At 39.5% G+C, this 288,358-nt stretch overlaps 8 protein-coding genes across 14 annotated transcripts in view; 5 read left to right on the forward strand and 3 right to left on the reverse strand.

Annotated features, from left to right (window-relative positions):
* The window catches only part of LOC134750628 (cilia- and flagella-associated protein 58-like), a 20,232-nt gene extending 18,218 nt beyond the window's left edge, over window positions 1-2,014 (forward strand). The window contains exon 20 of the mRNA XM_063685847.1: window positions 1,805-2,014. Coding sequence (XP_063541917.1) covers window positions 1,805-1,983 — 179 coding nt within the window. The 3' untranslated portion in view covers window positions 1,984-2,014. The remainder of the gene's footprint in view (window positions 1-1,804) is intronic.
* Window positions 2,015-3,176: 1,162 nt separating this feature from the next.
* LOC134750515 (C-terminal-binding protein) lies at window positions 3,177-117,199 on the reverse strand. 3 transcript variants are annotated; one of them, XM_063685701.1, is made up of 14 exons: window positions 116,927-117,199; window positions 76,931-76,960; window positions 37,504-37,685; window positions 28,055-28,113; window positions 19,287-19,413; window positions 15,346-15,460; window positions 13,567-13,711; window positions 8,652-8,783; window positions 7,904-8,103; window positions 7,233-7,332; window positions 6,528-6,730; window positions 5,926-6,106; window positions 5,605-5,735; window positions 3,177-4,151 (listed from the first exon to the last, which is right to left on the reverse strand). In XM_063685701.1, the coding sequence occupies exons 5-14, from the start codon at window positions 19,367-19,369 to the stop codon at window positions 4,089-4,091; spliced, it is 1,353 nt and encodes a 450-aa protein (XP_063541771.1). In that variant the 5' UTR covers window positions 19,370-19,413; window positions 28,055-28,113; window positions 37,504-37,685; window positions 76,931-76,960; window positions 116,927-117,199; the 3' UTR covers window positions 3,177-4,088. The 3 variants fall into 3 exon arrangements, with proteins under 3 accessions (XP_063541771.1, XP_063541772.1, XP_063541773.1); XM_063685702.1 differs by lacking the exon at window positions 116,927-117,199 and adding an exon at window positions 84,415-84,549; XM_063685703.1 differs by lacking the exon at window positions 28,055-28,113.
* A 379-nt stretch (window positions 117,200-117,578) lies between these two features.
* Window positions 117,579-128,947, forward strand: LOC134750525 (E3 ubiquitin-protein transferase MAEA). Of its 3 annotated transcripts, none has more exons than XM_063685720.1 (10): window positions 117,579-117,742; window positions 117,813-117,932; window positions 118,375-118,527; window positions 120,223-120,366; window positions 121,487-121,616; window positions 121,869-122,005; window positions 123,151-123,289; window positions 125,360-125,509; window positions 126,242-126,432; window positions 127,449-128,947. In XM_063685720.1, exons 2-10 carry the CDS (start codon window positions 117,891-117,893, stop codon window positions 127,545-127,547), a joined length of 1,185 nt encoding a protein of 394 aa, XP_063541790.1. In that variant the 5' UTR covers window positions 117,579-117,742; window positions 117,813-117,890; the 3' UTR covers window positions 127,548-128,947. The 3 variants fall into 3 exon arrangements, with proteins under 3 accessions (XP_063541790.1, XP_063541791.1, XP_063541789.1); XM_063685721.1 differs by having other exon boundaries at window positions 117,579-117,738; XM_063685719.1 differs by having other exon boundaries at window positions 117,579-117,932; window positions 127,449-128,946.
* A 5,596-nt stretch (window positions 128,948-134,543) lies between these two features.
* On the reverse strand, window positions 134,544-164,101 carry LOC134750527 (zinc transporter ZIP13 homolog). Its single transcript, XM_063685723.1, has 8 exons — window positions 163,570-164,101; window positions 152,140-152,253; window positions 139,060-139,338; window positions 138,378-138,526; window positions 137,930-138,050; window positions 137,361-137,446; window positions 137,144-137,213; window positions 134,544-136,803 (listed from the first exon to the last, which is right to left on the reverse strand). The coding sequence occupies exons 1-8, from the start codon at window positions 163,745-163,747 to the stop codon at window positions 136,628-136,630; spliced, it is 1,173 nt and encodes a 390-aa protein (XP_063541793.1). The 5' UTR covers window positions 163,748-164,101; the 3' UTR covers window positions 134,544-136,627.
* Window positions 164,102-171,471: 7,370 nt separating this feature from the next.
* On the forward strand, window positions 171,472-178,357 carry LOC134750571 (F-box/LRR-repeat protein 2). Its single transcript, XM_063685780.1, has 11 exons — window positions 171,472-171,780; window positions 172,093-172,261; window positions 172,436-172,591; window positions 173,354-173,503; window positions 174,337-174,497; window positions 175,067-175,172; window positions 175,579-175,780; window positions 176,138-176,305; window positions 177,134-177,188; window positions 177,407-177,555; window positions 178,198-178,357. The coding sequence occupies exons 1-11, from the start codon at window positions 171,682-171,684 to the stop codon at window positions 178,331-178,333; spliced, it is 1,551 nt and encodes a 516-aa protein (XP_063541850.1). The 5' UTR covers window positions 171,472-171,681; the 3' UTR covers window positions 178,334-178,357.
* Window positions 178,358-179,831: 1,474 nt separating this feature from the next.
* Window positions 179,832-197,994, reverse strand: LOC134750491 (protein TRC8 homolog). The gene is made up of 2 exons (XM_063685671.1): window positions 197,531-197,994; window positions 179,832-184,124 (listed from the first exon to the last, which is right to left on the reverse strand). The coding sequence occupies exons 1-2, from the start codon at window positions 197,772-197,774 to the stop codon at window positions 182,362-182,364; spliced, it is 2,007 nt and encodes a 668-aa protein (XP_063541741.1). The 5' UTR covers window positions 197,775-197,994; the 3' UTR covers window positions 179,832-182,361.
* A 25,191-nt stretch (window positions 197,995-223,185) lies between these two features.
* LOC134750713 (protein glass-like) lies at window positions 223,186-243,309 on the forward strand. 3 transcript variants are annotated; one of them, XM_063685945.1, is made up of 9 exons: window positions 223,186-223,426; window positions 224,816-225,006; window positions 227,027-227,144; window positions 236,266-236,400; window positions 237,165-237,557; window positions 238,875-239,092; window positions 240,263-240,346; window positions 240,827-240,931; window positions 243,173-243,309. In XM_063685945.1, exons 1-9 carry the CDS (start codon window positions 223,319-223,321, stop codon window positions 243,243-243,245), a joined length of 1,425 nt encoding a protein of 474 aa, XP_063542015.1. In that variant the 5' UTR covers window positions 223,186-223,318; the 3' UTR covers window positions 243,246-243,309. The 3 variants fall into 3 exon arrangements, with proteins under 3 accessions (XP_063542015.1, XP_063542016.1, XP_063542017.1); XM_063685946.1 differs by having other exon boundaries at window positions 227,030-227,144; XM_063685947.1 differs by lacking the exon at window positions 223,186-223,426 and adding an exon at window positions 223,971-223,986.
* Window positions 243,310-246,311: 3,002 nt separating this feature from the next.
* Window positions 246,312-283,286, forward strand: LOC134750665 (protein O-GlcNAcase). The gene is made up of 23 exons (XM_063685890.1): window positions 246,312-246,619; window positions 246,729-246,780; window positions 247,175-247,403; window positions 248,358-248,462; window positions 248,830-248,992; window positions 250,653-250,781; window positions 252,136-252,279; window positions 252,534-252,648; window positions 255,385-255,470; window positions 255,838-256,019; window positions 257,341-257,734; window positions 258,292-258,413; window positions 259,049-259,137; window positions 260,234-260,411; window positions 266,122-266,296; window positions 272,076-272,129; window positions 272,601-272,791; window positions 273,228-273,316; window positions 273,709-273,803; window positions 274,692-274,840; window positions 275,233-275,398; window positions 281,399-281,549; window positions 282,462-283,286. Exons 1-22 carry the CDS (start codon window positions 246,553-246,555, stop codon window positions 281,521-281,523), a joined length of 3,099 nt encoding a protein of 1,032 aa, XP_063541960.1. The 5' UTR covers window positions 246,312-246,552; the 3' UTR covers window positions 281,524-281,549; window positions 282,462-283,286.
* Window positions 283,287-288,358: the final 5,072 nt, after the last annotated feature.

The raw sequence follows: 288,358 nt of genomic DNA on the forward strand, positions 1-288,358 counted from the left end.
ATACCTACAGAAATCACAAACACAGACACAACCGGATGAGCACAAAGATACCTAAATGTAAAGTTTTTCTTTGGTTTGTTTTGATTTGATTAAAACTGTCAATAAAATAATAAAATTACAAACAATGGTACAATAAAATTAGGTACGTCAGACATAGGTAAAATAGTAGATTATACACCGAGGGGATAAAGCACTGTTTTATGTCACGGGCGCGATATTGAAACCTGAGCAGACGAGGGACTGCGAATTTAACTCCCGAGCGTAGCGAGGGTGCTACGAGTTAATTCCTGAGCGAAGCGAGGGAATTAAAACGGACTCCTGAGTGCAGCGAGGGATTCAAGCTCGCCCAAGACGAAAACAGCTTTCCCAAAGGAGAATACTCTACTTTTCTCACTTTTTGCGAGACAATAAAAAGCAAGGCTACTTATTAGAAACAACGTTTTATTAAAAGTAAAAGTACCTTATTTAAAAAAAAAACTGCCGGGAGACAGCCGCGACGGCCATCTACTTCAGCGAATATTGCACCCAAACTATGCATTGCATATTCACGTGTGGGATATTAAATGAAAGCCAATTAAATATACTATATTTAATTTCTACACTATGTACCAAAATATATATACAACACTTTAAGAGGAATTTACAAAGAAAACAAAATGATGTAAAAAATATTCGATTATTTGTGTTTTACATCCAAACCAAAAGTCGGACGTTAAAGAAATGTACTACAACATTAAATATGACGTCTCAAGCCATACACTGATACTAAATAAAATAAGAAAACCGGCCAAGAGCATGTCGGGCCATGCTCAGTGTAGGGTTCCGTAAGTTACCCTTCCGTCACAATAGGCTAAACTGAAGCTAGTAGTATAGAATGATGCTTGATGCCTTTCATCCGAGTTAAACAATCTTCTTTTCATAATCCAATACGAGGAAACCAAAAAGACAAGGCAAATTTGCATAATCAGTACCGTCAACCGGGGTGAATAGGGATGCAACGAAATTTATCACAATTTACCATTAGTACCATTACATTGAGGTTCAAATAAAAAAATATGTTTTTCACCTCAGCAGCTCGAACATGCCTACTTTCGTCACTCCCTGGAGTGAGGAAAGAGCGACTTTCCTCACTCTAGGGAGTGAAACAAAGTAGCTTTTTAATTTAGTGAAGGCCATGAACTGCCACATAATACTTTTATTACATTTTTTTTTCTTTTTTTGTATTATTTGTGTAATTCGAATTACATTTTAACCTTTAACATGTTCTCACTACTGAGGTGAAAAATTATGTGTGCAACACGAGAGCAAAGTTATTTTACATCTCGTGTTTTTGAGTCCCTCTCTACGCTCAAGATTCTAACTTAGAATCACTCGCTTTCGCTTTCTCGGGACTCATAATAAACACTCGCAAGAAAAACCAACTTTCCTCTCTTGTTGCACAAATAACTATTTTTTTATGGTGGGCCTTAGAAGAATAATAGGTACCTACGAATAGCAAAGATGTATTGTTTGTATAAGATGTGTAGAGTTTATTAATCTGTGGTAGAGTCGAGTTTTATAGGAATCGGTCATATTTTCATAGGAATTGGCCCGTCCATGAGGCCACTTACAAACTCTGCCACTGCAAAGTATGTGCAGAGCTTGGTCGGTCCAAACTCTAACATAATTTTTCTGGTGTATTCTCTTTTTGTCCCCGCCGGGCACAGATGGGAATAGGTGCATTCATAATTTGTGCTCGCCTCGTGTATGGCGGCGATCACGGGGTCGGGGATTGCGAATAGGTAAACCATTTTCTTTTCTCCAGAGCTAAACATGCGCGAGCAGCAAGTGTCAGACCAACGCCTGGAGATCCAGCGCATCACAGACGAACTGTCATCCTTCAAACAGAAATACTACGAGATGAAGCGAGCGCTCGACGCAGATGAAGCCAGGCGGTTGCGGGTCCCCACCCCGCCTACCCGCGACTCTGCTGTGCTTAGCTAACTGATTGGGGAAGTTTAACCTTTATTTAGATGTCTTAGTCTTAAGGTCAATATGAGATACATGAATCGCCTTTCTTTGGAACTTTGGACGGAGTATCATGACATTTAGATTAAATTTCGAGTAATTTTTAGTAGTTAGGGGCCTATACTTGGTGAACATGTACCTTATAGGGTATGTTGACTACTAGTCAAATCAGTTTCTTTTTTCGAACTGTTAAAACGATTTGTTACTATGGAATTTATATGAAACACTAGCATGTGACGTTACGATCAAATTACCTACTCTTTATAGTTAATTTACACGGGTTTTAAAATAGAAATAGTGTCTAAAAATAACTGCTGTCTACGTTTCTCTATTGATCTTCAGGTGCTTTATTGCATGGTGTAAATAATTTATTTTAAATACAGTCAAATACCCTATTAGATGGTTGCTTCGCTTTGATATTGACCCGTAACGATACTTTTTTTTTTTTTGTATTTAAGCCTGTGCCAATTTTTGAACGATTTTAAGTTAAATCTAAGAAAGAATAATCATTGAAGTTACCCACTTTGTTCCTGGCAATGGGAGATAAATTAGTCACCGCATAATTCTCAGAATATGACTTGGCTCAATCTTCAGAATGTGACTTGACCGTCATTGAATCCATCCTTAAATAGTCCTGACAAATGTGGTGCATATAACCAATATATTTTTTATTGGAACTAAATGAATGAAAATAATTCAATTGTGAAAGCGTTAAGTTGTCGCATTATGTACTTATCGCATAATGTCCCAATAACTTGGCCATGGAAAGTATTAAATATAATTTATGAAAATGTACTTTGAAATGTGTGGTACAGGTTGTTTAAATGTAATGGTTAGTACATAATGCATTTGTTAATTAAGGCATATCGATTTCATCACATTTTTCAGTAAATAAATGCAATTTAACGAAAAAAACAATCCACCCGCCATTTTGCTTTGACGGGTAGATAGACCCAGGGACATTTGATAAAACTGAATTTTTTTATGTATTCGTTTTGCATGACGGGCAAGTGTGATATGTAACGGGTAAGCTGATTTACAGCCATTTATATTGTTATTTTATTGTAGTAATAATAATATAATCAAGAATGTAGTTGAAATTCTGTAACATCGCCACATTGAAATTTAAACGAATCGGGATCAATTTTGAAAAGAAATAAAACTACATATTTATTAATCCGAAAACAATAGTTTTATTTAAGAACTTTTCACTTTCTCATAAAATATACACATTGTTTTGTCATTAAACTAAAATGTAAGTAAATACTAATTTTAAATACCAATGTTCGGTCACACGGCGGCCCGAGGCGGGCGCCGCGAACGGTCTATGTTTAACGTGCTCTCATGTACAAACTGTTCACTTAAACGCTATTTAGAAAAAAATATCAAATGAAAGCATGATTTTGTACATTTCAAAATAAAAAAATGAAGACCTCCTGTTTACAAAGTGTGATGATAGAATTCTACAGTCCATCTGTCGATACTTAAAAATAACAGTTCGAATGCATGCGAGTCGGACCGGGTCGTGTCGGGTGAAATGCGGTGAAATGCTGCGGCTAGCCGCGTGCGACTGCCGCCTGCGACTGCCGTGCGACTGCCGTGCGACTGCCGCGACCGAGACGGACGATCGCACCGACACACGCCACTAACAAACCGCCCGCAGGCACACATACGTTTCTCATACAGATTCCCCTTAAAATTAGAAATATAAATCTCTTAATTCACATCGAATAGACTAACTCGTGTACTCGGATAGTACGATCACACACAACAAATCATAGTGTACTTTCGTCCGTCGGTATTTATTGCGTAAACGATTTTATCACTTTATTAAGCTACATTTGTTTAGCCGAATTATACTAAAGGAAGTTCCAAATATATAAAAAGTAAATCTTAAATCACGCAACATTCACTTCACTTTAGCGGGTAGTAGGTTAGTCCGGCGCGGCAGACGGCGGCGGCGCGGATAAAACTATTGTTTGTATGTTCGTGCGCGGCCAGTAGTACGGTAGTACGGTACTACGGTACTACAGTACTACAGTACTACGGTACTACAGTACAGTAGCAGTACTAGCTGCACACTAGTGCACGTCCGAGCTCTCCTTGTTCAGCGAGTGGTTCGCCGGGTCCGACGCGTTCATTGGCTGCGGACAAAATATATTCGTTAATTTTGTGTTAATGAAGAACTAATCGAATTTAAACTATCTTAAGACATATTAACTTAACTAAGTTCGCGGTTTCAACAACATGTTGCGCGAGTGACTAAAAATACGTGAGTGAAACCGCTAAGCTAGTTAAATGAAGAACTATTCTGCCGTCGGATATTAAGTCGGATAGTATCCGAGGGGGGGAAGGGGGGGGGGGGATTACTGAACAGGCTGACGGGCTGCTGACTGGGCTGCGGCGGCGGCGCGGGCTGCGGGGGTAAGGCGGGCGCGTCGTGCACGGCCATGGTGGAGTGTGGGGACGGTACTGACCAGGCTAATGGGCTGCTGGCTGGCCTGCGGCGGTGGCACGGGCTGCGGGGGGAGGGCGGGCGCTTCGTGCACGGCCGTGGTGGAGTGTAGGGGAGGTGGGGACAGTACTGACCAGGCTAATGGGCTGCTGGCTGGGCTGCGGCGGTGGCGCGGGCTGTGGGGGGAGGGCGGGCGCGTCGTGCACGGCCGTGGTGGAGTGTAGGGGGGATGGGGACAGTACTGACCAGGCTAATGGGCTGCTGGCTGGGCTGCGGCGGTGGCACGGGCTGCGGGGGGAGGGCGGGCGCGTCGTGCACGGCCGTGGTGGAGTGTAGGGGAGGTGGGGACAGTACTGACCAGGCTAATGGGCTGCTGGCTGGGCTGCGGCGGTGGCGCGGACTGTGGGGGGAGGGCGGGCGCGTCGTGCACGGCCGTGGTGGAGTGTAGGGGGGATGGGGACAGTACTGACCAGGCTAATGGGCTGCTGGCTGGGCTGCGGCGGTGGCGCGGGCTGTGGGGGGAGGGCGGGCGCGTCGTGCACGGCCGTGGTGGAGTGTAGGGGGGATGGGGACAGTACTGACCAGGCTAATGGGCTGCTGGCTGGGCTGCGGCGGTGGCGCGGACTGTGGGGGGAGGGCGGGCGCGTCGTGCACGGCCGTGGTGGAGTGTAGGGGGGATGGGGACAGTACTGACCAGGCTAATGGGCTGCTGGCTGGGCTGCGGCGGTGGCACGGGCTGCGGGGGGAGGGCGGGCGCGTCGTGCAAGGCCGTGGTGGAGTGTAGGGGAGGTGGGGACAGTACTGACCAGGCTAATGGGCTGCTGGCTGGGCTGCGGCGGTGGCGCGGACTGTGGGGGGAGGGCGGGCGCGTCGTGCACGGCCGTGGTGGAGTGTAGGGGGGATGGGGACAGTACTGACCAGGCTAATGGGCTGCTGGCTGGGCTGCGGCGGTGGCGCGGGCTGTGGGGGGAGGGCGGGCGCGTCGTGCACGGCCGTGGTGGAGTGTAGGGGGGATGGGGACAGTACTGACCAGGCTAATGGGCTGCTGGCTGGGCTGCGGCGGTGGCGCGGGCTGTGGGGGGAGGGCGGGCGCGTCGTGCACGGCCGTGGTGGAGTGTAGGGGGGATGGGGACAGTACTGACCAGGCTAATGGGCTGCTGGCTGGGCTGCGGCGGTGGCGCGGGCTGCGGGGGGAGGGCGGGCGCGTCGTGCACGGCCGTGGTGGAGTGCGCCGCCTGCGCAGCGCCCGAGCCGTAGTACCCGCCGTTCATACCTGGAAATAGACAAATCATGTTCAAAATTATTCACAGCCATTACCGAGGCAAAATCATTGGTAATCGTTTTTGAGGTTTTCGGGCACACAATCTGTGGCACTAGTTTTCGAGGTTTCCAGGGATACAACCGTGTGCAGTCGCGATAGTTTCCAGGGTTTTAAGTAGTGTTGTCGTGTATGTAGTATGTACCTTCGCTGTAGGTGCTGGGCGGCGGCTGCGACTGCGGCTGCGGCAGCGGCGGCGCCGGCGGGGGCAGCGAGGGGGGCGCGCCGGGCAGGAAGTAGTCCTTGTTGACGCAGTTGCGCAGGCAGTCCGGGATGCGGCCCACGATCGCTCGCCGGATCTCCGACGCCGCCATCTCGCGGAGCTCCTGCGATTCACGACAATACCAAATGTCACTCGTCGTCAAAGGTCATGTGGCCGAACCGAAAGACGTCGCAAAAGATGTGGGGTAGCTCATTCCCGATAATCGGTCCCTCCTGATTTGGATAAGGGCGACCGGGTGAGTTGTCCAAAATAATAGTTTCACGGCTTCAACGTGGACGGTATCAATTCATGATCATGCCCTTTGGTCTACCCCCTGCTCCTCTATATAAGCAACAACCTCTAAACTCGCTTACATTTATTTCAACTAGGAATACTGAATACGGTTTTTTACAGTAATGTTAATTATGATAGTGAAATTGCTATTCATCAACGTGTAGCAGCGGCGCCACTCCGCGGCGTCCACTGAGTTAGCATAGTACCGGGTGCGGGTAAGGTAAGTGTGGGTGCGGGGTGGGGGTAAGTACCTGCGCGCTGGCGTCGGAGTAGAAGGCGGCGTGGGGCGTGCACAGCACGTTGGGCGCGTCCTTGAGCGGGCCCTGGAACACGTTGAAGGGCTCGTTCTCGTGCACGTCGAGCGCGGCGGCGCGGATGCGGCCCTGCTTCAGCGCGGCCGCCAGCCCCTCGTCGTCCACCAGCCCGCCGCGTGCCGTGTTCACCAGGAACGCCCCTGCAACACACACATTACCTACAGTTAGGACAGACCCTAATAATACCACCGTAAAAAGCATCTCATTGTCACGCCGAGGTAGCGTAGAAGACGACGCGTCGCCAGGCCTTATTATTGCGTTGCGCTTCATTAATGTGCCATACCATGAAATATATATGTAAAATTCCCAGTTAACGCTGCGACGAACCGACGCGACGCAACGCAACGTAAGCACCAACGGAGCCCCTTCCCAGAAACCGCATTATGAAGCGTTTACAAAGAGCACGAAGTCGCCACACATAGGTGCAATTTTACTTGTATAATCAAGCAGCTATAATAACCCAGGTACATCCCTAAAGCTTAATTTTTAGGGTTCCGTACCCAAAGGGTGAAAACGGGACCCTATTACTAAGACTCCGCTGTCCGTCTATCCTTCTGTCTGTCTGTCTGTCACCAGGCTGTATCTCATGATTCGTGATAGCTAGACAGCTCTTTGAGCTCTAAGTAAATACGAAGGACATACCTGGACGCATCTGTTTGATAGTGAACTCGTTGATAAGGTGATGGTTGTGTTCGTTTAAGCTGCAGTGAAGTGACACACAGTCACTCTGGAATAGGAGGTCCTGAAACCAAAAATGATTACATCAATTACATCTTTATTTATCATCAATACTTAGCTTTTTAGGAGTGATTTAATTACCTTATTTCACTAGATTCGTATAAACAACTATAACTACAGTCGCCATCAGATATATCGGAGCGGCCAAAGCGCTCACAAATATCTGAACACGCCTCTATTGTCAGGGCGTTAGAGTGCGTGTTCAGATATTGTGAACACCTCGGCCGCTCCGATATATCTGATGGCGACTGTACTTACTGACAAACCTTTTTACTCAACGGTAAGACAAAAATTAAAATAGACGTAATCAAGTGAACTTTCTAGTGTGTTTGTTAGTCTTTTATGTTATGAGCTACAGTTTAACCATAATCACAACATTTTAATGTTGTGATGGTCATTTATGACCATCTACGAGCGTCGTTTTAGACTCGGGCCTATCTCTTTACGAAAGTAATGAAGACATCGCTTAAAGACTAGCTATCAATATTCTTAAGGCTCCGATATTCCATATTTAGGGTGATCGCTTGCATTAGTCACGATCCTGTCAGTTGGCTTAGACGAACTCTAATACCAACCTGCAGCGTGTAGACCCTGGTGAGGCCGAGCGACTTCTCGATGCCGTCGGGCAGGTAGGGGTCGTAGAAGATCACGTTGAAGCCGAAGGCCTTGGCCCGCAGCGCCACGGCGGAACCGATACGGCCGAGGCCCACGATGCCCAGCGTGTCGCCGCGGATGCGCGCGCAGCCCGCTGCCGCTTCGCGGACTTGCTCCGGACCTGCGAAACGACAACACATAATTCCGTGCAACCTTTGCCTGAGGGCCACGAAACACACATACATATCCATCATTTCTGCGCAAGGTTACAATCGTAGCTTGATATCAAATTCTTCTGGGGACAATCTAAAGAGACCACCCGCGGGCATTTTATTAAACTGCAAATATGCTGATAGTTGCCTATGTTGCGAAATCGACCCAGCCTGTGTGAGGTCTAAGTGAAATTTTAAGGCAGAAGTAAGAATTTTAAGTCTTATTCTTATAAGGAGAATACTCCCTTACTTGCTGTCGACGGCATGACACTGTTGACGATGGCAAGACATAACGGCATGTTCCCATCCTCTCCTTCTCACAACATATCCTACAAATCCATGCTGTCTTAATAACTCAAAAGCCTTCAAGGCGAGTTCTTGCACCACTTCACACACCTTATAAAAAAACCTCGAAGACCAGCGAGTCTTTACGCAATAGAGCCTTTACTAGAAATTAGCGATAACTCACACAACACATAGAGGCGATTAATTTCCTTTTGTAATGTTAGACTGTTACCTGTGAATTTCTTTCCATCCCGCACCATGATGGCGAGCCAGAAGGTCCGCCGGTACAAATTAAGTATGAGACACATCGTCGTGTCGGCCACCTCCTCCACACCGTAGCCGGGCACATTACATACTGCTATTCCTGAAAACAACCATTTACACGTTCAAATCACCAATCACCAATACACATTATTCATTGATTTCTCTTTAATCTTAGAGATTACCTATTAGAAGACAATCTTTAAGATAATAAATTAAGAGGCCGGTGTCGATTTTAGTCGCAAAAATGTAAAATTGATAGATTTTGTCGGTGAAATTGTACACCTTTTGTTACCTTATTGAAATAACAAGTACTGGTTTCTATTAGCGCATCTTCTTATCTTACCTTTTATCAGATCAATTTGTTGAAAACAGACTCACTAAATTAGTAATCTTTGCTTTTCTGATGGACGTTTAGGTAAACGCGCGTAAAGCACTGATTTTGTCGCTCTTATTTGTAAATTTCGTAAAGTTTGGACTGCTAAACATGGTAATTTTGTATTACACATATCCTGTACTTGACGTTTATCAGACTACATTTTTATTATTATGACTTTGAAGTAGTGTAAATGAAAGTTAGACGAAATCAATTTTCTCCAGAAATTATTTCAAAACAAGTGACAATTTCTCTGAAAATCGACTTAATTTCAACGTAATTTTGATACTTAAACAATCTACAACATTTGTTGAAACTATTCTTATACATCAATTTGTATAATTTACCACCGTAAATTTTTGATGAATTTTTAAAAACTGCCCCTTCTTTTCATATATTACCGGTGACGCACGCTTGCGACCTCATTATTAAAAGGCAAGATGAGAAGACGTGCTAATAGAAACCAATACTTGTTATTTAGATATTACGTAACAAAACGTGTATAATTTCAACGACTAAATCTATCAATTTAAAATTTTTGCTCTAAAATCGACTACGGCCTCTTAAGCCAAGATTGGATGGCACTGAAGACAGTATTCAATATCGGGTATGTAATGTATTTACAAAAACTGTTATGCTTGCCCGACTACGGCCTCTTAAGCCAAGATTGGATGGCACTGAAGACAGTATTCAATATCGGGTATGTAATGTATTTACAAAAACTGTTATGCTTGCCAATCTACCGGTTCTGATAAATTGAAGTAAGTTAGTAACTTCAATCATTAACATCCATCTAGTGGTTTGGAATATTCGTGTACATAAATTCCGCTGCTGGGAACCATCGGGAACGCGGACTTCTAGCCGAAGAATGTTGTATTCCGGCGGTTCCGTGGGAATCGGCCGAATCCTACGGAACCGCCAGAACAGGCGACGCTACATAAAACTGTGTCGCCGAAATTATTTTTATTCCGTTTTTAAGATTTTTATTATTGTATGTAATGTAGGTATGTTAGTTTGTTAGATACCTTACAAACTAACATAGCCTTTAATAAATAATAAAAAAGCCTCTTTATTTCCTTTTCAATTACAAAGTTTAGGTATAGGTACATAAATAATTTCGTAATTAATTTTTAACATCTGTTTTCTTTCTTTTTTACTTATTTTGTTTTGTTAGTGGCATGTTTAAACTTAATTTTTACATTTGTGTATTTTAAACTAAAAATAAAACTTGATAGGAACCCCACTTTATTGGGTAAAGGCCTCCTCCAATTTGTTCCATTGGTCTGTAAATACTGTTCTTTTTCTTTCTCTTTTCTTCTAAATTGGAGGGTTGTGGTCGCTGTCCCCACGGTGACCAGCCGGCTTGGGGAACATTAATGTTTTTTTTTTTTTTTGTTATTCGTTCTGGAGTACGTTTTGGAGGGGCGCTGCTCCTTGCTATCGGGCGGAGTTTGTAGTATGTTACTTATCTAAAGTCGAATTGGCATTTGTACTTTTTGGTTCACGAATTACAAATGACTCGATATTTCTTTTATTTCTTTTTGGTATTTTGTTCATATTGCTTGTGCTCGGTGCTTGTTTTGTCGTCTTGTTGTTGTCTCCTCGATGGTTCTTCTCCGATTCTTCAGGTGAAATAGACAAAAACCTCTTATTAGTATTTCTTTCGGTGGGTGTGTGAGCTCCTGAGCTGCGGGGTTTTAATTCAATTATCTTGTCGTAGTGTAGAGCTACTCTTTTCCCAGACTCTCTCTCTTTTTTCAAGGTGTCCTGTAATTCCTTTCTTTTTTGTAATATAGCAGGGGAGAAATCTTCTTTTAAGTAGATTCCAGTGTTTTCAAGTGATTTTTTGTTCTTCAATATCTCTATTCTTCGGCTCATAGTTGTTATTGTGACTGCCACAGGTCTAATTTTCCCTGTGTTTTTCCCCATTCTGATCACATTTTCAATTTCCCATTTTTTGCATGATATATTCATATTTTTATTTAATATTTCTAAAATGATAGAAAGTAGATTTTCGTAGCCTTTTTCTTTTTCTTCAACTCCAAAAAATATGACATTTTTTCTTCTTAGTTGTTTGTCTAAAATGTCTATAGTTTTTTGTTGTTGATCGATTTTTAATTCCAAGTTCTTTGTTTTTTCCTCTATATGCTTAAATTTACTATCTATATTGTTATTTATAGATTCCGTAATATTATTCTCCATCTCTTTCATATCTTGCTTCTGTTTAGATAAGTCCAGCTGGATATCTCTTAGAGTTTGCAGGATCTGATCCATTGTTTAGGCTTATATTTATGCCCTCTATCGATAATCACCCGAATCTTCTGGTAATGTGCGCGTACGCGGAAAGCTTGGGTTGAACGTTGATGCTGGTTCACGTTGTTTTGTTACTTGCCAACAGATGGCACTGTGGTTAAAAAGTTCTTTGTATGTTGTGACAACGTGTTTGTGTACCGTTATTCGTGTTTTTGAGGTTAAAATGATTTGAAGTAATTATTTGAGAACTTTTCTTTTGCACTTGTTTCTGAAAAATTGTCACTAGATTCACGAGTTGCAAGTCCTATTTTTAGTCTTTTTCTTCCGTTTTAAGGGTTCAACTGACACTTTTCCTGATGCCGGTTTTCTGTTTATATCTTTGTAGTTAGCACACTCACGAGTTGTATAACGTTTTCACAGTAACATTGTTCATTGCTTTACACAATTATCACTGCTTTATATAGTTTTTTACGCTTTTTACTTTTAAAACACAAGAATATTACGGAGCCGATATGAACATCACGAGCACAGATACATAATGTTACCGTACCCCTATATAACATAATAACATAGCCTTAGTTGCCTGAAAATAATTTAATTTAACCTTTTGGACGCCAATGACGGATATGTCGGCACCTCAGGTCCAATGCCAAAGACGGATTAATCGGTCAAACATCAAACATTTATTCAGCAAATAGGCCACAGGGGCACTTTTACATGTCAATTTTTACAAACAATAAAATTAACCCAAAATTACAAAAAAACAATTACATAAATATAAATGTCAAATTACACAAAAAAAAAACTAATAAAAAATATAAAAACAACAGAAGTACTAAAATTGTTTAGGGATGTAAAAGTCTCTAGGTGTCAGAGATAAAATGTATATAATAATGAAAAAGATCATCAAATTATCCACTCTTCAAGACTTGAATTGTTATATAATTAATAAAAAGACAAGATATTAAATCAGACAAACAGACAAGAACCGAATGAAGTGCCTCACGTTAATGCCATTAAAAAGTAAAGTTACATAGGTAAAATGAAGCCCGTGTAAACTTAAACAGACCGGTCTCCACAAACAGCACCCGTTCACGAGTATGACGCGTATCTCAGCCATCGTCTCCCTTAACCTTAACCTTCATTCAGGAAAGTGGCGATCCGATCAACGACGCCACCGTAAGCAAAGACTTTTAAACGAGCATGACATGTTCAAGTTGCCGGGCTGTATTAATATATATAAAGTAAATTAATTCAGTGAGATACAACATTTGTGCTCGTATATCACAACATAATTCGTAAGAAGTATGCCTACCTATAAATAACTAAATTACAAATTTAAATTGACATAGAGATGTAAAGGTCCACGACGTCGAATAGGTTAATAAATCCCTACTGGTATTAAAAATGCTAAAGTAAAAATGTAAATTTTGCTCATAAGTAGGTTACTTTATTTTACGGGCTCATTGAGAAGAGTGAAGTCCTCGTCGAATTATCGACCGAACAACATTTACAGCCGAGATAAGAAATAGACACAGTCATATGCCTCTAAACGCGTCAGTCAAAATAAGTTAGAAGCATCGGAGCAGACATGTCGAAAGGTCATCCCTCATCAATATTCAGGCGGAAACATTGTCGGCGGCGTACTTGTACCACATTAATTATTTAAGTACCAGTCTAGTCAGAGAGACGACGCACTAGAAAGTGGATGAGGTTATTACACTTATTACATTATTAATCATAAGTAGTTTTACTGTTTTATATTAATTTGGAGTTCCCAAACAGTAAACTGTAATTTCCTACCTATGTAGGTAAAGCGAGCCATAAACCTTGTGATTAGTTTTTTACTACAAAATAGTTTTTTATTCCAAAAGGGGTTATTAACGCAAAAATGGTTGAGCTTAACAGAACAGATTTTTCTCACCTCCATATTCAGTATTCACATTCACAGGGGTTTTCAGATAAGCATCAACATCATTATCAGCCTATATCCGTCCACTGCTGGACAAAGCTTTCCAGGGCACGTTGGTTTAGACCTGAAAAATCGAGTTCAGATCTTCTCGAGCTCGATTTTTAGATCACCCCTGCCCTGCCCTACCTAGTTATACTTACTTACTGCTGTGGCGCGTCGACCCGAAGTTGATCTTGGCTTCCGACATCAAAAACCGTCATGCTTCTCTATCCAAGCCAATTTCGCTAAGGTCTTTTAGCACTTCGCCTAGTTATAGCAGTGTATACAAGTAAACAAGTACGTTACCTAGTTCCCCCGCCGCTTTGACATCAATGTTGTCGACGCCGGAGCCGATGCGCACGATGATGCGCAGCGCCTTGAACTTCTCCAGGTCCTCCTTGGTGAGGATGATGGTGTGCCACATGAGCGCACCCACCGCCTCGTTCAGCACCTACAATACAAAGGGAATTATAATGTGCAAACCGGGATATCAAGTAAGGTCGCGGACTGTTTTCTTTCGCCTTATCCGCCATAATTGCAATTAAACTAACAGATAAATAAGGTTTACTTAACTCTTCTTGGAATACAATTTAGTCTAATTTTTAATATTCGTGACCACTTCGTTTACGTTTTTGATTGCTAACACAGGCAGCACGGACAATGACACTTTATTTTTGCGTTGTCGTGTCCTAGTTACGTGGATTGGATTCACCCTATTGATTATCTATAGGTGGGATGAGCAAACGATAGAACCTATTATATATATATTTATGATGATATGCTAGTTGGTTGTTATGACAGGATGTCAGTCGCACGACCGTCGATGATTGATGTCATTCGTTTTGCAGATTTCATTTACGCAAGCTTTGATGAAACGATTGTATAGCGCGGACGAATGGAAAACTTCTAGTCGCTAGGCTAGATACTACGATGAAAGCCTTTTAAATTTGTCCATTCGTCGCTTCCGAGTGTCCAAATAGCTTATTTCGTGCTGTTATGTTATATGTTATCTATTGGGTGGCTCAACTACGACAATCCTAAACAGATCAAAAGCATATTAACGTCTTACCAACAACCAACTCAGTTAGTAAATCTACACATGGTTTATTAGTGAAGTCGATTGAGTTGTAAATCATGCATGATTGAAAAGCACTTCATAACTTACTGGATCATCATCTCAACCGTCCCAGCGTAGCAAATACAATGACAATAGGCTGAGGCAAACGCAAGCGCGGCCGCAACGCAACGCAATGAGGGCTACCGTTTTTGTGCTCACCAGTTGGCGCCACTGTAGATGTAGGTTCAGAAAAACAAATTTCAAAATTCTTCTATGTTAATTTTTAGGGTTCCGTACCCAAAGGGTAAAAACGGGACCCTTTACTAAGACTCCGCTGTCCGTCTGTCCGTCCGTCTGTCCGTCTGTCTGTCTGTCACCAGGCTGTATCTCATGAACCGTGATAGCTAGACAGTTGAAATTTTCACAGATGATGTATTTCTGTTGCCGCTATAACAACAAATGCTAAAAACAGAATAGGTAATATAAATATTTAAATGGGGTTCCCATACAACAAGCGTGATTTTTTTTGCTGTTTTTTTCCGTAATGGTACGGAACCCTTCGTGCGCGAGTCCGACTCGCACTTGGCCGGTTTTTATAAAATCAATACGTTCTAATAATATACACAAAGGTATTTTAACGTCTAAATGTGCGATTTTTTTCAACCTGTTTAATTTTGCATACTTATGTATACTTACTTACTTATGTATACTTTAGTTGGCACTTTTTTTAAACATTTATTGAGCTATAGCTATTGTTTACCATGATTAATCAAAGATGGACAAATATTTACCACAATTATGAATAAGGAGTGAAAATTCCCGATAAAAAAGCTTGAAACCCTCAAAACTTCTATGCATTTGACATTTTGAAAGACCTCCATCTACATTGGCGCCCCTAGCGGCGAAATTAAACGCGGTAGCCCTCATATGCCTCGGGCAAGGCACATCTCAGACCGAGTTGCTTCGTTCACTCGTGCCATACTCGGATCTATGTACTTTTCGCAGTTTAAAATGTTGCCGAAACGTACCTTCTCGTGTATCTCGGAGGTGGACTGCGCGTCGCAAAACGCGACCGTCGCCACGTCCTTCAGTATCGGCATCTCGACGGTGCAGTCCCGTCCGTCCAACAACGCCACCAGCGGCCTGCAAATACAACATAAAACGTTTAAACAGAAGTGCTAATAAGCAATGTAGTATATAGGATAAGAGGGAATATTTCTTCAAACGCTTTTGCGGTAGAACTAACCTTATGCTAACTCATGGAAGCACGCCTATATTTTTTGTAATTCTGTACACGTTTTTAATTTTTTTGTAATCATTTCGCACTAACTTCACAATTTACATCGTATACACAATGTTAACTGACAATTCGTAAACCTTGTTGCAAGATAATAATACACATATGACCCGCCAATGGGCAGTGAAGAGAGCAGTTAGTACACAGAAGTATGTATGATTGAAAAGATAAGCGATTTAAATTATCATATACTAGCGACTAGCGACCCGCCCCGGTTTCGCACGGGTTACACAAAACCTGAACAAATTATGCACCTAAACCTTCCTTAAGAATCACTGGTGCAAAACCGCATGAAAATCCGTTCAGCGTTTTTGAGTTTATCGCGAACATACAAACATAAAGACAGACAGACAGACAGACACGGCGTGGGACTTTGTTTTAGAAGGTGTAGTGATAATCAAACATTTTTGATTGATTTCTAAGCCAAACACACTGAGAACAACCCGAAGGCCTTTATATAATCCAGCAAAATAAATTCTTCGTATCCAATTCTTCGAATCCTGACGTTGGCCTATAATATAAGCAATTTCAATGAACGCAGAATAACATAGTATTTTTTTTTAAAGAAACTTAATAATTTATATTGTTATCAATTAAGGTCAGCTCGAAATCAAGAGTTAAGGCAACGGTATACACATGATGGAACGTTAAATTTACTGTGGAGATGCCCTTTACAATTAAAAATAGAGTTGCATCACGACTGACGTCTCCGCGTAGCCGTAAATCATCCCAGACGCAATCCGAATGATAACAAACTGTGTCATCAGTCCCACGCCGTCCCACATAAGGATACATTATTACAAAAATACGACCGGAAAATCTCATGAAAATGATATAAACGTACATGTCCCGAATTTAAATCATTAGTAAATTGAATGAAAGCCAAAGGCTTGACGAGCTAACGAATGTTAATGCTTTGGATAGCAGAGAGCAGGCGACGGACGCAAGTTGAATGAATAGCATAATTTAACGACTTGTATGTGACGTCAAATATACCTTCGCCTTATTACCAGGGAAAAAGGTACAAAATTGTGAACGTAAGTTCGCCGTCGTCTATACAGCGGTGCCAGTGATTCATCGTATAATTATAACAGTAGCAGTAGTGTAATATGTATGCAATACTACAAACTGTTACGTCGGCTATGTAAGGCGAAACAAATTTAATTATGAGCTACCGTAGACCGTAGTGACTTCATACCAAGAAATATATATATGTATCGTAATTAATACAAGACAGGCCGTGTAAGGGGGATACCTGCTCAAATAACTCAAGCAGCATCATGACCTCTGATAATGTATTTTGATCATTATTCAAGAGCTTATTCATTATTAGTCGACTTGATTAATTAGCATAGCTAATAACCTTATCACTTTTATTGCACAATACGTATATTATAAGTATCTACAGATATACCTTATCTTATTGTAAGTACAAAGTTTCAGAGCTATCTAGCGAGTCGTTTTAAAATGAGAGCGTAACTACGTTTGTATGGAGAACCGAGCTTGCCGGGGACTCAAACTCATGCCGCGTGAGGAAAGTTTAGCACACGTGTGGATAACTGCAACTACAGCAAGCATTCATGAAATTATTATACAATACCCGAGGCAGAGGTCTCCGCTAACTTCGAAACGTATAACTATGCAGGTGTGGGTTCCATTGCTTGGCCGAGCACGGGCGAGTCGGTTCATAAATGAGGTAGAGTAACATGACTGAGATCCAGAGGGTATATTTAAGAGCATAGGGGACGATCGATTTTCCATACAAACGTAGTCCTCATTTTCCTCCCTGGATATTGACATTATGGAAAATATTTTCACACAAATTGTTGTATTTTTATCATAGCTATACAGCTAGTCTCATTTTATCATATATTTTTATCAACGGTCGGAACCGTTTGATTTTTTTCGATTTCTACTTGATTATAAGAGCTCGTTCCCACTATGTCGGATGTCGGAACGATTTTTAATCGGGTGTCGTAGCGGCAGAACATTTTATATGAAGCTATTCACACACGAACGACAACGATTTTGTGTCGGATCCGACATAAAATATCGTGTGTTTTGTCAGCCCTCCGTCCGGAAAAGAATCGTGTCGGCGGCGCTGTTCACATGATGTCGGATGTCGGACCGACCCCGCCCGCGCCTCACCCCCTGTGCCTCCCGCGCGTCAAATGAGAACCTCAAATTGCACCAGCTGCGGTCATGGCCGACAGCAGACTAGTGTGAACAGAGGCACCGACACCCGATTAAAAATCGTCCCGGCAGCCGACTAGTGTGGACAGAGGCGCCGACACCCGATTAAAAGTCGTCCCGACATCCGACATAGTGGGAACGAGCTCTAAGAGTTACTACTACACTACCCACTAGGCCAGACCGGTCGTCAAAACACATGAATCATGGTCGTGAAAATACATGAATTAAGCTTGATGTCGGTGACCACGTCGCGGGGTCAAGGCCTGTTTGATACGTGTTATCGGACCAGGTGACTTGATTACGCTCAATACAGAGTACGTGATCAGACAGACTGCAAGCAAGATATGCATCAAATGAACCGAATGTGTCACTAAAAAAGCTATCAAGTGTAATTTCATTTTACCATCAGTTTGGTTTGTAATAAATGTTAGATTTACAGCTCAAAAGGCAATCGGAACCTATCCTACCTAAGGTATCTAGTTAAATAAAGGATTGAAATTGCCTTATTTTTTATTTCAATCCGATCTTTAAGTTAGGGTCGTACCCAGATGTACCGGCAACGGACTATTGACACAACAGTTTTAGAGAACGGAGTCAAATTGAGTGGCAGATTAAATCGGCAAGCAAATACCAACTTGTCTGACGAGTCGAGACGAACTTGCCTAATCACGGCCTCCCCAAAACACCCCCGAATAATTAAAGCAAGCCAGTACGATTAAACTAATAATTTAAACTTTCGTCATAGCGGAGAATTATTATTATTGCCGAGAGAAAGTTTCGGGAAACGAGAAAGTAATTCCGAGCGGGGGACGCAGAGTTTTCCAGAGTTCGAGGAAACTTTCGCCGGGGCAGACGAAAACAGATTTGGTTGCAAACAAAGAGGGAGGAGGGCGGGGCAACCCCTTCGGGCAAGTTTTGATGGAAACCAAATAGGATTAGCGCGGAAAAGAATAAGTTGAGTGAACCCAATAAGATGGACGGAGCTTTGTGGGAGTTGGCGCGCTTGTTGGACTTCCGGAGCTGGCGCGGCGCGGCGTACAGAAACACGACCCATTGTGTAAACCTAGTAGGGTACCCACCCCTCTCGAGTTTACACTTTGAAAGGTAATAGGACTTTCCAACATACACTACACAACGTGTGTAAGTACACTACACGTGTGTAAGTTATAGTAAAACTTTTCAGACAATACTTTTTTGTTCCTAATAGCCAAGGCCATGGAGATCATGGGACATTCAAATAATATAGGTTCTTAAAGTTATTTTTGATTTGGATCAGGCCTAAAATGTGGTAAAGGATATCGGGTAAGGTAAGGGTGAAATTTTAATACTATCTATGGTTTCATAGTAACGCTTACCGCCGTGGCGCTTGAGCATATTATAATTTTTCCTATTTCGAGACTCGGGATAAGATTTCGAGGGCTCAGCGGCTTACGGTAAGGATAACTATGAAAACAGAACACATTACAATATTGGACTGACCTCGACTGCAGGGGTCCGTTGGCAATGGGCCCCCGCATGCTATCCATACGCGGTCTCTTTGGCAGCATCTTGCGTTTGTCCATTTAAAGCGGCAGAGCCGCTTCGACCACACTCCGCAGCGCGTCACCTGTAACGCAATCACACAACCATGTTAGTTTTCCTTATAAATAAATAAATATAAATAAATTTCTTACACAGATTGACACCACGGTAAGCCCAAGGAGGCTTGTGTTATGGGTACTCAGAGAACGATATATATAACATATAAATACTTAAATACATACAAAATACCCATGACTCAGGAACAAATATCTGTGCTCAACACACAAATAAATGCCCTTACCGGGATTCGAACCCAGCCCATCGGCTTCACAGGCAGGGTCACTGTCACTACCCACTAGGCCAGATCGGTCGTCAAAATCGCCCGTTGATTAGTAACAGTAAAATGCTCGTACATCTCGTGTCAATTCTTAATCGACACTGGATAATTTAATAGCATCTCCATATGTCGATTCAATTCAATGCAACAAATTTGATTTAAAGAGTTTTGCAATAAAAGTATAAGGGTCCCTTTAGTTGCCGTTTTGACCACAGAACCCTAGAACCCTCGTTCTAGAAGTTTCAGAATTGAATAATTGTGTTCATTCTTGTGTAAATGTGCTCTTTGTTTTTCTTACTTCAGATCTAAAGGGCTATTCGACCTAGATCTTCATAAAATCTTATTCAGTTAAGGCTCTGCTACGTGCCAAGAATCTTGGCCAAAGATGATGCAATGGTTTCATTATTTGCAACCCCACTTCAATGCCAGTGACAAAGTTATGGTGTCCGCTTCTATACATTAAACGTAGGGTTATCTTATCTTATGGTTTTCAGGGGCCCTTGCGGATACTTCGAAGTTCGACCCATAGGGATCTTTTGTGTAGTGATCCGTCAACTACTCAAGTGCTTTTTCCACCATTAGACCTGTACCAATAACTTCTGAGGTTATAAGAATATTAATGTTGCTTATTTTTTATATATAGTTTCCAGACCATATACTAAACCTAAAAATAATATTTTGTGTCATCCTAGGCATTTGCTTAGGTAGAAATTTAGGTATTTCTTTTTTCAATCAGCATTCTGTAAAAAAAATATTCGAGACGAAATTCTTTGTTTCCCTGTAAAGGCAAAGTGGCTTCCGACGTACACACGCATTTTGTGTCATTTTCATCCACGGCTATAATGGCATTTAATAAATACCTAATATTGATCCTAAAACGCCTAAAAAAATATTAGAGTCGGTAAGTGAAGTGTTGTACTTTACAGAACATTGTTATATGTTATTCAAACAAATCTGTGTCAAATTCATCCACCGCTTTTATTTAAAAAAAAAATTTTTCTAATTAACACCCTGTATCTGCCACAAAAAAAAATTCATATTATTAAGTTTACGTCTACAATATTATAATACCACATTGAGACATCATTCATAATTTGGGTCATTTTGATCCACGGTTTTTTTACTATCTGGCAAAATAAAACTCAATTGAGCAAGAAGGGCGTGCGCGGGGAAGGGTACCTACGCGGGTGGGGTGCTTATTATACTTGCCGCAATATCAGCTGGCGACTGAGATCTTAATACTATCTCCTTTACCCTTGTTAAGACCAACCAAGAGATGGCATTATGAGCTGTCTCGCCACTTAGTTTTGCGATACAGTGTATTTATTTCATTCGGAGGCATAATTACATTGTCTTATCAATCTTACCGTAGTAGGTATATAAATATAATTAAAAATAAACTGTAGGCTGCACTCCTCATACTGACCAACATTTGTGACGTTCCTAATCAAAAGGTACCACTTTCTCTGACAGGTTATTTGTATAAAGATATAATCAAATTTCGTCTTTATGGTAAACGACAAAGTGGTACCTACCTTTTGATTGAGAATGTCACAACAGCGACTTAAAAATTACTTTTGTTTCGATTTTTAGTAGACTTTTTAAGTTTATTTTAAGACGCAATTTATTGTGATTTTTGTTATGTTTAAGCGTGGCAAGCAACATTAATTACATTGATGATGATGTTCATTAAATACAATATTTTTTCATACTATACTGAACTGTCACCCTATACATGAGAATGAACAGCGCCCTCTTGACAATGATCATATATTAGGTCAGGCTTTAATATGTGTCATAATTTAGTAAAGTCCCCTTTGTGGATTCTAAGTTTCCGAGTTACAGCAGTTTAGTGAAAGCGTTTTTTTTTTAAATATAAATTAAGGGTTGAATAAATAGGAAAGAAAATTTGATTATTTTTGCGCTACGACGCACGGTTTAGGAGATACAGCCCTATAAAGTTTTTTTTATTGTTTTTTTCTTTTTTTCTTTTTTACATTGTGTTTTTTGTATATTACTTTGGGGTTTCATAAAGGGGAACGAAAATTTAATTATTTTTGCGCTACGACGCACGGTTTAGGAGATACAGCCCTATATAGATTTTTTTCTTTTTCTTTTTACGTTTCTAAATCTTAATTAAGGGCTTCTTAAGGGGAACGAAAATTTGATTATTTTTCGCTACCATGCACGGTTTAGGAGATACATCCCTAAAGTTTTTTTTGTTGTTTTTTTTTTCTTTTTTTTTGTCATTGCGTTTTTTGTTATTACTTTGGGGTTTCATAAAAGGGAACGAAAATTTTATTATTTTTGCGCTACGACGCACGGTTTAGGAGATACAGCCCTAAAATGGTTTTTTTTTCTTTTTTGCGTTTTTAAATCTTAATTAGGGGCTTCTTAAAGGGGAACGGATATTGATTATTTTTGCGCTACGATGCACGGTTTAGGAAATACAGCCCTATAAAGTTTTTTTGTTATTATTTTTTTCTTTCTTTTTCTTGTTTTTGTATATTATTTTGGGGCTTCATAAAGGGGAACGAAAATTTTATTATTTTTGCGCTACGACGCATGGTTTAGGAGATACAGCCCTATAAAGATTTTTTTTTTAAATTTTGCGTTTTTTTAAATATAAATTATGGGTTGCATAAAGGGGAACGAACATTTTATTGTTTTTGCGGTACCACGCACGGTTTAGGAGATACAGCTCTATAAAGTTTTTTTTCCTGGTTTTTTTTTTTTTTTTTTAAGTATTAATTACGGGTTTCTTAAAGGGGTTTTTTAAATTATTTTTGCGCTACGACGCATGGTTTAAGAGATACAGCCCTATAATGTTTTTTTTTTTTAAATTTTGCGTTTTTTTTAAATATAAATTATGGGTTGCATAAAGGGGAACGAACATTTTATTATTTTTGCGCTACGACGCATGGTTTAGGAGATACAGCTCTATAAAGATTTTTTTATTGTTTTTTTTCTTTTTCTTTTTTACATTGTATTTTTTGTATATTACTTTGGGGTTTCATAAAGGGGAACGAAAATTTTATTATTTTTGCGCTACGACACATGGTTTAGGAGATACAGCCCTATAAAGATTTTTTTTTTAAATTTTGCGTTTTTTTAAATATAAATTATGGGTTGCATAAAGGGGAACGAAAATTTTATTGTTTTTGCGGTACCACGCACGGTTTAGGAGATACAGCTCTATAAAGTTTTTTTTCCTGTTTTTTTTTTGTTTTTTTTTAAGTATTAATTACGGGTTTCTTAAAGGGTTTTTTTTTTAAATTATTTTTGCGCTACGACGCATGGTTTAAGAGATACAGCCCTATAATGATTTTTTTTTTAAATTTTGCGTTTTTTTTTAAATATAAATTATGGGTTGCATAAAGGGGAACGAAAATTTTATTATTTTTGCGCCACCACGCACGGTTTAGGAGATATTATATCTATATATATAGCTATAATAGCTCTATAAAGTTTTTTTCCTGGTTTTTTTTTAAGTTTTAATTAAGGGTTCCTTAAAGGGGAACGAAAATTTGATTATTTTTGTGCTACGATGCACGGTTTAGGAGATGCAGCCCTATAAAGATTTTTTTGTTGTTTTTTTTTTTTCATTGTGTTTTTTGTATATTATTTTGGGGTTCCGTAAAGGGGAACGAAAATTTTGTTCTTTTTGCGCTACCACGCACGGTTTAGGAGATATAGCTCTATAAAGATTTTTTCCTGTTTTTTTTTGGTTTTTTTTTTTTAATATTAAGGGATCCTTAAAGGGGAACGAAAAATTGATTATTTTTGCGCTACGATGCACGATTTAGGAGATGCAGCCCTATAAAGTTTTTTTTATTGTTTTTTTTTTCGTTGTGTTTTTTGTATATTAGTTTGGGGTTCCACAAAGGGGAACGAAATTTTGATTATTTTTGCGCTACGACGGTTTAGGAGATACAGCCCTATAAAGTTTTTTTTGTTTTTTTTTTCATTGTGTTTTTTGTATATTTATATTTATTTTATTTTATTAAAGACAACAAAATGGTCCAAAGAGTGTTAGTTGATCCTAGCCTACGTTAGTACTTAATAATAAACACAGATTTTGTCCTTTGACACAATTTCCACATCAAAGGACAATCAAGCTTATTAGCTATCATGTTTAAGATGCTATTACTGCTCCCACGTACCCTACTTAAGAGCGAGGACGTTTTCTTACGCCAGATAGCGTCGAAGCTATCAGTCCGCGCCTCAGCAAACATAGTCGACGCGCTGCAGTATCGTGGAAGCCGTAGCAGCACCCTAAATGCGTTATACTGTACACGCAGAGCATTGTAAGCCCGCTGCGTGTAATTGACCCACAGACTTGACGAGTACAGTGATGTGCAGTATGCCTTAAATAAGGTTATTTTGACAGAAATTATTACTTTGGGGTTCCGTAAAGGGGAACGAAAATTTTATTATTTTTGCGCTACGACGCACGGTTTAGGAGATACAGCCCTAAAATGATTTTTTTTCCACTTTTTCTTTTTTGCGTTTTTCAATCTTAATTAGGGGTTTCTTAAAGGGATTTTTTTAATTATTTTTGCGCTACGATGCACGGTGTAGGAGATACAGCCCTATAAAGTTTTTTTGTTATTTTTTTTCTTTTTTTTTCATTGTGTTTTTAGTATATTACTTTGGGGCTTCATAAAGGGGAACGAAGTTTTTATTATTTTTGCGCCACCACGCACGGTTTAGGAGATATTATATCTATATATATAGCTATAATAGCTCTATAAAGTTTTTTTCCTGGTTTTTTTAAAAGTTTTAATTAAGGGTTTCTTAAGGGGAACGAAAATTTGATTATTTTTGTGCTACGATGCACGGTTTAGGAGATGCAGCCCTATAAAGATTTTTTCCTCTTTTTTTTCTTTTTTGCGTTTTTAAATCTTAATTAGGGGCTTCTTAAAGGGGAGCGAAAATTTGATTATTTTTGCGCTACGATGCACGATATAGGAGATACAGCTAATACAGCCCTATAAAGATTTTGTTTCTTTTTTTTTCATTGTATTTTTCATGTATTACTTTTGGGTTACATAAAGGGGAACGAAAATTTTATTATTTTTGCGCTACGACGCATGGTTTAGGAGATACAGTCCTATATATTTTTTTACAATGCATGTGCTCGAAAAGTGCGTTTCCTACGGAGCCATATCGTGCGGAAAGTACTGCTTTTCCGCACTAGTGCTTTTTGTTTTCAATTTTTTTTACAGTACTAATGGTGCTACTTTCTCGCACTAGTGCGGAAAAGAGCACTTACCGTGCATATGTCGAAAGTTTAAAGGGCCATATGTACTGTAAAACGTACGATACACGTGCGAATAGGTAATTCGCAACTCGTGTCGATTTAAAACACTCCTTTTAATAATTAAACTTATTTGCCATGACATGTTTTTTTATTTACTCGCACAATGCATAGTAAAACATTGTATGATACACGTGCGTAAAGATGATTTCCGCACTTGTTGAATAAATAGCAATTTTTTTTATCGAAGAATGAAAGAAAGTCACGGTATTAATAACCAAATTTTACTTTAGTGGTACCTTTTCCCTATCACTGTCACAAATGTATGTGGCGTTCACGTAAACGCGATATTTTTAAGATTTCCCTGCGCAATGTTGCCAGCTCGCTCGCAAATCAAACATGTACTTACAGTTCTTTTGCATAATGGTGACATTGTACAATATCTATGAGTTTTAAATAGGTAAAAGATAATTCGACGCATTCTTTGCTTGCTTGTTGCTTGTTGTTGTGTTGTTTGCGTAACTTCTTTGAATAAGTTGCGTTAATTTGGCGCACAGGCGAAGTAAACATGCGTTGCGTACGGCAAGGTCACGCCGCGGCCCCACCCTGCACGGCCTCCGTTGCCCATTCAGACCGCCCGCTAGCTTCGTTTGAACGCAAATAATATTTTTGTAATATTTGTTTATGCAGTGGATGCAAGTGACACAAATTCATACATCTTATTTATCCCGCATTTCAAATTAATAAGATGTAAACTCTAATATCTTTAATATTCTTTTGTAACGGTGACAGCCTGTTACAACAAAATCATCAAATATCTTATGAAGCTATGCCTTAATAAGACACAAAATCATTTAATGGACCTATTTAAACGATTAAATTCGACCTAAGTAATTTTTTTTAACTCTAATTTTTTTTTGTGTCATTTAGAATATTATGACATAGTATCAGATTGCAGTGGACGTAATTGACACAAACTATGTTTTCACACTAAAAACACTATCCTGAATGCAACACAGTTACATGTTTTCTCTCGAATATTTTTTTCTCCAAGATAATTCAAAATAAAAAATAATTACCACAAAATAACAAATTACTAGAAAAGCAAATTATATATATGACACAAAACAAAATGTAAGATTTACATCTTAACAAAGTATTCATAAGCGAAAACAGAATTGACTTTAATATTTTTATAACCTAGGGGTCAAAATATAGCCAGCGGTACAGGTCTACATCTCCATGTGCTGGATGACGGAGCTCATGGGTAACGTTTTGAATTCCTTTGGTTCCAGATAGCCTGCTCCAAAGTCCGTCATTCTTTGTCTGGCGAGCGCGTGACATGAAAAACGGACTTGAGCTTCGAGCCTCTGGAGCAGGGGAGATTTTCCATCCATATTCGCAGTGCAACTCTATAGTTGTAAACTCAGTTGCATTTATGCAGATTTATAATTTGTTTCATTGTACAATTTAATAGTATAAGCCTGGATAAATTCTTAAACTCCGGCGTCATCCATTATGAATTTAAAAAAAAATTAATGATAACATATTTAATTGACCGAAGCGTTAGCGAAGATCTCCGTTTTAACTTTAACTCTGGCATGTTGCTTTCGTATGTCCGGAGTTCCGGATGTTCTCCTCTACAATTTTTAACCAGTTCTCGTGAAATTTTGTGACCAAATTCTATGATTAAATAGATTATTTTGTCGGTTCAGTTTTTGGATTTTTTTAATGCGGAAATTGGCGCTTAAGACTATTGTGAGTTCACTGTGAAAACGAACTAAGTATTTTTCTCTTGTACATTTTCTGAGCTTAAGGGGATATCTACAAGCACACAGAGCCAATAATTTATTATTAATCTAACTTGAGAGTCGTTCATAGCGTGAATATACAAACATTTTACTTGTACTAAACAAAGTCCCGAACCGTAAACTTATAATGACCATATACAAAGTTTTCGTATTTTTGTTTAGATTCACTTTTACACATATAGTTAGCAAATATGTATGATATATTAATACGTTTATGCGCAATATTATTTATCATTATGCAACCATTTGCGCACCTCGCTACATCCGTACTGAGATGAATTACATTAACGAGACTATGACGAAGTGTCGTTAAACAGAAGTTACAGTTATTCAATGAGGAGTAAACAATAAATGTTATGATATCGTTAATGAGTTACGAGGGGTTCAGCTCGCGTTCTGATGTCACGTTTGTCAGTTTGTATTGTTATGATTTCAAGGAAAGAAAATAAATGGTATATCAATAATATACAGTTGTGACACTGATATTGACGGATTTTATATGTTGCAGGACTTGCAGGCAAGTCACACAGCGCCGGTTACGAGTAATGGGATCTACCTACACCCATAGCAATCTACTGCTCAATCTACAGGAAGTTAAGGGAAATAGCGACGTTAATATCAAATTCAACACTATTTGGAGTCGTTAGAAGGTTTCGGATAGCTTTCGGCGTGTTTGCGTCAGATACGATGGCAATTGCAGGTCATTCTGTTTCTTCATTACTTCGTTTCGTTTACATCTGCGTGCATAGCCAAGATGCCAATCGTTTGCGCTACGACAACGAATCGCTATCTGTCTCTCTATAGCACTAATATGTAAGAGTGATAGAAGGACAGAAAGCGTTTCGTTCTCGTAGCGCAAACCATTGGCATCTTGACTAGGCAGAGGCACCCAGATTGCTAGTTTGTCGACAATGTGGTAGAAATCCTTCTTGTCATTCTACAATTTCAGTGTAAAAGTATGAAAGTCATGTTATAAGTACTGAAATGTAAGGAAGCTAAGACGCGTATACGTAGACGCTATGCTTCAGACACTGACAAACAAAAATTGTTGGTATCAGACGCACATATGTATTTCACAGACAAACTAATGTATATGTTAGCGATAAAAGGTATTGTGCTAGTCTGGCAATTAAATACACACATGAAACTTCTTTTAAATTGATGACAGCTACGTTAACTTGTCGTTATAGTTATAGGCATTTACGATGTGATCACATATCACATCACAAGTAATGAACATGAAATATAGCAGCGTGACCTTTAGTCAAGTAGGGAACTTATTAATGTAATGTAGGAACCATTAAGGATGGCTACTCACTATAAAGTCATTAGGGGCGTTGGCAAGCCGCTCTGTCGATCTTACGGCGCATAGTTTACCTAGGGCAAAAAAAAGGCTTGTTGAGTATTATTATTATGATACAATACAAATGAGTACTAAACAAAATAGCTGAAGTTCTTAAGCAATCAAATAAGGTTAAAAGTTAAACATATTGGAAGATATATTATGTACTTGAACTTGGGTGTTCAAAAATAACCTTTACAATCTCCATACACTGAAATGCCACTTGGATACATCAGTATTATAGTAAATTCTAGTACGGGTTTCGTAAGTAGTGTAATTATACTAATTATTGTGAAAACTATTGACGGAAAGTACCGGCTTACGTCAAACTACACAACAAAAACATTAAATTTTATGCATAATTAGATAAAATCGATTGGTTTCTGACGTTCCTGTATAATAATTTTGATAATAAATTAATACATTTTCCGATTTTTTATTCAAATTTGCGCAGTAGTTTTAAAAATTTACATTCGTTTTTAGTTGATGATTTTTAGTATGTGATTTAGGCGGTCGGGGCTTGCAATTTATTTATTAATCGTATGGCATTACTGTTAGTGGATTCTAATCACAGAGATTGATGTTTGCACTCTTCAGATACTCGATGGCCCTTTCACTGAGGTTTGCAAATTATTTTATATTTAAAATTACAGGTATATCACAAATAGTGTCAATTTCGGATGGTGGTAAGATTTTTCATATATCTTTTACCAATAATTGTATATTTACAAAATTATAATTTACCCTATGTAATTTCTACCACGGATTTAGCAGTGAAAATCGAAATCGATGTTTTAATTTTATTTATTATTTTTCCCAGAATCAGTAAACAATTACGTAATACATATATATTAATTTCGGGCAAAAAGAAAAAAACATGCATTTAAGGGTTAAGTAGTTAGATACTTTGTCAAAAAGCTTGGACGTTATAAATGTTCTAATGATGTCAGGGTCAGGGCTAAATTAAATCTCAAAAGCATACGGCTCGAGTAGTTGACGTCAAATACGTATACTAGTATATAAGAATTATTCCATTGCGAACAGATAAAAATGTATATGTGTGTTGTATGCATAATTCGGCGTACATGTTAGTTCATCTAAAGCCTAGACCACACCGGCTGCTTGTGCGTGGACGTGCACGTGCGCTAACATGTTTCAGCCGCGCACACACACGTCACGCAAGCGGTGCCGTGGGTCTCTATTGTTTCCCATCAAGTTTTAAGTCATAATGTATTGCTTGTCCGTATTTTCGTTCGTGATAATTTGGTTTTTCTCAGAAACGCGTAACTTTTCAGGATTGCAATAAAACAAACCTAACCTAACCTATCTATAGGATAACCTAACGAAATCCTGAAAAGTTAACGGTTTCAGAATTATAACTAATGATAATCTGACAATCATTACATTATGACTTTCAATGATTATGTCAAACAAAGGGATCCGGTGTGCCGTCTCTCATAAGGATCTATATGTGCACGTGCACGTCAACGCACACGCACCCGGTGTGCACGGGCCTTAAATGCCGAGTTTCCGACTGTGGAACTCTTAAAATAGCGAATACAAGTACACAAGTAGGTCAATAAAGGTCGGGTTAAAAGAGGGCCGCATGCTCAAGGGCGCGACCTCTGCCGAGACGCAGCTTGCATCTAAGGGCAAGCAGGCGTCTAATCGTGGGTTCTTGGAATAGTAAATTGGTCAGTTTTAAATTTTGTTTTAATGCTGCATTTCATTCACCAGCTGAGGCTCACCGGGCTCAATTATACCAACAGCGTTTTTTTTTTTTTTCAAACCTAGCTAGTCAAGCTCTCACTACGAAAGGTGAAAATTATTTCGCTCATTACATATTATGTAACATAGGTAAAGTATTACAAATTACTAATATAATATGGATTCTCCTGATTACTTGATTTGATACCTATTAATGCCTCGCGGAAAATATTGGGTCGCTGTCGTATATATTTTATGAACATCGCCATTATTTAGCTATTTTAGAATAAGTCAAAATATGACTACTCTAAATTCGATAAGTCGAGAAATGGTTCCGTGAGCAACCTCAAGGGCCAAGGCAGTTTACACTTATATTTTTTACAACTTCCGTAACTAAGGGAAAATTATGATAAGCGACTTATACGAGGGTGTTTACATTTGCTAATTTACCATAAGTTATTCGCGTAAGTTACTTACGTGAGTAAAACTTAAAAGTGTAAATCCGGCCTAAGGGTTTAACTTACTATTTGTCCCGGTTCGCTGAGGGTATTGGCAAGGTGATTTCGGTTTTTAAAGAAGCCCTTTTAAGTAGTAAATGGCAGTTTTGATTATTTTTTATACTAAAATGAGCAGTTCCTCGTGAATTAATGTCTCGGAGTATTCTAATGTAGCCTACTAAAAGACGAAAAAAACCGAAAAACCCACATTTTCTCTGAATGTCTACTAGGTCTAGAATGCTAGCACAGTGAATAGAAACTCTTAATTGTAAGAAACCCAGCTCTCAACGATACTACGTATGAGTATGACTTCAAACTTCGACCTTTGACTTTGGCACTGACCTTTTATTTAATACGTATTAGCAAACCCGCCCAATGTACGCAAAGCCTGGATCACAATCAAAGCAATATCGATCATAGACCGCCTAGTTCCAAGACCTGCATTGTGTAGTGCTAGTGTTGTTACGTCGTATCGTTTGCCATTGACCTTGCATCGCGTTCAAGGTGGAATAAATCAAAGTAAATTCCGATGGAAGTCTTTTATATTTAGATCGGTACAATTTTTATTGAACGCACGTGTGATTTCGTTGAAGTTTCTATCGTGGGTCCGTGGGAAAATAATTATTTATTTAAGATGCAAATTTTGGGCGATCACCTTGGATTTTCTTGTTGATTAATATAAAAAAAATGTGACATTTGATTTAGATTTTAGAATTAGATGATTAAAATTGTTGGGCGATTGAATGAGACACTTCCTTTATCAATTCGATGGTAAGAAATAAGCAGAGTAGTAGATTATAATTATAAGTTTATAAATAAGTAAATAGTAAATAAGTAATTTATTAACAAGTTTTCCTTTTGTTTCCGTCGGTTGACGTTAGTATCTACATAGGTGTTATAACTTATAATTATTATTCAAATACGGCATCAGTGTGTGTCGACAAGCCAAGAGGACTGCCACTAGCAACAGGATACGAATTCAGTCCTGACCTGAAGGAAAAAGTAGGTGGTCTGTAAATAATTTCTCCAAAAAAATACGCAACCTAAACTATGTAATCCACATACTTTAAACAATTCTAATTACTTATTAATTTATTAGATACTGATTAAATATGAGTAAGAATTATTCCGCTTAGCAACTGTGCTAAGCGGAATAATTCTTACTCATATTTATTAAATACATTAAACAGTGCCCGCGACGGATAAAAAAAAGGATAATCAACAATAATTTCACATTCAAAGCCCTTAGAATAATTTTACATAAAACAAGAATCCCAAAAGTAATTGGAAACATCTTTAATAATTAATTAAGTCTCAGTAGTGAGCGCGTCGTCCTAGAGACAATTGCTACGCGGAGACTTAAAAGTCGTATAAGCATGAGATATAATAACGACTATACGACGTATCGGCTTCACGAGATATGAACTAGACCGAACTGTTGCTAAGCCGTTATAGTTTAGTTCCAAACACTGAATTAAGATCAATTTGATACATTTTTTTGTTGGTTGGTTGGATATGTTAAGCTGTGTGATTAGTTGTGATATAGGTGAAGTAAGTGTATTTTTAGTTTACTTAATTGACCCAGGTGATCTGAGCTGGGTGAACAAAGTCAACTACAGGATATATTTTTGGTTAAGTATCTGTCTAATAAGCATACGTTTTAAGTGTATAGTGGCTGACCTTCGTCTAACGAAACTTAGTAAATGTAAATATGTAAGTACATTATTATTCACAACGACGGGACTTAATCGCGTAAAATAAGTTTTAAATTTACCTCCGACGTTTCGAGGACGGCGTTGTCCCCGTGGTCTCAGATGTAAGTACATATAGATGAATATAAAATACATTAATTATTTTTTGGAGTTTTTTGTCGTTTCGATTCTCGGGCGAGACAAGCGAATTATAATCTTTATATGCAGCATTGTTTCTTTTTAAAAATAAAAGAATGTTTCCTTTAAGTAAAATGGAAAAAATTACTTTCCTTCCAGGGTTCATATTTTTTTTCCACACTGTATAATGCTTATTCAGTCACATTCAGTGTAATGTAAAGCAGGTGGCAACGCTACGACGTGAATTATATGCATGTTTATTACAACAAGAAACCTTTCCCAGTAGACAGCATAATAGATTGTAGACTAGAAATAAAATAAAATAAAATGTTTATACAATTAAAACAGCAGCTTAACTAATTCATATAACATTTTAAACTTTCGCGGTTTGAACACATATTAAATCACATTTACAAACGGGTCTATCGCGAATTTATTTTGTTACCTTTATATACCGACGTTTCGACACAGGTTTCACTGGTCGCGGTCGCGGCTAACTGACGTCCCAGCAAAATGTCAAAACAGAGATTTGTGTGACTACCCCACGAAAAGTTAAAGTTTGAGGTAGACATCACATTTTCAAACCACCCACTACACATAAATCAAACAAAATCAAATCTGTGTCGAAACGTCGGTATATAAAGGTAACAAAATAAATTCGCGATAGACCCGTTTGTAAATGTGATTTAACTAATTCATGTTAGAACATCATTAGGTACTATATTTATAAGATATAATCCGTATTCAGTTCAGTCTAATGAGTAAAGCAGGTGGGCACGCTACGGCCCGAGCACAGCTATTATCATAACACATGTTGCTTATCACGGCATTGACTTGTAAATCAGTCGGCAGCCGAGCGTCGACGGGTCGGGACGCGTCGTCGGCAGTGGGACAGTATACGAAACTATTAGGACATTTTGAGGGGTATTAGATGTGTTAAAATTATACTGATATGATTCAGTAGCAGATATGGAGCGGATGACCGAGGAACAAACTGTACACGAAGTTAGATGAGTGCGCAAGTCACACAACGTTAATTATATAATAAAGTTCTATGTCTGTAAGTGCATAGTATTATTGACATCCTAAATTGAGTCGGTATGATCGATTGGCATAGTTATTTATTGAGAGTCATTGTAATATATGTAGAATAATTTTCTTTTGTTTATTATAGTTGCTCCAACAAAAAGCGAGAACGATTTGGTCACTATTTGATTCTGTGTTTATTTTCATTACGGTAACACCTTTTTTTACTATAAATATATATATTAGTATTATATCTTAGCTGTGGCACAATGGTTTTCAGTTTCGTTTTTAATATAACTTCTGTGGAACCATGAAACTCATGTAAAACAACCAGCAGTAGACAATAAAAGCTTAACACTCATACTCGTACATACAATAATAAAATTAAAAACAACAATCGTTAAAACAAACTTTACTTGTAAAACAAACCTTAGAAGTATACCATACTCGAAACCAAAGATGTCGAAACACAGTTTAGGTAGCTAGTTAGAAATTACGACATCTAGTGTTATAATGACAGCGTGGCGAGCATAAACACGCTCTGACGACTGTCATTTGGCAAGCCATGTAACCGAGACAAGTGCTACCATTACCAGAGGTGTCGTGAGAAAATCATTCTAGACTTCATTAGATAAAATACTTGAAACCTTACCATGACAATTGTTACATTATCTATGGGTATTGTGAAACAATCGCGCTTTTTTGACTAGTTTATACATCTAATATTAAGTAGGTATTTAATTGTTTTCTATAATAAACAATAAAACATAATTGAAAACCCACAATCCAAATAAGAAAAAAATCTAATTACGAACTGCAAGCGTCGATTTGTTGGTTTCATTTATTATAAAGGCGGCTATGGCTTATATTAGTTAAATAAATATCGACGCATCCTATAGACATTCCTTACCTTTACCTTAGATTTTTAGAGTTTTTTGGAAGTCTAGTGAATACCTTAGATGTCAAACGCCAACAACGTAAAGAGAGACCGAAGCCCTCGTACGCGTATACGTATAACGGGTCTGGCCAACTCTATTGTAGCACCTGCAATAGTCTTTAAGACCAAGTTCGGCCTGGCCAGCCACATTCGAGCCCATAATAGGCGTAATCCATAATTGCTGAGGTCGCCGTCATCGAAACCGATGAGGAGGACTATATATAATAGATTTTATCTACACACATTTCATAAACCCTCTATGATGCCTTCAAAATCCGTAAATAATGGCCAACTTTAAGATACATCTCTGAAAAACAAAGAAATTTAATTTGATCTATTCTAATATCAGTCGAGATGACGTTTTATTCGAAATAAAATGTCAATTGCATACAAATTTGACAAATCTCGCTTGTTAGTTGGTATCGAACGATATGGCAATCGACCCCCACTAGTTTGTCTCTGAATAAAAAAAAACTACGGATGCGTGACATGCGTAAAAAATAGTTTTCTTTGCCGCCATTTGACGTGCAGTTTATATTTTAATTAGTTTGTAAGTAAAAAATAATTTGTTTTGTTGTTTTTAAAGTAACTCTACTGAAGTTTCGTGTAAAATGTGCGATAAAGATAATTCAGAGACGCCACCTCATATCCGCGGATTCCGCCAGAGAGCAACTATGCCCCAATTTCGGGTAATATGAGGTTAGTGAATATATCATAGAAAGTTTATAATATGTGTGTAGATAAAGCAGTGTATGTAACTGTACATAATTAGGCATTAAAACACTCGTGTGATTCTATTATGAAACTCACTACGTTCGTTTCATAAACCCACACTCGAGTTTTAATGCCTTTCATTATGTAGCAGTCACATAAACTACTATAATACTAACTGGACTTAGTAAAATTCTACACTAAACTAAATATGGAGAAGACCGGCAGCATATAGATTTTTATGTTGGTATGTAGAGTCCGTCGAAGCTAACTCTGCAGCGTGTTTGACAGGATAGCAGTGATAGCACAGAGTGTGGAAGTGTTATTTAAACGTTGTAATTTCATAGAAATTTATGATAAGACTTCCACACGCTATGCTATCAAATACGGGCAGAGTTAGCTACGACCGAGTCTAAGAACTTTCGTATTGGTACTTCCCTCAGACTGCTCAGACAATCAGAAACGAACGACATCGTTCCTTCTGCTCTATATAAACTTCTGTAAATGGAGTATGTGTACAAACACACTAGAGTTAGAAGCGATGAAATAGCTTGTAGATGTTGCCTACCTGATAGACTAGGACGACTAGGTCTTCACCACATTGACCTTACAATCTCATTTACTTAAATTTCTGAAGTTTATTCGTATTGCCCAAAACACCGCCAGCATTACAAACTGTTGACACGATCACGAATCTAAATTGCATCCAAATTGCAAAAACGCCGTTCTATTTACACATCCAATTTCGTCCATAGCGTTAAAACAATCTGTATGATTGAATTGGAATCAGAATCGATTTGAATGGACGGACGCGCCGATCTATTTCTACTACCTATACGATTGATGTATGTATGTAAAATGTTGTCTCGATTGTGAGTTTGCGGTCATTCCGCGTACCATGTAAAACGGGACTTAATCGCGTATTTTTTTTATACCACGTCGGTGGCAATCAAGCATACGGCCCGCTTGATGGTAAGCAGTTACCGTAGCCTATGGTCGCCTGCAACACCGGAGATATTAAGTTTTAAGATTTACCTCCGACGTTTCAAGGACGGCGTTGTCCCCGTGGTCATGGTGGTGGTGGTCGGATGATTTCTACAGTACCTACTCATTCCGGAAACACTATCTTAGTGCAACATTGAAACTATCCATACGTTGAATGAATGAAACGCAAATATTTTTTCTGCAGAGCGAAACACCCTTTTAAGAATTTGTCACAGGCATCTGATCTGTGCCGGAAAGATAACTTCAACCGGCAGCTTGAGCCGTTAAGCAGATTAAAAAAAATATATAAAAAAAAAAAATTGAAAAAATTGAGTTAAGAAAAAATCTGGACTGTGCTCCAACTAGTATGACAAATAATGACAATGCACTTGGTTTGCTTGTTATGCGATTTGTAACTGATAATAACAGTGTTGGGTGCACGTTGTTGTATTGTACCCACAGACAGAGCGTTGTAATCGTTGTTTGTATGTAGGTCAAATGCAACGAGATAACGTGAAAGACGAGTAAAACGTAGTAAACATTTCGGCTTACTGCGTGTAATCTAGAGTACATACTTTATTATATTCTTGACCGGGTAAAGACGAGTTTTCTCATATATATGTATAACGGCCATTTTCACGTCAAATGCGTTTCTTTGACTAATACAAATTTATAACTTAACGTTAAATTAAGGGAAGTAATTTTTCAATAATTAAATTTCAATAATATAATAATAATAATAATTTTTCCGTTCACTGATTGAGTAGGAAAGCTCATTTCGAATTTATGTCAATTCTAAATGAAACTCCATTTCCAGCTGGGGTTGTGATTTGACGATGTTTGAAGGTTATCAACGTGAAACTTGTGTGTGGGTAAAAGTGTCTCGAATTTTTATATCACAAACACCACCAACCAATAAAAATATAGTGACCATGTTTCCGACATGTTTGTTTAAGTAAAACTTCAACGCGTACATTTTAAATTTTAATTGAATGAAGACGAATCCTCACTACTTATATCGAGGTGCGAACTGTCGTTGATGACAGGGACACAGCTTGGTACTCGTATCCTTTTCCGTTTTATTTATGAGAAGAGTTCGGGAGCCTTCTAGCCTCTCCTGGATGCGTAGCCAACATGCAAATCGTTTACGCTCCGTAGCGAATGCTAGATGCGTAGAACTGTCGCACTAATTTGGAAGAGTGATAGACATAAAAGCGTTTTATTTCGTTATCGTAGCGCAAGCGATTGTCACCTTGGGTAGGCACCCTGTACATTATCATTTAGGGTTTAAAAGTTTTACAAACGTGAATCTCACAACTTTAAATGAGACGTACGAGGGGCGACTGAAAATTTCTAAGCCAAGATAGAAAAAAACGATTGAGAACTTTTCAGTCGCCCCTCGTACCTATATGTGGCTTTCCATCAGAGAAGGATATTAACCTTTTTAAATGGCCCTTTTCTTATAGCCCCATTTTGACCAATATTGTATACATTGCTAACTACAGACTACAATGAATTCAGTCGATAGACAAATTCATGATGCGTATAAATGAGGCTTAACATTAGAACCGTTTAGCAGTAGGTGCAAATAGCAACCGCACAGACAAGGGTAGCGCAGTGCGCATAGCCGCTATAATGGTTTTGTTATGTTATAACATGAAGACTCGAGCGCTCTCGCGTGGCTACACCTGCCAATGCGCTTGCCGTGGATGTAGCCAAGCCAAGACAACTCACCAGCGCTGCTCTTGTAGCGTAGTCAGTCCGTGATCACCGCTCCATCGGCGCACCGGCATTGACCCGCCGCCAGCGTCGGCGCCACGTCCCGAACGCCGACACCGATGCACTCACACAACACTACACTCACTGCACTAGCATGCGGCGCACACGTCCGCAACACATACACTGAGCACAGACACCTGGAACAAACAAAAAATCCTGTTAGAATGCGTACTGCATCTTTGGTATATGAGAAAAACAACCCATTTCACATAACAAAGTTTATCACATAGGCAAGGAGATGGCGCATGTTGCCTTCAAAGCACATTAAACCTATCCTAAGGTCATAAGGTCGCCGTTAAACCAAATCCGGTTACGTCCTTGTGTTGTAAAAGGCCCACGCGGTTGCAATCGCAATATTATTAACGCGGCAGCGTGCGAGCGCCAGTAATTTTTTACGGCCCATAAACAACGGAACGAACGCGGCGACATTGTCGTCAAAAAACAACATTCGGCTGTTTAGCTCACGCGCTAGTTACAAAAATCAACTTTGTAAACCAATAATAAGGTTGTATACCCGATGTCGCTGAAGAATACGATACGATGCTGAGGAAGTTAGAAGTGTATTTGAGCGAGACTGTACGCGTGACAGGTACCTACGTCAAGTATTGCGTTACTGTACTACGCTCGAGGAAGTTGCGAAGTTGAAATCTCGGTTTACGCTCGCCTGCGCGCTCTAATGCGACATTGTTGTGGAGTTGCTGTTGGATTTTATTTAGAATATATGTCTAATGTCTATGTACCGGCACAGCATAGACCATAAACATAACGAATTTACTCTCTTACATTGTTATGCTAGATGAAAGCTTTGAAGATCATGGTCATAGCGCCGCAGAACTTATGCAAGAGTTCGTAACCAAAAATTAAAATGGAATAGTAGGCAAAAGCTGTATTCTCCTTATAAACATATGGATATGAACTATTAGTCAATTAAAAACTGAACTCATTAAATAAAGTCACATTCAAAAATATTTCACCCAACAATATACCTACTAGCACTAGCGACCCGCCCCGGCTTCGCACGGGTTACACACTTACACAAAACCGTTACAAATTATACAACTAAACCTTCCTCAAGAATCACTCTATTGATTGTTGAAAACCGCGTGAAAATGCGATCAGTAGATTTTGAGTTTATCGCGAACTTACAAACAAACAAACAGACAAACGCGGCGGGGGACTTTGTTTTATAAATTGTAGTGATAATGGTACTTCAGACAGAACATGGCCGTGACCTTCAAACTTGCACGTTTCTTACATTACAAGTTGCCCACGCAAAAGTTGTAATGTATTCTGCCTCATACTTCTTCTTGAAATTTCCCTTCTTGAAAATTCCCTTGTGAATCGAACGTCTGTTTAGATGGGTATTATAAAGACCACTTTATTTTGAATGACATATAAAATACCCAAGTGAATAGGCAAAATTCTTTAAAGACAAAGTGATCTGAACAGTCACAAAAGTTGAAATGAGAAACCAAACTGCGGAGTAAGTTATTCGGGGCGCTTTTGATCGAAGTTTAATAAACGCACTTGGCGAGTTTGCGAGGAAATGGAATAGGAACTGTTTGGAATATTTTCAAGTATATATACTCTGGGTTTTGAACTCGAAACGATTATACGGCCAATACTTATCGTTTATGATGCCGATACGATTGGCACTCTGCCTGTTTATTTAATTCTTTGTGTCAATTATTAATCCGCCTACATAAATTGTGCTGATTCATATATGGGTTGCCTCAAATTGCCGAAAACAGTATTATTTTTAAATCAAATTCAGTCGTACAATAGGATCAAATTGACATACGCATAGCGTGCCATATTCTTTTACATATGTGTCTGTCTGTAGTTATATTAATGTCGCGAGCGTGAGCGTTCCCACTAATCCGCAATGGCCGGTCGTATACTACTCGTATTGATCCGTCCGATGCGTACGTTGCGGGCTGGTGGTATACAACAAGTAACACTGAACTAACACTATTTCTATCTTATAAATCGCGGTATGATCTCTCACCAAATAAAAAAGATTTCATGTCCAAAAGACAAAGAAAAATTGTCCACGACTTATTATTTGTTCAAACTTAATTCATCTTTTTTATAAGCTGAAAAAAAAATTATAGATAGAAATATCAATGTACATTAAAATATAGACTTAACTTACTTGGAACTAGTTGATTGACAACATTAAGCTAGGCTTTTGTTGCCGTTCATAAATAAAAGATAAAATGCCGATCTACTGAAAACGTTTTAATTGACAAACAATATAGGAGAAAGTCGCAAGCCTCCGTTCATATCAATGGTGTCATGAAAAACGTCTACGATTAAACTACTTGTTGGAATAATGCGTGCTAAAGGCCGAGAGGCTAGAGGGGGAGCAACATACCTTTAGCGACGAAGGGTTATAAACAATGCAGCCCAGACCACAAATGGGGCGCAAACTTTTAATTGAAAGCGCCATTGATCGCGTCCGGGAAACAGAAACACACCCTTTACTATTCACCTACTCTAAAAACGAAACATTCGCACTAGTGCCGTTTACATGTAAGCCTTTATAGTTTGTGTAACCGATGAATGGGGTTATAAGGGTTATAACTTTTCGGGGAAACCCAGATGTATACCAATATAACATGTTATGGGTTGGTTAACGGGAAATGCCCATAAAATGTCTTCTTGGTTTATATAACATGAATAGGGTTAATAGTTCCTTGCCAGTCCGTACACGAGGCGGGCTATTATTGAAACTATAGCCGCCGATTACGTATTCTAACCCTGAAGCAGTCTTGGTACAAAGGGAAACTTTTAATTGAACGGAGTGCTGATCGCAATCCGCATCCGAATCCCTGGCCGACTGCCTGGGTGACATTACAAGATTAATATTTTTAGTACTTCACTTACATGTTACACTTTTGTATCACTTATGTTCACTTATCACTTATGTGTCTTACATTGTTAACAAGTGATTCTTAAAAAAAAAAAACTAAGTAGAATTTTAATTCGAATATTGCACTTTCTATTTAAACCATCATTAGGTAGATTCGTCAACATTAAGTAGTGGACTAGTCTACAAATCAATAAACATCTTTGACAATAATTGATACAGAAAAGTCCACAAGTTCCACAACGATGCTAATGACAGGATTGTTAGTAATGCCATTAGTAGGTATTTCCCAGTCTGGAAAACCCTGAATGTGTATTCACATCTGCTATAACTTCGAGATCTGTAACAACTGGGCATAATAGACGAGCTCACTTATACAAGTTTGCCGCGTTCGGCGAGCGTTTAGTTTAGAACAAGTCATTTTGTTAATACGGACGGTACGGGAGTGGCGTAAAATACTTAGAAACGCACGTTTATAGGCTCCTTTGCTTCGAAGAGCTAGCAGGCTAGCGACAAACCGCCACGGCAACAGCAATTAAAACGCACGTACCGTAATGTGATTAAGCAGATAGCTTCCCTTACCGAAGGCAAAAGGCATTAAGAGTGCGTGTATCAAACGAGATTACCACTTTTCCCACTTAGCGGTAATTCTGCGGTCCTGTCCCCGATGGGCTTCGGAATAAAACAAGATTTACACATAAATGAAAGCCGGTTTCGCAAACGAGATCCGGCGATGGGAACGATAATTGTGCATTGTTGCCGTTTATAGCTACAAGGTTTAAAAAAAAAACTGTCATTAAAATGTCCAAAGACATCCTTCTTATACCTCGTACAACGTAAAATAATAATAATCCAAGAACTATATACTAAGGGCCCTGGTGAGGCTGTTTGCGACAAACGACTGGAATCAAAACGAATGGAATCAAAACCAGTGAAGCCGATTTGTCTCAAAATGATCCACTGTAACAACTCGCAAAGAAGCCTCAGTTAACAAACAGCAACGCAATGAACCTGTCGTTACAATCGGGTCAACAATAATAGTAACATAATTATACTAGGCTCACATTCAAGGACATACTATGCTGTAGTTTGTACGCTGCTATTATATTAAATAGGTACACGAAAAATGTTTGCCTCACCATAAATGCAAGCCGCCCTAAGGCTGTTTGCGACATAAAAGACAACGGCACGAAATTAAGGAGCCAATCGTCCAAATCAATAACACCGCCCCTCCGAACGGTGTCAACAAGCGAAACGATTGACTGTAACAGCCCTCGAGTATAATCAAACCGTCGCGTAATAGCGGTGTATTGACAGAAAAGCAACACACTAAACAATTAGACCTCGTTGCAAGAAAATTTAGGAATAACCAGTAAAATAGGTGAACTCGGTCGGCACCATTACTAACCTTATTGGGTTAAAAGACTTAAAAGTCAATAGCAGTGCAGTAGCGAGTATGTTGTATGTTCTTCTAATTCTTCTAAATACACGCAAAATGGACGGCACGCAATGACCTAAAAATAAAAGTCGCCCTGAAGCTGTTTGAGACATGAAATTAGCCGGAGCCAATCGTCAAAATCAATAAGACCGACCCCTCAGAACGGTGTCAACAATCCCCGCGATTGACTGTAACAGCCGTGAGTATAATCAAACCATCGCGGAAGTCTCGAGCGCCTCCTCCAAACGTACTCAATTCCTTAATCCCCCGATCGACATTCAACTCTCCCCTGCTCTTGTGTTCAGTAGGTACCCTCTAGTGTTGGGAACGACTCGAGTTCGTAAGTTTCGATTTTGTAGAATAGGCGCGGGGCTTGGTGAACTTGTAACCTGCGAATTTGAGTTCTTTCATTCACTTGAAAACCATTCGGGTCTTATTTTTAAATGTGTTACTATTATAGTATCTAGAAACGCAACTGGACGCGATAACTGGTCACTTTTTTGACTAGCTAATTAAGGGGAAACGAGGGAAGATAGGCCTATTTTGTGACAACTTGTCCGATTGCTTTCCCTATATAAAACTTGAGTTTTCAAATAAACTAGATATTCCCTACACAAGTGTTTTACAAATTACATTCGCTAACGGGATCAAATAATGCGTAATCTACGCAGATAATGATTTCAATGTCACGCTTGTATATAGCAAACAATCTTGTTACACTAAACTTTTAAAATACTAAACTTCTAAATTATTTCGAACAGAAAAACATATTCTAATGTCATAACTCGCTACGAGACTTGCATTATTAATGATATCATTGATCAGTTTTACAATAAATACAATCCCAAAGTATTAAGTAGTATTTAAGTTCCAAGTTGTAATATAAACGACTCCCGGAACCCGACCCTTTTCCAACACTATCCCCCGCCCCAAATCGCCAACTCGACAGATAGATGCGTGCAATTCCAAGAGCTATCAGTTTAATTAACGTTCGAAACGTTTTCTTATGGACTGCCGCTGCCCGTCCGTTCGGTGGCTAGAAAGCAATAACTTGTTATTACCGTAGGGTCTTCGAACTATCGATTACATGCCGGCTGTGCACTGTGCGGCCAAACCATCGTTATTACGGAATACGGATAGAGTTGTTATTGTCTGTCGCAAAAGGCACGGCGTTAGTTACGGTTAGGTCTCGATGGAAAAAGAAAAGAGTGGGTATTAAAGGAGAAATTAATTGGAGCTATAGTTTCAAGGCTTTGAAAGCGGTTTCCGATCCATTACTACGATTCCGGAGCGCCAAAGCCCTTTCACCAATGATATAGGGGCGCTCTGTAACCGCAAAGCATTAAAGACTTGATCGTATCGTTTGAGACTTCGGTCATTTCGAGCGCACTGCGTCTAATCGTTCTGGCTGTAGCACTAATAATGGCTGTTGACAGTCCTTGCGTAGGCATATCTGACGCAAATCTAACGACAAAACGGTTGTAGCTAGTACAAAGTAGGTACAAACATAATAATATAGAAGGTGCATTATGTCACCCAGTGCGCTTTATTTAATTGATATTCTCATTTGTAAGATAACAAACATAAAATGATGACAGGTTCCTTGTACTAGAGAACCAGAGAAGACGACATTCCTGGCTATGTTTGGTTCCGGTTAACTCGACAATTTTGGTAAAACATGACCGGTCCCACCGGCGACACTCATGGAGTTTAATTGTACATAGGTAATTAGGTATGTCTATATTCGAACGTTGTTCCACCGACGCAGCGCAAACCTTGTAATTTACGAGCGGCCGATAATCTTGACTGACAAGCGATCCCACCGCGACAATATTGATTGCTCTCGTAATCCTTGTGCACGTAGTGTCGTTTGCAGCATAGAAAGTTGGCCTAGAATGTTGGATATCGGATAATTAATCATAGTAACGGGCGATATTAATTGATAAACTAGCAATGGCTGACCTTTGGAACTGTTCGGCCGATAACTTTGGTAAATTATGAATATTTATTAATCAAGTTGGTCCGAAGTTGTACAGCTGACGCTAATTGCAGAGACCGTATTTAAAAAGTAATTTGTAACTCTTCGAAAATTACTAAGTTACGTTAGTGCTTCTGGGCTTTTTTCCGCAAATCGACAACCATTTTGGGTGAAACGAGGTAGCGCTACTCTAGCCACCCCAGCTCCTCCATGAAGCCTAGCAATGTTTTCAGGTTGCTAACTACCTCTTTTAGTGTGCACGGAGTTGTGATTTCTTACTTGCTCTCCTCTATTTGCACGTCTCTTGAATTTATTTAACCTTGGGAATATAACCTTTTGAAAATAATTCCCTCAAAGTTGACCCACGCCGGTAGGTTTGCATGTGACAATTTTCCTTATCTAGTTATGAGGCAATTTTCTAGCTATTAGCTAACTTAAGTAAATGTGAAGTTAGTAGAACAAAGTTGTTGTATCAGACAAAAGTAGGATCCACGTGTAACACCCACATGAGTCTCAAGATCCACATCCACAACACTTGAAGCGACTTGCGTAGTAATTCTTGTTGAGAGAAGTAATAAACACAGGAACTTGTTATGTAAGTGTAGTTTACTGAAGCAAATGTGAAGTGTTTGGTAAAGTTGTATTTCAGAAGTAGGGTCCTAGCGTAATTCCTAATATTTTTTGTGACATTTGGAAGAGCCGCAAAATAAATCCATATCCATACTTAATATTATAAATGCGAAAGTCTGTCTGTCGGTCTGTCTGTCTGTCTGTGTGTGTTACCTCTTCACGCTTAAACCGATGAACCGATTAAGTTGAAATTTGGCATAGAGATAGTTTGAGTCCCGGGAAAGGACATAGGATAGTTTTTATACTTTTTATGTCGGAAATCACCCCTAAAGAGAATGAAAAGGAGGGTGAAATTGAGAGATTTAATGAATTGCCTGATAATTGATGTCAAGCAATTAAGCTTATGCTCAAATTGAATGATTGCTATTACACTTTATCCAGGCGCTAAATTTACTCTAGCTGCTGTTACTGATTCCACGCAGACGAAGTCGCGGGCAAAAGCTAGTCATAAATAAACTAGAGGGCCGGGTGGAGTATAGTTACTTATCATACAATATAAACATAAAAGACAGACCCATCTTCAGCCATTTAAAAATTGTCGTCCGACGTTCAAATCTCGACGCAAAGACTGCTTGGCTCCTCGAAGCAGTCAGGTTTAATTTTTATTTACTCATAACAACAATGCAGTTCACTAAAATTGAGCTTAGGTACAAACAGCAACACTCCTAACTGTACATCTTATTACAAAACGCATCAGGTCAACCGATGTACTGTTAACAGTGTGGGCGATGGTACATATTGGATTTTCTTAAAATTAAACTTATGTAGCATGATCGCTAGACTGATATTGTTTATGCATGCTAGCGTGTTTATCTTCACTGTTTTTTCGTAAGGTACCTATTAACTAAGTGTTTAAACTGTTTAAAGAGCTTCTACCTACTTTATATAAAGCCTGAGCTTATGAGCCCTCCGAGATTGTTATTCAAGGAAGGCACTAATAAACACCGCAACTTGTTATTTATTGCATCGGACAAGTCTTGTTTACGCGGTTGTTTGTGTACGGAACTTTAGCCGCAGCGGGGAGCCCAGTTTCTTCTGCCTACAGTTATGTAACCAGTGACGTCGGGAATTGTGTATGTAATTGCGGAATTAGTGGAAACTAACTAAAACAAACATAAGCACACTTTCACGCAAGTGAAGTTAATTCTCATGTAAATTGAATTTGATAAAGAAATGTCAATATAGTTCTACCAAACCTAAATATGGTAATATAACTTAAGCGAGAAAATAAACTATATTGTCAGAAAAAAAAGGAAAATTGTAAAAGAAAAGTGTTATATAATAATTATCACTGCAAGCAAATACGACTAGTTTCATGTGGCAGTTTATTGCACAAACAGGGGTGCAAAGACAAATGTAAAACGTATTTAATCTGCGAAGTATTAAGACAGTTAAGAGTCCCCGGCAAGCTCGGCCGAATTGCACCTTCCCATACAAAAGTAGTTCCGCTCTCATTTTAAAACTACGTGTTGGATTGTAATGAAATTTTGCACATACAATGACATAAGGTATATCTAGGTCCAAAATTAGTTTATAATAGCTCCAGTTTATAAAACAAACATAATAAAGCAAAAACATGTTTTGTATGAAAAACTAAAATTCGCTGTATTTTTTTAACTATGGTATCTGAATCTACATAAACTAATTACAGACATAGATAATACCTTATCCTATTGTACCTATAAGTACAAAGTTTCAGAGCAAGCTAGTCGTTTTAAAATGAGAGCGGAACTAAGTTTGTATGAGAACCGCGCTTGCCGGGGACCCTTAAGACACATGTGCTTTGACTATGCCGTGCAATATCGCGACTTCGCGAGTGAACTGCACGGCGCAGTCCGTATTTACACAGCTAGAACTTGTGCTTCAGAGTAGTATGTGCATGTGTAACACTTGAAATCGTAATAAGTTAATAACGCTAATACTATAAGAGCTAGCAGAAAACAGACTGGCACTGTGTACTGGATTGTGTACTTTCTCCGTGGGTTGTGGCATCAGCCTTCATAGTCATCAAGAACGTCTTCATAGTAAAAGCCAATTTTGAAAGAGATCTCACTTTAGCTCATCACAACATTCTGAAGTTTTAAGTTGTTAAACCGTATGGTTAACTTGCAGAGTGGTGGCCGGCTTTAGAACAGCGCCAACCCTCAGGATAAGGGTGTCGTACGAGGCGACTAAGTCCACAATGATTAACTTAAACAGTTCATGCCAACTTTCGTCTACCTTATTCCTATGGTCAATTTATTAGATTGGTTAGATTATATTAGGTACAGTACAGTTAAGGTCAAAGTTAAAGATCTTTTCGGCCATATTTTCTGACTTGTCATCTTGCTACTCGTTATGACATTGCAGCCGGAGCCGTTGCAAGGCATTACACGCTTGACTTTTGCTAAAAATGACAAAACAGTAACATTACGCGTCATCCTTTCGCCTGCCATATCCAGCAGCCCTACATCCCCAGAAGCAAACTGCACAGACTGGTAGCAAACTCGGCAACTTTCCCCGGCGGACAGAACTTCTGACGTGTCATAATCTTGCTACATGCGATGCCGATGCGAAGCTTGTACGCGTAATTGACTTAGTTGTGAATAATGTGGTGGCGTCGATGTAATATATACGAGGGCGTATTCAATTCATTTTCTTTTTAGAGATTCACTTGTACGCCCCAGGCGCTTGGTTAAGTTATCATCATGTATGCTATTATTTATACTTTACTTGTTCTATATCGTCTTGTGTTTTTCTTCGCTCTTGGTTTTTCTGTTCCTTTTTCAATTGGATAAAAAAGCATAAGACATGACTCAATCAAATAAGGATAGATTACAAAAAAATTGACACTTTCTGAACCGATTGCTTCAATCCTAATTTAAACAGGTGTTTTACTTTAAATACCCGTCGTTTTAGGTATTGTTCAAAGATACACCTGATGTTAATTTTAACATTATCGAATAGGTCAGATCACATTACAATATGTAGATCAAACACAATACTAAGAAATACAGAATTTCTATTCAACCAAACGGCTTTCCAAACTTATATGTATTCAAGCGTTGTATAAGACACAATGTGAACAAAGACAATTCGCGGCGTGCCGTCGCCATCTGTCGAACAATCGCACGTTGTTGAATACATTACAGGCCGTTACGCCATCATGCGATCCATTTGGCTAAGTGCTGGAGTGCCCGTTCGATTCCCGCAGTGGCTCGAGATGATTACAGGACGTTTATCTTGAATGGTGGGGTGTTTACACAGGATACGCTGAATAGCCACCTCAAACGGACCACTTCATACGTCCGCAATATAAACATAAAAAGTAGAAGAAAAAAGACGATTACAATGGTGGAGCGTCGGCTTCCAGACACGTTTTTTGTATGCTTCTAAAAATAGTTACATGAGATGTTTTTTAACGGTATCTAATTTGCTAGAACAACTGTGTAAAGACAACGTTGAAAAAACACCGCTTCAAACTCCGCCGGCAAACATCCGCGTGCAAAATTAACCATAATCCTTACAGAATAGACAACAATCCTCATTTAAAGACATTAAGAGAGAGGGCCTCGGAAAGTTATAATGAAATTCACGAGCAATAAAACTTCCCTTTTGACTAACCCCCAGATATACATTCGCGTCAAGTTGCGAAGCGGCCAGACGACTCCCGAACTTAGACAAAGAGACTAACTTCCATTAAATCTTTTGCAACTAAGTTTCCCGTCCCCGCCTGACTCTTGTACTTACCACCTATAATATAGGTCTAGCGCGCACCCCGAGGCACGGTTGCAACTTCGGCAAATTTCATACTTTCCGTTATTAGTGATAGGTTTTCGGAGGCATTTATCACGATAATTACTTGGAAATAGCGGGTCTAGAATAATTTAATATGCACTGCGAGCGATGAGAAATGTTATGGGAGCTATAAATGCAGACGCTTTATGGTTCGCTTTGCATATTTTTATAGCATGTTTATCTTTCCTTCATATGAGTAAGCCTGCGAGTTTCGTGAATAATTTATAGGCAACTAGTAACAGAGTAAAACTTAGCACTCCGAAGTATATTATGCGGTTATATACGAGTCCTCTTGATAACAACTTTCAGGGTCAGCAGCGGAGAAATTTTTCGAGAAGGGAAAGACAAATTTAACAAGAAACGTGATTCACATTATTAATATCGATCAGTTTTGCTTTGGTTATGTTTGATATCATGCACGGCGCGCCTTTATCAAGCCGTCACGTATGCCAAATTACTGTCGATTGCCATATTATCATTTATCAAATACCTAACTGAAATAGGTAATAAGTTGCTAATGAAATACGATTATGCAATGCAAGTGCCTGCTGTGTATTTATCTCTTAATAATGAAATATGTAATGAATGATTATTTTAGCTTTGAAATGTTTACATTGACTAGCATTAACTTAACATTTACTACGCTGATCTGCAATATCCTTGCAAATCAATTTACCTCCATTCCAGCTATCGTAATGACGTAAATATTCCATGCAGTATTGTATAAGTAATACATTAAGAATTTCATTCAATAAAAAATACCAGCAACCTACTTTGACAGAGCCAAATGGCGAAAACATATTCAGAGGGCCGACCCCAAGTAAATGGGAAGAGGCACGGAGAAAGAAGAGAAAACAAGAGTGATTATTTATCAGTAAGCGACACAAGCATCAATAGCAATGACAATAAAAATCAAGGAAACATATACACGTACCTGATCTATCAAGAAATTATTTCCGGATGTACTAAAAGCTTCTCCAAGAATGTTAATTAAAATGGCACGAATGGGTTTAAACGACATTCCCCAACATAATCCATCAAGCTGAAAAATATTAAGCAAACTCGGAACGCATGCAAAGTAATTAGAAAATGTTAACCAACTAGCAGTGTGCATGTGCATGCTATGCAAACCGCAGGCGACGGTCATAAGTAGAGTAAGTAGATAAGTTGGTTAAAACCGGAGATGGGTGTAACATGTTTTTGACGGATTAGTTCAAAGTTCCGAGTTCCTGGAAGTAAAGTAACTAGCGGCGAACTAGCAAGTTGCCGTGCGCGCAACTACGTGTATTAAAATTGCATTATAACAATGCCGTAGAATTAAATTGCTTCGACGTGAGAGCCGTGTCGTGTGAATTATTCTATGACGCAACGGCGGCGTCAAACAGGTGTGGACATATTAATTGGCTCTCAATTCCTAATGTACCTATTAATAACCTTCTTATCAAGCTAAGGACGAAAAGAGGGTTACCATATTTTATAACGTGTATTATAAGTTACTTGCACACATTCTTTGTCAACTCAGTCATCGCCATGAAAGAGACAGGTTTAAATATTAATCACAGTAAAGCAATCTTAAATGTCAATAACCAAATATGCGGCTACGTAAGAGAGAATCTACGCAGTAATTGCTCGGTTTGCTTGCACAAGTGCAAGTCGGAGTAGACGGTGCACGATTATCATATCATAACATTCGGCAGACAAGAGTGCCGAGCGAGCTGTTTACAAACTAGAATGCTCTACATCTACATAATCTATCAGCTCAGATTAGCCGTTGTAAAAACGAGTTCGTGTTAGTAAACTTTAGAACATTTTCTTTGTTTATGTAAACGTCTGAAGTCATGCCTGGGAAGAAGTCTAAGTGTGAGCCAGTCTATGTATATTTTTTTAACTGAATGAAAAACGGTGGCTCATTCTTCGTCAGTCTAACAAACCAAGTAATTGGGAATTACGAGGTTAGTAACCTCATGTTGGTAAAGGAAAATTCACAGTAGCTTTATATTATGAGCTTGATATTTGGATACATGTTAATACATATACGAAGTGTACAGTAAATAAATAATTTATCGATCGATACAAAGTGATGGTCTGAGAGATACTTAAATTTCAATGATAGACTGCCAAAACTCGGATGGCAAACTGCAATCTACGAATTTTGTGATCAACTGATCACATAAGGAGTCAAGAAAAACAAACTACTTATGTTAAATACTACTAGGGAACAAATCAAACCACTCTATGAAATATCAGGACGTTAGCCGCGTACCTAAGCTGAAGACGCGGGTTTGATTCCCACCTCGGCCACCGGTGGACTTGGTCACTTTTTCTTTAGTGTATGATATCTATTTCAGTTTATATGTTAAATACAGTTGAAAATGCCCTTCATTTAATTAATTTTGTAAAAGCCTAACAAAAGTATAATATAAAGAAATCAAATCATAGATTCGAGACGCATATCAATTCGAACGAATAATAAAACAAACTTGTCCAGTTCTATAAATGAGCACACATGAAAGAGCGTCATTTAAATAACGCGTGTTGACTAAGGTTCAGACTGACGCAAAACGACCACAAAGGTACCGAACCCGTTTGAGATCTAGAACATTAAAGTCTGTTTGTGTAAGTTACCTTTATAGGTACTTTCTGCCACTCGTTTTACTAACAGTCCTTGAAAGAACTTTTTAGATATCTAGAACGAGTTCTAGATGCAATCGTCTAATCTAAATTGGTTTTGAACTTGGAAAAGTGTTCTTTATCTGAGCATTGTGTTGCGTAAGCTTGTCGTAAAGTAGCGCCGTTTGCCGTTTTAAGATTGTGTTGGGTGTGTTAATCAGTGATCCTAAATTTACAACATAAGTTTTTAAGTTTTTTAACACGTTCGGAAGGGAAACGACTTTAGATTACTTTCCTCAAGCTGTATACTAAGGTGCTCTACACTTCGTAGGTAAGCCTTTGGGAATCAAGTTCTATAAAGCAACGATGTCTCTCCCCATTTACGGCAGTTTTAACGTGGTTTTATCAAAGAGAAAAGGGAGCGAGCGGGCAAAGCGAAACTGACGAATCCTAGAGCTAATCTCTTTGCGCAAACACTAATGACAGTGTATTCAGTACGTGCAAAGAGTAATTGTCGAGCCATAAGTGGGCCAGGGCGGGCGAGCGGCGAGCGGCAACGGCGAGCGACCGAGCGTTCGATCGCGGGGACGCGCAGGGGTCGTTCACCTCGCCGGCCGCGCGGGCGGCACATACAGCGACTCATTACTTTCCGAACAGAAACATTTCGAAGATGGCCGTGTCTGGCTGATCAATACGGCTCTAATTGGAGGTTGGAACTTATAAATGCCGATAAATAACGGATTGTTGAGGATGTTTGGATTGTTTTAAGAATTAGGAAGTTTGGAACAATGATAAAGCCGATAAATTGGATAGATTAGATAAAATGCAAATGATTAATGACAAAATTGGAAAGGGCAGATGTGTGTATGTAATGAATAACGAAAAGTATGATAAATAATAATAAGGGAAAGCGGTGAGTCACGGAAAGAGCAGATGGAGTGCGGACTTATTTTTTCAACAATATGAATGAAACTTTGAGGCCGAAACCTGTTCAACTTTGGTTTTTAATGAGATATGTATCAAAAACCTACTAAATTCGAGAAGTTTTTCCTGTTGCTTTATGATATTGATTTGGCTACATGTGATTTGAGGTTGGACATAAAGTTTACATTAACATTAGACTATCAAGTTCACATGTAACGCACAAATAACAAGGAAAGATTAGCCATTGCAAGATAAAAGTCACCTTTTAAGGTTATAAATAAAACTACGCTACAGAGCCACTTTGACCCAGATTGTAATCTGGTATGGAATGCAGCTGAAACTCAACGAACACGACAAAATATAAAGCAAGTAAAGTGAGTGCGCGGCGAATTTGCGTTTCAGTCGATGTAATCTTGGCAAAGGAACGGGAATAGGTGGATGCGTGTTTAAACTTTTTACGTGGCCGCTGAAAAGCGGGTCTTAGAGACAGGTGGTGAGAGGGGAAATTTCTCGATCGATCCCGTTTCTGAGCACGTGTTCACGTTCTATTTAGCCATTCATAGGGCTGTGTTGATAAGCAATTCGACAGAGCAAGTTATAATTGTGAGAGTGATTCAGTACAAACGGAATAACAACTGCTGTGATGAGCCGGTACGTAATTAGTTTATCTAATTAGAGCATTTATTCGGATAACTGGCTTGTAAAATTACAATTGATAATTTTATCAATTAACGTTGCACGAGATTTTTCCTGCGTGGAATTTAATAACTCAATTTTCCTTACAATTCTCTCCTCGCGGCATTGTTGCTAAACGTTTCAAGGTTACACGCGAACGGTAATTAAATTGATTAAGGATACACAATTCCCTTGCCGACTATTTTTTGTCATGTTGTACATTCTGTTTTTCGTAAAGGTTTTTTTATACCACATCGGTGGCAAGCAAGCATTATGCGACGGAAGTTTTGTAGGATTAATCACATTAAAACAATACAAAGAAAACTAAGAGCGTCTGGCATTCCTACACATACCACCTCGTACAGTTTTGGAATGAAAGACTTGTATAGGGTACCTATTTATTCATTTGCGTATCTTCTACTAAGATTGTCCTTCTCATTTTCTATTTGCCTAGATATTGTTACTAAATTCAACATGCGTAGCATCCCTACTAAATTGATGAAGGATACACATTGAACGTGACACAATTAACTAAGTTGTGTATTTGCACCGGGGGCATTCTCCCCCGCTTTAAGCTCGCTATCGAGCGGGCGTACAACTTTTTATTTTGAACGCAGCCGCAAACGGAACGATTCAAATAAAAGCAAGCCGCCATACGCTGGCAGTTCGTGCTTCACAAAGGAAATGTGGAAACAATATGCTGAATAGAAGAGACATTATTTGAATTTGATCGAAATATTGAATAGACTGCTGGTGCTGTGGTCGTCCGTTGCCGTTTAGTGCTGAGACTGCTGAGTCGTAAAACGATATGACAGTAGGAATGAGCTCACCGAGGAAGGGTAGATGTAATAAATATCTTGGTTGTGTGAACATAACCATTTCAGATAGATTACAACAGGTAACAACAAACTAGGACACAAAACACATTAAATGCCGTCGATTCTAATGGTTGACCTAGAATATCGAAAATAAACTATTAATAAATATGTATGTGAATTTTGATACCACAAATAGATAAAAGGTGATTTAATGGTTAAAGGCGGTTATTATCACCTGTACACATTTTTCGTTACAACAATAGGCGGCTATACATACAGAGCATAATAGACTTTGAACAGCTGTCATTTTACCGGCTTTTTGTCATGATTGCCAGTATGACGCGCCACAAAGACATCTAATGGCGCTGATGTGAATACCCTTTGTTTCTGTGAGTATAAAATTGTATAACATGATCGCAATCAAAGGTTTGAATCATTATTCATTAGGGTATTTCCTGAGTAAACTTCGTAGTAGTGCTACGGCGAACAATAGGAGGCCAAATTTCAGTTTGGTTTTCCAAATTGAAAATATAAACTTGCCGACATCATAAGATAGAAGATATTCAAAATGTTGAGTCCTTAAAGAATTCGTCAATTCACAAGTAGACTGGTATCAGTTACGATTATTCTGTTGGACTTCATTTCGTTATCTCAAGTAAGAACTGTTCAATGATAGGATTGTTAATTATACATATCGTAACTGGGAGCGATTACCGAAGAGAAGAAATTATTATTGTGTCAACATTAAACACTGGTTGCCTAGAAGAGATCGCTTTTTAGCGATAAGACCGCATGTTGTTACCTGGTTCTATTCTTCTTTAAAATTTCTTTGTAGTTTTACGTGTATGTAAAATGTATCATTATTGGTGCAATAAAGAATACTTAAACAAACGAAATACGTAATTTGACGATTGGCATACATTAAAAGCTCGGTGTAAGCAGATTCGTGTGAATTGTTTTTGCGTCGCGTCGGGCATCGCGGGCTGCCGACTTGCCGAGTCAGCGCCAAGCCAGCCGTAAACAGTTATAGCCCCTCCGGTTGCCGATGCCGGCCGGTTTACTCTAGGGCTCGCGGTCGAATCCGTGTTTCGTTTACACGTTTCGAATACCCGTTTCCGAATAATACGTAAACGGTTTTCTGGCCCGTTCCACACGTTTAATTAAGAAACGTGTAGTTAAGACCCGTGTACACGGATAAACGGGTATTCGAAGATACGTATCTTATTTATCCGTGGCGCCGGACACGTCCTTGACGATAGTAGCGAAGGAACGAACGCCAGTTACAAATGAATAGACAAAAGATTCATGACGAGTTTCTGTCATATTTAACCTTGTTCCGTGGGTCATAGAGTCGAAATTCAATAAACGGTTTAGAAACTCCTTTCTTGAGCATGTAGTTTTTGCTTGCAATAGGTATTAAGAGTATTCACGCTTCTTATCAAAGTATAGTATTTTATATAGCACTTTAAATAGCTACTTTTTTTTACGTTGCGGGTTAGCAATATAATATAAAAACCTGCTAGTACCTATTTAAAAAAAATATTAGAACCATCGAGTTCAGTATGTAGGCAGGAAGTCAAACTAATGTTCGAAATTGGCATTAAGTATTTATAAAAAAATACAATTTTAACTTGCTTCTTTATTTTAAGTTTAATTTAAGAACATGATATGAAATTGTATTTCTTGTCACATAATGTAGGTAAACCTTATAAAACAAAGTCCCCCGCCGGATCCGTATGTCTGTCTGTATGTTCGCGATAACCAGACCTCACCTATGAATGAAGTTTTTCTTTGGGAATGTTTATGTGTATATTTTGTTAAGGTTTTGTTTAAATTGGTAGAAATATGACGATGTTTGCTAATGAAGTTAGAAAAAATCACGCTGGCTTAATCGAAAACGCTGCCCAATCTATTTGATGTCAATGTATGGTGGACTTGTCTCTTTTTCATTGGTCTACAAAAAAGTGCGCCATGGCTGTCTGTCTATATTTTAAGAATAATTAACCCATTATTAACTTCTAAAAAAAAACCGGACAAGTGCGAGTCGGACTCGCCCACCGAAGGTTCCGTACAAATACATCTGTAAAAATTTCAACTGTCTAGCTATTACGGTTCATGAGATACAGCCTAGTGGGTGGTGACAGATAAATGGACATTGAACTCTTAATATTATTAGGCTTCCGAAGTGAATACTTGTTACAGAATGTATTTTATTATGCTTGACTCTCCATGCGAAGCCGGGGCGGGTCGGTATAGTTATTAATAAACACTTTAAATCAACTTGATAAAATTGTACCTTCTCAATAAATTCTAATTGTTTTTACTTTAGGTACCTCTTACCACAGTAAAACGCTTTTTAGTGTGGTGCAGCTACAAAACAATTGAAAACATTTTCTTGTGCAGATGTTTTGACCTTATTACAACGACATAAAGCTTGTAATTGGCAGTGACACTTGTGATAATAGTTTGGGAACCTACATGTTTTCGACGATGACAAACAAAAGGATATTGGAAAACAATGGATGGATGGACCACCGGTCGGCAACGTGCGCATTTAAGTTTATTACCTAAACGCTAGTGCGAAAGTGACCAAAGTGAATTATGAATGATTACCAATTTAAAGATCTATCTTAATGTAATTAGCAATATTATCGCAAGTTATCCAAGGTAGTATGGGTTTTTATGGTTCTTGGGTAAAATTACTCGATAATCCCGCTTTTGTGTACCTACTAATAACTTTTTTGCGCCGTTGGCAGGTTTGTTGTTTTCGCAAAGCAGTAATAGATCCGAGATAAAAATAACCACGAAATAATTAAACTGTTATTTTTAATTAATATTGTATTCTGCCTGCACACCTATTATTAACGAAAATACTATACCATTATGTAATTATAAAAAAAAACTATGATCGATATCAAATTTTTGTAATTAGCTTAGAAGCAATCGGTTTTATTAAATGATATAAATAGTTTAAAATAAAAATTATGTATACCTACTATTAAAGTACCTATGTTTTATCAATACGGTTAAAAACAATAAAAAAAGTAATTGTGCGGTTTTATGAAACCACGATGCAAGTGAAACTTTTTTCGGATTGTAGGCATTTAACTAAAAAAAATCGGAAATTAATTCGATTTACGGTATTAAAATCGCGGTTTTAATCTTAACTTAATAAATTGGGGCGATAGAATAAAAGCTTCACTTTAAAAATCGTACGACAAACGAATTCATCTGAAGTCAACATAATAATAGTGGACCTTGTTACCATTGTACATTGGCTCAAACTGGTTCGGAGTATTCAGACCCGTTCGGAACGGTCTTAAGTACCCGTGTAAACGGAGATACGTGTCTGAGATACGTTTCTTGGGAACGTTCCTTCGAAACGTTTTCGAATCCCGGCGGTTCCGTGTAAACCGGGTTCTTAGTACCGCCGGGCTTAAGAACACGGGTATTCGTATCGGCGTGTAACACGGATACCGGGAGCCCTAGTTTACTCCCCATCCGAATCAGCATTCCTTTTCAGCGGACTAAGCGGAAGCGATGTCTTTCAATATTATTATTGCTCCGAGCGAACGCTAGCAGTTCTAACGGCCACTGAAACTATGCAGAAAATAGACGTTATAACATAAAATGCAGATCAACTTTCGTTTGAGTTGAGTATGAAATAGCAAAATTTTTCGCCAACTTCCGACAAAGTTAGGAAGCAACGCCCGGGGGAAACTTTATTGCGAGTCCAAATAACATTTAACTTTAGTCCAACTCCAAATTAAATTAAATAATTAGAAGTACGGTTTTGTCTGGACTTTTGTTTAAAGTTTAAATAAATTAACTAGACACGGGAATGTACATAATTGTTAGTTCCACTGTTTATACTTGAATCGTCAGCCCTCATTGGGTAATAGAAGGTTAAGAGCGCTTTTCCTCTGCGATTATTTTATTCAGTCGCATTACGTATTCCCCTATCGATGCAAACACGCCGTGTTTACTAAGTGCACATAGCTGGGTCCGCAGTGACTTTCTAGATATTGTGTGGAATTGCATAGTTGGGCGAAGATCGCGTACGGGCCGGGTCGCGCCGGGTCAACGCACAGGTCACGCAAACACCAGAGCTCTGTTGCTGCCCGTGTGTTATCATTGGCTGCACGAGTTTCATTCTTAAACTCTCCAGTTAAACGTGATCTCGAGACCGCTAACATTTCAAAGAGTGCACTTATACTGGTTTTCGAGAGCGATCAGTTTGTCAAGCGATGAGATGGAACCCCTGCATGCAGCAATAATGCCTTGTGTGAACGCGAAGGAAGCGCGATGAAACTTTCGCAGTTAAATTATACAATACACGTAATACTTGCTCGGTTAACTCTAAATTACAGTTGTCCTCTTGCTGAAGGGGAAAAAACTTACTTAGTAACACAAAACTGAATTAATCTTCAACTTTGCGTATGCAGATACTTATTTAACCAAGCTGGCTTTGTGTTAGCGACTTTAATTAACGAATACCGAACTATCGAATTAAAAGCTTTAATTAGTCGAGACGAGACGATACGGATCCCGTGTGCAAAATGTGTGTTACGTGAGTTTCTCTTTTGTTTTAAGAGATAAGTATCTACATGGAAGAAGCGTTGACCCCCTGCATTCTTCCCACCCATGAACAGTGCAACTTTAGCTAGACGTTGATAATCTCAAGCGTAAAAGCCGCTGTGCTTAGCTGGCTGAGCAAGTATAATGACTTTTTATTTGTGTACAAACAAGAATTTATTATCGGAGTAAAAACAACTCGTTAAAATAACTAAATCGATGCCTCAAAAAATCGTGCCTTTCTTTTGACAAATGAAGGTAACTGTAGATGCTAGCGACCCGAAGCGATGAATTATAACTGCAAATGACCAATCACGTACCGTCCACGTGCCGAGCCATGGGCACAATACACCGAGTCACGCTTGTTGCTAGGCCGCGCGAGAAAGCAAATGAAAGCGGATCGCTTTCTCGCCGTTGCGACATGCATGTATTACTATTGCCTAGCGACTCGGCACTTGAGCAGACCAGTGTAATGACCGTCCATAATAACATTAATAAATATCGCGTGATCAGAGCGCTTTTATACTGGTCCGAATGTCTAACAACTCAGTAAACAATTGTAATGAAACAAGCCCGTTACTATCGGAACAACGATTTGTATTGTGATTGGTGATTAGTTTGATGTGCCAGTGTTACGTTGGCGTTTTCGAGGAAAGTTTCGAAAGGTGTCATGCGCTGATAAGCGCCATCGTATCATTGATAGGTAATCTGAATTTTAAGTATTATTCTGAAACGGCTAATGCTATTATGATTACATATATGCTATTATGATTGGTCTGAATTAACCAATGATGTAGAGTTAGACCGAGCTAACTCAGCAGCGATTTTGATAGCACAGCCTGTGCTAGTGTTATGTCATAATTTCATAGAAGTTTAACGTTTGCACTTGCTGCCGAGTTAGCTTGGTCTCACTCTATCGCCTTCGTTTTATTTCTAGTTCCTGATTTTTGTGTAACATATAGGTGGTTGATGGTTGTTCCAAAGATTGTTTTTCTGAGACAATATACCTATAGCTTGACAAATTTATCCAGCCGGGTTCAACGACAACGGTTAAGTTTATCGGAGAATTTATCTCAGTTTGAATAGAATAGACGGAAATTTCGAAGCGTTCGCCGGCGGTACCCGGGTCACTTTCCACATAAACGCGGCGAGGTAAACGGCCTGAACGTCCCGCATGCTGAATTATTTCACATACACCCGTGTCGCCAGATCTGTGCGCGCCGGTGCTGGGGCTACTGAACACTCGGTATATTTACAGACTGTGAGGATAACATACGGAAATTCTGAAACTTTGACAACTGGAGTTTAAAATTGGAGATCAAACAACTAAAAAAAGAACTTAGGGATGTTAAGTCCAACTAAACGACACGTTAAACATGAAACGTAAAACGCATGTATAGTTTGTGATTATGTAGTTAAATTATACTGAATTCATGAGACAATTCAAAATCTATCAAAGCTTAGTTAAAAACACTAGGGAGATTTTTTGGAGGGATAATCTTAGAAATTCTATAAATTTTCAGAAGTAATAACTGGCAACGATGCATGCGTTTACATAAAGGGAAAGTGCCTGCTCCTATTCTAACGAGCGACATTAAAATCGTATCAACGGCATCTAAGCGTTCGCAGTTTACGTCTCGATGGCTGTTTAGTGAATAAACCTTAATGTGTTTGTGAAACGATACAATATACACTTTAAAAGCGATCATTTTCGTATTAAAGTTGAGTATAAAAGATACCGTTTCTAGTTGGTTTAAGTAAAATACCATTAATCAGTGCTGTAATTAGTAATGTTATCAGAGGTTATCAAGGTGTCAACTTACGACCGGGTCTTCGTACGGCTTGTTCTTAACCTTTGCTTTTCTCTACTTAAATCCGATTTTTCTCGGAGGACATTAACAAGATATCATAATTGAGGAGTCTTTTCAAAAGGGCTTATTTCGCTATGAACACCATACAAAAATAGAAAGCCCTTTTGAAAAGACACTCCTCATTTGATGAGAGAATCGGTTAGCTATATACCTTGTCTATGTAATCATCCTGGGTTCCAATGAACATCTATTTATTCCTGAATGTATTAAAACTGAGTAACTATTACCTGATTGCAGGCATTGACTGTCCAATTCAAAAATACTGGGTCGGGAAAGTCAAATCTACTTGATAATTGATTGTAATTTAATTTATGATGCTATATTTAATTATTTACCCGACTAATATAATTTTAATTGCACTATACAGTAAGCCTGTACTGTAACGTATGTGACTAACAAACAACTGGCCAAGTGCGAGTCGGACTCGCGCATGAAGGGTTCCGTACCCTTCCGCAAAAAACGGCAAAAAATCATGTTTGTTGTATGGAAGCCTCACTTAAATATTTATTTTATTCTGTTTTTAGTATTTTTTGTTATAGCGGCAACAGAAATACATCGTCTGTGAAAATTTCAACTGTCTAGCTATCACGGATCATGTAATCCGATACAGCCTGGTGACAGACGGACAGACAGCGGAGTCTTAGTAATAGGGTCCCGTTTTTACCCTTTGGGTGCGGAAGCCTAAAAATAAGGACAGACCTGAAATAAAGATTTGCAAGGGGCAGAGGTGTAGGGTTAGAGCCGGCGTAGCTTTATTTGACGTTCATAGGCGCATTGTAATATGCCTACTTGAATAATAAACTTTTTCTATCTTTATCTTTATCAATTTCAAGGTTCAATTGCATATCGTTGCCTTGTAAGTGTAAGATTGTCCTCAAATGCCTATATCAAATTGACCAATAATTCCAGTAATTGAAGCCATCACCGTTATAGCTCGTCGTATTATCATACGCTATGTTTGTATAACCAATAGCTAACGTTGCTCTATCATTTGACATTGCTAAGCCCTCAATGTGCTTGTTAATGTATGAGTTACGATGCTAAGTCATCGTCTACAATGTTGCAGTACTCGCTAACGATATGAACGATGACATCGAAGTGTACATAACATTATCTAGCTAAATAGATAGAAATGTTTTAACAAACTTGTCCACTACCCACCCGACAGCTCAATGTCTTGCACATTTGTGGCTTTCCATTTCTTTCTATCAGAATTTCTGTTGGAATCTGAAATAAAAAGCCCCTTATTTCACTTGAAGCATAAGGACCACGGAAAGCCACATTTAAAGAGGCCGGTGTCGATTTTAGTCGCAAAAATGTAAAATTGATAGATTTAGTCCGTGAAATTTTACACCTTTTGTTACCTAATTGAAATAACAAGTACTGGTTTTTATTAGCACGTCTTCTTATCTTACCTTTTATCAGATCAGTTTTTTGAAAACAGACTCACTAAGGGCCTGGCCACATGTACGCGGTGCGACGTCGCCGACGCAACGCGGCGCGTTTTGCGGTGCCGCCGCCGCAACGCAGAAATCTGCGGCGCCGCTCGCCGCAACGCAAAATCTGGCGGTGCGTCGTGCGACGCCGCGCGCGGTACCGCAAAACGGTTCGCGGCGCCGCCCGCCGCAACGCAAAATCTTGCGGTGCGTCGTGCGTCGCCGCGCGCGGTGTCGCAAAGCGTTGCGCGTCGCCGCGCGCGGTGCCGCCCGCCGCAACGCAAAAATTAGGCGGTGCGACTTGCGGTGCCGCGTCCGTCGTCGCGGCACCGCATGCGGCGCCGCGCTGCATAAGTAGTAAAGAATTCGACTACCAGTGTTTGGCTGTTATTAATGAAAATGAAATGAAAATGAAATGAAAATATTTTATTTTATTAATAAAAAGTTACATTACAAGGTAGTAGGTTGGGACTTCCTTTTAAGTATATTATACCTGTATCAGGAAGCCCCGCTCCTCCGTAGCAACAGGTAGTTTTTAGTTTAACAAAAGCAGAAAGAAAACTTAAGCTAATACAATTTTATCTACATTAAATGTGTGTGTATGTGTGTGTGTAGGTGTATGAGATCGTGTGAGTGCAGGTGGTGAGGTGATGTTCTAATCGGCACTTCTTATATATAGGTACTGTAAAGCATAGAACTATGTATCGTACTTTTCTATTAAGAAGGCGCAGAAATAAGAAGCAATTGAAAAGAAAATTTTGGGTAAACCCATGTCTTCATGTCATTAATTAAGATGGATATCATTTCAAAAGAAAATACGAGGCATTGAAGATGACTGAAAATAAATTTTATAACTATTTTCGAATGTCTGTGCCATGTTTTGAAGAACTTTTAAGCAAAATATCGCCTCTAATAAAGAAGAAACACATATTTAGAAGACCCGTTGGGCGTCTGGAGATGTTGGGAATAACAATAAGGTAAGAAATCATAACTATTTCTGTATGTAAATTATTTTTATTCTTTAGACCATAATTATTAGGTAATTATAAATAGGTAAATATAAAAAAAACATGTAGGTATATGTCTTTTTGCAAAATCAACATGATATAAGATTGCCTTTGTTAGGTATATAAAATATGTTTATACTTGTGGCTAACTAAATCGACAACTTTTATTTTTAAATCATCATTTTTTATATACCTGCTAACATGACTATAATTAACTTTTTTTTTTAATACAGTTTTTTGTATAATTGTTTTACGAAAATCAAAAACTTCCATGAAATTACAGTGGAACCTCGATAAGGCGAATTCCTCGTTAACGCGAAATAAAATGCCAATGCCTTTCCCTTTCCTTCATAGTCGAAAACCTCCATAACTCGAAATATTTAACCTCACAAGACGAAGTCACCAACTATTCCCTTCACGACTATAACTCGAAAAAGATATAAAGATTGCACTTTCTCCGTTTCTACAATTACGCCTCTTTAACACTAATAATTTTTCGTGCGTTTTACCTCTGTAACTCGAATCCTCTTTAAAACGAACAAAAACCCACAAGAACCTCTCTAAGTCGGTGTCCTCTACAAGAGGAATCCTCTTCGTTAGCACGTATTTTTTGGCATTTCCCATGAGATCCGTGTTATCGAGGTTCCACTATATAATTATAACTGTAATCGTTAGGTACAGAAAATCACAACTATGTAGTTTATAATTCTAAAAATAATACCACCACCATTTTACAAAAGCTTAAGTATAATTAAATAATTATACAAATTTGTAATCACAATTAAGTCAACGTTCCATAAATAATAATATACTATAGATAGGTATATTTTTTTTTTTAAATCAACAATATGGTTATAATGATTACTCACTAATTCACCAACTGTCATACAGGCTTAATATATCTTAGAAAAAATCAACAACAATCACAAACAGCTGTACTTACAAGTCAACATTCCAAAAATAATTTACACGCCTTTAGAGATAATGACAATCAGGTCGTGTTCTAAAATTCTAAAATTAATACCGCCACCATTTTACAAAATATTTTTTTTTTCTTTTTTTTAATACTTAATACGAAAGTGGAGGACCCGCGCGAAATCGCCGTTTCATACAAACGTGTAGTCCTGATTTTCCTCTCTGGTTATTAACATTGTTGAAAATATTTTGACACAATTTATTGTATAGCTATGCCCCTATGGTTAATATATATACATCAAATTATGAAAAAATATTTTCCATAATGTTAATATCTAGAGAGGAAAATGGAGAGTACGTTTGTATGGATTAGCGGCCGACCCCTTTGCTCTTGAGTATATTTTAATAATTTTGCAAATCTGTAATTACCATTTGAATATATGTATATTATATAAATCAACTATCGCTTATATAAATATGGCTATAATGAACACTTGCTAATTCACCAACTTTCATACAGACTTAATATAGGTATCTTAGAAAAAAATCAACAGTTTTCAATGTTTTCATATAGGTACAGTCGAGTTCACAAACATTTTTACAAGTAAACATTCGAAAAATAATAATATTATATAGGTATATATCTTATAAAAATCAACAATCGTTTATATAAATATGGCTATAATAATTACTTACTAATTCACCAACTTTCATATTAGAAAAAAAATACAGTTTTCATATAGGTACAGTCGAGTCCACAAACATCTTTACAAGTCAACATCCAAAAATAATTTACACGCCTCTAAGACAATGACAATCAGATTGTGGGGGTGGTAATTTTGTGTAGTATAATACGTAGATTATATTATTTTACTACTACAAAAAAATCACAATTTTTATATAAACAACTAAGTTTTAATAAAATCAAATTTTAGTCAAAGTACGTACCTACTTTATTAGTTTTATATATGTGCTTCCTTTTTTTAATTATGAAAAGTCAAATTCAGATTCATTTGTCTTGTTTGATTGATTGTCGCTTTCGTTGGTCACTGGTTCGACAGGTGTTTGTAAATAATAAGGACCTGATGATGATGGGACTGTTGGTGGATAATTATTAAATGTTTGTTGGGTTCTTTGGTAACCAGAATCGTATGCTGACGAGTGGGGTCTTGGGTAACCATCTTGGTAAGATGAGTGGACTTGGTAAGATCTTTGGTAACTATCTTGAGTTGAACTATGGTAACTATTTGGTGATGGTTGGTGGAGATCAGTAAGGGCCTGTAAGACGCGACTTTGATATATTAAAGTTTGATGATCGTCTAATTTGTTTAGCGACGGTAAAATAGATTTGAAAAACGACAGATGCCTATTTTCTGTCTCTTTTAAGGCCTGAAGTATGTCGGACTCAAATTGGTCGGTCGTTTTCCTTTTCCGAGAACAAGGTTGGTACCGAGATCTGCTTGTAGTTTCATTTGTCTGGCCATCTTCGTCACTTTCTTGGTCCTCGACTATGCTCGAGTCAGTTAAATTTGCAGCATTTTTTTAAAAAACATTAGTTGCTTGTAGAAATGGTATTCTTTTACTCTCGTCGCACTAGCGCCCGATTTATTTAAGCTTTCAAGCCTTTTTGAGTATCTTGTAAAATTATCTTTGAAAACCTATACCACACACACACACACACATACAACGCACAGGCACACGCACATATATAATACTAATAAAGTAGGTACGTACTTTGACTAAAATTTGATTTTATTAAAACTTAGTTGTTTATATAAAAATGGTGATTTTTTTTGTAGTAGTAAAATAATATAATCTACGTATTATACTACACAAAATTACCACCCCCACAACCTGATTGTCATTGTCTTAGAGGCGTGTAAATTATTTTTGGATGTTGACTTGTAAAGATGTTTGTGGACTCGACTGTACCTATATGAAAACTGTAATTTTTTTCTAATATGAAAGTTGGTGAATTAGTAAGTAATTATTATAGCCATATTTATATAAACGATTGTTGATTTTTATAAGATATATACCTATATAATATTATTATTTTTCGAATGTTTACTTGTAAAAATGTTTGTGAACTCGACTGTACCTATATGAAAACATTGAAAACTGTTGATTTTTTTCTAAGATACCTATATTAAGTCTGTATGAAAGTTGGTGAATTAGCAAGTGTTCATTATAGCCATATTTATATAAGCGATAGTTGATTTATATAATATACATATATTCAAATGGTAATTACAGATTTGCAAAATTATTAAAATATACTCAAGAGCAAAGGGGTCGGCCGCTAATCCATACAAACGTACTCTCCATTTTCCTCTCTAGATATTAACATTATGGAAAATATTTTTTCATAATTTGATGTATATATAAAACTATGAAAACGGATTATTTCGCGTATATTGAATTTATAATACATCCCGACGTTTCGAACTCCTTACAGCGTTCGTGGTCAACGGGTGACTGAGGAAAAATTACAAAATGCAAAAATACCCACATACTAAAATAATGAACAATCATAGACTACAAACTTTAAGGCTGGTTGTACATGCAAAATCGGTTCATAAGGCTAGTTATACACTATAATTATTTTTCAAGTAAAGATATATATATATACGCGATAAAAAACTATGCCGGCTCCAACCCTACACCACGGACCCGAGAAGATTTAATTCCCTCCTAAATTGTAGGAGGGTATCCCAATATGGGACCGGCAACAAACTCGGCGGGACACATCTTTTCAAAACATCAGAATGTCCAGCATCATCCAACACTACGGTCTCACAGTCTATGTCTCGCTTGCTCCTTTATCAGGTGGACTACAGGATCCCAAGCTGGTGGTAGAGAAAAGCCATCTTCCCTATTAAAGTTTGGATATTTCTTAATCTCAATGGCCTCGCGCAGCATTCTGGGTATGTAACGCTTCTCCTTGGCAAGAACCAGAGGCTTATCAAACTTGATTGAGTGATTGGCTTTATCCATGACATGCTCACAGACAGCAGACCTAGGTCGACGGTGCTTGACATCAGCTATGTGTTCCTTCACCCGAGTGGAAATGCTCCGTTTCGTCTGCCCGACATATGATAGGCCACACTCACAGTCCAGCCTGTACACTCCTGCAGTCTGTAGAGGGGTATTGCATTTTACAGGCCTCAGGAATTGTGACATCTTCTTCATTGGCTTGAAATATGTTTTTATAGAAGCACGCTTCAAGATGTGGCTGATCCTGTCCGTGACCCCCCTGACAAAAGGCAGAATGGCAGGCCTGCGCTCAACTGTGGGGATCTTAATGTGGGACCTCTGGTTGACCCGCGGTATCCTGAGCTCGTTTGCCTGGAGCGCGCGCCTGGCATGCTGGAGCTCCGCGGCCAGATGCTGGTCATCACATATCCTCTGGGCTCTCTGAAACAAAGATTTGCCTACTGTAACAAGTTGACTGGGATGGTGATGCGATTTGCCATTTAAGTACCTATCAGTATGAGTAGGTTTCCTATACACAGTGCGACCTAGGGTGTTATCAGGATTTCTTTTTACCAATACATCTAAGAAGGGGAGAGATCAGTCTTTTTCCAACTCCATAGTAAATTTTATTTTGCTATGGATGGAATTTAGGTGATCCAAGAAAGTTGAAACACTACTTTTGGAAGTATAGTAAAAGTGTCATCTACGTATCTTTTAAATATCTTCGGTCGCACAGGAGCCAATGAGAGTGCCCTCTCCTCGAAGTCCTCCATAAAGATGTCAGCGACTACTGGAGACACCGGAGACCCCATGGCCACGCCGTCGACTTGAAGGTAGAATTCACCATTCCATAGCAAGTAGCCAGATGTAAGGCAATGTTCCAACAGCTTAGCATATTCCTCTGACATGTTCTGCTCACATAACCTCTTCTTGACAATTTCAATGCAGTCTTGTACCGGTAGGCTTGTAAATAGCGACTGGACGTCAAAACTGACCATGATCTCATCATCAGTCAATGTTAGGTCTTTAATCTCACCGATGAAATGGTAAGAATCCTTTGTATGCGTGCTAGTGTTACCACGTAATGCTGAGAGGGCTCCCGCGAGGTACTGAGCCAATTTATATGTGGGAGCATCTATCTGGCTCACTATGGGACGAAGTGGGGCACTAGGTTTGTGTATTTTTGGCAACCCATACAACTTTGGAGGCACGGGGCAGTCAGGAACTAAACTTGCAACATTCAGATCAAGGCTGTCCGAGTAATCACTAATTAGTTCTTTAGTGGTTTTCAATACTTTCATAGTCGGGTCCGTCTTTACATGTTTGTAGGTTGTAGTATCCGCTAATAATTCCCTAATTTTCTGGTTATAATCTGAAGTATTAAGTACAACCGTCGCATTTCCTTTTTTTTTTTATCGCGTATATATATATATCTTTACTTGAAAAATAATTATAGTGTATAACTAGCCTTATGAACCGATTTTGCATGTACAACCAGCCTTAAAGTTTGTAGTCTATGATTGTTCATTATTTTAGTATGTGGGTATTTTTGCATTTTGTAATTTTTCCTCAGTCACCCGTTGACCACGAACGCTGTAAAGAGTTCGAAACGTCGGGATGTATTATAAATTCAATATACGCGAAATAATCCGTTTTCATAGTTTTATTTCATGAGTAACTATCGCGGTAACCGAAGACAATATTGATGTATATATATTAACCATAGGGGCATAGCTATACAACAAATTGTCAAAATATTTTCAACAATGTTAATAACCAGAGAGGAAAATCAGGACTACACGTTTGTATGAAACGGCGATTTCGCGCGGGTCCTCCACTTTCGTATTAAGTATTAAAAAAAAGAAAAAAAAAATATTTTGTAAAATGGTGGCGGTATTAATTTTAGAATTTTAGAACACGACCTGATTGTCATTATCTCTAAAGGCGTGTAAATTATTTTTGGAATGTTGACTTGTAAGTACAGCTGTTTGTGATTGTTGTTGATTTTTTCTAAGATATATTAAGCCTGTATGACAGTTGGTGAATTAGTGAGTAATCATTATAACCATATTGTTGATTTAAAAAAAAAATATACCTATCTATAGTATATTATTATTTATGGAACGTTGACTTAATTGTGATTACAAATTTGTATAATTATTTAATTATACTTAAGCTTTTGTAAAATGGTGGTGGTATTATTTTTAGAATTATAAACTACATAGTTGTGATTTTCTGTACCTAACGATTACAGTTATAATTATATAGTGGAACCTCGATAACACGGATCTCATGGGAAATGCCAAAAAATACGTGCTAACGAAGAGGATTCCTCTTGTAGAGGACACCGACTTAGAGAGGTTCTTGTGGGTTTTTGTTCGTTTTAAAGAGGATTCGAGTTACAGAGGTAAAACGCACGAAAAATTATTAGTGTTAAAGAGGCGTAATTGTAGAAACGGAGAAAGTGCAATCTTTATATCTTTTTCGAGTTATAGTCGTGAAGGGAATAGTTGGTGACTTCGTCTTGTGAGGTTAAATATTTCGAGTTATGGAGGTTTTCGACTATGAAGGAAAGGGAAAGGCATTGGCATTTTATTTCGCGTTAACGAGGAATTCGCCTTATCGAGGTTCCACTGTAATTTCATGGAAGTTTTTGATTTTCGTAAAACAATTATACAAAAAACTGTATTAAAAAAAAAAGTTAATTATAGTCATGTTAGCAGGTATATAAAAAATGATGATTTAAAAATAAAAGTTGTCGATTTAGTTAGCCACAAGTATAAACATATTTTATATACCTAACAAAGGCAATCTTATATCATGTTGATTTTGCAAAAAGACATATACCTACATGTTTTTTTTATATTTACCTATTTATAATTACCTAATAATTATGGTCTAAAGAATAAAAATAATTTACATACAAAAATAGTTATGATTTCTTACCTTATTGTTATTCCCAACATCTCCAGACGCCCAACGGGTCTTCTAAATATGTGTTTCTTCTTTATTAGAGGCGATATTTTGCTTAAAAGTTCTTCAAAACATGGCACAGACATTCGAAAATAGTTATAAAAGTTATTTTCAGTCATCTTCAATGCCTCGTATTTTCTTTTGAAATGATATCCATCTTCATTCATGACATGAAGACATGGGTTTACCCAAAATTTTCTTTTCAATTGCTTCTTATTTCTGCGCCTTCTTAATAACAGCCAAACACTAGTAGTCGAATTCTTTACTACTTATGCAGCGCGGCGCCGCATGCGGTGCCGCGACGACGGACGCGGCACCGCAAATCGCACCGCCAAATTTTTGCGTTGCGGCGGGCGGCACCGCGCGCGGTGACGCGCAACGCTTTGCGACACCGCGCGCGGCGACGCACGACGCACCGCAAGATTTTGCGTTGCGGCGGGCGGCGCCGCGCACCGTTTTGCGGTACCGCGCGCGGCGTCGCACGACGCACCGCCAGATTTTGCGTTGCGGCGAGCGGCGCCGCAGATTTCTGCGTTGCGGCGGCGGCACCGCAAAACGCGCCGCGTTGCGTCGGCGACGTCGCACCGCGTACATGTGGCCAGGCCCTAAATTAGTAATGTTTGCTTTCTGATGGACGTTTAGGTAAACGCGCGTAAAGCACTGATTTTGTCGCTCTTATTTGTAAATTTCGTAAAGTTTGGACTGCTAAACGTGGTAATTTTGTATTACACAAATCCTGTACTTGACGTTTATCGGACTACATTTTTATTATTATGACTTTGAAGTAGTGTAAATGAAAGTTAGACGAAATCAATTTTCTCCAGAAATTACTTCAAAACAAGTGACAATTTCTTTGAAAATCGACTTAATTTCAACGTAATTTTGATACTTAAACAATCTACAACATTTGCTGAAATTATTCTTATACATCAATTTGTATAATTTACCACCATGATTTTTTGATGAATTTTTAAAAACTGCCCCTTCTCTTCATGCATTACCGGTGACGCACGCTCATGACCTCATTATTAAAAGGCAAGATGAGAAGACGTGCTAATAGAAATCAATACTTGTTATTTAGATATTCCGTAACAAAACGTGTATAATTTCAACGACTAAATCTATCAATTTCACATTTTTGCTCCAAAATCGACTACGGCCTCTTAAGTTTTTCAGAGCCGGTTGACGTATCGACCAACATGAGAGACCTATGAAACTTCAGATACAATAAAATTTCAGCGAACGTAATTATGGTTATGCGCAACCGGCCCTGTACCTCTCATAAAAGTAGAATTTTCAAAAAAAAACATTGGTCTCCCTTTCCTTCCATTGGTCCTTTGATCCTAGGACCGATTGATAAAAGATTGTTACGTGAATTTTATTTTAATCTGTAATGCTACCCGTTATCAGTGTCAGCAATTTTGAGCAAGTAATAAATAACACTTGAACATTGTTTGTTACGGCCACACAGCCGAATGTCGGAGTTGCATAAATATTCATCGGGCATTCTGTGGAAGCGATGACACAGACGGGAAAACAACAACGAACGGATAAAACTTCCTCTGTGTTACTTTGCAGACCGGCAAAAAAAAACAAAAGTCGGTTTACAACAATTCAGCTTGTGATGTTAGGGTTAAACCACATTTAAATAACTGGGCTTTGGGCGAAATGAGCAATGTTAATATTTGTAATATATATTCATATAATATAACAAATAAAAGTGTACTCGTCAAGATAATTAATTATTAGTATAAGTACTCATGTAAGTGAATTGTAATATTCTTATGAGTAATAAAATTCTTTAAACCTAAACCTAAATAGGTTTTCTAAAACAGCAAAAATTTTAAATACCTAACGCAATAAAATATCTATTTGAAGCCAATTTTAGTTTATATTTTGATATCTATACATGATGTCATTAATTATGTTCTCATTTGCGCGTGCATTTTGCTCGTACTTGTTCGTACAGTGTGTATTGAACTGTATATTTAAATCGAATCGAATGAAAACTAAATAACATCATGTTGACATCTAAATCCAAGTTCGAATTGGCCTCCTAGTTCGTGTTCATTCATGATTTATTTACAACTATTTTAAGTTGCCGAGTATGAATATAGAGTTTTGAATGCTTCAATACAGACCAGTTTCACTTTACGTATGGAAAAGGCATCAGTCTTGTGTAAAAAGAGGCCATTTGTGTCGTATCTTATGAATACGAGATAGGGTTTGATTTGAGTGTGAATAGATGAGCCGTCTCATCGATCATTCTAAAGACGGACACTTTACTTGTATAGAATAATAATTTAGCGGCAAAGCTGCATAAAGATACAAAGAGAGTTCAAGATCGGTACTACGTTAGTATCGCAAGTCATAAAATGTGTCGATTTTAAGCAAGGAGTCCCACTTTGTCGCTTGCCATAAGGACGCTTTGACAGATTATTCGTATAAAGATACAAGCAGATCTCGTCCTTATGGTGAGCAACAAAGTGGGACCTTTGACTAGACTTTGACACAAATACCTATAATAATCACAAATGTCACAATTTATGAAATCCCACATCAATGTTAGACAAAATCTGGAACCATATCGGAAACTCCTTAATACCATGATGCCATTCGCCACCAACGTACCAGCATTCATAACACTTGACACACATATAACATATGCCGAACCCAGCCATTCTAGTGGCACATTTCTACATTTCCTACAATTAGGTAGTCTCGCAAACAATGTCACCGGTCACCGGCATGCGACCGAGTTCCTTCCCTGTTACATTAGTTATAACCATAGAGTAACTTATACTAGAGCGTTACTGTCATAATAAATTTTGTAACCCCAGTAAATTCACTGCCATCTGTCGACACACTTTAAAACTAAAAATAAATATTTATAAAAATATAATAAAATGTATTTAAATATGGATAAATGATTTTTTTATTTGCATTAATTATTTTTTTATGATTTTGACCCATGTTCTTTCACTGGTATGCGTTAAAATTATAAATAACAAACGAAACAGTCAACGCCCTCTATACGAGTGTAGGCCAAAACTAGTGGCGCCATCTGATCGAGAATCAAATTTTCGTGATTTTCGAGGCACGTTTTTTCCTTAGACTGTATCCATCTATTACGGAGTTATATCTATCTTTGGTTATAACTTATAACAAAAGGCTAATAACGAGCCGGCTTAGCGATGGTAAATGGTAGGCACTTACCATCTAGTAGCGGGGCTCATTTGCATCGCCGACACGGTCGTTCACATCGCTAGACTGAGCCAAAACCAGACAATGGCTATCGTCGGCCTTTCGATTTGCGATGTTAAGCGTGAATGATAAATGGTTGAAACTGTTAAGTGTCGGATACTCTTTAAAATAATCTTTAAATATAGGTAGGTCTATTTATGTATAAATGTACCTACACGTTACTTTACCGATAGTAACGCACGAAGAGCACGCCGAACTGCCAGTGGGTATCGTAATTACAGTAATTTTACCGTAGAGCTGATAACCGTTTGAACAGACGCGCTGATAAATCGACGCGAAGGTAAATTAGGCCCACGTTCAATCGGTAGTGAACTGACTTTACTAATTGCGTGCATAAGTTAGTAAAAGAAGTCTTACTCCCAAAGGGGAATTTCGTTCCTTTTTGTATTCGCTACAAACCTAAGTTACATATCCAAAATAAATATAGGAATAAGAGACATCCCTAGCTGTAGCTTTACAAATGGCCGTAGGAATGAATGCTTTACTCCCAATAGTCTTATAAATTTAATCCCCAGTAAATTTATATTGATGAAGATGCTATAGTTTCTCTCAAAGCGAACACTTAGGGCATGTTACACCAAACAGTTCGTGAAAAATGGCTTGTATGAAAAGTAAGACAATTGTCTATTTATAGGATGAAACTGATGAAAGCTACCGCCGCGCAATTCATTGATTAGGTATGCATGCTGTAAAGTTGACTTTTATTTACGTTTACCTATCATTTTTTCCTGAATCCTGATATTTATGATTATTTATTTAGAGCGTCCATCAGCATTTCGAAAAAGGCGGTCATACTATTCCACTACAAAACAACGTATAAAGTTGCCATCTATCGAGTTAGCAGTTACGGCATCTGGCCGCGTAAATCACGCCGAGCGACAAAACTTCACTGCCCGAGATAGTTTTTAATTGATTCCCCAGATAACTTAATACGGGCTCCCAGCTAGCTGCAGGCTTACCAATTTAATCAAATATTTGCATTTAATAAATGCCAGGCGTTTTGTATCACTGTGGCTCATTTATTTTTGTATAATAATACAATGTCCGTGATAAATAATAAAGCTTTTTAATAAAGCTTAAAATGTCCATGATTGTTTTCGGCTTATGTGAAATTATTCATTTTTATCGACATTCGTTACTTTTTGATAAAATTATACTGGAAAAGTTCATTCATTAAATATGACTTTTTTTTTGGACACAATAAGAGAAAGTCCATGCCTGCTGTATTCTGATGAAGAGCAACACGGTAGTAATTCCGTGGCATCATAATATCCATAGGCAAGCCGTTGCAAATTCAGCTTAATTTCTCTTCACAAGAGATAACCTCAATAATAATTGGAAATATACAAGCCGATGTTAATAGAGTTCCACGGCCGCGGCACTGCAAGGCGGTATAGAGACAGAGGCGCGCCTAACGCGCCTTTCCGTTAGGTTGCACATTTTACGAGGCGAACGCCGGTAATTTACAGGCCGCCGCGCCGGCACTGCGCCGCTATTACCCGCACAATTCCTGCCGAGCAGAATCCTCATACCTACTGTCCACTTCAATGTGACCTCGAGGTATATATCCAGAAGCATCTATTCTGGTTGTTTCGTTCCTTAGACTCGCGGGTGTGAAGGGAAGGGAATGACGGTCGGGATCTCACGGCGGCCGGTCCCCTACGTGATCTCCGGCGACGCGAGCCGACTGGTAATAAGCGGGGAACGGCGAAGCGCGAGGCGTTGCTACGATGCTGTTTCGCTAATTTATCAAGTGTGTGGTACGATGTTTGGAGAGGTGCTCGCTTTTAACAACTACTGACAGACAATATGCACTAATAAAATAGCATGTTTCTTATTTTGATTTACATTTACTACGCTAACACTAGTCCTTTCTCAAAGTTTATCATGACATGAAAACTTTGTTGCCATTGCATATTAAGAAAAACTACAATTTTCTAATCATAAAAGTAGATGTGGGCTATGGATGGAAATGGATTGAGTAAAACATCTCAAAAGTAATTCACGAAACTAGCTTCTTACTCGTACATTATTTATCATCAAACAGGTGTTTCGTGCATTGCCGTTGATGGCTATAAAGTCCTATCGCAGAAGCAATAACAAAATAAAGAAATGTGAAGTAAAGAAACTACAAAAGCACCCAAGAATCATTTCAAAAATTTCTCCACGTTGAATAGCAACAAAGTTCCAAGTAGTGGAACCCTGAAACACACCCGGTCCGCGCTGAACGCCGTAGCAACGAGCGAGCTATCGGTATGCGATAATGTTTAGCAAGGGCGGAATCCATCTCTTTATTTTGCCCTATCGAGATATCCGTCGAGTGCCTACTTTCCTACGTCAGCATAGGACTTGACTTTATAGGCGTAATAAAAATTGGATATGTCTGTATTGCTATGATAAGGACGTTAGGTTGACATAAAGATTTTGAATCGATCAGTCTGCTTCATGAAGCTCTAGCTGTCGCGAGGGACTTGACATATCTATAGAGTATTAAGATAGATGCATCCAGAAACGTCGGAATAGCTGGAGTGCGGGTCGCAAGACGGGAGTATATAGTGCCAATTGATCAAAGGGAAGTCTCGTGTGATGAAAATCCAAAGAAGTATATTTGTTTCTGCAGCAATGTGAGCCTTGTGAGCCTTTTGCCTTTTTTGGAGCGTGCATGTGCCGATAAGCGGATACACTTGTAATAGTTAGGTATTGTTTAAAATTACTAGAATTTGTGAGTAATCTGACATCAAAGCATCGACTTAGTCATCATTAGAATGTACATATAATATTATAATTAGTATTTATTACCAATCTGCCTGAGCAAATATGATAATTCTAAGAACAAATTAAATTATTTTCTATGAAAATATTTATTTCAGTTTATAATATGATAATTATACGGCGTACGCAGTGTTTGGAATTTAGATAGACGTGAGATAACGTCGATGATATTAGCCATTGTCATTTCATAAGACATACATGCGCAAGTGAATGTGAAACATTTCCAAGGCATGAAAAGATTCCAGGCCGCTATCATGTAATACATATCGCTATTCACACGCACACGCGAATAAACCGGGCATCCATTCAGCCGTCACAAAACGAAACTGAATGCCATCCTCATCTCAAGATGCGGCGGGCACGGTGTCATTTCGAACGCATACTAAGCGAAACGCTTTTATTCCACCAGTATAACTGTACTGTAATTTCTTATAGCTCTTACGGATGGTAGGTAAAATGGTTCTTTTAAAAGTTTGAGTACTATGCGTTTGGAATACACGGGCAGATCAGAGGCGGCGGGGCGAGGGGGCGGAGCGCCCGGCAACTGCGCCATAACTTGCCGCGCACGTACAACCAGACAATCGCAATTATTATTAACAGATATACGTTTAATGATCGTGTGCCGAGCGAGCGTTGGAAATTCAACTGCGTTAGCCGAGCGATTGTGGTGTTTACGTCATGGCGGCGTTCGTGTGGAAATCGCTAGTGGGTCTGTGTACTCTGGTGTCCTACAAGGTGGGAATCAGAGGGATAGGGAGGGGGGGTTTCTTGCGGAGTGAGTTAGCTCCAAGACTGATGATTTGTAGCGCGGTTAGCGTTCATCTAGCGGACTCGGGCCGAGATAACTCATCCAGGGAACAAAGACAGGTCGCTAATGTAACCCGCTCTCGTATAAATCACGTAACGCGCTGGGAAACTTTATATTTTTGGACAACAAAGGAAAGATCTAATAACGCAAAAACTATTGTATTCTCTCAATTGTGTTTGCGGTACAAATCGAACGTGGGTTTATATAAACTGGAATGTGATAAAAAAGGGAAAATAACTTCACGTCAGAAGGCTAATAACGGCCTACCTGCGAGCATGATAAAGATGGGTTTCTTGCTAAACAGGCATAGTACATAAACCAGTTTGCGCGTTTGCGGTTTAAGATCGATGTAGGTGCACGCTTCGAGAGCTGCTCGTATATATACATTAAATATCTATATGTACTCTCATTGCCTAGCGAACCGAAAGCTTGGACGAATCCTGCGTTTTATTAACAGGTGGACTGAAAACTGAACCAACTGGAAAAATTACAATAACAACGTGGGGTGATTTTCAAACATCGTAAAATAGAAAAGAATGCAGTTTAAATAAAACGCAGTATTACCGAGTAAAGTATGCGAGATTGTATAGAACATTCTAATATACTATTATCGTCAGGTGTACATTGATAAACGCCAAATGAAAAGAAAAAAAATATCGGGATTACAGATAGTACGAAAAGTCGCGTGACTATTCCCATTTATATGTATTATTTAAGTTTCGATTGGCGTTTCATATCAACGATTGTCATCTTGGCTAGACCCCCAGGTTAGTGTAGCCGCTCTGCTGATTTAGAGATTGTTATAACACCCATGCAATTCAATATCCCGAGATAAAAGAGCAAATGGAATTTAATCTCGAAACCGGACTTCAAACTAGTTTGAATTTTGTTTGAACTGCAAGATTTAATGTCATTTGCAAATGCCACATCAATTAGGACGTGAAGTAACGTCAACCTATCTATAATAAGTAATAACTTTAATAACTACCTACTGGAAAACCAGGATTATGTAATAAATTTATGTATACACATTTGCAGTCTCATATCTCATATGTTAACTTACTGTTTAAGTCCAATCTGCTAAATCCGCGATCTGTAACAAATGAGACACATTGTTAATTGATCGTTCGCGGAAAATCATCTCCACATTGAATGATATTGATAAAAGTAATAAGCGTAGTACGTAGTAGAAAACAGAGTTCAAATTATACAATAAATAACGAGAAAACACCTTAAAACAACGGTATTTATCAAATTGTCAGGGTATTATGTTTTTCACATACCTATGCCCATAGGTACAGTCGAAGGCAAAAATATTGATCCAAACAAATGGCTCAAAAATATGTGAACACGTCTTTATTGTCTAAGGTGTAAGAGCGTACATATATTTTTGAAACTTTGGGAATGTATATATAGTTAAGCCCTTGACTGTACCTGTTCGGTAAGTTCTCAAATTTAAATTTATCAAACACGACACGCAACAAAGAATTCTAAAGGTAATTGGCCCGTATTGTACACGCAACAATCAATTCCAGTTGATCAAAGATACATTACACAAAACAAAAATCTCTACAACTGATAATTCTTAGCCAACCCCAGAAAAATATTTGTTAGCTAGCAACGGTCTTAAAAAGCGACCCAAGTTCTAGAAACAATAGTAGCACGTAATAAGAATGTATTTGTAAGAGAGCGAAGTGCAAACGAAAACATGGACATTAAATGCCTTTACTGTATGTAGATAGGTACCTAAACAGAACAGTCAACAAAATAGTTAGAAAACAAGAAATCTTTGGCTAATATAAAACAAAACTTGAAAAGTTCGAGAACTGTGGCACATAATGGGTATAGTGTAGGAGTGCGAAGTAGCCGAAGTGCGGCCGAAATGGACAATGCGCGTAAAAAATCAATAAACGCCGGGCACGGCCTTCGCTGAGGTCGACTGACGCCTTTCGAATCACCGCCCGAAAGATTTGCAGTTTAATGCCACTCCGGGGATACTTTGCGAGTTTTGGGGTTGCTAAACATATATATAAGTAGCAAATTTAATAAGAGCCCTTCTAGTACGATCAGCATCAATAGTAGCGGATGAAACAACGCGTTAAAAGTATCTCTGCCACCCTGGAATACTTATTCAAATAACTATAAATCTCTACAGTTTGCGTCCAAAAGCCGTATGACAGTTAACTATTCTACATATAGAAACATCTCTTTTTGTTAAGTTGTTAGAGAGTACATACTTTTGACGCATAGTCTGATCCGCTACTTTTGATGCTGACTGTAGTATAGGTACAGTCAGCATCAAATATACTTATATAGGTTTCAACTTTCAATGGTCAAATTAGCAAGAACATCAAGAAATTGTTCTGATGGTCGGATACCTATATATTTATTCCGGCGATCTATGAAATTTTAGTTATGTTGTTGTGTATATTTCAAATTTCTGTTTTTATAACGCAAACCCCCGCTGCTATAGCAGGTCTGTTGATAAACCTGCTCATTATAAATAATAAAGGAAAAACTCGATCTCATTGCGATAGTTCGAGTCTTGAAACTATTTCGAAATCTATAATTAAATAACTTCAGATTAACGCAAGCAACGTGTCCGGTTCTCGTCATGATAAGAACGCGTTGCCTATATAATTAATTATAAAAGTACAAGTTGGACAGTGTTCAAACAGAGAGCGTTCCATTCAGTGCCAAGTGCAATATATTTAGATGGGCTGTGACGGGGCATCTTTTCGGCCGCACTAATTTCGTCCCGTCCTTTGTGTGGGGTATAAAAACGCTCCAAAATGCGCTTGGGAGGCGATTCCGACCTATTTTTATACCTAGTGCCCATATATATTAATAAAAATTATTTTGTCACTGAGAGCGATAGAAATGGAGATAGACGATCTTCCAATTTCGATTTCCGCGGAAGCTCTCCTGATATTTGTAAGTCATAGAGGTGAAGTAGGTACACAATGTGACATTGATTGGATCAACATAATGATTGGGGAGACCTAAGAGGGGATTTTTGTAGTTACTCGAGGTGATATCTTGCTACCCCGTGGAGTCTACCTTAACCACTTTTAGCCGTCTATGTCGAGTCCGTGTAGGGAGTTCAACAAATCGTTAAGCAGATTGTGGATTTGGTCGTTCTAGTCTAAATTAATGCTATAGTTGTGCCATTACTAAATATGTCAATTATTTGTACGCATTTCCTTAATCTGACGGTTACAATGTGAAAATCGGGCGTCAAACTTCTGATCGTCAGATGAAGGAAATGCGTACAAATAATTGTCAGATTAAGTTATAAAAAAATTATAGCATTAACTTGGACCAAAACGACCAAATCCATAATCTACTTAACGATTTTTTTTACCCTCCACCACCAACCCCCCGAAATTTAAAAAAATCTGTAGACGCTTTCCTGCTCGCTGGAATAGAAAACTTTATATAACCTTTTTGTCTTCCTATCACCTAATCTTTCGATTTCAATATGTCTCTACGACGCTAGAGTAACTACACATTTAGCATCGCCGCGCGCCGGCTCCCCAGCTGAATAAGAATACTCCTTCATATTTTGTTGCTATGCTATAACTTCTCCTGGGTAATTGTAATGTGACTATATTTTATGGAATAGGTCAAAAATCTAGATGGCCAGTCTAAACGGTTTCAACTTTAAAGAACCCAAAAAAGTCGGTAATAGGCTGTTGTTTATGGTTTTTTGTATTTTTTTTAAACGACTGCAGCGTCATCTACGTCAAGCTTTGCGAGTTTATCCTCATTGCGCACTAGTACCAACTCCTTCAAGAAATATCTCGTCTACATGAGGATAAGTTAGCTACAAGCCGCTTGGTTCAACATGTCGGTGAAAGTTGCAGGGATCATGAAGCCATTAGAAGCCTTAGTACTTTCCCACGAACGCCCCGCGGGCCATCACAGGTTAACAAGAACATGTTAACTTCGCGAGCTGATGGGTCGAAATTGCTGAAACTTGAGTTTATCTACATTTGGTGTGTTTAATTGCAAATCTGCAGCAGTCACAGATCAATAAGAAGATATTCCCTAACTACACAAGCGTTCTTATTCTAGGCGCTGGGATATGAGCATATGAGTTTAGTCAAGTGTAACTCAGTAATTAAAAATCAGATCCCTTGCAAGCAAATCTGAATACAGACGATTTATCAATTCTAGCTGCCAATGATTATCCATAGTCGTGTTATTTGGATGTATCTACGTTTAACATGTGTGCGCATTATTAATTTCAACAAAACATCGTTTGTTTTAGTGTAAAGGGGTGTGAGAATAAGAAGCAACTGAATGGTGCTTATAATCGGACCTAGCTAATTTTGTATAGCATTTGTGTGAATATCATCATAAATGTCGGTCGGTGCAAAGATAGCTTAGCGGACTCTTATCGCATTTTATAAAAGCACCTTTCTTGAGAGTGTTTGCCATTTTTTCATATGCGAAATCTATACAAGGTAATCTACAGCCGCAGTTAAACCGGTCTAGCGGGCGCCTGCCGTATAAGTATACGCGAGTCTAGAAACTTTTCGCTATAGAGCGAGAACTGTGTCGCCGCCAAAGAAAGTTGTAGTGGCGTAGGTCGAGCAGAGAGGAGTGTTATTCATATCTCTTCAAAGTGAACGAAAAGAAGCGAAAACCCGTATAGAATAAGGGCGCTATCTGATTAGGAGAGATCTCGAGGTCTCATTACACTGGTACTCTTGAAGATTTGCCTTACTTGCGCTCGATATACGAAACAAATAAGGATCCAGTTAAAAAACTTCAATAACCAACTTCAAAAGCTTCATATGATGGCTCTTTGTGTAAATAAAATGGCACTGTTATTGGATTAGACGTAATTTAATAGATTTCCAAGTAATATAAATCGCGGTTTGCGAGTCGCATGCCGTTCTTTCCCAAAAATGAAAATTCCTAAGTCCCAGTAAAAATGAAAACGCATGTCTCTTTCAAGTTAGTTAACCACCTACCAATGATACCAGATTTAAGTCCGGAAAATGTTGTCCCTCAGTGAGTTTTCTGTGTACAATATTATTACATTAATATTATACATAATTTCTGCCGTTTTGACTTTTGAGTTAACGGCAGCTGGTGTTTCATCATGAAAAGTTTACCGGTCCCTAAAGTCTAATCTATTTTGACACTTATCTTCGATTTACGCAGTCAGTGCTGATCCTGAGACACAAGATAGAAATACATGACTAACACAGCGATATCGTTTCAATCGCTTGTAAAATGGGATTAATAATAATAACGGATATTCACCAAAAAAATCCTGGTCCTGGCACCACAATAATAAGCATAACCATTAGCTAGACCAGAGGGAAACGAAATGAAAATATATATTGGGACGAGTGGACGACAGATGCTTCGAAGTCAAAGTCAGATGACTATTTCATACATTATTTCAGTTTTGATTGGCGTTTTCTATCAACCATTGTCATCTTGGCTGGGCCCCTGGGGTCAGCAAGCCCGAGCCGCACGAGGCTCTGAGGATCTGCAATTGCGGCTCTTTAAAGACACCTATTAATACTTAGAGGACCAGTCCAAAATCCACTTTTATGGCTCCTTTCTATTGAAAAGTTTTCCAAACCCTGAACTAGACGATGCTAAGCCATTTGTGGAGTAGAAGAAGTAAGAGAAGTCACACCAAGCATCTCTTCTATCTCTATACTAGTTTGGAAGCACATCCTCGCAATATCCAATTGGAATACAGGACCAGATCCCAGGCTGTGACGTGATGGATGCGGCAAATCGAGACGCGTCGTACGTCGTACCCATAAATTCGAGGCACCGGCGGATAAAAACGGCGGGTGGCCCGCAATTTATGAAACGACTGCCGCAGTGTAAAGTTGTTAAATTGATGTTCTTTATGGCGCGGATAGGGAGCGTGCCTAAACTGTAGGGGGCAGCACAGGAGACGTCAAATTTATAGCGAGCGGCGTAAATGTGAAGTTTATGCTTCCAATGTAGCGCACAAGATGGCAGAACCTACTATGCACAAGAAAACGTACGAGAACGGTAGATGGCAGCACTTGCTTTGGCGTGAAGTGTTAATGTACATGTTTATGTTTCCGATTCAAGCCACAAGAATGTAGACCCTCCAACGCGCACGGTCCCTATAGTCGTAGTTCTGAATTTAAGAGTGCATATATCCAAGGTCTTATTTTATGAAGATGTAATACTACTGTCTGTCAAATCTCAATTCATATAATGCTGCGGGTTGGTTTCTGTAAAATAGTATAATAGAGCACCAATGGTTCTTTTCGCGACAAACATTTGATATGAATATTGAATGGCTCATCAAACGCTTTCTTACTTACTTCAAAAAAACATTGGACACTTATCGAAAGATATAAATTTTTTTAATTAAATAATATGTACTTATAAAATATTTATTGGAAATTTATTTGCAAAATCAAAGCTGTCAATTTATGATATTAGACAATACAATTATACGGAATATAAAAATCCTTTCATTTCCTTTTTTAACGTAGCTACAACCTACATTTTGGAACTAAACAACCTACATTTTTTATGGAACTAGGGCATACAAATAGACCAACACCACTTGAATTTTAATATTTGTGTGAAAACAAATCTATTCCATAAAAATATTAATATTCGCAAAATTAGCTTAAACTAGTTATGTCTCACGATAGATTAAATTGGACTATTTCATAAATGCTGAATTTCGAAATCATCGATTATAATTAAGGTAATTTTATTGTACCTATCAATTGAGTGCAAAAACGCAGTGAATGTCGCTGATTCCATGTGAAATAAATATTGAAAGTATATCAAAACGTGACTCTCGTTAAGGTTCGTGCTTCGTGTGCACTATCTGCTACAATATAAATGATATACATCGTTAAATAAACACATTATCGCGTACGTGACAATTTGAACAAATAACGAGTCAAAACGCTTTAGTAAGCAATATTTGCCGGTTACCTTTGATAATAATATATTTGTCGTTTTCAAGCAAAAGGTACCACATTGTCGCTTGCCATTAGGACGCTCTGACAGGTTTTTCGTACAAAGATAGAAGCAATTTTCGTCCTTATGGTAAGCGACAATGTGGTACCTTTTGATTAAAAACGTCACATATGATGATCTAACTTTAGTCCTCGATTTCTTACGCCAAGCGGTGAACACAGATAAGATAACTATTATATACTATAAATTTTAATAAAAATTAACCCCCTTTACATTTCTCTTAACTTTGATAATGGTAGCTGAAGTACAGCAAAAGACTTAACACATGGCATAATTATTAAAGTAGGGACAAACTGAGTCCACGCAACGCAAGTCGCAACGTATGCAATGCATTATGAAATCTGGACCCTGAAATTTGTATGTTTAGAAACATACCTGTCATGTGATGTGTTGCGTATATGACAAGTATGTTTCTAAGCATTGAACAGCAAGAAAAGGGATTTTAACAAATTGGTATAGGTAGATCGATAAGAATACTGAAGAATTCCAAGTAATATTGTACAGAACACAGACAGAATTGATGTGGAATGGAAACCTCTCATACTAAGTAAAGATAAGAAGAAATACCGCACAAATCAAAGTTGATCCGGCCTATACTTTAATAAAGGTTTTGTTTTGTATTACAGCGCCGATCTTATTAACTCGAACAACAAACAATTCCGAAAGGCACTCGGGAAATTTTCTTAGCTTTTGCACAAATGGAAACTTCCATCAATCAAGAGTTTTATGAAACTTTGAATGACTACGTCTACCTATACTTGTGAAGTTGTTTCCCCCAGTTTAATTTTTAAAGTAATAAGAGTTCCAGGGTGTTCGGATTTTGTTTAATTGTGAGTGGTTTCGTTTTTGATAAGAGTTAACTGAGGGAAATTGTTTTACTTTGATGATATACGTACCTTTTGAACAGAATTCGCCGTCACATAAAATAACGGAAAGCCACGGTTCTGTACACATGTAATAAAGTATTTATCAAATAAAATGATGGAACTTGGACTTTTTCTAATAATATAGGTGTAGATTTAGGAACATCTTCAATTTTGAATCGACCAAAATGCTCGCAAACTATAAATTTGATTTAGTTTTTTTCTATTATACAATTCGCGGAAAACTCTTGTTTCAATGTTATTAAATTAAGGCGATTGGCACTAGTCACACCTGATGGAAAGTGAAGACAGGGCCTAAGATGGAGCTCACCGCTTCAATAATAGCCTTATTCACTTTAATAGCTAATAAAGCAGCCTAAATTACACTACACATCAAATATATAAGGAGATTTATTTGTACCCGTTGTAAAGTATCGACAGTTACCGGTTATACTATTTATGTTATGAACAAAGCTTGACTGTAAATCTAACCTGTTTAAAAATCAATTCTCCATTCTACCGATGTAAATTACTAAGATATGCATCTATCAAAGCATGTTTTTACACAAATCCGTCCACGTGATCAACAACCATAGGCGGCCGACGCAGCGTCGCGTGACTAATGCCGGTGGACGGTAATACAAGCGTACGTGTACACGATTACTGCTCGTACCTGACGGAATCCTTAGGTCCGCTCTAACCGCAAACAATCCAGAACAACACTGCACGTCACTAGTGTCACTACACAAAAGGGAACACATACACACGACAATAGAGCGACAAAGGCGAGGGTCGCGCACGACAGTATCTGGTCGCGCGGGGCGTTTATCTGGCTGTGACAGCGCGCCGCCGTCTCGAATAACAATAATGAGGCGACTAATTATTATTATTACTCGGGCACTCGCTCGCTCGCATGGTCGCATGCAAGTATAGGTAGGTGGCGTAATCGCTGAATTCCATATAATCGCAGCGTACGCACACATGCGCGCCGAGCGCCACGTGTGGTGACGTCGGCGAGGCAGGTAAAGGGGTGCCATTCTGATCGCCATACGTGCTTCTACTCTTTGGCAAACCAGTATAAGCGCACTCTTAGATATAAGGATCTCAACGTCAATTTGCATGAACGTACGATTCGCCAGCGGTTAGTAACAGAACGGCAAGTACGAGCGCGTTGGTACGTTTCGTTTCGTATCGATCTCTTGATAAATTCGATACGCTGAGCCGGTGAATGCACGCTGACAGCGGTCGCCTTTCACGGGGAAACGCAGTATTGACGGTCGTTGCAATTCGCTGGTATAACTATACGAACGCTCTTTGAGTTTATCGGTCGCCAGCGCCACGCCACGCGAATATTCTCGAAGGCGAGATAACACGTGTATTTATTAACGGCTGTTGTGCAATTTAATGTACTGATAACGCGTGTTTTCTCAGTACTATATATAGTAGTACCTGCAGCTACGACCGTGATACGAGTTCACAGGGCCAGCAATATTTAGACAATATTTTGCATGAAACGCGTAGAAATACCTATACGAGGGGCCCATTTTCGAACGTTTTCGTCGTTTTGTATCTTGCGTATAAAATAGGCTTATTTATCGACAAATTTACCTTTCCTTGAACGCAACGAATTCTGTTTAAAAAATCAGAAATTTTTGCCACATGACAATCTGGTAACCCGTAACGCAACTGAGCGCGATGTTCGGCCATTTAGGTCTTGCTAGGCATTCCGCCGACGCCCTCCCGCACCACGTATGCGAATCCGCGGGGTTCACTCAATAACCGATAAGGTAGATTCATAGATAAGGCCTACAGTGAAATATGGATAGACCCAACCAACGCGTTCAACGGGCATCTTAAACGCATGTCAATGTCGCATATTTTTTGCGCGTTTTATCAAATAAAGGTGAGTGTACGACCTTGTTAAGAGTTCACAGGGCTCCGAGCGCGGCGGCGCTTCGTATTTCGCCGGTGTATGGTAAATAATCCAATTTGGAGCGGTGTGCTGTTTCTAATCGCCCTAATTGAGGGACGAGTCTCCAATTACTGACGCAACTCGTTTTATTTTATACGGATAAAAACCGGTCCAACGCGAGTCTTATACATTCACCGAAGGTTCCGTTTCGTATCTTAGTACATGTTTTTCCGCTTTTGTATTAGTTTTTTGCATGTATATACAAGGAATTTGATTTATGTACTACGAGTATTCCGTACCTTGCCACAGTGACAAGGTACGAAAAGGTACACAAATGAAATTGCTTGACCGTACACGTACACACAAAACCGCCGAAGACATTAGGTTTCTTGTCTGAGTAGGTACCTACCTACTGATAAAAACCAATATTAATACAAACATGGATTTAGTAAACTATAGGTGCCTTCGGTTCCGAAACTAAGGGTAATTAATGTAACGTTGTAGTTCGCTTCGCTTGCTCCCTCCATCGCTTTTAAGCGAAAAGACCGCCTGTTGTTTAACCTTTTCTTTTTTGTATTTTTTGTATTATTGTTTTCTGTCAAAAAAAATATTTTTATTGATGCAAAAAATTACACAGCATTACAGCGAACTAACACACTGTGAAATTTACAACAGACAGTATTATACAGACTAAGTATATACATTATACGGTCTTAAGTAGAGGACAAACAGTAGGTACAAATGCAAAATGTAATGTAATGACACTAATGAGGTGTGCAATAAAGAGTTTGTATAGAATTGTATTGTACCTATCCCCGTGACACCCCGTAAAACAGTAGTTTCCCTTGAGGTAAAAAAGTCGGTAACCAAATCTTTAATTTCTATTCGCTTGTATTGCTCGCTTGAAAACATCTTAAATTGGGGATCAAATGAGTCTTCGTAAAAGGTCACAGGACAGGAATAACTGTATTTAAAATGTTAGGAACCCACTGTTACACCAAATCAAGACTAATAAATACTTAAAAGTGGAAAAATTACTGCCTTGGGTGAGACCTGAACTCACGGCCTCTGGATCGATACTCCAGCGCTCTGCCAACTGAGCCACCAAGACCTCATCCATAGTCAGCAAATCTTCCCACTATATGGGTCTAGGGGACCCTAGCGACATCTACCGTAAGAGTGTTACACTTCTTAAACGGCCACCGGAGTTCCAAGTTCAAGACTAATAGTTGGACGGTAGCGGAGGCTTCTGGTTCCGTTGCCTTCTAATACGGAATCCTAAAAAACATTAGGCGGTAAAAAGAGTCGTGAGTTATCAAGGCTGGGCTGAGTCACCACATGAGTTTGCAAGTGGCAAATGCACAACAACCGGTTCGGTATTATTATCTGAGAACGGAACGACTTGGAAAAAATTGGTCCGTCTGAAAAGTTTGTGAACGGCAGTTCTCAGACTCTCACACGCGATATGAATAGAATGGTACAATTGGTACATATTTACTGTTTTAATGTTTATAAGCGGTGATCAGAAGAGGGGATTGCCAACCACGTTGATTAGATAGTAAAATGACGTAAATGTGGCTAAAAACAGCAATTTTGTTCCGATCTTCCGATCGAGGTATGTATGATTTACTCAAGAATGCAAAGTACCGTATTAGGTATTTATAGTCTATTATCACAAACATAAAACACGTTATTTTCGCATATTGTTTAAGTAAAAGTAAATATTCCAGTTGCCAAAGTCAACGAACTAATTATCCGTTTGCTATCTAAACAAACAATGCAAATGAAACAACAGCGTGGGCGCGTAATAGGCGAATACAATATAAGCGCCAAGAGACAAATTGTATTTTTTGTAATTTGCGCTCCGGCCAAAGCCCGGAAATCGCAGTGGTCGTCCAAAAACGACGAAGGCGAGCAAAAACGAGAACGTCAACAACCAGCCAGTCGCCGGCCTATTCCAATAGGGTCGTCGGCGAAACAAAATAACGACATTCAAACCACATAGCTATCCGTGGTGGCGAGGCGTACTCTGTTGTTGTTAGTTCATAGAACTCTAATACTACCGTACTGCGCACCTGAAAAACCGAAATGTAGGTATAGTTCCCCCGGCCGAATATTCGGCGGCCGGTTACCGAATATTCGGCCGACGTCAGGCCGAACATCCGGTATCCGGTGAAACAACTATCCGTTGCATGTCTAAAATGTACACGAGTAGTTCTTTGCTAGCCGCCGCTTATCATTATCACGACCTAAATACAAAAAAAACTGTCCGCGCTATCTGGAATTTGGACTATCACTGACACTGGAGAGCACATGTTATCGAACATGTCGATAAAAGTCTGAACTTAACGAGGGCTATAAAGTCGCAGCATTGTCGCAAAAAGTAATGACGGACGCCGGCACGAGCCGTTTATTCCGATGTCTTACCAAATACGAGTCGAAATTAGGTAATCCAGTGTAACTGAGATCTCAGCTCGGAGAGCTAAATCGTCAATAACCACCAGAAGGTGGTCAAAACAACAAAACTCCAGCATTGTTTTGCTACTAGTGTGACTCATTTTAAGAGGCTCTGAACTTGTCTTTGGCTATTGTCTTGTCACCAGACGAAATTTGGGCGTATAGTTCGGATTTAAATATTAAGCGCCATTTTGAATTTTGCGGTTGAATAATGGTCCGATTGCTCTTTAAATAAAATATTTTGTTCATAACCATGAGACAGTGGTTGAATCTTCAAAAGCTAACATCGACAAATACGAATTACAACGATAAAAATGATATTAACTGGGCCTGAATGCTTTCATTGTACTTTGAATTCGAGAATAGTCACAGGATAGCTGCAAAAAGTAATGACGGACGGACGCCGACACGAGATCTTGTTTTCCAATCACACAACGAATGCTGTCAGGCCATCCAGTATAACGATGGACTCGATATCTGTGACAACTACGAGCATTCATGTTTTCACTTATATTAGCCTTAGTGACAAGCTAGAATAACACTGCACACAATCGCGCTATTTCGAGACACGTTTTCCTCAATAGTATACAACACAATAATAATAATAATAATAGACGCGGCCGCGAAGATAACATTTGTAAAGCAAGCAAGCACTATGCAAGTATTTGCCACGCATATGACGCATAACTCTGTGGCTATAAGGAAGGTGAACGACTGAAAGAGAATGAAATATTCATGAAAAACAACTTCTTTCATGAGCGGAAAAAGACAAAATATTACTAATTAATACCTAAATAAAATTATTAGGGGACATCTTACACAGATCAACCTAGCCCCAAACTAAGCAAAGCTTGTACTATGGGTGCTAGGCGACGAAATACATACTTGTATAGCTCAGGAACAAATATTTGTGTTCATCACACAAATAAATGCCCTTACCGGGATTCGAACCCAGGACCATCGGCTTCATAGGCAGGGTCAGTACCCATTAGGCTAGACCGGTCGTCATATATTTATTAACTATTTAAGAGTCCCCCGGCAAGTTCGGCAGAATTTCACCTTCCCATACAAACGGAGTTTCGTTCTCATTTTAAAACTACGTGTTGGATTGTAATGAAACTTTCCACATACAATGACATGAGGTATATCTAGGTCTGTAAGGGGGCGTTCAAATATTACGTAACACAATTTTCGAATATTTTTGACCCGCCCTTCCGCCGTGTAACGCGCTGTAAAGTTTAGAGAGAGACCTCTATCATATCCTTTAGCAATTTTAATAACAAAACTTCCGTGAGACACAGACATATTAAACATATTAATAACGGGTCACTCACGCCCCGTCGGGCGTCGCCGTGGGGGGTCAGGGGTCCGGTAGCGTTTTCGACTTAAAATACTTGAGTGACCCGTTATTAATATGTTAAACATATCCTTTAGATTGAACTGAACCTACATAAACTAATTACAGACCTAGATATACCTTATCCTATTGTAAGTACAAAGTTTTAGAGAATTTAGAGCAATCTAGCTAGTCGTTTTAAAATGAGAGCGTAACTACGTTTGTATGGAGAACCGAGCTCCGGGAACTCTTAAATATTGTTATATGAAATAATATGAATGACCAAGCGTACTTCTACAATTACACGTAGCCACGTGCACAGATCTCATTAACTGGTTCGAATATATAGCGAAGAGCGATGTTAAGAGTAGTGTCGTGTGTGCAGTGTGTTGCAAGAAATATTCCCGAACTGTGATGTCAATCCAATCGCTACTGAGTTACAGTGGACCAGTAAATAAGATCTTAGATTAGGCATAGTTGTGCCGGATTCTAGGACTCATCTATACTGGTTCTGGTAATAGTAAACATCTAGGCGTTTGTAATAACCCTGGCTGGGCGGCTCCAAAGTTGGCGTCAACTTTCAGCAATTCGACGGAGTGAGCACTAAAATATAGTTCAAAGTAAGTTGAGGCGGGCGGAACTCCGAATCACGGCAGATGCACAGTATGCACACGTTTACCTTATTCTACTTATTTTACTTTTGAATATGTTTCTACATGAGATTAACTTGAAGAAAAAGTTTTTCATTTCACCTGATTTTGTATTGAGGATAGGCTATCGGCTTTCTTGCCTCTTGGTGTGTTCTTTTATAGTAAAAAAATTATACCATGCAGTTTTAAAACCGCGAAGCGCTGAGTTCTTCCGCGTACCTACTACATGTTACCTACTACTATACCCAAGTTTGATTTATTAGTCTTATACCTATATCACATCTTTCTAAGTTTCTACATCGTCGTCGAAGCATCGTAACGAATATAATATTGCACCGCCCACATAACTTTATGTTCTCATAAATCACTCTAATCATGAAACTCAGTACAATGTACGCTTGGACACGTGTATTGTGTATTTATATCGGGAACTCATAACTCGTGTCTAATTGATTTGTTATACGTACAAATATACAAAACATACACGCAACAATGAAATATAGGTACTTTAACTATATTAGGAGTATGTCGCGCAGTTCATGCCAGTTATAGTCTATTAGTTAATTGAATTGATATTATATTCTAATAATTGTCTGTTTCTGTTAAGTAAAAGAGGATAAGAGGGACAACCGCTCTTGCATATTCGAACAATAGAGGCAAATACACAAACGAAATGGTTTGCGATAGGCCCTCTGCCTGGGTAAATGACGAAAGGACTATTAGTTTTACATTTATTATTTTTGCCGCGTCTTGCCCTACAGTAATATATAATATTCTAGTAAAACACTATGTGTAAACGGGCGCCATTGTCAAAGAACATGGAAAGGAAACGCCGCTGGGGGCATTAAAGGTTTCATTAGCGTAAAAGGCGAAAATGACTCACTCACTTCGGCTTCGCGAGGCTTAGTTTGATTGAAGTACTGACGCCATTTAACTCCAATAATATTAATTGAAATGTCTACGAAGACAAAACAGTAAAGTGTTTATAAATTAGAAAGTCGTGCGTAAAGTTCTGGTTGGACAATCAAAGAAACGGGACCATTATAGCTTCATGCATTCACTATGTAAAAATGGCTTCATAAAAGCCGTTGAGTTCGGCAGACGGTTCGGGTCAATACGCTATGAGTTAGCTTATTAGTCATGCAAATCTTGATCTAATGTGTTGTTCATGTGTATTAGGCATGACGGGCGGCGCAGTGCTTTAGTTATGAAACAACTTGGACAGGACATAGTCTGTAGCATAACTAGTTGAGTGTAACTTGTTAGGGCTCACGTGCCATGCCGTACTCCAGTGTTCGTAATTAATAATCCAATTTAGCTATTACGAGTGAGTAAAATGGAGGAAGATTAACTTATTTTAGTAAAACTATTGTTTTAGATATCAGGGAATGAAGTCGACAGGATTATATTAAAAAGGTTGAGCGTAAAATCTCAGCTAACCATAATAAATGAAAAGTTAAAAATCATTCTGGTCTGGACTTGCCCGATAATTATTCTGTGACCAAATCGACAGACTTAAATTCGTCATCGACGTCTCGGCTCACGAGATAATTCGATGGGTAGTTGATATATAGATACGTGGGTAGGTACGTGAGTGAAAACAAAAGATCTCAGAAGTCGGCTCACATCTCGTCCCGCAGGCATCCCGGGGCGAGTGCGACAAGTGCAGGGTTGTCGAATGTTGTCGATTTCTTAATATACCAACATAGATTGCTGATAGTATCGGACAGGACATAAGCATAAGCCCGGTTCACATTTGTCCGACGTGTGTTGTTTGTGTTGTGTTGTGTCGTGAGTCGTGACGCATATCGGTTTTATACATTAAATATGGTTGCGTTCACATTTGTCTGATACACGCTGCGTGAACCGGGCTTAACACAATATGTATCACTGGATCTGATGGTTAAATTTCATCGGCGGACAAAATAGGATTTTACATGGTTAAGGCATGCAGCAGGCAGGCAAGGTTGCATGGTTTTTTTAACAAACAAACAAACAAATTATTTATTCATCAATCATAGGTGTACACAATACGATATTGCATATGATGGTAAAAAAGAAAAATTGTTCCACTATGTCGTACCCAAGGGCATACGAAATTCAGTTTGTTTGGTTTAGCCTATAAGTAATAATACTGTGTTTTTTTAAAATCTTATTTATTTTATAAGATACTGTAAGTTGTTGTGATAAAAAAGCCGTAAACGTAAATTTGTTAATGCCGTAAGCGGAAAGTTGTTCCGTCATGTTTCACTACAGTTATTTTTCAGATAAAAAAATATACAACTAATTACTTCAATTCATACAATATTTATTATCAACTCGAGACGTCTTGCTTACTATTTTATATTTAAAATCAAAACAAATAAAAATAAAATTGCATTACAAAAGGAATTCAAACGAGTTAATTTCTATCGGCGTTATGGCGGACAAGCAAATAATATTTTTTTTACAAATATCCTCTTCAATTAAACCTCTAAAATTTCGATTATCGAAACGGGAGACCCGAATCCGAGATCAGACAACCCTAGGAGGGGGTGGGGAATGGGAGAGGGGAGCAAGGTCGGCGGCCTTGGCGACGTAACCTAACTGCGACCTAGCTGTGTCGCCGAGCCACGATTGTTTTAACGATCAATATTGAATGATACCGAGAAACCGTTATCTTTGAAAAACGTGACGTTGTGCAAGAGGTTCGGCCATTATGGAATTTGATCGCCGTCTATTAAAACGACGTAGCTTACTTAGTTTAAAACATGATGAAAGTGTGGGACATGTAATAATCCCGACGCCTTTTAATCAGACAAAAATAAAAATACCTACTAAAGTTATAAATCCTGTACCCCTAGTGTATATTTCATCCGATAGCGTGACGTGACGTACCTACGCGTTTGCGTTAAGTGTCATTATGTATGGGGTTTTGACTTACCAAAACGTCCTACTTGGCGCGCTGTTCAAAATCCCATACAAAAATAGACAAAACGCGAACGCACGTCACGCTATCGAATGAAATATACACTAGACGTTCAAAAAGGCCCTTCTATGAATTCTATCTGTCTGTCTTCACGCTTAAGTCGCTGTTCCGATTTAGATGAAACTTGTTATAGAGATTGTTATAAGAGTAGAGAAGGTTATAAGATTTTCGTCACGGAGATCGTCTTTCTACGCAAGAGCTAGTAATAATTTAATCGAAGTCTATTTCAGTAATCCTTAGAGACGGGAATATTACCCGATCCGCACCCTGAGAACCGGGCTCTTAAGAATTATGAAGGTACTTATTTATTTATCATAACTCATAGGTGACATAGACCGCGCGAGTTTAAGATTTTGTAATAAATCGAAGCAGCATGGTGCTTCATAATCGCCAATAATGTGTGAAGTACGTCGCGAATATGTCCCTGATGTGTTCTTAAAGAGCTTTAAATTAAACACATGCGGTCGAGCGGCGTACACACCATGATACAAAATTTCACGCCGCTCCACCGCGTACTGCCGCGCGGGGCGGTGCCACACGCCACACCGCTACGTGTGTTCTTCCTCTAAATACCTATTGCCACCTTATCGCATATTTATTATGGTTGTTAACTTTTACTTGCACTTTATTTACATTACCTACAATTGATTTACCAAGGGTAGAAGCTCCAAGATACACGAGTGCTTTACCTGAAAGAAATGAAATTAAATCATTAAGTTAATTAAAAACAATGTAGGTACGTAATTATTAAATATTTTATAAGGTTGCTGTTGTTACTAACATAAATGATAAGCGATAACTAACAAATTTATTGACCATATGTTGTATTAAATATAGAAATTTTAATTTTAATTAAATTCGCAAATAAGGTAAGTAGGAGCAAATCGCCACCTTCACTATTTGACTGAAGAAATTGGGACACGGTGAAAGTGTCACTAAGTCTACTACCCATTTCCTTGCCTTTCTACTGCGTTCGATTAAATTTAACAGACCTAGATTTAAGTTAAAATAACTAAGACTACATGCATTTAGGCCCCATTCGCACGAGAGCTTTAAGAGCGAGAAAGCGATATCTCTTTATCGCTTTTACTTATCGGTGCGTCACACACGCAACGCTTTTTAAGCTCTCGTGCGAATGGGGCCTTATGGATGTAATTAATAATAAGTACATAGTGCTACATATAATATCGCCGCATCGCATTTTATAACAAGCCATCTAAGCAAAACGATCACGTTCATAGCCTATTTGAATCATAAATGCACTTGTCATGCAAATATCGCGCGCATGACTCACTGCATTATATGCACTTCTTGTGTGCGCGTCATAGTGAAAATGTCGTAAAACCATATCGGAAGTAGGTGAATGAGATAAGTTTACACGCGTAAGGTTTATAATTCGGAACGGAACGCAAGCGATAGAAACGTCAATACGGTCAGTATGATGCTGACCTGATAATCGAAAAACCGAAAAATGGAACCTTCAAACCCCTCTCCCCTCCGGCTCAAGGGCTACGGCCGGGGACTTGATATGTTCACCTCCTAACTAGTCCAAACAAAGTTACGAAGTCAAAAATTGTGTTCCAAGCATTTCCCTCTATAACTTTTTTTGAGCATTCGTTGCCTGACCTATCTTTATAAGTCCACTTTTGTAAACCTCAGTACCGTACCGGCACCGCACTTAGCAAATAATTATGATTAGAAAAAAAGAGAGACATGAAGGAGCTCGGCCTAACTCCCGTCCCGACGACGCTTATCAGCGGAGCAAGTGGCGACTCAGGATTAAGAAAGCCGACCCCGCGTAACGGGAAGTGGCGAGGCGGAAGAAGAAGAGAAAAAATCATCTAATATACATATAAAAACGTTTAGGGCCTGTTTCACAATGTCCAAGTAAAGTATTGGATAGCTAATTAACAAATAAATTAACTGCCAGATAAAATTTCCTACAAAAAAAGCACTTTATCCAGCAGATAAAGCTTATTTGGAGATTATGAAATGCCAACGATGACTTTATTCGTCAGATAAGTGGCAAGTAGCTTATTCAGGACTTTACTTGGACATTGTGAAACAGGCCCTTAGTAGCTATTGGTCACAAATTATTGTTGTGAAGTTACCAATTAAAATATACTTAACTATTGATCTGCATGAAAGCATCCGCGTTAGTAAGTTGATCTTAGTTAGAATTCAATACTTATTGCAAAGTTGAATATATTGTATAAAATAATTCTGTCCAATTTACACCAGAGCTTAATGCAAATTTAGTCCAGTGCCACGTCAGCTGTTTTTTGTAATCGCGAGACCGGTAGATCGTTGACAGGCACCTGGCGTTCGTCGAAAAACTCGTTTGCGAAAGCGCCAGTATCTGTTAAGGGTGGACATACTATACTGGTTTTGATCAGACTTGGCCGATTATTACCCGACTATAGCAAGCCAAGAAGGGTTAAGATTTTAGCAGTCTTTGTATACTTTTTTTATGTATGTCCACCGTAGTCACACTATTGATAAGGTGAAAAGGGATAGCGCAGTTGTTTAACTATTAGAACATTATTACCAGTTTCCAAAGAACTAAAGTATTAGAAAAATTTAAATTTGTATGTGATATGTAAGAAATAGCAGTTATTTATTACGAACTTCTTTTCTTGTGATACTAGCCATCGATCTTTACCTAAAATATATGGCTACGTTCAATCAATATCTACACGTATACCATACCTAGCGTAAACACCCCAATAATCAACATGTTAAGACCCAATATTCGACACCTTGCTGTCAACTTTATTGCTATGACATTATGATTGAAAGTGTCGATTATTGGAGACGTGTCAGGCACTGGAGCCTCTATTACGTTACATACTCATTCACAATTCTATGTAAATGCTCAAATACGCGTTTTTACTTGAAATCTAGGTCACGTTTTGCATAAAATACCGAGAAAGTGCCGTATATTTGCTCCCGCTGTTTTCAAGATAACATGGCATCCACATTCGTTTCATCGGAATACAAAGCTCAGTTGCAGTTGACATCTGCTGCTAGTTATATTTAGCTATTCGAGGAATAACTTTTCCCGCATTCGTTTCTGTAACTACGTAAGTAGCCATTAGCTAGGTATGTTACGGGTAACTTAAATAAGGACCGGTCTGTATGCATAATGCCCGCATTAAGTGGGCAATGTAATTAAAACTGCATGATTAATTACTTTGACCGGTCAGTATGAATATGAATAATGACCTTGGGAAATCTAATCAAGCAGATGAGCTGTAGTGTAGGTTTAGTTTAGGTAAGAACTGCAACCCCGCACAGAAAGGAACTACTTACAGAAAATTGGGTTTAAGTTAGGTTGGAACTGCAACCCCCACAGAAATGATTTTTTTATAAAAAATAAGGTTTAGGTTAGGTTAAACCTGCAACCCTCCACAGAAAAATTAGGTTTAGGTTAGGTTAGAATTCAACACATTGCCCGGCTAGAAGTAGGGAAGTATTCATACTGCCCGGTCCAAGTGATACATTTAAGCAGGGACCGGCCCGCTATACCTTATCGGGGTTTTATAAGGGTATTGCATAAGGCTTAACTCACCATACCCTTTGCCAGACGAAACCCTTTGTTTTGCTTTTAAAAACCCTTATATAAAGCTACCACATTTGAGTAATCGGTAGCCCAAATACCCTTACAAAACCCTTATCATCCGCTCACAAACACCTTGCATATTGCTTATAAGGGTTAGCCTTATAAAGGGCTTCACTTTTAGCATATAAGCGTGCTAATTTAAGTCGTCTACCTTGTTCATAAAGCACACATTACTTCGAATCCGAGCGATCGTCGGCGGCGACGGCGGCGTTCTTTGACTAGGCACGTATTTTCTTTCCTTTTCATACACTACCGTAGATATATACTAATCCCGTCTCTTTCACGCAAAGGGAAACCTTTATAAAAAGCGCTTAAAGATAAGGGTAACCCTTAATAAGTGCTAGCCTTATTTTTGGTTAGCTTTTCGGTAAGGGTTAGTCAAAGGTAGGGGTATGAATGGGCTTGCAGTTCAAAAGGGAAAGTCTTTCAATGTGTTAGCCGTGTTTAAGTGTCGCCCATTGAAAGGGTTTTATCGCGGAAAGGGTTGTCCGGTCCCTGCATTTAAGCTATCTCAAACCTTGATTTGTTAAATGGACCAAGGGCCGTCGGGCGTTATTAATATGGACCGGCCAAAGTAATAAATGTACCACTTTGCCCGACGCTCTTGGGCATTATTCATAATGACCACTTGACCAGTCATTATTTATACTGCCCCGTTAATCAAGTTGCCTGTAACAGCCTTGCCTTTGGGGCTATATCTCTTGCCTGAATGCGCGGTACATAAAACTAATTTGCATGACGGCTTTAGCCTAGTTGGAAGTGACTGCCTACGAAGCTATTGGTCCCGGTTTCGCATCCTAGTCCGTGCTTTTCTTCTTCTTTAGTTTTATCTGTTTTCTATTCAAGTACAAGTACCCATAAAAGGATATATTAGTCGCCTCGTGCCCACAGTAAAACACCAATGAGTTGATCTGCGTGCTTAGATTTGTCGGTATATAAATAAGCTTATTGAGAACGTGTCATTCTGAGTTAAACACTTGAAAGCGTTTCCCAAAGCAATATAATTTGAGTTACGAAAACGTCTCATTCCGGTCCACCCCCACCCACTCCATTAGGCTGGTGGGAGACGCCCCACCGCTGACCGACCTATTAAAATTGTAATTACCAACCAGCTTTGTGTATTATTGTTCAAATTAATGTTTATCGATTTTCCGAGGCGCGGGAACATTAATTACGCTTTCAGTGTGAAATGCTGAAATGTGATTTCGTGTTTTTCCTAATAAATTGGAACCGGAATGACGTTTCAAATTATTTTCTGCTCTCCGATCGGAAAGCGTCAACTGTCGACCCGCTGCGCTAAACGAAGTTGCCGCTTTCCGGCTCTGTCGAACAGAAAAATAGTAACTGTACACGCTCTGGCCAGAAATAATAAAGCCTCAGATCACATGTAATTGTGGACAAAGGCGAAGACATCTATTACTTTACTGCCCTAAGTATGTAATATACTATTTTACGTAAAAAACAAATCGGTCGTGAACTAGGTTTGTTTTTCTAATGTTCCATTATCTAAATAGTTAGCAAGTACTTACTTACAAAGTCTGGCATGAATTTCGACTCGGCCAATAGCCTCAACTCTTAATACCACCTACAGAACGTTCTACACCTAACTCCTATTCAATACACAGCGCACACAAAGCATCCTTGAACAATAGCTAATATGATTTCGGCACAAAGGAGGGTGCCGCAGGACTAGGGACGTCTTGCCCCTCGGGTCCTTTCGGATGTTTCCCCGTCGACAATAACCGAGATCCGAGATATGACCTTGTTTAGTCCCCTCGGAAGTCTCACTTATCAAGGTCTCGAGTTCGTCTTGTGCTTCATTTCATTTGTAAAGAAATCGCAATTCTGTTTTCAAGTGATATGAGTGACTTGTCAAGTGGGGTGACATGTTTATAGTAGGTAACATGCACTGTTAAGTGTTAAAGTAGCAATATTAGTATGCTCACCTAAATAATATATTTCTTTGTTTAGTTATCACGTTATCAGTATATAACAACTCGGAAAATTGTTTGAATTTTACAATACACAGGTTTTTAACCAAAGCAAGAATCGATTAGGCTAGGTTTTATTCTTAGGCAATTTCGTTTCCTCACGCAGAAAACAAGACAAGCTTATCATGTTTGTAATAAATCTTGTTTCGTACATAACTACCTAGTACAGTTGAGTTAAATTTCAATAAGCTTAATTTATGTACAATTATATGTTTTTTGTCGCTCGGAAATGGCACTAAACTGTTTCAAATTAAAATAGCCCCGTATTTTTATGCAGTAATCACAGCGGGGGCGTATGCCGCAATGTAAAATGTAAGGTTGTCTAAAAATACACGTTACGCCGCAAATCTACGAGCGGATTTTTTGCCACATTCGTTCTGATTTGTGTGCTGCCGTGACGTAATTTCGCGTATTTAAATACTGAACATGACGCTTTTAATTGCTATTTACATTACATTTCAGATTAATTAATATGTTAAATTTCATTGGTGTTTCACGATACGCACTCAGATTTTTGCAGTTATATTGATTTGCGTCCCTCACGCTCGCCTCAGCGATACAATGTAGAGGTGCATTGAAAACAAAATCAAATCAAAATTACACAGTTAAAATCTGTATACGCCACACGCCACACATGCACACAATTCAGCGTGTTACCGCAGGCTATCGCTGTCAAATAAACCTAGTTTATGCTGCTTAATAACCCAATTAAAACGCATATTCCGCATTATTGCAGCGATTGTTATTATTTATCATTATGGTTTAGATTAGGCATAAAGCACGCCATGCATTTGTTTTGACGGCACGGTCGTTGTGAGTTATGTGGCCAGATAAATCACGCGTAGGCGAGCATGTGCACTGCTGTATACATAACACACTTGGCTAAGTGCTCAATTGGGCGCCTGCATTCTTCATTATTCGTTTGTAATTAGCGGTTAAGACCTGTTGAGACATAGTCTTTATGTTATTTACAAGTCCTAAGGGCAGGTTTAATGTACAAACTCCAATTGAAACCGGTATTCTGATATCGTTGTCTTTATACTACTATTAAACTACCAGTTCTATTAAAACATTTTGTTTATATCAGCGCCCGGTATTTATCGACAAAATTTATTCTCAGCATAAATCCTTCCATAACAACCTTTATCGTTTCCCACAGTTTATCGCATAACAAGCCCTAACACGTAATTAAACACTTGTTTGCACTGCACGTATCATCGTCGACATTAACCATTCGTAGACCCTATTGCAACGGCATAAGACCTTCCGATCGTCAGTTAAAAGTGCAAAATCGGCTTAGTTTTTTCCAGTTTCCCCGGTCCGGTTTTTTACGGTTTCCGCCTATTCGGCCGGTTAATGAAAGCCGGAGAGATGGAATGGCTAATTGGATTCCGTTTTGTATCGGAAACCGTTGCCTCTCCCGTGTACGCTATTCACAAGCAATCGTCTCTGACCAACCAGTAGACATTTATAACCTCGAAATGTCCAAGCATGCGTAACAAGACTTCCCAGTTTAATGGTTTTCTTTAAGCGATGGCTTGGGTAACAATGGGAATAAAAACTCCGTGTATCCGACAGCACGTTATTCACCTTTCAACGTACGTAATAACGTTAGATATATTTTTATCGAAAGCTTTGTTTGTTCGATTTCATTATTCAGGCTACCGTGTGTATTTCGATGTGATTCTTGTTTTTCTTTCCATTTCGCGTTATCGTTCGTTAAACAAAGCATGTTTACATAATTAATGAGTCGGAAAGGGCCTTTGGAAAGTTTTCCGGAAGTTTACAATAGTAAACAATATTTAGTGATGTTTTCAAACTAAATGTATTGAACCTTTATGGCAGTAGCGCCTTATTGACTACAATAATAAGTACTCTTGCTTGAAAACGGCACGTTTATACTATTACCGATAAACCGATATTCAGTAACTCTTTCTATTCGGCAAAAACGCAAACCACCGCGATATCGATGTAATTTATTGTACAGCTCCGTACCATCGTAAACGCCATAACATCAGCAAAAAAGAACATTACAAGGAAAACAAGCTACCAAAGTCGCGCGTCGAATTTGATCTGGAGCTCTGCTGAGTCACATAAGTAGGAGGGGGAAAGGGGGGAAGCCCATCCACCTATTGTAGGTATTGTGGTGGCTGGCAGTTGTTTTTGCACGTCAGAGGCAGAGCTGACGCGGTCGCTAGGCTTTTAAACCTTGAATGGGCTAAAGATGCTTTATGCGCGCTTTGTGGAATCTGCAAGTGATGGCTTTTGTTGTCTTTGAAAATAGGTACAGGCGAAGACACGCGTTCATTAAGGCTTTAAATGATCTTTGAAATAAAGACAGTTACGATTGGTCATTTAACAACGGTGTAGCGTGTGATGTACGATGTACGTAGCTATACACAAGGCTATGCAGAAAATTTTCTTAACGCTTTGATATCATTACTAAATCGGTTCCGGTTAATCAAACGAAGCCTTTCCAAGCCAAAACTATCAAATAAAGGCTTTAACAAAAAGCAACATACAAGGATAATTCAGCGGGGAAGTTCGCAACTATAATAGGCAATTACTTAGAAAAGAAGTTACTCACGGCTCATCGGGGAACTGTTTCTGTTGGAATTTTATTTTTATCGTGTTTAACAAAACTTCCGCTGTGGGTTAAGGATTACGAATGTACATTTTTAAAAGCATAATTCTCGATTTGCCGAGGTTTTCAAGAGAACACGGTGGAGACTACTAAAGATTATCAAAAATGTAGTTTAGACCTTAGCGAGCCGGCATTTCGACAATTCGCTTCCCGTCAGGTGTGCCGTATACTTTTTGCACCCGAATTTGTATAAAAATAAGTTGGGTGCAATTTTTTTATCTTGCTCATGTGATAAATTAAAGTTATGCAAACATATAATTTAATTCCGGAAAATTTTTTCTAGAAGTGTTATGAAAAAAACTGATACAGATACACATTTTTTATCAATGCCGTATTGTTGTTGAAATATGACTAAGATGGTTTAAAGACAAACAAATACGATTATGCTCGAATCGACCGGCATTTTGGGTCAGCAGGTTATCGGGAGGAAAAATAAATAACGGATACGATGTTATAAAAATATTCGTATTCATAAAAATTATTCATTAAGAACCGCTATGATGGCATATTATCTTGGGCTCGTAAACTCGTATCATTTGTGCAGAGCAGTGGTTCCCAAAGCTGACTGGGCTCCGACCCACCTATCAAAAATTGCCAAATTCGGGAACCATCTCTTGGCGGTCTTAAATAGGAAGCTTGAAATTAATTAGTACCGGCTGTTAACTACATGTAGTTTTATGTTTCAGGGCCCACTTAATTTTCGCTCGCGACCCACTAATGGGTCGCGTCGCGACTCATAGTTTGGGAAATGCTGCTGTAGAGATATTCTGTAATTAAACTGCCGCATACTTAAGTACAGATAGCAACTGTTTATTATAATTACACCACAAAATAAATTAGTGCTAATTTTGGATAAATGTTTCCATGCAACTGTCCACACAGATAATGCCTCTCAGATATCCATTTGTCACTTTACCCTTAGGTACCTGGCGCTCAATCAATAGCAGAAGTGGCTAAGTGGACCAGCGGCGGTAGCACGGTCGCATTTTTATCGCTGTCACCATGCCTGTCACGTTCTAACAAGTATGTAAGTGCGAAAGTGACGGGCATTGATTGTGACAGGCGATAAAAATGGAACAATGCTGTGCCCGCTGGTGTTCAAAATTATGTGGGCACAACTTCATTATTGGGACAGTAAAACTAAGATAAAATTCCTCCCGCTGGCTGACCTTAACATACTTGAGTAACTAAAACTTGTGCTTGCAGTTTGTTTCTCTCATTTTTGTTTTCATCTAACCTCATGTATCTGTCGAATATTCATATTCATCAGTCGATTGTACGGCGATGTGACACCAAATCGTTTGTCAACGTCACCGCAGTACGTAAAAATGACCTTGCGTACAAAGTTTAACAGCCCTTATCTGCTGCGTAGCAGTCATCAGCTGCCAACGTCAAATTAATGTCTATAGTGCGTGGTGCAACTATACCTAAATGCGCCCGTCTGGTTTACCAACCTTTCTAACCTTCATCATGAACAATCGACCCCAGCCTGACACTTCTAGAAATTTCTCCGATTTGACCGATCAGTCGGAATTTCTCCTACGCGTTTGCTGACTTAGATATTAAAGTACGTACACTCGCCAACAATTTTCCACTGACGCAAACTAAACTAGTTCGATCCAGTTCCACGGAATTGTTTTCCGAAGTGGTCTGGCTGCTTTTATAGAAATGTCATTTCTGATCGTAAATTTCCATTATGGCACCGACGGTGAACGGCGATTTTCAGAAATTATTTTCACGTTCCGATTTTCGATTGAATAAAAGCATTTGAAGATGCTGTACGGTTTTTATTTTCTCACTACATGACTAAGTCTTATTTAAATAATAGATAAGAGACTGGGACACTACCAAATGTTAATGTAAATTTTTTCACTAAGACTACCTCACATCATATGCTCCAAATTTAAAACAAAAGCTTATGGATGTTAGGACTGGAGGCTATACAGACATTTATATAAGTTCGTTCAAAATGAATTCCTAAAAGTGCCAAGTAACGATGTATTTAAACGTGTCATTAGCACACAAACGTGTGAAGACAGACACCAGCTAAATTAAATATTGTGTAACCGCAAATGCTTATTCAGCATGATTCTCTTCCTAAAACTTAAACTAGAAATCCAATAAAGCGTTGTTGCGGTATCTGCAGAAAACCAGCGCAGTCAGCGTTCCTTTTATGAGCTGGTTCGTGCTTGCGAGACGGGAACAGGGGGATAACTAAAATAGCTTGGCGAGTCGAAGGCTTCTTGCAAACCAGTTATCTGACTACACATTCTCGTTATGGTACTCAAGATAATGGTTACACTGGTTGAAGGTAGACACAGACTCGCTAGCGTTCACAGTGGCAATGAGAATGCATGGACAGTAAAAAACAGCTGACGTGACAACGTCGGCTTAATCGAATCTAATGGCGATAGATGCGTAAATTGGCGATTCGTGTTTCACGTAGATTGGCTTTTGCGTCATTAGTCTATCTAGATACAGATTAGCTCACAGCAGTAAACATAATACTATACGATACGATAGCATCTCTCTTGCTGTAATGAAAGAACAGAGGTTGGACTTTTGGACTTTGATTCTGCTAATGGCCAGCTAATGTAACGAAAAAATTGCTGATTTCTTTGATATCTCGTCTACAATTAATAACCAAATCTCTTTTTACACGCTTATAACTATTTCTATCGAATAGTTTTTATCGCCACGGCTCTGTTACGCAGGCCTTTTAGCTTAGACCTTTGTTATTGTTATTAAGTAATACTAACTCATTTTAGTTGTAGTATCTTAGTTTTTAGTATTTAGTATTAATAATTTTAGTTTTAATTTTTTAGTTAAGAACTTACTAACAATGAGTTGTCTGAAAATAAACGCATTTTATTTTATTTTTATTTTATTTTTTATAAAACTAACCCGTACGCCTAGAACTATTTTTTGGTCTGAACTCCTTGAGGACTCTTTTCTGCTATTTTAACGACTAGAAGCGAGTCGTTTCCAGTGGGTAGGAAACGACTGGATAAATATAGGTCAAAAATCCTCTCGTCGCCTCCTAACGACTTTTCCTGACACTTCCAATTCGGATCAACGTGAAAAATTTCCTTTGACCGAATAATTGACACTACAAGATGCGCAAAAAAAAATGTATGCATACTAACGATGTTTCCATGCTAATCGAGAGTTTGCGTGTGACACTTTTTGCAGGGGAATATTGAGAAGGATTAATCGTGGATTTGTGCTAATGCTTTTCGACTTCGATAGCTGATAATTAATTACATGTCGCAAAACCAGCCTTACTCAGATTTTAATCACTCAATCAATTATATGGAAGGTTGCTAGGGATCGACTGCTGGTTTTAAAATAAAATAAACATGTAATAGGCCCTTCGAAGTTCCTTTTACTGTATTTAGCTCTTAATTACATATTATGCCAATTGGATCTCTAGTTTATATATTGCTCTGATACAAAAGGAATTTTAGTGTGAAAAGCGTTTTTTCAAGATGCTCCGATACGTCCGATACGTATGTGACACTGAGCAATCCTACTGCGCTAATGTTATTACTTTTCCTGAAAATAAGACGTCAGTAATGTTGTTGCTAAATCAACTACTGCCAGAAAAAGTCCCTACTCCTTACTGTATTTCACTGTAGAAATAATGTTGATAATAAATATCTAGCAGATTATAAGATTAAACGTAAAAATGTTAAATGACATGCTGATACAGCATTCCACGCAGCGAACACATAAAAAAGAATAATAAAACCAAGCCACGTCAAGTTTGCTTCATAATTTAAAGGAGAGATGACAAAGTACGCCAATAAACGCATTGGATCGATGTGTTGATAACTTTTGTTCGCAACACTTTGTTTCTTGAGTACTCGCCAGATTCCATTATATCTTGAACTTCAGATTCGTAGCTATTACAGCCAGTATTAATGCTGGTTTGCCTATATCCATTTACTTGGTAAGCATTTAAATGACGAATTACAGTGTGATCCCATTGCCTAGAGTTGAAAGCTCAATCAAACCAGTACAAGCGCGCTCTCTAATAACTCTAATTGTTAAGCATCTGGAAGTTACATTATTCTGGTTCTCTTGAGTCCTTGCCTCGCCAGCGTTTAATAGGCAGTAAGAACACAAACGGCTATATGCATGTGTGAGTGGCGTTGATTGTAGGCGGGTATTTAAAAGGAACGCAATCGATAGCCGATCAAGCGGCCGAGCCGGTTGTACCACTGTTCACATGTATGCGTGCGTGTGGACAGCACACACACGCGAGAAACGGATGTGGCGGGAGTGCGACTATTTATTGAGAGATTCGCAATGTAATAACCACTTAAGTTGAAGCTACTAGGATTTTAATCTAGAGAAATCATAAAATACACGACCACACAAAGCCAGAGCTATAATGGCATAGCGTGGAGTTATTTGAAAATCCTAGGCTGTTTATAACTAAAAGCTTGAAGTTTAAATTTTAATTATTGCAATTTTATTAGTGTCTAATAAATAACTGTACTTGGAAACAAACTATTTAATTTATGTATTCGCCATTAGAAATACCCACCTTTTCATGAATCGAGTAGTTTTGTATGTGAGAATTGACACCTTTTGTGATTGCAAAAACCGGCTAAGTGCGAGTCGGACTCGCGCACCGAGGGTTCCGTATAATTTTTAGTATTTGTTGTTATAGCGGCAACAGAAATACATAATCTGTGAAAATTTCAACTATCTAGCTATCAGGGTTCATGAAATACAGCCTGGTGACAGACAGACGGACAGCGGAGTCTTAGTAATAGGGTCCCGTTTTTACCCTTTGGGTACGGAACCCTAAAAAGACAAAATACATGATTCAAATGGTGAAGAGTCACGCGTTAGTTCAATCAATCAAACAAACCTCCAATGTAGAAAGCACTGCTGATCTAGCCCAAATTGGTGCACCACACCACTACTCAACACAAGCCTGGCTGTGTGATGAAGCTTGGCAACTAGAGCAAACTGAGCGGTTCCAATAGTTTGTAGGTTGTAATAACATTGGTCAGAAGTTGCTTTCTTGACCCGTTAGGAAAAAAGTATATATATATTTATTCCCTCATGTCGCGAAGCGCCACCTTCCCAGGTTTTTAACATATGACACGCGCGAAATTTCCTTATCTTCCTCTATCGCTCGAAGAGAGAAACAGATAACGTTATGTCGATTTTGACGGTAGGCCTTCTTTAAGCCCATCACAGACGGAGCGATACACACACACCACAACCCACACACGAACTTGTAATATATATTTTGGTATCTTACGATATCTTATCGCGAGGCAGATTCTGCAGATGCCTCTCTCACAATGTAGGTGTTAGACAGAGAGCTATATTTTGGTATCGTTGGCGTGTTTGGTGCTTAGCGATACTCTCAGATATCTGTATCTGCCGATATATTATCGCTCCGATTGAGCTTTACCCATAGTTACGAACGTTCGTTATTTAAATTAAGCAGGCCAACAAAACGGTCGGCAAATTATTATGCAGCACATTGCGTGGCCACGATTGCCGGTTGCAATAAAACACGCATAAATTCGTTACACGTTATTAGATTAGGTAAATACGTCAGGTATGATTAAACAAATCGGAGATTTACGTCAGAAATATAACAATACGTATTGTAATAATAACGGAAGTCAACATTATTGCGAGAAGAAACAAACGCATTTTAAGACAAAGTTGTTAATATGTGTAATTTTTACGGCGAAGGTCGATAAGGAGTTATTGGTAGTTACTAAAACTACATAATATAAGCTATCTATAGGTGAAAGAATTATCTGTTTAGTTTTACGAGTGAAAAAGCAACAACAGAAATCGAACCGAGAGCGTGTGTGTGTAGACAATTTTGAACACCTCACTCGCTTAGTTACTGCTTCCGACTGTACTTTGCATATCAGTTCGGCGCATAGTTACAGCCTCATGTTTTCATATTCTATATTAGGATAAGATTATTAGGCTAAGCGTATGCTGAGTTGCAGGCGACGCAGTTCACGCAGACTTTATGGAATGTCCTTGAGCTGCAGCGTGCGTAGCTAAAGGACGTTCTATACTTTACAAAATCTGCTCTGTTCTGCGCTGCGTGAACTGCGTCGCCTGCGTATGGACGAGCGTATGGTACTGTCTTATCATGTTATAATTCACATAATATTGTTTCTTACTGTACATATTATTATACTTTTCACACCACATGCTCGACAAAGCCGGATTATATATCATATAAACCTCACCGAAAGCAAGACATTATATCCCTTGGCTTTAGCCGGGTTATAACCCGGCTAAACATTATAATGTTGTATGGAATTTCATTATAACCCGCCGGTCAATAACGTAATTTTCACTTTTCATAATCCTTGTTGCTATGACGATAAAGTCTAATTTCGTTAAGCAAAATGTGTTGCACCCGCCTGCGGCCAGGTAATTAGCAGTCGTGGCCATCTCGATTTTCGAAAACCGAAGCCGCGGCCTACTAGATTCGCACGATCTTCATTTGTTAAATCAAGTAGGCCACGCCGGCAGAAACAGTACTAAGCCTGTTTTTTATTGTCTCGCATAAGGTGAGAAAAGTAGAGTTATATACCTCGGGAATAAAACTGTTTTTGTCTTGGGCGCTTGAATCCCTCACTGCACTCAGGACTCGGTCTTAATTCACCTTTGGGATCATCGCAGGCGGCGGATTCTGCGGACTGCGGCTTGAATGGGCGGGAGATATGTACTCGGTTTACAGCGAAAGATGTAAAAAACGCTATAAATTCGACAACACGAGGGAAGTCTCCCGCTCACGATGGCCTCAGTGTGGAGCATCTGCATCATGCTGGCCATCATCTAAATAGAGTGCTTGCGATGTTGTATACTTTTTGTGTACAACACTCATACTTGCCTGCAGACATGACGAAAACTGTAGTGGTGAAATTGTGAAAAATAAAACTGGTGACGTCAGTGATAAATGTAACTATAGGCCTATTTCCCTCGCTACAATAGTCGCAAAAGTGCTTGACTGTCTGCTGAACCGACAATTAGACAAGTGCTTAACTTTACACGATAATCAGTTTGGTTTTAAACCAGGTCTATCGACTGAAAGGGCTATTTTGGCGCTAAAGCAGACAGTTAGGTACTATGCGGACAGGCGGACGGCCGTTTATGCTTGTTTTCTAGACCTATCTAAAGCATTTGACCTGGTTAATTATAACATCTTGTGGCAAAAGCTAGATAGTTTGGAAATGCCGGCCGAGGTTAGTAGTATTTTTAAATATTGGTACCATAACCAGGTCAATGTGGTCAGATGGGCGGATACATATAAACAGCCGTATGGACTTGAGTGCGGAGTGAGGCAGGGCGGGTTGACCTCGCCTAAGCTGTTCAACCTCTATGTGAACGCGCTTATAGAGGAGCTCAGTAACACCCGTGTAGGTTGTCATATAGATGGAGTGAGCGTTAATAATTTAAGCTACGCTGACGACATGGTGTTGCTGAGCGCCTCAGCGTGTGGACTTGCCAAGCTCATATCCATTTGCGAGCGATACGCAGCGAGCCATGGGCTAATTTATAATTCTAAGAAAAGCGAGTGTCTTTAGGGTTAAGGGTAAAAGCCCACCGCTGTTTCCATCTGTTAAACTATATGGCCAATCACTAAAAGTTGTCGATAAATTTAAATATCTAGATCATGTACTGACATCCGACCTAAAAGACGACGACGACATTGAGCGCGAGCGCAGAGCGTTGTCCGTCAGAGCGAATATGATAGCCCGCAGATTTGCTCACTGCTCGAGGGAGGTAAAGCTCAGTCTCTTTAGAGCCTATTGTACTTGCTTCTACACCAGCAGTTTGTGGGCAGACTATACGCGTAAACGGTACAACGCTCTGCGCGTTCAATATAACAGAGTAACTTATACTAGAGCGGTATTGTCATAATAAATTTTGTAACCCCAGTAAATTCACTGCCATCTGTCGACACACTTTAAAACTAAAAATGAAGATTTATAAAAATACGATAAAATGTATTTAAATATGGATAAATGATTTTTTTTATTTGCATTAATTATTTTTATGATTTTGGCCCATGTTCTTTCACTGATATGCGTTAAAATTGTTAAATAACAAACGAAACCGTCAACGCCATCTATACGACAGTAGGCCAAAGCTAGTAGCGCCCTCTGAACGAGAATCAAATTTTCTTGATTTTCGAGGCACGTTTTTTCCTTAGACTGTATCCATCTATTAAGGAGTTATATCTATCTTTGAATATAATAACGCGTATAGGCTACTGATGGGGCTGCCTAGGTTCTGTAGCGCGTCAGGGATGTTCGCGGAGGCGCGGGTGGACTGCTTCTACACCACTATGCGCAAGAGAGCAACCTCCCTGGTGCGCAGAGTCCGGGCTAGCTCCAACAGCATCCTGACCATGATTGCAGACAGGCTTAACGGTGTTTATTTGAACAACTGCTGCCTCATTCATGTGCGCAGGAACTTATAAATGTCGCGCCCGTGACATAAAACAGTGCTTTATCCCCTTGGTGTACAATCTACTATAATAACCTACGCAGTTAAAGATCACATACATTATTTAGGTAGTCTGTAAGGCGTTGAACACCCTATGACCCTACACGACGCAACGCGGTCCAAGCTACACCGCTTTCTATATATCTGCAAGTGCCTATACTTCCCGACTTCGTAGCATAGACCACTGCCTGTAGATTTTGCATAATACATTTTACACGCAGACAGGCTCTCGCCAAGGGCGCATTCGAACGTATTTTAGTTGTATTCTACTCCGCCATTATTTTTTTACCACAATAACTCATGTTTATCACTGGAACTCTTGTTTCCTTTTTTATTCACTCTCAACCTGAGGAGTTAAGCACTCATACATAATAAGCATAAGAAAAAGTTATGGGTGGTAAGCACAATTCGTCTCACATCGCGCGCATGACTTCTTTCAAAAGGATATGTGTTTCTGCGTTTTGAAGTATCCTAGCGCTCCTACCGAAGGGAACGTAAAACAAGGCCTACTCCAAGCCTAGACTACCTGTCTGTTACAAAAAGATGAATAGAATCCGTCTAAGCTAACTCTGGACCATATCTACTTCGCGCGCGAGATACTGTCGCAAAAAATTATTGACATAACTCGGAAATGCCCGCTCTTTAATAAGGACTAACGAATTTAAATGGCTTTCTGGAATTGACAGTCGTTGATGTATTAACGCCATGAGCACATTCACTGCCAGCGACCCGACAGGCGCTTATCGCTACAAAGGCGATAAAACACGCAATCGTCTACGCTCGTAGCGCTTAGCGTGTAAATATACAAAGTAGGAATGTGCCTTCGTGAATAAATAATTGCTTCATCTAACGGGCAAGTCTGCGGCATTATACGTATAGGAAGACAGGTCGAGGCGAGACGAACCAAAGATAGATATAACTCCGTAATAGATGAATAGTCTAAGGAAAAAACGTGTCTCGAAAATCAAGAAAATTTGATTCTCGCTCAGAGGGCGCTACTAGTTTTGGCCTACAGTCGTATAGATGGCGTTGACGGTTTCGTTTGTTATTTAACAATTTTAACGCATATCAGTGAAAGAACATGGGTCTAAATCATGAAAATAATTAATGCAAATAAAAAAAATCATTTATCTATATTTAAATACATTCTATCGTATTTTTATAAATCTTCATTTTTAGTTTTAAAGTGTGTCGACAGATGGCAGTGAATTTACTGGGGTTACAAAATTTACTATGACAGTAACGCTCTAGTATCAGTTGCTCTATGGACGAACGAAGCGCAACTCGGCGTCTTTGTTTACGACACACGCTATCTTGCACATATAGCCGTACAGTTACTATACAGTATACACACGTCACGTAACATGACTATAGTTATATTGTTTCCTCCTAGTTGGCAAAATGTGTTGCCGTGTCGCTAGGGTAATCGGACGTTCGGATTTTTCCTGATGCAAATGAAATTGTCAAGATTGGTGATCTTGCTAGCTTCTGCCCGCAACGTCGGCTATATATTTTTTTATACTACGTCGGTGGCAAACAAGCATACGGTCTGCCTGTTGGTAAGCGGTCCCCGTAGCCTATGGACGCCTGCAACTCCAGAGGTGTTACATGCGCGTTGCCGACCATAGCATCCCGCACCCTCGTTGAGCTCTGGCAACCTTACTCACCGGCAGGAACACAACACTATAAATACGGTCTAGTGTTATTTGGCTGCGGTTTTCTGTAAGGTGGAGGAAATAAATGTACATATTTATTATTATTATTTACGACCGGTCTGGCCTAGTGGGTAGTGACCCTGCCTGTGAAGCCGATGGTCCTGGGTTCGAATCCCGGTAAGGGCATTTATTTGTGTGATGAGCACAGATATTTGCTCCTGAGTCATGGGTGTTTTCTATGTATTTAAGTATTTATATATTATATATATCGTTGTCTGAGTGCCCATAACACAAGCCTCCTTGGGCTTACCGTGGGACTTAGTCAATCTGTGTAAGAATGTCCTATAATATTTATTAAAAAAAAAAAAAAAAGAAATTGATTTTACTCCCCCAGCCCCCATCCCAACCCTGTTAAGTTTTAAAACTCCCGTAGTAACTGTTATCCCGATTTCACCCACAGTTTGTCCTTATGCAAGTTTTTGTGTCATTTGCTTTCACATTTGTAATATTAATAAGGATATGTATAAGTGGACTAGGTACAATGGAAAGCTTATTAAACGCTGTGACTTTCAAAGTTGGTAGAAAACATTCTAACAATTGTTGACCACATTTATTATTTGAATTATTTATTTGTTGTTCTAGACTTCAGCTATTTTGTCGTCAAAAGTACTGATTATTAATAAACGATGATTTAACACACTTGATATTTAATAAAATAGTCCACGGCAACCCTAGGTAGGTATATTAGGTACCGATATTATTAGATTTATTAGGGTAGGTATTACGTACATTAGAATTCTAAGAAAGTCGGCCAGAATTCCGTGACGAAAATGTTAAGAATGGAGGCCATATGGAAAATTGACGTTCTGGGATAACTCGTGGAAACTCGGATGATGGACATTTCATGAATATTCAGTAAGCAATTTGTGGATTGTTTCGGAGTTTCATCATAATTAAAATTTGTTAGAGTAAGTAATTTTATTTCGCTTATTGTTATAGAGAACTTATTTAGCATGTATGATATGTTTATTTTTAATAGGCGTCCAAAATGAGCAGCTTGTCGACAGTAACAAATTCAGAACCTATTCGGTAACTATTTCTAAAGACCATCTGGTTGATCTTATGAATAATTTATTGTCCTGTGTAGTGTTATCATGGGCATCTTCGATTTTATCTACTCAGTTTTAAATCGTGTAAGGCAGCCATTCTCAGTGTGCTCCGCGAGAAAAAGCGAAATCAATCAATAACCGGAGAACTGTCTATGTCTGTCTGGTCCAGAGCTAATTTGTCAAACGATTTTTTAGGGTTCCATACCCAAAGGGTAAACACGGGACCCTATTACTAAGACTCCGCTGTCCATCTGTCTGTCACCAGGCTGTATCTCATGAACCGTGATAGCTAGACAGTTGAAATTTTCACAGATGATGTATTTGTTGCCGCTACAACAAATACTAAAAAGTACGGAACCCTCGGTCGGCGAGTCCGACTCGCACTTGTTTTTATTTGGGGCTCCATCAAATATTTTACTTTCCAAAAGGGTTCCATTGGAAAAAAAAGTTTGAGAACCACTGGTGTTATATCAACTACATCTTATAAAACACACTCCTCCGACGCGTCTGTCTGTTCGCGATATACTCAAAAACTACTGAACGGATTTTCATGCGGTTTTCACCTATCAATAGTGAATAGTGATTCTTGAGGAAGGTTTAAGTGTATAATTTGTTAAGGTTTACCCGTGCGAAGCCAGTTAGGGTTGATACTAATTGAAATAGTTTTACCAGGGGGGTGTCACTGCGCAGTTTAGGTATATTTGGCCGGCGCACCGCCCGGGCAGGTGTATGGCAGTGGGCTGCCGCTCGCGCAAAATTGAAAATACGCAATGGTTTCGAAACCTAAATCGCGATCTAATCTGTATAAAAGATAATGTTCTGTTTACGGATGTCTGAATAAACGGAAGAACAAGGAAGCAGAAAAAATTTTTTTTTTAAATTCCGGACTATATTTTCAAAGGAATAAGTACTTCTGTGGCATACCTACTTCCGTGAGAATCAGACATACTATCTCCGGCTAAAAATTTTATGTTTACGTTTGTAATTCCTACATATTTATCTTAAAAATAATAAATCAGTAGGTATAGGTACAAAAACTTGTCAAGTGACAACCCCGTGCCGACACTCGCAGCTCGGTCATAAAACTGCGGCGCGCAAAGAAGATTCACGGTTCGTGCGCGGTTATAAGTTTCAATTTTGCTTGCAGGCGGCGAGTGTAGGTATAATTTTGTACCTAAATCTGGCTTTTGTGAAGGAGTGAATTTTCTGTACGGTAGTACTATTAGTTATTCTGTGGTTTTACATTAGGATGTTACCTATTTCTGAAAAAACAATGCCAAAGTAAAAAAGTCGTTTTCTAGTTTTTGTAGCTATTAATGATTGCTTGTATTACATAAATACTTGTGTAGCCCCCTTAATGCTCAACTGGGTGTGTGAACGAAAAATGCGGTGTAAAACAGCTACACACACACAAGACGTGTTTCTTCTAAGTAGAAATAGTTTCTTGCTTTTGCTACTATATTTTTTATTTTATTTTAAGCGCTGGTGGCCTAGCGGTAAGAGCGTGCGACTTTCAATCCGGAGGTCGCGGGTTCAAACCCCGGCTCGTACCAATGAGTTTTTCGGAACTTATGTACGAAATATCATTTGATATTTACCAGTCGCTTTTCGGTGAAGGAAAACATCGTGAGGAAACCGGACTGATCCTAACAAGGCCTAGTTCCCCCTCCGGGTTGAAAGGTCAGATGGCAGTTGCTTTCGTAAAAACTAGTGCCTACGTCAATTCTTAGGATTAGTTGTCAAGCGGACCCCAGGCTCCCAGGAGCCGTGGTAAAATGCCGGGATAACGCGAGGAAGAAGGAAGGCTACTATATTTTATTTACTGGTATTAAGCAGTGTTGGCCGAACGTTAATTGCAATTAACAACCAGTACAAATTGAACTGTAAGCCGTAACGGATGCTTACAATTTACGGTTTAATTTATACTGGTTAATGGTTAATTGCATTAACGTTTCGGCCAACACTGAGTATTTTATGAAAATAACTTGGTCAGGGGATTTTTAAAATGAGAAGTTAGGAAAGATTTACAACAAAGAACAATAATATTATGTAAACTGTAGTATGTAGGGAAGTATAGTGAAACAAAACAAAACACTGTCAGAAAAAAACAAACATGTTGATTATTCTTAGGCCAGGATTACACTTGTAAGTTTTACTTACGTAAGTAGGGACACAGCTATACTATAGAATGAGATATGAATATCGTTATCTCATTCTAGCAAATAGCTTTGTCCCTACTTACGTAAGTAAAAATTACAAGTGTAATCCTGGCCTTACACAATAATACTTAATTACTAGAGTGAAACCAAGAGAAGTTTGCAATGATTTTGATAGTACACGCAGAGCAAGCGTTATTTATACGTCATAATTTCATAGAAGTCTGACATTCAAAAGAAAACTTGCACTGTGTGTGCTGTCAAAATCGTTGCAGACTTGTTTCTGTCTAAAGCGAGGTTTATAACTTTATACTAGCAAGAACTTGCATGCAATTCTCAATACATTGCGGTATTTGATAAACATTTTGTATGCAGTTAACCTTAGTAGTCAGCAATCTAACGTAGATTGCATGCAAGTTCTTGCTAGTCTAAACCTCGCTTAACTCTAATTACAAACATAACAACAAGCTGACATAAAGGCTTGTTATATATTTCAAATGACATGACACAGGAATCTCAGTAATTTAAAGTATGTATAAAAAACCATTGTAGATAGTTTATTGTTTGTCCTATGACTACACCAACAATCAATCTATCCAAGGAAATAATTATGAGAAACTATACTAAGAAGAGTAAGAAGGTGAATAGGCAAACACTACAAAATGATAGATTTTTTACACTTAGATACAATTAAAACAACATATTTATTTGAAACACATAGGTGTTAGCTGCATTCTTCCAGATTGAAAAGTTTGGGATGAGATAAATTACTTTTTGGCATCATAATTCTATACAGAATTCAATTGTAATTTCATAACTTTGTTACAAGGAAAATACTAAAGAATTTCCAAGTGGCAATAATGCTTTTGAGAAACCATAATAATTCTTTAGCATCAAGAAATTTAATTTACATTTTATCATAACTTTACCTTTTCAGACGATTAGAGCCTTTGAATACCACTTTCATAAGAAACTCTGCAGAACAAATTAAAGAAACTTCGAAAGAATTTCAACAACAGTAAAACCTTAAACAAATACCAAAGCTAAATAGGTAATAATGAAAGGCAAAGTTTCAAATGAAATCCATTGAAAGTTTCTACCCAATTCAAAGTTAGTTGAGCAAGAAGTCTGCACTAATTTAACTTATGTGGGGGACAGAACAATGGAAGACTACTTTATCTGATATTTTAGAAATATTATGTATCCTGTTTGGAAAACAATTTGAAAAGAAACTTAGTTGTGTGTGGGTATTTCCCTCTATCTGTTATCTATGAAACATTCCCTGTGAATTACTAATACATTTCAAATAATTTTTAATAACAGAAACTGTGTGCGGAATAAATAACATTCTTTACTAATACAACAGGATAAATGAGGCAGACATGTTAAGACCTTTCTAACCTGTAATGCCACCTTTCTCATTAAACTGAATTAAAGAGCTTCATTGATAAAACTTGAAAAAGGAATCAATAGAAAAGAACTGACCTCTTTGGTATTAAAAGTTAAACTTGGTCAACAGAATGTCTAATATGTACTTAGATACAGTTCAGAAACAGATGTTTCCTTGAGTTTTTGCAAGAATTTCAACAAGCCAGTTAGTCTGAGTCTGGTAGAGAAAATTGGTTTTACAGCAGCTTTGAAGTTATGGAATAAATTATCTCGACATTTTATTTTAAACTTTCATAATGACTTACCTTTAGACTAAACCTTGGGAGTAGGAATCCAAATGCATAATTTTAACCACACTAACTTAAACAAGGTTTTACGGTAACTCACTATATGATCAACATTAACTTATGTACATTCACTACACGAAGTTTAATGACGGACTAGGTCAGCGTAACAATTATGAGCCGATCGCGACCGCGTGCTCGACGCCAAGCGACGTCTCGATAAACTCAATTCACGAGCGACACGTTTGATACGCGCCCGAGGCTGTGACGCGGCGGCGTCGCAGTCGCAGGCGGGCACAATGTCGGCCGCCAGCCGGGGCCGAACACCATCAATCTCGGAGTCCGCGCCGCGCCAAACCTCGCACCGCGTCGATGACGCTACCACATTTACTTCACGATTTACGCTAAAACTATTGCATCTAACAACACAAAAACTTCACATAACTAATCATATTGACAAAAACTACAGTTTTAATACAAATTTAACAGCAAACTTACCGTAAATACGCCGAATCCAACAACAAAGAGTCACCAGCCACGCGCTCCAATTATAGGGCACACACAAATCACGATAGCACTTACAATATATGCAACTATATTACACAGTATAGTTTGTTATGTCGGTGGTGTGTATGCAAAATAATATTTAACAAAGTTTTACAGTTTTTCGTAGCAATAACCACTTAACAGAGAAAATAAACCCTCAACCACCGCCAGCGACGTACAAAATGGCGGATTTGCGTAACGAAAGTGACGCGCGTCGGCGCTATGAAACGACGATGCTCGAATCCAATTCACGCATACAACGTTTTTAGTGATGCCAGTTTATCGATTCTCTTTAAGCACGAAAAACTTTAATTTCAATTTTAAAAATATGGTTAATTTTCTTAAAAAATATATTATGATATGTTTTTGATCTTTTAAGTTATTTTTCGTAAATAGTTAAATGTTTTTAAAATATTTCTTGTACTTCTCACTCAATGTTCATGAAGACTGAGATATAAAGGACAATTTTAATAAATGTCTGCTTGAAACCAAATCATAAAATATTGTTTTTTGCTTAAAGTATTTTTTGGTAAAAACCTTAGTATACATATCGACATTCATTTGGCTGTTAACATTTATTTTAATCTGGGTCAATCAAATAAAAAAAAAAGAACACCCATAGCCCATAGAATAAAGCTTTTCATTTGCATAAAATTCACTTTTTTGCCCTAATTACGGCGCAGATTCGAAGAATATAATAATTTTGTGTATTAACATTAACATTACACTATTTTACGTAGCTCATATATCTACCAAGCTTTTCCGTAAGTGAGTTGCCATATTTACTGGGCTGGTAATAAGCATCTTTGAATCAGCTGAGTTTTGTTTTCCTTTACAGCAGTTTCGCAAAGGAAGCCCTGAAAAGCCTCAGCAGACGTCTTTATTATTGTTAGAGTTTAAAAACGAAAGTTAGAACATGATGAACGAATTAAAATCTTTGGAGCATGCTACATTAAAGGTAAGCAAAGTAGTGCTTTGTGCTCTTAAAATTCTACAATCTGCTTGCACACGTATTTATAAAATAATATTAACACTTTCTTGTCCATCACATGGATATAAACACTGAATTATCCTGGAGTCCTTGTATTCGAAAGGATTCATTTTTGCTGGCTTCACGCTTAAAAAATATTAATGTTGATTTGATGAGTATTTTATACCTCGTATACGTATACATAAAACAAATAAGTGTTTTTTTCATAATTCCCATTATAATACTATTGTATGTTGTAAATTATAAAATACTAGTGGAGTTGCTAAATGGATATTTGAGACAATAGGGACCTCTGCTCCCTACTTCTTGGTGAAATTGGAGCCTCTTTCAGATCAGGCGCACATGGCATTTTGCTCACTTTGCCACCCTATAGTTACACCACTGTAAAATGCAAATGTAAATATTCTAGGTGCCATATGAAGTGTTCAACAAGCGCTACCGCAATGCCCAACGGGTGCTGGATGTTGAAGCAAGACAGGTTGGTGCTGCAGCCGGGGAGCTGGAGACTGCTGCCAAAGCTCCGAGCACTGCTGGAGAGATTGATGTACTCCTAGGAGGCATGGTTTGTAAACCATTATATTTTTACTCACATAATACAGTGGTAATCTTTAAATCTGCCATGTGTAGAATAGAAAAGCCTTAATTTTTCAGATCCAAAAAACTAAATGTTATTGATATCTTTTAATTCTTTCTCATCATGTGTATTCTTTGTCTGCTTGCATTTTGGCAGAGGCCATATGGCGTTATTCATAAACGCGTTACTGGCCTGAATTAGCTATTAATCGTTTGTCTTTATCTGTCATTTTGACTTATGTATTTGTAAGAACCCGACGCCGCGACGAATGGTGCAAAGCAAATTAGAGAAGCAAAGTTTGGGAATTCCTCACGGTTACCTGGTTGCTGATTACCGAATTTAGTCTTAGTAATCCGGCTTAAAAATAAAGATTTTCTCTAAATCACATTTGACACTACATACATGCTAACCACACTGACACTTCTATGTCACAACTATGTGCAAGCATTATATGTCTCTATAGTTTAAACCGTGTCACTAGTTATTTATTAATAATTAATTAGGTAAGTACTAACTTTCGAATATTTCATTATTTTCCACTGTCTGTTTTTTGTTGATGTGATCTGGTCCTGGCAGAAAATCAGTGCTTTTCCTAATGGGTGAAGTGTAATACAGAGCCAGAACCTTTTTGTTTTGCTGCGACGCACACAGGATTTTTATTTGTATAAAATGGTATTTTTTCCTTTTTCTCTATTATGTAAAAATCTGTGTGACTCTTTATTTGTTGTTGTAATTTCTATTTTTTTCTGGATTGTTCTGTGTACCTATGTCATTTTTGTTATTTGAATATTTTGTGTGTATTGTGGCAAGCAAATAAACAGTTTATCTATCTATCTATTAAACATAAATTAACCAAATTGAGCCTGTAAAGTTTTATGAATAAGGGGGTATATCATTTATAAAATAAATCAGCAGATGTCTGCCTGCATGCTGAAATTAAGATAGGAAAACTACATTTATAGTTGGTCAAACCAAATTGTCAGTAAATAAGAACAAAAAAAAACTATACTCATCCTTTTCTTTTGGGTGCCAGTACTAGTGTAAGACAAAGATAGTATGATTATCTCTGTCTATGTTTGAAATGAGACAGTCCTTTGACAAACTATAGGTATATGCATTGTTTTTACATGCAGGTCAACTGCTTAAAAAATTGAACAGGGGTGGTCATTCAGATTTCGTCCACTTATAGGAGATGCCAACTTTGAAATGCGAAAAAAAATCGCACTACTGGTCAACTAATTAATCAGATTTCAGTAGCTTAAAAAAATAGAAATAGGTACTAAAATAAAAGTTAAGCAACTAAAGCAGAGCGGAGCAATTAAAATTGTGCTGTAAGGTAGGTTTATATTCAAATTATACGCAATTATTTGTGGCAACTCCGTCAAGTGGACAGAAACTGGCACTGAACGGTATCTGGCACACTATAACCCTAGTACTGGCTAGTATCTAAAAACTGTAATTGTTTCATTTGACATTCATGTTTATTTTACTAGGCTAATTAACTAAAGATAAAAGAAAGTAATAATTATGAAGTTATTAACCTGACTTGAGGGTCGAGACAACATAATTAATTTTTATAGAAGCTATATTTAACATTATACTTACCAGGCATTTTTATATTTCCACCAAATATCGTCCATTTTGCCTTAAAAGTTCTAATTAATACACATTTTGTTGTTTTAGGTGGAGAAACTCACAGCAATGAAGCGTAAGGCATCTGAAGCCATCAGCGAGGAGTTGCAGGTGGCGCTGGTGTGCAAAAAGAGGCTGGAGCATATCAAGGAGCAGGCTGTCTCGCTCAACGAGCCCAGCACGCCCCAAGTGCGAGTGAGTAACATTACATTTTTCTGTTCAATTTTCCATATCTGTTTTTAATTATTCTGAAGAATTCGTAACCAGAGAAATAACTATCATATTTTATTAAATTTACCTATAAGATGGTAATTTTTGTATTTGAGGTGACAGGAAATAAACCTGTTCTTTACACCCTACATTTTGCTGTATCAAGTAGAAACTAAGGGCCAGTTACTCTAAACACTTGGTGGACTGATCAATCAAATCAAAATCAAATCAAAAACTTAGCGAATGTTTAAATGTTTGGTGCGACCGGTCTTAAGTAACGATACCACAGGGCGGACACGCTATACATCAAAAATCACTTTCGTTTCTATGTGTGAACGGCACGTCTGTACACGCGTCATGCGTCATAGTGTGAGTAAGTTGTTTAAAAATAGTACCGGCAAACGTCCGTCAATCTAGTGTCGCGGGGCGAGGTAACTCGAGTCGGGGCGGGGCGGTGCGTGGCCGTTCTGTATGATAATACTATTACTTATTCATACTGTTTACAAAAGCAATATGGGGACAAATGCGACTGGAAATATTGCTACGCGGAAAAAACGTTTGAAGACCTGATCCTGATCTAGCTACTCGTGCGAAATCGGCTTTACGTTTACTTCTGTCCAGCCGTCAAACTGCTGTCTTTAAAATAAAAAAATCTTTTCTCAAACATGCACGGAAATGTTCGCATTTTGTTCGTAAATCAAAAACGTAAAGTGCTAATTTTTATCCCAGCGACAACGCACGGCCCCCGCGCGCCCGGCGGGGACGGAGCGGACAAAAATGAAATTCGTATGATTCATTTTACTCCAAGGAGTAAAATAACCGATACAAATTCCATTTCTGTTCGCTGCGCGGCGCCGGGCGCGCGGAGCCGCTGCGGGGGCCCGGGGGCGCGGTGCGCGCAACTACGCGGACGAACGTGTACGTAATACGTAACGTATGCCACATTTTCCAAATATATATTTCAGTATTTCCTTATGATATGTATGTTTGAGAAAACCACTATATTTACCGCGGTGGATACATGGCAAGCCTCGGCCTGGCGTCTAGGTACCTTGTCAGAAAAACACCTTTCTTTCCATCCCTCGGCAACAATGTACTATTCCAGACGACAGTGAACCAATGGCGCCGCACCCGCTTGGAGCGCATGCTGGTGGACTACTGCCTCCGCAGCGGCTACTACGGCGCCGCGGCCAAGCTGGCCGACGCGCGCGACCTGCGCGACCTCACCAACGTCGGTAAGTATACACACACTATATACTCAATAGAATTCAATTTTAAAAGTGCGCTAGAGGCTCTGTGGCCCTTGGCTTTCCTGTAGGCAGCACTAGAGCGCGGTGACAAAATCTCCCGCGCGAGATACTGTCGCGGTGCTCTTATGCTAAGGCTACTGTCAGCGAAAAGCAGCGGGAGAGCTGAAGACCTGGTACTCGGGGCAAAAGTTTGGTGACTACTAAATTAAAATCGTTAAATAAATAATTACGTTACAGATATCTACTGTGCGGCGGCTGAAGTGGAGGCCGAGCTAAGGAACCGCCGTACCGCGCGAGTTCTGCAATGGTGCGCTGACAACAAGTCTAAACTGCGCAAACTCGGCTCCACCATCGAGTTCAAGATACGACTGCAGGTGAATATCATCTAGATGCCGCCATTTTTAGTGTGTAACGACGCCATCTCGATCACACTGAAACAAAATGGCGGCATTGAAAATTTAAAACGGCGTTCATAGACTTCTACATCTATCGTAGCGAAAGTAGCGATCTAAGAAACCGCTGTTTATCCCGAGTTCTACAAAGGTAAATCGAGACGTTTTTTATTAAGTGAAATATCGTATTATTTGGCATTTTAATTAAAAAATAACAAATAAATATTTAACATGCAAACTCTTTGGTGAGGACTTATGGATTAAAGTCAATAAGGTTATCTAAGCTGCTCAAAGAAATATGTCATGAAGTGATAACGTCACGGTTTGGCTCGCTTCTGATTGATATTTCAGTCAAAATGGCCGTTTGGAGAATTTTGCACTTTTATTTTCTAAATCGGGCCATTTTTAGGGTTCCGTAGCCAAATGGCAAAAAACGGAACCCTTATGGATTCGTCATGTCTGTCTGTCCGTCCGTATATCACACCCACTTTTTTCCGAAACTATAAGAAGTAAGGTAAGTAGATGTATTCTGTGAACCGCATTAAGATTTTCACTCAAAAAAAGAAAAAAAAAAACAATAAATTTTGGGGGTTCCCCATACTTAGAACTGAAACTCAAAAATTTTTTTTTCATCAAACCCATATGTGTGGGGTATCTATGGATAGGTCTTCAAAAATGATATTGAGGTTTCAAATATAATTTTTTTCTAAACTGAATAGGTTGCGCAAGAGACACTTCCAAAATGGTAAAATGTGTGTGGGTCCCCCCCCCCCCTCCCCCCCTCTAACTTCTAAAATAAGAGAATGATAAAACTAAAAAAATATAAACTTCCACCGAAAATTGGTTTGAACGAGATTTAGTAAGTAGTTTTTTTTAATATGTCATAAATCGTAAACCGCAATTTACCTTTCACTCACGTTTCACATAAAAATACATTGTTTAAATTGTGTAATGTACGGAATCCTCGGTGCGCGAGTCCGACTCGCACTTGGCCGGTTTTTTACTTTTAGAAGCATATTAACATATATGTTTTTTCGAAACTATTATTTTTATGATTTTTTCGTTGCTGTCATCATGCCTATCGCCATAAAGATTTCATATGTTAATTCATTATTATGTTTTTTTAGGAATTCATAGAGCTCGTACGCGCCGACCGCCGCTTAGAAGCCGTGAAGTACGCCAAGAAACACCTCTCCCAATACGAAGAGGGACAACTTCAGGACATACAACATTGTATGGGCATGCTGGCTTTCCCCAAGGACACAGGTGTGTTACTATTACTTAGTTCATAATTGATCGTCTTGAAGTGAAGTACGCCAAGAAGTCTCCCAGTATGAAGAGGGATAACTCCAGGACATACAACATTGTATGGGCGAGCTGGCTTTCCCCAAGGACACAGGTTAGTGTTATTTTATATCCATAATTTATTGATAAAGGTAATTGTTTACACGTCAAGATTAGGTACATAATATTTGATTACATTTAACTAAATGTAAATTATCCGTACAATTTCATGGATAGTTATCGCGGTTAGAGTTGTGCCGTTCCCGGTAACATTCCCCATTTTGTATGGGGAAATTTCTCGCTCGGTAACATTCCCCATACAAAATGGGGAATGTTACCGGGAACGGCACAACTCTAATCGCGGTTAACCTAATGGTGGTTCCACACTGGCTGTTATAATATGGTGTGTTATACAACATTGTGCGACAGGGACAACATATTAAAATACTATCATGCTGTCCTTGTCACACGATGTTATTAATATAATGTTATATAACAGCCAATGTGGGATCAGAAAGTGAAAGAAAAGTACAGTCAGCGATAAAAGCTTGTAACAAAAATGAAATTAATCACATACGATAATGATTCCTGTTCCCCATAGGCGTATAAACGTTTCGTCTGGTTTATATAGGTATAGGTAGTGTTTATCAGGGGTCGCCATACTAAGGGCGGCTTGCGGTTGCGTGCCTGTCAACCTGGTGTATGATAAGCGCCAAATTTCATACAATGCAGCTCTCGAAACTGAGGCAAAGGTTCTCGCATCACATGCATTTACTTTTATACATTTACTTTTCGACAATTGGTCCGGCCTAGTGGGTAGGGACCCCGCCTGTGAAGCCGATAGTCCTGGGTTCGAATCTCGGGAAGGGCATTTATTTGTATGATGAACACAAGTATTTGTTCCTGGGGTTCCCCTCATCTGGCAGAATATTATTTGTCAGAAATACATTTAGCATAACACGTATCGCAGAAAACTTTTAGTCGAATGATACTTTCGCATAAACATATACTTGCCATAATAGTAATTTCGCATAATATTCATTTGGCAGAATTTTTTAATTGGGTTCGGTTAGGGTTTTCTGCCAAATAATATGCAAAAAGAAATTCTGCAAAGTAATATAATGCGAAAAGCAGTATGCGAAAGGAAATTCTGCTAAACTAAGTAACATTATGCAATATAAAAATATGTCAAAAAACTTTCTGCAACACAATAGGGAATCGTTCCTGAGTCATGGGTGTTTTCTATGTATATAAGTATGTATATCGTCGCCTAGCATGTCGTGAAAGCCAATATGAGCGTAAACCGGCTCACACGAGAGGACGCCCAGGATCGCGCAAAGTGGAGAAAGGCTAGTAGGAAAGCGGACCCCGGCAAAAGCCGGGATAACGCCAGGTAGAAGAGAAGATCGTCGCCTAGCACCCATAGTACAAGCTTTGTTTAGTTTGGTGCCAGGTTGATCCGTGTAAGAAGTCCCATAATATTTATTTATTTATTATTTTATTTATTTTTACTTTGATTTTGTTTTGTCCCGTTTAAATTATGAGTCAAAATGATGTTAGTTTAAGGCCTTTCCATCGGTTTGCCGCTGTCTTTGTCACATTTCGCAAGAAAGAACGGGAAAGAACATACGCGCCAAGTGTCAATTTTGATCGATTTTGTCGGTTTTTATTTATTTTAAAAACGTTACCGTACAATATCGAATTTCTAAAGCTATGAAATTACTATTTATGTTAAGATTGTTTTTTCTTCTTTTTTTGTTTATAGTATTTTCGCCTTCTGGCTCAGGGAACCGCCTTAAATCTGTGTTATAATATTAGCTGAAAATTGTTGAGCATTAGGCCGCTTCTTCACTCGGCGGCGCGGTATCGGTGCAGTACGTAGTGTTTCTTCCCGATCGGCGCGGAGTCGCGGGCGCGCCGATCAGGAAGAAACACTGCGCACTGCACCGATACCGCGCCGCCGAGTGGGGAAGCGGCCTTAGAGTTAGAGTCGGTGGCGACATGTAGTGTCTTGTAGCAGTACTGTACTGCAGTGATATTGATAACGTGCAGAGGTGGAGCCGTACCGGTCGCTGCTGTGCTCGACGCGCTGGACGGCGCTGGAGCGGCAGTTCCGCGGCGAGCACGCGCGCCTGCTGCACCCCGCGCGTCTGCCCGCCCTGCCCGTCGCGCTGCAGCTCGGCCTGCACGCGCTCAACACGCCATATCCTTTACTATACTATACTATACTATACTATACAGACGCCTTCATACAACATACAACATACAACGCAACGCCAGGGGCATTACACGATAATGTCCCTTACGAAATGCTTTTGCCTTGTATGGCAGCTAATTCAATCAAATCCGTAAAGCTCGAGAATATACCGCCAATTAGTTAGCAAAGTCATGAAATATTACTAGACCCAATATCATTTTCTCGACCTTTTTAGAAGTATTAGAAGAACGGCGTTTCGTAAGGGACATTCACGTGGAATGCACCGCCGACCGATTGACAGTATTTCTAATTATCAAAATGTGTTCGTTCGAAAATCATTTCGAGAAAAAGATGACAGAAAGTCAAAAAAACCGATTTTTAGTTTATTTCTGCATTTAGAAAAAATGTGAACCGGACGTCGACGTCACTTTCCCTACACAATCTACTCGTAAGGTCATTCTTGGGCCGTGTTGCATAATAAACTACAACTAATATTACAAGCGGAACTTCTTTTCTAATAAGTGGAATTAAAAAAACATCATCTGTCAAAATTTCAACCGTCTAACTATCGCGGTTCATATATAATACATAATACAGCCTGGTGACAGACGGACAGACAGACAGACGGCGGAGTCTCAGTAATAGCTTAGGTCCCGTTTTTACCCTTTGAGTACGGAACCCTAAAAGAGAAAATATACATAAGGAAGGAACCCATTCGTTATCCTTAACTCCCCGCACTCAGTGCTACAACGAGGCGACGCAGGTGGCGGCGTGCCCGGCGTGCGCGCCGCCGCTGAACGCGCTGGCGCGCCAGCTGCCGCACGCGCACGTGTCGCACTCGCGCCTGCTGTGCCGGCTCAGTCGCCAGCCGCTCAACGAGCACAACCAGCCCATGGCGCTGCCCAACGGACAGGTCTACGGCGAGAGGGTAAATACACTATATACACTACAGTCACAGAACAAAGGACTATCTCAATGAACACTTTCGTCCCTGGATCGGGACAAATGGACAAACAAAATGGCCGCCAAGATCCCCAGATCTAACCCCGTTAGTTTTTTTTTTATGGGGTTATGTAAAAAATTTAGTTTACAAGAACACGTATGAAAGTGTCAACGAGCTACAAACAGAACTTAGACGTATTATTCTGAATATCCACCACAGCAAGATCAAAAAAGCGACAGGGAGTGAAATAATCAAAAGAGTGCAACTTTGTATTCAACAGGAGGGGAGACATTTTGAGAATTTGATAAATTGATTAATTTTGTATTAAAAATGTTAAAATTCATGGTCTTCCTTTTATTTCTGACACTATGTTATTTAGCAAAAAATAATCCTTCTGATGAACCCTTTCGATCGGTATGATAAAGCTACAGGATGATTTTTTTCTCGTGTAGCGGGTTCGATTCCCGGTTCAAACGTATAATTATTCAAAAATCTATGAACGCAGTTAAAATTGTTTTTAAAATTAAAATAATGTCTTCTTTCAGTAAAATGTTCTATCTACAACATTTAAGGTACTTTCCCTCCATGTGGCATGGGCGTCCCCTGTATACACGAATACCGATATCAACTACCACAGGCCCCGAACGGCTAATGCTTTAAGTAAAGCCGCACCTGCAAAAAAAGAGTCAATCATTGGCGTATAATTCTAATTGGCACCAGAGCGCGGGCTAGTCCAACGCTCAAAGGACCAGTGTAAATGCACTCCCCGATAACGCGCCTTTGCTACTCAACTCGATGACACATTTTAGACTGGTTCTATAGCGTTCGACTCGCCGGCACTCTGTAACCGTAGAGTTCTTGGAGAATCTTAAACGTGAATCTTAAATTATTTTTCTGTTTGTTTATTTTGAACCTTATTGCGATCACCATAGAGTGGTATTTCAATAACCGGTCAACACGGCCCAGCCATTTTTTTTGACGAAAAACGTATTTGTTCGCAGGCTCTCCGCGAGATGATGGATGAGCACGGCACCATCGTGTGCCCGAAGACCAACGAGGTGTTCTGCATGAAACGCGTCGAGAAAGTCTACGTCATGTGAATACTCCTTAAAGTCCTTACTTACTTAACGCTAAGGCTACTTGCAGGTTGCGCTTGCAAACTTATTGAAAATTACAGCAATATTATGTCAAATATTCTGCACCCTCCTTTGACCACCGATGACTGACGCGCTCGGCTACAGCCCAGTATAATGGCTCCTCTACACTATCGGCGATGATAGACTAGACGATGACTGGCGGGCACGATAGTGTAGAGGGCATACTCGGCAATCCCCGCCAGTCATCGTCTAAAGCTTGAACTCGCCAAAATTTGGGCACATAAAATTACAAATAAATAGAAAACAAAGGTCTACTGGAGCGAAATATATGTTGAATATCATTCAAAATATTATATTTTATCATGATAATATATTAGAATATCATTTCAACCTCAGGATTTGACAAGTGGCACTTTGCACGACATGATTACCGTATGTTAAGTCTAAGCCAGAGTTATTTGCGTATTAGTGGATAATATAACTTTAACAGGTGTCTTTTTCAAATGTTCCTTGATATGGACTCAGTCCATTGCCATCCGCCTGAATTTAGAACCATCCGCCAAAAGTACCCTTTTGGCGTTGTCAGCGTGTCTATCGTGTTAATACCCCTTCGCCACAGTTATAGTGTAGTGACAACACGATGAATGCTACCAAAATAGTAACTGTGAGCTGTGACTTCTTTAAAATAGGTTTAAGTCATTTTCACAAATGTTTCTTGCATATATTTCTATGGTCAATGTCCATTATGCGAATCAATAACGGCGACGCTGGATACAATCACAAGTAGCTTGCTGAATCAATAAATAATGGGGATACTTAGCATTACTTTTATCTTGCAGTCTTCTGTAATGTATTAGCAACTCATACAAGTCGAAGTTTTTATTCTGTGTTATTGTTTGAAGTTTGCATTTCTATAGAATCCATCGTCTAACACTTACGTTCAAATACGTTAAAAATTATCAAACGTTTTTATACCCTATATACATTTTTCATACAAATTTCATTTAGCACCACCATTTTGGGAGCAGATAAGGTCTTGCTAGCTCTTAATCTAACTTGACTTCACTTTTTGTGCATACATTTGAGATAAGTATTTGTACCTTTTTTCAAACATAATAAAAAATAGGTTTCGGTCTCTATGTAAGAATGCTGTATGTTCCTAGTTTCATTTTTTTTCTCACATGAATCTTGTGTTTTTCTGCTTTCTGGTTGTCTTTCCATTCATTAACGTCTCCGCAACATTTAAAAATACAAAAACTAATCGATTCTTGATACGAGTATATTAATATTTTCACAAATTTCTTTAGCTTAATCGAAATTTCAAAGGTTTGCACCTTCAGTGATTTCGCTTCGTCATTGGCTAAAGCTCGTTATCATAAAATAGTACATTTCGATGCTAGTGCGGAAAGTATGTCTCGCCTTCGGCTCGTGGCAAGATATCTCGGTACTCGTGAAGTAATGACATTTCCGGACGTGTATCGAACGACGTTTTTTAATACAGTTGCGAAAAAAAATAATAAAAACAACAAGTAAGAAATAAAAACTTTGGAAACTTAAAACGCCTCTTAGTAGGTAGTAAAAGAAAGAAAACACGCCTCTTCTTTGACAGGCGTTTCCTCAGAATAATGACTAAAGCATAGAAGTCAGGCAAAAATGCTTCGAAAATATGTATACCCGTACTTTACTTCCCTACGAATTAGATAATGTGCCGAAAAGAGATGCATATATGCTTGTTAATTCTCATTTACGTACGGTGTCATAAGTTTGATAATTTGCTAGGGATGTAACTGTGTCGACTTTTTATATCGATAAATTATGCATAAGTTTATGTGCCGTGCAAAAGAATAATCACGAAATTGGCAAATTGATAATAGTCTGGCTAATGAAAGTTGAACCTGAAAAAACGCGGCAATTTCAAGAAATCTGTAGCAGGCGGCTCGTTGAAATGAAATGAAATGCGTGGAATACAAGGATTGCATAACTTTTATACTTTTTATAATTTCCATATTCTAAAAATCATTAAAAAGTATAAAAAATATGCAATCCTTGGAATCAAAGAGCCGCCTGATATGAGGATTAATGCATGTACCTAATATAGCTTTTATCTCATTTGCAGTCTACCACTCAGAACCATAGTTAGACGGTTCTCTCGTTTTTTTATCATTAGAAAGAAGGCGAGCGATCTTAACGTGTCGTTTTATCGAAAAACACTTTGAAAATAAGTCACAACAAATATAATATACGACCATTTACATACTTTTGCTTTCATAAGTAAAATATTGCTATATTTATAAAAAAACTTGTCAATAAAAAGACACTTGGAAATGGTTTACCGTTTTTTCTAATGCTAAAAGACTATGTATAATTTCTAGTCATGTACAGTCAGCTGCAGAGAAAAGGCACCCCCCCTGCATACAAAGTTCTGTAAATTAGTATGGACGTGGGGTACCTTTTCTCTGCAGATGACTGTACCAAATAGGAAATGAAAAAAAAACGTTCGTGTAATATATTTTTTTTATTTAATAATAGGGAATATTACGCGAAACTCGTCGTAGGTGGCGCCACTATCACAATCTGAGGGTGTATCGCGAAACAAGAAAATCGAACTTTCGTTATCTAACATCTCTGTCACTCTTGCGTATTCGAGCGATAAAGAGGCAGATAGATAACGAAATTTCGGATTCGAGTTTTCCGGTAGGTCCCCTGAAAACTTGTCAAAAACCTGTTAAATGTACAGTATGAATAAGTTACTCTACGGTGCACTAAAAAAGCTAGTGCTGCACTCTGGTGGCAGAACATTGCAGTAATATCCCCTATTCCTCGTCCTTTGGAAATCTGAAATAAAAAGTTGAGTTTTGTGACCAACAATATTAATAAAAGGAACATTAATCAATGATCATTAATGTCTTTTTTATTAGGGTTCCGTACCCAAAGGGTAAAAACGGGACCCCATTACTAAGACTTCGCTATCCGTCTGTCTGTCACCAGGCTGTATCTCATGAACCGTGATAGCTAGACAGTTGAAATTTTCACAGATGATGTATTTCTGTTGCCGCTATAACAACAAATACTAAAAAGTACGGTCCCCTTGGCGTCCGACCCGCACTTGACCGGTTTTTAGTATTAAACTATAGTCTGGCAAACACAATCTGTCAGTAATTAAGAACAAAGAAAACTATAGGTACAGTCGAAGGCAAAAATATCGATCCAGACAAATGGCTTAAAAATATGTGAACACGATTTTATTGTCTGAGCGTACACATATTTTTGAGACTTTGGGAATGTATATATATTTATGCCCTTGACTGTACTCATCAATTCAAATGAGACAGTCCTGGGCCAAACTATAAGATAGCTGTAAATGTCGATAGGTTATTGATCTGAGGTCGATACATCACTATGCCAAAAATATAACCTTTCATACTTAGCAGAAAAGTTCGAAAATATATGCAAAAATCTATATAGACTTGAATGCAAGTAATAATTACATAAACAACATATCGATTTCTATGTTTAGGGTCAGGTCCTATAAATAAATTTCTTCAAAATTGAACAAAACTCACCGATTAAAGGTTATCGGTTCGTGCGTATTTTCTTTTCTTCCTGTATGCGATTTACAGCCCTCGATCACACAAGACATTATCACAAAGGGAACTTCAAACCATTACAAATAAAAACTCAGCACGTTTTCCAACAATCTTTCAGGAATAGCAAAAATATAATTAAAATAAACCAAGATGACCGCTGAAACATCCCGAAATATTTCAACTAAAATAATACGACTATGTCAAGTTGTTACAGTTGACACCTACCTGTGAAATAACGAACATATATTTAATTTGGCTGGATTATATTATAGAACCACATAGGACCATTTGACATTTCCCTCAGTTTATCTTATGACAATACTGAAAAAAACAAAAGAACTTGCGGATTGTTGTCTCACTCACTCATAGACAAAAAGCAATAACGTGTTGTGAATACGATATCTTTTACCAAGCTTTTATTTTTGCCCGGCTTCTTTGCTTTAGTCATTATTCTGAGGGCGTTTCGGCAGGTATTCCGTTCCATTCAGACAACTTATTAAGAACGGTTTTTCAATATTCAATATTAAAAAATAAACGTGTTATAATGGTGATGAGGTAAGTAATTAAATTATAAAACATGTATATTTTTCGTATTCTTACATTAACAGTAGGTTTTAATGTTGATTACGACGTTTAAAGGAAACTAATATTAACACTCATCAATAAGTAGTCATGAATTGGAACAAGTATAAATTTAAAAAAATTGGAAAAGTAAAAAGCACTAGTTCGCGAAAACCAACATTCCGCACGCTAAACAGCTACGTAAAGTAGCACTAGCATCGAAATGTACTATTATAGAATTGACAACTATTGTGGTATCATATGTTCCTCATGCTATAGCGATTTTAATTTAAGCAAACCAATAAAATGAGATCACCAGTGATAAAAATTATAAGCAAAAATGTGTGCCTACATTTTGGCGTGTTCAAGCTTTATCATCGCCTGTGACCCGTGTCCCGTGAGTTGTCGGTTTTTAGGGCACGCATCAAAGGGAATCGCCCGGTGGTTGCGTTGTACAGACGATCATTTATTTTTATTTTATTTATTTAAATATATTTACAAGGCATCACAGCATATGCCAATACACCAAATAATTAAACTAGTTACGGTATACAAATTACAAATACAAAATATATATAAAGTAAAATACAGATAGCCATATTAAGTCAAATGCAAGTGCTGGAAAGCCTATCATCCTTCATCTCACAAAACCTCAGACACTCCTGGCACACATTCGCCCATCATGTGGATGCTTGCACGATGATAGACGATGATACTATCAACGATCATCGCCGATAGTGTAGAGGAAGCATCAACCTTCGTGTTGAATGCATTTCGACCAGGTTGACGAACACGCGCCGCGCACGATGAGTTTGGCGTTCAAAGGATTGAAATGAAACGATTTGTCACAAGTAGCGCGATCCGTTTCAAATAATTAAGACTTAATATATAATTTGCTTCTATTTATTGCTTGAACTAATTTTTAAATACGGGGTAGATTCAGAGGGCCTACCGCGAACCACGTTCGACGTGTTGCCTCTCTGTTGCATTTGTAAATTCGTAAGTGTGCGAGTAGAGAGGCAACACGTCGAACGTGGTTCGCGGTAGGCCCTCAATACCTAATTGTTCAACCTGTACGATCATATTTGGACTGTTTGGAGTAGAATTTGTCCCTAAGGGTGACACATTAACAGATAATGTTTTTTTTTAATTAACGAGTGTTAATCCAAATACATCTTGTTACTTGCACATAAAGTTCAATTTTAATTGCGAAACAACTTGCGGGTGTTGCCATAACTTATCCTATAAACTTTTAATTAAGAATTCAGTCCGAATCTCTTGGATTAGCCATAACAACGGACGTTTTTGTTTAATATTGTATTATATTATATTTGGGAAAGTTGTAAAAATAAGGAATCGATAAGCAATATACAAATCGCGATCAGAATATCTAAATATGATATTATATTTTACAACACGTTTCCAGTATACATTTATATGGCCAATTGTGAATGTGAGGTTTATTTACTGGTATTGTGGCCAAAATGTATATTTTTTTAAAGTTTAAGATGTATAGTCAGTTTTGAGTTGTGGTCTCATTGTATGAACTTGTCTTAAATAAGAAATAAACGGTGATCATGAAATGTAATGTTATTTTTATTGCATCACTACAGGTAATAATAATAACGGAAACCGGCGAGAACTAAATGAACAAAACTAACGAACGGCGTCTTGCTTGTGAGTTACTCCTAAGCTTTCTATCTCATTAGGGTATTATTAGGATACTTGCGCTAGTAAAGCGCTTATTTATTACATTTTTCCTTTTTCAAGTCGCTTTCTGAAGACGGCCGTTATACTTAACAAAAGAGTGAATTTTCCGAAGGCCATGCTAAGCTTCCCTTTTCACGCAATATCAGAAATGTAAAAAAATACTTTTATTATCACGTGAAACGGAAAATTGCTGCTAGGATGCTACCTAAGGTCTGTTTTTAGGGTTCCGTACCCAAAGGGTAAAAACGGGACCCTATTACTAAGACTTCGCTGTCTGTCTGTCACCAAGCTGTATCTCATGAACCGTGATAGCTAGTCATTTGAAATTTTCACAGATGTATTTCTGTTGCCGCTATAACAACAAATACTAAAAAGTACGGAACCCTCGGTGCGTGAGTCCGACTATTCTGTTTTTTTATTCCGTAGACTAAAATTACATTTCATGTGGTACTAAGAAATGTCATGTCTTACACATGAGCCGTCATTTTAGTCTACGGAATAAAAAAACCGGCTATACGATAGAAGCATCCGTTGACCAGTTTTCTTACAAAATCTGTCTGGAGGCTGCGTACTTCTAAGTATGCAGCCTCCAGATATAAGCGCTTTACATGCATCGTGTTCCTTCCTACACTGGCAGTCTGGCAACTGTCAGAGCGCGTCGCGCTCATTCTTAACGAACTTAAGCATGTGCCAACACGCAGGAAATGTGCCAACAAATAGCATGTGCATGCTGCTTGCGCAAGTAAGCTACATACGCCGTGTGCAAGATCCATTAGAACCTCATACCCTCCTAATGCCCAAGGTAAATAACTTATTCAGTTCGATGGAAAACCATATGTTTTGTTTCATTAAATCATTTTACGGTTTAGACTCACTTGTTTTAGTCACTCGCGCGACATGTTTGATTTAATGTTAGTATGTCTCACAACAGTTTAAATTCGATGTTTTGTTTCGTTCGATTTTTAAACAAAACAAAATCAACCCTTCCCTCCACTATAGGTCCAAATTCAGTGGCAAATTTTGGATTTTTCGTTTGTATGGCTGGGCCTTAGGAGGATATAGGCTTAGGTTTTGCATCTCTATCCTTATTATAAAATTCATAACAGTAGTTTCATTGATATTTTAGAATTAAAACAACATATCCACTTCAAAGTACCTTTATTCTTTTCCAACAGTAATTAAAAACAATTTTACACAACCGTTAACTGGGCCAACAATTCAACAATTTTGGAAATTTTAGGCCCTTGTTTAACGGACTACAATACTAAATGGCGATTTTATCACATATTATTACGTACTACAATGAAATGCAAGGTATTAATAATTAATGCAACATAACTTGGGTTAGTATTAGGCAAAGTAAATCATACACTAATATATTCTAACTAAATAATTGTTTATGGATAGTGTTTGAACTCATATTAATTTTTATTAACTACATACATAATAAACTACATGTCAATGAATTAATAGTAAAAAAAATTGCTAGGTTTTAACATATGTAGTTATGCAAAATTTAATTCAACTTTTATATTTTACATATTTTTTATTTGAACATAATTGAACGTAATTTACAAAGCAGTTTTGTAATATAAACTTATATTTACAAAAAGTATCACATGGCAAGTGGAGTAATATTTGTACTATAGCTAGTTCCTATATATTTCATGATTGTCGTATTTACAAAAATATACTGTACATTAATGTATAAATATAAACTTACAAGTAAATGTGAGGGCATCAAAAATAAGTTATAATAACCGGAAAAACACGCTTGTTGTTGCTTGTTATTTTTACGAACTTTATTGGGTTTTAAATGGTGACTTGTTTAGCTAACATCTATAACTTCGTTATTACTTTATAGTGGAGATAAATCAATCTCTTCTTTAAATATTTACTTAAACTTATTTTCGACTATAAAACATATACATTTGACATGATACAGAACAAACTCGAACACACAGATGTGACGATGAGTGTGAGAAAAAATGTGTTCATGAAAAGTCAAAATATACGAGTAATTAATATGTCGATTGTTAATTCTATTACTCTTTGGCTAGGTATGTTTATTTACTAGTGTGATTTGAACGTTTCTTGGCAATGCAGGCGGGGTAGGTACATTTTTAAGATATATTTCTCTACATTCATTTGTAGATCCTCATCAGTTAAAAAACATTGTAATCTCCTGACGTACAATAAAAATTATAGTATATGATGTTGATGATATGATAGTGATCAAATTGACATGCCATTTTTAAAATATGACAATATTAGTAATATTACTAATATTTTACAATTAATAATTGTTTTTGATGCACCGAATACATGGCACCATTTTTTCGTACGTGAATATTAAAACTATGATATAGTAACAATAATATTTACATATTCATTATTGTGACGTCGAGATCTGAAATATAGGTACCATAAGTAAAATAACGTGTACATATTTATGCCTCGACTGTCACGGAGTATTTACGCGTGTAAAGCTAATGCTATAAATTTAGAATGAATGAAAATTGTTTTCAATAATGTAAACCAAACTATTCATCGCTTGACCAAACTATTCGAATACTGCTTGCTATGTAAAGCCTGGCCAGTAATATATGATCAATGTCAAGAGGGCGCTGTTCATTCTCATGTATAGGGTGACATTTCAGTATAGTATGAAAAAATTAGTTTCAGTGAAATTTCGCAACATGGCGCGTGATCATATATTCCTGGTCAGGCTTTATATTCGAGATATCCATTTTAAAGAAATAGTAGTGGCTGTTTTAGAAATCTGTGTCGCATGTTAACTTTTTTCATTCTCAATCTCTTAAACAGAGTCAACCTTTTGAGGCAATTTTTTTTAAACCAAAGTAATGAAAATCTTTTGACAAAAAAGTTAGAGCAGCTTCTGAATGTTACTAGTATTTTATGGAATTTGACGTTCAACGTTACCGGTGATTGACGTTGAGGCTCCGTTTTTGTAGTCACTGCACTTTATATACTTACAATATTTAAAAAATGTTCATATGTTAAGGTTGTCCATAATATAACATTGGGATATCTTAAAAAAACTGCTGGGACAACCTACTTTCAGATACCTACAGGGCCGGATTTCCCCCTAGGCTAGGCCGGGACCTAGGGGCCCGGGCAACCTAGCAACGGTTTTGAGGTGGAGAAGGGAGTTCCATAATAAGTGCCTAGGGGCCCTAGGTATCTAAATCCGGGCCTGGATACCTATCCAAAGTAATACGTCATGATAGCCATGACCACGATGCCGGCAACGAGTGCAGCGAGGTGCTTGAGCGACTCCCACTTGTCTTCTTCCCGCAGCAGGTCCGGCAGCACGGTCACCAGCGCGATGTGCAGGAACCCGCCTGCTGTGAACGGGACTATCCAGGATGTTTTTGCCTCTGTAAAGATCATGTTATATTCGTGAACTTCAACTCAATGAGGAAAATGAGGTACGAAGTTATGTGCTAAAAAAAAACATGGGTCAAAACAGCAGTGCTGATATACTGACATCTAACGCTGTCATATTGCTTAGGACAGGACGTAATTCAAACAAATTTGGCGATCCGATCCGAAAATTAAGAACGTGACCTTATCAATCTGTTATGTCTTAAGTTATGTCTGCTTATCAATTTGCAATAACTCTATGTTTACTAAGCCGAGCTCAAAAACGACGGACATACGGGAACATGGTAAAATTATATGGCACCCTTGTTAACTACGGAACCCTAAAAGGCTTACCGATGGCATTCCTGGCTCCGCTGAATATTACGGCTGTCATGGCTCCGATCAGGCCCGCTGATGCCGTCGCCTGCACAAACACAAGAATTGGTGTTTAAAATCCGAACCAAAAAGAACCTAAAGATTTCATACTATTTCGAACTTTAATGTGAAAGTTGTGAAACCAAATTTCCTGATGAGTTTTAATTTTATTTTATTATACATATAGTCATCTTACGAATTGAGCCTTAGCCGCCTCCCAGCGCGAGAACCCGCTCTTCAGTAGGATGGCGAAGTCGCCCACCTCATGCGGGATCTCGTGTACTGCGGGCATACAAGCCAGGTTAATACACCACTATGGGAATAATTATGGTTGGTGAGCGCATTTATATACCAAAACCCTACGTGGGAAGTTAACGAGGCCTATCAACCTATCGAAGGCATTTGACTGTGTTGATAGTGCGACTTATGAAAGTGAAAGTTGCTATGACATCAAAAATGATATCCTTAATTTCGCTACGTCGTATCTTTCGTACAGAATACAAAGAATACCCATCAATAATACTTTATCGGCTGGATAAAATGTTTTACTTAGGAGTGCCCCAAGGTTCAGTTCTGGGCCTCTTACTGTTTTTCGTCAAAGCAATTTAAACTATGGCAAGTTATGAATTCATTCATGGTGACAAGACACAAAGGTAGTTTTAGCTTTAGCCATGCATGGTATTGCGAAGTAAGGAACATATTTTTCCAAGAAAAATTATGTTATTTACAGACTATCTATTGTCTTTTCGCTCTTGAAGTACTAACCTAGGATAGCGAAAGTAGTGAGCAGGCCGACGCGGAAGCCTACAAGGAAAGACCCGCCGACCGCCAGCCCGTGCGTGAAGTTGTCGATGGAGTTGGCCATCAAGTTCAGGTAGCCTGCCACCTGCAAATGAGAAGGCGGATTCTTCGTAAGCTCTTTAAGAAAGTAACATATTTTTTACTCTGGCAAACTAATTTAATCAGTAGAAACCGTTTACCTTAGCCTATGCACGTCTGCAACGCCAAAGTAATGTTGACAATTGTCTTCTGTCAAGGTGTTGTAATAGGGGCCGGTATCCGGATACATTTATCTATCATTTTCTTTGTTTCCAAAATTCTGGTTACGTTAAAAACGGCACTTCAGAGTACTAGTTTTGTACTCACGTCTTTTCTCTGTAGCGAGTCGTTGGCTACTGTACCACTACTGTAATGTTAGACTTGTTAGACTTACGTCTTTCCTCTCAGGTTTCTCCTTGGCAGCTGCTAGTGCTTTCTCCCTTGCTTCTCGTAGAAGGCACCGCCCCATCCATCGGTTGCCTTTCCCGCACCGCTGTGGCGAGCCGTTAGCTATTGAGCCGCTACTGCAGCACCCGCCTTCTCCTGTGGATAAGTTTAACCTGTAACTATGCGTCTCAATTATGTTTGTCTAGCATCAGACATCAGGGCGTCGCTTATAATATTAGAAGTATATTCCTGTAAGACTTTGTTTCAAGAGGCCCAAACGGTGACAGGGAAAAAGTACGCACTCGGTCGCACTGTTCAGGGTTTAGACTGTTCCCGGAGGCCGGACCTGCCCGCCGCGAAAAAGGTGCTCCCATTCAATTGAAGTTACGCTCTCATTTAAATATGAAAAGCGTAAAATGCATATTACGTGGCATGGACATTCAAGTACCACATATCTATATAAGTAACACATATTATAATTTATTCTCCAGGTTAAGTTATATTTTAAGATTTGTCCCGCCCTAGCAGGGTCCATGCTTTACTCCATAATGTAAACACCTGTACACCCCTCTGACGTCCGCCGTCTGCGTTTCTCCGCCGTCAGAAGCTTGTCTATTTCCTCTATCTCTATCTGTTTTATGGAGCCGTTCTGTCTAGGTTCATCTTTATAATACGTGTATGATACTAACCTTTAGTATTATTATTGAACACACAGGAATCATACAGCTGTTTAGCTGTAACGATCCCGTTCCCCGCACAAATCCCCTCCCCCTCGGACTGGCCCCGTTTCCTCTTCTCCGCCGTCAGCAGCTTATCTATCTCCTCTATCTCTATCTGTTTGATGGAGCCGTTCTGTTTAGGTTCTTCCTCGTCTCCCTCGGAGGCGGCGAAGAGCTTCTCCACCACGATGAAGACCAGCATGCCGAAGAGACACCAGAGGCCGCATTTCATTGATACGTGTTCGCCTTCTGAAATAAATAAAACATTCGAATTATTGCACGTTTTTAGTAGTGCGTGCCAGTTCCAACCCCATCCTGGAGTCGTAGCACGGTACGCTTATCACCATGCCTGTCACGTTCTAACAAGTATGTGAGTGCGAAAGTGACGGACTTAGTGATAGGGGAAACCATGCTGCGCGGGCTGGTCACTGTAGCGGGCCGATACGACTCACCTATCACAGGCGGAGCGATAATATATCGGCAGATACAGTAAGATACGGCATCTGCCGATATCTTTTACGTACAATTTGACAGAGTCCACACACGAAGCTGTAATATATATTTTGGTATCTTACGATATCTTATCGCAAGGCACCTGCAGATGCCTTAAGATGCCTTGCGAATCTTGCGATGTATCGCTCGGTATATCTCGTCTCTCTCACAATGTAGGTGCTAGACAGAGAGCGATATATATTTTGGTATCGTTGGCGTGTGTGGTACTTAGCGATACTCCAAGATATCTGTCGGTATCTGCCGATATATTATCGCTCCGTCTGTGACGAGCTAGCTTAAGGTGGTTCGATTTTCATACAAAATTCAATCTGCTTTAATTAAGGCACTACACACTATTACTACACAAATATTTGCTCATTTATCTACTTTCGAATATTCGTTTGCGCTAAATTAATAGAAAAACTTTGTTTCATACAGAAATCATACATAAATCAACGTAATTTTTTCATCAATTTTACGTATGTGTGTGTCACAAATGTCGTGTACAAATACGTTGCGTGCGGCGTTGCCACTCTATGACGTTGGCGACGTTGCCTGGCCGACCTGGCAGGATTTGCAGTGCCGTCATGTTTAGTGCATTTTTATTTGACAGTGTTGACACTGACACATAGGGTCATGTTTATTGTGACATCAATTTGTTTGTATAAATTGAAAATGATAGCAACGTCTAAACCAAGTTACAAAAATCATCGGTGTTCTGGTCCGCGAAAATCCAGAAAAATTCAGTCTCAATTGAAGCGGAATTCATGATGGTGAAGTTTCGTAAGGTAGGTATAGTTTTATTCCTTCATTGTACATTGTAATTTTCTCGTGCCGATCTTTTTAGAAAATAATTCTCACTTCTTCCGTAATGGTAGATATAAGCAGTGAACAATACCTATATAATGTAATTATTACTGTTTTGGTTGCCGAATAGTCAATGAGTCACTAACTCTAGGTTTTTTTAGGTATTGTGCAAAATGAAGAGGCATTCTTGGAAATAAAATGTTTTCCTTCATTAGCCAGAAAAAATCAGGACATCCTCACTGCAATAAAGTAAAATAAAACATTTCCTGGGGATGAAAATTATGGAATTTTGTCTATGAATGAAAAACACAATTATTACTAGGTAAGTAAATGATAACTTTATTAGAATCCATATTGTTGCATCATCTTTCTTCCTATAACATTAGAGATTTTGTGATATCATGATATTATTTTTCTTTCAGGTACAGGGACAACTACGGATAACAAATATGAAAAAATGTTATTTCATTTGTTGTGTGAATCTATCTACACCAACAAGACATCCACTGCTGGACATAGGCCTCCCCAGGGATCTCCACAACGACTGGTCTTGCAAGACCGGCCAAAATATCGAGAAATAAATAATATAAATAAACATGATAAATATCCCGTTTTCTATAATAGTTATAATTAGAAGGCCATGCAATGTTGTTACTCACTGTACCTACTTGAATCCAATAAAAAAAACATAAAAAAAGTTTTAATTTTATTTTACAATTACTACTTTATTATTAGTACATTACGATACAAGTGCGAAAAGTAGGAAATTGGCAACGAGTGGCGATAAATTGAAACACGACCGAAGGAAGTGTTTTAATCGACACGAGTTGCGAATTACCTTTTCACACGTGTATTGTACAACGTTTTACTGTACATAATTATGGCCCTTTACATTTTCGACATATGCACGTATTGTACTAATTACCGCACTAGGGCGGTAACGTATATGTAGCACCATATGTACTAAAAAGTATTTTACAGTATATATGGTGCAACTTTCTCGCCCTAGTGCGTAAAGAGCACTTTTCATGCATATGTCGAAAGTTTAAAGGGCCATATGTACTGTAAAACGTTGTACGATACACGTGCGAATAGGTAATTCGCAACTCGTGTCGATTTAAAACACTCTCTGCGGTCGTGTTTTAATCTGTCGCCACTCGTTTCGAATTTTCTCTTTTCCGCACTTGTATCGTAAATAACTATTTCAAACTGCAAGGGTACGATGATAGATCTCAATTCAATATAATTTTGCAACATTTGGCATTATTAGGTTATAAATTGTATGGAGATGAAATCTATCATCGTACCCTTCCAGTTTGAAAAATACTATAGAGACTGGGCAGTAAGGGATTGCTTTACTTGTAGAACTATATTTAGCGCTTTAAAAAAAAACTGATACCTGACACTTACAAACCTGGACTTCCTTGCGCTAGTGCTACTAAGAATCGTCAGTATTCTCCATCCTTTCTGAGTTGGAAGAACCCAAAAAGGTGAGATTTGTGAAAGTCAGGTTTTCAATATATGTGGCGTTTTCAACCAAACGGGTACCTACTTATTGTTGTCATATTTCCATAAAGCTTCAAAATGAAATCAACCTAATCGACAACCGACAATGTGGTACCTTTTAGTTCAAAACGTCACATATTTTTATAAAACGTTATAAACGAATTTATTAATAATACTGAATATCTGGGAGAAAAAGAAAACATAAGTAAAAACTCAAAAATGCTCGTTTTCCCAGAGATAAGACCTAGCTAGATCGAACCCCTTACAGCAAATTTCATCGAAATCGTTAGAGCCGTTTCCGATATCACTGAAATATATTTCGGTTATATCGGAATCGGACAAGAATTCGAAGAATAAAAGGTATAAGAAACATAAGATAACACAAAAAGGACAAAAAAAAAGTACCCCTGACGTACCAGTCTCGAACCCGAATCCTCTTGCACGTATTTCCACGAACATACCACAACGCCATTGCAGCATACTTACACTGCATGAAATCGTCTACTACAAGCATCACGGAAACACTGTTTGAATGTGTGAGTAATAGTAGGAAATAGCATGACAGAAACACTCTGTCGACTTTAACCTTTTGAACGCCAAGCATTGACGTAACTCGACGTGACACCGCAATGAAGCAAAATAAAACCTTAGAGAACAATAGTGATTACAAAACAGGATATCGATATTTTCACTGATTTCGTTTTTGACATACTTAGATTAGAAGAACCACTACACAGGTGTTTTACAATATAATATTAGATAATTCTGGCTTTTAGCTCTACTAAAAACCTTTAAATAACGTATTTAAATATCAAAATGTACTTGTAACTTCCACTCAAATCTCTCAATAATGCCACATCACTACTTGGTGGTGACGTCAGGCATCGGACGTGAAGTGCCGTCATGGGCGCACGGAACACTGATAAGCGCGCGTTACTCAGAGATGTGCAAACCCGTTGTCGATTATTATTACCTACTAATTAGCAAACTGCAGTATCATTACAATAAAATAAATGCATAAGGGGTTACATTATCACAAAAGGTCAGTACCGTCTTTCAAACCAAGTTGTTTAAATTAAGCACGAAAACAAGTACCGTAACAGCACAAATAGCAGAGTTATTTTAGCAAAAACAACTATTACAAAATGTATGGGATTAAGCCATATCTATTATTGATGGCGCTAGCGTGTTTGTCGGAACTGCGCGAAACGATTTCTATTAGGAGATTGTTACTTTCATATAATAATATTATTCCTCCATGACTCGGTCACATCACTAGGCGACGTCAAGTGCCGTTTTTGGCGTGGCTAGCTATGCTATTTACTGGGTAAGTCGTATTATAACATAATGTTGTTTTTTTTAACCTTCTATTCATAGTTGAATTGTAATAAAGTTATACAATAAAGTAGAAGGGCAAAATAAATTAATGCAAATACAAACAAAGAAATATAGTTATTTATTAAAGAGTCTTTGATAAATTAAGTTTGGACGGCAAATGACGTCGGCGGCGTGAGTGGCACAAAATGTCGACGACGTGATTTACCGTCTTTGGCGGTCAAAAGGTTAAAAGTGTTTTTTGCACTAATGAAGTATTCAATGTTTATTATAATAGTTCAATATTTATGTAAAGAGTGCGCTAAACATACCTTTAAGTATACAGATACCAACACTATTCCACAAAAAAATAAAACCTGAAAATTTGCGAAAGTGACGCCATCTAGCGGGGTTTAAGCTTTGGGTAACCTAGTCGAACCACCTACAGTTGACTGTTCCATGACTGCTACTAGGTTATTATTTTTGTTATTGCTATAGGTGCTGTTTCGTTTTCTGTTTTTGTTTCACTAAGGTCCACTTGCACCATCCCAGTAACCCGGGGTTAAGCGGTTAAACCGTTAAACCCAGTGTCAAATTGTACTGGTAACCATGGTAACTCCAGGTCTAACCGGTTAACCCCGGGACGGGATAGTGGAATGGTGCATAATTAATAAAGGTTAGATTAATAAACATATACGTCTAATACTTTTCATACTCTCTATACTATCATTTGTAAGTCACAATCATACTTTGATCCGATAACTCATACACGAAGATACTAATACTAATGAGTAGAAACGTTAACGACGTGAATTCAAACAAGTGGCACGTGAACAAACTTTACTGTAAGGCCGTGGTCTGGACGACAGCGGGCAGCGGGGCGATGAGCGATTGTTTATAGACTTAGGGATAAGGTTGGGAAAAAGGAGATGAACTGACTTTGCGGTCATTATAATATATATCTACTTAATCATTATTTATATCCATCATTAAAATACAGTTATACGCCCTTACGCCCCCTAATAAACATCTATGTCAGTCGTGTAACAAATATACAAAGACAAATATTTGTAAACAAACCTTACTTAATTTGATAACTGACAAGTACTCAACGAAGATTAAAATTAAAAGTCATATCATAATTATGTGTCCGCGGCAGGCAAAACGTCCCACTTTGACGCTTGCCATAAAGACGCTTTGACAGGTTATTCGTATAAAGATGCAAGCAAATCTCGTCCTTACGGTAAGCAACAAAGTGGGACCTTTGACTAAACTTCGACACATATTTTAATATTATTTTAGTCAGAGACGTACAATTGTACCATTTTCAACCAAAAGGGTACTTATTGTCGCTTGTCAGTAAGGCGCTATTTCCATATAGCTTCAATTAGAAATCAACCTTATCAACAAGCGACAATGTGGTACCTTTTGGTTGAAAACGTCACAATTAACAAAGCCCACAAACCTACAAATGAAAATGCTCTGATTATCAATTATTTATTTACATGTATCTCACGCTATTTTTAACACCATAAAACACAAAACATGGTGATACCGATGCCGTTACCTTTATGTCTAATGACACAAACACGATAAGGCCTGCTATTTATAAACATAACCTAATAAACGGGCAAACATGATAGCGAAGTTGAAGTCCATTGCCGTGAGGTGACACACATACATTTTCCTTATACACACGTAAGCAATCCGTGCGACAGCTGAGGTTTTGTGTTATTATAAATACCTGGTAAAACCGATCTTATAACAAGTAATATACAGTCGAGTTTTAATTGAATATGGATTCAGTCGTACTTCGTATACCAATCGAGGTTTTGTGTTATGAATTATTCAGCATAAATATCGATCCTATTAGAGAGGTATAAAGCAGAATTTTAATTGTAGAATCAAATGAGCCGTAGACATTAGCGGAGGTTTTGTGTCGCGAGCGTGTGAATGAAGTGAACTGCGTGCCTAAGTTGATAATGATATTAGTCATTTTCAATTTCACCAGAACCGAGTTAAATTGATGAAGTGTGGAAAATATGAAATGAGATGAAAATCTTTATTTTCAGACAACTATTTGCCCATAGATACCTTAAAACTAGCATACATATCCTAAAGCTAAAAAAACACAATTATGGCTACGACGCAGTTCGCAACCCCGCAGTGTCATACAATATGTTTACTTGTATGATTCAGTGCCTGTTTGAAAACATTGATAGTATTTTTACAACATCTAAATAAATATAAAATAAAAATAAAATAACGACTTTACGACAGAACTTTGTAATTCTAAATTATCATCACCATCAGACATGTGCTCTTTCAAATGATTCATCTTTTTTCTCCTCTGCCTATAACGAAAATCGAAATTTCGTTATCTGCCTTTCTATTGCCACAGAATAAGTAATAAATAGTATTATCATACTATTGCTTTTGCATATTCGAGCGATAGTGAGGCAGATATAGTTATTTGTTATACAAGGGTGCAAAGTTGTATTTTACCAGCGAGTGTTTCAACACACGAGAAGTAAAATACATTTGCACCCGTGTGTAACACAAAACTTTTCACCTCACTATAGCGAGGAAAGTGCAACATCCACAGGCGTTAGATCATCTTCATCACTGGAATCACTAATTTTTTTACGATATTATAATAAACTCTGGAAATTCTGTATTTTTACGTGAGAAGTTTTAAAGTAAAAATTATGTTGACATTTCTGACGTATGAAATGTCAATGATGCGTTTTGAAATTGCGTCTACTCAACTTGTGCGTTCAGAATTTGCGCGTTATTTAACATCATTATTAGAAAACAAACGTTTCTTATGGAATTTTAAGGTTTATGACTTAAAATCAGTAAATAAAGTTAAATTTGGTATTTTTTATTAAATTCTCAAACCACTTATTTAATGATAATTAATATCGAACGAACCATTATTATGAGCGTTTTACGTTTTGTTATCTGTCAAGCTACTTAAACACGCTCCATCTAAGGTCAAATTACTTTCCCCACTAGTGTATAAAATGCGTTTTTCCCCGCTGGTTTTAAAGGATAAAAGACGGCTTTCCGAGCTAGTGAGGGGAAAAAGATATTTCCCTCAAGTTACTTTTGAGGAAATAGTGTACATAGTATAATTTGTGTATGATTAGTACGTTATGTTGATCTGTGTGTTACGTTTCTTTAACCCAATTGACAGCCTACTGTTAAATTATGTTGTGTTAATTTGCTGGTGAAATCGCTTAGTTATGCTTGGCCGACCTTATAGGAAAGTCAAACGCTACATGAGTGATATTTTCACATGGCAAATCAATTACTACTGTGTGTGTAGTTAAAAATGGTAAAATCAATTTTCACCTCAGTAGCTCGAACAAGCCTACTTTCGTCACTCACAGGGAGTGAAGAAAGTGCGACTTTCCTCACTCCAGGGAGTGAAACAAAGTAGCTTTTTAATTTAGTTAAGGCCATGAACTGCCAATTCATACTTTTATAAAAAAAAACTCTGTGTAATTCGAATTACATTTTAACCTTTAATTTGTTCTCACTACTGAGGTGAAAAATTATGTGTGCAACACGAGAGCAAAGTTATTTTACATCTCGGGACTCAAAATAAACACTCGCAAGAAAAACCAACTTTCCTCTCTTGTTGCACAAATAACTATTTCCTACTCCTCTACTATTATCTGTCATTTATATATTCATGAACACCAATATAAGAACATACATAATAGGTTTGAAGAAAAGCCTATATTATTGTCTATTCCTCATAACAGCACATGAGCTTTAAAAACGCTAAAACGTTACGGCGATTAATGGCTACCAACCTACCAAAATCAGAATTAATATAGTTTCAAACTAAGTGCATTGCTGCCAACCTACAGAATATTTATTAGGTTGTATAGTAGAAACAATTGCTTCATAAGTCAGAAACACGCATGTGGCACCCGTAATATAGCAACATCCATAGACTACGAAGACCGCTTAGCGTTGCTTGTTAGTCTCCATAGGTTACTGTGGCCAAAATCGAGAAAAAACTGTCCAAAAATTTAATTTAGCAAAGAGCAAGTACCATGGCCTCATGAGTAACTAGAGGGTGTTGCTGACCAGCCGGGCCGGAACGGGCCGGGCGCGTGTGAAGGTATATAACGGTTGCATCCGTTGTATAAGAAGGGTCAAAAAGGCGAGTGACGTAGATGTAGTGTAGGGACGCCCGGCCGGAAGCAGGCGGGCTGTCGATCACATGTCGTGTTCATTCGCCCAGCCCAGCGAGTGACGTAGGTTACAATATGAGCTAAAGCCGCAGGTGTAGCCGAACATTGTAAAGGAATACGCCACGAGCATTTTTTTACCTCCTTATACAACGTTGAATACAATACTTTTCCTACGAGTCAACAAAAATAATACTTTTAACTTGTAGAATCATATAGGTAAACAACCAAAAGTCTACAGCTAAGATACGTGATTATATATTATAGGTACATATTTATTAAAAGAGATAGCCAACCGCGTAGTAGCGTATTACATATATTTTCTTTGAATGTTAGTTTTTTCTATAAGTTTTCATTTTATCTAAGATTCGTTAACAATAAAAGTATATGGTATGATGCTTTCCGTATACTTATTAGTTTGTTAAGAGCCAACAGGAGTGGTCATTTCTCCATACAAACGTACTCGACTGTTTCCTCCGTGGTTTTTGAAGCTAGAGGAATGATTTTTTCAACACAGATTAATATTGTCAATATCTGTGTCGGTGTGTTTTGCTTTTTTTGATATTTTTGTTTTTTAAGGCGCTAGAGCCCTTCAAACATGGCCAAAAATGGCCTCACTGACTATGCCGCAATAAGAGGCGTGGTATTCAAAACTGGTATCAATTAGCCAAAAAATCAAAACAGTCCGACACAGACAATTTCATAATCATTTAGATTTCCAAATTTGGTTACGATTGCTTAAGTTTTGGAGGAGGAAACAGTCGAGTACGAAACCTCGATTTTTGAGATTTTTACGCAGGATTTTTCGCCTAAGCTGCAGTTGTCCTTATCGCACTAATTTTAGGGGCGGGGTCAAGTTTCTAAATACGTACACGGACAGAAAAGTGATGGGCAATAGTCGACATTGAAAGTCGATAATCTAGTGATGTGATAAGTTATCGATAAACCATAACAAAGTCGCGATTTGCCTCTTAGTAGGCGAAGTAAGTAAAGTGAGTATGCACTTTGGCCTCAGGGGATATCGTTTAACACTATTTATTATTCCTTGGTTCATACAAAGCTGAGCTGACGCACTAGCTACGAGATTAAGTCCTGGCTACCCCCCAAAAAGGGAGGGGAAAAGTCGGCTTCTGCGGTCCAGTTTGCCTCTATTTCTACCTATCTCTTGATATGAGATCAAATTTGGTATAAATTTTGTGTAAATTAGGGACGAATAATTTATTTTAGAAATAATAGTTTCACATTTTCATACACAAATCTGAATATACGAACGAAAAATTAAAACTATATATAATTTTTGGTCACAGATTTGCTCTTTAGAAGCAAATTGTGGTGATTTGCACTAAAAATTAATTACACAATTTAGTTTATTCATTCTTTATTTAGAAAAGTATCAGTTCTAAGTACGTATTATTATATTGCTTTATATTTTACAACAAAGTATTAATTTTATTAAAACTTTTGTGACGTGATCTCATGAAAGGGGCTCCACGAGGCGAAATACTTTTTACGCCAATTATTTTCTTTTTTTTTTAAATTTACAACAGACGAAAGTTCGAAAAAAATGTGGTTACTTAATAATTGCCTAACTTGTTGAAAAAATTACTTTACATAATATCAATTTATAACCGTAGTATATTCCATGATATGTTTTAAATACACCATATTATTTCCTAATTTTTAAAAGAATATTTAATACCTTTAAAATAATATCTGTCTGTCTGTCTGCCAATCTGCCTGTCCGTCTGTCACCAGGCTGTATCTCGTGAACCGTGATAGCTAAAAAGTTGCAATATTTACGGATGATGTATTTCTGTTGCCGCTATAACAACAAATACTAAAAACAGAATAAAATATTTTTTTAAGTGGGGCTCCCAAACAACAAACGGGATTTTTTGCCGTTTTTTGCGTAATGGTACGGAACCGACTCGCACTTGGCCGTTTTTTGTTAATAGCTTTGAACTTTTTTTATGTGGGAATAAACGCTTCGAATACATTTTTCTAGACATCATTCTGAATCCAATGAGGTATCATACGTATTTTTAGGAGTTAGTATATCTATTAGTGGCAGCCGTACAAGCCCAATTTCAAAGAAAAACCGCAAATCGATGTACAGGTTAGCCGTTTGGCACACGCATACTAAGAGGTCAAAACAAAATTTTTGACCCGCAGTTTCTAAAAAAAATCCCTTAGGAGGGGTATGCTGAAACATTTTTTTTGTATGAAAAAAAAAAAAAACATATTTTTTTTCCAAAAACCTATCGTGTGTGGTATCATACGAAAGGGCTTTTTGAGGCGATTCTAAAATTATACCACATCATTACATTTTAGCCATTTTTTTGTAAATTAAAACAAATAGAATTTTCAAAACACACCAAGTTTGGGGTCAAGTTAAAGGGTTAAGTAGAACTGTGTCACTTTGTATTGAAAAAAAAAACTAAATAAATTTTTTATTGCTTTTTTGGGGTTACATATGAGGATATCACGTATCATTTGTACAAAAAAAATCAGCCATATCGTATCTGGAGGAGCCCAAACTTGGTATGTTTTGAAAATTATTTTTCTTTCAATTTAAGAAAAAACCGGCCAAGTGCGAATCGGAATCGGGCGCCGAGGGTTCCGTACATTACACAATTTAAACAATGTATTTTTATGTGAAACGTGAGTGAAAGGTAAATTGCGGTTTACGATTTATAACGTATTAAAAAAAAACTACTAACTAGATCTCGTTCAAACCAGTTCTCGGTAAAAGTTGGCAAGGTAATGTACATCATATATTTTTTCAGTTTTATCATTCTCTTATTTTAGAAGTTAGAGGGGGGGTTACACATTTTACCACTTTGGAAGTGTCTCTCGGTCTCGCGCAAACTATTCAGTTTAGAAAAAAAATATATGAGAAACCTCAATATCATTTTTGAAGACCTATCCATAGACCAACCACACACGTATGGGTTTGATGAAAAAAAAAAATTTTTGGGTTTCAGTTCTAAGTATGGGGAACCCCTAAAATTTTTTTTTTCCTATTTTTGAGTGAAAATCTTAATGCGGTTCACAGAATACATCTACTTACCAAGTTTCAACAGTTCTTATAGTTTCGGAAAGAAGTGGCTGTGACATACGGACGGACGGTTCCGTTTTTTGCCATTTGGCTACGGAACCCTAAAAATGGCTAAAATGCAATGATGTGGTATATTTTCAGAATCGCTTCAAAAAGCCCTTTCGTATGATAGATGAGAAGTATACGATAGGTTTAAAAAAAAAGTTTTTTTTTATACAAAAAAAGGTTTCAGCACTCCCCTCCTAAGGGAATTTTTTTTAGGAACTGCGGGTCAAAAATTTTGTTTTGACTAGTATATACGTGTACCAAACGGCTAACCTGTACATCGATTTGCGGTTTTTTTATGCGAACAGCTTACACTATTTTTTTCACCACCTTGAACCTTTTGTAGACTAGACTATTGTCCCAAAATATTGGGCGACGACCGGTCGTCTGGCCTAGGAGGTAGTGACCCTGCCTGTGAAGCCGATGGTCCTGGGTTCGATGATATGATATGATGAGCACAGATATTTGTTCCTGAGTCATGGGTGTTTTCTATTTGTATTTAAGTATTTATATATTATGTATATCGTTGTCTGAGTACCCATAACACAAGCCTCCTTGGGCTTACCGTGGGACTTAGTCAATCTGTGTAAGAATGTCCTATAATATTGATTTAATATTTATTATTATTTATTTATTTATTGGGTTTCATATTTATTCCGATCAGAATTAGGAGCTCTTCAATTTATACCTATTTTTATCAAAATCTGACACATAAATAAAAAAACGGACCATCAATAAAACTGTATAATTACATCAAAGTAAGAAATATCACATGTCACATGTTTCTTTATTATGATAATTTTATCTAACCTGAGGCTTTCTTTTTTTCTATTCAACGGAGCCGGAGAGCGGCAAATTTGTTTTTCAAGACGCTTGCTCGAAAAGATCTTATTTCATGCAGGTGTACTGAAGGGAAAAGGCCTATATTGTTCCCGCGGGAGTTATAGCTTTCTTTTTTAATTAGGTATGTCACTAATTCATACGAACCAAGTAAGTTATAAGTAAAATACTTTGTTTAAAATCAAGGTATAAGGGAGTTTTACTTTTAAAATACTCACGACTATAATTTAATATTTTTGTTTATCATATTTAAAAATATTTAATTGGATTAATTTAACAGCCGTTATCTTGTATGTTTTTATACAACAATGTTTTCTTGTATGTCCATGTTATGTTATGTTTTTTTACTATTCTGTAACTCGAAATGTTAATTAGATTGCAGGTTGTAGAAGGATATTGAATTTAGTTACTAAAAACGCGAGCGGCGTGAGGCCGGCGAGGAGCGCAAATAACGTGCGCGTCGGTGTGCGTGCACCACACACACTGGGATAGTCCCTCGGTACGCGGTACCGCCCCCGTCAGCGCGACGACGATATTCTCTTTCAAATCTCAAAATTGAGTTTGGTCTCGGCTCCTGTTGGCTCTTAAGAAGTCTAAAAATACGAATTGAGTCTGGTTGTGTATTTAATGCAATGACTTATTACTCAATTAAAACTGAGGTTGTATGCATCTTTAATGAGGGAACTCAATACAATACAAAAATAATAATGTATACCTACTGAAAAGTCAATGGTCCTGAACTGTGTTATTAATCGTTAAATACTTAACGGTATAATTTACCTTTCGTAGAAGCAAAGTCGTGTTGCCACGCCTCCGGCAGCAAATGTAGAAACACATCTCCAAGTAGTCCACCCACGGCAAAGCTTAGAAGAATCCGCAGTGTAGCCGCGCCAGCTGAAACCAACAAGTACAAAATAAGTTTACAATGAACTCATTTTCATAGGATACTGGGTAGCCTAACATAATGAGATAATGACTGTAATTCTCATGGAATGGCTGTTGTTCAGAGCCAAACTAACCTACGTTTCCATAAGCGTGACACATTTTCGATGGCACACACTTGGCCGATTTTTATATACCTAACATAGCTTATTTCATTAAAATTGCACCATATTATCGATTGTTGCTATATATACCCTTGAACTTGGCAATCCAACCACGCAGATTTAAATTGTAAACCACATGCGCGTGCGTTTGTCATTCCTCGTTAACCTTGTTATACGATTCGTAAAAACGCTTCCTCATCCGTGCTTCCTAGGAAGAGGCGCGAAGAGATTTTGGCTCTTCAATTGTAGCTACATTATAAACATTTGTATCTGACAAGCTTCCGCCTTGCCTTCGTCCGCGTAAGGGTGTTACCACACCTATCGATCAATGGTAGAATGGAACAGTTGACGGTTCGGCGGGAGCGGCCACCGGCGAGGGTGCTACGGCGGGAGCTGACCCATGGTATAATAATATCAAGGTACTCTCTTCAGAGACTCGCGAACCACGTGACTGCCACAAGCCTACGTCATCATGCTGTTCACAGGTTCACGATGACGTAGGCTTGTGTCAGTCACGTGGTTCGCGAGTCTCGGAAGAGAGTACCAGGCGGGGTATATTATTATAACATGAGCTGACCCACTGACCCATGGTCGGCATATCAACGCTGGCGACCACGGAGGACGTGGCGGGGCGCGCGGTAACACCCTCAAAGTCGTTTAAAACTTTCAACTTCACTTTTATTTACCCCTTTACCGATTGAATTTTTTATTATTTATTTTTTATTAGATTCTGTTGCTTCTAATTCCAAGACTCTAACTTGGTCGATCGATTGTTTCTGCTTAGTCAGCAATTATCTAAAATGGCATGCCATTGTTGCAAGGTCTGTAGAATCATTTAGGCTGTGCGTTACCTATCAATATCTAAGTAACCAAACCTGTTTTTTTTTGGATTTAGATTATTGCACAGCAAGGGAAAACAGTAGTTGTGACTTGAATTAAAGTCGGCTGCTTTAAAATGGAACCTTATTTTTCTTGTATAGGCTAAACTAAACATAAGGAAATAAAAAGGTTGATAAAAACATCAAAGAATACTTTCAAGACCATTAGGAAGCTAAATAACTGCGGATATTCAGGATGCTTCCGCCGACAGTAATCTGCATTTTAAAAGTAGGTATTTATACCTATTTTAATTTTAATTCAAGATAAGATGCTGAGATCATTTATTAAGTTAATTACTTACAGAGATATTAATGGTAATTTTAGTTTATTTTTGTTTTTACCTAAGCAGGGAACACAGTAAATATTAGTGTTGATGTTTATTTCTATTTTCCCATTTTGCAAACACCGTAAAATTATGTGAGTTGACAGGTCATGTGAAGTTTTCGTAAAACTACATAAGCTAGAGTACCCTGTGTCTCCACAAATTAAGGAGTTATGAAAAATTTATAAAGTAGTAAAGTAGGTATAATAATCATCATCTTCCCAGCGTCATCCATCCTGGTTTTACGCAGTGCTTATTTATTGTTGGATCTATATCCCCACGCACGCCTATCAAATAACGGATATGTATAATAGTATAAGTACATATACCCGTATGTTTTCAAACGGAGAAATAAATAATAATAATTAATTCCATTTATAAAGTGAGGACAATAGCGCATAAGGATGAGTCAGTATCAATATCTTTGCCTACATTTATGTCATCACGAAGGTTATGCCTTATAATGGTAGCGATATCTGGACTGGACTGTTACCTATAAAATCCTACAACACACCTACATAACTATAGGTACAGGGTGGTTTTTTTTTTGGGTCAGTGAGGGCAGCTACCAGATCCCCTGCTGCTACGCGAAAATGGTCTGCATGCATTTTTGACAAACCATTTTTTTTGTGTCAATCGATCCCATACCTATCGAGGATCAAAAGCTTGTATAGGACTAAAAAAAAATCCGGCTAGAAAAACCATAAATCGAGGAAAACTTTTCCCATACAATTTGTGTGAAAAGAATACTTTAATTTTTCACATGCTATTTTTGAATGCCAATCGATTCCATTCCTATCTTAGTATCAATAGTTTAATAGAGATAAGGGTCAATTTAAGGTAATGTACTAAAAAGTCACAAATTAAAGAAAACTTTCCATATATTTACTATGGAGAAAACGTGAAATTTTATTCACTTTTTTCTATATAATCACGTATCAGATAATGCAGAATCACGCATTGGCAGTATCAAAGTCCACCATAAGTCCATTATGGTCTAAAACTAGTGACGTCAGCCGTATGACTTCTCACCATTAACATTGGATATTATTTCCATCTAGTAGTTAGATACGGAATAGAAAAGCTCATTTCAATAGTCCTAATTATAAATAAATAAATACGCAAGTTTTAATTCGGTCACTCTCAGTAATCAGTGTAATCACGCGTTAACAACGAACTGTTCGAAACGTCGGAATGTATTTTTCCCCTCACTAGCTCGGAAAGTTGTCTTTTATCCTTTAAAACAAGCGGGGAAAAACGCATTTTATCCACTAGTGGGGAAAGTAATTTGACCTTGGATGGAGCGTGTTTAAGTAGTTTGACAGATAACAAGACGTAAAACGCTCATAATAATGGTTCGTTCGATATTAATTATCATTTAACAAATGGTTTGAGAATCTAATAAAAATACCAAATTTAGCCTTATTTAATGATTTTATGTCATAAACCTTAAAGTTCCATAAGAAACGTTTGTTTTTTAATAATGATGTTAAGTATAATTCTGAACGCACAAGTTGAATCGATGCAATTTCAAAACGCATCATTGACATTTCATACGTCAGAAATGTCAACATTGTCAACACAGTAAAAATACAGAATATCCAGAGTTTTTTGTTATAATATCGTAAAAAATTAGTGATTCCGGTGATGAAGATGATCTAACGCCTGTGGATGTTGCACTTTCCTCGCTATAGTGAGGTGAAAAGTTTTGTGTTACACACGGGTGAAAATGTATTTTACTTCTCGTGTGTTGAAACACTCGCGGGTAAAATACAACTTTGCACCCTTGTATTAAGTATTAACTATTAAATTCATTATACGCAATATAATCCGATTTAAATAAATGCCCGATTGTTTGTCATCGGTTAGATTTAAGCTAGTTATTAATTTAGTTTACGTAGTAACACTGTATATATCTTGTATGTAAATAAATGGATCCTCTATCTCTATCCGATTACATAATATTATAAAATTAAATATTGTCACTGTCAGTATAATCTTCAATTATTAAATAGCTAATCCCGTAATACTACGTCGAGATTGCTGATAACTATCGTCACTATCGATGTGCTGTATCTAGTATCTACTGATCATAATAATCTTCGGATGCTTGTCACGTGTATACTTCAAAAAAATAAAGCTTTATTTAAACCATCGGTTGCGAACCTGGGGGTAAATACAAATACCCTCAGTGGGGGTAATACAACATACAGCTCTCTAAGGCTCTATTTACTTATATATGTAATAGATTGATTAGTTTACTTAAATTGATTGTTTGAAATCATTGACGTAGCACTTGGTATAAAAACTTAGCGTGGTCCGACTCTAAACAAATAATACCGCTTGACTCGGTCATTCTAATGAATGGTCTAATGACCATCCTGATAATGCATTGGATAGGTTAAAAGGCGATGTTTTTTTCTTGTACGGTCATTTACAGAGAAAAAGTATATTTTCTCTGCAGTGAAGATACAGTTTCATCACAAGAACAATGAACGTAGATGTAGATATAAATAAGGTCAATAATCAACAATCGGGCATCTGTCACACACGCCTATTGCAATGTCGTAAAGTTCACATTTCGTATCAGTGGCGTGGATGGATGGCTCACGTATATCGATAAGTAGACAGACAGACGGCAGATAACAATGTTTTTAACGGAATATGGTTCATTGCTTTTGGGAATACAGGTCGTTTTTACTCAACTTGTTTTTGAAGTGTCAGATCATGCTTTTCTAGTAAGCTTGACTTGACAGATTTAGTACCTACTTTTTGGCATTTAATGGTAGCATTTAACATAGCAACAGTAACAGTAGCCAATTACTTTTCTGCCCACAGATAAGTTATCAACTCTCTTCAAAGATAGATGCTTCCCGTTTTTTGTAAATCGTTAGGAGGGTTCCTAACGATTCTTCCTGATACCCAAGAAGAAAACAAGCCAAAGGAAGAATCTATACATATTATTAGATACAAAACAAAAACCGGCCAAGTGCGAGTAGGACTCGCGCACGAAGGGTTCCGTACCATTACGAAAAAAAAACAGCCAAAAATCACGTTTGTTGTTTGGGAGCCCCATTTAAATATTTATATTATTCTGTTTTTAGTATTTATTGTTATACCGGCAACAGAAATACATCATCTGTCAAAATTTCAACTGTCTAGCTATCACGGTTCATGAGATACAGCCTGGTGACAGACAGACAGACGGACAGCGGAGTCTTAGTAATAGGGTCCCGTTTTTACCCTTTGGGTACGGAACCCTAAAAAGTATATGATTAGCAGGAACAAAGATAATCAAAACAAGGAAGCTAAAAAAAATCCGAGTGAAATTTAAGCTTCGACAAAGCTAATTTTGCCCTGTATTCTTAGATTGATAACACCTTGATAATAAAGTCTGAGATATGTACGTCAAAATTGTGTTGTCTTAATCTTGTTTGCTTTAATGTGGTTGACAACTGTCAAAGGTTTGCAGAGATGGCGCCATCATAGCTTGCCCCTTTTTCTATGAGATTTGGCTTAAAGGGCTGGCATCCAGGGCATTAAAAAAACAAAAAATTTACACAATTCCAGGGATTGACAGGGCACTCTATGCTGGCGCCATCTGGTAATTATTTCGACCGGCCAACCCCATTGACGCTTTCGTATTATGTCTGGTAGCATAGTCAAGAGAGCGTGATTGTAAGAAGATAATGAGGCACATTTGACTCGATAAAGTGACAGAAACAAGTGGCTACCGCACTTAGCAGTTTTAGCATACAACACACAGGTAAAGTCAGACCAACCTGACTCTGCATAGCATTTACAATAAAGTGTGTCAATGACATCATTAATGTCAAATTTCTATTAAAACGACGTTTATAAGGAGACTATCACTGTTTAATTCAAAGTGCAAAGTTAGCTTAGACGGGCTCTAGCAATATTACAACCATGTCACGCTGTATTATTTTCTCGGCTCAAATAGGCTTGATTGTTGCAATGTCAACATAGTACCTGTATGGGTACGTTTCCTAGCAAATTGTATGTTAATGTTAGTAAACAAACACCATCATCATCCTGTCCAGGCCGGTTTCGGCCTCGGCGACTGGGTTTTTCTGGCTAGTGAGAGCGACGATCGTGAGCTCTCAGGTGGCTGACGTAGCCTATTTTCGCAGTAAATGTACGACCACACTCACCGCAAGTCAGCACCCCTCCGACAAAATTATAGTTTATGACCGCAGGTGGTCGGGCCTTTAACTGGTCACGCTTCGCGTCGAGTTCGAATCCCCTCTGTTCTTCAAAGGCTTGCACTTTTGAACCCACTGTATGCCTCCACTTCGGCCGATCTTGTGCCGAAGTCTCCCAGTGCGATGGTTCAATGTCACATCTCCGCATGTGTCGCTTCAGCACATCTTTGTAGCGCAGAAGTTGGCCGCCCTGTTTCCGCTTCCCACTTTGCAACTCTGAGTAGAAGATGCGCTTAGCAACTCTGGCATTAGACATACGGGAGACATGACCACACCATCGCAGCTGTCGCCGCATTAGATAGGCTTCAATGCCGCTGACATGACATGACAAACAAACACACTGTAGTGGTAAAATAATCAAACCGGAACCTTGCAATGGGCCGCTCTCATTGACATATATCTGATATATCTAAGGATGGGCCTTACAGCCACTAAAGAATGGTGCTAGTTCAGCGGTGTGCCTCACGAATTCGAGCCAATCGTGCAGTCTAACGCAACAAGTAGCGACCAATTGCGCGCGTGATGCGAACTCATTAACCAATCGCGTTGTGGCGAGACTCCACGATTGGCTCGAATTCGTTTACGTGACACCACTATACCGGCTCCATTCTTATTGCTCGTAAAGCCCGTCCTTGTCCTTAGATATATGTCAATGGCCGCTCTCCATAATATCAGGTCTGTTTACTATTTAATTCAGATAGCATGGCATTTAATGACCTTAGGTGCCATCTTTCTGTAATCTCCTCACGTACGGCACGTACAGATAAGTGATAACTGACACTTTACGGGTTTCCCTTATCTTCTTACAAAGTAAATAAATGCAACACAACATTGTATTGTGATTGATGTCTATTGCTACTGTCACTTGAGATTACGATTACAAGTCAATATTTCCCAATCAAATACATAGGTATCTTTTTTTGGTGATAGTTATCAAACGAGCAGATGAGCCGCCCATGAACATAAGCAACATCGGAGGAGCCACTTATGCGTTGCCGACCCTTGAGAACCCTGAATACCAGCTTCTTCAAGAAGCCAGAAGCCTATGTGGTACCGCAAAGGAAATACCTCAGGGGGTAACTCATTCCACATTTTGCACGTTCTAGCAAGAAAATTTAATCAACAGTTATGGTGGTGGTGGCCCCAAACCCCAAGCAACCCAGGGTCGATGGAACTACATCTCGATCATGAAGTCTGTAGGTCTCCCGTGAAAATCGAAATTTCATTATCTGCCTCTATCACTTGCATATCTGAGCAATAGAGGCAGATAGAGTCAGACCAAGCTAAGTGCAAGTATTATTTTAAACAAAATTTTGATTTTTGCGGTAGATCCTCCCCGGTCTGTCTGTTTTGTTTTGGGATGGTCTTTCCGTAAAGCTAGTTTACGATTAGTTAATGCCATCACTGTTATGCTCAAGTTTTATTATATGAAGTGTTCAGCATTTAATTTGGGATGCATTGTCAATTGCGATTTTAAATGCAATGCCCGGAGCGCCGGTCGGTCGATGTCCGGTCAGGTAAAGATTTATAATTTCCAAAGGCAAAGAAAACGCAGCAAGTTCTGTGGTCTTTGCTATGGTGTGGATAGTGGACAAAATGCCCAAAGAAAAGATCACTAACTATCTTTTCTGCGCCATCGCCATTAGAAAAGATTTACGTAGCAATCACAGAGGACATATTCAGTCCGAATCAATTGGGACCATTGTCTGAAAGGACAGTTAACAATTATTGCTCAGAGTTACTCATATTTTCCTCAATTAGTTTAGTTATTAACAAAGCAAAGTTTAAAACGAGCACTACGATGACCGTAGTAAGATTTGTTTAAAGCCAATATCTGTAGGCCTCTAGCACAGGAGTGGCGCGACAGTATCTCGCCCGCGAGATAGACTACCGGTCTTTTTCTAACTGTATTAATTAAAGAGGAACGGGTAGTCTATATCGCGGGCGAGATACCGTCGCGCCAATCATGTGCTAGCCCGGCTGGCTAATAAAATAAATCTTGTTGGACCAGAACGTCTCACAACTGCCGAAATACCTATACTGGGGTATCTAAGTAAGTGCAGAAATGTATGGAGAAATTGGAGAAGTATGCACTTTTTTCTCAGGCAACGCCGCTTGGCACGATTGTTCCTTAGGTCAGAAAAAGCTGATTTGGCCCGTAGCCACGAGATCGTACCGTGCACCCCAGGTCCAATCTGTGCTAATTTTCTGTCTGCTCTTAGCAGCTAGGGCAAGTTATATATCATTTTCGTATAGTTTAGGGACATGGAATTCATTTTTGAACTAATAAGTACGTTTTACCTTTTCATACAAAAAAATGGTTTTCGGACAAAAAAATGAGAATAACGTAATTTTTTGTGACAATTTTGGCCTTTACAAACACAGTGTGGCGATTTTCACTTCATATAAACATTTTTACAATTTAGCCCATTTATGCTTTCTTCTGAAAAGCATCACATTAAAATAGGCATTCATACATTTTTTGTCAAAAAAAAATTGTAGCGCGTGGCGGTGACAATTTCCATAGAAATGGAATTAATTTAGCACAGATTGGGGACCTGCATGGGGAGTTGGACCTTGACAAGTTTTCACAGAGTATTTGTTACGTTTGGCCAGACCGCCATCCAAAAAGAGGAGACTTCTTCTATTCTAGAAACTAGTATAACGAAACTGGGTCCTGTAACACAGGGTTTCCTAGCTCAGGACACAGGGCCGTGATTTATTGTATACTCAAATTTGCACAATAAACTTTTTTCATTTTCATTTTTTTCATTTTTCATTTGTTACGAATACCAACATTGATGCATCAATGCGGTTTGTTTTCAGTTTGTGCTAGTGGCGCCCCCTACGCAGAGTTTTGCGTAATACCTATTCCATATTCACGTGAAAAAAAATTAATATCTTCGACCTACGTCAAAAATTCCTTGCCACAAGCGACAATGACAATCTACCTCGATTGACCTATTTCAGTCTTATCAACCCTCCGCAGATGTGCCCAATAAATGCGTTCAACTGTAAAATTGCTGTCGCTGACATTCTCTACGTATTACAAAACCCACGCAATGGATCGATTCATGAAAATGACGATCGTAAAGGCGCTAATGGTGAAGTACGACGCAAAAAGATGGGTGGCATTATGTTTGACGCCAATGTCTGTCTGTCTGTGCCATCGTAGCTCTCCAATGGATGAGCCGATTTCGATGAGTTTTTTTTTACGTGAAAGCGAATTTTCTTGCAGTGGTTCTTAGCCATGTTTCCTAGAAATCGATCCAGCATTTTGAAGAGTATTAGCTTTTTTCAAAATTGCAAACAATGCCAATACAATGAGGGCTACCGTTTTTGTGCTCACCAGTTGGCGCCACTGTAGATGTAGGTCCAGAAAAACAGACCTCAAAATTATTATATGCTTATTTTTATAAAATCAATACATTCTAATATACACATAGGTATTTTAGCGTCTAAGTGTGCCATTTTTTCAACCTGTTTAATTTTGCATATAGAATATATTTTATTTGGCACTTTTTTTAAACCACTAACATTTATTGAGCAATATCTATTGTTTACCATGATTAATCAAAGATGGACGAAGATTTACCACAATTATGGATAAGGAGTGAAAATTCCTGATAAAAAAGCTTTAAACCCCCAAAACTTCTATGCATTTGACATTTTGAAAGACCTCCATCTACACTAGCGCCCCTAGCGGCGAAATTAAATGTGGTAGCCCTCATTTATGTTATTGCTTAAAAAGTAAAGTTGATATGTGAATATATACAAAGGAATAAGGTCCAAAAGTGCAAATTATATCTTTGTTGTTGTATTGTTGACTGTACTAATGTTGAAGTTTCAATGATCTGAGGTATTGCTTTTTTATATGTAGATATAATAGGTAGTATTGATTACTTCGTTTTTTTCTCCTATCATCTTTCAAAACCGGTTATCAGTTTTAGTGCAAATTCCTAATTAGAACTAATTTGATTTAATTTAATGTAATTTTAATTTAATTAAATTTTAGTTTTCCTTTCCTTTTAATAATATTCTAACATAGTTCTATATAACCATATTATGGAACCTATGTTTTCTGAAATAAATGATTTTTAGATATTTTATACAGAATGGAGCATATACCTTCCAGTGCATTTGCCAAAGTGAAAGTATTATTTAGAATCAAATTGACAGACAATTCAAAAACTGTTCTAGTTTCATAAAAAGTGAAACCAATCACTAGTTTTACCTAGTCAACGTTTTTTATCTATTGCCCAATTTGTTGGTTGTCACAATCTGCTACGCAATCTTAGCATTGTTGCTAAAGAGAGATAAAATTTATTTTGGGTCTATTGAGAGATAAGTCTTGAGGACTGGAAGATGACTGATTGAGATGAGTGTTTGATGCATGATTACGGCACGAAGATAATGGTCAGAAATTGGTTAGCTTGCGACATTTAAGTAGACGACATGTCCGATCATGCGAAGTGCAGAGAAAGGACAAGAAAAGCAGACCCAACAATCAGATGGGAATGATAATGCTAAGGAGAGAGAGAGAGAGGTTGGTTTTTAGTATATGGCCAGGTGACCCTTAGGTCTACCTTGTTATGTAATTTTTATGATAAAGATTTGGTGTTTTTATGATGATAGCGACTGCCATCTTCCAGTCTAGAATGCTTGTTGGGATACCTATATAGTACATACATATTCATTCTAATGGTCATATGTTCAGTTTTTTATTTTGTTTTATTTATGTTTAGTCATTATTGCATTTTTTTCAATTCAAGTATTGATCCAAAATCTAAATAAGAACATCTTATTTTAAATGGATTGTTTAATAGAAATAGGTCTATATTTAACCTTAGCCCTCTGGTATAGGGTATATATCTCTGATATAGGGTTCAAATTAGATTGGACTTTCTTGAAAACTTAGTTTTTTTTTATATGAATTAATAAAATGAACTATTTACATACGAGATGGAACAAGCTTACTCTACATGACATTTGCAATGACATAGTGTGGAAATGTCATCATTAATGCCAAATTTCTATGAAAAAATGTTTGTAATGACACAACCTCACTTTGATCTGTTCAAATTGGTGCTTTGTTAGTTTAGACTAATTCTACCAACATTAATTTTTGAAACCATATGGATTGCTGCACCCTGGGCCTGAGGCCCATTGCATGAAAGCATGTAACTTGTAATAAAAATGTTTATCTTGATAACAAAACAACTTCATTTCTGCACATTTGTAATTTAAAAACCATTGTGTCTTAATGATATTAAAAATCAAAACTGGGGTAGTATAAGCTTTAACTTTTATTAACAATAAAATTGTTTATTTGTTTTGTCTCAAACTGGCTGGACAGAGTGATAAAATACATTGTTGTTGTTCCAGTTTCCAATAATAATCACAATAACTTTTAATCACTGACACATTGAGGTTTTACCTTACAATTTATTAACCTATCTAGAACACAGTAGGAACGTAGGAAGTAGATAAGCATAAGTTTTTGGTTTAAATATTTCGTTACTAAAGGTTAAGGTTATATTTTTAAATCATCCATAACATAAAAGGGACCAATATATACATGACATTATTAAATTTAACAACAAACTGCAGCATCCAATAAGACAAAGACATCATAATTCTGGCTTAAAACATGCTTAAGATGACAAGCGAAAAAAAACTATAAATAGGTACCTAGTATCACATGGCCATGGCGTAACGATCGTAAACAAAGCTTACTCACATCCATCCTTGAAAGATGCTGTCTCGTCGATTGGGATGATGAAAAGAGGTAAAATCCCACTCAGACCCACTAGAATTGACGCCAGGGAAGCGAACAACCAGGGATGCTCATCCAGTTCATCCACAAAACTAACTAAATACTCGGGAAACAATCCTGAAATAACTCCCGCCGATTCCATTGCGATTTTTTTTTAAACACTCGCGGACTGTCACTTTATTTTTAAAATAAATAATCAGTCATAGCTATCGATCTTCACCCGGCCAGCAGCTTCCCGCGCGACGAACTAAACAAAGTCAGCTTGAACTGAGATGCTCGCATGCTCGCGCATTTTCCAGATAAAAAAATATACCGTCCAACCAGACGAACTAATCTACACTGAGATTGAGTGCGCCTGTATGTGTCGATTCTTATCTACTACACTTGAATATAGGTTAGCTCTCTGTAAAGTTATTTCATCATCGTGCACTCTGGATATGTGCGTAATTAAATAGCAATTAGCAATATAGCAATCCGTCCGTTCGTAATCGCAAAACAAAACAATTATGAGTGAATGAAGTTTCTATAGTTATTGAATGAATAATTTATCTGTCATTGCTGTCAAATCACACGGACGGACGGGGATATAAAAATTTCGTGATCTATCAAAAAGATTGAATGAATGATTGGATAAGTTTTCCTGAATGTTGCCAGGACGTAAAGTAAGAAATCGGCGATAAAGTAAGATGATGAAATGAAACTGATATATAGTTGGTCAAACCAAATTGTCAGTAAATAAGAACAAAAAAAAAAGATATTCATCCTTTTCTTTTGTGTGCTAGTACTAGTGTAAGACAAAGATAGTATGATTCTCTCTGTTTCAAATGAGACAGTCCTTTGACAAACTATAAAAGTAAACTTTAAAATCATAGAATAAATTATCTCTTGAGCAAACTTAACAATCTTACTTAACTATATGAGATTAAAAAACATTTCCAATATTTCAAGAATTTCGTTACTTTTTAGGGTTCCGTACTTCAAAAGGAAAAAAACGGAACCTTATAGGATCTACTCGTACGTCTGTCTGTCTGTTCGTCTGTCACAGCCTATTTTCTTCGGAACTACTGGACCAATTAAGTTGAAATTTGGTATAAATACCTATGTAAATTTGCGACACAAAGACGGACATGTAACGTAAACAAATGAATTTTAAACATGGCGACCACTTTTAGAAGGTAAATAAGAAAATTAAAATATAAAGTTATTCAAACTATATCGTGCTATATCATATGAAAGAGCTCATTGTGAGAATCTCAAATATATTTTTGTATAGTTTTAGGCTAAACAGTTTAGAAGTAAATAATGTATGTAATGTCAATTCCCCCTTTATCTCCGAAACTACTGCGTGGGTCTAAAATTTTGAAAAAAATACACAAAATGGTCCTTTACCTGTAGATGACAGGAAAATCTATTAGAAATGTGCAGTCAAGTGTGAGTCGGACTTAATTACTTCTTTGGTCCGACCCCTAAGTGTTTTTTAAAGAAATGTCTTAAAAAACTCGTCGGACTCACGTTTCACCTAAAAAAATACATTGTTAAAAATTGTGTAATGTACGGAACCCTTGGAATGCGAGTCAGGCTCGCACTTGGCTGGTTTTTCTATTCATATTTTCTGTAATATTTAGAATGCTATTTTTAATATGATGGGCATGGATGGCTTGGTACCAGGGCCGGATTTAAAGGTGTGGAGGCCTCGGGGCAAAGAAGGAGTGGAGGCCCCCTGGCCCCATTATTTTTCAGAAGTCTATTGTGGGGGCCCCTCTTTAGTGGAGGCCTTGTGGAGGCCCCGGGACTGTAGCCCTGGTCGCGCTCCTCGAAATCCGGCCCTGCTTGGAACGTTAATTATGGCGCCATAATTATATGTATATATAAGTAAGTAGGTATATGTAATATATTTGTATTGTACTTATATTGTAAGAATTGTAAACAGAATGTGTATTGAGTAGCGCTTTTAGCTAAATATATATTTATTTTGACCTCTGTTAGTTTTATTATCCTCCGCTTCTAGTAACTACATAGTTGCTAGCTGACCCTGATATTATGCAGACAAAAATATCAATGGTTTTTTAAGCCATCTAATGTTTTAATATTAGGAATAGTTAACATTCACTTCTTCAGTTTCACTAAGCACACCTCGGCAAGTATTGTTGATAAAAATAGTTTAGTTCAAAACGATCCGATGGAAAACCAAAACATTCGTTTTAATTTAAATTAAAAACGCATCATCATCTCGAATAGATAAGTAATATAACTAGGTGTCGTTTCGGCGTAGCGTTACTAGGACACGAATGCAATACGAATCTTCTTGGCAACCACCACCACGCTCAGCGCCCAGTTGAAGCAAAATGCCGAACTTATTTTGGCTTGCCAATTTAAATATCTGACAGCATGTAGTTACCTACATGTGCTTTACCGTGCTAACATCTCGCATCACATTTGTATTCGTTACACATTAAACGGACAGACAGACGGTATGTCGGAAGTCTGGTTGTGCGTTGGGTGAATGTTTGTAATAACAAAATTTCGCGCCAATGTGACAGCGAGTGAAATTAAAGGCGACGGGTGTTCGTAGATGCGTTAAATTGGTTCAATCTTGAGCCAATTGTTAACAAGTGCGTGTGCTAATTGCAAAAAATATATAAATCAAGATGGATTCGTGGGGAATTTTGAACGTAGACACTGCTGCGGCTGCTATTTCCAGGGATGAGACAGGTTCAAGCTTTCGGAGGAAACAAGTTATGGTAAATGATTTTTTACCTTTCTTTCTTTCTTTTAATTTATCCTTCTTTAGCAAAAATTTTATTATGTATAGTTAAATAGTTTAAAAAAGTACCAAACCTTAAAATTTATTACCTTTACGCGCACGCACATTGCACAATGTTTTACAGCGCATTATTAAATAATATTGTACATATATAATTTATGTCCCGCCCGCACGCCTCGCATAGTGGCCTTATTATTGCCAGTTAATGCAGAAGGGACCCACTTACTTTCCCGCAAAGTGTTACTTTGTGCTTAAATAATTCTTTACAAAGAAACATTTCCACAGTATATGGATTTAACACTTCAAAAGGATAATAATATATAATTTAAATTTAATAGATAATTTAAATTAAACGTGATCTAATATCGTATGACTCTTGTTCTGAAACCAGATGTTCGAAACAGAAAAGAAACATGACACAAAAGTCTAAACTAACTGTCATGAATGTAAACTCATGTCATGAAGAATTAACGTAACCGCTCATAAAACTCCGCAACTAATGTTTTTTATTTCGCGGTTATTTCTGTACTTTAATTTCAATTTATCTGGAAGTTATGACCGAGTTATGTGAAACAGATGTGTCCCCATCAATAATATTAAAATTAGTCCTAAACTTTATAGCATTTTAGTCATCGCAGATAAACTAGTCGTAGGAGTTCAGTACCTATATGCGCACGCGTCGACTGTTGTAAAAAACTTTAGAAATTAGAAAAAAAAACTGGCCAAGCGTATGTAAATTATAAATCATAAATGTTTATTGCAAACCATGGTACATATGTTGTTACAGGTGATAAAGTTTCACATGGACCCTGACAGGGTATAGCACATATATTCTTAAAAATAGTTTTTAAAGCTAGTTCTTAAAACTAATACAATGGCGTGGAGAACAATTTTGCCTTTATACATGTCGGGATCGGGTCATGCTTATTATTCACTTTAAGTACTGTAAGTATTGTACGGAACATTACTTACCACACTGAGTAATGTTCCGTACGTTACACACTGAGTGTTGTGAGTTTGAGATTTGAGACACATTTTTTTTGTTTTGAAGCGAATTTTCGGAAATATTTACTTTATTCAAAAAACATAGGTTTCTAGTGAAAAAAAAAAAACATCCCCACTATGTGTCCGGGAGATACATTATTATGTATTAATTATAGTATATGTTTTTATTGGGGTGAAATTATTTTAATCCCTTGAACTATCTTATGATTACTATTACAGCACGTGTTCCTAATGGTTTTAAGATGCATTAGCGTTGTCTGCTCCGATGAGTCACTGTACCAGGAATTACCTCAAGAGTTGCCAAATTTATCCCCACCGCAGTCATTGCAGAGTATGCAGAAGCGAAAACCACTCATTATTTACATGGGTATTATTATCGTATGACAAATTAGTTTTTATATTAAAGAAAACTTTCATTAATGTTAAATAATAAAAGTAATTTTTGCCACTAATAGCTACGTCAAATTAAGAGGCCGTAGTCGATTTTAGAGCAAAAATGTAAAATTGATAGATTTAGTCGTTGAAATTATACACGTTTTGTTACGTAATATCTAAATAACAAGTATTGATTTCTATTAGCACGTCTTCTCATCTTGCCTTTTAATAATGAGGTCGCGAGCGTGCGTCACCGGTAATGCATGAAGAGAAGGGGCAGTTTTTAAAAATTCATCAAAAAATCATGGTGGTAAATTATACAAATTGATGTATAAGAATAGTTTCAGCAAATGTTGTAGATTGTTTTAAGTATCAAAATTAAGTTGAAATTAAGTCGATTTTTAGAGAAATTGTCACTTGTTTTAAAGTAATTTCTGGAGAAAATTGATTTCGTCTAACTTTCATTTACACAACTTCAAAGTCATAATAATAAAAATGTAGTCTGATAAACGTCAAGTACAGGATATGTGTAATACAAAATTACCATGTTTAGCAGTCCAAACATTACGAAATTTACAAATAAGAGCGACAAAATCAGTGCTTTACGCGCGTTTACCTAAACGTCCATCAGAAAAGCAAACATTACTAATTTAGTGAGTATGTTTTCAAAAAATTGATCTGATAAAAGGTAAGATAAGAAGACGTGCTAATAGAAACCAGTACTTGTTATTTGAATTAGGTAACAAAAGGTGTAAAATTTCACGGAGTAAATCTATCAATTTTACATTTTTGCGACTAAAATCGACACCGGCCTCTTAAGCCGAAAATGGGCGATCTGCGGAAATAATTCGTGTAGTTTTAAATGTTGGTATAGTTATACCTTGTGGTGTACAGATGAACATACTAAAAGTCCTCGGGGGTGGGGGTTGTGCTGAGGGTGTAGGAGGGGGTTAAAGGTACCTTTTTTCAGATTTTTGCTCATATCTCGAATATCTGTACGAATAGCATTATAATTACTTCGGACAAAAGATTTTACATAAATTTTTCTACAAATTAGGTCATATTCATTTTTTCTCTACGGTCAATATTTTACGAGCTACAGGATGTTTAAATTAACAAAGAGATAAAAAATAGACGATTTAAGAAAACGTCGTTTTTTTTCGTAGTTATGATGAACAACTCAATTTTTAGTTTACAGCAAGATTAATGACCTGCTGATCAAATATAAAAAAAACGGGCCAAGATCATCTCGAACCATGCTCAGTGTAGAGTTCCGTAGTTACTCATCCGTCAAAAATGTCAAAATATACTTTTTGCAAAAACTCAAAAACAGCTGAACCAATCAGGTTTGCTATAGTTTTCCATTAAAGTCTTTACTAAGCTCTACTTTCACGATTTTTTGGACGCATGGTTCAAAAGTTAGAGGAGGACTCAGAAACATTATTTTTTCTTTTAGAGCGAATATTTCCGGAAATATTACGTTTATCAAAAAAATGTTCTTACAGACTCATATTGATTTTAAAAAACCTATCCAATGACACCTCACACTATACTCTATAGGGTTGAAGCGAAAAAAAATTCATCCCCATTTCTTGACCATGGTCTAACTTTTGAACCATGGGTTCAAAATGTGAAAAAAATCGTGAAAATAAAGATTATTAAAGACTTTCCAAAAAAACTATAGCAAACCTGATCGGTTAAGCCATTTTTGAGTTTTTGCAAAAAGTAGCGCTGCGAAGGTACTCCCTAATGCTTGTATATCTTGTAATGTACATGATACTTACAAATTAATAGCCCCAGTTTAGCCTATTCTGACAGAATGTTAAATACGGAACCCTACACTGAGCATGGCTAGACATGCTCCTGGCCAATTTTTAATTTTTGTAAAGGGTCGGCAACGCGCATCTAATATCTCTGGTGTTGCAGTAGTGCATAGGCTACGATGACTGCTTACCATCAGGCGGGCCGTATGCTTGTTTGCCACCGACGTGGTATTAAAAAGACCTATTATAATATTTGAACTAAATTTCTACATATATGTAGGTACCTACTCTCTTCATACAGTTAACCTAATTTGCTTTCATGTGACATGATTTTAACCGTCTCCCTGTCCCTAAATCCTAAAATAATGTATTTAATTGGCACTGAACATCAGTGTCGGTCATTGGCACCTACTTTTGTAGGAAAGTCACAACTGCTGCCTTAAAAATAGGGTTACATATGCCAACCATAGGAATGTTGATATGAATCACGAATATATAACAAGTTATGTTTTTTTTTATAAGTTTTAAGTTATAGCAGGGAATATTAGAATGCTGAAAACCATGTTTTGCAAGTGTAAATAAGCGTAACAAATTAATTAAAATATTTAAAATAATGCCCAGTATCACGTGACTGCAAAGTTGCAAACGCCAATCGGAGCGCGTTACGTTACGGTGTGAGAAAGTCCCACAGACAAGTTGTCAAACCTGACCGTAATCCATAATTCCATACGTCACCACCAAAGAGTTTCGATTTTCAAAACTGTATTTTTACACGTACAAATAACATTATTACACGATAAAAGTAGGTATTTATTTATTAAAAAAAAACAACATTTATATCATCTTAAATTGTAACCGTAAGTTTTTTGTATAAAATCAGTTATTGTGATAAATTTTTGTAATGTATTTATCATTATTTTATAATCGCTGAACGTAATATACAGGGTGATCAATCCAAATGGGTCAGTATGGAAAAGTCAGAAACTATGAGAGATAGCGAAATCTGTTCTTAGGAACCATGGCGTCGATTTTAGATTTAATAATAATGACATTCAAACTTTTTTTATCTCTCATAGTTTCTGACTTCTCCCTACTGACCCATTTGGATTGATCAGCCTGTATAGTGCCGAAGTAACAAAATCATTCAAGTTCAAGGCAAAATTCGTAATTGTAAGTGTAATTAAATTAAATTATCATTTATTTTAGGCATAATACTCGTACAACCCATATATAAAATGAAAATAGTTCTAAAAAATTGTCAACATTCCTATTGGTAGGTGCCATCGACATTAGTCATCCTCTATCTATAGGTATAGGCTATAGGCATGGAGGATATAACCAAATGGAGACGCCTTGTCTGTAATTTTCTGTACAAAACATTCTGCTGAAATTTGCGGGGAAGGGGCACCTCAAATGTATACATAACGTAAAAGTAGCCATGTCAGATAAACATCAGTCCATACGATGTGTATGACTATTGCTATAGGTATAATAATGACTAATGAGTTAAGGCCTAACTTAATTTCATTAGGTTAGCTGTAAAACGAAACATTTTCGTATCTTATTAGAATTTGTATTAGAAACCTAATTAATAAACATTATAGGACGCAACTTTCTCCTTTATGAACGTCAAACGAAATAAAAACATTAAAAATTAGGAGCATTAAAATACAAGCACAACAAATGAACATTCATGAACTCCGCCTGATGTACAGATGTATTTTTAACCACATACCTGCCGCCTGGCCATCGTAATTTAGTTACCCATAACATATAGAAACTAGATGACACGAAAGTGCCAGGGTTTGGATTTGCCGCCTATTTTGTAAACAAAAATTATATTATGTAATTTTGAAATTTCTGCAAACCCGAATTGCATGTAAATATTTTTCAATTTTAATGACATAATTATTTCCAATAATATACGTGAGGTTAACTGAACTTCGATAAAAAGTAGAAAAATGGAAACATACCACCAATATTTCCTGTGGCATACTTTAGACTCGACTACTCCCAGATGATTCCAAAATTAAACTCAGCGTTTCGTATTCTCCGCTCTCCACCAACTTTCAACGCACATGAAGTGAACCCGTGATAAGTGTCATTTTTCAGTAAACTTTCTTTTTAATGGATTATTAGTGTTTTGTGGTGAATATTTAACACTGTATCATGGATCTAGGAACAGATATATGGGGTCAACTGGCCCTGGAAGCCAGTCAGGTCTATTTGACGGAAGATGGTAAAGTCCGAAGCCCATTCGCAAACACGGTAATGTTATGGAATGTAGAGCACTATGTTAAATAAATATAGGAACATTTAATGTTAAAAAATTTAATAATTTGCTGCTGTTTAGGTTCTTTCATGTAGCGAATCATTTTATTGTCTTAATGTGTTAAAAATAAAGGATTTAATTTATATTTAATAAGCAGCAGTATATAATTTTATGATTAAGCCATATAACATATTTATTTGCCAGTGATATATCTAAAATACTCAATACCTTATATTAGTCAATTTTATACTATGCATATTATAAATCTAGTGGTGATTTTATCAGTTAAAGATATTTTTCTTTTTCAGACAATCGAAAAATTACCCGACAAAGTTTTATTAAATATATTTTCGTATTTATCACACCGGGAAATATGCCGCATGGCTATGGTCTGCAAAAGGTGGCGCCTAGTTGCATACGACACTAAGTTATGGACGCACGTCAGTCTACGACCTGAAATATCTGGATTACACGTCGGTTAGTGTACCATTAATTACCTAAATTCATCAATCATGCACACCTGTTTACTAATTGCCTCTATTTTAGCGCGAATTTTATAAATATGGCAACACAGGTAGTGCATTCAATCATTCATTCAATATTTAGCGCTTTCTTTAAACAACTTATTTTTAAATTGGTTTTTTTTTTCAGGGTCTTTGGAATCGCTTTTGGCATTGATATCAATAAGATTTGGACCGTCTCTTCGTTACATAGAGCTGCCAATCGAGCTGATCACACACACTGTTCTCCACGAGTTGGCTGCGAAATGTCCTAATTTGACCCACATGCTACTTGATTTCAGTACTGGTGAGTTACCTATGCTTTCTTATATTGTGGAGATCCCTGATGGAGGCCTATGTCAAGCAGTGGACGTCTTTCGGACGTGATGGTGATGTTGAATTGTTATTCTTTCTAATTGCAAAAACAATCCCCACTTTTCGTGTAGGGGAGCTACCCTAAAAATATTGTTTTCTAGTTTTTATTGTACCTATGACTGTCGGCGTAACTGATTGATCGGTATATCCATGCTAAATTTCAGCTTTCTAGCATTAACGATCACGGAGCAAAGCCGGAGACGGACCGACGGACATGGTGAAACTATAACGCAGGCGAACAACACGCGAAGGCGAAGCGAAGCGATGCGGTGCGGGGTGAATCAATGCTTTGATACCTATAGAAGTGTAAACGTCCGTTACGGTTCAATTTGTGGTTCAGTTAATGTTAATTGCAATTAACGTTTGGCCAACACTGTTAACTTGTACCCAATACTTATTATTTAACTCTTTTTTAGGGTTCCGTACCTAAAGGGTAAAAACGGGACCCTATTATTAAGACTCCGCTGTCCGTCCGTCTTTCTGTCTGTCCGTCTGTCACCAGGCTGTATCTCATGAACCGTGAACGTGATAGTTGAAAATTTCACAGATGACGTATTTCTGTTGCCGCTATAACAAAAAGTGTACCTATTTAAACTTGGGGGTAGACATCACAATTTCAAACCATCCACTACACATAAATGTTAATTTTATATTATTGTCAATAGACCCGATTGTAAATGTTGTTTATTTCCAGCCATGCAGTTGCACGACTTCTCGGAGATGCAGGCGTTCCCCACGAAGCTGCGCTATCTGTGCATCTGCCTTTCCGAGGTCATCTTCATGGAGGGCTTCATGCGAAAGATATACAACTTCATCAACGGCCTTGAGATTCTACATCTTATTGGTCAGTAACTTTTTTAAAGATAGCATCGAAGTTCACTCTAAATAGAAAGATGACCAGATTGTCGCTAATTTTTCTCATGCGATGAATACTCGTTCGAATCGTCAAGAGTCAAAACCCAGAGCGGGGATCATTATCTACCCTCCTCCCGCAAACGCCTGCCTGCGCAACTACCTAAAGGTCCCAGTAGTACTGGGCCAGTACGCAGTGGCTAACGATGGGCCATGCCAAGCCAAGCTTTGCAATGCGCAACTGTAGGCCATCATCACGTAGGTGTCCACACAATGGTGCATAGCACATTGCTGCTTGAAACATTTGCGATAGACGTGAAAGTAATTACGGCCGCAGCTATTTATTAAACGGTTTTATTTGTATACTGCTTACAACTAGGTAGTAGGTACTATAAGTATGCGCAACAAAGTTATTAAAAAGAAATGGCGCAAAAGACGGTGGTGGATGCTGACAATCCACAATAAAAGTAAAAAAGCGCGGTAACAAACTGAACAAAGGGCTACTGTGTGAACACCACAGGCCACGCCACGCCACGATTCAAAACGAACAACTTTCCGATTGCACATCACGATAGACAACTGATGGCCATTGTATACCATTGCCCCCTGTACACAATGCCGATGGCTTGTCATGGACCATCCTTGACCACTGTGTACTGGGGCCTTTAAAAACCTATCAATTAGTTTATTGTCAGCTGCAGAGAAAAAAGGCACCCCCCCCTGCATACAAAGTTCTGTAAATTAGTATGGACGTGGGGTACCTTTTCTCTGCAGCTGACTGTTACATTTACAATGCAACGTTTGTGCAATGTGAACTCTATACAGGAACCTATGAGAAGATAGAAGAGGAAGAGGAGGAAATCTACGAAGTCATTAACGTGCACAAGTTGAAGTCCGCCACGCCCAACCTGCGCGTGATCAACCTCTACGGCATCAACTTCGTGGATGACTCGCACATTGACGCTTTCAGCTCCAATTGCATACAGGTATAAATTTTCAACCTTGTGAATTAAAGATGGTAGCTATTAGTGTAATTTTTTTTGTTACTTGCTATTATTTGTTCTTAGCGGTAGCCTTAAACATTAAAAGATAATCTCTCAAGTGCTAAACGTTCAGCTTAAAAAGTTTTATTTATAACAGGGATACTCTCTTTCCTTACTTACCGTGGCATTTTCCGTCTTAAAGACCTTGAAGTTTGCTCGACTAAAAAAAGGCCAATATATTGACCACAATTGAGGTCCCGTCGACCGTCAATAAATAATGTTTTTTCAATCCTTAATTATACCTGGTTATTCATCAACTTTTACTACGGGTATGAGTTGAAATGTATTAAACCGCCATTTTTGCGCTTATTAACCGCCTTAAAAAAAGGAGGTTCTCAGTTTGACCCGTATGTTTGTATGTATGTTTGTTCGCGATTATCTCTCGTTTTTGAGTTTTGGGTTGGGCCCATAGCAGTTTTACAGTATGAAAATAGTATGATAATGATCTTGCGTTTGCCTAAGGGTTGAAATTCTGTAACCATATTCATATTTCTTGTCATTATGTGTTATAGTTGGAGTGCCTGGCAGTGAACTTCTGTAATAAGGTCACGGGTTCCACCATGAAGACACTGTTCCAACGCTCCCGACGTCTCACCTGTCTGCTCATGAATGGCTGCAGTGAGTAACCCCTACACCGCCTTAAAATTTAAACATACCACGAAGTTTGCTAATAGTATCTTTATCAGTGGAGGCGTATATACCTACATTTTTTTGGTAGATAGCGCGTCCCTCGTATTTTCTCTATGTTCGAGAGGAGAGTTTAACCTTTTGGACGCCAAAAACGGATATATCGGCAGCGTAGGTCCAACGCCAAAGACCGATTAATCCGTCACAGACCACAGAGCAACATAGACCCCTACGTGCATTCGCATAAAGTTTAATTACAGTTTTGACACTTCGGTGGCGTGGCGCCCGAGTGACAGTTTTTGTGTTTGACACGGCGTCGAAAAGGTTAAAGAGATTCCTAGACTTTCGCCTGAATGCAAATAAATGTTACAAGCCCAATAAAACCTTTCTTCACCAGGTCTTCAATCAGAGCACGTAATGGCGGTCGAGTGGGAGAAGTCCTCTATCCAAGAACTGGACGTGACAGCCACAGACTTGTCCACCGAATGCCTCATCGACATGTTGACCCGCGTCCAGAATCTCCGCTTTTTGAGCGCCGGCCAGATCAATGGGTTCAATGATTCCGTGCTCAAGGCCTGGCTGGAAGCTGGGACTGCCAAGTCAGTATCCTTAACTTATCCCGTCGTATGCCGCCATCAAGATTTATTGAGTCAGTCACCGTACCTAATAAAACTTAAACGGTAGGGGCCATGCGAAAGTCCTTTAGACCAAAAGCTCATATTCCAGACGCCACCATGCTTATTAATGGTAACAACAACATTTTACACTCAAAATTATGTTCAGTTCCTTTAACCTTGAGACATGCTATCCGTAGCTAGGCGTAGCTGAAAACTGCAGTGGTGAGTGCAATGCATTAGTATTTTTTCCTCCATCAAAAGTTACTCAGTCTCACTTAAGGTACCACAAGGCTTGTCCATATTGCCACAGCTATCATAAGTATGAAACAATCTTTTCAGAAACCTTGTCGCCCTGGATGTGGACTCGTCCGACAGCTTGAGCGACGAGGCCCTCCACCGTTTCTTGTCGCGCTACGGCTCGCAGTTGTGGGGCCTGGTGTTGAGCGGCATGCCGCACATCACGGATCAGCTGTGGCAGAGCGTGTTGCAGCTCTTGACTAACGCTAAGTGAGTATATCTAGCCGCTGCTGGAGGCCCTCGACGTGGACTCGTCCGGCAACTTGAGCGACGAGGCTCTCCACCGTTTCTTGTCGCGCTACGGCTCGCAGTTGTGGGGCCTGGTGTTGAGCGGCATGCCGCACATCACGGATCAGCTGTGGCAGAGCGTGTTGCAGCTCTTGACTAACGCTAAGTGAGTATATCTAGCCGCTGCTGGAGGCCCTCGACGTGGACTCGTCCGGCAACTTGAGCGACGAGGCTCTCCACCGTTTCTTGTCGCGATACAGCTCGCAGTTGTGGGGCCTGAGGGCCCACCGCGAACCAGGTTCTATGTGTTGCCTTCCTATCACACTTACGTACGAATTTACAAGTGCGACAGAGAGGCAACACGTCGAACGTGGTTCGCGGTAGGACCTCTGGTGTTGAGCGGCATGCCGCACATCACGGATCAGCTGTGGCAGAGCGTGTTGCAGCTCTTGACTAACGCTAAGTGACTATATTGAGCCATTTATTACCAACAAAAAGTAGCTTAAATTAAAGTATAAAGATGAGTTACTTTGAATAGCGCTCCTACCCTCAGAACAGTAAAGTATTGAGTAGAATTCATTAGAGCTGTTGCTTGATTTGTACTGAACTATCAAAATGCTCATATAAAATCCGCGCCAACTCTTGAATCGATCTATGTATATATAATATTATTACAAACCATGAAAAAAGAAAGTATGTATATCATATTTGTGTTATGTGCATTAGATTACTTTAGGTGCCGGTTCTTCTCTGTCAAGAAGCTAAAAAAATCGAAGTTCACTATCAAAATTCGAATATTTTATGTTACAGAATATTAATAATGGGGACACAGGAGAGACTTGGAGTCAATATTCACGTTGATCAGGTAATTTCCTTTATTATTTTTTCTCCTTAGATATCACTGGGGTGGTGCGTTAAGTTAGCACATCTAATTGCAACCTGCTGGCAGTTGAATTTTTACGAAACAACCTTTTTAATGTGAAGACAGTGCATCCATCACTCACTGCACAGTGCTTAAGGAGTATATAGAAAGGATAATATAGATTCCGGAGTTGTTCTACCTCAAATCTGTTTCTTTTTCAGCTAATGGACGGCATAGCGAACAACTGCCCTAACTTAGAGCGTTTAGAGCTCCGTTGGGACCCTGAGAACCTTCGCTTTAGCGACAAGAGCCAGAAGGCCATCGACATTCTGCGTGTCAAGTGTCTTAAACTTAAATGTCTCGTGCTCAGGTAAGGAAGGACCACTGTTGAGCATTGTCCCGCTCCCTACATAAAGTAGTTCAAGGCGGCAGTTCATTGGGAATTAATTCCAATGAATTGAAGTCCAATGTTTTTTTTTTACAATATTTCGCAATCATAAATGAGGTTATGGACCGATATCATGAAAATAATTGTGACTTTCTCTCTAGAACCCAAAACGTAGATTCATACCACAATGTAGTAAATCTTATGCAGGTTGTTTATTAAGTCACCTGCAATAATTTACGGGCTGAATTAAGATCATACCTGTGATCATACTGAGCAACTTTTACTATGGGACCAACCCGGAAATCGCGAAAAAAAATTTACTCTCCCATAGAAAATGTCAAGGTCAGAAAGCCAAAATGTATGACTATAAAACAGCCATTTTTTTTCGCGATTTCGGGGTTGGTCCCATAGTAAAAGTTGCTCAGTATGACCATATTTACCCCGAAAGTTATTGCAGGTGACTAAATAAACACTGTACTCCTACACATCTGCTTAATGAGGTCGGACCATGACCAGTTCATGCTATTTTTGACTTTGGCTATGGCCAATTTGACGATATACTTTTGTAAATTTTACTCGACTTGCTATGGAAACACCACTTTATTTATTGCTTTTGTGTTTCAGTGACGGCCGCTACTACGAGATCGTGAAAGCCAACTTCGAGCGCGCAGACCGCACCACTGTCGTCCGCACCTCTACTAACTGCCGCGTGTCAAATTATTATCTGCTGTCCAACTATAAGGAGCTCATATTCAACTAGAGTAACTAGACGTTCGCTGATCGCAGCGCCGGTCACGACACAGTGTCGTGAACGTTAACTTTTGACCGCACCTCCAGTCCACCAATTACCTGCTGTCCAACTACAAGGAGCTCATATTCAAATAGACCGTTAGCCCCGATCACGACACATTGTCTTGAACGAAAAATTTTGACCGCACCGCCACTACCTGCCGCGTGTCCAATTTACCTGCTCAAATACAAGGAGCTCATATTCAGCTGAACATTCAGCGCCGATTACGACAGTGTCGTGAACGATAACTTTTGACCGCACCTCCACCAATTGCCGCGTCTCCAATTATTACCTGGTGTTGAACTACAAGGAGCTCATGGTATTTAACTAAACCGTGAACGCCGCCTTTGAACGCGCAGACCGCACCAGCGTCGATGGCACCTCCGCAAGCTATCGCGTATAGTCCGACAAGAAATTGTATATATTAAATGAGGGCGCCACTTTCTACGTAACCGTCACATTTATGACGTAAAATGCTTAATCATGGCAACAATTTAGTATGGAATTTTTTTAGTTCCATTTTATTTAATTTCTACTATTTTATGTCTCATTACGTTACAAAAGTCTCATATTTAACTAAACCTTTAGCGCTGATCCCGACAACCTGTCGTGATATCACAACTTTTACCCGTTGGTTCCTATACATATCCTAATGGAAGGAATGGAATATCGTCCCAAGGAACATAACAATTAAACCACGCTACAATAACTGCCATGTATCGGATCATAGGAGACAGTTGAACTAACTACCTACCTTTGCTATATTGGCATACTTAGGGTTGAAAATATCTCTTCATACTTTACAAATAAATAAAGAATCACCAGTTTCTGGAGTTTCAAAGAGCCACAAATATTGATTTGGTCTGTCTAAAAATAAAAGTCAATAAAATAAAAAAAGCTGTTCTTAGTTTTCCTGTAAATACAGACATATCAGAGCGGCCAAGGTGGTCACAATATCTCAACACACACTCTAAAGCCTTGACAATAGAGGCGTGTTCAGATATTTGTGAGCACCTTGGCCGCTCCGATATATCTGATGGCGACTGTACATGTTTTAAAAGAACCTGCTTTTAAAACTTAGGGTTAAAATTGCATAGAAGTATGAGATTGTAAAGTGCCAAGCGTTTGTTTTATGGGTAAAAATTATTTTCGTTGTCTTGTTTCTGACCACTCTGTCACGCTTCTATTTTTGTCTTGAAAAAAAAAAAGCTGTATATTATAATTCTCTTGAGTAAAAATTAAATACTAAATTTCACCCCATACAAAAAGCTCCACCCCGTCACATTTTTTAGGGTTTAAAAATAAGACAACGAAAATAATTTTGGCCCTTATAAGTATTAAATTATTTTCATTAAAAAGGGATGTTAGAAAGAGGAAAGATTTTATAGTAGACATGTAAGGTGCTGCCATAAGATTTTATATTTTGTATGTTTGTTCCCTTTTGATGTCTTTACAATAAACTGTTAGATCCGTACTTAATAGTTTTTATTATAAGTAATATATCATCACGTCCAAGCAAAATTATCTTAACAACTTAAACGAAAAATTGTAATCCGATTTATACTCGCTGGCAGAGACAAATAAATGTAGATTGGTAATCTGCTTGGCATAACGTTCCTCGGCTTTGGGATAGATGGAGTTACTTTCGAAAATAGATATAAATTGAATGAATTGGATAAGCGCGAAATTGGTGAAAATATGTTTTTTTGTGGGGCGACATCTTCATACTATTTGGCAGTTGTCAACTGTCAAATAAGCAATGAGTCCCACAACTACTAGGGCGGCACCAGTTATTGCACGGAGCGAATAGGACGTGCAAAGTGTGATAAATAATCGTACCCCGAGAGTTACCGCATAATGTACACAGTCACAGCGCCATCTACATTACTCATCTAATATAATCAATGATTCCTTATTTTTGAGCAAAGAGTTGTGTACCTACAGGTCGATTTACGAAAGCTGGCACGAATGGAATGAACAAATCTTTCATTGTATGAGTGACACCTGTATCGGTATACAGAGCCACCATTTTATTAGTTAATGTAAAACACACATAGATATTTTCATTCCATTGGTAACAGCTCTTGTGAATCAACCTGTAACTCGTGCTTTTAATCTGATAGTGGATATGTCGGCGGCCGATCGTAAAATCATTGTCTCGTTCCCTGAGTCGACGGAGCCTTTTGACGGAGTTTAATGTAACTACCGTCAAAACATTACACAAAAACTTTACGATCGGCCGCCGACAGTTATACATAGCGCTGTACGGTGAACGGCTCCGTGCATTATGTCCTAAGTCTACTTTGCAAAAAACAGTCTCACAATCCAGTTAGCTACGCGCAGCGCTCCCTGTTTACTTTAGCTGGCAGAAAACTCTTCTACAATCAATTTAACGTAATTTGGGGAAAAGGATCCGACCCGCAAAAAATAATAAAATTTTAACTGAATAAAATTTAATCTTTTTGTCAAAAAGGAAAGTCATTTATTTCAGTAGCAGATTTTTGAGGATGGATCCTTTTTCCAAAACTACGTCCATTGAAGCCATACATTTTTTACGGCGTATTGACTTGCACGTTACACCTTAGACAACACACAAAGTGCAGCAAAATATTAAAACTGTATGAGTTTGGACAGCTACACTAGATGACGCTTCCTGGCGCCGAATTGTCGAGAATAACCTTGAAAATCTAGCTACCACCGAATGCATGAGGTTGTAGCGCCGTCTAGGTCAGCTGTCAAGACTACAGCAAAAAAAAGTTGCAACCATATTGTGCGTCTTTTTTAATTGGTTTTAATGCTTATGTTGTTCTTGATTCTCTGAGTGAGCTCACTTGATGGCGTTTTGGACAAGAGGCTAATGCACTACTTATGTGACGTTTTGTTATAAATAGACGTTATTGAGATCACAGAAAAAATGACCTCTGAGATCTCAATAACGCCATCTACAAAAATGAAAAATAAAGGAACTTCGTATGCAGATTACGAGTTTCTATTTTTATTTGTCTCTGCCGCTAGCAATCTATGAGACCAAAGGCAGATTACTACTAAAATAAATGTTTTATTTACATTTTACCGTGAGAAATTACTATTTTTATATATAATTTAAAATAGTTTCAAATATTAAAAGCTATTTCTAAATACCTTATCTATTTACAAATAGCTTTGTATGTCTAGTTTTTTGTCTCTCCAGGGACGAGTAAAAATACACTAGTAATTTCTAAAGAATGCTGTACAGTCAGCAGCAGAAGTTGCTAAGCGGGCGAGGTGTTCAAAATGATCTTGACGCGACTTTATTGTTAAGATAATAAGAGCGTGTTAAGGTAATTGTGAACACCTCGCCCGCTTAGCAACTTTGGCTGCTGTCTGACCTACTCCTTTGACATAACGTTTTTTTTTTGTAAATTCCGTTTTTTAGCGAGGTCATAGGCCCATTTAATCTATTGAAACATTTAGTAATATCGTTGAAGTTTCAACAGATGGCGTTATGATATGTGACATTTCAGGAAAAAGGTACCACCTTGTTGGCTGTCGATAACGATTTCTAATGATTTGCTAGTAGCGCCTTGACAAAGTGGTGCCTCTTATATGACAGCGACAAGTATATGCGGAGGTCAAAATCTTCATAAAATAAATGGGACATCCGGGACACGTGTGACCTTGCGACGCCAAGTACAACAAATATATATACAACAGCTTTGTATACAATACAGATTAGAAGTGTTTATTTTTTACTCGACTTTGGTCTTTCTAATTGTTAGGTCGATACACTAGCACAATTTAACATTAGACACTCGAGCACACAGAGACTATAGTGACCCTCGCCTCGCTCGGCCACAAAACTCCACAACACCCACACAGACAAAAATCAACTTCATACCAAGCAATCACAGGTTCATCCGTTTGATTGTAAAAAAAAAACAATAACTTACTATACAAAATCATTAAAAAATACCACAAATTATTTTTCTAATTTATAGGTCGTATATTTGGCCGTCGAGTCACCTCACGTCTTCCCCTAAGATCAGTTCAGGTTCTTCTTCTAGCAGCAAGTTCTGGTTATTGCTGTTCTCCTCATTGCCCTGGTCGGAGTCTTTGTTTATGTCATTGTCTATCTTATAGAGTATGTCGTGACAGAGTGGACAGCGGTCTTGGACGTAGAGCCACTTTCTCAAACACACTCCGTGGAAATAATGGTTGCAGCGAGTGATCTTTGCTGAGTGCATTTCCTGGTAGCAGATCGCGCAGACATCGTCCAGAGTGTCCAACTGGTCTGCGGATGCCTCTCTGAGGGAGTTAATTTTGTTAACAGCGGTTCTACGCTTCATGAAGACGGACCAGCCCGCGCGAGCTTCGCACCAAATGTTAAAGTATGCGTGTATACACATCATCACCGCTCTTATGGCTCCACCGGACTCAAACAGCAAAATCCACGCTCCATTGAAAAACAAGAAAATCCCGAAGCAGAACTCTATAGTGTTGCCAAAAGCTCTGATATAGTAGACATAGTCATCAAGTTGTTCCCAGAAAGTGCTTCTATACGCGTCGATTAAGAATAATGAGTATATCATCAGACTGACCACAACCTTGACGATCACCTCTATGCTGAAAGCGCTCACGGCTAGCAGCCAGGTTGAGACGGAGTGCTGCGACCACAGATACACCAGCAAAGATATTGGGAATATTATAAGAAAAGCACAGACTCCTAAAGCTCTGACGTGTCTGTGCGTGCTTGGGTTATGCGACGCGCTTAAAGACATCAGCATTGGGTTCACAATGTTGTGCAGAAAGTGCAGCAAAGCAGTGAATAAGAGACAGAAATTTCTGCATAATCTGATAAATCTTTTCTCAGGGTTTAAGGAAGTCAGTCCTGTCTGCAGAGCCAGTATGTAGAACAGTATAGCGGATACTGTGCCAATACTTTTGTCCTCTTCCTCGTCTGTTAGTAATATCCACTGGAAGAAGTTTCCAATGTAGTGACAAAAGAATGAGATCACTGAAGTCATGCCAAGGACGGCGGTTATTGTCTCACAGCCGGTTACGAGTAGAGATTTGGCCATCGATGCCAGCGATTGGACGGCTAGGAGAGTTGAAACTCGGAGACCTTCATCGGCCTCCTCGTCATAGTTGTCCATAAGGAGTAGTATCGCGTGCTCGGCGACGCGAAGCACCCAAAACACGCGGAGCACGCAAGGAACATTTAAGCGCATCCATTCAGTCTCAACAAGGGCGGAAAGTCCATAGTTGCTTACAAACAGCCTGCCATGCTGGATGCCTGCATAAATTACGTGTATCACATTATCCGCTGAAGACCAGAGCACGTATTTGACTAGGCAAAGTGGCACCAGAGTAGAAAACACCGGCGAATGATGAAGTAAATTGGGCGGGACCGGGAGCATAGCTAAAAAGGACGGTGCCATGAAACTGACTGGTAGGAGCTTCTGAACAGTCGGATGGCGAGGACCTAAGTGTACATTCTTGAAGAGTAAGGCTAATGTGAACTGTATAGCAAAGTTCTGGATAACTAGTATGCCTGGGCCATCGAGATCAAGTAGATTCTTGGTGTTTAGGTTGAGAATGTCTTCGAGGATGCTGGTGGAGTGGTGTGGGGATGTCACGGCGAGCGTGAGCGCCTGAACTTGTTTGATGGCGGATACGTTGGTCCAGTAGGAGACGAAGACCAGCCCCACGGACATGAGGTACAGGTACACGATGATCAGATGCTTCGTGTACAGCACGAATATGCATAACGCTGACATGCATCCTGGAAATAAGAGAAATGGGGAGTTAAAACATACACAAAACAATGACATAAAAAAGTTAAACAGGGAATCATTTCATATCCACACCGAATACTTATAATAGTTATGATCTTTATTTCTTTTAAATTTCGCAAAATAGTAGAATTGCACCTGGTTTTGATGATATGTCATAAATTCATCTACTTACTAATATTACGAATACCTATACTCAGCAGTTTTGACACTATAATGTGGTATATATAATAGTCTGGTTCTGGTCCAGTTTTTAAGATATCAATAGGTACATCAAGTCTGAATACTTGGTATTGTATGTATACCTACCGCTACGTTTTAAATTTAGAATATTGATCAGGAAATAACGAGTTGACATCGTGTGGCCTAGTTAATGCCTATTATAGCATTGCACGTTAAAAATGCAAGCTTATATTCAAATAGGTTCAAAGGGTCAGCTGGTTAGCTCATCCAACAATCGCGTGATTTTAAACATTAAAATAAATTATACTTTTTCTAAAGGAAGAGGTTCTGAATTCCTCGGAACCTTTTATGTTTTTTACAAATATATGGTCACCGATTAATCGGAGACTGTTAGACCTGATTTCAAAAATCATTTTTATAGCGGAAGCCGCTCGACCCCAATTTCAAAGGAATACCGCAAATCGATGTACAGGTTAGCCGTTTGGCACACGCATACTAGAGGTCGAAACAAAATTTTTGACCCGCAGTTCCTAAAAAAATTTCGCTGGGGGGGAGTGGTAAAACATTTTTTATTTATGAAAAAAAATTTTTTTTTTTACCAAAACCTATCGAGTGTGGTATCATACGAAAGGGCTTTTTGAGGCGATTCTAAAAATATATCACATCATTACATTTCGGGCATTTTTTTAAAAATTAAAACAAAAAGAATTTTCGAAACATACCAAGTTTGGGCTCCTCCAGACACGATAAAAATCTAAATGAAATTATTTTCAAAATTGCTGTCTTGGGTTAAGATATCAAGATATTACGATATTACGTATTATTTATGGTATATTGTACAAAAAAAATCAGTAAGGTACATATATCGTATCTGAAGGATACAATCTTGATATTTTGTGTCAAAAACAATACAAACTATACTAACCGATGAAAAGGCGCAGTTAAAGGGTTAAAGAGGTATTTCCCGTTCGATATATGGATATTACGTATCATTTTATGATTAATATGTACCGTATCTGCAGTATAGTTCCATAAGTCTCGTGAAAAAAAAATTGTTAATGATATTATTTTCAAAATTGCTTTCTTGGAGTTAGACATGAGGATATCACGTATCATTTGTGGTATATTGTACAAAAAAAAATCAGCCATATCGTGTCTGGAGGAGCCCAAACTTGGTATGTTTCGAAAATTCTTTTTGTTTTAATTAAAAAAAATGCCCGAAATGTAATGATGTGATATATTTTTAGAATCGCTTTAAAAAGAAGCCCTTTCGTATGATACCACATACGATAGGTTTTTGAAAAAAAAAATTTTTTTTTCATACAAAAAAAATAATGTTTTACCAACGGGTTAAACTATTAAAGGGTCTCTAGTTGGTCCCACAGTCATCAAGTCAAAATCAGATGACGGGATTCTGGAGAAATCAAGTGAACTACTCAACATTTATAGGCATCCTTATAGCGATTTTTATTTTTTTAAGCAAAAAGTGTAAAGTATCATTTTATGAAGTTGGGTTGGCCTTTTGGTTGAGAATGGCACAAATAATGAGTTCTCTCAATATTAAGCATATAATCTTTTCTGCTTGCTTAAAAAGCGTGAATTCACTTGCGGTCAATGATCACAGCCGTGAAACTGGCCGCGATATATGTATATTAAGTCGTAGTCGTATCGTAAGCAACAAGTTTTTGCACTAAAAACACGCTATTTTGTTTGTTTTGCACGTGGATGGGTCACCTATCTGATCTATCAAACGCCTATTTTATAAACTAGAACCAATGCAAAACGAACCTTTATTTGTACGTCCTAAAGTTCAAAATAGATAAAGAGGTAGAGGGAGTTAGAGTAATCAACAAGTTTGGGAACAAATCAAATTATTGTATTAAATATTTTGATTTGTGTTTTTAAGTAGTCACACTACTATCAAAGATAGATATAACTCCGTAATAGATGGATACAGTCTAAGAAAAAAACGTGCCTCGAAAATCAAGAAAATTTGATTCTCGTTCAGAGGGCGCTACTAGCTTTGGCTTACTGTCGTATAGATGTCGTTGACGGTTTCGTTTGTTATTTAACAATTTTAACGCATATCAGTGAAAGAACATGGGTCAAAATCATAAAAATAATTAATGCAAATAAATAAATCATTTATCCATATTTAAATTCATTTTATCGTATTTTTATAATTATTTATTTTTAGGTTTAAAGTGTGTCGACAGATGGCAGTAAATTTACTGGGGTTACAAAATTTACTATGACAGTACCGCTCTAGTATAAGTTACTCTATGCTACTATATATAAATTAAAAATTGTAATAGATGTCATATATTAAAGAAAAAGTGACGAAGCCCTCCAGTGGTGAAGGCCGGATTCGAACCGGCGTCTTTAGCTATCGCGGCTAACGCCATGAACCCCTAGGCCACCCCGCCACGGCGGTGCCCGTCCGAATTTCTCGACTATATGCCATCTTAGTAAGACTAGGCGTCTTTGACCAGCTCTAAGGGCAAGCAGTGGGAGTGGGAGGGTTTCGTCACTTTTTCTTTAATATATGACATCTATTACAATTTTTAATTTGAGTTAGAGTAATATCAAATTGATAGTCTGTTAGTCAAAGTAAGTAAGACAAAACAAATGATTTAACTTTAAAACAAGTTTTTGGCAAAAAATTCATTTTTGGTACTAGCTTTTATCGCTGACTGTACTTTTCTTTCCACAGGCAACCAATACTCATCGAGACAATTCTAACAACCCAAAACACCATTAGGTTGTGATGTTTTATCACATAGGTAGTTAAGTTCCTAGGCCTGTAGCATTTTCAGATCAGATCAGCTCGATGTTACCATAATATTGCATTATCATTATCACCCGACTTACATTATGTTTGCAAATTTTCATTCTAAGAAAGAGGGGATAAAATGTGTGGTTCCTAAGCAAATAGGGAAATCATACGCAAATAAAATTTAAGCTTGTGTCAGAGGCCAAGACTTATTTTGGGTCATCGCGCAAACTAAGTGAGTACATATTTAATTCGCGATTAACTCCCGTTCTGTCAATATTGACATATGATAAACTTTGAGAGTACTGTACGTAGTTTGTTCGACTAATAAGTAATAATTAACATACAATTGTGAATAGCCACACGTGTATAAGATATTGATTGTTTCCAGAGTGCATTTAAAAATGTAGGTAATGGGGTCGTCCATTATTTACGTGTTGTATGGGAATCGAAATTAATATGTTTTCTGTAAATTTTTCCTGAAATTTCCCAAAACTTTTCCAACTTTTTGGAATATTTCCGTAACTTTCACATTGTACAGTTACAGTACAGTTTCATGTAGGAATATCGCTATATTGTAATGTACGGAATATATACCGTTTCGGCACAACTGGCACAAGTCATAATCGGCTGACCATTGATAAAAAAACGATAAAATTTGCGCTTCGTCAGAATGATTATAGGCAGGCACCTATACTTTATTTTGTCTTTGGTTAGGCGATAAATTATTATAGAATTACTTCAATAATGGAAGATTAGCGATTTATTAATTAGAGCCTCCTCCTACGCCACGGAGGCGACTACTAGTACCTAAATAAACTGTTAAACTGATTAAATTATTATTATGTGAATGTAATAGTAGAAATAAAGGCTATTTTTATTTTTATTTTATTTAGACATTCAGTACAGTCGCCATCAGATATCACGGAGCGGCCAAGGTATTAATCACAAATATCTGAACAAAGTGCCTATAGGGAATATTACGCGAAACTCTGCGTAGGTGGCGCCACTACCACAATCTGAGGGTCTATCGCGAAACAAGAAAATCGAAATTTCGTTATCTAACATCTCTGTCTTGCATATTCGAGCGATAAAGAGACAGATAGTGAAATTTCGGATTCGCGTTTCGCAGGTCCTCTGTAAACAAACCGCCTTGATGCATCAATGTCATATTTTATTATCTCTGAAAACTTGTCTAAAACCTGTTAAAGGTACAGTATGTATAAGTTAATCTATGGTTTACTAAAAAGGCTAGTGCTGCACTCTGGGGGCAGAACATTGCAGTAATACCCCCTATTAGGCTGCGTTTCCACCAGAGATGTGCGAGGATGCGTAGCGAGGGATGTGTTTGTAAAGAACACGTATCAGTATTTTACTTCCCGTTTAATTATAACTTTGATAAGAAGATATGGCTGCTGGACTAATCAATACATATACTTCCGTGTTTTTAAATGAAATACAGATCGCAACATCTGATTATACGGGTTAATAGTAAGAAGACGACCAAAGGAAATAACATTATATAAGTACTAGCTTTTGCCCGCGTGGAGTTAGTAATTTGGGTAGCTTATTTTTTATCCGATCTGCTTTTTATCGCTTTCCCATACAAACTTCCACCCCCTTAAAGGATGATTTCTGGGATACAAACTACCCTATGTGACCTATGTCCTTCCCCGAGACTCAAACTATCTCTATACCAAATTTCAACTAAATCGGTTCAGCGGTTTAAGCGTGAAGAGGTAACAGACAGACAGACACACTTTCGCATTTATAATATTAGTATGGATAACGTGTTAATTGACGTAGTTGTGTATCTCCCATGAATTAATGATTCAAGTTATTATTATTTATGCTCAGTCTCAGACGCAAGAGAAAGTTTTTACTATGCATCAGCACCGTCAGTTTGGCAAATATTAAAACAAATAGCATATTAGTAAGAATACACAAGACTGTAGGTACTTCCATTTTTTAGGGTTCCGTACCCAAAGGGTAAAAACGGGACCCTATTACTAAGACTCCGCTGTCCGTCTGTCCGTCCGTCTGTCTGTCTGTCACCAGGCTGTATCTCATTAACCGTGATAGCTAGACAGTTGAAATTTTCACAGATGATGTATTTCTGTTGCCGCTATAACAACAAATACTAAAAACAGAATAAAATAGAGATTTAAGTGGGGCTCCCATACAACAAACGTGATTTTTGACCGAAGTTAAGCAACGTCGGGCGGGGTCAGTACTTGGATGGGTGACCGTTTTTATAGTTAATGGTACGGAACCCTTCGTGTGTGAGTCCGACTCGCACTTGGCCGGTTTTTATATTACATATTATGAATTATGAAAGTACAGGGTGGGCCAGTGATAAATGCATTTAAAAAAATTTTAGTTAATAATAAATTTTTATGTTTTTAAATAAAAATATAATTAGAATTTGGGATAAAGAAATAAATTTTACGTTTTAAAAATTGAATCATCAAGATGTCGTCCGTAGCGGTTGCGGCACTCTTCCAGTCTTGCTTGTATATTTTGAAAGACTTTCGTTAGAAGTTACGGAGATATTGATTGGATTTCTTGACGAATATTCTCCTTTAATTCTGCTGTGGTTGTCGGATTATTGGAGTACACTTTACTCTTCAAGTAACCCCACAAAAAGAAGTCTGCCGAAGTTAAGTCAGGGCTCATGGGAGGCCAAGCAATGTCACCTCGCCTCGATATTAATTTTTGAGGAAACATTTCACGCAAAACTTCCAGGGTCACGTTACTTGTATGGCAGGTGGCCCCGTCTTGCTGAAACCATGTGTTGTTGTTGTAACCATACGATTCGTGGAGTTTCGGAGCCAGGAAATCTCTTAACACGAAAGTCTTGTTAAGTCTTTGAAAATTTACAAGCAAGACTGGAAGAGTGCCGCAACCGCTACGGACGACATCTTGATACGTAAAATTTATTTCTTTATCCCAAATTCTAATTATAATTTTTATTTAAAAACATAAAAATTGATTTTTTTTTTTTTTTTAATGCATTTATCACTGGCCCACCCTGTATTAGGTAATAGTTATTTTTCAGCTGTTGTTTAAACAAAAGTTGTTGTTAAACCTCTCGTAGCCATATGAACTGCCTATATTTTTAGGGTTCTGTACCCAAAGGGTAAAAACGGGACCCTATTACTAAGACTCCACTGTCCGTCTATCCGTCTGTCTGTCACCAGGCTGTATCTACCTACCGATCCGTGATAGCTGGACAGTTGAAAATTTCACAGATGATGTGTTTCTGTTGCCGCTATTACAACAAATACTAAAAAGTACGGAACCCTCGGTGGGCGAGTCCGACTTGCACTTGTTCGGTTTTTTTAACATGTTCTTTAATGATAAAACTCCCGTGAGACTCAAACATATTAAATTATTTTAAACCGGGCCGGGTAAATTGGACCGAAACATGTCGAGCTATTCGACTTAATAATACGCGAGTGACCCGGTTTAAAATAATTTAATATGTTCTTTAATGGGTTTAAAAACATCATTTTTAAATTTATTCCAAACAAGAATTAAATTGTCTTGTACAATCAGCAGCGGAAGTTGCGAAGCGGGCGACGTGTTCAAAATTACCTTGACATGCTCTTATTCTCTTTACAATAAAGTCGCGTCCAAATCATTTTGAACACCTCGCCTGCTTAGCAACTTCTGCTGCTGGCTGTATATCTATCTATGACGTCAACAGTGCCTATTATAAGTTCAGTGCCAGTGGAATGAATGACAGTATAATACCTACAAATGGTTGCTATCTCAATGATAATGCATGTTAATTTACTTCTTTGAGGAGCCGCCATAAAAAAAAAAACAAATCTAGCAAAGACAAAGAAAATAAGAATAGATTATTATCTATTATTATTTAATAGTAAGAAGACGACCAAAGGAAATAACATCACTATTCCATAATATTTATCTATTTTCACTTAAGTCCATTGGGACAACTTCGGACGCGGCGTAATTTTGATATAGCCAGAGAATATATAGGATAGAAGGATACTGTCAATTGTCATAGTAAATTTGCTGCCATCTATCGACATAATTGTAATTTGTAAGTAACCCTAGTAATATTAAAAATGCGAAAGAAACTCTTGTCTGGCTATTACGCTTCAACCGCTCAAGCAATTTAGATGAAATTTGGTATGTAGATAATATGAAGCCCAGGGAAGGACATAGGATAGTTTTTATTAATCATCATTAAATTAAGAAAAGAACCTCAAACAGATATTTTTAGATCATGAAATTAGTTGTCAGCGAAAACCAGTGGTCAGCGTTTTATTCCAGTTTTTGGCTATAATTAGGGAATTACTATGGTCATGCATATGGACTCCTGTTATTACACTTAGTGGAAATATTAAGACATTGTGTGGTTTGTGTCAATATTGAGACATTGTGTGATTTGTGTCAATATTGAGACATTGTGTGATTTGTGTCAATATTGAGACATTGTGTGATTTGTGTCAATATTGAGACATTGTGTGATTTGTGATTTGTGTCACACAAATCACACAATGTGACAAAAATATTGTTTTATTAACAGGATATGATATAATATTACCTACCTGTGGCATGGTACAGTCAAGGGCATAAATATATATACATTCCCAAAATTTCAAAAATATGTGTACACTTACATCTTAGACAATAAAGTCGTGTTCACATATTTTTGAGCCTTTTTTTTAAATAAATAATAATAAATAAATATTATAGGACATTCTTACACAAATTGACTAAGTCCCACGGTAAGCCCAAGGAGGCTTGTATTATGGGTACTCAGACAACGATATATATAATATATAAATACTTAAATACATAGAAAACACCCATGACTCAGGAGCAAATATCTGTGCTCATCACACAAATAAATGCCCTTACCGGGATTCGAACCCAGGACCATCGGCTTCACAGGCAGGGTCACTACCCACTAGGCCAGACTGGTCGTCGATTTGTCTGGATTGATATTTTTGCTTTCGACTATACAGTCAGAATCAAATATGTAGATACCATCTCAAATGACCAACTATATAACTAAGGTATGTTTGCCATACATTTGGCTACTTTTGCTGTCACTATCTGTTTGGTGCTGATTGTACATAAAATAAAGTCACTTTATAGCCAAAATGGACCATTGGTATCATTATCAAGTATTACAGGTTAAGTTCTCTTAACTTTTTCTGATAATTTATTAATATGAATAAGTTAAAGATTACATTAAAAAACTTTCTGTTTATCTCACATATTCAAATTAAACTTTTTACCTCTTTATTATAGATCACATGAGTAATCATGAATTGGCATGATGACAGCAACAAAGAATCATGGATATAATGGTTTCAAAGAAACATTAATATGATTCTAAAAAACCGGCCAAGTGCGAGTCGGACTCGCGCACGAAGGGTTCCGTACCATTACGGAAAAAACAGCAAAAAAAATCACGTTTGTTGTATGGGAGCCCCATTTAAATATTTATATTATTCTGTTTTTAGTATTTGTTGTTATAGCGGCAACAGAAATACATCATCTGTGAAAATTTCAACTGTCTAGCTATCACAGTTCATGAGATACAGCCTGGTGACAGACAGACGGACAGACGGACGGACAGACGGACGGACAGACGGACAGACGGACGGACAGACGGACAGAGGAGTCTTAGTAATAGGGTCCCGTTTTTACCCTTTGGGTAGGGAACTCTAAAAATGGCCTTATGTCAGTAAAAACATTAGGATTATTAATATTTTCAATAAAATAAAAGTGCAAAATTCTCCAATCTGCCATTTTGACTGAGGCACTAATCAGAAGCAAGTCAAACCATGTGATTAGTGCAAAAAAAGGAAGAGTGGAGAAGATTGGAGGCCTTTGCCCGAAGGCACACAGAATCGCTTATCGTAGATTAAGGAAAACTATAGATAATTTTAAAACTAACATGGGACTTATTGGCGTACAAACTTACGTTTATTTATGGCCTGACGATTCGAATGTGACGTCGTCGTCATCGTGTTAGTTTTAAAATTATGAGTGAAAATCGTGTTAGTTTAAATCAGTATTAAACTATAGATATAGTATAACATTGTATTTCTGATATAAGGCTATAAATAAATAAATAAACAAATAAATAGTCAAATCTCTGTTATGTTAATATCATCAATATGCATATCATCTAAATAAATAATCTAAATCATTTGTTAAGTATAAGTTATTTCTGATGACTGCTTTTTTTGCTGATTGACCTATTATTGGGCTACTTGTTAGTCAATTTTGTCAGCTAAGCACAAAATATCTATTATGACCTAGTCTTTTAGTCATACTTGTTATGAACAAAATGCTGCACTTCATGATAAAAGCAAGCCGCTTTGCACAGTGATAGTAGGGACCAAACTGAGCGATTTGACCCGCAGCAGCGGCAAGTTCACCCCTTAGGAACAGAGATGGCGCCACTTCTTTAAAAAATATTTCAAAAAATTCTACAAGCTAAACCAATGAACCGATTTAAATGTTTAATATCTCAAATGAAAGCTCATTATATACATTACTTTTAAAAAAATACTCAAAAATATATACTGATTAATTTTCACAAAAAACGGCATCTTAAATTTTTATTTTTTACTCGATTGATAGTTTTTACTTGATTTCTCAAAAAAAATGTATGGAACATGAATAGTTTAACGCATGTGTATATTACTGAATAAATAACAAGTATTATAAAAAAAAACCCGACACTGATACCTCTCATACTTCACGAAATATGAAAGTTTGAATGTGAGTGTAAATTTCTTCAAAATATATTTCAAAAAATTCTACAAGCTAAACTATTTGACCGATTTCAATGTTTAATATCTCAAATAAAAGCTCATTATATACATGACTTATAAAAAAATACACAAGAAATATATACTGAATACTTTTGACAAAAAACGGCATCTTAAGTTTTTTTTTCTTATCCGATTGATAGTTTTTACCTGATTTCTTAAAAAAAATATGGAACATGAATAGTTATATACACACATATAGTACTGAGTATATAAAAAAGTATTACAAAAAAAACCCGACACCGATACCTTTCATTCTTCACGAAATATTTAAGTTCAATTATGCACACTCTTACAAATAAATTTATTTAAAAGAAATCTTCAACCGCAGTAAGTGCACTGATTTTCATATGAAATGTGTCATATGAAAAGAAATCACCCAATTTATTTTAATAAATAAAAAATAAATAAATAAAACCTGAATAAAGTTTTTTCCTGGTGCTGAATTACAATAAAATATATACATTCGTAAACAAAAAACTTTGAATGTCCTCTTCGGGTTCACCGATAGATGTAGAACTGAAAAAGAAAAGTCGTTTTGAGGTACTCGTACCATTCCAATACTACAAAATCACCGATCATACATGAACTGGTTGCTGTAGATTACTGTTGAATTATTTTTGTGCCTGTAGATTACTGTTAAATTATTTTTGTGCCTAGCTGATTACCATTAAACCTATAATTTTGTGCCAAACCTATAATCAGTGGCCAGCATGCAAAATAACCCTGGATTGAAAATGACATTAACTTACTTTTGATTTGTACAGCCACCTTTGCATGATTTACACTGGGCTGTACATGGTAAGCTGACGCGACGACACCCACAACGCATAGTTTCGCAGCCAGATTTGCAGCCCCAATGGTCCAAGAGGCTTAATTGCGACCAAATCGCTGTAACTGCCGACCATTCTGGTGTCCAACTCTCTTTTTCCTTAGTTCATCCCTAAGATGTACATGGTATGGAATATGGAAATTTCTGGTTTCAGAGGAGCGTTTCCCCATATTGACGTACTCCTATTTTCCCGTCTTTTTATAGTGGCCAGAGAAAGGCAGCTTGATCTGAATGAATTCTTCCAGTACGAAAACCAAATTGGTCCACCTTCGTTGTCAGTCAATGGAGGGCTTCGTTCAGGGAACAATTCTGATTTGGCCGAGAAATTGGAACCTGCCAACCCTGCCACCTACATCAGCTGCTTTCTATAAACATGCACTTCGAGCAGCTTACCAAGCGGGCCATATATGGGGAAACGCTCTGAAATCAGAAGTTTCCATACCATGTCCATCTTCTTGGGGATGGACTAAGGAAAAAGAGAGTTGGGATCCAGAATGGTCGGCAGTTACAGCGATTTGGTCGCAATTAAGCCTCTTGGACCATTGTGGCTGCAAATCTGGCTGCGAAACTATGCGTTGTGGGTGTCGTCGCGTCAGCTTACCATGCACAGCCCAGTGTAAATCATGCAAAGGTGGCTGTACAAATCAAAAGTAAGTTAATGTAATTTTCAATCCAGGGTTATTTTGCATGCTGACCACTGATTATAGGTCTGGCACAAAATAATAGGTTTAATGGTAATCAGCTAGGCACAAAAATAATTCAACAGTAATCTACAGCAATCAGTTCATGTATGATCGGTGATTATGTAGTATTGAAATGGTACGAGTACTTCAAAACGACTTTTCTTTTTCAGTTCTACATCTATCGGTGAACCCGAGGAGGATATTTAAGTTTTTAGGTTACATAATTATGTAGTCACTTTAAATAAAAATAATTTCTATTTTGTTATATTTTTTTGTAATTCAGCACCAGGAAAAAACTTTATTCAGTTTTTACTTATTTCTTTTTTATTTATTAAAATAAATTCGGTGATTTCTTTTCATATGACACATTTCATATGAAAATCAGTGCACTTACTGCGGTTGAAGATTTCTTTTAAATAAATTTATTTGTAAGAGCGTGCATAATTGAACTTAAATATTTCGTGAAGAATGAAAGGTATCGGTGTCGGGTTTTTTTGTAATAATAATAATAATAATAATAAAAGACGTTTATTCAAGAAGTTGTAACATAGGTACATAATAAAAGTACACAATAATGTACATAATAATACTTTTTATATACTCAGTACTATATATATACATTTATGAAACTATTCATGTTCCATATTTTTTTTTAAGAAATCAAGTAAAAACTATCAATCGAGTAAGAAAAAAAAACTTAAAATGCCTTTTTTGCCAAAAGTATTCAGTATATGTTTTTTGAGTAATTTTTTCTAAATAATGTATATAATGAGCTTTTATTTAGGATATTAAACATTGAAATCGGTCAAATAGTTTAGCTTGTAGAATTTTTTGAAATATATTTTGAAGAAATTTACACTCACATTCAAAATTTCATATTTCGTGAAGTATGAGATGTATCGGTGTCGGGTTTTTTGTATAATACTTGTTATTTATTCAGTAATATATACACGCAGTAAAATATTCATGTTCCATACATTTTTTTTGAGATATCAAGTAAAAACTATCAATCGAGTAAAAAATAAAAATTTAAGATGCCGTTTTTTGTCAAAATTATTCAGTATATATTTTTTGAGTATTTTTTTTAAAGTAATGTATATAATGAGCTTTCATTTGAGATATTAAATATTTAAATCGGTCCATTGGTTTAGATTGTAGAATTTTTTGAAATATTTTTTAAAGAAGTGGCGCCATCTCTGTTCCTAAGGGGTGAAACTTGCGCTGCTGCGGGTCAAATCACTTAGTTTGGTCCCTTCTAGCACTGTGCAAAGCGGCTTGCTTTTATCATGAAGTGCAGCATCCGGGCAAAAAATGGCCATAACAAGTATGACTATTTTAACATGTGACGTTTTCAACCAAAAGGTACCACATTGTCGCTTGACGATAAGGTTGATTTCTAATTGAAGGTATATGGAAATAGCGCCTTACTGACAAGCAACAATAAGTACCCTTTTGGTTGAAAATGGCACATATGAAGATACTCATATGGAATGTTAATATACTGGTTTTCATCATGACTTCCATAAATTTATTTTTGTTGTTTCTTATCCATGTTTGTCTGACTTTGCTACTTAAAACATACCTAAATTAAACATCTAAGGTCTGTTTTTTTATTCCGTAGACTAAAATGATGTTTCATGTATATGAGATGACATAGTACCACATTTATACATGTGGCTAAAAAATAAGTGCATTCCCGTTGCCAGGGAGGTTTTAGGATTATACTGAGCAATTTACTATGGGACTAACATTGATATTGCGAGAAAAAATTAGGCTGTTTCATACATTTTGGCTAGTCCATTTTCTATGGGAGGGTACATTTTTTTTCGCGATTTCGTAGTCGGTCCCATAGTAAAAGTTGCTCAGTATAATCCCAAAACCTCCCCGGCCACTGGAATGCACTTATTTTTAGGGTCTGTACAGGGTGGCTAAAAATGATTACAAAAACCAACAAATCGGCCAATTTGTGACGGTCCAAGAGCAGAATAAACATTTCGACATTGAAACTTAAGTGTTGAGAAACACAGAAAAATGAAAGGACCTTCAGCCCGTCTTGCGACACCCGCGCCTAAACTGTGTTAAATTAAACAAAATAGCTTACCTAGACAGCATACGAGGAACTTCATGAGTGTGAACACGAAAGCATTGTAAAAGTTCGCGTCGTAGTAGGTTTCTGAGTCGGGCAAATCGACGTGGTCGATGGACACATTGCTGAGCAGCGTCACCTCGTCCCCGCCCGACACCGGCAGGCCCAGGCTGATCTTTAGGAACTCATCCACCACAAACAGCGGCGGCACTCGCAGCAGAACCTCCACCAGAGCCAGCGCCTTCGACCTCAGAGACATTATTCATTTATGAAGCCGTCCCACGCGCCAACACAAACAACTTATTCCCACAGCCGAAACGAACGAACACCGGCGAACACCAGTCCCTGATATCGATGTGCTCCCAGAGTTTTTTATTTAATATTTGATTCACGTAATTTTAATAAGAAAATATGACTGAAATTTTTGAGACAATTAAAAAGTTGACATTCACCAATTTTAAAATTGCCATGTTTAAAAAAGTATTATACTGTGTTGATATGTGTGAATTTAATTGACAGATAAGTACTCGGTGGCAAGGCGAAAGAAAAAAAGTTATTTGCAAAACAAATATTTATGATGATATATTTCAATGTTTATAATATATTTAAGGCATTAGTCAATTTACTTTATAGTGGCACTTTACTGATGCTGAAGACAGTTCACCTAGCGCCATCTTACACTTTCATAAGAAACTTAGCAGTACGAAAGAAGCTGTCTAATTTCTGAATTAAATTAAGAGCCCTCTTTCGGCCAATGGCAAAACTAAATAAAAAACACTTCAGGAAGGCGCGTAAAGCCAGGGGTATACTCCTCGCTTCGGGCAAACTCGGCTCCGTTCGGCCAAAGATCTACAGTCTAAGGAAAAACGTGCCTCGAAAATCACGAAAATTTGATTCTTGATCAGATGGCGCCACTAGGTTTGGCCTACTCTCGTATCGAGGGCGTTGACGGTATCGTTTGTTATTTATAATTTAACGCATATCAGTGAAAGAACATGGGTCAAAATCATATAAAAATAATTAATGCAAATAAAAACATCATTTATCCATATTTAAATACATTTTAACGTATTTTTATAAATCTTCATTTTTAGTTTTATAGTATGTCGATAGATGGCAGTGAATTTACAGTGGTTACAAAATTTACTATGACGGTACCGCTCTATCTTATTATATCCTCTTTGGTTCGGCTCAGCATTGTTCCGAGCAATTATTAGGGTTGGCACAACTTGACGTCTTGTTGACGTCCCTTTGCGTGCACGACCACAGATAAGATAATGATTTGAATTTTGACAACTCCAAATAGCCGAAAGGGATAGTGCCATATATTAGAAAGGGATAGCATTATTCGACCCTAAACCGCTGTCAAACTTAGGAAATTTCCTTTCTGTACGGTAGTACTATTATTTATTCTGTGGTAAAGCCAAGAAATTAGAAAGGAGTAAAATTTATGGCGCCTGGGCTATCAAAATCGCTGCCAACTTAGCTGGGCCTAACTTTACGTCCTGATTCATTTTCATTTCTATTGCGCTAAACTACAACATGGGGTTTTTCAATGTCCATGGGCGACGGTGATTGCTTCCCATCAGGCGGTTTGTCTGCTCGTTTGCCGACTATCACAGAAAAAAAAACATCAAAAAGTTTTGCTTCGTCAAGCGTCGAACTTCGAAAGTTCAAAATAAAGAATGTTTAGGGTTGGCAACTTGACTTTTTCTTATAGGGTTGACAGCAACGAATATAATACTCTGTACGCCCACGGCAATGCATAGCACCATTGCCGTCTTCGTAAGCTGTCAATGAGGGCTAACGCGTATTAATTCGCCGCTAGGGGCGCTAGCGCTAGTGTAGATGGTGGTTTTCGCAAAATTCGAAATGTCACTTGTCACTTCAATGACTGACAGCTGTTCTTTAGTCTTTTGGACCACCATCAACAGAGGCGCCAACTGGTGAGCAAAAAAACGATAGCCCTCATTAATCACACGGGCAGTGCGGGCCCGAGTCCTTGATCAGGGTAGAGCGAAATCGGGTTTTGGCGCCTTTCGTTGAAGCTTTTTACCCAAAAGTTGCCATTTTAGCGTCCCCCTTGCCATGCCATCCGAATCATCCGATCCGGCGCCTAGAGCGGCCGCTCCACTCGCTCTACCCTAGATCCGGCCCTTCACGGGCACGATTATTAAATTTGACTTTACACATGTACAATCACGATTCAAAGTACCTATTTAAACGTAGGTAATCTATATATATAAACGTGAAAGTCCTGACTAACTGACTGACTGACTCACTTAAATCAACGCCCAGCCCAAACCGTTGGACCTAGAGAGCTGAATTTTGCACAATAAATAGCTTTTATGACGTTAGTATCCACTAAGAAGGGGGTTTTTCAAAATTCATCCCCTAAGGTGGTGAAAAAGGGGTTGAAAGTTTGTATGGAGATAATAAATTTTTTTGAGTGCGGGACTTGAAACTTCGTATAAAGGCATATTATTAAAATACAAGAAAAGTGATTTCAGCGGTTTTTAAAATTCATCCCCTAAATGGGTTAAAAAAGGGTTGAAAGTTTGAATCCATTACAAATACTTTGAAACTTCCTAGAAGGGCATAATAGCCGATTACAAAAAAAGTAATATTGACGTTTTTGGAAATTCAACCCCTAAGGGGGTTAAAAAAGGGGATGAAAGTTTGTCTTGGGGTTAATATTTTATAATATAAATGTTTATTAATTATAATAAAAAAAAACAAGAAAACTCATTTCTGCGTTTTTAAAAAATCATCCCCCAAGGTGGTGAAAAAGGGGTTGAAATTTTGTATGGAGATCAAATATTTTTGTGTGTGGGACGCTGTCTGTCTAAGCTACCTGTGCACCGACTGAGGGATTGTCAAACGTCATATTTTCATAGAAATTTGACATTAATGAGGACATATCCACACTTTGTCATCGCAAATGCGAAGCAGAAGTTAGCTTGGTCCGGCTCTAGTATAATTTATTGTTAACAGTCCTTTCTCTGGTATTAACTTTTCTCTGGTATGTATAAATAATAAGTGATTCGTCGTGCTCTTACGCGGTGCTAATTAGATAACAATAACCACGGGTGCAATACACTTAAGTTAACCAAGTCTGTTCATAAAAGATGGTTTACTGATGTTTCGGCGAAAGACGAATACGAGAAAAGTAATTTCAGCGTTTTTAAAAATTCATTCCTTAAAAGCAGGGGTCGGCAACCGGCGGCCCGCGAACCGCTCGCTTGCGGCCCGCGAGCCTCCGGGTTACATCAGTCCTATGTCACTAAAGTGGTTGAGTGAAAAAGAAAAGTCTTTCATTTCAATTAAAAAAATTTGGCACCTGCGAAAACTGGACGGGTGGCGTGAGCATTGGTGGAATGAAACTCGCCAATTTGCGGTACGCGGACGACACCACACTTCTTGCATCGAACGAGGCGGAAATGGTAGCCCTATTAAGCAGAATGGAAGCTATCAGTGAGGAAATGTTTATCTATAAACAGATCGAAGACGAAGATAATGATAGTGGACAGAGCTCAAAAACTCGAACTGACTGGCGTGCTCAATCTTGAGCTGGTCGATAAATTTATATACTTGGGTTCCAACATTTCCAACACTGGCTCCTCAGAACTAGAGATCCGAAGACGTATTGGCATGGCGAAAACAGTAATGACACAGCTACAGAAAATTTGGCGAGATCGGAATATCACACGCAAAACCAAGGTGCAGCTAGTGCGCGCGCTCGTATTCTCAATTTTTCTGTATGCCTCTGAGATCTGGACAATTAAATCGGCTGATAGAAAGCGCATGGATGCCTTTGAAATGTGGTGCTGGCGGAAAATGCTCGGCATATCTTGGACTGAAGGAGCTCGAAGTAACCACCAGGCTTTCAACCACATGTCTCCGGAGAGTTCTTGATTTCTTCGGTCACATAGCCAGGAAGACTGGAGACAACCTGGAAAAACTCATGGTCACTGGTTCGGTGGAAGGAAAGAGAAGGGGTCGCAGTCCAACGCGGTGGTCCGACCAGGTTAGCAAATCGCTATCCATCAAGGTCCATGATGCCTTAGAAGTCGCAAGAGATCGAAATGCCTGGAAATCTGCTATCCGGAATAATGTGCTACACGTAGGAGGTCACGACCCTCAGCACTGAGGAGAACGAAGCAAGGAGGAGGAGGAGGAAATTTTGGAGTTGGGACCCATTATCACAAGATCTACATTTAATGTACGGATCACTCAATATGCACAGACGTGTGCCAATATGAGTGTCTGCCTATCGCAATGTAAGAGCGCGCGCAGCGCGCTGAATGTCGGGTTTCGACCTTTAAGTGTGAGGGGCGCCGCAGGCGCCCTGCATGTAAAGAGCGCGCGAAGGGCGCTGAATAACTGTAAAGGGCGCCGCAGGCACCCTGCATGTAAGAGGGGGCTTTCGCGCGCTGAATAACTGTGAGGGACGCCGCAGGCGCCCTGCATGTAAGAGCGCGAAGGGCGCTGAATAACTGTAAGGGGCGCCGCAGGCACCCTGCATGTAAGAGCGCGCTTTCGCGAGCCGAATAACTGTGTGGGACGCCGCAGGCGCCCTGCATGTAAGAGCGCGCCAAGCGCGCTCTGAATTTCGGCACTTGACACTTGACAAACGACAATGTAGTACCTTTTGTCTAATAAATTCACGAAATATTAACAGTGTGCGACCCGCTGCAATTTTGCTAACCGCTATGTGGGCCTTGCCGACCCCTGCTTAAAAGGGTTAAAAAGGGGTTGAAAGTTTGTATAGGTTCCAAATTATATTTTAAGCTAAGAGTTGGAAACTTCGTAAAAAGGTATTTCATTAAAAGAGAAGAAAGCTAATTTCAGCGTTTTTGAAAATTCATCCCTTAAGGTGGTGAAAAAGGGGTAGAAAGTTTGTATGGAGGTCAAAAATTTTTTTAAGTGCGCGACTTGAATCTTTGCATAAAGGAATGTTATTACAATACAAGAAAAGTGATTCCAGCGTTTTTAAAAATTCATCCCCTAAAGTGGTTAAAAAGGGGTTGACAGTTTGTCGTGGTCCTAATTTTATTTTAAGCTAGGTAGAAAAAGGTGGCAAATTTAAAAAATGTAGGCGCGAAGGGTTATATAATATCGTCCCAAAGAAAATTTGAATTTCGCGCCTTTTTCTACTGACAAAATTTTCTTTACCAACTATAGTTGGTCAAACCAATTTGTCAGTCAGTATCAACCAGGAAAATTATACTCATCCCTTTCTTTTGGGCGCTAGTACTAGTGTAAAACAAAGATTGTATAGCGCTCAAAAGAAAGGGATGAGTATAATTTCCCTGGTTGTTACTGCCTGAAAAATTGGTTTGACCAACTATATTTACCATATTCTATTAATTATTTTTGTAAAAGTAAGTTGGCAGCCCTATTACGTTAGAATCGATGCGTTCTTGACCGGCTTCCTGTACGGCTTCGACGGCAAATTAAAAACCGAGCTTTGAGCTTTCAAAGCTCGCATTGTAGCTTTTAGTTCGGTAAACGTACCTATAGGTAGTAAATACGTAGGAAAAGGTGCACGTTTTGTTTTTTTATTTAATTAATTCTTGAGAAATACTATTTAAATGGATGATATAAAGGAAAGAATAAATAAATACATATTATAGGATAATATTACACAAATTTACTACTTAAGCCTAAAAGTAAGTTCAATAAGGCTTGTGTTGTGGGTACTTAGACAACGATGTGGAAAAAATTATGGGCCCTGGAGGGAAAGTGCCTTAAAACCTTAAGTTACCTCAAGAATAGAATAGAATATCTTTATACTTAAAGGAAACATTCTTTTATTTTTAAAAGGAAACAAAACTGCATTAACCTTAGCTGACTCAAACTTCATAGTTAATGCTTACAGCAGCGTTATTGGTCAGTCAGTAAGCACCAGAAAAATTATACTCATTCCTTTCTTTTGTGTGCTAATACTAGAGCGTGAGACAAAGACAATATGATTCTCTGTGTCTATGTTCGAAATGAAACAGTCCTGGGCCAAACTATAATAACTACGAGTATTGATGTCATATATTTTTAAAAACTATTCCATAAAATCGTTCACACGTGTTTCACACCCAACCTCTATAATATTCCAACTTTAATCCAAGATTCATCACATTTTCAAATTACAGTCATTTCACAGATTACGCTAAAAGACCGCGAAAAATGCGATGATAAATGCGATGAAAAAAAGTGGCGGCAAGCAGCAATCTGTCAAAACACGCGGCCGGCACGCGCCGTTTGCATTGAATACAAATGAAACAGATAGTTGTCTATGGACTATGGACCGCAGGAAGATATTAAATTACAGAATCTTTTATTTGCGTTTCCGATTGAGCCGTATCAGTTTACGGCGATTGATAAGTTAAATAAATGTTTTATATTATTGTTGGGGAATCTTTGATGTTGGTTTTTCAAATGGACTGTCCTAATTAGATTTTTTGATTGTCGACAATGAGTTGCTGTTTGTGGGAACGTAGTTAAAAGTTATTTGAAATATGTATAATATAAGGTGTAGGTATCTCATGGACACTCTCATGGACTCATGGTCAAATTTAGAGGAACGCAAAAGAAAAAGGTTTAATTACTGTAAAGTAATTTTAAATTTAGTAATCAAACATTTTTTTTCGTTCCTCTAAATTTGTCCATGAGTGTAGGTACATGTACTCAATGTACTTATATTTTAGTTTTAGAAATAAGAAAGCAGGCAACCAATCTGTTGCAATACAAGTGGTGTTACCTATACACACAGCAGCAAAAGTGCAGCAATCCAACTTATTTTGACAAGAATGAGAGGAGTTACAGGTAATAATATGTATACCTAAGTAACGTACCTATGAAAGTAGGCACATCGTGCGTGGTCCGTCACGCAACGCCGTTTTTAGGGTTCCGTACCCAAAGGGTAAAAACGGGACCCTATTACTAAGACTCCGCTGTCCGTCTGTCTGTCACCAGGAATTTCAACAGAAATTGTGATAGAAACGTCCTTATTGCACATGAAGCATAAGAGCCCTTCTCTGTTGGAAAGCCGCATATAGTTTTATTTGCTTGGTACAGTGTTAGGTCTCGATAAAGGCATCGACTGAGTCGCTTCAGACGCCAGTTTAGATTTGTTTTTAGGGTTCCGTACCCAAAGGGTAAAAACGGGACCCTATTACTAAGACTTCGCTGTCCGTCTGTCCGTCTGTCTGTCCGTCTGTCACCAGGCTGTATCTCATGAACCCTGATAGCTAGACAGTTCAAATTTTCACAGATGATGTATTTCTGTTGCCGCTATAACAACAAATACTAAAAACAGAATAATATAAATATTTAAATACAACAAACGTGACTTTTTTACTGTTTTTTTCCGTAATGGTACGGAACCCTTCGTGCGCAAGTCCGACTCGCACTTGGCCGGTTTTTTTAAATCAATCTGTCACTTGTTTTCTTAATAATTGCCCAAACACTGTTTAATCCAATCCATTATCCCAACTCCGCGTTAAAAAGAGGGTTCAATTGTACAGTACCTGCACTTCAAACATTTGTATAAAGCACTTGCGTTTAGCCTCGGGGCAAATACAGGTGGTGAGATACAATAACATGCGGTTGGCTGCGTTGTTTGCTATAGGATTTACATACAGTGCGTAACGAGGGTAGTTCATAGTGAAATTGTTTTTCTAATTGATAGAATTGTTTTTTAAATCTTTTATCAGTTAGATTGGTTAGTTTTGCTGATTTTTATCATATTTACAGAATGTTCTCACGGGTATCCCTCAATCGTGGAGTGGCGTTAGGATATGAATAAAATACTTAATATTACGTTTCTGATTTATCCGATTCACATTTTCAAAGTTAATATTTAAATATTTTTTATGTTTACTTAACTTAATTAGCGTACGTCACTCTACCTATTTTATTTAGGTATGCATGCATTCAATCCCTTGTTGTTGCTAATGATGGCGTAAACATGGCGAGACGAGGCTGAAGACGTGCGTCTTAGTAATTTCTCCTGAATTACCTTTGTTCTCGCGATTTCGCGTCCTTTCTAGACTTTTCTGAGAGCTCAAGGTAAAAGATCCCTTGTTGGAATTATCGTTTATCAAATATTTTATTTCACGATTTACCTAAAAAAAATCCTAATTAAATTCAAATGAGGGTGTTTAATCGGGCGACGTCACGTGTCCGGTTGCGACACCCGACACTTCCGTTTCCGGACGAGCGCCGGACGGATCGATCGTGTCGGCTCGGATTAGTCGCCAGGTTGATGGGTTCCGATGTTTCAATTAGGTATCTATATTCACAATAACCTAGTGCAAGTATTTGACTTTTGGTGAAAGTTCGCGCGATACTCCTACCCCGTACGGTATAGCTAGGTATAGGGCCCTCCACACTCATGCGCGATTCACGGCGCAAAGCCGCGAACGCGAGTGTGGCGTCTATTCGCTAATCAGCGAAATCCACTCCACACTCGCGTTCGCGGCTTCGCGCCGCGTAGTCTGGAGCGAGCTTATGGGGTAGGAGTATCGCGCCTAGCCAAGATGCCATTCGTTTGCAAAAAAACGAAATGAAACGCTATTGTCTCTCTATCACTGTTACTGTTACATATTAGTGCGATATAGAGACCGATAGCGTTTCGTTGTCGTCGCGCCAACGATTGGTATCTTGGCTAGATACCCTGGTCGAAAGAGTCTTACAGCGTTTTCACATTGTCCGATCCGATATCGGATGTAGAATGATGTAGTATACTGCACCTGCAGGAGTGGGGGTAGTTGGCTGTTAACCGTGGCGCCGAGCGGTCGTGCCAAGAGTGGTGTAGTGGTGTTATTGTGTATTTTACAAATCCTACATACCCGTCGCGCCCGCGGGCGCCGTCTTTAGCGGTCACGCACACTCAACAAGCATTTATGCCATTTATGCCAAATAACACATATGTATCACAAACAAATATTCTTTTATTGCTTGTAAAAATTGACATGTAAAAGTGCCCTTGAGGCCTATTTGCTGAATAAATGTTTGATGTTTGATATCGGTCAGGCGACGGGGTGCTCCGACATGGGTGAATTTATCGGAAGCGCCTTTCCGATATCGGATGTCAGAAGGCGCCTATGACGAAAACAGCTGCAGGTGCAGGATAGTGCCATTTGGCATAAGGTCCGTCTTTGTGCGTATGTTTTTAGGGTTCCGTACCCAAAGGGTAAAAACGGGACCCTTTTACTAAGAATTCACTGTCCGTCTGTCTGTCCGTCTGTCTGTCTGTCACCAGGCTGTATCTCATGATCCGTGATAGCTAGACAGTTGAAATTTTCACAAATGATGTATTTCTGTTGCCGCTATAACAACAAATACTAAAAATATAATAAAATAAATAGGGCTCCCATACAACGTACGTGATTTTTTTGCCGTTTTTTGCGTAATGGTACGGAACCCTTCGTGCGCGAGTCCGACTCGCACTTGGCCGGTTTTTTAGTAATAATTAATGATTTATTAATAATTAATGATTTATTAAATGCATAAATAAATACAGAGAAACACATAATTATATCTTACATTTTACTTCCTTCCGACATCCGATATCGGATCAGACAATGTGAAAACGCTATTATACGACTAATGATGAATCTAGGAAATATTTTTCACGCGCTTTTACAAAAATAAATAAAATATCTAAGGACATAGAGTAAGTACCTAAGGTACGTACTTAAAGTCTAGTTAATTCGATTTTACTCAATTCATGTTTGGCTATAAATCCATCAGTTACCCACGTAGCTGCGTTTGCAATATATATGTAACGCAGCGTACTATGTAGGCGAACAACACGCGAACGCGAAGCGAAGCCACAGAATAAGTAAGCGATGCGGCGCGGGGTGAATCCATACTTTAAATGCGAAAGTGTGTCTGTCTGACTTCTTCACACTTAAACCGCTAAACCAATTTAGTTGAAATTTGGTATAGAGATAGTTTGAGTTCCGGGGTAGGACACAGGGTAGTTTTTATCCCAGAAGTTATCCTTTAAGGGGGTGAAAAGGGGGGTGGAAGTTTGTATGGGAAATCGATAAAAAGTAGATTGGATAAAATAAGCTACCAAATTACTAACTCTACGCAGACGAAGTCGCGGCCAAAAGCTAGTCAATGTATAAAATAGTTAATTACTAAAGATTATAAAAAGGGGCTGGCGTTATCCACATCCCCTACTTTCCCCGCGCCGTGATTGGTCGAACGAAAGCAATCAATGCAATCCCCTGGCATCCAGGAAAGCTTTTGTCCCACTTCAGTGTTATTCCGACTGCATGAAAGTTTCGAGAAGAATTGAAGATGCTTGAATCCAACCAGTATAGAGTCAGACCACATTATATAAGTATCCACAAATTTTGCAGTGACGAAGCGTGGAAAAAATAACATAAACGTGTAGTAAAACTCCACAATATGATAGAATATATAGTTTATTTGATCACTTTTACACGGTAGGTACTACAAATATTCACTATAATAACTTTAGTTGAACACCGTTCGCTTGTCCGAAGCATCCGAACCATCCGGTGGTTAAAACCAGAATGCCCGCCATGCTCTCCCTTCCCGCCAACACCAACCTGTCAAAACTGACAGCTAATTTCTAACCGATATTAATATTACCCTCGAATTATTAATAATTGACTCAAATCACCTTACACTCGTCCATCCTGACCGCGTGTATGTCCCCATACACGAAGCCATGGGGGGTTGTATTAATAGAAACTACACCTTGACCTTACACTCGGCAACAGTAAGTGAGCGCATCGTGGGCTTACAAAATATTTAAATTAAAGTCATGATTACGAACGTCAATATTACAACAATACTATTATTACAAATGCTTAACATTAGTTTATCAAATCCAACCAACATAATCAACAAAACAATCAAATAGGAATCAATCAGCCTCCTATACTGTCAACTGTATTCTATATTTCTCTCTTTCTCTCTTTTGTTTTTCGCTTATCAACTTTTCAATTTTCCCTTTTTCTCTCTTTTAGCGAAATCAATTTCACAACCTCGTGAACCCATCTATTCTCACGAGGCACAATCATTTTAAGAAAGATCATTTTACTAAAAATCCCATCCGTTCTAGTAAAATGTATTTCATTCCAAACAACCAAAACAGATCTCGTGAACCCATCGATTCCCACGAGAACGTATATTATCAAATCTTATTTTGCTAGCCAATCCATATTAGCAAAAATAGATATCACAACAACTAGTTCAACATAACATTATCCACAATCAATCATTAACCGATTTTATTAAACATTTATCCGTAGAAACTTTTACAACCGTAAACTTGGAACCAACCACAACCATAATATACTTATAATAACAGCAAAATCGACATATTCAAAAGCCGTGTTTGATAACTGCGATAAGTACAATGTGTTTATGCATCATTATCACCATCTGACATGGAGCAACTTATACTCATCATGAGAACCGCTATCCTGAACTTCAAGGGCAGCTATATGCACCCAAGGCATTATGCGGTCTGACGCAACAACTGTAGATCGCTTGTGTCTACTACCAGTTAACCCCGGAATAGCAGCCACTTTATAGCGATCATGACCTAAAACTGTAACTACTCTATAAGGACCAATATATAATGGCATAAGTTTTGTGCTTGATCAAACTGAATTAATGCACATCTGTATCATCATCTTTAGATTCAGTACTGCCTAGCTTAGTTCGACAGTTGTCAGCCGCATGACCAAACCTATTACAATTTGCACATTTAGATAAGGGTTTAGGGCATCTCGAGTAAGGATGACCCTTCTCTCTACAATTGTAACAAGTGATTAGATTATTGATTTTAAATTTGTCACCATTGTTATGATCTGCATTACTATTACTGGACTTGGCATCTGCAACCAATCCATTCTTAAATTGAGGACGCTCAAAACTCTGTGAAATGTCTTTATTTGTAAGTAGAAACTGTAGCAATTGATCGGGTTGTGAGCATCGAATTGCATTGGCTGCAGATCTCATAGTTCTATCATTTAATCCGTGTATTATGCAGTCTACCGCATGTTTACCTTCAATGCCACATCGATTCAAGAGAGCAATCTTCTCGTAATAGTAAACTTCGATAGGTTCATTGAACTTACTTTTACGCCTGAGCATATCTTCGAGGGATTGACCATAATTTTGTTCATACGGAAATGCCTCTCTAAGCTTATCCTGCCACTCTGCCCAAGTGAACAAAATGGTTTGCAAGCTATCGTACCAGGTTTTGGCCAATCCCTGAAGCTTTTGCACAGCAAAATGTACTATCGTTTTGTCGTCCCAGCCGTAGACGGTGGCACATTCATTGACCTTCTTAAGCCAGGTGTCTATAGTTTGCGTCTTCACAGACGGGTCAAACTCTGGCAGAATATTTTTATGGTTTAATTTGCCGCTGTTATATTCGAATGTGCCATGCTGCGGCTGAGACGACTGTAGTTTTGTTTTTTTAATAGAGTTTAAAATACTAGCTACATCTTTAGCAGAAAAACCAGGGCTAGCTGACCTTTTAACACCCGTTCGACTTCGTTTCTCTTCATGATGACGTGTACGCTTCTCCCCTGACCGTGGCTTCGAAGATCGTCCACCGTGTCCTGTGTAGCTTGGCCTTGTCACGACGGAAACCTTACTAGTAGTGCCACGCAATCTCTGCTGCTCTGAGAGAAGCTCTGCCATCAGATGTTCCAGCTTTTCACATTTTCGTTGCAGGCCCTCCTCTGTTCCCGGGCGACTTCTGCTGCGTCTACCAGGACTGCGACTCCTATGACGAGTGCGACTTACATTAGAACCGCTGCGTCTGGTATAACTTCGGCTGCGTCGACTACCTCGATTGTCTCTCCGATCTGGACTGCGGCTTCGGTTACGCGTGCGACTTCCGCGAGAATCCCCTCGTCTTTCAGGAGTTCGGCTTTTCCGGCTGGCGTGATTGTCCTCTCTCATTCCGCTTTCGCGACGAGCGCTAGGCGTTCGCAAGCGCCTGCTGCGGTCTGGCTCTTTGTCACTCATTTCTGAAACTCGTAAGCAATAACATGTCTCAATTTCACATACTTTATTAAAACATGTTTATTTGTTATTCGGCATTTATTCCACTTATACAAGTAACAATTTGCTATTAACACTTAAGCCTAAACTTGCGCTTAGGCCTTTTAACCTTTTGAAACTTTTAACCTTTTAACCTTTAAACATTTTAACCTTTATCCCTTTAACCTTTTAACCTTTCAACCTTTTAACCTGTCAACCTTTTAACCTTTCAACCTTGCAAACAATTTGAACCTTTAACTTGCTAAGGTGTATGATTTATAAGTAAAGATGTGTAAAATACCTTAATTTGCGCCGTTTTCAACCAAAAGGGTATTTATTGTCGGTAGTCAATAAGACACTATTTCCATAAAGCTTCAATTTGAAATCAGCATTATCGACAACCGACAATGTGGTACCTTTTAGTTGAAAGTGTCACATTTATTTGTTAGAAAAAAAACAGAAACCGTTGACTAATTATTTAAAAAGTATATCATTAAGACTGCACAAACAAAGTGCACAGCAATGACGACTATTTAATTCATTAAAAGAACCGTTAATTTTATTATTTCAAAATTTTACAATTAGTAAAAATAATGCCTCGTCAAAGTAGGAAAGTACAGTCAAAATAATGTCATTTTAAGCGAGTCAAATTATAAAAAAAATACCAAGCGTTATCTTTGTACGCGCATCTTACCATTACATTCGTAGATGAAACAAATGTCCTTGGATACTATACACATACACACACGCAGCACATACTTAAATAACGACACTGACAAAATGTGTGGGCATGTACTTACCACGTCTGATCTGTAGTACAACTCCACAATATGATAGAATATATAGTTTATTTGATCACTTTTACACGGTAGGTACTACAAATATTCACTATAATAACTTTAGTTGAACACCGTTCGCTTGTCCGAAGCATCCGAACCATCCGGTGGTTAAAACCAGAATGCCCGCCATGCTCTCCCTTCCCGCCAACACCAACCTGTCAAAACTGACAGCTAATTTCTAACCGATATTAATATTACCCTCGAATTATTAATAATTGACTCAAATCACCTTACAAACGTAAAAATGAAGAACATAAAGAGTGTAAATTTCATTCGATAGCGTGACGGACGTACGCGTTTGCGTTAAGTCTTGTAAGGGATTTTAAAACTAACACGGGACTTAATTGCGTACAAACTTACGTTTATTTATGGCCTGACGTTTCGAACGTGACGTTACGTTCGTGGTCACAGGCAGACTGGCGAGGAATTTGTATCAACATCTTCTTGCTGCGCGAGTTTTGCGAACTACCCGCACTTGATCTTAATTATTAACTTGTACGCTAGGGTTATCACTTTGCCTACAGTACACAACACTTACGACATCCGATGGATGGTGTTGGATGTTTTTTCCCCCTTACATTTGCTAATTACTGGATTCCACGAAGACGAAATCCCCTGTCCCTCATTTCGATTGAAATTTCGATGACATCATATTTTTTTTTTCAGTTTTATCATTCTCTTATTTTAGAAGTTACAGGGGGGGGGGGCACACATTTTACCACTTTGGAAGTGTCTCTCGCGCAAACTATTCAGTTTAGAAAAAAATGATATTAGAAACCTCAATATCATTTTTGAAGACCTATCCATAGATACCCCACACGTATTGTGTTTGATATTATATATATATTGATATTGGGTTTGATAAAAAAAATTGAGTTTCAGTTCCAAGTACCCCCAAAATTTTTTTTTTCTATTTTTGTGTGAAAATCTTAATGAGGTCCACAGAACACATCTACTTACTAAGTTTCAATAGTATAGTTCTTAAGGGCCCTCCACACTCGTGCGCAAATAGGCTATTTGACTAATTTTTGAAAATGGTTTTAATTTATTGTTTATGACTTAATAATTACACTACATTGATATTTCCGTGAAATTTCCTGTATTCAATATAAAAAACAATGTTACAGTTTATTTATTTTGAACGCGCCTTAAACGCTGTTTTTGCAAAGGGGTTAATCACGTGACACGTGTGACGTCACACGCGAGTAAACTCAGTCAATGACCTTAGTAAATCTTATGGTTTATGTGCATTGAATTGATTATTTCACTGTAAAATGGTATATAAATGGTGTATAGTGCCGCAATGTTCAAGTACGACTATAAAAAATCCAGATAAATTGTTTGTTTCCGTTCCAACGAATCCCAAAAAAAGAAAAATGTGGTTAAAACTAGCGCGAAGAGACCCAAAGAGCATTTTAGCGCATACAAATGTTTTTATGTGTGAAGACCACTTCGATGTAAGTAATATTTAACTGTAAATAAATATGGTAGTTAAAGCAGCGGATTTTGTTGTATTTAACGAAACAAGATCTAGGTATTTAATGTATTACTACATAACCTCATAACATAGCTCTTTCAGCATTAGTAGGTAGTTAGTAGCATACTTTTTCTTTCAAACTAAAGTGCAGTATGGAGATACTATTCTCGTCATCGTATTCTATATATATATCGTCGTCGTATTCGTATCATCGAAATCGAAAAGTTCGTAAATAAATAATTTCTACGTATACTCACACAGCTGTTTTTACATTTCTAAGTTCCGCAGCATAGTAATCCGGATTATCTTTAAAGAAAAGTGCAACCATTAATGCGTCTATGTCTGGTAGGTTGCCGCTATCAGCTTTCACATATTTCGGCTCCATTTTGAGATTCTTATGAATATTGTGCTACTAGATATACGGATAAATCGGAATATATCAGAAAACTGTGGAACAATAACTAAAATTAACTAAATACAAATAAAACAGTTAAAACACTCAAGGCAATCAAGAATGTTTACCCGCGTGTGACGTCATCCGAGCGTTGACCAATCACAGAGCGTTCACGTCCCTGATGAAATTTCAAAAAATATTAAATTTTCTTTCGTTTATATTCCAAAAACTAAACATAATTTACATTCAAATATAGTGAAATATACTTTATTAGTTTATTATCTTTCAGGATGACAGCAATTCGTTATGTATTTTTAATGTTGTCAAATACCCTATTGCGGCGGGAAGCCGCCAACGTGAGTGTTGAATCTAGTTCGCTCATCAGCGAAATAGACTCCACACTCGCGTTCGAAGCTTCGCGCCGCGTAGTCTGGAGCGAGCTTTATAGTTTCAGAGAAAAGTGGCTGTGACATACGGACGGACGGACAGACAGACAAACAGACAGACAGACATGACGAATCTATAAGGGTTCCGTTTTTTGCCATTTGGCTTCGGAACCCTAAAAATTTGGCTGTCCAATAGAAATCAGCGGCGTCACATCAGCCGGCCGGAAGGTGTGAAACAGCCAAATTTTTTGTCCCTAAAATAAGAGGTTCGCAATAGTCTAGAAAATTCAGATGAGTTGCGACGTGGGGTTAAATTAAAGTATTAAGTTTTTAACAAACCTAGGATCAAATTTTGTTAGGTAATTTTTACCAGCCACCTGAATCTAAGCCTAACATTCCTCGCATATTCAATTAACTGCATCCTCGGCATGTGTGGTGGACCACCTACGTCACGGCACCACTCTCCACTGAACCGACTACCCACTGTCCACTCGTCTTACAAACAGTAAACAACACTAACACATTTAAAAACCGACCTTATTTATAAGCCTCTAAGTAGTATCACAATTGCAAAAAAGTTTGTAAAAATTGTTCATCTTATTGGAATTCCATTTGCGTGTGAGTTAGTCTAAAATTAACCTTGTTATAATAAACAGAAAGATGACGGTGGTTACATGTTGTAGGATACGACCAGCTGGTGTTCACACGGCGATTCTTTCCGTGAATGTTCGCGCCGAAACATGCGTTGGCGGAGTTTTTGCGCGTCCGATGTTCATTGGCTTCTTGTTGCTAATTTGGGTGAGAATGGAGAAAGGTATGAAAACAGGTGATACAAGACAAGATACGTTGTTTTCCTAAAACAGTAGGTAGATACTAAATGATGACTTACCTGAGCTGAGCTGAAACAGTGCCCTTAATCGAATTTAAACTGTTGTGAGACATACTAACATTAAATAATTTAATGAGAAAACATACTAACATAAAATATATATAATAGTTTATATTTTTCATTTAATTATTTTAATTTAATGTACTTGTTATTAATTTTTTACAAACATTAACAATAGATTTTAAGTAATTATGTACCTAACCAATGGATCATAGAAATCTGAATAAAGAAATTATATTATTATAAACAAAAGAAACGACGATGAAGTAAGTATATACGACATACGTCCTCGAAATGTCCTTCGTAAGGTTCCGTTGACACTCCACGGTTGGTAAGGTCTGCATTTGATTTTATACATTTGGTCTATTATAATATTATATTGTGACCTAAGCAAGACGACGAGGTATTAAAAGCAACCCATTTATATACCTCCTCTAACTCAAGTACATCAACAGCATTGCAAGTTATATGAAGTTGTTTCGGTGACTCTTAATAAGGCCCGTCCAAATGGGATCTAATTTGTGTCAATCTCATCATGCGTCCGCAATTTAATCACCAATTTTAGATTTTATTATGGTGACTTTATTACGGTGACGAAATTTAAACGCGCATACTAGCTTCGAAAATTGGCATAGGTAGATACTTGCGTCCGCATCTCCATATGATCGGTCATAATCATAGAGTCTATCATCTATCTTTGGTCATAATTTTACAATCGAGTTTACCTTTTATTTTCGACGCCGTGTCAAACACAAAAGCTGTCATCCAGACGCCACGCCACCGAAGTGTCAAAACTGAAATTGAATTTTATGCATATGCATGTAGGTCTATGTTGCTCTGTGGTCTGTGACCGATTAATAGGTCTTTGGCGTTGAACCTACGGTGCGTATATATCGGTCATTGGCGTCCAAAAGGTTAAGTGCGATCGGCGAGGCAATTCCATTTTTGCGTCCACACGCCACACGTCCTGTTCGATAAATTGTCCCGTCTCGACAGGCAGGCCTTTAATATTCTTCCAAAATTTGATATAAAACGTGCACAATACTTTTTTAATTTTTGACCAAGTTAAGCAGACAAACTGTCTGCATTGTCCTCGAAGCAAAAAATCCTTTCACCTCGCTTCCACATTCAAGCGCGTAAAAAGGGCTTTGACCTAAAAGGGCTGAGCGTTGGCAAATTTGGCACTTCAAAACAAAGCGTGACAAAGCTAATGCAGCGTCTTACGTAAGCGAACAACTCGCGAACGCGAAGCGAAGCGGCGCTGCGCGGCGCGGCGGGCCCACGGCGTTCGCGATCGCAACGAGATGGCCCACGTCACGTAGGACACTTCTAGGTATCAAAGGATTGATTCACCCCGCGCCGTTCGCGTGTTGTTCGCCTACGTATTAGTATTAGTTGCGTAACTATCTGCTCGTGAATGACAAAGTGTGGGGTGTAATTTCTTTGAAAGTTGATTGACGTTTATAATGTCACTTCCACACTTTCTGTCAAAATAGGTGCTGAGACTTTATTTTGTAACCTAGAATAGGACACAGGATACTTTTAATCCCGGAATTCATTACCTGAGGACGAGGGTATAAGTGGGAGGGCGGTGGCAGTTTAAAGATATACATAGATCTAAGCGGCCGTAGAGGCTAGGACTCTACTCGTATACTATTTAACTAAGCTTACGATTACTATATAATAGACGCAACTATTCTTTCATACACATTTACATAATCAAAGTGAATTTCAAAAATCGTAGCAGTAGGTACCAAATAGCTAGGTTGTCATTGCAATTGTTTCAAAAGCGCATTGTTTCCAAAAAAAAAACAAATAAGATTGACCTCAAAAACCGTAACGAATATTCGTAGCCGGAGATTACTAGTTCAGCTGAAATTGTGCGCCGAGTAGGCTGACAGTAGGGTTGCCAGCTACAAAACAAAGCATTTAAAAATAAAATAATATTAAGTATAAGTATAAAACATTAAGCATCATTTTTTTTTGAAGATTACATGAAATATCTTGTTAAAAGTAAAAAAAATATACAAAATGACAGGATCTACACTTACTCTACCCTGAGACGTGAGACCTCGGAGGCGCTAATCTAAAGAGAAAAAAAAGTAAAATTCAGTTTAGAAAGTAGGTTATTTAGATTTTTTTTAAATAATAATCTTAACAATGCTTATTTCCAAAGTTTGCCTAACAAACAATGCCAAAATTCCTGACATGCCTCGTCGGCTGGTAACCCCAGTACGAGTGTCCCGTTTATTTTCGCATCATTGAGTTGATCGCTACCTCTACCTGGGTGGCCGGTGCACTGCTGACTGCACATCTCTAATCGAAACTGATATTAGGATCATGTTCTTCGACATTCGGATATGGTTCATTCAGTATTTATGGTATCATTAATTAAAACTATGTTAATTGATGATCTATGTACGTTCGACGACTTAACAATAATTTGCTTGATACCTGTCTATTCGAAAGCATCCTTAATACATTTTTTTGTAGTAATTCGATAATCGTATATGTAAAATACCGACAGTTTTATGAATGTCATGTAATCCTTATTGAAGTCCCTTGTTGGGCGCCAAAAAAAATGTAACGAATTAAGGACATACGGTTATTAATAATTGTTTACCTATTGTAAAAGTTGAACGCAGCAGTTACTAAGCTATACAGAATGTTGATCTTTTTTGTTTTATAATTTAAATTATTAAATAGACCGTGGGAGTAGATATAAATCAAAGCTCATACGCACTTATCGTCATGTATGTAATTCAACACCGACGATTAAGTAGCAATTATTCACCATATTTACTTATCTAAATAGTATATCAGATCGCTAAACGGTCGTCGCCACAAAAACAACGCCCGCCATGTTAACCCGATACGCGGTGACAGCTTTCCCGCGCTACAATATGTCATGTTTTTTTTCAGCCGAGGGGTTGGATACAAACAGCCAATTACGGCAGGGGCGGGTTGCACTAAGCACACTCGGATGATAGCCATTTAGTCACCAACACTGGCTATAAGGGTTCGTCCGTCAAAATGCTAATTAAAAAGAAAAATATATTTTTAATCGAACGCCGGTGTTGCCAACGCGCATGCTTTAACCGATATGTTTAATTTAATTAGCGCGCTAAGGTGTTTGGTGATACAGTGATTTGTGTGGATAAAATTTTATTGAAGTTGCAACTGTTTTCTGGAGTTTGTGATTGGATTCTCTTGTTTAAAAAGGTTAGTAATTTAGTGACAATTTCTTTAAAATAGGAGCATACTAGGTATATTAGCTATTTAAGCCTTGATAATTTAATTAAAATGTGACAGACATCGTAAAAACCAATACTCTTTTTTAATAATTAGTAAAACAAGTTACTGGACCTACATATATTAATTAACACTAAACCAAAAAGGAATTTTCAATAAGACAATTCCGAAACTACCGGTCGGACTATACCTATAAACTTTTTTATGTTTATGTAGGCATTGGTAGATGATGAGTATTTTGATCAGTGGATAAAAAAACAGAATGAATAAAAGATATAAAGCAAATGCATTCATATATCAAGGGTCATCAGAACAATACCTATTAGACCAATAATTGTAATAATTATTTTGTTTTTGTAACTAAAAACAGGGAGATGCAATCATTCATCCCCCTAAATAGTCGTCTTCTTTTATGGAATAAATTTAAGCAATGCGTTGCTTCGTGTTTTTTCTTCAGTTATTATATAAAAAAAAATTCTAAACATATTGGGGTTAAGATATCCATGTCCATGATAGATTAACAATTTAACAAGAGCTGGCGCTGAAAATGACGCTAGATTTAATCTATCAATATTGCCACAGACATTTGGTTCCAACTTTTGTAAATCGATATATAATAATGTTGTCATGTTTAAAACGATAATTTAGATATTTTTAAATTGTTCACATAGCAGTGTTAACCGGTTGAACATACAATAGTTACTTTATCATTCGGAAAGAATTAAAATTTCTTTAAACCGAAAGCTATTAAGTTGTTACTAAAAATAAACAACATTAATATTGTCTTCGGTTACCGCGATAGTTACTCATGAAATAAAACTATGAAAACGGATTATATCGCGTATATTGAATTTATAATACATCCCGACCCCGAGTCACCCGTTGACCACGAACGCTGTAAAGAGTTCGAAACGTCGGGATGTATTATAAATTCAATATACGCGATATAATCCGTTTTCATAGTTTTATTTTATAAACAACATTAAATAAAACCGGCCAAGTGCGAGTCGAACTCGCGCACCGAAGGTTCCGTAACGTGAGTGAAAGGTAAATTGCGGTTTACGATTTATGACGTATTAAAAAAAACTACTTACTAGATCTCGTTGAAACCAATTTTCGGTAGAAGTATGCATGTCATATATTTTTTTTAGTTTTATCATTATCTTATTTTGAAAGTTACAGGGGGGGGGGGGGACACACACATTTTACCACTTTGGAAGTGTCTCTCGCGCGCAAACTATTCAGTTTAGAAAAAAATGATATTAGAAACCTCAATATGATTTTTGAGGACCTATCCATAGATACCGCACACGTATGGGTTTGATGAAAAAAAAAATTCAGTTTCAGTTCTAAGTATGGAAAATTTATTGTTTATTTTTTATTACGTGTGTATAATTGGGAGTGCTCCGAGGAATTGTTCGGATTAATCCCTGCCGCTTCTTTTTGCCATCGCCCTACGCGACATTACCATCCTCACCACTTAGATGGTTGGCAGTCCTCAACTGTGCGTTTCTCTAGAAACTTCCTGCCTCGCACAGCTAAACTGTAGAATGAACTGTCGCCTGCGGTATTTCCGGACCGATATGACCTTCAAGAAAAGAGCGTATTCCCATCTTAAAGGCCGGCAACGCACTTACAACCCCTCTGGTGTTGCGGGTGTCCATGGGCGGCGGTAATCGCTTACCATCAGGTGATTCGTCTGCTCGTTTGCCTCCTATTTCATAAAAAAAAAAAAATTGTGTGAAAATATTAATGCGGTTCACAGAATACATCTACTTACCAAGTTTCAACAGTATAGTTCTTATAGTTTCGGAAAAAAGTGGCTGTGACATACGGACGGACAAACAGACAGACAAACAGACAGACATGACGAATCTATAAGGGTTCCGTTTTTTGCCATTTGGCTACGGAACCCTAAAAAGGAGGGGAAAAACGCGGATGGAACAAAAAATGTTGGAGAATGAAAATATTGGGTAGGTAATCTACAGTCTATACACACTCGATTGACCTGTGTAAACAAATTTTAGTGTTTTCGCGCATTGACGATATAATTTATCCCAATCCCACGGAATTCCGGGAAAAGTATTCCACTTCTGACGGACTGCTTCACAGATTCCTTTTAAATACCCCTGAAAATTATCGATCCCAATCACTAGAGCTTCAATTCTTCGAACATAACTTTGAGAGTTCAAAAATTCTTCGTCTATATTTCGGATTTCATTGTGTTACAAAAGCATAAATACCTTATTAGCGACTGTAGAGCTGTAAGGTTTTACCTCAATGCATTATTACAAGAGCCTATAATATTTATTAGGTACTGGTCCCTTTTCCATTCCCCATATCATTATGCTAAATCGACTTCAAATTGTACGATTAAAAGTTGACATGAGAAAATTCGTTATATCCTGCCGGAGGCTCGGGAAGTAAACCTGACACCGCTACCTGCCTGGCTTTATGCACAACTGAGCATCATCCAAGGTGAACCTAGTACCAGTGCGTTGTGAACCCCGACTAAGCTGTATAGTCACGAATTGGAAGGTCAAGCTGTAAGAGGATTTGTGGAATGAGTTTACTGTCGAGAGAAAGTTGCTTGTAAATTTAAAACCATCCCTAAAATATGCTAGTAGAATTAATGTAAGTACCGAATAATAAAATAGGTTAATGAATAATCTATAACAAATGCCTGTGCGACGGTCAAGGAATACTGCTGAAACGTCATTAAAATATGTACGACCATAGTGCATCTTTTAATAATTGCAATGAAACCAAAGATAGTAAAATATATATGTCGATAAGGTGTAATAGTACTGTTTAAATGCAAATACTTGATTTGTAGATGTAGATGAACATACTAAAAATACCTATAAGAATGCTTATAATATTTAAGGAGTTCCCTCAATTCCTCATCAACTAGACCTTGACAAATATGTTGCTTAAACCTTACTTGCCAAACTCAAATCGACAAATTACGTGATTTATTTAACTACCGCGCCGCAGCTAACCGTATTCATCAATTTTCCTAATACGAGCAACTATAGGTACTACCTATGTATAAAACAAAGTCGGGGTTAGTTTTTAGTTAAGTACACCATTTATAACTCAAGAACAGCTGGACCGATTTTAATGATTTTGAATTTGTTAGGTTCGCCCCTGCGCCGATTAGCAAAATAGCTATTTATTTAGGTAAATACTTATTGGAAAAATCTCGAAAATAAATTGGAAACAAAATTACTTTTCTGTAATATATCGTTTTTTTAGGTTTCCGGGGTGTACATTTTGAAAATTATGACCATTTTAGATTCCAAGAAGGCTTTTTTGAATGTACTTTTTTGTAAAATCGCCATGGATACCGTTTTCTAGGTTTTGGGGGTGCATTTTCGAAAATTATGACATTCATTTATTGGCGGTATGTAGTTGGCCGGGACCTCTAGATATAGGTAAGTAAATTTTTTTTTTTTGCCAAAAGTTTAATTTATGGTACAAGCTTTTATTGCTGACTGTACTTTTCTTTCCACAGGCAACTAATACTTATCGAGACAATTCTAAAAACCCCAAACACAATTAGGTTATGTTGCTTTATCACAGAGTTCATATGGCTACCGCCTGTCTCCAGCATCAGATCAGCTCCATATCATCACAATATTGCATTGTCATCCGATTTACAAACGTATGCAAAATTACCTACATCTTCATCGGAATATGAGAAGGGGTTCAAATTTAACTTGCAAGTTTTGACCGGTAAAAACATACATATAGTCTGCATCTTCTCAAATTATTTTTACAAAAGCCATTGTTTCTTTTGTGGGAGCGGTAGGCCATTGTGTGCCATTGTGCCTGAGCGCGTGCCCCGGCGCGTACCATTGTCAGACACAATGGCACATAATGGCCGACCGCTCCCACAAAAGAAACAATGGCTTTTGTTTAACAGATTACCGTCTTAGGTGTAGAAATAATTTGAAAAGATGCAGACTATACCTAGGTACTTACATTGTAAGTTAAATAAAAGCTTGTAACCGTTACCGAAGGGTTTTAACATGCTGATTTAGTGCCAGTTGCACAAAGCAGTTGTACCGTTCGCACTTGACTGATCAATGTCACCCGGAGTGCCGCGGCAGTTTACTATGAAACTTTCCATACAATATTTAGCGAACTCTTTAACGATGACAAACAGTTTGGTGCAACCGACCCTTAATCTTTCACTATTTTTACACAGTAATTATGCTGGTTTTTTTCCTTGTAGTCTAGCGGTACAGCGAGGAAATGCTGCCATCTACGGCAAGGGGATATTTGTAGTATTTTATTTTAAGATTAGTATAATTTATTTTTAGATTTCGCTTTTTAAGTTTTATAGTTTAATCGATCCATAATAGAAGTACTTGATAGACATGCCAAAGAAGAAAAGTACAGTCGGCAATAAAAATGTATCAAAAAATATTTTTGACGGTTAGTTGTTAATGTTTATTACGCATACAATTTATTAATGTAACCGATGCTATTTCTGTAACAACATCCGTCGTCTATTAAACTAAATATTCGCAAATATCGCAATTTTTGTCGTAATTTTATCGATTTTCATAAAACTGTAATTAAAAAGTTCCAATACCGCAATTCCGATATTCCGGTATATTGTTATTGTAACTAATGTAACTGACCGACTGACTATCAGTCCGCCGGACGATATCGGCCTGTCAGTTGTTCGGAACTGTCAAATTTTTGTTCTAACTGACAGGCTGATAGGACTTCCGGTTCGAGCGCCATCTTGATAGTTAGCATCGTGATTAATTACTTTGTTTTTTGCTTATTAATATTGTTTAAAGTGTAATATCGATAGCTTATTATACAGTAAACTAATGTGGTAGTGTGCAGTGAATGGAGAATTAATTTTGAAGCGCGTTTAACCACCATCTTGGAGTCAACGGCCGGTAGTCCACGTGCTTCTTGTAAAGTCTAGCTATCGATTTACAAGAGCTAACAAATCACCGTACACTGTCTTGTACAACCGTACAATTTTTGTCGTTTGTAAACCTCTCAATACCTTGATACTGGCGAAATAGTCCCACTGGGCTGAAGCCATAATTTTAAAAGAAGAAGAAGAAGACAGGCTGATATCGTCCGGGGCCCACCCTTAAAAATCGGTCCGTTATTCCGGTATTTTGTGATTTCGGAATACCGGTATGCTTGCCCTAGTCGGTTAGGTGTTTCCAGTTTTCAGATTCATCAATTATTATATATTATTAGCTATTATTTATGAAGCTATCTATAATAATTTCAATGTAGGCATCAATTTTTAGCGTTCAACTACCTCACAACTCGCAATTTTTTTTAAAGTAATTAACTGAAGATATTTCGATTTTTATCAGAATATGACCCAGTTAATTATAACATGTTACTTTACTACCGCTGTATAAATGCCTACTTATATATTAGCAACCTGGCATCTCCCCACAGCATCCCTAAACATAAATACCTACATTACAGGCATGCCCAAGTAACGCCCCTGCGCGGCGCGATGTGCGCGCGGCATGGAGTACGTCCCCAACAACCCCCAGTTCGGGCTCGAGCTGTGCTGCGACCCGCTGCAGTGCCGCTGTCTAGAGCCGCCTTTAAGAGAGTTGGACGACTGTTGCCAGGTATGGAGAAACCAACACCATCTATAGATACCTCCAAGAACCCATAGCTTTGGTTCAAAGTGCGGCTTGCTGCAATGTTGCTGTCTCTAGCCGCCTTTATGAGAATTGGAAAATTGTTGCCGGGTATGTCATGAATGTTCCCAAAACTGTGCGAACAGCTGCAGTGCCGTTGTCTCGAGCCGCCTTTACGAGAGTTAAATGACTGTTGCCAGGTATGTGTTACTGTGGCATGGATGTCCCCAACAACTTCCATTTCAGGCTAGAGCTGCTGTGCTGCGACCCGCTGCAGTGCCGCTGTCTAGATCCGCCTTTAAAAGAGTTGGACTGTTACCTATTGTAGCATTGATATTTCCAGCAACCCCCAGTTCGGGTTCAAACTGTGAGATCCGCTGCAGTGCTGTCTAGAACCGCCTTTAAGAGAGTTAATTGACTGTTGTCAGGTATTTGTCACTGTGGCATGGATGTCCCCAACAACTTCCATTTCAGGCTCGAGCTGTGCTGCGACCCGCTACAGTACCGCTGTCTAGAGCCGCCTTTAAGAGTTGGACGACTGTTGCCAGGTATGAAGAAACCAACACCATTAATACACACGAGTCCCACGACATCTATAGATACCCCCAGGAACTCATAGCTTTGGTTCGAAGTGCGACTTGCTGCAATGTTGCTGTCTCAAGCCGCCTTTACAAGAATTGGACCACTGTTGCCAGGTATGAAGAAACCAACACCATTAGTATATACCTAGAACATAGATAGATACCCGCAAGACCCATAGCTTTGGTTGAAAGTGCGACTTGCTGCAATGTTGCTGTCTCTAGCCGCATTTATGAGAGTTGGACCACTGTTGCCAGGTATGTATAAACTAACTTACTATGTCATGAATGTTCCCAACCCAACAGCCCGCGGACTCGAACTGTGCGACCAGCTGCAGTGCCGTTACAAGAGTACACGGGACATCTATAGATGTGTACCCCCAAGAACGACCTCCGTTGCCAGATATGATACACAAGAAAAGAAAAGAAGTTATAGTTCTTACCACCTGATTTATTGTAATGTCTCTTCCTTCAGCACTGCTAAACCTGAATGATTGTTGCCAGGTAATTTACCAGGTCATTTCACCGCCACACACACACTTGATAGCTTATTCCTTAAATTAATTCAAACAGATACAATGACGACCTGCTAAATACATACGGTTGCGGATCTGCGGAGTGGGAACTAGTCAAGTTCCCTTTGTTCCAATGAAAGAACTTTACACAACAGTAATAACCTTATCTTTATCTTTATAAGGGACCTAGTCCACGGTGAAACGGGTAAACTAACGAACTAAAGTAATTTTACGTACCTAAACTTATGCAAAATTTAAAAATAACAAAAATTATGTCCATTCAGCAGGAAAACGACAACTGCTGCACAGAAAATGGCGAGGACCTAAACGGCTTCGGAGACATCGCGCCGGCCATCGCGGACGATGTGAGCGGCGACCCGGCCTGGGGCGAAGACATGGGATCCTTCTCACTACCACCGCTGGAATTGGACCCGCTGCCTTCCTTGTTCCCGTTTTCACCTTGCTCAGGATACAAGTGAGAAATAATTTAATATGTCAAAGTTCATGTAAAGGTTACCAATGTTACCATGACTTGAGGCAAAGGCATGGGACTTTTCATTATTTCCGCTAGAACGGGATTTGCTTTATCAGTTTCCTTTCTTACCTTGGTTAGGATACAAAAGTGAGTAGTTCCTAGTCATAATCATTTATTTAGTGTCTCAAAGCAGCCGAGAACTTAGTGTAAAAGATACCATGGCTTGGGGCGATCCTTCAAACTATCGCCTCTCGAAACGACCTGCCGACTGACAAAAATTTGGCTAACCGTTTTCGATCAAGTAAAAATCGGATAGCAAACATTCGAAACAACGATAAGTTACTAGCCCCTAGTGTATCGCAGAAGCTGGGAGCTTGGAGGATATAACCAAATGGAGACGCCTTGTCTGTAATTTTCTGTACAAAACAGTCTGCGGATTTTTGCGGGGGAGGGGCACGTCAAATGTATGCGTAACGTAAAAATAGCCATGTCAGATAAACGTCAGTCCCTACAATGTGTATGACCATTGGTCATAGTTTCGACAGAGGGGAACGCCTGTTAATGGCTACTCCATTTGGTTATATCCTATATCCTCTAAAGCTGGGAGCTTTATTAACCTTTACGACGCCGTGTCAAAACACAAAAGCAGTCACTCTGGCGCCACGTCACCGAAGTATCAAATGAAATTGAACTTTATGCACATGCACGTAGATCTGTGTTGCTCTGTGGTCTGGGACGGATTAATCAGTCTTTGGCCTACGATGCCGATATATCGGTCATTGGCGTCCAAAACGTTGAAAGATCACGTAAAGGATGCCCTGGCTTGAGGTGAAGGCATGGGATCCTTCAAACTACCTTCGCTGGAATTAGATTCGTTGCCTTCCTTGTTCCCATTCTCGCCTTGCTCAGGATACAAGTGTCAGACAGACACCTTTGTATATCAAAGCAAAGAACTGAATATGTCAAAGAACATGTAAAGATTCCTAGAGTATCAATACAGCTGAGAACTTTATTTTATATGTCAATGATCATGTAAAGGATACTCTGGCTTGGGGGAAGATATGGAATCCTTCAAACTACCACCCCTGGAATTTGACCCGCTGCCTTCCTTGTTACCGTTCTCGCCTTGCTTGGCGTACAAGTGAGTGAACTAAGTGTGTTAAGATAATTCAATATGAAAGTTATTTTAAAGGATAACTTAGGTACCCTGGCTTGGGTAAAGATATGGATTTAATTAGGCCCTTAAGAACAAGTGAGTACCCAATAGCCTCCAATATAGCAAACCAGGCGAGAGTTATTTTATTAGGAAACTGGTAAACTAAAATAATTTTGTTCTACACTTTTATTGTACAATGAAAGGAAAGTGTCAACTAGAAGTATAGGCCCGCTGCGCTAAACGAAGTCGCCGCTTTCCGGCTCTGTGGAATAGAAAAATAGTATATTTACACACCTCAGCCAGTAAATAAGAAAACCTCGGTTCCGTCATTTTAATTTTACCCTATTATGCTAGTTATTCTAATTTCGTTTCTAATTTAATTTACAAAACGGCCAAAGAAGATGACAAAATGCATTAACGCAAGTTCGACATTGAAACTTGAGCGGTGAAAGACTTTTTTTATACTAAAGGGGCCCACTGACTAACAGTCCGCCGGACGATATCGGCCTGTCAGTTGTTCAGAACTGTCAAATTTTTGTTCTAACTGACAGGCCGATATCGTCCGGCGGACTGATAGTCAGTGGGCCCCTTAAGTAGAGTCTTTGATTCAAATCAATGACTCAAGTCAATCGGTCCTCGGTTCTCGCTAGAAATACGGGCGGTTTGCTCTTTGTTTCGATAGGAGCTGTATTTGTAGTAGTTTGGGGACTCTTTTTTTATTGAAAAACCAGATATTTCTTATACCTTCACGATTAACATAAATTATAAGTAAGAGATTTTCCATTTTCCATCCACCCATTTCCCCCGGCCACCATTTTCCATAAATACTACATGAACAAACACTATTATTTCATTTCCGCTCAGCAGGAACAACGGGAACGAATGCCGCGAAAGGGGAGGCGGCGATGCAGCAGACGTCCTGCTCTCTCTCAAGCATGCCGTCGTTCACGGGGATTGCGCCGCCGAAACTGTACACCCACAGGTATGGTTATCTCTTTCACACTCACCCCCTTTGCAAGGGTTCCTATTGCCTACCGAGCGATTAAGACTAACCAGTGTAGGTAACTGTGATCCCCGTGACAACTATGTGCAGAGCGCACTTATATTGGTTTGTCTGAGACTTTGAAATACCTTTGATAGATTTTGGAATAACGCTAGGCAAGAGTGGGTTAGAATGATGTTTTTATAGCCATCTTGTTCGCGCAAAGGGTGGAATTGTGAAAATAATAATTGTAATTAGAGTTGTGAGGGAATTTCGGGGCTTCGTATTTTGATAGCGGCGGATATTGAAATGCGATATGGGTTTTTAATTTGCAGTTTAGATCATTTTGTGTTGATTAATAGTTGCGAATATGTCTGTTAAAATTTGAAAAAATAGGGGGTTTACACAAAATCATAGTTAATCATTTTAAATTTCCGATGCAAGTTGCAAGATGTTTGTCGATTTATGGTAATGCGGGGTTACAATCTATATATCTAACTTAACGAATACCTACCAAGATACTCATGAAAAATCACAGAAAGTGGTTAAAAGTTAAAACGCTAATGCGAGTTCTAATACTTCTAATAGGCGTACGTTAATAATATAAATCTCTCCGAATGCTACGCCGTAGAGCCGTAGCATATTAACTCGTAGCAGCATTCTACGTAGGGAATAGTATTTTAATTCCGTAAGCTTCTGATATGCGCCATTGGCTTTAGGCCTGATTCGAACAAAGCTTACAGGAAGTCACAAATGGTACGATACGACGTTTTCTGGTTGAAAAAAGTCCCTTTTAACACTGACAGATCGGTATCGTACCGCTGTGACTTCTTAAAGCATTGTTAGCATCGGGCCGTTTGAATGGAATACCTGGATTAGATACTAAACTTTACAAATATCTACCGTACCTTAGGTATGTCTTTATTTATAGTGTTGCTAAAAATGTTATAGCCAGAGAATATCCCGATTTTATCAATTTCGATTTTATAGCAAGAGAATATCCCGATTATTAGCAATTTCGATTTTTGTAAGTTTTTTTTTACTTACAATAAAGCTCACAACTCACAATGTTTTTTAGTTTATTTGGATTTGATACCTATTACCAAAGATAAATATAACTCCGTAATAGCAAAGATAGATATAACTCCGTAATAGATGGATATACAGTCTAAGGAAAAAACGTGCCGCGAAAATCACGAAAATTTGATTCTCGAAAAGATGGCGCCTTTACCTTTGGCCTACTCTCGAATAGATGGCGTTGGCGGTTTCGTTTGTTATTTAACAATTTTAACGCATATCAGTGAAAGAACATGGGTCAAAATCATAAAAATAATTAATGCAAATAAAAAAATCATTTATCCATATTTTAATACATTTTATCGTATTTTTATAAATCTTCATTTTTAGTTTTAAAGTATGTCGATATGTTGCGGCAAGCAAGAAAGCATACTCAATTTCATGGTAGATGGCGCTGCGCTGCACACATCGCGCGCTACGGGTTTCCTGCGACCTATATAAGCGCGGCCATTGTCAAGCTTTTTATTTTTGCAATATCCTTCAAAGAAATAACATGTCATGTATACGCGTCTAATTTATTAATAATATAATTGTGTTGCAAATCGGCGTTTCAATTCTTATTTCACGTTATGAGGAACTAGAGTCTACAAAGTGGTCCATTAGAGCCGGAAATATAGTGAATTAGTGGTGAAAAACGAACAATCGCAGTGAAATAAGAATAATTTTGAGAGATTATAGACGTCACGCATCGAACATTCTAGAACAAAATAAATGAAGAAGGAACAAGAGTGAAAAAACAAAATACGAACAATGATGAAAAAAAATACTAAAAATACGAGAAATAAACGATGAATGAATAATATTTACGAGGTTTCAGTGCATAAATACAATAAATAACCATATCGAGTACCGCGAGAACAATAATTGAGTGATTTTCGTAAAAATAGTCGGCGCTTCGGTGTAAACAATGGACATAAAACTGTGAAAATACATCGAGATTCGTAATAATTTTGAAGAAAACGTGTAAAAACGAGCAAAGCTACGAACATTTAGTGTTTTTCAAGCCAAAAGAGTGAAGATTCAAGATATTCCGTAAGATTTTACTACATAACCTACAAAATGGATACTTACGTGTCGGAACAAGAAATTACTTACGAATTAATAAGAAAGATCGGGATAAACTTCAAGAAGCAAGGAAAATCACGTATTACGAAAGGCTATGTACAAGCTAGAATTGATACATTGAACGAGTATTGGCAGAAATTTCAAACAAACCATTTCCAAATCTTGAAATATGCAACTACGGCTCAGAAAAAGGAGCATAATTACTTCACAACCGACTTGTACTCCAATGGAGAAGAAGAGTATTTTGTGATTAAAGGAGAGTTATCGGATACTATCGAGCTATTCAACAAATCCGAAACTTTGAGTGAGCAACCGCAATCGCAACCGCAATACAAGTCAACGTCGGAAGTAAACAAGCATTCTACGCAAGAGGTGAAGCTTCCAAAAGTGATCCTGCCCCAATTCTCTGGAGATTATCAAGAATGGACGTCATTTAGAGACCTGTACACGTCGCTCGTTCATAATAAAACATCGCTGAGCAAGGTACAAAAACTTCATTACCTGAAATCAAGTGTCACCGGTGAAGCTGAACAATTATTGAAGCATCTGCAAATAACCGAGAAAAACTATGATGTTGCATGGGAAACTTTAGACAAGAGGTACAACAACAAACGCATGATAGTAAATACCATCTTGAATAGATTTATGAATCAAAAGAAAGTGTACAACGGCACATCTAGATCTATCAGAGAGCTACTCGATACTACCCAAGAATGCCTGAACAGCCTTAAAAACAACGACGTAAAGATTAACGAGTGGGATACTATCGTGATTCACATTATACTCAACAAATTGGATGACGAGACGCGCAAACAGTGGGAAGAGGAGATAAAAGCGCTACCTGTACAAGAGTTGCCGAAACTAGAGAAGTTTACAACCTTCTTAGAGACACGTTTCAGAGTGTTAGAAATGGTTCCATCTACAACCTATTCGAAGGACAGAGAGAGAGCTATCGTGAGACAGAGATCCTTTCTAACAAGCCCCGCTACAACTACAATACAGTGTTCCTACTGCAAACAAAACCACTTCACATATCTATGCAAAGAATTTGCAAACCTAGATGTCAACAACAGAGTTCAACATGTCCAAAAGGAAAGACTTTGCTTTAACTGCATGTCATCAAAACATAATGTGAAAAATTGTAAATCCAGAGTATCTTGTCATCATTGCCAAAAAAGACATCATTCTTTACTTCATTTTGAAAACCAACCAACTGAGAAGAGAGAAAATCCAATACAATCTACATCGAGAGAAACCGCTACAAATTTGAGAGAAGAGACTACTACAAAACCTTCAGATACACCAAAAATAAGAAACTACCTTATCACTCAGAGTCATACTGCGCTCATGGCTACCGCACTAGTAAACATTAAGACTGGCCATGGTATACAAGTTCTACGAGCACTCATTGATCCCTGTTCACAAGAATCATTTATAAGTGAAGCAACTGTCAAACAATTACAGCTGCGAAGAAAACCAGCTGATGGATTAGTTACCGGAGTGGGTCATATGTCAACAAGAATCAAGTCCGCTACAGATATAGAAGTTTACTCAAGGTTCAACGACAACTTCAAAGTCAACTGCACAGCCTACATTGTTCAAGATGTCACCGACATTATGCCTGAAGTCCCAATCAGTCCACAGAAATGGAGTCATCTGCAATACCTGTCACTGGCAGACCCAACTTACCATACACCAAGCAACATTGATCTACTACTTGGAGTTCACATCTACACAGACATTTTGATGAACGGAGTGATTAAAGGAGAACCAGGTACTCCCATAGCACAACAAACTCGCTTGGGATACATCCTGTCAGGAGGTCAGTTGAACAACAACCACATGAGAGAGTTCAAAAGCATGCATCTGAACATAACATTAGAGAAGATGGTAGAAAAATTTTGGGAGACAGAGAGATTAGAGTCAGAGGAAAACGACACTCTCACCTCACAAGAACTTCGAGCTGAGAACATTTATCAAGATACAGTAGCAAGAGATACAAACGGAAGGTACATCGTATCACTTCCATTCAAGTGTGACAAACCTACTTTACCAGAGAATTCGAGAGAAATCGCACTGAGAAGATTCATGAGCACTGAGAGAAGATTAGAAGCAAACACAAAATTGAGAGAATCCTACAATGAAGTCATGAGAGAGTACATAATGTTACAACATATGGAATTAGTTAAACGAGATGAACCTATGAGAGAGCCAGACAGAAGAGTATACCTGTCACATCATCCTGTGATCCGTGAAGATAGAGACACTACTAAGCTTCGGGTAGTTTAGGACGCTTCATGCAGAGGAGCCAACGGAGTAAGCCTCAACTCAGAACTGCTAATTGGTCCGTCACTTCTGGGAGATCTTCGAGACATTCTTATGAGATGGAGAACGCATAAAGTCTGCTTTGTCGCCGATGTCATCAAAATGTACCGGCAGATCCTTGTAAGAAGAGAAGACACAGACTTTCAGAGAATACTTTGGAGATTCAGCCCTGATGAAGACATAAGAGAGTATAGAATGCTAACTGTAACCTTCGGAACAGCATGTGCACCATTCTTAGCAATCAAAACCCTGAGACAGATAGCAATCGATGAGGCAAACACAGAAGATTATGCACAAGCTCGAGAAATCATCAACCATTTTTTCTACATGGATGATGTACTGTCAGGGGGAAATACAATAGAAACCGCAGTAGAGGCTAAACGTCAACTGACAGAAGTACTAAGAAGAGGAGGCTTCGAGTTACAAAAATGGTCTTCAAACAGCAAAGAATTCATAAACACAGTAGAACCAGAGAAGAGAGCGAAAAATTCTGAGATAGATATCAACAAAAAAGAGACAATCAAAACATTAGGAATCACTTGGAACTCAAACGAAGATACCCTCTTAGTAACAAACAAAATCAACACTTTATCTGAGCAGCGAGTAACAAAGAGAAACGTCTTAACAGTCATCGCTTCCCTGTTTGATCCAATGGGTTGGCTAGCACCATCTGTAGCCATGGCGAAAATATTTCTACAGAAGACCTGGTCAAGAGAATTATCATGGGACACAGAGTTACCTGAAGACTTGAAGACAGAGTGGAAGACTTTCTGCAGAGGCATAGAGCACCTGTCAGACGTGAAGCTTGAGAGATGGATCGGAACGACCAACAACAGCGAGTTAGTAGAACTGCATGGCTTTGCTGATGCATCAATGTCAGCCTACGCAGCGGTAGTCTACAGCAGAGTAATCCAACCAGACGGAGAAGTCAAAATATCACTCATCATGGCAAAAACAAAAATCTCACTGTTGAAAAAACAACTCACTTTGCCCCGTCTTGAACTGAGTGCAGCACTGCTACTGAGCCAACTACTGAAACACGTCGCTACAGCTATGAGAATCGAGCACAACCATACATACGCTTATTCAGATTCAAAAGTAACCTTAGCCTGGATTCTCGGAGACCCGCTGAAGTGGACAACATTTGTGAAAAACCGAGTCATTGCAATCAACAACAACATAGATACAACATGGTCGTACGTGAACACAAAAGAAAACTCTGCAGATCCAGCATCGAGAGAAGTCACACCAGAGAAATTAAAAGAACATACACTATGGTTTCAAGGCCCAACATTTTTACATCAAAGAGAATGGAGAAGAGAACACCATGAAGTAGAAGATACAGATCTAGAAACAAGAAAATCTATCAAATGCGCAACTACTACCTTGTCAGAGAAGACTCAGAAGACAGAAGATTTCATACTTACAATTTCAAAGAGATATTCATCATTGAGAAAACTCATCTCAGTCATAGCCTACTGTAGAAGATGGCTTATCTTAAAAAACAAACATGTAAAAGAAAACTTACCTCAATATGTAACTCATGATGAGCGAGAAGAAGCACTTACAACATGTATCAAGCTTTCTCAACAACTAGAATTTCCACAAGAAATCGAAGCTCTGAGAAATCACACAACATTGAAGAAAAGAAGTCGTTTACTGTCATTTACGCCCTTTCTCGATGACAAACAAATCCTGAGAGTTGGAGGAAGATTGAAACATGCAGATTTAGAGTTCCTGAGCAAACATCCAATTATCCTGTCCAAGAACAACGTACTGATACCACTTTTACTTAACGACGCACACAAGAAGACGTTGCATGGAGGCCCTCAACTGATGACTACATATCTTAGAGGAAGATACTGGCTAATTGACGCAGGAAACACTATAAAAACATACGTGAGAAATTGCTTTCCTTGTGCTAAACAAAAAGCAAAGACAGTAACTCAACTGATGGGTGACTTACCTGAGATACGAGTGAAGCCGTCAAGAGCGTTCCTTACAACTGGTGTAGATTTCGCAGGTCCAGTAAACGTGCGCATGAGCCCTGGACGAGGAACAAAGACTTTCAAAGCATATATAAGCATCTTCATCTGCATGGTAACTAAAGCAATACATATAGAATGTGTGAGCAACATGTCTATGGAAGCGTTCATGGCAGCATTTAGAAGATTTACATCAAGAAGAGGATTCGTCAAGGAGATGTGGAGTGACCACGGGACTAACTTCATTTCCTCGAGCAAAGAAATACTAGAGACTTGGAGACTTGGCAAGTCAACAATCCCTGTTGAACTAGCAGCCCTACTAGATACAGAAGGCACCAAGTGGAAGTTCATCCCTCCTGGATCACCAAACCATGGCGGATTGTGGGAGGCCGGAGTCAAGAGTATCAAGTTTCATCTTAAGAGAACTCTCGGAGACGCTACACCTACCTTCGAAGAATTTACAACTCTTTTGAACCAGGTCGAGGCTTGTCTGAACTCAAGACCTTTATCACCGCTGAGCGATCATCCTGATGACCTAGAGCCGCTGACACCAGCACATTTTCTTGTCGGAGAACCGTTAGTCACCATCCCGGAGAGAGATTTGACACAACATAAGACAAATTCATTATCAAGATGGCAAAACATTCAGAAAATGCTACAAATATTTTGGAGAAAATGGCAAACTGAATTTCTAACAAGATTACAAGAGAGACCGAAGTGGAAAATCAGAAAACAAGAGTTTAACGTCGGAGACCTCGTACTAATTAAGGATCATAGATTACCTCCTAGTAAATGGCTACTAGGTAGAGTTGTACAGAAACACCCTGGACAAGACAACGTGACACGAGTCTACGAAGTCCGCACAGCAACTGGAGTGCTAACCCGCTCGATTTCGAAGCTCTGTCCACTACCAGATGTGAGAAGAAAGGATTCTGCTATTCTTTAGGCGGGAGTATGTTGCGGCAAGCAAGAAAGCATACTCAATTTCATGGTAGATGGCGCTGCGCTGCACACATCGCGCGCTACGGGTTTCCTGCGACCTATATAAGCGCGGCCATTGTCAAGCTTTTTATTTTTGCAATATCCTTCAAAGAAATAACATGTCATGTATACGCGTCTAATTTATTAATAATATAATTGTGTTGCAAATCGGCGTTTCAATTCTTATTTCACGTTATGAGGAACTAGAGTCTACACGATAGATGGCAGTGAATTTATTGTGGTTACAAAATTTACTATGACAGTACCGCTCTATCCTATTATATCCTCTTTGGTAATAGGAATACAGTCGGATAGGTATACAGTCTAAGGAAAAAACGTGCCTCGAAAAATCACGAAAATTTAATTCTCGATCAGATGGCGCCACTAGTTTTGGCCTACTCTCGTATAGAGGGCGTTGACGGTATTGTTTGTTATTTTTAATTTTAACGCATATCCGTTAAAGAACATGGGGCAAAATCGTAAAAAAAAATTAATGCAAATAAAAAAAATCATTTATCCATATTTAAATACATTTGAACGTATTTTTATAAATCTTCATTTTTAGTTTTAAAGTATTTTTAGTTTTATAGATGGCAGTGAATTTACAGTGGTTACAAAATTTACTATGACAGTACCGCTCTATCTTATTATATCCTCTTTGCTATTACTATAGTATAGGTGTAAGTTTAATACAAATAATACAAATGTTTTATTTCGGAAATAAAATTATAACAGTTTAGAAGTTAATTTTGACCCGTAAATAAATGTAGGTTGTAAAAAATGACGGAGTTTGGCGGTAGCATAGCTATAGGTACATACTTAAATTGCTTACAAAAAGAAAACGATCAAATTGATAACCTCTACCTTTTTGAAGGCGGTTTAAATAAAAGCCATTAAAAGCGATGACGGCATAAAAGCCATTAAAACAGGAGCACTCAATCTCGAAAGTTAGTGAATAATTATGTTTAGCGGCCCGCAACTTGGTCGGTTGGTCGCCCGGGTGAATCGCCATAGTGATACCGTTCAATAAATAAACTACCCGACAAAAGCAGCTTTTTCTTTTCCATTAATATACCAAAATGTTTCATGTTTAAATTAGTTTCCTTTTAACAAAGTCGATACCTATTTCTGGCTTGGAGGATATAACCAACGGAGACGCCTTGTCTGTATTTTGCTGTACAAAAAAATCTGCCAATTTTTGCGGGGGAGGGGGACGTCAAATGTATACGTAACGTCAAAATAGCTATGTCTGATAAACGTTAGTCCATACATTGTGTATGACCATTGGCCGACTATTTTCGACAGAGGGGCACGCCGGTTAATGGCTACTCCGTTTGGTTATTTATACCTATCCTCTAAGATTGCTGGAGTAGAATATAAAAAGATTTCTATTAAATATGGAAAATATGGACAGTTTTAAGTACCTTGAAAGCTGCATAAGTTTTTGTCACCGGCCACACCATTGTTTACATTAATTCCGTGAGAATAAAATTCAGACTATAGGCTAGGAGGCCGTTTATAAAACAACTCGGCCCCTTATCGAGTTTTAGCTCGCTAGAATGGTCTTTAAGAGTAGGTTATCACTGTTTAAACAAAATAAATACGATCGACGATAAAACTCGAATTTTTTTTTGATAAATAATTATACGAAAGTAGAATTTTAAAAATTACGGTAATCTATTGTTAAGATGATGGTGAACGGCGGCAGCGGCTATCCATACTACGAGCATTACGGCGGAGCGCCCCTCTTCCCGACCATGTCCGTCAACGTGTCCATGAACATGACCATGCACGGCTGCCCGCCCGACCAACTCTGCTCCCAGGTACTACAGCCACAGGTACCGCCACCAATGCTACCGTACTACGAGCACTAACGGAGCGCTCTTCCCGATCATGTCCGTCAACGTGTCCATGAACATGACTATGCACAGCTGCCCGCCCGACCAACTCTGCTCCCAGGTACATAAATGTCCAAGAAACAACACGAGCCACATGACGAGCATTCGCATAAATCCCAAGGCGCACGAAACAGCGGAGAAATATTGACCCCTATTAGCAATAGGTATTTGTCGAATAATTTTAACTCGAACTTAAAAGCGATCATGCTAAATATTTATTAAACATTTTTAGCGATTCACTTTCTAGGCACGTATTTTTGAAACAGTTTTAGTACCTACCGTTTTCGGTTATCTGGTAGGAACTAGGAATTGCTACTTAACCTTCAACCGAAAATTTGTAAAAATGTTCATAAACTAAAATGTTTCCAAATTGTATCCTTGAAAGTAGTCGGATGAAACGATCGAATAATCACTCTTATTTAAAGATTAACAAAAATTGTAATATAATAATACTTACAGAGTAATATTAGCTGATAATAACGGGGTATGTGGACTCTCGCATAAAAAGACCCCTGAGATCTCCGGCACGTGTCGTCATCGTACCTAATGAATACATTAACGCGTTTTATAAGGAACCATCAGGGAATTTTCAAAATAAAGTCATTCATAGATTAAAGAAGTCTTGTTTGTGAAAGTTGGCTTCTATCTCGTTCTAGTAGTGTTTTGCGCTAAAACCTCTCTCTCCACAGGTCCAATGGAACCAAAACACCTCACCGCCCTCAGTGAACGTGGTCTACCCGCAAACACAGAACATGATAAGTCCAAACTCCTACCCAGCAGCAACCTACTCTTTCACCGCTGACTTCAGAACACCTAACCAATCAGACCCTCTCATCACAGCCACGTCTTCGTTCAAACCTCTACAACTGCAAAATGCACAGAAGCAAAACAACTATCTGTTTCAACAGAAGAACTTTGCTGGGCAAAAGATGCAGTCGCTAAAGAGGTCACCGTCCAGGATATTTGTTCAGGAGAATCAGAAGGAACAGATCGGGAATGGGTATATATTGAATCATCAGGGACAGATGCATTCGCAGGAGTACGCGTATTCGGCGTGTGTTAATGCTAGTGGGAAAGTTCAGGTAAGACAAAACATGGAGGTACATTTGTGGCATTTATTAGGTCCGGTCGAATAACGTGTTTAGTAAACGAGCACATACTTATTAAACAATACATGTAAATGCGAGAAGTTTTGAACTGTCGCTATTTATTGTAGGTATTTAACTAAATTTTCTTTTCTTATTTATGACTTTGTCGTTTACACTTGCTTCTGTAGTTCTGTAGTTTGGGTTGTATGTACGAGTACTAACGAGGTACTAACACTAAGTATATAAAAGTAGCAATAAAAAAATATTTAGTCCCGCGTTTCTTGTTGTTACACTTTCCTTTGAAACTCGTGAAGTTTGTAGAATTATAGAAAAATAATTTTCATGAATCAATTATGTTCCACGAACGAACACAAACTTTTTTATACCTATACAATTTTTAATTGATTTTATGCAACATTTTATGGGTCTTCTTTATTAACTTTGTTTTCACTTGAATAAAAGTCACGATCCACGTTTTAATTAATATTTTACTTAGACTGAAGTTTTATAGATGTACCATTTTTAGGGTTCCGTACCTCAAAAGGAAAACAACGGAACCCTTATAGGATCACTCGTGCGTCTGTCTGTCTGTCTGTCCGAGCCTATTTTCTCCGAAACTACTTGACCGACTTAAGTTGAAATTTGGTATACATATGTAAGTTTGTGACCCAAAGACGGACATGTAACGTAAACAAATGAATCTTAAACATAGAGGCCACTTTTGGGGGGTAAATGAGAAAATAAAAAAATAAAGTTCTTCAATCTATATCGTGTTACATATCAAATGAAAGAGCTCATTGTGAGAATCTCAAATACATTTTTTTTATAATTTTAGGATGAATAATTTAGAAAATAGGCAAAAAATTACCATTCCCCCCCTTTATCTCCAAAACTACTGGGACTACAATTTTGAAAAAAATGCACAAAATAGATCTTTACCTATAGATTACAGAAAAACCTATTAGAAATGTGCAGTCAAGCGTGAGTCGGACTTAATTACAATAATTACTTAGTTTTTGATCCGACCCCTACGGGGTTTTTAAAGACATTTAACTTGCGTAACTCATGTTTCACATAAAAAATACATTGTTTAAATTGTGTAATGTACGGAACCCTTGGAACGCGAGTCCGACTCGCACTTGGCCGGTTTTAAACTGCGCGCCACTCTTAAGGTTTTACATTAATTAATTTACCTATTAACTAAGCTCACAACTAATAAAACATAAAAGTTAAAAAATGTTTTCTGCAAATGGACACTAAAAGATACACTGTTGACACACCCAGCTATATCATACTACATATAATTCACAGGTGGGCGCACTCAGCGGCTGTTCAGAAGACGACGAGCAAAAACCCAACCTCTGCCGCATATGCGGAAAGACCTACGCCCGGCCTAGCACGCTCAAAACGCACCTTCGTACGCATTCCGGGGAGCGCCCTTACCGGTGTGGGGATTGCAACAAGAGCTTCTCCCAAGCTGCGAACTTGACTGCTCATGTTAGGACTCATACAGGACAGAAGCCTTTCAGGTTAGTGATGTGAGACATCCGAGATGATGTCTCTCATTCCGGGGAACGTCCTTACCGGTGCGTGGATTGTTACAAGAGATTCTCTCAAGCTGCGAACTTGACTGCTGATGTTAGTGATATAAGACTCTGTGCTATGACAGAAGCCTTTCGGGTTAGTGTTATAAGACATCCTCTCTCTCTCTCATTCCGGGGAGCGTCCTTACCGGTGCGGGGATTGCAACAAGAGCTTCTAGCAAGCTACGAACTTGACGGCTCTGTTAGTGATATAAGACTCTATCCTATCAAACACTGTGCTGAGTTAGCTTACACGGAATCTACATCTACACATCTCTCTCTTTTATTTGGGGGGAGCATACTTAATGGTGCGGGGATTGCAACAAGCGTTCTCTCAAGTTGCGAACTTGACCGCTAATGCTAGGACTCATGCAGGATGACTCCGGGGGAGTCCCTGGGGTTTTTAGCTCACAGGACGGGTTACTCATTAAGTGACACCCAAAATGCTCACGGCCTGCGGGCCGCCCGCCGGGGCGCACGGCGCACGCGGTCGAATGCTGATAGCGACCCTGCGGCACCCCATCTAAGGCGGATTCGGCACTCGTTGGTGGTTTTAAACGGTAGTCCTCTGGTTAGTCCGTCATCCCTCCTGGTTCCCCCGGACCAGGTGGCATGCGTAAACGCATTTCCCCAACGTTAAAAAAAAAAGGACTCATGCAGGATAGAAGCCTTTCAGGTTAGCAATGCGACTCTTTCTCTCTGGTTGCTCGTCTATGAATAAAAATCTTGATATCGAATTCTGCTCTGCCGCTCTAGCACAACTACATTAGAGTACCTATAGGTACCTATAGGTATATAAAGATATGTTTACTTGTTTTCTACTTGACCTGTTGAATCGAGAACTATCTTCCCGACAAAGCTGGACTATGAACTTGACCGCCCATTCATCAGTACACAGGACAGGTGCATTTTATTTAAGGGATGAAAGGCCTTTCATAATCAATCAGTGAACATCTCTTTACGTTTTACTATTTGTAAATATTATAATAAGCCTTGCTAGTTGCTACTTAGTTATTCTCCTTGAGACAGAGCTAGCTAGTCCACTGCTATGGAGGACTATACTGTTTACATAAAACAGTATGAGATAAATAGATGTTCATACTGTGTTTTTTGCAGGTGCCCCATTTGCGATCGTCGGTTCAGCCAAAGCTCCAGTGTAACTACGCATATGAGGACACATTCCGGTGAAAGGCCGTATCAGTAAGTACTTGTTTTAAAACTTGTCAAGGTATTTCACGTTACGTAAACAATACGTAATACGTAGTGGGATGTGGGTAAGTAGTAAGTTTTGAATAAGAGGAACAAAGGGAGTTTGAGGAAGGAACATGCAGTTTGCTATACAGTACTTGTAACGGTTTCTTTCCAGCTATGTTAATTCATGCTTTTGCATGATTTTTGTCAGACAAAAAAAATAAAAATAAAGTACCATTTACAAGGTCTCATAACTCTCATAACAGTCATACAACACACAAATAGGTATTTGTAATTTTAAGAAAGTTGTACATTTGCCATCAGATACATCAGATCACTCTAACGCCTTGACAATAGAGGCGTGTTCAGATATTTGTGAGTACCTTGGCCGCTCCGATATATCTGATGGCGACTGTACAAATGGTGATTTTGAAAGGCTCAAATCTTTTTTGCTCTGCAAAAATATGAATATAACACTTTCTTTCTCAGATGTCGGTCCTGCAAAAAAGCTTTCTCCGACAGCTCAACCCTCACGAAGCACCTCAGGATACATTCTGGAGAGAAGCCATACCAATGCAAGCTATGCTTACTTAGGTAAGAAAGTTATTTAAACTTTTTTTCGTTCAACGTTGCTGCTTTTGAGAGGAAATTTGGTTGTGTAGTTATTTTAAACCGTCGCTTTCTTCAGGTTTCTTTATATCGGTTCTGATCCCCGCCGTTAATAATTCTGACGATTCAAGTTTAATAAAACATAAATACTACACGATGAAACCCGGCCATGCATGATCTGGTATATCTTTTTACCGAATGCACATATTCAAGCAGTTCTTCTATGTTTTGTCCAGCGTTTTTTGATAATCTTCACTCGCTTCGTACGAGGGGCGTTCAATAAATTCTCGACATTGATATCTTACAACCTTTTTGAGTATTTCTTTTGTTACTGGCCACTAAGAGTCATTCATAGACTTTAAAAAAAAAAGTAAAATTCAAACCGATATGTTCTTGTTTTTCTGCAATTGCCGAACAAACGTGAGCACCATGAGCGATTTAACAATGTTAATTAAATTAGAGCATCGAGCCGTAATAAAATTCTTGACCAATCAGGGTAAAAATCAAAAAACTATAAAAGAAGAAATGGATTGTGTTTACCGTGAGTCTGCTCCTTCTTTATCTACCATTCAAAAGTGGTCAAGTGAATTTAAACGTGGGAGAGAGAGTATTGAAGATGATCCTAGACCAGGCCGGCCTGTAGTAGCTACTTCACAAGAAAATATTATCAAAGTGGAAAAACTTATATTGGAAGACGGCCGAGTGAAGGTAAAATCAATAGCTCAAATAACCGGTCTTTCTGTTGGTACCATACATGATATTATCCATTACCATCTTAATATGTCAAAAGTAAGTGCGAGATGGGTTCCGCGAATGCTGACACCGGTTCAAAAAGATATGCGAGTAGCTTGTTGTTCCGATTTTATTGACCTGTGCAGTGAAAATCCTGATGAGGTGCTGCAAAAGATAGTTACTGGAGATGAAACCTGGGTTCATTATTATGACCCAGAAAGTAAACAGGAGTCCATGCAGTGGCACGTTAAGGGTACAGCTCATCCCAAGTAGTTCAAGGTCATCCCTTCAGCTGGCAAGGTCATGGCCACAATATTTTGGGATTGTGAAGGAATATTACTGATCGATTACAAACAAAAGAGTGTAAATATCACAGGACAGTACTACGCTAATATTCTACGTCAATTAAGGGGTGCAATCAAAGACAAGAGGCGAGGAAAATTAACCAAAGGTGTTCTGCTTCTGCATGACAACGCCCCTGTGCATACTGCTCATATTGCCAAGGCGGCTATTCTTGAATCTGGGTTTGAAACTATTACTCACCCACCGTATAGTCCGGACTTAGCCCCCAGTGACTTCTTTTTGTTCCCCAATCTTAAAAAGGATCTGCGTGGAAATCGATTTTCTGACGATGAAGCGTTGAAGGCGGCAGTGGAGGAGCATTTTGACACCAAAGATAAAAATTATTTTTATGAGGGATTAAAAAAAATAATAGATCGATCTTTTAAGTGTATCAACATAGGGGGGGAGTATATTGAAAAATAAAAATATTAAACTTATCGTATTTGTTTGTTTTCATTCACATACCGAGAATTTATTGAACGCCCCTCGTACTACAATTCCACAAATGTACCTATTTATATTTTCATACGATCATACGCTGTTTTATGCTCATTAGAATGTCATCTTACAAAAAACATACTTTCACTTCTCATGCTCGTAAAGTTCAACTTTAAGTCGTGCGTAGACGACAAATAAGTCGCTTATTATGTTCTAGGGCAAAAAGTAAAATCATCTATTAGGACCCTTAATGACTTAGCAATAAAGTCGAAAATCTGCCATACAAACTGCCAGCACTTGCCCCCAACCGGCGCGCTTCCGACCGGCGTGCCCCGCGCCCCCGACACAACAAGTTTCTTTAGTCTTGAATAAATACTGTAAAATAACCTAAAATATTGGATATTTTTGTATGTATATTTACTCGCAATCGAAGTGAAAAGCAGAGTGTATAACTCAGGCATAAATGTCCATTTTTATCCTCGACTATATTGGTCCTCGCCTCCTCGCTGAGCTCGGACCAACAAATTGCCTCGGATAAAAATTGATCGCCTTATGCCCTTGTTGTACAATATACTATTGAAACTTTGGGAATGTATAAATATATATTTATGCCCTTTATGTCTTTATAACAGCTCTCCTAAACCCAATGGTGGTATTTAAAAAACAGACAGAGGGTGTACAGTACTCTATTTAACTGTTTCTACTTGTTCCCAGATTCTCGCAGTCCGGAAACTTGAACCGACACATGCGCGTCCACGGGAACATGTCCGGCGGCATGCTCGGCTGACACTTGCCAACTCGCGGCGTCTCCGCCGTGTATTTCTAACCTTAACTAATAAAGAGGGTCATTGTAGTGGTAGTGGATCCAGGGCTCCGAAGGGGTAGATGAGTTTGCAACGGGAATAAACGGGATACCATAGAGACGTCATCTATCAACACTGTATTTTCAGCTATCGTGCGAGTGCGATACTTGCTGTGGCATCTGCGAGAATACGACCAAGAGAGAATCTCGGTCCGACTCGGTACTTAGTCTCTCTCATGTCTCACCTTTTGCAGCAGGTGGAGGATACTCTTTAGCACCGTTTGTTAGGGCGGTCTAACAAACGGTGCTAAAGAGCCAGCTAGCCAGTTGCCGCAAAGTCAGCCAGCAACGGTGCTAAAAAACAGATTCCTATGACCAAGGAGATCATGAAACGTTGCCGTCCCATGGGTGGATTGAGGAACGGTGGCTATCCAAAGGTTTTATGTGGCATTTTTTTTTTGGTTTGGCCATATCAAACTGAAAAGTGATTTAATCCTATGTCTGTACATTTCGGCAAAAAGGTCATTCTCTGATGTAAGTAGGTAATTGCGTTTAAATATCTACCACCACCTTTTCCCTATATAACCGGGACTGGATGGCTGATAACAAGGACACGATCGGTCATTGTTATATGTATAGTTATATATATCCTTCTAAAAACAAACGTTAAAATGGATGAAAATCACCGTTTGTTGAACCCAAAGACTTTTAAGACATTGGGTTGTCGATGTTTTAGATTGCCTATCCAATATTTTGCATAAAGTATTAAATACAAATTTAAATACTCAAGTAGGCTAGGCGATTTTTGCTGTAAATATATTTTAGTAAATCAATGTAAATAATAAGCGTTAAATAGGTCATTGAAATGTCCTGTATTATGTCTAGTCATTAAACTAAAAATAAATTGGTCATGCATTTGTACCTACTTTTAAGTAAATTTAAGCTTATAACATACCTAGAAGATCTATTAGACACTACAATTTGCCTACTAAAGGAAGACTCACTCTAGACCGGGCCAGGCCCGGGCCGGTGCGTCCGACACGTCATTTTCTATGACGGCTGATCGGAGTGATCGGCGACACGTGGTGCTTTCCATAGAAAACGAGGCGCCCGGAAGCTCCGGCCCGGCCCCGGCCCGGTCTAGCGTGAGTCGATCATCCTTAATGTGTAGTACCTGCCATTCTGGCGACCGACCAATAAAATGAGTACAGTAAACCTACTACAAATTGTTCATAAGGTTGTCCTCAAGGTCTGTGGATCCTTTAAAATATAAGCTGTGTACTAATTGAACTAAAAAGCTAATGTGGGAATTTAAGATTCGATGAATGATCTCCGAGTTAATACGACACGACACGACACGATCCTTTATGATGGATATTACTTTCAATCGGATTCTGATTATCATTGCAGAGAGAGAAGATATGCACCCATCACAAAGGATCGTACACTGCAATCGTAAGTTAGTATATACTTTAAGGGATCGTTTAGAGCTAAATACTTACCTAAGTATATTATTGTAACCCGAACCCGTAGTACGATAGGAGAACTATAACACCTACTCGATTAAAACTTTATCTGATCACAACCAAATTTTAATGGGACCATTTGCGAGACGTGTTATGTAATGAGAAAAGCTTTATTTAGTTCACGCATGTTCAAGCAATCGAATGAGAACTAACTGGCCTTAACTGTTCTCATTAAATTGCAGTCAGTCAGAGTCAGAAGTTAAGTCCTACCTTTTCTTTGTAACCCTTTTCAAGCTCTTCGAAGTAGTTTTGGTCAGTAGGTACCTACCAAATGCCTACCAAATTGTTTTCACCCATATGTTTCACGTACCAATGTTCTTAACATTCGTTAGGAAACAAGAGATATTACAACGAAGACAAATTATAACATACTTTAAAAAATTTATTGCATTTCAATTTATTCATAAAACACTTCTTAAATATCTTTGGAAGTCAGTTGAGGACATCAGTGAAATCTATATCTATAAACGTCTGTTTAATTGTTTAACCTAAACGATCTCTAGTTTTAATATGTTAAGTGTAAACATGTGAAATAGGAGAATTTAATAAAATGAAATGAAAAAATTGGGTGTACGTTATTTTGTTTTCTTACCTTATTTCTTATGGGGTTACTTTTTTAATCCATAGCTTTCGTTTCGAGTAAAGAGGTGATTGATCCAAACATAAATCAATAAATGATTAAACATAATCTAGTATTTATATACTGTTTATTATCGACATCATACACGTGATACACGATTTCTTTTGTGATCAGGATAAAAATTAATTATCCTGTCGTATTGACATTGAAAATGGCGCCCAAAGAGCATATAATCACTACGTTCTATGCGCGCCTTTGCAGCTCAGTGTTGCTAGCTACGAAAATGTAGATCTCATCACGATCATATCACGATGCCTAAAAAAATAATAATGAGATGGCTTAAAGGACTCGCATCCAGGCCATAAATGATCAAAAATATAGTTGGTCAAACCAATTTGTCAGTCAGTAACAAACAGGAAAATTATACTTATCCCTTTCTTTTGGGTGCTAGTACTAGTGTAAGACAAAGATAGTATGATTCTCTCTGTCTATGTTTGAAATGAGACAGACCTTTGACAAACTATAATAATAAAAATAATGCGATTGGACAAAACAATAGTTAAATTTAATAAATTATCATTTGCTACATTTATTAAGTTAATTAATAATGCCTCCGTATTTAATACGTTAATTTAATTGATTATTCCCGCAAAATTTAATATTATTTAATATTGCAACGAAATGAACATGAAGGTGCTTTCTAATGCCATATTCAATGACAAATATGAAATGTTTTTTTTACAAAATTTTATTAAAGCAGAACATCTACATAAATAATAAATAAAAGTATGACATAATGAGACAATGTTTAGTCTCGTCCGTTCTTTTATTAAAGCCTTTCTTTCTTAACAATTACCTCTCATTTTACAGCTGTTTCTCAGCAACCGGTTATTGCACCTTAAAACACCTATTACATTTTGACACATCATATTCCTCCGTTCTCCGTTTCTACTTTCTATCTATGGTTTCTATTATTTCCATTTACGGGACAAAGTAGTTCAATGATTTACGCCTGAAACGGGTCAACCGGGGCTCCAAGATCGAGAGAACCATTACACAGTTAATGCTAATGCTATCTGTTTGTTCTGAGTCACAATAAGGCGTAGTTTTCAACCGACGCGCGTGTCTAAACTTTCCACCATAACGATCATTATTTTTGAGTTCAATCGCCGATTTTACTGTAAAAATGACTGAAAGCTCGCCAGACGAAGCAAATGCTAGCCGGAAAGACTTCATATGTGGAGTTGTTGAAGGTAAATTTAGATATAAGCCTGTAAAGGTTCGTGGACTATGTGTAGTTTTATACCTAATTATGTTAGGAATTAAGAACGGTGTGAATGACCTGTGTTCAACTATTTGCAGGCTTTTACGGTCGCCCGTGGACCACGGAGCAGCGGAAAGATCTTTTTCAAAAGTAAGTACTGCTTTTCTTACTCAGATCTTTTAATTGATACTTGTAATTTATGACTAGAAAGTGAGGGTGATAATGTAAACAAATTACCCAAAATTCTTGTCAGTATTTGAATATTTACCATATTCATATTGTATACTATTTTCTTATTAAAAAAAAATTGACCTACATCAGTAATAAATCAATTACATGTATTACTTGAACTATAACTTCTGTTTTACCCTCTTGACGAATATTGATTATCCATTGTTTAACATAGCTTAACCCATTTAAGCCCAAAAGATCAAAATTAATTTTTAGGCTTTTTTGATACTTTTTTTCATGAGAAATAAACAAAAATGTATCATATCATGCACAAAAAGTTTACAGTAAGCACCATAATAACAAAATATTCCAGACAAAAAAAATGGGGCCTAGACATGTATGTGTACGCTCCAAAAGATGACTACAAGCACCGTGCCTATTGGAGAGAGTTGTACACAGTGGAGGAGGCGGAGCACCTCACGTCTCTGATCTCTGCGGCCAGGGCTCAGGGCATTACATTCTGTTATGCTCTGTCTCCGGGCCTGGATATCACATATAGCAACCAGAAGGAAATTACCACTTTGAAACGGAAACTTGAACAGGCAAGCAAAGTCATATTTATCGGCTTCTGATATTTGAAAAGCACATTTTTTAGGGTTCCATACCCAAAGGGTAAAAACAGGACCCTATTAATAAGACTCCTCTGTCCGTCTGTCTGTCATCAGGATGTATCTCATCAACCGTGATAGACAGACAGTTGAAATTTTCACAGATGATATATTTCTGTTGCTGCTATAACAACAAATACTAGAAAGTACGGAACCCTTGGTGGGCGAGTCCGACTCGCACTTGTCCGGTTTTTTTATACCTATTTAAGAAACTTAATGCTTTGCTTCTAATATACTTTATATGTTTTAAGATCAACTCAATAAACCAAATGTTTAAAATAAAATTGATAAAGCCTGTTGTGGGTTTCATTGTTCTTTTTTTTTCTCTTTGGATTACTTGGATTGTGTCTTAAAAGGGGGCATAAAATATTATTGGCAATGCTCATATAGTATAGTATAGTATTACCATAGAGTAACTTATACTAGAGCGGTACTGTCATAGTAAATTTTGTAACCCCAGTAAATTCACTGCCATCTGTCGACACACTTTAAAACTAAAAATGAAGATTTATAAAAATACGATAGAATGTATTTAAATATAGATAAATGATTTTTTTTATTTGCATTAATTATTTTTATGATTTTGACCCATGTTCTTTCACTGATATGCGTTAAAATTGTTAAATAACAAACGAAACCGTCAACGCCATCTATACGACTGTAGGCCAAAACTAGTAGCGCCCTCTGAACGAGAATCAAATTTTCTTGATTTTTGAGGCACGTTTTTTCCTTAGACTGTATCCATCTATTACGGAGTTATATCTATCTTTGGTATTACCCTAGTAGTTTCAGAGCCCACTCAATATTCACTCGCGTCTCGACTGCGACCCATAGTTTGGTAAATGCTGTCCTATAATATTTATAGATTTATTTATTTATTACTTGCAGGTGTCCCAGTTCGGCTGCACTTGCTTTGCTCTCTTGTTTGACGACATTGAGCCAGAGATGAGTGAGGCAGACAAGCAGATCTTCCAGAGCTTTGCTCATGCACAGGTACATAAACTGCGTATGTTTTTATTAATGATATAGGAGGCAAACAACCAGACAAATCGCTTGATGGTAAGCAATCACCGTCGTCCATGGACACCCTCAACACCAAAGAGGTTGTAAGTGTGTTGCCGGCCTTCGAGATGGGAGTATGCTCTTTCTCTCTAAGTTGTCCTTATGTTCGATGATTATGATTGTGACCATCAAGTTGATTCTGTTGTCAGCTAACAATCTTATCATTGTTTAAATTTAAACTGTGCGTGTGTGTCTGTGTGTGTGGAGACCTAGGCTCTCCGAAACATGTCGCGTGAGTGACTGAAACAAGCAAGTCTAAACCGTGAAATTATTTAATCTTATCATTGTTTTCAAACAGGTGTCAGTAACAAACGAGATCCACCAACACCTCGGCTGCCCTCGCTTCCTCCTCTGCCCAACACAGTACTGCTCAACTCGGGCCGTACCAACCGTCAACAGCTCCGAGTACCTCATCACGCTGGGAACCAAGCTGTCTCAACAGATTGACATCATGTGGACAGGTAGGTCTACAAGATTCTGGGGCCGACAAGAAGGGAAGATGAGACGAAGAACATGGAGATAGAAGACCTTACATTATGTTCAGAGTGGCCTGGAGAGCACTGGTGAAGAGTGTCCACACTCGTCACGTCCCTCAGCCATGAGGTTACGACAAAGAAGAAGAGAGATATTATGTTACGTAAATGTTCATGCCAAGTTTCATGTAAAGCTCCATTCATTTATTACTTAAGACGATTTTTGCCAGATTTTGACCCCCTCCCTCTCCTATGTAAGAAAAAATAAGAATAGGCCGACCGCCCCCTGATTACGTAAGGATCGGAAGGAAAAATGATTACACATCGGGTTTGTTTTATTTCGATTCTCACAGAAACAATTTTAGGAACTTTTATTTTCTTCTATCTGCAAAAGGACAAAAATATTTTTTTTTTCAATAATCAATTTTGGCTTAATTTTATAGTTTTTCCTTGTTCGGCATTCGCACGGATGCACGCGCTTTTTCTTAGCGCTAGTTACTTAAGAACTATCAAGAATCCTTCCAACCCCTGTAAGAAAACATAAAGCACGGTCGACCCCCCTCTCCCACTAAATTGATGGCGCCTAATTTAAGCATGCTATTTTAAAATGAGAGCGTAACTTGGACTGTATGGGAGCGGGTTTTGGCGGCGGGTTTGAGTGACTTAACAATCTACTTTTGCTCGTTTGGAGTAAACAAATAACTACCTACAGTTTAATGGAAATTGAAAAGTAAACGAAAACCTAATTTGCTCCCTACTACACGCATGACAAAAAGGCGTCATTTTTACCATTAGCAGTGAAAAGTTATTAGCTGTAGGTATGCAAAAAAATTACCAATTCCTTTGTTTTGCTTATATTTTTAAAATCAAAGATGTCACGGCGTCAATATTCCATAGCATCTAATTATTCATTCAGTGCAGTTATGAGCTAGGTGTGAACGGCCTCGAATCATGACATGACGGTTATTTTATGGCCAAACCTTCCATGACAAAAACGTTATATGCCTATATGTGCAAACTCACCCTGGTAAAAGATAAATATGTTGTTGTAAACATTGTAAATCATAAACAAAGAAATAAAAATGTGTTTGAGCATGATTGGTTAATTAACTGGCTAATGCACAACCCAACTGTCATTTTAGTACAAAACTGATTGATTAGTAGATTGATTAGTAGATTTACCAATCGAACGAATTTTCTAGTACCTATCTAAAACAGAGCCAATAACGCGAAAAATTGTACATGGCCTGGGGCCCATTTCTCGAACGGTATCGGTATTAGAATAATATTATTAGTCCAGGAACTGTCAAATCGTATTGGTTACCATGGAAACACTAATAATATTAGCCTAATACCGTTCGAGAAATGGGCCCCAGTATTTGACAAATATTATTAGTCCTCGAACTGTCAAATCGTATGGGTTACCTTGGCAACACTAATAATATTAGTCTAATACCGTTCGAGAAATGGGCCCCTGCGCCAACTATGTACTACAATTGTCAAATTTTAAGGCCACAATATTTTGTAGTTACAGATGAGGGTTAGGTACCCTCACCTGTACTAATCTGTAATATTATACTCGCCTGTTTTCTTCATATAAAAACCTGACAAACTTATTTGACACCACAATGTATCATTTTATCCACAGGACCCAAAGTGATTTCCAAGACGCTGACCACGGAATGTATAGAAGAGATAACTGCCGTACTGCGAAGACCGCCGGTCATTTGGGACAATCTCCACGCAAATGACTACGACCAGAAGAGGATATTCTTAGGTAACTTAACCTAATATTCTGTATTATCAAGCTGCTAAAATCCATAATTAGAAGGCGCTAACCACAAAATGTATAAGAAGAGATCTTTGCAATGTTATAATGCCAGCAACACACATGACCTGGGCATGAGAGGTTAAATATAGGATGTAACCTCTGCACAGAAATTTAAAAATACTTTGACCAGTAGTACTAGTAAGATAGAATTACTAAATAACTTCTTAGCTACAGCCCAAAACGCAGACATATTCGCAGACAAGTGGCCGTCCTTACAAGTCTTACAACGTAGTGTCAGGATTTTTTGAAACTACCTATGTAACTTTTTAATATGTATGTTTAATTTAAGTTCCTAGACTCGTAGTTCGAAAAATGTATACATGTTTATGATACTGACTATGAATTATTGTATTGTAAGTGTCTTGGCATAGGTCGCTGTAAACTTATACTTGTGTTTGTTTGAATAAAGAATAAAGATGCAATCCAAAGTTAATTATAGGGACCGTGTAAAAAAATAAAATAAAATACAAAATACAAAAAATACAAAAAAGTTTATGTGACTGCTACATAATGAAAGGCATTAAAATTAGAGTGTGGGTTTATGAAACGAACGTAGTGAGTTTCATAATAGAATCACACGAGTGTTTTAATGCCTAATTATGTACAGTTACATACACTGCTTTATCTACACACATATTATAAACTTTCTATGATATATTAACTAACCTCATATTACAGTCGACATTGGGGCATAGTTGCTGTCTGGCGGAATTCGCAATTATGAGGTGGCGTCTGCGAAATATCTTTAACGCACACAAAACGAAACACACACACGAAACTTTTGCTAGAGTTACTTTAAAAACAACAAAACAAATTATTTTTTACTTACAAACTAATTAAAAGATAAACTGCACGTCAAATGGCGGCAAAGAAAACTTTTTCCACGCATGTCACACATCGTAGTTTTTTTTTAATTCAGAGACATACTAGAGTGGGGGTCGATTGCCATATCGTTCGATACCAACTAACAAGCGAGATTTGTCAAATTTGTATGCAATTGACATTTCATTTCGAATAAAACGTCATTTCGACTGATATTAGAATAGAGGTCAAATTAAATTTCTTTGTTTTTCAGAGATGTTCGAAATTTGAATAAAATAATATTATCGAAATCGTTGTTATTATTTAGCAATAATAAAATTTTCACAGATAAAAAATTTGCCTAAACGAAACAGTTTATTTTAATGTTGGCCATTACTTGCGGATTTTGAAGGCATCATAGAGGGTTTATGATATGTGTGTAGATAAAAACCATAAAGTCTATTAATACTCTAGTAATCTACACGGGGATATGTTTCAGGTCCATACTGCGGAAGGTCGCCAGAGCTGATCCCACTGTTACGAGGAGTCCTTACGAACCCCAACTGCGAATATAATGCGAATATGATCGCTATACGCACTCTTGCGCACTGGGCGAGCTGCAGTCTTGATGCACCAACGCACAGTGAGTTTTACAGTTTTTCTTGGGTTCCGTACCTATTGGAACCTCAAAATCTGTTCGAACTATATAAAAAACTTTTAAGACAAAGAAATAAAAAGATACGGCAGTTTATGCCGCATTGTTTGACAAATACACTAGGATAATTTGAAGGCAAAATATGAAATTTGACAAGTAATAATGTAAAAGAAAAAAAACCGGAAACTTTGTAATGTGTGGTCTTGCCAATGTTTGAATACAATGTCGCTATTTGTTTACAGTGGAAGCGGTGTCATGGGACATAAAATTAGAGTCCGAGAGCGAACAAGGCGTGTGTGAGGACGAGGCGCCCGTGACCCTGGGCAAGCATGTCTACCACCCGCGGCAGGCGCTCAGGTAAACACCACCTTATTACAACGGCGTATGGTTCATTTTACATAGATTTAATAGATTATAGATTTATATTAGATTAAAGATCTCTTATTCATATTCTTTATTTGTATTGATCATACATTGTCATAGATGCGTTATTTACATTATATTATTTTCCGTAAATCGTTATCCGAGGGTTGTTTCCCGTCTGTTTGGAAAACGGCTTTAATAACACCAATACATAAAAGCGGAGATAAACATGATGTTACACAGTATAGACCCATATCTAAATTATGCATTTTTGGCAAAATATTAGAAAAAATTGTTACATCCGAATTGACAAATTGTATCATTCGTATAATTTCCCCTGACCAACACGGTTTTCTTCGTGGCCGTAGTGTTGACACCAATCTTATTACCTTCACTGATTTTATTTTGAACGCTATTGGCAACGGTCATCAGGTTGACGCCGTGTATACCGATTTCTCAAAAGCTTTTGATAAAATTAATCACACTATGTTATTACACAAATTATACGAACTCGGTATACACGGAGACCTCTACAGGTGGATTGAATCCTACATCCAGAACCGATGCCAGGCAGTATCACTAAGAGGCTATACTTCCAGATACTTAACCATTGATTCAGGGGTCCCTCAAGGCTCTCATTTAGGACCGCTTTTATTTATCATATACGTAAACGACATGGGTTCATCGTTTTCTAGTTCAAGACATCTAGTTTATGCAGACGATACAAAAATTTTCAAAATCATAAAAACAAAGAACGACTGCCTGGACATGCAACGCGATCTTGATAGCTTTGCCGCATATTGCGGTTATAACCAATTGCTTCTGAACCCTGATAAATGCAACTGTATTACTTTCACTCATAAACAAAGTCCCCTTCTTTTCAATTATAGTTTTTCAGGAAAGATCATAAATAGAATCACCAAGGTCCGAGATCTTGGTATTATTTTGGATTCTAAGCTTAACTTCATTTCACACATAGACCACATCTCCGAGAGGGCCTACAAGAAATTGGGCCTGATACTTAGACTATCTCAACCATTTAAAGAACCAAACACCCTAAAAGTATTATACTCCTCTTACGTTCGCAGCATTTTAGAGTTCGGTAGCGTCGTCTGGACCCCTCAATATACCGTTCACATAAAAAGAATTGAAAGAATCCAAAAAAAGCTGTTAAAGTCGCTCAATTTCCGCCACGGTCTGAATATGTCAGAGAATAGCACACACCGTCGTAGTCTAGGGCCACTAGATACACGACGTGTTTATATAGACCAAATGTTTCTGTATAAACTCTTAAATGGCCTTACTGATTCTTCCACTCTTCTTGAAAAAATTGTCTTTAAATTGCCTCGTATTCCCACGCGCCACCCCCAAACATTCCATATCGATTTTTGTAGATCTAATTTCGCCAAAAATACTTTTTTTAGACGAGCCTGTCATGATTACAATGTTAATTTCATAAATCTAGATATCTTCTCATTGTCTTTCGGTAAATATAGTAGTGGTCTGCGGAGCTTACTTTTTCCATAGCAGTCTTTGCTTTAAAAAAAAAAAAAATTGTAATTGTTCTATAGTCTTATGTAACGTATGTATGTTTGTAAGCATGTTTGATACTTAGGTACTTTATTAGTTGTGTATCCAATTGTTACTTCTGTGTATCTTCCTATTTATAGGCAGTGCCGAACAAGCCCTGTTTCTACTTGTTATCAATATCAGTATGTTATAATTAATGGAACTATAGGTCTTATTGTATATCTGCAAGTTTAAACTTATCTGTATGTGACTGTTTGTTTCCTAAATAAATTAAAAAAAAAAAAAAAAAAAAATTATATACAATACGTCAGAAATATATACAAAATTAGGCAGGTATCATTGTAAACATTGAAAAAATTATAATAATGAAATTGACAATAAAACAGCTACACCCCGTTCCAATACGTTAGGCTAAAGTTTATTTATGAATGAAGGAAGTTAAATCCTTCCATTTAACAATTTTAAGTCCTCCAGGAATTCCTTAACCGAATTAAACGCCTTTTAGATCAGGAATTAAACGCCTTTTAGATGAGGCAACATCAACGGCAACGCGCATGTAATATCTCTGGTGTTGCAGGCGTCCATAGGCTACGGTGACTGCTTACCATAAGGCGGGCCGTATGCTTGTTTGCCACCGTCGTGGTATAAAAAAAAAAAACATCCTTTATATCAGACCTGTTATATATGCGTGGGCCTATAATTTGGAAGAAATTACCCGTTTTTGCAAGTCTGTGCCTGGGTATTACTAGTACCTGCGTTCGTCTTGACGCCTCACGCGTAGTACCAGGTGGAAAAGTGTTTTCTGCTATCATAGAGTAACTTATACTAGAGCGGTGTCATAGTAAATTTTGTAACCCCAGTAAATTCACTGCCATCTGTCGACACACTTTAAAACTAAAAATGAAGATTTATAAAAATACGATAAAATGTATTTAAATATGGATAAATGTTTTTTTTATTTGCATTAATTATTTTTATGATTTTGACCCATGTTCTTTCACTGATATGCGTTAAAATTGTTAAATAACAAACGAAACGCCATCTATACGACAGTTGGCCAAAGCTAATAGCGCCCTCTGAACGAGAATCAAATTTTCTTGATTTTAGAGGCACGTTTTTTCCTTAGACTGTATCCATCTATTACGGAGTTATATCTATCTTTGCTGCTATAGATTTTTGTAGCTGTATGTTTGTTTTCAGACAAGCAATAATCGAGTGGCTCCCAGAATTCTCCATACCGAAGACGGCGCAGGGTCCTGTGATCAAACCGCAGCCTCCAGTCACAGGTATTTAATAATTCGCTCGAAGTTAAGGGTCCCCGGCAAGCTCGGTTCTCCATACAAACGTAGTTCCGCTCTCATTTTAAGACGACTAGCTAGATTGCTCTAAACCTTTGAGCTATGAAAGTGACAACCGTATGAAAACATACGTAAAACCATATATGATTATGTATTATACTCTGTGCGTAACGCAATAAAAAACTCCTAACAAATTACTTTTTGCACATAATGTAGGTATTTAGTTATAATTTCTAGACTTAGACTAAATATCTTAAACTACTTGATTATAAAAATACGTAGGTATATATCCCATGCACATTTGTGCGAAGATTCCCATCATAGAACTAACACAAGCAATAAGTTTTCATTACAGTCCCGCCGGTGCCGATCATCCCGATCCTGCCCATGGTGAACACATGCATGTCGCTGCTGACGGCCACCACGAATACTACTACAATTGCCGCCACTAGTGCCATCTCTGCCATCCCGACAGTGTCCACGTCGCAGCTGCAGGCGCTGGCCGACGGTCCGGCCGCCCGCCTCAAGCTCCAGACGGTTAGTGAACCAGACGGTTAGAGCGGGAGCACTAGTGCCATCTCTGCCATCCCGACAGTGTCCACGTCGCAGCTGCAGGCGCTGGCCGACGGTCCGGCCGCCCGCCTCAAGCTGCAGACGGTTAGTGAACCAGACGGTTAGAGCGGGAGCACTAGTGCCATCTCTGCCATCCCGACAGTGTCCACGTCGCAGCTGCAGGCGCTGGCCGACGGTCCGGCCGCCCGCCTCAAGCTCCAGACGGTTAGTGAACCAGACGGTTAGAGCGGGAGCACTGGTGCCATCTCTGCCATCCCGACAGTGTCCACGTCGCAGCTGCAGGCGCTGGCCGACGGTCCGGCCGCCCGCCTCAAGCTCCAGACGGTTAGTGAACCAGACGGTTAGAGCGGGAGCACTAGTGCCATCTCTGCCATCCCGACAGTGTCCACGTCGCAGCTGCAGGCGCTGGCCGACGGTCCGGCCGCCCGCCTCAAGCTCCAGACGGTTAGTGAACCAGACGGTTAGAGCGGGAGCACTAGTGCCATCTCTGCCATCCCGACAGTGTCCACGTCGCAGCTGCAGGCGCTGGCCGACGGTCCGGCCGCCCGCCTCAAGCTCCAGACGGTTAGTGAACCAGACGGTTAAAGCGGGAGCACTAGTGCCATCTCTGCCATCCCGACAGTGTCCACGTCGCAGCTGCAGGCGCTGGCCGACGGTCCGGCCGCCCGCCTCAAGCTGCAGACGGTTAGTGAACCAGACGGTTAGAGCGGGAGCACTAGTGCCATCTCTGCCATCCCGACAGTGTCCACGTCGCAGCTCAAGCTCCAGAAGGTTAGTAAAGCGATCTTCTCATTGGACGCGGATCCGGACACTTCTCCGTTATACGAGGGGGATATGGCGTATAACGTGCATAGCGCTGTGTCGTTCACATACCAGAGCGGCGTTTGGATCGTCATCACTGTGTGATATCCGTATAATCACGCAAAACCAGGTATGGCACTTACCTTACATTAAGTTGTTGTTTTACAGTACAATAAATTGTTAAAACCTAAACCCGATTATGGCGACCCTGCTATGAGCGAAAACTTAATTAAAAACTCCCCCTAAAGTGAAAACATTGTACCTAAATCGAATGAGTGGGGACGTGGTGGGTTGTTCGATTAGTTTTTATAGGTTTAGCTTTAGTTTTATTTATAGTTGTGCTTAAATATTTCTTAGTTCTTAGAATATTTTTATTGTCAAAAAATCCAATTAAAATTGAAATTTGGCAAACGTTCTTCGACACGTTTTGTAGTTAATAATGAATTGTTCGCAAGCTAAACTAAACATTCTCATTCTTTTACAGGTGTCGCCAGCAGAAACCTTCAGTGCAGTAACGAACCCCGTTATGAACTCCCTAGTGTCCCCCACAAAAGTTATTCTCAACGAATCCATACAGAACCCCATCATACCCATCGCTAGCTCCAACATCTCCTTACCTAGCGAAATACCTGTATCTACCCTTCCTGTACCACTCCTCGGTATAAAATCCCTGGAGGAACTTGACAAAAGTGAAGACCAGAGTATGGTAGACAGTGACAGACAGGATAAAAACGACAGTGTCGTGAATGACAGTGTTCTGGAAAGTGCCAGTTTTATAGAAGAGATGAAGAAGGATAAAGAAGAGGATCAGGATACGATTATTGTTGATGATGAGAAGGTTGAGGAGCAACAGCAGAATGGAGAAATGAGTTTAGGAGGTGAGTTTCTTGATGTTGGAACAGCAGTGGAAATTCTGTTACTTTGTTGAAAATATTGTTGGTCTATGCAGTATACCATCCTATGTAGGCTTTTAAACCGGTGTTGTGGGTTCGAACCCCGGCTTGTGTCATTGAGTTATTTAGGAGTTACGGTTAAAAACCAATTGCCATTCCGTAACCGTAAGTTCAGATGGCGGTCTCTTTCCTGAAACCCAGTGCCTACGCCAATTTTTACCATATCTATAACCAAATCTTTGGCATGAACTACGTTCAACCGAAAAACTGCCTTTGCTGCAACCGCGGTTGCATTTCAGTCATCAATTCATCATCAAAGCTAACTAGTAGATACAACTATAGGTACACTATGGATAAAGGTCTTTACAAAGAGAGGGTACACAGTACACAGGATTTTAAGGGTAACCTGAGCTGCTTTAGAATGCCAGTTATAGAATACATTCCTTCTTACAAGTACTATTCATGAGAACCCCTTTTATTTAGCAGTAGGCTTAATAATTATATCTGTGATATTAAAGATTCATCCAGAACTTTTTCTACAGACACACCACAAACGCTAAGCCCAAACCGGCCGTCGCTGCCCGAAGGAGAGCCTCTCGATGTGGACCCACCGTCGGTTGCTAACACTGACACGGATGTAGTTATGAACGATCAACTTAGTGAAGTAAGTACCTCCTAACGGCCTCCTAGCCTAGTCGGTAGTGACCCTGCCTACGAAGCAGGACGTCCCGGGTTCGAATTCTGGTAAGGGCATTTATTTGTGTGTTTATCACAAATATTTGTTCCTGAGTTATGCTTATGGATGTTTTCTATGTATATAAGTATTAATATATACTATTAGAAACGAAAACACCAGACATCATTAAATAAAGGATTTAATACATAAAACCACGGAAAACAGGCATAGCTTAGGTAAATCACACTCCGACGCCGTAATGGCGGGCGATCCTCGTCTGACAGTTCGGGACGCGCCACTCGTAATGTGTCCATCGACACCGACCATAGGGCTACGCTCGAGCAAACCACATAATCGGTTATCAATACCTATGTATTATATATATCGCCGTCTAGTGCCCACAACATAAGCCTTATTGAGCTTACTGTGGGGCTAGGTCGATCTGAGTAAAATTGTCCTATAAAATTTATTTTTTTCAAAAAAAATAAAGTACCATTATGATAGGTCAGTCAAATCCGTTAGTTATGAAACTTCAAGGCAAGCTGCTAAAATTCTAGTTTTTCTGACTCTTCATGTCAGTTAACTGTCAATTTTAGATATACTTACATTGTAATCTCTTTCAGAACGGTTCCATGCAAGTGGAGCCCAGCAACAGTCCTCTGAGCACGGACATGATGGTAGAACCCGCAGACCCTGTCGAAACTACAGACGAGTGAGTACTTCCTTGTGTCAATCCGCGTCGCGACCTTCCTTGTGTCAACCAGATCTGGTGTCGCATACAAATATGTCTAAAGCAAGTAAACACTGCATCGCAGCTGGTTGCGGGAACAATGACAAAAATGCTGACTACACCTAAGTATATATAATATGTCCAATCGGCAATGCCTTTTTGCTATACCTAAACAGGGGTTTTGTGATACAGTGAGCCTTCTGTACTTAGTACTATTATTTATTCTGTGCTTCCGCTTAGGTTGGTGAATGAATAAACATTCACCTGATATTAGCTCAACTATAATTATATTTTAGAATTCAGACTTCGTATACCAAACTATAATCACATACTTTTCAGTATGGGCTCCCGACTCAACTATAATGACTTCTTTCGAAACGCTTTTTAGAGTTTTTAGTCAACTTTAATAAATTCGACGTATACGATAATGTCGCCGCGGCAAACAGGAAAAGACATCAACGCGCTACTATTTATTGAAAAAGAAGTGCGTTGATGTCTTTTGTACTATCTTTTTATCTACTGAGATACTTACTTAATTTTGTTTAATTATTTAACTTTTACAGTAAAAAAAGTATTATTTTAGTTGACTCGTAGAAAATGTATTGTATACAATAGTGATATGCTGATACTCGTATATTTAGATCAGTACGGTTTCACTGACTATTATTTAAATATTTAAATATATATATATATTTTTTTATATTTTGAAATATGTCTCACGATAGTTTAATTTCGAATAGTGATATACTGAATCTTTTGGTACTCGACTCAAAAGCTCTCTATCATAATATCACGATTGTATAAATACTAATCGTCACTTAATTTTTCAGTTATATTATGACTAGTAGTAGTATCTCTATCTCTATCCGTCGGGAAGCAATTAGTTGCACACTATTTAAAGACAATATTGAATTGAATTGTCATTGACCAATTATATCTATATAAGGTTCAGAGAAGTTCTCTTTCATCATAACGTCTATTTTCACTAGTCTTATATTGACCGGGCGGACCGGTCAATATAAGTCTAGTGAAACTAACCGTGAATCATTCGAAACTCTTAACGTCTATTTTGTTACAGACCAGTCGAAGAATCATCGATAGACGCGAACTGCCTGACGGAGGACGACTTAGTGCTGCTCTGCGATCTGTTTTATCTACCGTTTGAGCACGGTTCGCGCGGGTTACGGCTGTTACACGATTTCCATTGGTTAACGGGGCATGCGGCCGGAACGTTGCCGAGGGGGAACAAACCTGAGGTAAGTGTGTGATGAGAATTTTTGAAGGCTTTTTGAAAGGAGAAAGGAGAGCATATACTAAGTTCGGATTTTATTTTATTAAATTAAATTCAATGCATTTATTTCATGTAACCAGGACACATTTTATTAGTAATACTTAAAAATTACGGGGTTAGTAGGTATGTACAGCAAGACTTTTTTTTTTTTTTTTTTTTTTTTTTTTTACTTTATTTAGAACACAAACAGTCACATATACAAATGGGTTTGAAGTACAAATGTACTTAACATACTTAAGAAAACAGACCTGGAGGTTCATTAGTAAGTACATAATGTTAACATACACACTAAACAGCAAAGATAAAAAGGAGATAAAAGAAAAACATGAGCCTACGGTTGTCCTACCGGAAAGCCGGAAAGTTACATTTATACATTTACTTATTTATATTTATACTTGACATATTAAAACAACTTATGTCTAAGTTTCATTCTAAGACTAGACAGGGAAGTGTGAAAAGGATCAATGTCATGTAGGTGCTTATTATAATAATTTGGGACTCGTCTGAAAAATGTGTGCCGAGCGTAATTCTTGCGGGCAAAGCTGATATGAAATAGAGGTCTAGAACGTAGGGGTTGGTGCGGACAACTGAAAGTGACTAATTCTAAGAGATTCGGACATTTTATCACACCTTTAAGAATTTTAAACAAGAACATTACATCTAAGTAGTGTCTTCGGTTATAGAGGGAAGGAACACAAAAATGCTTCGCTGCTGACGAAGTGCGTTCGAAGTAATTACCCGTCCTGTAACAAAGTGATTTTAAAAAAATATTTTGGATCCTTTCCAGGCGATCAATATGGACTTGGTACTGAGGTGTCCAAACAACACAACCAAATTCTAGTATACTCCTAACAAAGGAATAGAAAAGTAGTTTATAGGTATTGGGGCGCCTGAAGGGCTGTCCAATTCTGAGAATCATCCCCAACTTCTTATAAGCTCGCTTACATATATTATCAATATGTAGACTAAAATTCAATTGCGAGTCTAAGGTAACACCTAAGTCCCTAATGGAATATACCCGGGCTATATTTCTTCCAGCCAAAGTGTAATTGAAAATTAACGGGTCATTTCTACGATTAAAACTGATTATGAAACATTTATCAGTATTTAAGAAAAGCTGATTATCTGAACAGTAGAGTAAAAAGTTATCTAAGTCATGCTGTAATGCACGGCAATCTGCTTCCGAGGACACAGCTTTGTAAATCTTTGTGTCATCTGCATAGACGAGGTGCTCAGAGTTCCGAAAACAGGATGCCATGTCATTGACATATAAGATAAACAATAAGGGACCAAGGTGCGATCCTTGGGGTACTCCGGAAGGTATAGGAAGAAAGCATGAAGTATAACCCTTCAAGGCAACCGCCTGACTGCGATTGGACAGGTAAGACTTTATCCATCTAAGGAGGTCGCCGTGTATACCGAGCTCAAAAAGTTTCTTGATTAAGTTATTGTGATTAATTTTATCAAAACATTTCGAAAAGTCAGTATACACGACGTCCACCTGACAGCCAGAAGATATCCTATTGATAATGAAATCGGTAAACGTCAGGAGATTTGTATCAACGCTACGACCCTGACAAAATCCGTGTTGGCTAGGCGCAATGTGTTGAGAGAAAGCAGAAGTAATTTTGTTGTAAACGATTTTTTCAAAGATTTTAGCAAATATGTTTAATTTACTAATGGGCCTGTAATTAGTAACCAGGTGCGCATCGCCACTTTTGTAAATTGGTGTTATCAAGGCTTTTTTCCAAGAGGAGGGAAAGTGACCATGAGCTAAGGACTTAATAAAAATTTGAGTTAAAGGCATTGCCAATTCACGGGCGCACATTTTGATAAAAAGGGGGTGAATCAAATCAGCACCACTGCCCTTTTTAATATCTACTCTTTCTAAAAACTTGAAGACGCAATCCTCGGAAATATCAACGGTATTAAGATCAATCAGGGAATCATTAGCTACATGCAAGTAATCGGGTAAGACAGAAGAATCAGTAACAAACACAGAGTTAAAATATCTATTAAAAAAATTACTAATTGTGTTACCATCTTTAGAAATTTCGCCAAGGTAAGACATTTGGTCGGGAACACAATTACTAGGGAATTTTGACTTCATAAATGACCAAAAATAAGTAGGATCACTATGTATTCTGTCTTCAGCCAATGAAATAAAATTATTATAGCATTCGGTGGCTAATTTGTGCTCCCTTTTTCTCAATAATGTAAATTCCGCCCTGTCAAGAGGATTACCGTATATTTTCCACCTTTTATGAGCCGATAGTTTTTGTTTGCGAACTTTTATTAGTGCACGAGAAAACCAAGGAGGATATCCAGTGTTACTGTTAACGCTTTTATGTGGAATATGACTGGCAATAAGTGTTCTAAGAACCGAATAAAAATAAGTAACTGAATCCTCAACATTCATGTTATTCAGACACGACCAACCGGTCTCAGATAATTCCTTGCGGATAAGGTCATAGCTGCCGCGGTGAAAAATCGGTCTAGTACATTGATTAGGCAACAAGCGCGGTAAATAACTCATTAAGTTTAGGGCCAGTGAAATATTCAAAGCCTTATGTTGCGGATCCTCCCGCGTAAGCGGTGACGAGCAGGCACTAACCGTGCAACCGGCATTGGCCATTACTAGATCCAGCACACGTCCATTTATATTAAAACAATTGTTATATTGGTTTACCCCAGTTAGAGCGATGAAGTCGGAAAGAACTATAGCAGTTGGATCTTCACTAGTCTCAATATTGAGGCGATTTGAATCCTCACACAAGGACCATGAAGCATAAGATACATTAAAATCACCTACAAGGACGAAAATATCTTCTGGGTAGGTATTCATTATCCTAGCAGCATTGTCGAAAAAGCAACGAAGAGAACTGATATGATTATCATTATGTGGAAAGTAAACACAAACAATATGCAGCAGCGGCCCACGTGCCCCCGGTCGGTCGGCCGGCTGGCGGCGCGAGGCGCGCGGGGAGTGGGGCGCGGCGCCGGCGCAGGCCCGCGGCTCCACGGTGAGCCACAACTCCTCGTGTCGTTGCGCCGCGCACCACTCGTCCCGGCGCGATACACTGAGACCGCGCCGCACCGCCACAAGCACGCCTCCGCCGCGCTGTGCCGATCGCCCCGCTCGATCCCGTCTGTACACCTCATACCTGCTATCAAAATACTCACTACTAAAAAAGTCAGGGTTCAGCCATGTTTCAGATAAACAAATGAGGTCATAGTTCGAATTAATTACACTAGATAAAAAGGAATGCGATTTTGTCCGCAATCCCCTTACGTTCTGATAATATATTGAGATGCTATTATTATCTATTATTGATGTATAAAGAACTACAATAGTAAGAAAATATTACTTTATTATTTTTATTCAGACGAGTCAATTCAGGTATTAAAAATAGAAATGAGATCCTGTGAAATTCTAAGCTAGTTTCCTGCCCATAGGGTATACAATGTAAAAAATGGCCTAGTACACGACTTACGTAATTACTTTTTATATGAACGCATATCAACACTAACATCGAAAATCTGAGGCAAATGTTATGGATATGCCAGTTACTGTTATCAAACATAAAAAGTCATTTTAATTTCTTTAAGTCAGCTTCGTTTGTTATGACATAAACTTTGGAACTATCACTCTTCCGCATGTGTATTTTGCACTGCTTAACCCATAGGTAGCTGAAATTTAACTCGGCTTTCCTATCGCGGGCCTGCCTAAGTAGGATCTTGTTTACAGCCGTAAGATGTTCGTTCACGTAGACGGGAACCGCCGGTCCCAGGAGACCGGCATCGGCGCCGGTGAGGCCGCGGCGCGCGCGCGCAGCCGCCACCAGCTCGTCCTTGCGACGTCGCTGGCAGAAACGCACGATGATCGCCGGGGGCCTGGGGTCCGCACGGGTTCCGCTACCCACGGATAACGGGAAACGGCGAACGCGATGTATTGAGTCGACATCAGTTTCAAGCAGACCAAAACCTACCTTCAAACATATATTATTTAAGATCGACATTAAATTCTCGTTATCTTTTTGAGGAACGCCACTAATTTCGACATTGTTCAGCCGGCAAAACTGGTCTCTGTCACGTTCGTTGGCTTTTAAAGTAGCAAAGACTTAAATTTAAAACAAAATAACACTGACGGGAGAATGCAATCCCTCGCAGTGTGACAAGTAGGGACAGTCAACCCTGTCCGCTATCATTCGCAGGATGCTGTTGGGACCGCCGCGCACTCGGCGCCGGCGCACCAGGGATGCCGCGCGCGCACGCATGGTAGCATAGAAACAGCCCACGCGCGCCGCTGCGAACATCCCAGACGCGCAACGAGGCAGCCCCATCAACACCCGAAACGCATTGTTGAACTGAACCCTAAGAGCTCCATATGCCCGTTGCAACTGCGCCCACAAATTAGGCTTATTAAGCTTTTAGTTTTCATTTCCTAAACCTGTAGGGTACAGGACCTATTCATGAAATATTAAAGAAGAGGTGTAAAGTCTGAGGAAAAAAATCGCGTCAACAAGTTTGTTAGTTTCGTCATCAATTATTCTTTGAATTTACAAATTTGGTACTTGTTACTGACTGTTACTTGAAAATGCCCCATTTTACTAAAATCATACATGTAAAGCAGCGATGTTGCGGATTTTTTGACATCCGCGGACGCGGATGCGGATTTTTAAACGCTCACATCCGCAGATGCGGATGCGGATTTTTAAACGCTCATATCCGCGGATGCGGATGCGGATGTCGAGATTAGGCACATAAAAACGTCAAATATTACACTTTAGTAATTTTTGTTAAAAAAAAAACGAAACAGTATTTCAACAAGAATATAGGTGCCCCACAATCGCATTACTGTACTCAAGTCCAAATAAAACAAACTTTTCACTTCTTGTCGCTGTCCGTCATAGGCTAAAGTGCTCGATCGACGAATCACAAAAACGAAACGAGATTCCTATTGGCTAATGACGAAATTACCTAGCACTTACGCCGCCGCTAAGACGTTCCTGTACTTACCTGTTCCACATCCGCATCCGCATTAAGCTCCGCATCGATTATATGCGGATACGGATGTTGAAAATAATGCGAAAGTTCCGCGGTTGCGGATGCGGATGCGAATTTTCGCAACATCCCTGATGTAAAGGACGTTTTAAAAAATGCGGACCGTTCTTTGAAAGGGCGGATACCATAGAGTAACTTATACTAGAGCGGTACTGTCATAGTAAATTTTGTAACCCCAGTAAATTCACTGCCATCTGTCGACACACTAAAACTAAAAATGAAGATTTATAAAAATACGATGAAATGTATTTAAATATGGATAAATGATTTTTTTATTTGCATTAATTATTTTTATGATTTTGACCCATGTTCTTTCACTGACATTCGTTAAAATTGTTAAATAACAAACGAAACCGTCAACGCCATCTATACGACTGTAGGCCAAAACTAGTAGCGCCCTCTGAACGAGAATCAAATTTTCTTGATTTTCGAGGCACGTTTTTTCCTTAGACTGTATCCATCTATTACGGAGTTACATCTATCTTTGCGGATACTTTGCAAATGGAACTAAATATTATAGGACTTGGCTTGAAAAAGGTGATTTTACGAGTGGGCCAGGAACGCGTTCTAATCACCAATCGTATTAATAGTTGTGGTGATTACTTGTTTAGACAAGCGAATGGCGCCGCCGACGTAGCCGCTTCGCGTGGTGGACGGCCCGCGCCAGGCGCCTCCTGCGGCGACTAGAAGCCTGCGCCAACCGCGAGCTCCACGCCGAGCTGCAGCCCTACGTGTGGGAGCTGTGCGCCGTGCTGGCGTTGCTGGACGGACTAGTGCGGTGGTTAGGTATGTTGTAACTCGTTCAGACAAGCGAGTAGCCGCCTCGCGTGGTGGACGGCCCGCGCCAGACGCCTCCTGCGGCGACTAGAAGCCTGCGCCAACCGCGAGCTCCACGCCGAGCTGCAGCCCTACGTGTGGGAGCTGTGCGCCGTGCTGGCGTTGCTGGACGGACTAGTGCGGTGGTTAGGTATGTTGTAACTCGTTCAGACAAGCGAGTAGCCGCCTCGCGTGGTGGACGGCCCGCGCCAGACGCCTCCTGCGGCGACTAGAAGCCTGCGCCAACCGCGAGCTCCACGCCGAGCTGCAGCCCTACGTGTGGGAGCTGTGCGCCGTGCTGGCGTTGCTGGACGGACTAGTGCGGTGGTTAGGTATGTTGTAACTCGTTCAGACAAGCGAGTAGCCGCCTCGCGTGGTGGACGGCCCGCGCCAGGCGCCTCCTGCGGCGACTAGAAGCCTGCGCCAACCGCGAGCTCCACGCCGAGCTGCAGCCCTACGTGTGGGAGCTGTGCGCCGTGCTGGCGTTGCTGGACGGACTAGTGCGGTGGTTAGGTATGTTGTAACTCGTTCAGACAAGCGAGTAGCCGCCTCGCGTGGTGGACGGCCCGCGCCAGACGCCTCCTGCGGCGACTAGAAGCCTGCGCCAACCGCGAGCTCCACGCCGAGCTGCAGCCCTACGTGTGGGAGCTGTGCGCCGTGCTGGCGTTGCTGGACGGACTAGTGCGGTGGTTAGGTATGTTGTAACTCGTTCAGACAAGCGAGTAGCCGCCTCGCGTGGTGGACGGCCCGCGCCAGACGCCTCCTGCGGCGACTAGAAGCCTGCGCCAACCGCGAGCTCCACGCCGAGCTGCAGCCCTACGTGTGGGAGCTGTGCGCCGTGCTGGCGTTGCTGGACGGACTAGTGCGGTGGTTAGGTATGTTGTAACTCGTTCAGACAAGCGAGTAGCCGCCTCGCGTGGTGGACGGCCCGCGCCAGACGCCTCCTGCGGCGACTAGAAGCCTGCGCCAACCGCGAGCTCCACGCCGAGCTGCAGCCCTACGTGTGGGAGCTGTGCGCCGTGCTGGCGTTGCTGGACGGACTAGTGCGGTGGTTAGGTATGTTGTAACTCGTTCAGACAAGCGAGTAGCCGCCTCGCGTGGTGGACGGCCCGCGCCAGACGCCTCCTGCGGCGACTAGAAGCCTGCGCCAACCGCGAGCTCCACGCCGAGCTGCAGCCCTACGTGTGGGAGCTGTGCGCCGTGCTGGCGTTGCTGGACGGACTAGTGCGGTGGTTAGGTATGTTGTAACTCGTTCAGACAAGCGAGTAGCCGCCTCGCGTGGTGGACGGCCCGCGCCAGACGCCTCCTGCGGCGACTAGAAGCCTGCGCCAACCGCGAGCTCCACGCCGAGCTGCAGCCCTACGTGTGGGAGCTGTGCGCCGTGCTGGCGTTGCTGGACGGACTAGTGCGGTGGTTAGGTATGTTGTAACTCGTTCAGACAAGCGAGTAGCCGCCTCGCGTGGTGGACGGCCCGCGCCAGACGCCTCCTGCGGCGACTAGAAGCCTGCGCCAACCGCGAGCTCCACGCCGAGCTGCAGCCCTACGTGTGGGAGCTGTGCGCCGTGCTGGCGTTGCTGGACGGACTAGTGCGGTGGTTAGGTATGTTGTAACTCGTTCAGACAAGCGAGTAGCCGCCTCGCGTGGTGGACGGCCCGCGCCAGACGCCTCCTGCGGCGACTAGAAGCCTGCGCCAACCGCGAGCTCCACGCCGAGCTGCAGCCCTACGTGTGGGAGCTGTGCGCCGTGCTGGCGTTGCTGGACGGACTAGTGCGGTGGTTAGGTATGTTGTAACTCGTTCAGACAAGCGAGTAGCCGCCTCGCGTGGTGGACGGCGCGCGCCAGACGCCTCCTGCGGCGACTAGAAGCCTGCGCCAACCGCGAGCTCCACGCCTAGCTGCAGCCCTACGTGTGGGAGCTGTGCGCCGTGCTGGCGTTGCTGGACGGACTAGTGCGGTGGTTAGGTATGTTGTAACTCGTTCAGACAAGCGAGTAGCCGCCTCGCGTGGTGGACGGCCCGCGCCAGACGCCTCCTGCGGCGACTAGAAGCCTGCGCCAACCGCGAGCTCCACGCCGAGCTGCAGCCCTACGTGTGGGAGCTGTGCGCCGTGCTGGCGTTGCTGGACGGACTAGTGCGGTGGTTAGGTATGTTGTAACTCGTTCAGACAAGCGAGTAGCCGCCTCGCGTGGTGGACGGCCCGCGCCAGACGCCTCCTGCGGCGACTAGAAGCCTGCGCCAACCGCGAGCTCCACGCCGAGCTGCAGCCCTACGTGTGGGAGCTGTGCGCCGTGCTGGCGTTGCTGGACGGACTAGTGCGGTGGTTAGGTATGTTGTAACTCGTTCAGACAAGCGAGTAGCCGCCTCGCGTGGTGGACGGCGCGCGCCAGACGCCTCCTGCGGCGACTAGAAGCCTGCGCCAACCGCGAGCTCCACGCCGAGCTGCAGCCCTACGTGTGGGAGCTGTGCGCCGTGCTGGCGTTGCTGGACGGACTAGTGCGGTGGTTAGGTATGTTGTAACTCGTTCAGACAAGCGAGTAGCCGCCTCGCGTGGTGGACGGCCCGCGCCAGACGCCTCCTGCGGCGACTAGAAGCCTGCGCCAACCGCGAGCTCCACGCCGAGCTGCAGCCCTACGTGTGGGAGCTGTGCGCCGTGCTGGCGTTGCTGGACGGACTAGTGCGGTGGTTAGGTATGTTGTAACTCGTTCAGACAAGCGAGTAGCCGCCTCGCGTGGTGGACGGCGCGCGCCAGACGCCTCCTGCGGCGACTAGAAGCCTGCGCCAACCGCGAGCTCCACGCCTAGCTGCAGCCCTACGTGTGGGAGCTGTGCGCCGTGCTGGCGTTGCTGGACGGACTAGTGCGGTGGTTAGGTATGTTGTAACTCGTTCAGACAAGCGAGTAGCCGCCTCGCGTGGTGGACGGCCCGCGCCAGACGCCTCCTGCGGCGACTAGAAGCCTGCGCCAACCGCGAGCTCCACGCCGAGCTGCAGCCCTACGTGTGGGAGCTGTGCGCCGTGCTGGCGTTGCTGGACGGACTAGTGCGGTGGTTAGGTATGTTGTAACTCGTTCAGACAAGCGAGTAGCCGCCTCGCGTGGTGGACGGCCCGCGCCAGACGCCTCCTGCGGCGACTAGAAGCCTGCGCCAACCGCGAGCTCCACGCCGAGCTGCAGCCCTACGTGTGGGAGCTGTGCGCCGTGCTGGCGTTGCTGGACGGACTAGTGCGGTGGTTAGGTATGTTGTAACTCGTTCAGACAAGCGAGTAGCCGCCTCGCGTGGTGGACGGCGCGCGCCAGACGCCTCCTGCGGCGACTAGAAGCCTGCGCCAACCGCGAGCTCCACGCCGAGCTGCAGCCCTACGTGTGGGAGCTGTGCGCCGTGCTGGCGTTGCTGGACGGACTAGTGCGGTGGTTAGGTATGTTGTAACTCGTTCAGACAAGCGAGTAGCCGCCTCGCGTGGTGGACGGCCCGCGCCAGACGCCTCCTGCGGCGACTAGAAGCCTGCGCCAACCGCGAGCTCCACGCCGAGCTGCAGCCCTACGTGTGGGAGCTGTGCGCCGTGCTGGCGTTGCTGGACGGACTAGTGCGGTGGTTAGGTATGTTGTAACTCGTTCAGACAAGCGAGTAGCCGCCTCGCGTGGTGGACGGCCCGCGCCAGACGCCTCCTGCGGCGACTAGAAGCCTGCGCCAACCGCGAGCTCCACGCCGAGCTGCAGCCCTACGTGTGGGAGCTGTGCGCCGTGCTGGCGTTGCTGGACGGACTAGTGCGGTGGTTAGGTATGTTGTAACTCGTTCAGACAAGCGAGTAGCCGCCTCGCGTGGTGGACGGCCCGCGCCAGACGCCTCCTGCGGCGACTAGAAGCCTGCGCCAACCGCGAGCTCCACGCCGAGCTGCAGCCCTACGTGTGGGAGCTGTGCGCCGTGCTGGCGTTGCTGGACGGACTAGTGCGGTGGTTAGGTATGTTGTAACTCGTTCAGACAAGCGAGTAGCCGCCTCGCGTGGTGGACGGCCCGCGCCAGACGCCTCCTGCGGCGACTAGAAGCCTGCGCCAACCGCGAGCTCCACGCCGAGCTGCAGCCCTACGTGTGGGAGCTGTGCGCCGTGCTGGCGTTGCTGGACGGACTAGTGCGGTGGTTAGGTATGTTGTAACTCGTTCAGACAAGCGAGTAGCCGCCTCGCGTGGTGGACGGCCCGCGCCAGACGCCTCCTGCGGCGACTAGAAGCCTGCGCCAACCGCGAGCTCCACGCCGAGCTGCAGCCCTACGTGTGGGAGCTGTGCGCCGTGCTGGCGTTGCTGGACGGACTAGTGCGGTGGTTAGGTATGTTGTAACTCGTTCAGACAAGCGAGTAGCCGCCTCGCGTGGTGGACGGCCCGCGCCAGACGCCTCCTGCGGCGACTAGAAGCCTGCGCCAACCGCGAGCTCCACGCCGAGCTGCAGCCCTACGTGTGGGAGCTGTGCGCCGTGCTGGCGTTGCTGGACGGACTAGTGCGGTGGTTAGGTATGTTGTAACTCGTTCAGACAAGCGAGTAGCCGCCTCGCGTGGTGGACGGCCCGCGCCAGACGCCTCCTGCGGCGACTAGAAGCCTGCGCCAACCGCGAGCTCCACGCCGAGCTGCAGCCCTACGTGTGGGAGCTGTGCGCCGTGCTGGCGTTGCTGGACGGACTAGTGCGGTGGTTAGGTATGTTGTAACTCGTTCAGACAAGCGAGTAGCCGCCTCGCGTGGTGGACGGCCCGCGCCAGACGCCTCCTGCGGCGACTAGAAGCCTGCGCCAACCGCGAGCTCCACGCCGAGCTGCAGCCCTACGTGTGGGAGCTGTGCGCCGTGCTGGCGTTGCTGGACGGACTAGTGCGGTGGTTAGGTAAGCCCTTTACAATATACACACTTATTGAACAAAAGAGTACCCATTAGGGACCCTATTAAAACAAATTAAGTTATTATTAATTTGAAACTATTTTAATTTGTGTTATTTCAAGTAGAAACACTATTTTAAAAATTATAAACCGAAAAATACAAATAAATGTTATATACGAAGAAAAAGTGACCAAGGCCTCGACTACTTAGGGCTGGAATGGCACGGTTGGCCGAGGGGCTTAGGCACCTGCCCCGATAGCAAAGGACGCCGGTTTGATTCCAGTCCTGGGCACTGGAGGCCTCGGTCACCTTTTCTTCGTATATGACATTTATTTCGGTTTACCCGCTGAGAATTTGTGGAATTAACCCCATAAGGCCCAATGTGCATTACAATGTACACTCTGTTTCAATCTAATTTGAACCTTACACTAACTGAATTAAGTAGCATTTCTTTTGTTTCAATGTTTTCTAAAACAAACGAATGTCACCCTAATCTTCTATACAACAAGGTTCAAATTAAAAATAGGGAAACTTTGTATGGTGGGCCTTACGAGGTTAAGGTAAAATGTTGTTATTGTCCAATCCAACCTACCTTTTCAATTGAGTTGCTTCGATTTGATACATCACGAGCGCGGAATTTTAACCGAAGGGCATGGTTTTTCGGCGGTTCCGTGGGAATCTGCCGGTTCCTACTTCCTACAGCAGTACAGGTGACGCAGTGTTGTCGCCAAAATAATTGTTAGTGTCTAAAAATATAATTATTGTATATATGTCAGTCTGTAAGGTATGTATGGCCTTAGTTGCCTGATAACAAACGTTTTTATTTAGCTCTGCAGCCGCACTACATCTCTGAACTATTTACTCAAAACTAGTAAAATGATCTAGAAATTTTGTTTCAGAACTCGGCAAATTCCCGCAGAATATTGCCACGAATACACAAGGCAGCTATACATGTAAGTAATCCCTTTTTACATGTTTGTATAAATTTATTCATAATTTGTTTCATTTTAAATTTTGATCTCTGTTTTTAAGATGTATATTATCTTGATTACCTTTGTCGAGATACAAAAATATTCACAATGCATTACGGTGTTTTCTATATGGTAGTATTTACTTAGTTTCGAAAAGGCAACTTTTTTAGCCTATGTGTAGCCCACTGCTGGGCAAAGGCCTCCCCTCTCCCTTTCCAATCCTCCCTGTGCTGAGCAAGATCCCGCCAATCCCGCTGGAACGCATCCAAATCGTCCCGCCATCTCTTTCTCGGTCTGCCTCTGCCACGACTACACTGGGGATGCCAGCTAGTGGCTATTTTGGCACATCTGTCATAATGCATCCGCAAGCAGACATGTCCAGCCCAGTCCCACTTTAGCCTGGCGGTCTTCACCCCGGCTAAAACCGAGAATTTGTTTGTATATTTTGTGCAGGGTTCTCAAAAGGTTGGCGGGAAGCGTTCGAGAGCGGAGCCCAGGAACCTTGGGTGTTCCGCGGCGGACTTACAGCCGATTTACGGCGGCTTCTCCCAGTCGAGTGCAGCGGCGACCAACTGCGCCCGCAGGCCGTGCCTCGCGAGCCGCCGCTCACGGTGCGGCCCTACACCGCCGCCGATGAGAACGCTGTGAGTCTTAACTACACGGACCCTTACGTGTTCCTCCCCGGCGGACTTATGACAGACTTGAAAGCGCCGTGGGTCTTATCTTTATCTTACACGATTATGACACCAACGGGAACACCGCCTTAGCGCTTTCTTGGTTTTCTTCAATATCGATAGGATAGGAGGCTTTAGGCGACAATTTGCGCAGAAACGTTTGACGAAAGTGACTACCTAGAAAAGAAACGATCGAGCAAACTGTACTTTCCATGGTTGTAAGACGGCATCTTGAGTACTTTAACACATTCATTGCCAACGTTTTCCTAGCGCTACGCTCGTTGCCGATCCCCAGCATTTTTCCGCTTTGTAGCCCACAATACAAGCCTTATTGAGCTTACTGTGGGACTTAGTAAATTTGTTTAATATTGTCCCACATATATTATTTATTTATACATTGTTTCAGGTGTGCGAGATATGCCATAAAACGTGCAGAGACGGCTCGGACTGCAGCGACCTTTTCCCGAGCGATCTGCAAACTTTACCGGCCGATAGGTAAGTTGCTGACACTTTTACTATTTGGGGCATTTTCTATGAAAAGGGACCTTATTGTCGATGGCGCTTACGCCGCACAGTTCCGCGCGGCATTGTATTTATATCGGAGCAATCGTTAATAATGGCGTAAGCGCCATCGACCCTTCCCCTTCCCCCCCCCTCCCCCCCCCCCTTTTATAGAAAATACCACATTTTGACTATTTAGGTATTTTAGAAATTTAAACACAACTTAGCGGTTTCACCCATGCACGTATTTTACGAGTGACTAAAAATACGTGGGTGAAACTGCTAAGTTAGGTAAGTTAATATGTCTCACGATAGTTTAAATTTGAATTAAACACAATTTGACCGAATCATTACTCGTAACATTATGACATGTTTATTGTTTTCAGGCTAGTGCAACCATTCCTGACATTAGCGCCTTCTCTGTGCATGGTGATAGAGGAGGACGAAATGTTCATGAGGGAAGGAGAGGAAAACGTTAACGGTTAGTATCATTTTTAACACAATAAACTGACTATATTTGTAAACTATAACCAGTTTAACACGCCTTTTTTTAGGGTACATTGCAACTAATAGTTTTCTAAAAATAATCATTTAGTTAGACAGACCAGATCAATAGTAATATCTCTTTCACACACCAGAAACTGATATATCGTTTTTTTTTTTCAGATTAGAAATTTTATAACCTCTAAAGTAGTGATAACTTTTTTCCTCCAAAATTAAATGTAACTATGCACTGAATTATAGTGTCGTTTACATATCATTGTACCGCAATATTAGATATCATAGGCACTCTAGCATTTCGGAAGAAAAATTTAATTACATACCACTACTTTTCAGGTTAAAAAAATTCTAATCTATAAACCGGCCAAGCTCCGTACCATTACGCAAAAAACGGCAAAAAAAACACGTTTGTTGTATGGGAGTCCTACTTAAATATTTATTTTATTCTGTTTTTAGTATTTGTTGTTATAGCGGCAACAGAAATACATCATCTGAAAATTTAAACTGTCTAGCTATCACGGATCATGAGATACAGCCTGGTGACAGAAGAACAGACAGACAGACAGACGGACGGACAGAGTCTTAGTAATAGGGTCCCGTTTTTACCCTTTGGGTACGGAACCCTAAAAAAACGGGGTATAGTCTCTCCCTTTATTTCAAAAGTTTGCCGACCTTCTAGCTTAATGCAAGGAGACAGGACTACCATTGGCAAGTTAAAAGCAAAGAATTTAAAACGGAACTTTATCGTAGAATTTTTGCTCGTATGTCTTTTTGCTTGTTTCCTTGTCATTTTTTAGTCTAAAACAAGTCGGTCAGTTTGGGTTCTCGCTCTTACCTATAGAATAGCTCACAGTTGTAATATTTTCAGGGGTAAAACTAGGAATAGTTGGTTATGCGTGCGCAGCGCTAAACAGCAAAGAGTTCTACAAGAAACAAGAAGTGGCCTGGATACCGGAGATGTGCAAGAAATACCCCGAGCAGCTAACTGAGAGGGAAGACCTGAGTCAGGCGGCTAAGGTAAGAGACATACTAGATTTTTTTAATGGGGCATCGGGCTACCGTATCCCGCGCTTCCACGCCAAATTAGTCTTACCTGGATGCCTAGTCAAGATGCCAAAAAAAAATTTCTAAAGCGCACTAGTAAAGCCACAAATGTAAAAAAATGTTCATCATAGGTACATTGTAATGCAATCGGAGCTAAATAAAAGGAAATAGAAAAGGCGGCCAATTTTAAAATCACAATCAGGTTGGGGATGTGCGTGAACTGTAGTGGGCTGCACAGGACTAAAGGGGGAATAAACCTAAACCTTAGTGTCAATGTCAAGTTTAGGCCACAAGGCGGCAAAGCCTTCAAAGCGTATGGTCTGGTGGAGAGAGCTTGGTGATCTAATTTGGAACGATTTCCCCAGGACTGCATCCACCACTTCCACCAGTTCAGTACTCTAGAGCGAGCGCCGGCGGGCGTGCTGCGCGCGCACCCGGCGCTGCTGACGTGCTGCGTGCGCGCCGACTGCCGCGACCCGCTCGCGCCGGCGCGGCTGCTCACGTGTCTCCTGGCCGCGCTGCGGGCTCACGGTACTACTCCCACTAGTTCAGTACTCTAGAGCGAGCGCCGGCGGGCGTGCTGCACGCGCACCCGGCGCTGCTGACGTGCTGCGTGCGCGCCGACTGCCGCGACCCGCTCGCGCCGGCGCGGCTGCTCACGTGTCTCCTGGCCGCGCTGCGGGCTCACGGTACTACTCCCACTAGTTCAGTACTCTAGAGCGAGCGCCGGCGGGCGTGCTGCGCGCGCACCCGGCGCTGCTGACGTGCTGCGTGCGCGCCGACTGCCGCGACCCGCTCGCGCCGGCGCGGCTGCTCACGTGTCTCCTGGCCGCGCTGCGGGCTCACGGTACTACTCCCACTAGTTCAGTACTCTAGAGCGAGCGCCGGCGGGCGTGCTGCACGCGCACCCGGCGCTGCTGACGTGCTGCGTGCGCGCCGACTGCCGCGACCCGCTCGCGCCGGCGCGGCTGCTCACGTGTCTCCTGGCCGCGCTGCGGGCTCACGGTACTACTCCCACTAGTTCAGTACTCTAGAGCGAGCGCCGGCGGGCGTGCTGCGCGCGCACCCGGCGCTGCTGACGTGCTGCGTGCGCGCCGACTGCCGCGACCCGCTCGCGCCGGCGCGGCTGCTCACGTGTCTCCTGGCCGCGCTGCGGGCTCACGGTACTACTCCCACTAGTTCAGTACTCTAGAGCGAGCGCCGGCGGGCGTGCTGCTGACGTGCTGCGTGCGCGCCGACTGCCGCGACCCGCTCGCGCCGGCGCGGCTGCTCACGTGTCTCCTGGCCGCGCTGCGGGCTCACGGTACTACTCCCACTAGTTCAGTACTCTAGAGCGAGCGCCGGCGGGCGTGCTGCACGCGCACCCGGCGCTGCTGACGTGCTGCGTGCGCGCCGACTGCCGCGACCCGCTCGCGCCGGCGCGGCTGCTCACGTGTCTCCTGGCCGCGCTGCGGGCTCACGGTACTACTCCCACTAGTTCAGTACTCTAGAGCGAGCGCCGGCGGGCGTGCTGCGCGCGCACCCGGCGCTGCTGACGTGCTGCGTGCGCGCCGACTGCCGCGACCCGCTCGCGCCGGCGCGGCTGCTCACGTGTCTCCTGGCCGCGCTGCGGGCTCACGGTACTACTCCCACTAGTTCAGTACTCTAGAGCGAGCGCCGGCGGGCGTGCTGCACGCGCACCCGGCGCTGCTGACGTGCTGCGTGCGCGCCGACTGCCGCGACCCGCTCGCGCCGGCGCGGCTGCTCACGTGTCTCCTGGCCGCGCTGCGGGCTCACGGTACTACTCCCACTAGTTCAGTACTCTAGAGCGAGCGCCGGCGGGCGTGCTGCACGCGCACCCGGCGCTGCTGACGTGCTGCGTGCGCGCCGACTGCCGCGACCCGCTCGCGCCGGCGCGGCTGCTCACGTGTCTCCTGGCCGCGCTGCGGGCTCACGGTACTACTCCCACTAGTTCAGTACTCTAGAGCGAGCGCCGGCGGGCGTGCTGCACGCGCACCCGGCGCTGCTGACGTGCTGCGTGCGCGCCGACTGCCGCGACCCGCTCGCGCCGGCGCGGCTGCTCACGTGTCTCCTGGCCGCGCTGCGGGCTCACGGTACTACTCCCACTAGTTCAGTACTCTAGAGCGAGCGCCGGCGGGCGTGCTGCGCGCGCACCCGGCGCTGCTGACGTGCTGCGTGCGCGCCGACTGCCGCGACCCGCTCGCGCCGGCGCGGCTGCTCACGTGTCTCCTGGCCGCGCTGCGGGCTCACGGTACTACTCCCACTAGTTCAGTACTCTAGAGCGAGCGCCGGCGGGCGTGCTGCACGCGCACCCGGCGCTGCTGACGTGCTGCGTGCGCGCCGACTGCCGCGACCCGCTCGCGCCGGCGCGGCTGCTCACGTGTCTCCTGGCCGCGCTGCGGGCTCACGGTACTACTCCCACTAGTTCAGTACTCTAGAGCGAGCGCCGGCGGGCGTGCTGCACGCGCACCCGGCGCTGCTGACGTGCTGCGTGCGCGCCGACTGCCGCGACCCGCTCGCGCCGGCGCGGCTGCTCACGTGTCTCCTGGCCGCGCTGCGGGCTCACGGTACTACTCCCACTAGTTCAGTACTCTAGAGCGAGCGCCGGCGGGCGTGCTGCGCGCGCACCCGGCGCTGCTGACGTGCTGCGTGCGCGCCGACTGCCGCGACCCGCTCGCGCCGGCGCGGCTGCTCACGTGTCTCCTGGCCGCGCTGCGGGCTCACGGTACTACTCCCACTAGTTCAGTACTCTAGAGCGAGCGCCGGCGGGCGTGCTGCGCGCGCACCCGGCGCTGCTGACGTGCTGCGTGCGCGCCGACTGCCGCGACCCGCTCGCGCCGGCGCGGCTGCTCACGTGTCTCCTGGCCGCGCTGCGGGCTCACGGTACTACTCCCACTAGTTCAGTACTCTAGAGCGAGCGCCGGCGGGCGTGCTGCGCGCGCACCCGGCGCTGCTGACGTGCTGCGTGCGCGCCGACTGCCGCGACCCGCTCGCGCCGGCGCGGCTGCTCACGTGTCTCCTGGCCGCGCTGCGGGCTCACGGTACTACTCCCACTAGTTCAGTACTCTAGAGCGAGCGCCGGCGGGCGTGCTGCGCGCGCACCCGGCGCTGCTGACGTGCTGCGTGCGCGCCGACTGCCGCGACCCGCTCGCGCCGGCGCGGCTGCTCACGTGTCTCCTGGCCGCGCTGCGGGCTCACGGTACTACTCCCACTAGTTCAGTACTCTAGAGCGAGCGCCGGCGGGCGTGCTGCGCGCGCACCCGGCGCTGCTGACGTGCTGCGTGCGCGCCGACTGCCGCGACCCGCTCGCGCCGGCGCGGCTGCTCACGTGTCTCCTGGCCGCGCTGCGGGCTCACGGTACTACTCCCACTAGTTCAGTACTCTAGAGCGAGCGCCGGCGGGCGTGCTGCGCGCGCACCCGGCGCTGCTGACGTGCTGCGTGCGCGCCGACTGCCGCGACCCGCTCGCGCCGGCGCGGCTGCTCACGTGTCTCCTGGCCGCGCTGCGGGCTCACGGTACTACTCCCACTAGTTCAGTACTCTAGAGCGAGCGCCGGCGGGCGTGCTGCGCGCGCACCCGGCGCTGCTGACGTGCTGCGTGCGCGCCGACTGCCGCGACCCGCTCGCGCCGGCGCGGCTGCTCACGTGTCTCCTGGCCGCGCTGCGGGCTCACGGTACTACTCCCACTAGTTCAGTACTCTAGAGCGAGCGCCGGCGGGCGTGCTGCGCGCGCACCCGGCGCTGCTGACGTGCTGCGTGCGCGCCGACTGCCGCGACCCGCTCGCGCCGGCGCGGCTGCTCACGTGTCTCCTGGCCGCGCTGCGGGCTCACGGTACTACTCCCACTAGTTCAGTACTCTAGAGCGAGCGCCGGCGGGCGTGCTGCGCGCGCACCCGGCGCTGCTGACGTGCTGCGTGCGCGCCGACTGCCGCGACCCGCTCGCGCCGGCGCGGCTGCTCACGTGTCTCCTGGCCGCGCTGCGGGCTCACGGTACTACTCCCACTAGTTCAGTACTCTAGAGCGAGCGCCGGCGGGCGTGCTGCGCGCGCACCCGGCGCTGCTGACGTGCTGCGTGCGCGCCGACTGCCGCGACCCGCTCGCGCCGGCGCGGCTGCTCACGTGTCTCCTGGCCGCGCTGCGGGCTCACGGTACTACTCCCACTAGTTCAGTACTCTAGAGCGAGCGCCGGCGGGCGTGCTGCGCGCGCACCCGGCGCTGCTGACGTGCTGCGTGCGCGCCGACTGCCGCGACCCGCTCGCGCCGGCGCGGCTGCTCACGTGTCTCCTGGCCGCGCTGCGGGCTCACGGTACTACTCCCACTAGTTCAGTACTCTAGAGCGAGCGCCGGCGGGCGTGCTGCACGCGCACCCGGCGCTGCTGACGTGCTGCGTGCGCGCCGACTGCCGCGACCCGCTCGCGCCGGCGCGGCTGCTCACGTGTCTCCTGGCCGCGCTGCGGGCTCACGGTACTACTCCCACTAGTTCAGTACTCTAGAGCGAGCGCCGGCGGGCGTGCTGCGCGCGCACCCGGCGCTGCTGACGTGCTGCGTGCGCGCCGACTGCCGCGACCCGCTCGCGCCGGCGCGGCTGCTCACGTGTCTCCTGGCCGCGCTGCGGGCTCACGGTACTACTCCCACTAGTTCAGTACTCTAGAGCGAGCGCCGGCGGGCGTGCTGCGCGCGCACCCGGCGCTGCTGACGTGCTGCGTGCGCGCCGACTGCCGCGACCCGCTCGCGCCGGCGCGGCTGCTCACGTGTCTCCTGGCCGCGCTGCGGGCTCACGGTACTACTCCCACTAGTTCAGTACTCTAGAGCGAGCGCCGGCGGGCGTGCTGCGCGCGCACCCGGCGCTGCTGACGTGCTGCGTGCGCGCCGACTGCCGCGACCCGCTCGCGCCGGCGCGGCTGCTCACGTGTCTCCTGGCCGCGCTGCGGGCTCACGGTACTACTCCCACTAGTTCAGTACTCTAGAGCGAGCGCCGGCGGGCGTGCTGCGCGCGCACCCGGCGCTGCTGACGTGCTGCGTGCGCGCCGACTGCCGCGACCCGCTCGCGCCGGCGCGGCTGCTCACGTGTCTCCTGGCCGCGCTGCGGGCTCACGGTACTACTCCCACTAGTTCAGTACTCTAGAGCGAGCGCCGGCGGGCGTGCTGCACGCGCACCCGGCGCTGCTGACGTGCTGCGTGCGCGCCGACTGCCGCGACCCGCTCGCGCCGGCGCGGCTGCTCACGTGTCTCCTGGCCGCGCTGCGGGCTCACGGTACTACTCCCACTAGTTCAGTACTCTAGAGCGAGCGCCGGCGGGCGTGCTGCGCGCGCACCCGGCGCTGCTGACGTGCTGCGTGCGCGCCGACTGCCGCGACCCGCTCGCGCCGGCGCGGCTGCTCACGTGTCTCCTGGCCGCGCTGCGGGCTCACGGTACTACTCCCACTAGTTCAGTACTCTAGAGCGAGCGCCGGCGGGCGTGCTGCGCGCGCACCCGGCGCTGCTGACGTGCTGCGTGCGCGCCGACTGCCGCGACCCGCTCGCGCCGGCGCGGCTGCTCACGTGTCTCCTGGCCGCGCTGCGGGCTCACGGTACTACTCCCACTAGTTCAGTACTCTAGAGCGAGCGCCGGCGGGCGTGCTGCGCGCGCACCCGGCGCTGCTGACGTGCTGCGTGCGCGCCGACTGCCGCGACCCGCTCGCGCCGGCGCGGCTGCTCACGTGTCTCCTGGCCGCGCTGCGGGCTCACGGTACTACTCCCACTAGTTCAGTACTCTAGAGCGAGCGCCGGCGGGCGTGCTGCGCGCGCACCCGGCGCTGCTGACGTGCTGCGTGCGCGCCGACTGCCGCGACCCGCTCGCGCCGGCGCGGCTGCTCACGTGTCTCCTGGCCGCGCTGCGGGCTCACGGTACTACTCCCACTAGTTCAGTACTCTAGAGCGAGCGCCGGCGGGCGTGCTGCGCGCGCACCCGGCGCTGCTGACGTGCTGCGTGCGCGCCGACTGCCGCGACCCGCTCGCGCCGGCGCGGCTGCTCACGTGTCTCCTGGCCGCGCTGCGGGCTCATGGTGAATCAAATGTTACAGTCTACTGGTCGCATTAAGAGCTCGTGGTAACACTGCATCCACTCCCACCAGAGCTGCTGCACCCGGCGATTCCGCAACCCGCAGCGAGCGCCTGCTCACTTGTTTACTATCCGCATCAAACGTGCATGGTAACATTATTAGAGTAAGATGAGACTACCAATTAGGACTAAATCATTCAAAGTGATACGTACATCACTGAAATATACCTTATCTTTAAAAAAGACTGTTGAATTGTTTATGTTCACAAAAAAAAAATCATATACAAACATTTCTTGATCAAGTTTTACCATTGTGACCACCACAATTGTCGTAAGCAATTGTAATCTAGTGTCTGCATTGTTATTGTCAACTAGATTTTAAAGCAACCAATGCAAAAAGTTTAGTGTAGAACCTAAACTGTATTTTTTTTTGTGAAAACTAGAATTAATGAAATTATTTACATCGAATAAATAAACCTGATATTATTTCAGGTGTGAACGGCGTGCACGTGTGCATTAACGCGACCGACCACTACCTCCTCCAGTTCTACAGCAAGCTCGGGTTCGCGGAGGCGGCCCGCTCGGGTTCCCGCGTGTTCCTCGCGCGCTCCTTCTAGCGCCGAGTGACCCGTGTCAGGCACAGGTAACACAACAACAAAATCGGTCCTTGGTCACTGCCCTGAGGGACTCTGATAGAAGCTAATAGAAAAAGTGTCGCCCGAGATACGCCTTGCGGTACACCGATACGGGCTATAAACGTTCCGGAAATATGGCGACTCTCCTGTTGACATAATTACAATCTCTCTCTCTCTTTATTGCACACCTCACACAGTTTACAAAACACAGGGTACATTTTACAACGGCTTTCATCATACAGCTTTTATTAAAAAGTTTAGGCGCCTCTAAGGATCCAATGAGAAAATTAAACATTTATGGTGTTCACAGAAAAGACGCACAAGCTTAACTCACCCAAAAATGTTTTAACCCAGGTATGTGCTGCGGCCCTGAGGTTACATATGCAGGTCCATACGTGCTGCGGTTCTACAGAACGGCGGCGACAATAGCGGTGGCGTTAGTGTATAAATCATGAACAATAGCGGCCCGAGATCTCTGCCTTGCGGTACACCGAAAGCCTTATATTGTAATCCTTGATAAATACATCCTTTTACATCAACCATTATAGTTTATTTTATGTTAATCAACTACTTATTCAACTATTAAAATGCAAGTATGCTTACAATATTCACCAGATATGTTCATAAATAAGGTGAGACAGTATCAAAGGCTTTCGTCAGGTCAAAAAGATTCAAGTCAGCAGATATAAAAGTAGGTAATGTAAATAAGTAGAATAAGTTTCTGTTTGAAAAACTTATCATTGTTGTTATTTTTACTTACTTTTTTCCATAATTTTCAGCTGACAGGGAGATTGGCCGATAGTTGTATGGACTCTTTATAAACATTTTAAATTAAATTGAAACAAAATTTAAGAGAAATTTTAAATGATTGTTTAATTAGATTAGATGATACTAACTATCAAATTACCTCATTGTTTCAGTATCATCCACCGATTTGCGAAAATGTGAGCTGTCGGTATGTCTTCTAAATAGTTTATCGTGTCTACCTATAGTATCTGTATGTATGTATGTTACTATCCATGTGATCTTATAAACGGTTTTTTTAAGTCCCCGCCGCCAATAAGCCGCTTCCATACAATCGAAGTTACTCTCTTATATTAAAACGGCATGGTTAAATTACATGAAACTTGGCATGAACATTTACGTACATAACTATATATGTTATGTCTGGTATTTGTTTTCATTGTTAAAAATTGTTACTTACTTACTGCTTATGCTAGCCTTTCTCCGCAGACGTTTTGTCTGGTTGCCCTTGCCATAGGCCTCTCCCATATTCTTCCACGCGTCCCCGTCCAGAGCTTGTCTTCTCTACAAGGCTCCAGTCACCTACCTAAACTCGTCTTCCCATCTCATTTTTTGTCCACCATCATTCCTTTTCCCGCCTCTTCGGTACCATGTTGTGATGTCTTTTGACCATTTTCCTATTTTGTCTCGGACCGTGTGGCCGGTCCATTAATTGGTACACAAAAAAACTAAAGTTTTGTGTGTAAAACTTCTACTGGCTCTAATTTATTTGTAGACCTGAATTTCAAAATGAGAGCGTAATATCTATTGTATGGCGGCGCCTAGATTGGTGTGATTTAAGTATTATCATCCTTTCTTTAATCGATAGATCATTATCATAGGTTTAATGAAACAAATTGTAAATTCTAATGGCGTTATTCATAAACGCGTTTCCGGCCTGAATTAGCTATGATTCATTTTGACTTATGTATTTGCAAGGAAGGTATGAAACATAATTTAACTAAATACAAATACAAATTATCTGCTTTGCCCGAAGGTTGACTGGTAGAGAATGCCTCATAGCATTAAGTCCGCCTTTTGTACGATTGTATTTTCTTTTGTGCAATAAAGATTAAATAAATAAATAAATAAATAAGGCCCGTAAAGGTTTATGAATAAGGGGTAACACTATATACCTCTATCGCTATCAAATTTAAGAGTCAATACTACAATCTAATGTCCATATCAAACTTGCTATTTTATACAAAATAATGATTAAATTATTTTCTTGTATCTAAACTTTACTTTAAAATGGTTAGTAAGCACAATTATTTTTATTTCGTTAACGTTTAACCCCTTCACGATCATACCTAGATGTTATGAAACACTCATTTTTGGCACGATAACTTCTAGGTATACATATTATACATGTTTCAATTATGTATCTTAAACTGTGGTTCTAGTGAAAAGGGTTATAACACTTGTACCCTTTTTCACCGGATCTGCGCGAGACTTGTACCCCTTTTCACTATAGCTACACCCACAGTTATCGACTTTATCGTATCTAGATAATACCAAGACATACCCAATTTGTCTAGTTTTGTACTAAAATGACAATTGGATTGGGCAGATTGAGTAATAAAATTGTCTAATTGAACTGTTATTTTAGTGTCTGGGATATAAAAACAGAGCTTACTTAAGAAAAAATCACTTGCGGACGATATCAATGTCCGTTAGGTATATTTTAGCTTGATTAAGGCAGACCCCACACTAACGTCTTTTGAGCGTCGGCATCTATATCGCTATGGAAAATGGTGTCGCTGCGCAATTAGCTCCATGCATGAATTTATTTTTATTTTTGGATTCATAATTTATATCGTTGGAACACCGGAAATGATAAAAATACTTTTGTAAACCTTAACATTATTTTATTAAAAAATATTTAAAATGTTGAAAATTTTTGAGCGGTTGAAACGCTCATAATTTTTGGCGCGAATTCGACAGAGCGTGATGACGTCACACGTTGGGCGGCCCAACTGACGTTTGCTACTAATGACACTAATCTGTCGAACGCGTGACGTCACGTGGCGTTTCGAGCGTTTCGCTCACTAGCTTTTCGCGGGCAAATTTTTGTACTTTTTATTTATAATTTTAAGTAATTAAATGGTAATTTAAAAACGGAAATGCATTTGTAACATGATATAACGGTAACAAACATCCGAATAAAACATATTTCGTTCAAATATAAACTTCATGCATGAGGCTCGTTGCGCCAACGTTGCATCGAAGACACTAATGTGGTGCGGGCTCTCTAAATATAATGTAAATTATTAAGGCAGGAAGCTAGTCACGAAATCGCGACCTGACTACAAAAATAATCGATTTGTTTTCGAACTAAAAAAAAACTGACAGACACAGACTTTAATGATATTAAAACGCGGGCGTGCAAGACAGAGGAGGCATTAACAGAACTCCAGCATTTTTAAATAATTGTCAAGTTCAATTATTTGTAAGATTATTTTCAAGAGAAACTCATCTTTCTGATATAATAAGCGTCATAGAGACGGATGCTTCACTAAGACGATTGAATTAATAGGCCTTCGGGTCGCGATTTCGGCAAGAAAGACTGAAGCAAATGACTGAGCAATGAGCACCACGCGGGACGTAGTCATTGTGATATTTGAATGGTTGGATTTTTTTACTTTATAACTACAATTATAAGGTTGACTTCACTTTGTGATTTTGTAACATCTAAATGAGGAGTATATTTTGTATGGTTTTCATAGAGAAATAAGCCTTTTTGAAAAGACACCCCAAAATTCACACCTTAGGAGGCTAGTTTGAAAGTACACACATTGAAGTTTACCCAAATACATTTGAAATATAACAGAATTTTTGTACTTGTAACATTTCCAATAAAATATGCAAGAAATAGAGTTAAAAATATGGTAGCAACTGAAATTTGTATGTTAAAAAACATGGATAATGTTAAAATGTTTTATACATTGTGAATTAAGGTCATATAAGTAAGATCAGATAAACTGTTATTACGACTAACATTGTTTGTGTATGTATAATCAGGATTTCTAACTTGATGTTTAATTGTATATATTCAAATGATATTATACAACGTGACCTTAGCCTCTGAACAAAGCTTAGACCCTCTCGAGTTAACTAATCAGTGTGCCATTATGTATATTTTTATTTCAATAAATAGAAAACCTAACTATTCGAAAGTAAAAAAGAATACCTAATAATAATAATTGTCTATGTCTATGCCTGCTGCGACCGGTTCGTGGGTGTCTATTGCTGCGCCTGTGAACGGGTCCCAGCAGGCGTTCTACATGACATTAAAGCTCTCCAAGGGGCCTCTACGTGTTGGATCAATATCCCCACGCAAGCCTATCAAAAGACCGGGATTTATAGGTCCGTGAAATCCAGGGAGATACAACAATAATTGTCTATATTTGTTGGTAGGCACACAATTCATGAAATTTAACCCTTAAATGCATAGTGATGTATGTATGTACACAACAAAAAACATATAATTTTATGCATAATTAGGTAAAATCTATTTGGTCCTGTATATTATTTTGATCGTAAATTAATACACTTTCCGTCATTTTATTGAAATTTGCGCAGTATTTAAGTTTAAAAAAATTACATTTCTTTTAACACGAAATGGCGGAAAATTGGGAAAATTTAATGATTTTTAATATGTAATTTAGGCGGTTTTTTCGGGGTTAGTAATTATTTATATTTAAAATCTTTATTATAGGTATATTACAAATAGTATAAATTTCTAATGGTAGTAAGATTTTTTATATCTTTTACCAATAATTGTATAAATTTACATAAATTATTATTTACCCTATGTAAATTCTAATACTGGTTAAGCAGTAAAAATCGATGTTTTAATTTATATTTTTATTTTTCCTAGAATCAGTAAACAATTATGTAAGACATATATTAATTTCAGGCAAAAAGAAAAAATCATGCATTTAAGGGTTAAAAAGTATTACTCGTACTTGTATTGAGTTTACGTTAATTTATTATGTAACATAATATGACATGCTCTCTTACAATACCTATTTACAAACGGCTCCTAAGATTTTCTTCGTAAAACATTTATTTATCCATAAAATTTATGGCATAAATATTAGAGGATAACTTTGTATATTAACGAAATAAACGATATTTTTTTTATATTACCAATTCATTATTCAATATGCACGTTAAGGTTTGTCCATAGGTTAGGGACACGTTGTATATCTATGTACAGTCAGCGGGCGAAGTGTTCAAAATGATCTTGACGCGACTTTATTGTTAAGAGAATAAGAGCGCGTCAAGATAATTTTAAACACCTCGCCCGCTTAGCAACTTCTGCTGCTGACTGTACAATGTACATAATTAATTAATTATTCATAGTGATACTGCTAAGCCCTTATTATTACGAGTGTGATGAGTGTAAAAATGTATAAAAATAGTGGTCACTTTGCTTTCGTGATACAGTTAACATCAAAAGTCATCAGTTCATCACTCATTAGATTTCAAAAGTACGAGTATTACAGTTTAACAAAATGAGATATGTCTATTAGGCCTCTATACAGGGTGGCTAAAAAATAAGTGCATTCCCGTTGCCAGGGAGGTTTTGGGATTATACTGAGCAACTTTTACTATGGGACCAACCAAGCAACCGCGAAAAAATAATTTACCCTCCCATAGAAAATGGACCAGCCAAAATGTATGAAACAGCCAATTTTTTTCGCGATTTCGGGGTTGGTCCTATAGTAAAAGTTGCTCAGTATAATCCCAAAACATCCCTGGCAACGGGAATGCACTTTTTTTAGCCACCCTGTATATATGTCAAACCTGCACGGTCTGGCGCTATGTATTTTGGACGCCTCAGTATTAAAACTTAAAACAACAATTTGTAAGTTTAAGGAATAATATTAATCAATTTTATTTCATCACACAATTTCAATTATTACAGAAGATAATCATGCTAATCGTTTAGTAACATTTTTTTTGTAAAATACATATTTTGGGCTCCTGACTTTCGAGGTTGTTCACTAAACTAGGTCAAAGCATTTTTATTTTTTTATTTATACTTTAAATCACAACTGTTTATGTTTGTCAATCTTCCGAAACTGTATCAATACATATTATAAAACAAAGTTCGCCGCCGCGTCTGTCTGTCTGTCTGTATGTTCGCGATAAACTCAAAAACTACTGAACAGATTTTCAAGCTGTTTGCACCTATCAATAGAGTGATTCTTGAGGAAGGTTTAGGTGTATAATTTGTAAAGATTTTGTGTAAATTGTTTGAACTCCCCGTGCGAAGCCGGGGCGGGTCGCTAGTGATTAAATAATAATTATAAAATACTATATAAACAACAATTTTGCAAAATGTATCGGAATCAGAGATGACTCATTTTATTTATCATAAGTATTTAAATGGTTCCTACAATTTGTTTTGAATATAATTTATTATTTAGACTGTATTCAGTGTTAAATGTTAGAGGACGGCTGGTGTTTCAAAATATTCAGATATATTTTTGAGTTTCATGGTCGATCTTTTTTATTTGCCAAACTACTTTTTATGTTGCTCAAACGCTCGTTATATTAAAGGGCGAGTTGCACCACTCATAATCAACGATCTGATCAACGTTAAATATGCCGGCAGCTGTCATCTCGTAGATAGAGAATACATGCGTATTTTAACGAACTACGATGGCGTTAACAGTTTAGTTTAACCGGACCTTGTACTCCCTAAGGGTCGGTTTCACCAAACCGCCTGTCACCGAGCGTTCGCTAAATTATATCGTATGGGAATTTTCATAGTTCTCTGTTGCGTGACGTTCACCAGTCTGTCAAGTGTGGTTGGTGCAACTGGCCCTAAAGGGGCCCACTGATTACCAGTCCGCCGGACGATATTGACCTGTCAGTTGTTCGGAACTGTCAAATTTTTGTTCTAACTGACAGGCTGATATCGTCCGGCGGGCTGATAATCAGTGGGCCCCTTAAGTGCTGGTTGCGCTAAACCGTCTGTCACAAAGTGTTTGCTAAAGTTGATTGTATGGGCAAGTTTCCT

Source organism: Cydia strobilella, chromosome 20, assembly GCF_947568885.1.
Source record: "Cydia strobilella chromosome 20, ilCydStro3.1, whole genome shotgun sequence".
NCBI classification, from domain to species: domain Eukaryota; kingdom Metazoa; phylum Arthropoda; class Insecta; order Lepidoptera; family Tortricidae; genus Cydia; species Cydia strobilella.

What these genes read in the sequence shown, in the direction of transcription:
- LOC134750525 (XM_063685720.1), top strand. Translation starts at nt 117,891, where the DNA reads ATGATGAACGAATTAAAATCTTTGGAGCATGCTACATTAAAG. An exon ending in TGGAGCATGCTACATTAAAG is followed by an intron (nt 117,933 to 118,374) that starts GTAAGCAAAGTA and finishes TAAATATTCTAG; the next exon opens with GTGCCATATGAAGTGTTCAA. An exon ending in CCAGCACGCCCCAAGTGCGA is followed by an intron (nt 120,367 to 121,486) that starts GTGAGTAACATT and finishes GTACTATTCCAG; the next exon opens with ACGACAGTGAACCAATGGCG.
- LOC134750571 (XM_063685780.1), top strand. Translation starts at nt 171,682, where the DNA reads ATGGATCTAGGAACAGATATATGGGGTCAACTGGCCCTGGAAGCCAGT. An exon ending in GAAGCCCATTCGCAAACACG is followed by an intron (nt 171,781 to 172,092) that starts GTAATGTTATGG and finishes TTTCTTTTTCAG; the next exon opens with ACAATCGAAAAATTACCCGA. An exon ending in CTTAAATGTCTCGTGCTCAG is followed by an intron (nt 177,556 to 178,197) that starts GTAAGGAAGGAC and finishes TTTGTGTTTCAG; the next exon opens with TGACGGCCGCTACTACGAGA.
- LOC134750491 (XM_063685671.1), bottom strand. Translation starts at nt 197,774, where the DNA reads ATGTCTCTGAGGTCGAAGGCGCTGGCTCTGGTGGAGGTTCTGCTGCGA. An exon ending in GTTCCTCGTATGCTGTCTAG is followed by an intron (nt 184,125 to 197,530) that starts GTAAGCTATTTT and finishes TCTTATTTCCAG; the next exon opens with GATGCATGTCAGCGTTATGC.
- LOC134750515 (XM_063685703.1), bottom strand. Translation starts at nt 19,369, where the DNA reads ATGGACAAACGCAAGATGCTGCCAAAGAGACCGCGTATGGATAGCATG. An exon ending in ACTCCGACGCCAGCGCGCAG is followed by an intron (nt 6,107 to 6,527) that starts GTACTTACCCCC and finishes CGTGAATCGCAG; the next exon opens with GAGCTCCGCGAGATGGCGGC. An exon ending in GCCAGCAGCCCATTAGCCTG is followed by an intron (nt 4,152 to 5,604) that starts GTCAGTACTGTC and finishes TTTTGTCCGCAG; the next exon opens with CCAATGAACGCGTCGGACCC.
- LOC134750713 (XM_063685945.1), top strand. Translation starts at nt 223,319, where the DNA reads ATGGAGTACGTCCCCAACAACCCCCAGTTCGGGCTCGAGCTGTGCTGC. An exon ending in CCGAAACTGTACACCCACAG is followed by an intron (nt 227,145 to 236,265) that starts GTATGGTTATCT and finishes TCTATTGTTAAG; the next exon opens with ATGATGGTGAACGGCGGCAG. An exon ending in ATGCTAGTGGGAAAGTTCAG is followed by an intron (nt 237,558 to 238,874) that starts GTAAGACAAAAC and finishes TATAATTCACAG; the next exon opens with GTGGGCGCACTCAGCGGCTG.
- LOC134750527 (XM_063685723.1), bottom strand. Translation starts at nt 163,747, where the DNA reads ATGGAATCGGCGGGAGTTATTTCAGGATTGTTTCCCGAGTATTTAGTT. An exon ending in GTTCAATAATAATACTAAAG is followed by an intron (nt 138,527 to 139,059) that starts GTTAGTATCATA and finishes ACTTATCCACAG; the next exon opens with GAGAAGGCGGGTGCTGCAGT. An exon ending in AGAAACCTGAGAGGAAAGAC is followed by an intron (nt 138,051 to 138,377) that starts GTAAGTCTAACA and finishes TCTCATTTGCAG; the next exon opens with GTGGCAGGCTACCTGAACTT.
- LOC134750665 (XM_063685890.1), top strand. Translation starts at nt 246,553, where the DNA reads ATGACTGAAAGCTCGCCAGACGAAGCAAATGCTAGCCGGAAAGACTTC. An exon ending in CACCCGCGGCAGGCGCTCAG is followed by an intron (nt 252,649 to 255,384) that starts GTAAACACCACC and finishes GTTTGTTTTCAG; the next exon opens with ACAAGCAATAATCGAGTGGC. An exon ending in ACCGCAGCCTCCAGTCACAG is followed by an intron (nt 255,471 to 255,837) that starts GTATTTAATAAT and finishes TTTTCATTACAG; the next exon opens with TCCCGCCGGTGCCGATCATC.